The sequence below is a fragment of the Budorcas taxicolor genome, chromosome 13, assembly GCF_023091745.1.
Source record: "Budorcas taxicolor isolate Tak-1 chromosome 13, Takin1.1, whole genome shotgun sequence".
NCBI lineage: Eukaryota > Metazoa > Chordata > Mammalia > Artiodactyla > Bovidae > Budorcas > Budorcas taxicolor.
The window spans coordinates 60,562,806-60,851,163 of record NC_068922.1 but is presented as its reverse complement, the minus strand read 5'-3'; the positions used below and the strand labels follow the sequence as shown (position 1 = coordinate 60,851,163).

Genomic DNA, 288,358 nt, shown 5'->3' with positions numbered 1-288,358 from the left:
AATTAAACTGGATTGAACTAAATTTAGATCTGCACTCAGACTCCCTCGCCCTCCCTCTTCCCCTCCCCGAGTTGTTTTACAAAGAATACAGAAGCTGTGTTTTCTTTGTACACTCCCAGACATAGTGCAAGGGAATTTGTGACTTTTCTTGCAGGGAAAATGGTGATGATTTCTAAGTGAGGAGTCAGACAGACTCAAGTTCATACTCTGCCACGTATAGGCCACAGGCTGTGCCAGTGGGGCGAGTCACTTCCCCTGTCTGATACCAGGGACCTTCTATGCAAGATGGGCATAATGACAGCTTTTTGTGGGGTAGCTGTGGGGTCAGAGTGGACTGTCTGGCCCTTCATAAGTGCTCAGCAAATGAAAGCTGCTGCAACCACTATCACTTCTACGGAGCAAGAGACACACCACTGGCCTTCTCTGTGGAATTTCAGACCTACCGAAAATCTGCAAGAATAATGCAAAGAGTTCCCATAGATCTTTCACCCAGATTTCCCAAATATGAATATTTTACCTCTGTAAACTTTTCATTTCCTCCTCGATATATACATGTATATATGTATAAATATAGGTGGGCATGCTTAGTCCCGACTCCTTGAGACCTCATGGACTGTAGCCCTCCAGGCTCCTGTGTCTATGGGATTCTTCAGGCAAGAATATGAGAGTGGGTTGCCATGCCCTCCTCCAGGGAATCTTCCTGACCCAGGGATCGAACCCATGTCTTTATGTCTCCTGCACTGGTAGGTGGATTCCCCACAACTGAGGCACCAGGGAAGTCCTATGTTGGGTCTTTTTGTTGAATCATGTGGGATCTTTCATTGAGGTGCATGGACTCTTGGGTTTATTTGTGGGTTTATTTGCTCTGTGGCTTGTGTGATCTTAGTTTCTCAAACCTGCATCCCCTGCATTGCAAGGTGAATTCTTAACCACTGGACCACCAGGGAAGCCCCACAAATATAGTTTATATATGTGTGTATATATATACATACATATATATATATATATCAGATTTAACAGCCTTTTATAGTGAAAGAGTTTTGGATTTTTCCTAGAAGCCAAAGGCATTTTTTTACATAACCACAGTACAATTATAAAAATCAGGACATTAACATTCACAAATTTCTATTGTCTAATCTTTAGCTACAGAAAACCCCTGGATCACACATTCCATTCAGTTGTCATTTTTCTTTGATCTCTTTTAATCTGGAACAGTTCTTCATTCTTTCATGACGTTGACGGTTTTGAGGCATCCAGGCCGGTTGCTTTGTGAAATGTCCCTCAGTGTGAGTTTGTCTGATGTTTCCTTTTGATTGGCTTCAGCGTTGGCATTTTTGGTGGGAATTCTACTGAAGTGATGCTGTGGGTCTCTCAGTCATGTCAGAGGCAGCCATTGTTCTTCCAAGACTGAAACAGGACAAAACAGGTGAGATGTTTCTGAAGTTTACACATGTGCAGGGCTATTTCCCACCCGGTATCCTAACAGACCCTCATGTAAGCCTACATTTAAACTCCTAAATCCCAAGGATGCATCTAACAAGCCAAGGAAACAGGGCGATTCTAGGGTAGAAGATTCCTCAAGATATTTTATGAATGAAGTTCCAAGCCCAGAGAGAGAAAGTGACTTGCCTAAGGCCACACAGTTCCCAAGGCTCACAGCTATAGCTTGGACTTAAAGCTTTGGATCTCAAGTCAAGACTAGTTTTGAAGTAAAACAAGAGCCACCCATTGGTAGGATGGGCCAGTGTGAAGGGGAAGCTTTGAGAGGAAGGGAGCTCCATGGCACTGGAGATGTGCAAGGTGAGCCAAGCTGGTGGGGGATGTTAGAGAGGGAGTTTTGCTTTGACATAGGTGCTTAGACATACTATTCAGAGCATTGACATTCCCAAAGAGTCACCGAATGGCTGAGTTAATGATAATAATAGTATCAGTTAGCCTTAGCAAGTACCAACTGCTTTATGCATAGCATCTCACTTAATTTTCACAGTCGTTTGACATTATTAATAGTTGTGGCACTCGGGATCTTGGTTGTGGCATGCAAACTCTTAGTTGCAGCACGTGGGATCTAGTTCCCTGACCAGGGAATGAACCTGAGCCCCTGCATTGGAATCTCAGCGTCTTAGACATGGAAACACCAGGTAAGTCCTCTTTTTGTACTTTTTAAATAACATTTTTTTCTAATTGTAAAAGTGATACATGTCCACTGGAGAAAAGTTAGAAAACAGAGAAGCACAAATAAGAAGGCAAAGGTCAATATTTTCACTATACATATATATCCAAAGTTTAAAAATCCATAAAAATGTGATTTACAGATAAAATGGAATCAAATGATACATTTTTTGTGTGTCTTGGTTTTTTTTTAAACTTGTCTAAGTATCATGAACATTTTCATTTGTGCTTTGTCTTCCAAAACAAGATTTTTAGCACTAAAATGCCTCTGGAAATTTCTTTAAAAATTTCCAACTTTCATAACTTGAATAATATGCTTAGAACACATTGTGGAAAAATAAAACATAGATGAGCTTCAAAATATTCACTTTTTCATAATTCTTGTTCACTTTTGTTACACACTTTGTCAGAATGGATATATTCATTTTATATAATCACTAAAAATTATATATATATTTTAAAATTTACATGATATATATAGTGCACATATACAAAATATGTAATATTCATATGTATGTATTTTCACATGCATCAGAGTTTAGAGTAGAGTTCAGTTAGAATGGAGGTTAAAGGAGTTTCTCATCCTGCTGATCAGATGGATCACTTTGGGCTTACAAGAAAGGAAAAGAACAAAGTTAAAATGATGGATACTGTAGCAGGCTCAGGGTGGGATTGGGGGACACCTCACCCCCTTCCCCATCTGGGTTTTTGATGGCAGACTGTTGAGTGGACTTTTTGTACTGGGCCAGGGCTACAGTTAAGTCTGGGAGCCAAGTGACAACCACATTTGGCCCAAATAATTCTTTTTGAAAAATTTTGTTTATTTATTTTAGTTGGAGGATATTTACATTACAATACTGTGATGGTTTTTGCCATACATCAATATGAATCAGCCATAGGCATACATTGTCCTCTCTATCTTGAAACCCATCCCCCCACGCCTTCTTTTGCCTCCCCACCCCATCCCTCAACTTACTCGTGAATCAGGACATTGCCTTTTAGGAGACTGACAGAGATAGTGAGTTTTCCTCCATCAGTGGAGCACATCTTGTTTCCCTGGTGATAACACCAAAGTAAGTGATTGTTTATCTTTAGGGTCCATTTTAATGAAATATAAATATCTCTGTGCAGTGGAATTACACAATGCAGTGTGATGTCTTCAATGACAGATACTTTCTGTGTGTAGGGATTGAGAGAAATCCCTTCTCCTGTTCAGGCAGCCACTGGCTCAAGGAGGGATTCTCCTGGCTTATTTAAACTGCTATTGTTCATATTTGCAAGCCATTTATCTGACAAACGGAGAAGGCAATGGCACCCTATTTCAGTACTCTTGCCTGGAAAATCCCATGGACGGGGGAGCCTGGAAGGCTGCAGTCCATGGAGTCGCTGAGGGTTGGACACGACAGAGCGACTTAACTTTCACTTTTCACTTTCATGCATTGGAGAAGGAAATGGCAACCCACTCCAGTATTCTTGCCTGGAGAATCCCAGGGATGGGGGAGCCTGGTGGGCTGCCGTCTCTGGGGTTGCACAGAGTCGGACACGACTGAAGTGACTTAGTAGTATCTGACAAAGGACTCATTTCCAGAATACACAAAGAAGGCTTACAAGTCAGTAAGAAAAGGCAATGTAATAATGGAGTGGGCAATATTTAAATAGACATTTTACAAAAGAAGATGTCTAGATGGCCAATAAGCCCATGAAAGATGCTCAAAATCATTAGGCGTCAAGGAAATGCAAATTTAATTCACAATAGGATGCCATTACCTACCACTAGCATGATTAATATAAAAAAGACTGACCATACTGAGTGTTGGTAAGGATATGGAGCAACTGGAACACTAATACATTGTTGATGGGAATGTAACATGGACAACCATTTTGGAAAAACAGTTGCAAAATTACTTACAAGAATAGAAATACGTACATATGGAGACTTCCCTAGTGTTTGTGGCAGTTTTCTTCATAGTATCTCTTAACTGGAAACAACATGTGAATGGATAAATTGAGTTACATCCATATAATACAATAACAATAAACGACAATAACAATATACTGAAACATGAATTAATCTCAAAATCACAGCATGAATTAATCTCAGAAAAACATTATGTTAAACAAAAGAAGCCAAATACAAAGGTGTACATACTAAATGATTCCATTTACATGAATATTTGAAAAGGCAAACCTCCCAAATGCCTATGAACAGATAATTGGATTAGGAAGACACAGTGTCTGTCAAAGGATTACTACCCAGTCATAAAAAAGAACAAAATACTGCCATTTGCAGCAACATGGGTGGACCCAGAGAATATTATGCTTAGTGAAATAAGTCCAACAGAGAAAAACAAATATTATATGATATCACTTGCATGTGAAATCTAAAATGTAATAAAAATGAATGTATATACTAAACAGAAACAGACTCACAGACATAAAAAACAAACTTCTGATTACTAAAAGGGAGAATGGAGGGGAAGGGATAAATTAGGGATATTGGATGGACAGATACAAACAGTCATATATTAATATAACAGATAAGCAACAAGGATTCACTGTATAACACAGGGAATTATACCCATTATCTTGTACCAACCTATGATGGAATTTAATATGCAAAAATCCTGAATCGCTATATGGTACACCTGGAACTACAATATTGATTATCAATTATACTTGATAATTGATTATACTTGATAATTATAATTAATATTGTGATCAATTATACTTCAATTTTAAAAAAATTCTACTTGAAGAGTCAGATCAGTTCAGTTCAGTCGCTCAGTCGTGTCCAACTCTTCACATCACCAACCACCGGAGTCTCCCCAAACCCATGTCCATTGAGTTGGTGACGCCATCCAACCATCTCATCCTCTGTCGTCCCCTTCTCCTCCTGCCCTCAATCTTTCCCAGCATCAGGGTCTTTTCAAGTGAGTCAGCTCTTTGCATCAGGTGGCCAAAGTATTAGAGTTTTAGCTTCAACATCAGTCCTTCCAATGAACATTCAGGACTGATCTTCTTTAGGATGGACTGGTTGGATCTCCTTGCAGTCCAAGGACTCTCAAGAGTCTTCTCCAGCACCACAGTTCAAAAGCATCAATCAGGTAGACAAAGGAAAAAAAAAAGTCAAAACTAAGTTGATGCTGAAGCTCCAATACTTTGGCCACTTGATGCGGAGCCAACTCACTGGAAAAGACCCTGATGCTGGGAAAGATTGAAGGCAGGAGGAGAAGGAGGGAGAGAGGATAAGATGGTTGGGTGGCATCACCGACTCAATGGACATGACTTTGAGCAAACTGCCAGAGATGATGAAGGACAGGGAAGCCTGGCGAAATGCAGTCCATGGAGTTGCAAAGAGTCTGACACAACTGAGCGACTGAACAATAACAATCAAGTTGATTTAAAAAGTAAGAAAATTAAAAAAAAAAGTAAGAAAATAAGTTGAATACAAAACCAAAACCCCCACTATCTCTCTCTCAGCACATGTAGTTCAATTTGGGTAAATTATTTTGCTTGTAATGCAGCTCCATTTGTCTCAAAAAAATTGAGAATCCAGGGAGACTGTTAATGGCTAGATCAGATTCTCAAAGGGGAGATACTGCCCTCTAGGGGTTACTTTGGGAATTTGCTGGGGACAGTTTTTGATCAAAGTGAATGCGGCCCCTGCTGGAATTTGTATATTGAGCACCTGGGAAGCCACACGGCATCAACATGAGTGACTGTCCTGGAAAGTGAAGCATTGACCCATTTCCCAAACAAAATTCAAATGTCCTGCTAGACATTTACTTAGGTGAGAACTAGTCTGTAGTTCTCTAAGTCCAGAATCTGACTGTTTGGCAAGTATTTTTTGCCCACTGAGTTTTCCTGGAACAAAACTACCATGCTGCTAAGTCGCTTCAGTCGTGTCCGACTGTGTGCGACCCCATGGACTGCAGCCCACCAGGCTCCTCCATCCATGGGAGTTTCTAGGCAAAAGTACTGGAGTGAGGTGCCATTGCCTTCTCCGATGTAAATCAAAGAATTATTATATTTTGTTTGTTTAGCACTTTATCCAAGCTGTTTACATTTTGCAAATTCAGGACACAGATTGCAAGCATTTTAGTTTGTATTTGAATTTGCACAGGTAACACATTCATTCCTTGAGGCCTCCTCCGGGAGTTGGTGATGGACAGGAGGCCTGGCGTGCTGCGATTCATGGGATCGCAAAGCGTCGGACACGGCTGAGCGACTGAACTGAACCGAACAGCACTCATGATATGTACAAGATTCTGACTACTTCATTTTATTTTTAAGTGTATTTACACACTGAAATGGGTTTCCCAGGTGGCTCAGTGGTAAAGAATACGCCTACAAGTGCAGGAGACTCGGGTTTGATCCCTGGGTAGGGAAGATCCTCAGACGGAGGAAATGGCAACCGAAGCCGGTATTCTTGTCTTGGAAGTCCCGTGGACAGAGGAGCCTGGTGGGCTATACAGTCCACGGGGTCACAAAGAGTCGGCCATGACGAGCGACTGAGCACGCACGCACACATTAAAGTACGTATAAATAGTTTCTCTTCTCTTCTTTTATGTTATAGTTGATTTTTCTTGAAATTTTGTGAGTAGATAGGTTACAATATGGGCTTCCTGGTAGCTCAGCTGGTAAAGATTCGCCTGCAATGCAGGAAACCCCAGTTCCATCCCTGGGTTGGAAAGATCCCTTGGAGGAGGGCATGGAAACTTTTTTTTTTTTTTGGTTAAAAAAACTTTTTTTTTCCAGTAAAGAATCTGCCTGCAATTTGGGAGACCTAGGTTGGGAAGATCTCCTGGCGGAGGACATGGCAACCCACTCCAGTATTCTTGCCTGGAGAATCCCTATGGACAGAAGAGCCTGGTGGGCTATGGTTCATGGGGTCGAAAAGAGTCAGACACAGCTGAGCCACTAAGAACACACACACAGAGGTCAGATGATACATGCATTTTTGGATCCAGGATATCTCACAATCGAACCACTGGATCCCCTGAACTCTTAGGAGATTCTGCTCCATTTCTGGATATATAATTAGAATAGACATATTTTGTAGCTGGCAGAATTTCACGTTGGTTCCCTGTTCTATGGAGTGAGGGCTCTATTATGGCAGAAAGGGACAAGTGGGAGCCACTGAAACTTTCCCTACACACTATAGGAGAGAACCAATAACAACAATGTTTCTCTGGGGAATTGCAGAGACTATTGCTACTGCTAAGTCACTTCAGTTGTGTCCGACTCTGCGCGACCCCATAGACGGCAGCCCACCAGGCTCCCCCGTCCCTGGGATTCTCCAGGCAAGAACATTGGAATGGGTTGCCATTTCCTTCTCCAATGCATGAAAGTGAAAAGTGAAAGTGGTATCTGACTCTTAGCGACCCCATGGACTGCAGCCTACCAGGCTCCTCCATCCATGGGATTTTCCAGGCAAGAGTAATGGAGTGGGGTGCCGTTGCCTTCTCTGTGCAGAGACTACAGCCACCATCAAACACTTGAAGATGCAAGGATATTGATTCTCATCACATTCACATTCTATTTTTCCCATATGCCCTGTGCAAAAGGCAGATGGAGCTCAGAAAATGACTGTGGAATCTATCTATCATCTATCACCTATCTATCTACCTAAACAACAAAAAAATCTCTTTTCAAAAGCCCATTCCTTATCACTTCAGTACAGCAGAAGAGTAAAACAGTCACACAGCAAGGATTAACGTTAACTGATTCAGATGGTGACTCTGCAGAGAGAGAGGTGGTAGAGTAAATACCTGAACTTTACTCCCTCCTCCAGAAATCTTGCTGAGGTTACCCCACTTCTGAAACCCAACTGGAGGCCAGAAGTAAGAGATCCTGTTGATGCAGGGGGTCAGACAGCTGGGTGGGGAAGGATGGAGCGACTAGAGGCGGGAAGGGTCTCCCAGCCTTAGGAGTTGTAGCCCCTTCCTGTAGTTACTAACCCATAGATGACTTTAACTTCATTTTTGGCTTCAAGTTTTCCAACAAATGTGTGACCAATTTTCAGTATTGAATCCCTTTAAGAAAAAAATACTTAGTCTGTTTTTTGTTTTCCTGTCTGTGCTCTTTCTTTAGGTAAAATAAAACATTTGTTTTCATGCTCAGTTCTTTGACAAATAAGCCTAATGTATATCCAGTGTGGGCTTCCCGGGTGGCTCAGTGGGTAAAGAATCTGACTACGGTGCAGGAGACGCAGGGGATACAGGTTCAATCCCTGGGTTGGGAAGATCCCCTGGAGGAGATGATGGCAACCCACCCCAGTATTCTTGCTGGGAGAACCCCATGGAGAGAGGGGCCTGGTGGGCTACAGTCCTGAGGGTCGCAAAGAGTCAGACACGACTGAGCAACTGAGCAGAGCACAGCACATATTCAGGGTACCTTTATCACATTCTCATGGAGGGCAATAAACACAATAAAGAAAAAAATATAGATGCGGAAACACACTATGGAGAAATTCAAGCCCAAAAGAAGCACAGGAGAGCCGTTTTTGAAGAAAATTTTAAAATAAGGTATTTGGTGCACGCTGCAGTGAGAAGGTGATATATGAACAAAGACCCAAAGGATGTTAGAGACAAGTGGAGGATTGGGGATGAGAGTTTCAGTCAGAAGGAATAGCAGCTGCAAAGGCCTTGAGTTGATGAAACAGCAGGAGCCTACACATAGTCTCTGCCTCCCATATCTTCAGCGTTTTTGTCTGTGGAAAAAACTTCAGCCAAAGAAGTTTAATTAGAGAAGTAAGAAAATGCAGAAATAAAGAAAAAGAGTCCAACAAGACTAAATAGTCATTTAAGCAAAATCAAGGACCTCTTTCTCAAGGGCTATGGATAATATTCTAAGCCAGAGCCTGTGAGCTACCTTGTTTTACTGAACTCCCCTCCCCCCACCTGCCGCCCCCATTGCCAACATCCAAAATAAAACAAACTTTCTTTTCTGCCAACCTTGCCTTCATATTGGCATTTGAGTGGCGAGCAGCTGGACCGCACTTTCAGTTACATTGGGATGATGCCTGGTGTGTCTGAGGACTAGCAAGGAGGCCAGGATGACTTGAGTGGAGTGAACCAGCAGAAGAGTAATTGAAGATGAGATCAGAGAAATAATGGAGTCCAGACTGTGGAAAGGAGGCACCCAATAACCAAATGGACAAAAGCAGTCAGGGGAGACTGGACTGAAAGAACACTAAAGGTTTGGGGATTGATCTGCTACCTGAAATGGATTTTCTGCCATTAGTATCTACATTTGCAAAACAATTTTTAAACTTGGGAAGTCCTTCACTATCTAGCCCTTGTCCACCTCTTTTATTTCATCACATACTATTCACTTATTCTCTTTTAAATAACATCTATTTTCCTTTAGCCTTTTTTTCTCCTAAAAGGCATTGCTTATTTACTTTCAGTTCAGTTCAGTTCAGTCGCTCAGTCGTGTCCGACTCTTTGTGACCCCATAAATTGCAGCACACCAGGCCTCCCTGTCCATCACCAGCTCCCGGAGTTCACTCAGATTCACGTCCATCGAGTCAGTGATGCCATCCAGCCATCTCATCCTCTGTCGTCCCCTTCTCCTCCTGCCCCCAATCCCTCCCAGCATCAGAGTCTTTTCAAATGAGTCAACTCTTCACATGAGGTGGCCAAAGTACTGGAGTTTCAGCTTCAGCATCATTCCTTCCAAAGAAATCCCAGGGCTGATCTCCTTCAGAATGGACTGGTTGGATCTCCTTGCAGTCCAAGGGACTCTCAAGAGTCTTCTTCAACACCACAGTTCAAAAGCATCAATTCTTCGGCGTTCAGCCTTCTTCACAGTCCAACTCACATCCATACATGACCACTGGAAAAACCATAGCCTCGACTAGACGGATCTTTGTTGGCAAAGTAATGTCTCGGCTTTTGAATATGCTATCTAGGTTGGTCATTAATTTATTGAGGTATAATTGATATATAATAAACTGTACTAATTTAAAGTGTGGAATTTCATGTCATACATGGCATTCATAGGAAATTATCACCAAAAATCAAGATAATGAACTTACCACTGCCACCATCCCCGCAAATTTCCTTGTGTCTCTTCATAATCTCTCAATACTCCTCTCTGTTTCTCCTCCTCTTACCTTCTGTCTAGTACCGATGTACTCTTACTAGATTAATAGTTTCTAGAGCTTTTTACTCGGAGAAGGCAATGGCACCCCACTCCAGTACTCCTGCCTAGAAACTCCCATGGACAGAGGAGCCTGGTGGGCTGCAGTCCATGGGGTCGCTAAGAGCCGGACACGACTGAGCGACTTCACTTTCAGTTTTCACTTTCATGCATTGGAGAAGGAAATGGCAGCCCACTCCAGTGTTCTTGCCTGGAGAATCCCAGGGACGGGGGAGCCTGGTGGGTTGCCGTCTATGGGGTCGCACAGAGTTGGACATGACTGAAGCAATTTAGGAGCAGCAGCAGCAGCAGAGCCTTTTACTAATGGAGTCATACAATATATTTATTTTTGTCTGTTTTATTTGGCATTATTATTTGGAGAGTCATCCATGATTTTCTGAAATTCAGAAGTTAATTGCTTTTATTGCTGAGCATTCTGCTATACAGATAACCACAATTTGTTTATCCATTCACTTGTTGATGGACATTTGGATTGTTTCCATTTTTGGCTACCACAAATTAGGCTGCTGTTCACATTTATGTGTAAAGTCTTCATGTAGACCTATGTTTATATTTCCTCTGGGTAAATACCTAGGTATGGAGTGGTTGGATCTTGTAGTTCATTAGACTTTTAAAGAAACTGCCCAACTGTACAAATAGTGTAACTCCAAAGCGGTTGTACTATTTTACATTCCCACTGGCAGTGTATAAGCGCTTCCGCTGCCAATGCTTCTTCCTCATCAGCAATCATTATGATCAATTATTTTAATTGTGGACACTCTGATATACGTGTAGTCGTATTTTATTGTGATTTTAATGTGCATTTCTCTACTATCTATCCATTTTCATGTGCTTATTTCTTACATGTGTAACTTTTTCAGTGGTGTCAGTTCAAATATTTAGCTCATTTTGTTATCCAATTTTGTTTTCTTATATTGAGCTTTGAGAGTTCTTTACATAACCTGAAAAAAAGCATTTTGTAGGACATGTAATTTTCAAATATTTTATTTTCTGGGGCTTTTAGCTGATTTAGCTTTTTCATTTTTTTGTGTTCATAGCTTTTATCTCTTTTTGGAAAAACCTGATTTTTATTATATATTGAGAAAGCAAAGTAATATTTTAAAAAATATAAAAAGTAAAAAACAATAAGACAAGAAACATCTCTATAACTACCATCCAGATAAAAAATTAGAATATCAACATTACTTCTTGCAATTCCTATATTCTTAGAATTAACCATCATCTTATATTTGTGCTCTACGGATAGTTTTGTCGTCTATGTCTATGTCCCCAACAAAATATTTGCTTATCTCTACACAATTTTCAACAGATACTGGAAAAAATTCTGTTAGGTTTTTGATTGGAATTTCAGTGAATCTAGGAAACAGTGTGGAATTGACATCTTTAAAAAAATTGTTTTAAAAGTCCTTATTGAAATTGTTATAATAGTGCTTCTGTTTTATGTTTCGGTTTGTTGGCTGTGAGGAATGCAGGATCTTAGTTTCCCAACAAAGGATCAAACCTGCACCCTCTGCACAGGAAAAAGTGAAAGTGAAAGTCACTCAGTTGTGTCCTGTTCTTGGCCACCTCATGGACTACACAGTCCATGGAATTCTCTAGGCCAGAATACTGAAGTGGGTAGACTTTCCCTTCTCCAGGGGATCTTCCTAACCCAGAGATCAAATCCAGGATATATATATATATAGGAAGGTGAAGTCTTAAGCACTGGACTGCTAGGGGAGTCCCAGAATTGACATCTTGAAGATACTGAGTTATCTAAGTCACAAAATATTATGTCTTTATTAATTTAGGCTTTTTATATGGTCCTTCAATAAGGCCTTCAGGTCTTCTCCATAAAAATTCTTGAACATGTTTTGTTTGAAATGTTCACAGTTATCAGGAAATACTTTTTCTTTTGGTTGTTCATGGTTTGATTATGTTATGTTATTTTGATTTTCTTTGTGTCTATCTTGCTTGGAGTTCACTAAATTTTGTGAGTCTGTGGATTAATATCTTTCCACAATTTTGGAAAATTTTCAGCCCTTGTCTTTAAAAAAACATTTCTTCCCAATTCTCTCTTTCTTCTCCTTCTGAGACTCCAGTTACATATATGTTAGACCATTTGGTATTCTCCCATAAGTTTCTCGTGTTCTGCCCTATTTGTTCTGCATTTTTTTTCTCTCTGTGCTTTGATTGCATTTCCTATTCATCTGTTTTTGAGTTACTGGTTCTTTCTTCTACTCTGTTCAGTCTGCTCTTAAGGGCAACCAATAAATCCTTAATTTTAGATTTTGTATCTTTTAGTTTAGAATGCCCAGTTTATTCTTAGAGATCCCATTTGTGATAGATTGATACGTTGATGATCATCAGTGGAATCATTCCCCCAGTATTCATGTCCTTGTGTAGTTTTTCCTATATTGACCTCAGGTCACATGACTTCCTTTGCCCAAGGTTTGATAAATGATGCATATTGGGGCTTACCTTCTTAGACCTAGCCATTGTGTTAGAAGCCAAAGTTAATTTCCTTGAGATGGGGTGGCCATATGGAGAGACATGTGATTATATCAGTGACCCCAGGTGAGAATATCAGAAGAACCAGTTAATTAACACATGTAACTCTGAGAAATAATGAATAGTTGTTATTTTAATCCACTAAGTTTTAGAGTGGTTTGTAACGCATTGATAGAAAATTGGTACTTTTTTCCCCCTGTGTATTGATTAAATTATTCTTTCAGTCAATCTTTTCCTCAAATTTCCTTGACAAATTTATAATAGTTACTTAGAAGTTGCCCGTTGCTTCTACAACTAAAGATATAAAGAAGGAACCATACTGAGGTGGATAGGAGGGAGTGGCGTCATGGTAGAAGTCAAGACCTATGCCCCCTGGGGTGGGCGATCCACACATAGGAGGGTAATTACAATTGCAGAGGTTCTCCCCAAGGGGCGAAGGGTCTGAATCTCACATCCGGTTCCCCAGTCCAGCAGTTTTACACCAGGAAGATGAGAACCCAGAATGTTTGGCTTTGAAGGTCAGTGGGGCTTACTTTGGGGACAGCCAGAGCACTGTGGGAAATAGAGACTCCAGTTTTAAAGGGCGCACACTGTGGGACCCATCTGCTCATCAGACCCACCTGCTGATCTCGGAGAGCTTCCTGGAGAGGTAGGAGGCAACTGGAGCTTACCCTGGGACACAGACACCGGTGTCTGTGGACACTGGTGCTGGTAAGTGACAGTTTGGAATCCTCCCTCTAGCTTTACAGTTCCAGGGGTCCTGATTCCACCCACTAGCCTTTTGGCACTAGTCCTGGGACACCTCAGTGTCCAGAAGGAGAAGAGAGCATCAGAGGATAAGATGGCTGGACGGCATCACCAATGCAATGAATATGAACTTGGGCAGACTTTGGGAGATGGTGAGGGACAGGGAGGCCTGGCATGCTGCAGTCCACGGGGTTGCAAAGAGTTGGACACGACTGGAAAACTGAACAACTGAACAACTGGGACACCTTAAGTCAAGCAACTAGCTGGGAGGGACACAACCCCAACCCCCAGCAGGCATAACTGCCCCAAGATTCTCTGAGCTCACAGCTGCCTTGGAACCTGGCTCTGTGCACCAGAGGGCCTGGACCCAACCCTGAACACCAGCGCACTAGCACTAGCTCTGGGACCCCGAGAGCCCTGCATCCGGTGACTCTGGCATCTTGCTCCACTCAACAGTGGGTGGGCACTACTGGCCCCAGGACCCCAGTCTTGGGACTCCCAGATCCTGCAGACAACAAAAATGCTTTTAGTTCTTGTTGTATTTCCATATAGGTTAAAGGAAAAATTTGGAATTTCAAAGCAATGATTTATTAGATGATAACTTTTCACTAATTGCCAGAATAATGGTATCATTGTATGTCGTGTAGATTTCAGAAAATTCCAGAGTGCTTGTGAAATATAATGAAATGGTTTTGACTTAAATGGACCTCCTGAAAGAGGACCTTCTGAGAACCACTGGGTAGACTAACAGGCAAACACAGGGATCAGCCAGAGAGATGTTTATTGATAGAGCTCAAGAATCTACTGGGGTCAGACTCAGGGTAGCTTCATCTGCCTTTTGATAACTTTAGGCTTCAAGGAACTTAGATTTGCCAAGGTAAGTTTTTTGGCAGGTACCTGGACTTCACACAGCACAGTTTATTATTTGTGCAGTAAACATAGACTTTTTCCTTCTTGAAGCATTTCTGGCGGCACTTGCCATGATAATTCCAGCATTTTAGGCTGCCACCTGAAAAGAAAGAACAGAGACAGTGTCAGCCCTAAGAAGAGGTAGATTCTGGATTTGAAAGGTCTGTAAAAGGATTAAAACCAATGTGATAGAGGGTCCTCAGTGTCCTTTGACTTTCACCCTGGTCCTTCTTTCTCTTTTTTCCTTCTCTCTCTTTCTAAAAATTGTGGTAAAATACAAATAACATAAAGCTTATCAGTTTAAGTATTTTAAGATGTACAGTTCAGCGACATTATGTAAAGTCACAATGTTGTGCAACCATCATCACCACCTAGTTCCAGAACTTTTTAATCATCCCAAACAGAAACCCTGCACCCATTAACTATTCCCACTTCCCCTCTCTTCATCCTTGGGCAATGACCAATTTGCCATCTTCTCTATAGATTTGCCTAATATAGATATTTTATGTCAATGGAATCACATAACATGTAGCATTTTATGTCTGACTTCTTTCACTTATTCACTTATTTTCAAGGTTGATCCATGTTTTATTTTTAATTAAAAAAAATGAAGTACAGTTGAATCCAGATGTTTCATGGATCTGCTTCTGTGCTCTGTTGTTTATACTGGTTCTCAGTCATGTTTTCTTATTTCCCTGTGTGCCTAGTAAATCTTTGTTGTTGGTGGTTAGCTGTTAAGTCATGTCTGACTTTTTGTCAACCCTATGGACTGTAGCCCGCCAGGCTCCTCTGTCTATGGGAGTTCCTAGGCAAGAATACTGGGGTGGGTTGCCATTTCCTCCTTCAGGGGATCTTCCTGACCCAGGGATTGAACCCACGTGTTCTGCATTGGCAGGCAGATTCCTTATCACTGAGCCACCAGGGAAGCCCAGTAAATCTTTAGTAGTGTAATAAACATCATAGTTGAAAAAAAAAACACCGAAGTATAGTTGATTTACAATATTATGTTAGTTTCAGGTGTACAGAACAGTGAGATATATATATATATACACACACACACACATATATTGGGGCTTCCCTGGTGGGTTAGAGGGTAAAGCGTCTGCCTGTAAAGCGGGAGACCTGGGTTCAATCCCTGGGTGGGAAAGATCCCCTGGAGAAGGAAATGGCAACTCATTCCGGTACTCGTGCTGGAAAATCCCATGGAAGGAGGAGCCTGGTAGGCTACAGTCCATGAGATTACAAAGAGTCGAACACGACTGAGCGACTTCACTTTCACTTTTCATATACATATTTCTTTTCAGATTCTCTCCCTTGTTCAGTTCAGTTAGTTGCTCAGTTGTGTCTGACTCCTTGCGACCCCATGAATCGAAGCACACCAGGCCTCCCTGTCCATCACCAACTCCCAGAGTTCACTCAGATTCACGTCCATCGAGTCAGTGATGCCATCCAGCCATCTCATCCTCTGTCGTCCCCTTCTCCTCCTGCCCCCAATCCCTCCCAGCATCAGAGTCTTTTCCAATGAGTCAACTCTTCGCATGAGGTGGCCAAAGGACTGGAGTTTCAGCTTTAGCATCATTCCTTCCAAAGAAATCCCAGGGCTGATCTCCTTCAGAATGGACTGGTTGGATCTCCTTGCAGTCCAAGGGACTCTCAAGAGTCTTCTTCAACACCACAGTTCAAAAGCATCAATTCTTTGGCGTTCAGCCTTCTTTACAGTTCAACTCTCACATCCATACATGACCACAGGAAAAACCATAGCCTGGACTAGACGGACCTTAGTCAGCAAAGTAATGTCTCTGCTTTTGCATATGCTATCTAGGTTGGTCATAACTTTTCTTCCAAGGAGTAAGCGTCTTTTAATTTCATGGCTGCAGTCACCATCTGCAGTGATTTTGGAGCCCCCCAAAATAAAGTCTGACACTGTTTCCACTGTTTCCCCATCTATTTGCCATGACGTGATGGGACCAGACGCCATGATCTTCGTTTTCTGAATGTTGAGCTTTAAGCCAACTTTTTCACTTTCCACTTTCACTTTCATCAAGAGGCTTTTTAGATCCTCTTTACTTTCTGCCGTAAGGGTGGTGTCATCTGCATTTCTGAGGTTATTGATATTTCTCCCAGCAATCTTGATTCCAGCTTGTGTTTCTTCCAGTCCAGCATATCTCATGATGTACTCTGCATATAAGTTAAATGAACAGGGTGACAATATACAGCCTTGACGGACTCCTTTTCCTATTTGAAACCAGTCTATTGTTCCATGTCCAGTTCTAACTGTTGCTTCCTGACCTGCATACAGATTTCTCAAGGGGCAGGTCAGATGGTCTGGTATTCCCATCTCTTTCAGAATTTTCCACACTTTGTTGTGATCCACACAGTCAAAGGCTTTGGCATAGTCAATAAAGCAGAAATAGATGTTTTTCTGGAACTCTCTTGCTTTTTCCATGATCCAGAGGATGTTGGCAATTTGATCTCTGGTTCCTCTGCCTTTTCTAAAACCAGCTTGAACATCAGGAAGTTCATGGTTCATGTATTGCTGAAGCCTGGCTTGGAGAATTTTGAGCATTACTTTACTAGCATGTGAGATGAGTGCAATTGTGCGGTAGTTTGAGCATTCCTTGGCATTGTCTTTCTTTGGGATTGGAATGAAAACTGACCTTTTCCAGTCCTGTGGCCACTGCTGAGTTTTCCAAATTTGCTGGCATATTGAGTGCAGCACTTTCACAGCATCATCTTTCAGGATTTGAAATAGCTCCACTGGAATTCCATCACCTCCACTAGCTTTGTTCATAGTGGTACTTTCTAAGGCCCACTTGACTTCACATTCCAGGATGTCTGGCTCTAGATGAGTGATCACACCATTGTGATTATCCGGGTCCTGAAGATGTTTTTTGTACAGTTCTTCTGTGTATTCTTGCCACCTTTTCTTAATATCTTCTGCTTCTGTTAGGTCCAGACCATTTCTGTCCTTTATCTAGCCCATCTTTGCATGAAATGTTCCCTTGGTATCTCTAATTTTCTTGAAGACATCTCTAGTCTTTCCCATTCTGTTCTTTTCCTCTATTTCTTTGCATTGATCGCTGAAGAAGGCTTTCTTATCTCTTCTTGCTATTCTTTGGAACTCTGCATTCAGATGCTTATATCTATCTCTCCCTTGTAGGTTATTAAAAAATATTGCATATATTTCCCTTTGCTATACAGCAGGTCCTGTTGGTTATGTATTTTATATATATAATAGTGTGTATATGCTAATCCAACCTCCTAATTTCTCTCTCCCTTACCCACCTTTCCCCTTTGGTAACCATAAGTTTGTTTTCTATATCTGTGAGTCTATTTCTATTTTATAAATAAGCTCATTTGGACCATAGCTTAGATTCCACATAAAGTGATAGTACATGATATTAGCCTTTCTCTATATGACATTCATTTAGAATGATAATCTCTAGGTCCACTCATGTTGTTGCAAATGACATTATTTCATTCTTTTTTTATGGCTGAGTAGTTTGATCATATATATACCTGCCTGCCAATGCAAGAGACGCAGGAGATGCGGGTTTGATCCCTAGGTCAGAAAGATGCCCTAGAGGAGGAAATGGCAACTTGTTCCAGTATTCTTGACTGAAGAATCCCATGGGCAGAGGAGCTTGGTGGGCTACAGTCTGTGGGGTCGCAAGGAGTCGGACATGACTGAGTGATCAACGCTTTCACTTTCTTTCGGGACTGTGCCTACGCAGAGCAAGGCTCAGTAAACACTTGCCAAACGTGAAAAACTAAACCTAGAGCAAGAACACTGGAGTGGGTTGCCATTTCCTCCTCCAGGAGACCTTCCTGACCCAGGGATCGAATCCGTTTCTCCAGCGTGGCAGGCAAATTCTTTACCACTGAGCCACATGGGAAGGCCAGCCTTAGAGCAATAATTTAAAGAAAAAGGTATAGTTAATAAGGCAATGGTAGATAAAAATTTGAATCATAAAAAGACTCAAGTAACCTGAAAAAGGGCAAGGAAAGAAGATAAAGTAAACAAGAAAGGACAGGCAGATAGAAAACAAATAGAAAGATGGTAGGTTAAATGCAACCATATTGATAATTATATTAAGCATAAATAGTCTGAATGTCTCAATTAAATGGCAGAAATTGTCCGATTGGATGAAAAAGCAAGATTTATTACATACTGTCTATAAGAAATTCATTGTAAATGGAGAGACATAGTTATGTTAATAGTAAAAGGAAAAAAAATCATGAAATCACTAATCAAAGATAAGCTGGAATATTAATATACTAGCTACGTAAAGATTTAAAAGGTAGACTTCAGAACTAACTAAATTGTCAAGTATAAAAAGGTCATTTCATGATGACAATCTCAACTTATCAAAAAGACATTAATCCTCAATCAAATGCACCAAATAACAGAGCTTGAAAATACACGAAACAAAAAGCTGAAAGAACTGAAAGGAGAAATAGACAAATTCACAATGATAATTTCAGCTTTCAACATTCCTCTCTCAATAGTTGTTAGAAAAATTTAATACAAGATACAGAATATTTGAACTGATGAGTTTATCAACCAACTTAATAGATATTTATAGACCACTCTACCCAACAACAGAAAAACAGAGATTTTTTCCAAGAGCTCACAGAATATTTACCAAGATATACCATACAAGATCTCAATAAAAATAAAAGGATTGAAGTCTTTTAGAGAATGAACTTATGGTTTGGTGGGGGGAGAAGAATGGGGGAAAAGATAGGGAGTTTTGGATCGACATGTACACTCTGCTATATTTAAAATGGATAACCAACAAAGTCCTACTATACAGCACAGGGAATTCTGCTCAATGTTATGTAGCAGCCTGGGTGGGAGGGGAGTTTGGGGGGAGAATGGATACATGTATATGTATGGCTGAGTCCCTTTGCTGTCCATCTGAAACTATCACAACATTGTTAAATCGGCTACACTCCAATATAAAATAAAAAGTTTTTTTAAAAAAGAATTGAAGTCTTATATAGGTGTATGTCTGTCCACAGTAGAATTAACTAAAAATTAATAGTGGATATGCATGTGGAAAATTCACACATACTAGGAAATTGAACAATGTACTGGTAAATAACTAATGGGTGAAAGAGAAACCAAAAAAGAAATTAGAGAAGCTTGAATTGACTAATTAAAAGCACAACACATAAAAATATTTGTGAAACTGAAATAAAGTAGTAATTACAGGGAAATTTGCAGTTTAAAATGTGTATTTTAGACAGAATGGTCTTAAATCAACCATCAGTGCTTATATCTTAAGTGAGAGAAACAAGAGCAAATTAAGTGAGAAAAACAAGAGTAAATTAAGTAGAAGGAAAAAAATCATTAAGATTGGAGCAAAAGTAAATAGGAAATTTGGGGTGCCATTTCCTACTCCAGGAGATTTCTCGACCCAGGGACTAAACACACGTCTCTTGTGTTTCTTGCATTGGTAGGTGGGGTCCTGGATTCCACTGGATACCACTAGCATCACCTTGGAAACCTCAGAAAAATAATAGACAAATTAAAACTGAAAGCTGGTTTCTTGAAAACATAAAAATTTTTCTAAATTTCTAGCCAGGCAGGCTGACCAGGAAGAAAGCAAAAGAGAAGAAATAAATTGTTTATCATCAGAAATGAAAGAGAGGGGAATTCCCTGGCCGTCCAGTGGTTGGGGCGCCATGCTTTCTCCCCAGAGGGTGGGGGTGTGATCCCTGGTTGGGAATTAAGATGCCACAAGCAGTGCAGGGTGGCCAAAAAAAGAAAAAGAAAGGAAGAGAGGACTTCACTATAGATTCTATAGATGTTACCATGTTAATAAGGTCATAACAGAGAAAATTTCATGACTATAAATGGAACAACTTACACAAAATAGACAAATTATTTGAAAAACACAAACTACTGAAGCTCATACATGAGGAAATATATAACTCTAAAACCTTAATTTTTTGAAAGAAATTGATTTTGTATGTATTTTCCACAAAGAAAACTCTAGGTTGAGATGGCTTCATTGGTGAATTCTATTAATACCAAGCATTTAGAAAGAAACAATACCAATTCTTTTCAAAGTCTTCCAGCATTACCTTGACACCCAAGTCAAAGACATTCCAAGAAAATAAAACTACAGACTTATATCCCTTATGCAGTTAGATGTAAAAACCCTTACAGACTTAATATCCCTCATAAACCAGATGTGAAAATCCTTAACAAAATATAAACTGAATCCAGAAATGTATAAAAAGGATAATATATCATAATAAATGTGAATCAGTCCAAAAATGTAAAGGTCAGTTCAACATTTGAAAAATCAATCAATGTATTAAGAATTCACCACATCAGCAGAGTAACCCTCCCACCTCACCCAATCATATAATCACTTCAATAGATGCAGAAAAAGCATTTGACAGCATTCATAATACCTGATTACCAACATCTGTGAAAATTCTGCAGATACTATCATACTTACTAATGAATTAAAAACAGATTTTCAAGGGAGACATAAAACTACTACTGTTTAAAGATGACATGATCATCTACGTATAAAATCCTCCCCAAAGCTATGAAACCTGTTGAGTTTAGCAAGGCTGTAGGATATAAGATTAATAAAAACCAACTGTATTTCTGGATCATATAATAATTCTATTTTTAGTTTTCCAAGGAACCTCCATATTGTGCTCTATAGTGACCGCACCAACTTACAATCCCACCAATAGTGTAGCGTGCGTATGTTCTAAGTCGTTTCAATCAAGTCCGACTCTTTGCGACCCCATGGACTATAGCCCGTCAGGCTCCTCTGTCCATAGGATTCTCCAAACAAGAATACTGGAGTGGGTTGCCATGCCCTTCTCCAGGGATCTTGCCCACCCAGGGATCAAACCCACATCTCCCATGTCTCCAGCATTGCAGGGAGATTCTTTACCACTGAGCCACCTGGGAAGCTCAACAGTGTAGGAAGGTTCCCTTTTCTCAATACCTTCTCCAGCATTTATTATTTATAGGCTTTTTAATGATGGCCATTCTGATTTGTGTGAGGTGGTACCTCACTGTAGCTCTCTTTTTGTGTGTGTGTGTGTTTTTTTGTGTGTGTGTTTTTTTTTTTTGGTTTGTTTGTTTTTGTGGTTTTTTTTGTAGCTCTCTTTTGACCACACCTGTGAGATCTTTGTTCCCAAATCAAGAATTGAACCTGTGCCCCGTGCAATGAAAGAATAGTCTTTACCGCCGGACCACCAGGGAAGTCCCCTCACTGTAGTTTTGATTTGCATTTCTCTAATAATTAGTGATGCTGAGAATCTTTTCATGTGCCTACTGGCCACCTGTATGTCTTCTTTGGAGAAATGTCTGTTAAGGTCCTCTGCCCATTTTTCAATTGGGCATATACCCAGACAAAACTATAATGCAAGGGCTTCTTTAGTGGTCAGGTGGTTGAGAGTCAGTCTTGCAATGCAGGGGATGCTGGTTTGATCCCTGGTCAGGGAGGATCTCACACGTCACGGAGCAGCTAAGCCCATGCGCCACAACTACTGGAAAGTGAAAAAGTGAAAGTGTTAGTTGCTCAGTTGTGTCCAACTCTTTGTGCCCCTGTGGACTGTAGCCCTTCAGGCTCCTCAGTTCATGGGATTTCCTAGGCAAGAATACTGGAGTGGGTTGCCATTTCTTCCTCCAGGGGACCTTCCCAGCCCAGGGACTGAACCCAGGTTTCCTGCATTGCAGGCAGATTCTTTACTGGCTGAGCCACCAGGGAAGCCCCAGAACTACTGGGCCCATGTGTAATTCTGTGTTTTATTTTACAAAAAAGATAAGGCACTCCCCTCCACAATTTAACAATAAAATCTGAAATTTTAATTCAAGAATATCAAGATGAACTGTTGTTGAGAGTGAGGGGAAAGATGGTCTCATGTACTCTGTTTCAGCCTCTCTGGAGGCTACTTGTCACATTTTCAGATGGTGCAGTCTTGACCGGCAATTTCCTTTCTAGATGTCTATCCAAGGGAAATACACATGTAGATTGAGAAGCCTGTACACTGGAGATATAGTTACAAACAAGTTAGAGACAGACAGCTGCCCTCAGAGAACTTCCATTCAAGTAGGGGAGGGGAGATGAGAAACAACTATAAAGAAATAGCTACCCAGATATTTGATTGACTAGACTTAGGCTGAAAATTATAAAGGAGTAACTCTGGGTGCTATGAGGAGGTATAATGGAAAAGAATGTGACATCCACACCTAAATCTAATCTCTGCTGGGTTCTTGGGCTTTATACATATGTCCTGGATTCCACAATTAACCTAACTTGAAATTTTTTTAAATATTAAAGTGATACATACTTCATTCCTCTTTAATCATGAGACCCTTTGGTTGCTGAAAAGCAGAACTGGGCAGAGTTTCTGGCCTTTGGGGGAATGGTGAACAATAGAATGACAAAGTTCATTGCTCAGCTTAAATGAGATGAGTTGTTGTAGTTCATAGCAAGACAACACATTTAAGAACCTAATGTATTTAGAAGGGTCAGGGGGTTCCAAATTTCAAAGAATTCCTTTATATATTATTAGCTGAGACTGGTGGATTCAGATAAAACCACCTCATCGCCAGTCACAAGAGGCAAAGGCTGAGGGTCTGGCCAAAGAAACTTCCATTCAATCTCCTTTACCACCACCACATCTAATAGAAAGGAAGAGGAAATATTCTCCCTAGAGGAAACTGGGGCACTTAAATCTAATTTTGCAGCAGCAGGAGGAGGCCTTAGAGCTCTACCAGAGCCCACATCTTGTCTCTGCCAGCCAGGACAATGAAGGACCTACCAGCAAGCTAGAGACAAAGGCCTTCCTCTCCTCCAACACCCCCCCGCCGCCCCCAACAACCCCAACCCTATCCCGGGGCCCCCAGACTAGGGCCTCCTGGTCAACCTGAACACTTAAGAAGTAGAGATAAGTCATGTGAGAAAGGAAGGAGGCAGGAGAATCTCTTGCTACAAACACCCAGATTGGCCTGGAGAAACTGCTAGAGAAGAGGGGGTTTACTTTCTGCCCTCAGAGGGTAGCCCAGGGAAATTGCTAACAGCACCAACACATTATAGTGCCATTTGGAGGGGAATTAGATTAGAAATGCCTGAAGGAAGTGGCTGAGCATCTCCTTCTCCTCTCCTGTGGCATAAAGTAATCAGGAAAGTCCTCGGTTCCCTCTTGTCTCCAGTGGAAATAGGAGAACAGGTGATGAGCTGAGAGAGACCTGCCAGCCGTAGACCCCTGTGCAGAAAGGGAGTGGGAGGGGCTGTGTGTGAACAGCCTAAATCTAGGGATTAGATGGAAGATTTGACTCAGATGAAGGGCTGAGTCAGTGGGGCTCTCAACAGGACCAAGAAGTTTCCTCAGTCATGGATCACACACAAGGGACCTTGCCGCAGAAGTCAGTGAAGGTCCAGCACTGGGCTCTAGCTCCTCATGAGCCTGCCCCAGGGCCTTTGCACTTCACATTCCCACCAGCTTGAATATTCTCCATAAATCCATAGGGATCACCTCTTATCCTCCCTCAGGTCAGGGTGAGCCATTCCATGAGCACCCCTTTAAAATAGCAAATTTACATCCCTGTGGTATCTGCTATCCCCCTTCCCACCTACTCTGCTCATCATACTCACCACCTGACATTTCATATGTTTCACTTATTTAAAAATATTTCTGCTTCTCTCAACAGAATGCAAACTCCAAGAGGCTAAAGACTTTGCTTATCTTGTTTTGGTCTCATTTGTTCACTGCACTACCTCCTGCACCTATCACAGTGCCTGGAATATGAAATTTGTTCAACATGTTTATTGATAGCTCAGTTGGTAAAGAATCCGTCTGCAATGCAGGAGACCCTGGTTCGATTCCTGGGTCAGGAAGATCCCCTGGAGAAGGGGTAGGCTACCCACTCCAGTATTCTTAGGCTTCCCTTGTGGCTGAGCTGGTAAAGAATCCGCCCACAATGTGGGAGACCTGGGTTCAGTCCCTGGGTTGGGAAGATGCCCTGGAGAAGGGAAAGGCTACTCACTCCAGTATTCTGGCCTGGAGAATTCCATGGACTGTACAGTCCATGGGGTTGCAAAGAGTCAGACATGACTGAGCAACTTTCTCGTTTATTGAATGAGCCAATAAATTAAATCATGACATCTAGTTAACTTCTAAATCCAGGTGCTATCCTCAGAAACAGAAAGGGAACAGAAGGAGAAATTCTCAAAGACTTACTCAAATATTTATTCAAAAGAGACTGAATTAACTTTAAACTGTTTTAAGCCAGAACTGATGAACATTTGTTAAACTGAGGGGTTTAGGCACAGTCCCTTAGCCTTTCACCACCCCTCTCCCCAACCATTGCATCAGCAGGATGGAATTTCCTGGGAAAATTGAAATGAGTTACATAAAATGAAGAAGCTACACTTTTTTTTTTTTTGCATACCCAGATTTCAGTGTGTTCAATGTTGTTCCCTCAAACTGATGTTACTATACACATGCCTTTGTTGTAGCAGATTGAGAAATGAGGACATTGAAGCTCTGAGCCGCTGAGCTGCTTCCTGGAGGTCACAGAGTTAGAAAATGATTGAGCAGTGTTTAACCCAGTGTTCTGGGGCTTTCCTCTCTATCCCCAGCTGAGTAGGATTTCAGGCATTTGCCACAGGCAGGTACAAGGGCTGAGGTGAGGACATTTATTTATTTCAGCCCTGTGGACAGGTGAGGTGAAAGCCTTGGCTGAGTAGAAGTTTCTGTCAGTTGAGCAAGAGGGCCAGACAGCGATGCTAGAGTTGGTGGAATAGCCCTTTTTTGCTTAAGCTTTCCCATGGCTCCTCAGCTGGCAGTCAAGGCTCAAGACCTGGACCTTGACTGCTTCTTCAGTCTTAACCCTTGCCACACCCTTAACCCTGGGCTTCCCGATCCTGGGCTTCCCTGGTGACTCAGACGGTAAAGAATCTACCGTCAATGCAGGAAAGCTGGATTCGATCCCTGAGTTGGGAAGATCCCCTGGGTAAGGGAGTGGCTACCCACTACAGTATTCTTGCCTGGAGAATCTCATGGACAGAGGACTCTGATGGGCTACAGTCCATGGGGTCACAAAGAGTTGGACACTATTGAGCGATTAACACTTTCAGTCTTACCCCTTGCCACACCCTTAACCCACCCTTCCATCGTGGGCTAGTTTCCTGAAGGCATGGTGCTGTCTCCCATATCCGGACCTTTGCTATTAGCTGAATTCCGTCCGGGACAACCTTCCTTTTCCACCTCTTCTCCCTTCCCTTCTAATTTCTAGCCATTTTTCAGGACTCAGAGTATCCCTCCGGGAGATCTCTCCTGGCCCTCAGTCTGGGCTGGCGCCTCCCTTGTGCACCTCAGGACCCCAGATCCCCTGTAACACAGCTCACGGCGCTCTGGGTAAATGCTATTTCACATCTCTCCCAGTGAGTGCCTCCCAGTGCGGGTGCTCAGTTGCTTCAGTCGTGACTGACTCTTTGCGACCCCATGGGCTGCAGGGATCTCTCCCACTCAGGGATCGAACCCGAGTCTCCTACCTCTTCTGCATCGGCAGGCGAGTTCTTTACCACTGCGCCATCTGGGAAGTCTGAATCCCTCCCAGGCCATGTCATTTATCTCTGTGGTCCTAGCTTCCCAACACAGGGACTGGCACAGAGATAGTAACAAGTTAAAGACGAGCTTTGCTTTCTCCTTAAGGTGGTTGCGGTTTGTATTAAGCCTAGATCATTCTGGGGCCTATTTTGTGACATGGCCACTATTGTGTATCCTCCTCCTGCTTCTCCTACTCATCCTATGCATTCTTCTTCACAAGCTAACCCACCTGAGCATGCTTCCTGGGACAGCAGGATGGGGTGACTAAGCAAGAAGCTCTCCATGCTGTAGTGGGTACCTAGATCTGCTGCCTGGCCGCCAGGGAGGGCTCCTCCTCCACAAGGCGACTGCAGGAGGCCCGGCATCCCATCCTCCCCGCCCGTGGGATTCTGTGCCTCTCTCCCCACCCTGCGCCCTTCCCCTGAAGAGGTGCAGGTTACCTGGAGTGAGCTGGGACAAGAGCAGCAGTCCAGCCAGAATCAGCGAGAGGAGCTTCATGGCTACAAGTGGCCAAGGGAAGTGGCAATGGCAAACCAGCTTGGCAATGTGATGCGATGGCAAAGCTAATGGTGGAGTGCTCTGGCCTCTCTGGCTCCAGCTCCTTTGCTCCAACCGGAACAGATGTCACCCGCACGTGCCCTCCGCCGCCCGCGGGCACGGCCCCCGCACGCCCTGAGCTGGCCTGCTGGCTTTTCTCATTTAGGTCACGCGATAGGGTTCGACTGCCAGTCAAGGGACCACCAGGGGGCGCCACGCACGCGGAACCCAGAACGTCAGGGAAGATTTTGTAGAGAAGACAGCGGTGATCCATGTTTTGAGAAACATAGACCAAAACGCCAGGTGGATGAGCCCACGTGGCTTTTCAGGCAAAGGGAAATCTGTACAGAGGCTTTTGTTGGTGTTGAACATGAGAAATATACTGTAACGGGGGCTAAAATCGGCAGGAGAATGGAAGGAAGAGATGCAGCTCCCAGCAGGAGTCTGGCTGTGCCCTCTCACAAGTATCAGCAAGCCGTAGCCCCCTGCCATCTCAGGGCTACGCATGTGGTCAGGCCTTCTGGGGGCCAGGTTGTGCCCCGTCCTCAGGGGTCCAAGAACCAGCTATTGTGGTGGGGAGGTCCCTCCTCTGAACTCTTAGGATTTGAAAATCCATTCTCTTCCCTCAATTCCGGCTACCTAAGGGTAGTAGCTGCATTTTCAGTCGCTCAGTTGTGTCCGACGTCTTTCGACCCCACGGACTGCAGCACGCCAGGCTTCCCTGTCCTCCACTATCTCCCGGAGTTTGCTGGAATTCATGTCCATTCAGTCAGTGATGCTATCTAACCATATCATCCTCTGCTGCCTGGTTCTTCTGTTGCTTTCAGTCTTCCCCAGGATTAAGGTCTTTTCCAGTGAGTTGGCTCTTTGCATCAGGTGGTCAGAGTATTGGAACTTCAGCCTCAGGATCAGTCCTTCCAGTGAATATTTGGAGTTGATTTCCTTTAGGATTGACTGGTTTGATCTCTCAAGAGTCTTCTCCAGCACCACAGTTTGAAAGCATCAGTTCTTCCGCACTTAGCCTTCTTTATGGCCCAACTCTTTCATCTGTACATGACTACTGGAAAAATCTGTGGTTACTAATACCTGTTTCCTCAAGGTTCTCTTTTTGCTGTTTCTGCTTTCCAACAGCAATGTAACTGATTCCATACATTAAGTATGCTATGTGACTTCCATTTCTTGACTGGACCCTATTTGACACAGATGTCAAGGGTATAAAAGCATGATCCCGTGGACAGAAGAGCCTGGTGGGCTACAGTCCATGGGGTTGCAAAGGGTAAGACATGACTTAGCGACTAAACAATAACAATGGCTTATGAGAGAAATTAACATCGAAAACCATTTTTGTAGGGACAGAAAACAGATTGAGGAGGTTGAAGACTGAAAGGTAAGTGAAGGAATGAGATCAGTAAGTGTAAACAACTCTTTCTAAAACCTTTAAGATGAAGAGGAGACAGTAGCTAGGAAGGGCTCAGTGCCTAAGGCCTAGAAATCCATGATTGTTGTTCATTTCTGTTGCATGTGTGTACTCAGACATTTCTGACTCTTTGTGACCCAAAGGACTGTAGCCCACCAGGCTCCTCTGTTTATGGGATTCTCCAGGCGAGAATACTGGAGTGGGTTACCATTTCCTTCTCCAGGGGATCTTCCTGACCCAGAGATAGAAGCTGCATCTCCTGTGTCTCTTGCATTGGCATGCGGATTCTTTATCACTGAATCACTTGGGAATCCCCTCATTTCTGTTAAGGAAGCTCATTTTTTCAAACATGTGTTAGTAAAGACTCAATTAGGGAAGCAGCAGTACTGCTATCAGCATTATGGGCTAAGGAATTTATTATAAGGATGAAACTATTCAATTGTGGGAAGGGCTGGGAAAGTAAAGAGCTCTCTGGGGTCGCTGAAGGAGCTGGTGCAGAAGCCTATGAAAGGTTACTTGCTCTTCAAAACTACTGCCTATTTGAATTCATTTGTTGTTCAGTTGCTTAGTCTTGTCCAACTCTTTGTGACCACATGGACTGTAGCACGCCAGGCTCCTCTGTCCTCCACTATCTCCCTGAGTTTGCTCAAACTCATGTCCATTGAGTTGGTGATGCTATCTAACCATCTCATCCTCTGCTGCCCCCTTCTCCTTTTGCCTTCAATCTTTCCCAGTATCAGGGTCTTTTCCAAGGAGTTGGCTCTTGCCATCAGGTGGCCAAAGTATTGGAGCTTCAGCAACAGCCCTTCCAGTGAATATTTACAGTTGATTTCCTTTACGATTAACTGTCTTGATCTCCTTGCAATCCAAGGGACTCTCAAGAGTTTTCTTCGGCACCACAATTTAAAAGCATAAGTTCTTGGATGCTCAGCTTTCTTTATGGTCCAACTCTCACATCTTTACATGACTACTGGGAAAACCATAGCTTTGGCTATATGGACCTTTGTTGAGTTCATAGAGAGGTGTGTAGTTTTGGGCCTGAACCTCGGTCAGTTTGGTCAGAAGGGCTTGCAGTTGGGAATGAGAGCTGACATGTAGCAGGGAACAATGAAGACAGATTGCAACTCGCAGACACTCCTTACCGCCTCTAACCAGTGACAGCCTTCAGAACACAGGGATGCTGCTTCATTTCCAACTCCCCATATCATGCAAAAAAAAAGAAAGAAAAGAGAGAGAAGAATTTGTGGCAAAGCCTAACTTGATTCCACACAGGGAAAGGAATTGCAAAATGTAATTTCATCTTAGTTTGGGCTACAAAAACAGCACCAAATGCTTATGTTCAAACTCATCACACTGTATGCATTAAATATACACAGTTTTTTTCTACTCAACAATTTGCAAAAAAAAAAAAAAATTGCAAAATGTAGCTTTCTATTCTGGTGGCTAGGGAATGGGGCAGAAATGTATCTGTTGGATGCTGTCCTCCCTGAGAGAAGAGACCCTACTGTCTAAAGTGCCTGGATAAACAGAGAATTTTGGTGTGGAGGGTGGAGGAAGCAGAGGTGAAAACATACAGTCTTGACTCTGTGATTTTCTGTTAACTTTGCAATTTTGGATAAAATTCAAACTCTTCTCCCTGACTTACCTGATCCAGTTGCTATGTAGCTCTCTGGCTTTATCTCATATCAGTTCCCACTCATGCCCTATTCTTCAGCCATACTAGCCTTTATTCTTTCCATTGAACACACTGTATCTGCTTGCACTTGCTATGCCCTTCATCTGAAATATTCTTATCAATTTTCTTGTAATTGGCTCCTTTGCGTCACTCATGTCATTTTATATTGAATTTATCAAGCGCCTGCTGTATACTATTCCAGGATCATGAATTTTTAAGTCAGATAGATTTAGGTTGAGTGCCTGACCTTCAAATTGTTAGCTTTCTGAAACTGTATAAATAACTTAGCCTCTACTGACTTAAGGTTTTCGTGGATAAAAAGACTTAACGTTACATAGCTCACTGAATTGTTAAAAAGATTAAATGAGTAAAATATATAAAGTTCTTAAAAGAATACTTAAAACAGAGTAACTTCTGATTAATTGTTAATGATCATGACATTAAAAAATCATTTAATTAATCCCAAAATGTACAGAAAAAAGTGTGTAAGAATAATGCCTGGGGCTTCTTCTGGAAAGACTCCATGGTTTTCTGCTCATATCTGTCACTTGAAGATTGGGCTTACCTGGGAATGTAAAAGTTTCAGGAGGTGGCAATACTGAACATTGATAGTTTAGTAATCAGTGAACTAAAACAGACAGGAATGGGCAAATTTAACTCAGATGACCATTATATCTATTATGGAGAAATGGAATAAATTTCATAGTCAACAAAAGTCTAAAACGCAAGTACTTGGTTGCAACTTCAAAAATGACAGAATGATCTTGGTTCATTTCCAAGGCAAACCGTTCAACATCACAGCAATCCAAGTCTATGCCCCAGCCACTAATGCTGAAGAAGCTGGAGTTGACCAGTTCTATAAAGACCTACAACACTTTCTAGAACTAACACCAAAAAAGATGTCCTTTTCATCATAGGGAATTGGAGTTCAAAAGTAGGAAGTCAAGAGATACTGGGAGTAACAGGCAAGTTTGGCCTTGGAAAAGTGAAACAGGGCCAAGACTAATAGAGTTTTGTCAAGAAAACATGATGGTCAGAGCAAACACCCTCTACCAACCATCCAAGAGACAACTCTACACATAGACATCACCAGATGGTCAATACCAAAATCAGATTGATTATGTTCTTTGCAGCCAAAGATGGAGAAGCTCTATACAGTCAGTAAAAATAAGACCTGGAGCTGACTGTGGCTCAGATCATGAACTCCTTATTGCAAAATTCAGGCTTAAATTGAAGAAAGTAGGGAAAACCACTAGGCCATTCAGGGATGACCTAAATCAAATCCCTTAGGTTTATACAGTAGAGGTGACAAGTCGATTCAAGGGATTAGATATGGTAGACAGAGTGCCTGAAGAACTATGGATGGAGATTTGTAACATTGTACAGGAAGCAGTGACCAAAACTATCCCAAAGAAAAAGAAATGCAAGAAGGCAAGGTGATTGTCTGAGGAAGCTTTACAAATAGCTGAGGAAAGAAGAGAAGCTAAAGGTAAGGGAGAAAGGGAATGATATACCCAACTGAATGCCGAGTTCCAGAGAATAGCAAGGAGAGATAAGAAGGCCTTCTTAAATGAACAATGCAAAGAAATAGAGGATAGTGATAGAACGGGAAAGACTAAAGATCTCTTCAAGAAAATTGGAGCTATCAAGGGAACATTTCATGCAAGGATGAGCACAATAAAGGACAGAAACAGTAAGGACCTAACAGAAACAGAAGAGATTAAGAAGTTGCAAGAATACACAGAAGAACTATACAAGAAAGGACTTCATGACTCAGATAACCATGGTGGTGTGGTCACTCACCTAGAGCCAGACATTCTGGAGTGTGAAGTCAAGTGGGCTTTGGGTAGCATTACTGTGAACAAAGTTAATGGAATTGACAGGATTCCAGCTGAGCTATTTAAAATCCTAAAAGATGATGTTCTTAAAGTGCTGTTCCTAGCATGTCAGCATATTTGAAAATCTCAGCAGTGGCCAGAGGTCTGGAAAAGGTCAGTTTTCATTCTAGTCCCAAAGGACAATGCCAAAGAATGTCAAACTACCCCTCAATTGTGTAGATCACAACACACTGTGGAAAATTCTTGAAGAGATGGGAGTACCAGACCACCTTATCTGTCCCCTGGGAAACATGTGTACTGGTCAAGAAGCAACAGTTACAACTGGACATAAAGCATACATTGGTTCAGAATCGGGAAGGGAGTACAACAGCTGTATACTGTCACCCTGCTGATTTAATTTCTGTGTAGAGTACATCACGTGAAACACCAGGCTGGACGAATCATAAGCAGGAATCAAGATTGTCAGGAGACTCAGTTTTCTTATTTGTAAAGTGAAAATAATAATAGTTCTCTCATATGATTTTTGTGAGGAACCTTGGTGCAGAGTTGAATATTCAACAGATGATGGCTATTGTTATTACTTCATTTTTAGATCCATGCATAGTAAACTTGTAACAGTGGCTGTTTCCAGAAAGAAATGGGTATCTGGGGAAGGGAGTGGAAGGGAGACTTACATTTTGGTATATTTATCTTTTTATACTTCTCAAACTCTCTAACGTCTATATACATTACCAATTCAAAATAAAGATTGGTTTTAAAACTAAAAACAAAAAAAAGATTATCAGAAGAAATATCAACCTCAGATATACAGATGATACCACTCTAATGGCAGGAAGTAAAGAGGAACCTCTTGATGGGGGTGAAAGAGGAGACTGAAATTCATTCAGTGAAAGTCTGAATGAATATTTTCCCTTCTCTACACCTCCACCACCAAACTGGAAAATTACATTTGAAGAAACGAGTTTGCTCAACTTACACTAAAACAAGATAATACTGGATCTCTAGGACAGCTAGGGTAGGACAGATAATGAGGTACTTTATAGAACTTAATAAAAACCACATTTTTTTTCAATATGTAACATGGAGACTTGGAAAATTGTAGATTGAGTTACAACAAAGGCTGAGATCTATTTTTAAAAATCCCTCTGGCTTGTATGACTTCCCTCTGCTGTCCCTTAAAAGGTGAAAGTAGATAAGGGAGGCATATCAGCTCAGGGGTGTGTGGTCCAAAGGTGGATGCATGGGCATTGGATAGCAAGGAGAATCCTGAGGGAGGCAGGATGTTCCAGGGCCAACTGTACCCGCAGGCAGCTGAGAGCATGTGTCTTTGACACGTGTTCCAGTTGATTAGAAGGAGCAGAGAGTCCAGAGCTCTTCTTCATTTGGTGTCTCTTTGCCAGGACTGAGGCTACTCCCTGGGCTCCCTGAAGTCATGAAGACTGTTTTGCTAACTTTGACTATACTGCTCCTCTCATCCCAGGTCATTCCAGGTAAGATAGGCTTTTTCCAGGGAGAGGTGGAGGGGTGGAGAGTGGATCTGGGTTGGGACACTCCAGGGCTTGGGAGGATGGGCTGGCAGGCAGAAATGTGAAACACCATTGATCTGGGGGAAGGGAAAAAGCCCCCAATTCCTGGGTGAGACCCCACCCTACCATTTAGTAGCATACTACTTGGCTTCTCTGAGTTTCAATGTACTTATTTATCCATTTGAAATAATGAGGTTGAGGGATCAAACTTAAACACACTGAAATTTTGTTGTGCAGCCAATGGAGCTTTTTAATTTTTCAAACCCACAAAAGAAGGGATCTGGCACTTAAATGCTCATCTTTGCCAGTGAGAGGTGCCAGGTCTTAGGCAGCAACTGTAACCTCCAGAATTTTCCCTCGATGCCCCCAAATCTCTTCTCTTTGGTCCGCTCCAGGGGTCAAGGGCAGGGGGTCGGATGTGTGAGGAGCGGTGGGGGAGGACATGGGAAGCAGGAAAGAAGGAAGCCAATAGTGATCTTTTCTCACAGTGTCCCTGAAACCACTTGGATTTGCACTAATCACACCTGCCTTAAGTGAGGTCAAATCTCATGATTACTGTTGCCCATCTGTGCCAGCCCCGACGCTGGAGCCATGGAAAGGTTTTAAGCAGAGACAAGGTCGCTTCAAACTTGTCCAAACCCTCCCTTTAAAATGACTTAAGTTTCTACCCCCACTGCCCTCCAGATAGCTCTTTAACCTTCCACAGTGTCAGGATGTGGGGGGATTGCTTGAGAGCAGTCTGGACCCACACCCATGTCTGTTCATGGTAGACACATACAGTAAACAGCCTCACCTGACGATGAGAGGAGAATCTCCAAATCCTGGGTTAGTTAGAACCGGCTTCATCATTTGTTAGTTCTGTGAAGCCCAGCAAGCCACTTGGCTTCTCTGAGTTCCAACTTAGTCACTTTGAGCTTCCCTGGTGGCTCAGTGGTAAAGGACCCACCTGCCAATGCAGGAGATGCCAGCTCGATCCCTGGGTGGGGAGAAAGAAATGGCAACCCACTCCCGTATGCTCGTCTGGAAAATCCCAGGGACAGAAGAGTCCGGCGGGCTACACAGTCCATGGGGTCCCAAAAGAGTCGGACACAACTTAGTGACTGAAACAGCAACAAAAATTATTAGGTTTAGGGTTCAACATTGAATACACTGAAATTTTAGTGTGCAACAATTGTATCTTTTCTATTTTTTATAACTCATGAGAGTTTTCCCAGGAACTTTCATTCTGTTGGTGAGAAAGTTGGAGGTTAGAAAGGCCCCAGGGGCTGTAGGTAAACTCAGCATACAATTTTATCCTTCTTTTCTGGTTTGAAACAGTCTCTTGGATTAATTCATTCTGCTTTGGGTAAATGTTTAGTCTTTCAGTGTTTCTCCTTTTCCTCTTTCCCTTTCTACTTCCCGTGATGGCAGCTGGATTTAGGGGCCAGTAGCTATGCCATTACTTAAAGAATTCACTTATTCAATAAATATTGTAGAGTTCATTTCATGTGTCAGGCAATGTGGTAAGTGCTGCAGAAAGAGCAGTGAACCCACCCACCCACCAACCACCCACCCCAAATCCCCGTCCTCTTGGAGCTTACATTCTCTGTGGGGAGGCAATAAACAGAGTAAGCAAGGAAATGGACAGCAAGCATCAGAGGAGGGAGATGTAGAATTTAAGAAGGGATGTAAGGGAATACCCCACTGAAACAAATTAGAACAAAGACATGAAGGAAATGAGGGGGTGAGCCATGCAGATATGCTGGGAAGAACATTCGTTTATTAGCTGAACTGCTTATAAAAGACGTGCTTCTCTTCATCTGCTGTTTGGTTACCTTGTGATTTTGAGAGTTCAAAGGGGAGAGGAAGGGCAAATGCTTGATTCTGTCTTCGCTTTTCAGTTTGAAAGTTAATGAATTCATTTTCTGTTAACCTCTGAGGACAAACAATTTGTTTCTCCTAAATATTATTTTGGACTCATGGTTCTAAGCCACAGTTCCAATCTATTGCAATTATTCCTATTGAAGCACAAAGTTTTCTATTCTTGACCCATGGGAATTTCTTCCATTTAGCTCTGGGTATGATAGAATAGTTTTAGGCTCATCTTACAATTTCTTAACTAGAACTGGAAAAAGTCACATTGCCAAGGTATTGGTTTCTTTTATTTTAGTGGGAAATGATATTTTTAGATGACAATATGAGTCTTAAGAATACTAATTTGTATTGGTCAACATTTCTTACCTTTTTTTCATTCATTAAAACTGGAAAAATTTCTATCCATCCATCTGTCCACATACTTGGAAAATAAAGTACTTGTGGGTTTATACTGGTACTTCCAGTTCAAATACAGAGCACAAATTCAGAACAATTTCTATACCACATCAGATTTTTAAAAATTGAAGTATAGTTGATGTACAATATTATATAAGTTTCAGGTGTATGACATAGTGATTCACAGTCTTTAAAGGTTATATTCCTTTTAAAGTTATTGTAAAATATTGACCATATTCCCTGTGGTATACACTGTATACTTGTAGCTTATTTTTTTATATATAGTAGTTTGTGCCTCTTAATCACCTACCTCTATCTTGCCCTCCCTGGTCCCCTTTCCCAGTGGTAGTTTATTTTCTATATGTAAGTCTTTTTTGTTGTTGTTGTTGTTATATTCACTGGTTTGTCTGATTTTTTAGGTTTACTGTTTTACTTGGCATAATACCATCCAAGTCACTCCATGTTATTACAAATGACAAAATTTCACTCGTTTAATGGCTGAGTACTATTCCACTTTTTGTGTATACCACATTTCTTTTTCCATTCATTTCTGTTGAAACTAGTATTTTTTCCTTGTGTTGAGAATCTTGGCTTTCCAAGATCACAGAGGATGATAGAGTTAGAGTGTTCCATAATTACTCATTTGATGTCTCCCTTGTCACAGATACAATAGTTTATGTATACTGTATGACAAAATCAGCAGTACCAGAATAACATGATTACTCAAACTAGTCAAAATTGGTGCAGAGACTATCACCAGTATTCCCCCATTTTTGAACTGTAATGTCTCTATACTGTCAGAACATATATCCACTACACGTTTCAGTATGTTGGTACCAGTTTGTTTTTGTCCTTTGTATTTAGAAGTTAGTTTTTTGATTATAACACTTTTCTTGAATATCTTGAAAATATGACACCATTTTTTTTCTTAGATAAAGCATTGCTCTCAAAAAGTCCAAGTACAGTTTAATTTTTTTTCCCTTTATGTCATCTTATATTTTAGGGGCCTAAATGCCCAAAACTTTGTTTCCTTTTGTCCAGTAATTTTAGGAGAATGTATCTTTTCTTGGGTCAATGTTTTCAGGTATGCTGTACACTTTTGCGGTACATGTTTTCAAATCTTTTTCTGTTTAGGAACATTTATTGAACCTAGTTTGTAGTATTTTTTCCATTCCCTTGATTTTGTTTTCTTCTTTGGTAGTTCCTGTTATTTGTATGTTGAAATTTTTTTGTTTGTCATGAATACTTGTAACACTCATTTATTCCATTTTATCTCTTTCTTTTTGATTAAGAAATCCTCCTCATCATCCTGTATTTATTTTAAGCCATTATCTCTTGCATTTTTTGATCATATGTTCCTTCTAGTTTAATCTTTACTAATTTTTGAAACATTTGACTCTTTCTGAGGTTCTGCAATGTTATATCTAAATTTATTTAATGCTTGTATTTTTATGCAGTATTTCGCTTAATTTCAACAATAGCTTGAGACAGGTGCTATATCTCCGTTTTAGAAAAGAGGAAATGGTTGATCTGAGAAATGAAATAACCTGCTTGAGATCTTCCAGTTGTCTTGTGTTGTAGACAAATTTCAAATCCAGCTGTGTAAGTTCCAAGAGTCCATGCTCCTAATCATTATAACCCACTGACTCTAAGAGAAGGACCATTAGGGGTGGGCTGGGATTGGAATGGGGTGTCCAGAAAGAGTGTGAGACTATAGCACCACTGTAAATCTAGAGGTGATGCCCCCACTTTCAATGGTCCTCCTTTTTCTGCCTGGCTGTCTGTCCTTTCAGGCCAGGATTTATTTCCCCACAGGACTGATCCTGGCTTCCTTCTTTTTTCCTCAGGCAGCACTGAAAAATGCTGGAATCTTCATGGCAACTGCCGTGACACATGTTCCAGGAATGAAAAAGTCTATGTTTTCTGCCTGAGTGGTAAACTGTGCTGTGTGAAGCCCAAGTTTCAGCCAAATACATCGCCACAGTTAATTAATGCTTGAAGCCGAGGGCACAAAAATGAAGATAACGTTGCCCTGAGCCTGTCCTCAGCCGATTCCTGGGTTTCATTAAAACACTTTTGGCTGACTTCTGTGTGTGTCTCTTAGTATACCTAACCAAACTCCAGTAGAAAAAGTGGGTAAGGAAGCAAACATTGGAGAGGAACCTGGACCTACTATGTGCCGGGTATGCACCTACTACCTCACCTATTCCTTTCAAGTAAACTAAGAGGAAGATACTGTCATCACTTTTATTTTATGGTTGGGGAAGCTCAGGCTATTTAAGTCATTCATCCAATTCCAGTTATATAGCTAACAGGAGCAGGTGTTGAGATTACACATTAGCTTGCAATTAGCTCCATGCCTCCTGGACATTCATGAATATACATACAAAGGCATATTGTATTTCTTTGAATCTCTCAAATGAAAAACTAGGGGGTAGGACTTCCTTGGTGGCACAGTGGAAAGAAATCAGCCTGCCAATACAGGGGACACAGGCTAGATACCTGTTCTGGGAAGAGATCACATGCCATGGAGCAGCTAAGCCCGCGTGTCACAACTACGGAAGCCTACACTCTCTCGGGTGTGCAAGCCGCAATTCTGAGCTCCTGGGCCACAACTACTGAGCCTGCACTCTAGAGCCCATGCTCTGCAACAAGAGAAGCCACTGCAATGGGAAGCCCAGGCACCACACAAAGAGTAGCTCTCACTGGCTGCAACTAGAGAAAGCCCTTGGGCAGCAACAAAGACCCAGCATGGCAAAAAAAGAGAGAGAAAGAGAGAGAAAAACTGGGGTAGACAGCATTACATGCATGCTCATTTGCTCAGTTGTGTCTGACTCTTTGCGTCCCTATGGACTGTAGCCTGCCAGGCTTCCTTGTCCATGGGCTTTTTCAGGTAAGACTACTGGAGTGGGTTGCCATTTTCTCCTCTAGGGGATCTTCCTGACCAAAGGAATCAAACCCATGTCTCCTAGACAGCCTTATATGGAGTCTTATTTTCTGGGTTTGTTATAGAAACTCTTAAGCAGGAAACTGTTAATCCCCAGATCCAATTCTTACCCCACTGCGTCTCTCTTTTCTTATATATCTAGTTTAAACTTTCACCAAAGTCATACATCCACATGATTTAAAAATTGAATTTATTTAAACTAAAAACAACCCCTAAAATGTTCACCCATGTGATTTTAAGTGTCAACTTTGAATAAAAAACTATAATAAAATATAGGAGTCACCCATTTCCCTTTCTCCATTTCTTACCTCTTTCACGAAACCGCTTGTTTCTTTGGATTCTATTTCCTAACTATTAATGTAAGAGATATGCTTACTTACATTGCTACTTATTTCTATTTTTCAGTTTCAGGTGCTATCCATTGAATTCCTGCTACAGAAGATGAGAATTTAACTGTCTTTCGTACCTTTTGAATACATTCAGAATCATTGGTAGCTCAGCTGGTAAAAAAATCCGCCTGCAACACAGGAGACCCTGGTTCAATTCCTGGGTCGGGAAGATCCACTGGAGAAGGGATAGGCTACCCACTCCAGTATTCTGACCTGAAGAATTCTGTGGACTGTATAGTCCGTGGGTTCGCAAAGAGTCAGACACAGACTGAGCAACTTTCACTTTCACTTTCTCTTCCTGTTGGCCTCTCTCCCTGGGCAGTCAGATCTGCTCTACTCTGAATTGGTTGCTTCTATACCTGGTGACCAGCTGCCATCCTGGAACTCCATTTACATCATCCTGGGGTTTTCTTTGATTTCATCCTTAGATAAATGTCCTGCTTTTGGGTTTCGAGGTCTTTCTTGATATATTCCTTTATTTTGGCAGGGCATTGCTTGGTCGCTTCCTGAAAAAGTCTGGCCTCATGTACTAATCTCATGCTAGTTTAGTAGTCTGGCTGCTCATTTCTTATTGGAAGTGATTTCCTCTGAGAATTTTGAAAGCATTGCTCCTCTATCTTTCTGCTGGATGCTTAATGGGTCCTGTCAGTCTGGAAACTCATGAACTTCAATTCTAGGACTTTTTTTTTCTTGACTCATTTCTTTCATGATTTCTTGGCCTTTGGTTTCCTGCTTCCTATTTCTGGAATTCTTATTTTTTAAATGTACAGTCACCTGAATGATTCTCTGTTTTATATTGGTCTCTATTGCTTTTATCTCTGCCATTTTATTCTCATTCCTAGGCATTTCTTTGTACTCTGAGTCTCTAAAGTTTTTTCTCATTCTTTCTGTTTTATTCTTTTAAAAATAACATCCTCTTCTTGCTTCATGGCTTCTGTCTTGTACTAGTTATATTTCCTCTGGAAGAATGCTCTGCAATCCAGATAGACTTAATGTGTTCAGTTGCTCAGTTGTGTCTCTTTGTGACCCCATGGAGTATAGCCCACTAGGCTTCTCTGTCCATGGGATTTCTCAGGAAGAACACTGGAGTGGGTTGTCATTTTCTTCTCCAGAGGATTTCCCCCATCCAGGGACCATACAGTCATTTCCTGCATTGGCAGGTGGATTCTTTACCACTGCGCCGCCAGGAGAGTCCCAGACTGAATGTGTCCCCCCTATAAATTCATATACTGAAGTCCTGAACCTCAGTATGATTGTACTGATGGACAGAGCATTTGGGGAGGTGATTAATTCATGAGAGTAGATCCCTATGAATGAGTTTATTGCCCTTCTAAAATGACCCCAGAGAGCTCTCTTGTCCCTTCTACCAAGTGAAGACACAATGAGAAGGCCATCTCTGAACCAGAAGCTGAATCTGCTGGTGCATTGATTTTGGACTTCCCAGATTCCATATCTAAGGGAAATAAATGTTTATTGTTTAAACCACCCAGTCTGTGGTAGTTCGTTATAGTAGGCTGAACAGATTAAGACACATAGTGTATATGTCTTCAGGTTTTTCCTTTGATATTGGGCCAATTTCCCTGGGAAAGCTCCTCCACAGTCCTGCTCAGAAGGTACAAGTTTGTCACTATCGTCAAAATGGAGATGGGTAAAAACTCAGTTTTTACTTTATTTATTATTTGTTTACTTTTGGTTACACTGGGTCTTCGTTGCTGCACATGGGTACAGGCTTCTCATTGTGGGGGCTTCCCTTGCTGCAGACCACACGCTCTAGGCTCACGGGCTTCAGTGGTTGTAGCACACGGGCTCAGTATTTGTGGCCTGTGGGTTCTAGGATGCAAGCTTCAATAGCTCTGGCACAGGGGCTCATTAGTCGTGACTGGTGGGCGCTAGAGCCCAGGCTCAGTAGCTGTGGTGCACAGGCTTTAGTTGCCTGTGGCCCGTGGAATCTTCCCAGACCAAGGATTGAACCCATGTCCCCTGCATTAGTAGATGGATTTCTATCCACTGTGCCACCAGGAAAATCCTGGGTCTTAACTTTAAATATGTTAAAGTTTACTTGACTCTTCTGGGTTCAATATGATACCCTTGCTTTCAACTGGCATAGTATCCCTTGCCCCTTGAACCAGACACTGTTTGTATTAACCTCCTCAGACAGTAAGGCTCTAGTTTTCTGTTGAGATAGTAGAGGGATGGTCATGGGCATCACTGAGGAACTCTACAGAGCTTGCCCAGAGGGTATCAGACAGAGATGGAGAAGGGAGCCAGGGCTTACAGCAACCAGGGCTCAGATCTTGGTGGACAACTGTCTTGCCTGAATAGAGTCCGGGCAGGAATCCTGACCAGCAGCTCTGCACATCTGCAGAGCCAAGCAAGTGACCTCCTCTGGTCAGGGAGTTCAGTTGAGCTTGGTTGGCCTTTCTGTCTTATTTTGGTTCCCAGCCAATTAGCCATACTAGTCGTGGAGCCCATTCTATTACCACCCAGGCAGGGAAGCCAATTTACAGCCCTGCCCCAGTGTTGAGTGTAGCCTCCAATGCCTCTGGTCAGGAAGACTGATCAGAGTTCTGGGAGCCCACAGAGCCCATTCTATAGCCCCACTTGGGCAGGCAACCAGGCCAGCATCTTGCTCAACTGTTCAGTTTTGCCTCTGGGCCTACCTACCCAGAGAGGCTGAACAATGATCCTGGGCAGCCTTAGAATTCAACCCAGAGCCGAGTCTAGCCTACAGTCCTGCCCTGTAGCTCAGCCCAGCCTATGGCCTTATCCAATTGTCAAACAAAGCCTGTGGCCCTACCCAGGCAGAGAATCTAGCCAGTGACACCGCCCTGTCATGGAGCATAGCCTGCTGTGCCACCCAACTGTAGAGCACCATCTTTCCTTGGGTTGGTCATCTGGATTAAGAAAGTTAATCTTACTTAGGAACATAGGTGTGCAAATCCTTTGAAAATTTCCCCATTAGTTTCTGAGAAATTTTAAACATGTTTATTTTCTAGCTTTTTTTTAAATTAATATTACCTTTCCATTTTATGCTATCATATTTTAATTTCTAATTGTGTGTGGTGGGAGAACATGGTTGGCTTATTGTGCATGTAACTGTCCAGTTTTCCCAACACTATTTATTGAAGAAACTATCATTTCCCTATTATATATTCTTGCTTCATTTGTCAAAGATTAATTGGCCATATAAACACGAGTTTATTTCTTTGCTCTCTGTTCTGTTCCATTGACCTATGTGCCTTTTTTGTCCCAATATCATCCTCTTTCGATTACTGTAACTTTGTAGTATAGTTTGAAATCAGAGGGCATGATACCTCTAGTTTCGTTCTTCACTCTCAAGATTGCTTTGGCTATTTGGGATCTTCTGTCCTTCCCTACAAATTTTAGAATTATTTGTGGTTATTCTGTGAAACATGACATTGATGTTTTGACAGCAATTGCATTAAACTTGTATATTTCCTTGGGTCATATGGTCATTTCAACAATATTAATTTTTCCAATTTGTGAGCATGATATATCTTTCCATTTGTTTGAGTCATCTTCAGTTTCTTTCATCAATGTCTCATGGTTTTCAGAATATAAATCATAATGTCTGCTGTGGGTTGAATTGTATCCCCTCTTCCAAATATGGGCTTCCCTGATAGCTCAGTTGGTAACGAATCTGCCTGCAATGCAGGAGACCCTGGTTCAGTTCCTGGGTTGGGAAGATCCCCTGAAGAAGCGAAAGGCTACCCACTCTAGTATTCTGGCCTGGAGAATTCCACGGGCTCAAATCCTAACCCAAGTACCTGACAATGTGACTTCAGTAGAAATAGCATCTTCACATGTAAGAACAGGGTCTCCTATGTTCCTTTATTAGTATCCCATGGATCTTACTCCTAAAACAACCTGATGTGGTGAGACCCATTCAAGGATCCTAGAGAGAACTTAAGCCTTTACAGTAACCAGAGCAAATATTTGTCCATTGACTCTATAAGGAGCAGGCACAAAGTGGGACTGTGGTTTGTAAGTGCCAAATAACATAGAAGATGTATGTACCAAGGGAAGAGGCCTCTGATCCCAATGTATAAAGAAAGTTGGAATCTGATGAAGTAGCCCTAGGGATCCTTAGGTGTAAACTCAATCAGCATGGCCTGTGTTGGTGGTGTTCTGCAGCATTTCATTTTCTGTGCCTTTTTAGCACCCAGAGAACCATAGCATGGGCCTCCCTTTGACTCAGGGGTAAAGAATCTGGCCGCAATGCCTGAGACACTGGTTCGATCCTTGGGTTGGGAAGATCCCCAAGTGGAGCGCATGGCAACCCACTCTAGTATTCTTGCTAGGAGTATCCCGTGGATAGAGGAGCATGGTGGGCTAGAGTCCATAGGGTCGCAAGAGATCAGACATGACTGAAGCAACTGAGCAGCAGCAGCAGAACCACAGCCTATCAGGATTGAGTTGATCTCTGTGCCCCATCTATTCCAATCTGCGCATTGGTGAGATTAAAGTCCAAGAGGAAAGGTGACTCTCCTAAACTCACATAGCAAGCAAGTGGCAGAGCCAGTACATGCTGCTGAGTATTTTCAACTCTTCTTTCTCTCACCCTCAATGCCAAAAATCCTTTCCAAACTGGGCATTTCAAGTAGCGGGGTCTACTCTCAGAAAGTAATTATATAAACGTAGTCTTCCTAAAGTCTGAACGAATGCTTTCCCTTCTCTACTCCTCCACTACCAAACTGAAAAATTACATTTGAAGAAACGAGTTTGCTCAGCTTACACTAAAACATGATAATAGTGGATCTCTAGGACAGATAATGAGGTACTTTATAGAACTTAATAAAGACTACATATTTTTTTCAATGTGTAACATACAGTCTTAGAGAATTTTAGATTGAGTTATAACAAGGGCTGAGATCTATTTTTAAAAATCCCTCTGGCTTGTATGACTTCCCTCTGCTGTCCCTTGAAAGGTAGAAGTAGATAAAGGGAGGCATATCAGCTCAGGGGTGTGTGGTCCGAAGGTGGATGCATGGGCATTGGATAGCAAGGAGAATCCTGAGGGAGGCAGGATGTTCCAGGGCCAAATGTACCCGTGGGCAGCTGAGAGCATGTGTCTGTGACACATGTTTCAGTTGATTAGAAGGAGCAGAGAGTCCAGAGCTCTTCTTCATTTGGTGTCTCTTTGCCAGAACTGAGACTACTCCCTGGGCTCCCTGAAGTCATGAAGACTGTTTTGCTAACTTTGACTATACTGCTCCTCTCATCCCAGGTCATTGCAGGTAAGATAGGCTTTTTCCAGGGAGAGGTGGAGGGGTGGAGAGTGGGTCATGGTTGGGACATTCCAGAGTTTAGGAGGATGGGCTGGCAGGCAGAAATGTGAAACACCAGTGATCTGGGGGAAGAGGAAAAAGCCCCCAATTCCTGGGTGAGACCCCACCCTACCATTTAGTAGCATACTACTTGGCTTCTCTGAGTTTCAATGTACTTATTTATCCATTTGAAATAATGAGGTTGAGGGATCAATATTAATCACACTAAATGTTTGATGTGCAGGAAATGGAGCTTTCTAATTTTCTAAACCCATATAAGAGGGGATCTGCACCCAAATGCTCATCTTTGCCAGTGAGAGGTGCCAGGTCTTAGGCAGCAACTGTAACCTCCAGAATTTCCCCTTCTCTTTGCCCCCAAATCCCTTCTCTTTGGTCAGCTCCAAGGGTCAAGGGCAGGGGGTCAGATGTGTGAGGAGCGGTGGGGGAGGACATGGGAAGCAGGAAAGAAGGAAGCCAATAGTGATCTTTTCTCACAGTGTCCCTGAAACCACTTGGATTTGCACTAATCACACCTGCCTTAAGTGAGGTCAAATCTCATGATTACTGTTGCCCATCTGTGCCAGCCCCGACGCTGGAGCCATGGAAAGGTTTTAAGCAGAGACAAGGTCGCTTCAAACTTGTCCAAACCCTCCCTTTAAAATGACTTAAGTTTCTACCCCCACTGCCCTCCAGATATCTCTTTAACCTTCCACAGTGTCAGGATGTGGGGGGATTGCTTGAGAGCAGTCTGGACCCACACCCATGTCTGTTCATGGTAGACACATACAGTAAACAGCCTCACCTGACGATGAGAGGAGAATCTCCAAATCCTGGGTTAGTTAGAACCGGCTTCATCATTTGTTAGTTCTGTGAAGCCCAGCAAACCACTTGGCTTCTCTGAGTTCCAACTTAGTCACTTTGAGCTTCCCTGGTGGCTCAGTGGTAAAGGACCCACCTGCCAATGCAGGAGATGCCGGCTCGATCCCTGGGTGGGGAGAAAGAAATGGCAACCCACTCCCGTATGCTCGTCTGGAAAATCCCAGAGACAGAAGGTCCTTGCAGGCTACAGTCCATAGGGTTGCAAAGAGTTGGATACGACTGAGCGTCTAAGCAGAGCACAACGCAGCTATGTTATTATTTGGTTAAAGAATTCACCTATTCAGTAAATATTGTAGCATTCATCCCGGTGTCAAGCATTGTAGTAGATGCTGGACAGAGAGCAGTGAACCCATCAATCAGTCAAAAACCAACCATATAAAATCCTCGTCCTCTTGGAGCTTACATTCTCTGTGTGGTGGCAATGAACAGAGTAAGCAAGGAAATGGATAGCAAGCATCAGGGGAACAGGATGTGCAATTTAAGAAGCAAGGATGTAAAGGAATGCCCCACTGAAATTAATTAGAATAAAAACATGAAGGAAGTGAGGGCGTGAGCCATGCAGATATGCTGGGAAGAACATTCATTTAATAGCTGAACTACTTGTAAAAAAGATGCTTCCCTTCATCTACTATTTGGTTACCTTGTGGTTTAAAGAGTTCAGAGAGGAGAGGAAGGGCAAATGGCTTGACTCTATCTTTCCTTATAAGTTTGCAAGTTAATGAATTCATATTCTGTACCTTTGAGGTTGATCAATTGGTTTTTCATAAGTATTATTTTGAATTCATGGTTCTAAGTCACAAGTCCAATCTATTGCAATTATTCCAATTGAAGCACAAAATTTCCTATTTTTGACCAATGGGAATCTCTTCCATTTAGCTCTGGGTGTGACAGAATGTTTTTAGGTTCATCTTACAGTTTTTTACCCAGGAACTAGAAAAAACCATGTAGCCAAGGTATTGGTTTCTTTTATTTTCGTTGGCAATGATATTTTTAGACTACAATATGGGTACTAGGAATACTTATTTCTTTTGGTTGGTCAATATTTCTAGCCTTTTTTTCAGTGGTTAGAAGTGGAAAATTTTCTATCCATCCATCCATCCATCCATCCATCCACCTATTTAGAAACAAAATACTTGTGGGTTTATACTGGTATTTCCAATTCAAATACAAAGCATCATTTCAGAACAATCTATACCACATAAGAAATTTTAAAACTTGGAGTATAGTTGATATACAATATTATAAAAATTTCAAGGGTGTAACATACTGATTCACAATTTTTAAAGCTTATATGCCTTTTAAAATTATTGCAAAATGTTGATTATATTCCCTGTGATATACAGTATAATTTTGTAGCTTGTATTTTTATATACATAGTAGTTTGTGCCTTTTAATCACCTACCTCTATGTTGCCCTCCCCAGGTCCCTCTTCCCATGGGTAGGTTGTTCTCTATTTGTGAGTCAGTTTCTTTTTTATACATTCACTAGTTGGTTTTACACTTTGGGTTAATTATTTTGCTTAGCATAATGTCCTCCAAGTCATTCCATATTGTTGCAAATGGCAAAATTTTACTCTTTTTTAATAGCTGAGTAGTATTCCATTATTTGTATATATCACATCTTCTTTATCCATTCATATCTGTTGAAACCAATATTTTTTTTTCCTAAGGTCACAGAAGATTATAGAATTAGAATATGCCAAAATTAAAGATTTGATTTCTCTGTCATCACATATACAATAGTTTCAGTATAATAAAACCAACACTACCAGCATAACATGATTACTCAAAGTAGTCAAAGTTTTTGCATAGGCTTTCACCATTATTCTCCCATTTTTGTACTGCGCTATTTCTATATTGTCAGAACATGTATCCATTGTGTACTCTGCTTTCTCTTTTTAAACTCTAATTATAATTCAATGAGTAACTATATTTAATGTTTATTACTAGTCCTGTGTCATGGCCTCTCTCATTTGGTTGTTTAGCTCTTTCCCTGTTAGATTTCTTAGGAAGGGAGCAATATCTCCTGAGTTTCAATATGTTGATACTTGTTTTTGTCCTTTGTATTTAGAAGTCAGTTTTGCTGGATATAACTTTGTTTTTTTCCTTGAATATCTTAAAAATGTGACACCATTTTTTTCAGGGGTAAAGCATCACTGCCAGAAAGTCCAAGTACAGTTTAATTTTCTTTCCTTTATGTCATCTTATATTTTGGGGGCCTTCTAGTTTAATCTTATGAAATAATTTTTAAAATTTGTAACTCTTTCTGAGGTCCTGTAATGTTATACCTGAATTTATTTAATGCTTGTATTTTTATGCACTATTTCACTTAATCTCAGCAACAATTCTTTGTGACAGGTGCCCTACTTTCTTTCTAAAATAGAGGAAATGTAATGATGACCCTGTATGCGAGACAGCAAAAGAGACACAGATGTGTAGAGCGGACTTTTGGACTCTGAGGGAGAGGGAGAGTGTGGGATGATTTGGGAGAATGGCATTGAAACATGTATCATGTAAGAAACGATTCTCCAGTCTATGTTTGATGCAGGATACAGAATGCTTGGGGCTGGTGCACGGGGATGATCCAGAGAGATGATCTGGGGTGGGAGGTGGGAGGCGGATTCATGTTTGGGAACTCATGTACACCCGTGGTGGATTCATGTCAATGTAAGGCAAAACCAATACAGTATTGTAAAGTAAAATAAAGTAAAAATAAAAATTAAAAAAAATAAAATAAAATAAAAGAATTTCCTCAGGGGGAAAAAAAAATAGAGGAAATGGATGATTTGAGAAGTGAAATGACCTACTTGAGGTCTTCTGGTTTGGCTTGTGTTGTAGACAGATTTCAAATCCAGCTGTATGAGTTCCAAGAGTCTATGCTCCTAATCATTATAACCCACTGACTCTAAGAGAAGGACCATTAGGGGCAGGCTTGAATTGGAATGGGGTGTTCAAAGACACTGTGAGACTACGGTGGTGGTGGTTTAGTCTCCAAGTGGTGTCCAACACTGCAACTCCATGGACTGTACTCTGCAAGGATCCTCTTCCCATGGGATTTCCCAGGCAAGAATATTGGAGTGGGTTGCCATGTCTTTCTCCAGGGGATCTTCCTGACTCAGGGATCGAACCAGGGTCTTCCTCATTGCATCAGAATTCTTTACCAATTGAGCCAGCAGGGAAGCCCCTGCGACTATACCACCGATATGTAAGTCTAGAGGTGACTTTTCCATTTCCAACGGTCCCCCTTTTCCAGCATGGCTGTTCTCTCAAGTTCATTTCAAACTAGGATCTATTTCCCCACAGGACTGATCCTGGCTTCCTTCTTATTTTCTCTTTGTATCAGACAGCCCTGAAGACTGCTGGAATTCTCACGGTAACTGCCGTGACAGCTGTTACAAGAATGAAAAAGTCTATGTTTTGTGCCTGAGTGGTAAACTGTGCTGTGTGAAGCCCAAATACCAACCACATGGTTTACCAAAGTTAACTAAATATTGAAGCCCACGGGCACAAAAATGAAGACAACGTTGCCCTGAGCCTGACATCAGCAGATTCCTGAGTTTTATTAAAACGCTTTTGGCTGACTTCTGTGTGTGTCTCTTAGTATACCTAACCAAATTCCAGGAGAAAAAGTGGGTAAGGAGGTAAACGTTGGAGAGGAACCTGGAACTGCTATGTGCTAGGTAGGCACTTACTACCTCACCCATTCCTTTCAAGTAACCTAAGAGGTAGATACTGTCATCACTTTTTTGGTTGGGGAAGCTCAGGCTGTTTTGAAGTGATTCACCCAACTCCAGTTACATAGCTAACATGAGGAGGTGTTGAGATTACATGTTAGCTTGCATGCGTGCGTGCATGCTAAGTGGCTTCAGTGGTGTCCGACTCTTTGCGACAGTAGCTCGCCAGGCCTCTCTGCCCAGGGGCTTTTCCAGGCAAGAATACTGGAGTGGATTGCCATTTCTCCTCCCAGGGGATCTTCCCACCCAGGGATCGAACTGTCGTCTCCTGCAATGGCTGACGGATTCTTTACCAATGAGCCACCTGGGAAGCCCCAGACTGAATGTGTTCCCCTCTAAATTCATATATTAAAGTCCCAAGCCCCAATATGATGGTATTAAGGGGCAGAGCCTTTCGAGAGGTGATTTGGTTGTAAAAGTAGATCCCTTATGAATGAGGTTAGTGTTCCTTCTGAAAAAAAAAAATCCCGGAGAGCTCTCTTGCACCTTCTACCAAGTGAAGACACAATGAGAAGGCCATCTCTGAACCAGAAGCTGAATCTGCTGGTGGACTAATTTTGGACTTCCCAGACTCCAGATCTATGGGAAATAAATGTTTATTGTTTAAACCACCCAGTCTGTGGTAGTTCATTATAGCAGGCTGAACAGCTTAAGATACATGGTGTCTATGTCTTCAGGTTTTTCCTCTGATATTGGGCCAACTTCCCTGGGAAGGATCCTTCACAGTCCTGCTTAGAAGGTATAAGTTTGTCACTTTTCTCAAGGCAGAGATGGGAGAGAAACTGAGTTTTTACTTTATTTATTATTTACTTTTGGTTACACTGGGTCTTCGTTGCTGCACATGGGTACAGGCTTCTCATTGTGGGGGCTTCCCTTGCTGCAGAGCACACGCTCTAGGCTCACGGGCTTCAGTGGTTGTAGCACACGGGCTCAGTTATTTGTGGCCTGTGGGTTCTAGGGCATGCAAGCTTCAACAGGTGTGGCACAGGGCCTCATTAGTCGTGACTGGTGGGCGCTAGAGCCCAGGCTCAGTAGCTGTGGTGCACAGGCTTTAGTTGCCTGTGGCCCGTGGAATCTTCCCAGACCAAGGATTGAACCCACGTCCCCTGCATTAGTAGATGGATTTCTATCCACTGTGCCACCAGGAAAGTCCTGGGTCTTAACTTTAAATATGTTAAAGTTTACTTGACTCTTCTGGGTTCAATATGATACCCTTGCTTTCAACTGGCATAGTATCCCTTGCCCCTTGAACCAGACACTGTTTGTATTAACCTCCTCAGACAGTAAGGCTCTAGTTTTCTGCTGAGATAGTAGAGGGATGGTCATGGGCATCACTGAGGGATGCTACAGAGCTTGCCTAGAGGGGATCAGACAGAGATGGAGAAGGGAGCCAGGGCTTACAGCAACCGGGGCTCAGATTTTGGTGGTTATGTTCTTGTTTGCAGTAGAGCCTGGGCAGGAATCCTGACCAGCAGCTGTGATCATCTGCAGAGCCAAGCTCAGTTGGCCTTTCTGTCTGATTTTGGTTCCCAGCCAATTAGCCATACCAGTCGTGGAGCCCATTCTATTACCACCCAGGCAGGAAAGCCAATTCACAGCCCTGTCCAAGTGCTGAGTATAGCTTCAACTGGCTTCAACTTCCCTCTGATCAGGAAGCTTGACCAGAGTCCTGGGAACCCACGGAGCTCATTCTACAGCCACACTTGGGCAGGGAGCCAAGCCATCAGCTCTGTCCAACTGTTACCTTTTGCCTCTGGGCCTTCATAGCCAGAAAGCCTGAACAGTGATCCTGGGCAGCTTTAGAATTCAACCCAAGGCTGAGTCTAGCCTACAGTTCTGCCCTGTAGTTCAGCCCAGCCTATGGCCTTATCTAAGTGTTAAACACAGCTTGTGGCCCTACCCAGGCAGAGAATCTAGCCAGTGACACCGCCAAATCATGGAGCATAGCCTGCAACCCCACTCAGTCATAGAGCATTGTCTTCAGGCCCATCCAACAGTGGGATACATCTACAGGCACCTCCTGGCCAGAAAGCTGGCCAGCAACCTTGCCCAACAGTGGCCACAACCGTGGCCTACCTGATTGTGAAGCCCAGGCAGAAAGTGAAGGGGAACTAAAGAGCCTCTTGATGAAGGTGAAAGAGGAGAGTGAAAAAGCTGGCTTAAAACCCAGCATTCAAAAAACGAAGATCATAGCATCCAATTCTATCACTTCATGGCAAATTGATGGGGAGAAAGTGGAAGCAGTGACAGATTTTATTTTCTTGGGTTCCAAAATCACTGTGGACAGTGACTGTAGCCATGTAAATTGATACAGCCACTATGGAAGATGGTATGCAGAGTCCTTAAAAAAATAGGAATAAAATCACCATGTGAGCCAGTGATCCCATTACTAGGCATATACCCCAAGGAAACCAAAACTGAAAAAGACACACGTTTCCCAATGTTCACTGGAGCACTATTTACAATAAGTAGAACATGGAAGCAACCTAGATGTCCATTGACACAGGAATGGATAAAGAAGCTGTGGTAAATATATATAATGGAATATTACTCATCCATAAAAAGGAATGTGTTTGAGTCAGTTCCAATGAGGTGGACAAACCTAGAGCCTATTATATAGAGTGAAGTAAGTCAGAAAGAGAAATATAAATATTGCATACTGACACATGTATATGGAATCTAAAAGATGGTGCTGATGAATTTATTTTCAGGGCAGCAATGGAGAACCAGACGTAGAGAACAGACCTATGGACATGGAGGGAGGGGAGGAGGGAGAGGATGAGATGTATGGAGAGTAACATGGAAACTTACAATACCATTTGTAAAATAGATAGCCAATGGGAATTTGCTGTATGACTCAGGGAACTCAAACAGGGGCTCTGTGACAATCTAGAAGTGGGGATGAGAAGGGAGCTGAGAGGGAGGTTCGGGAGGGAGGGGACATGACATGGGTGTAGCTATGGCTGATTCTTGTTGATGTTTGACAGAAAACCACAAAGTTCTGTAAAGCAATTATCCTTCAATTTAAAAAATAAAGTGGCAAAAAAAAAAAAAGACACCTTCTTCTTGGAAGAAAAGCTAAGACAAACCTAGACAGCATATTTAAAGCACAGACATCTCTTTGCTGACAAAGGTCCATATAGGCAAAGCTATGAGTTTTCCAGTAGTCATGTATAGATGTGTGAGTTGGACCATAGTGAATACTGAGCGTTGAACAATTGATGATTTTGAATTGTGGTGCTTGAGAAGACTCTTGAGAGATTAAACCAATCAATCCTAAAGGAAATCAACTCTGAATATTCACTGGAAGGACTGATCCTGAAGCTGAAGCTCCAATATTTTGGCAGCCTGGTATGAAAAGCCAACTCTTTGGAAAAGACCCTGATGCTGGGAAAGATCAGGAGGAGAAGAGGGCAACAGAGGATGAGATGGCTGGATGGCATCACCGACTCAATGGACATGAGTCTGAGCAAACTCCGCGAGACAGTGAAGGACTGGAAAGCCTGGTGTGCTGCCGTCCATGGGATCACAAAGAGTCAGAAAACGGCAACCAAACAACAACAGCAACCAAACAACAACAACAACAAAACGTCCCATATATGGTTTACACTTATACATAACAAATGAATTTCACGTAAAAATTTTAGGTACTTTAAATTTGTTACTCTGAGTGTTTTAAAATTTTATCATTTTGTAATCTATATGAAAATGTTCCATTTTTTACTTTCCCTTTACATTTTCATGTCTTCTCCAATCATTTCTCTTGTGTCTTTGCTCCCATATTGTCACCCTGAGACTCTGTACCCACATTTTCTGAGACTTTATTTACACAAACTAACTTTTATTTTTGGTGTTTCCTTTCCTGTCATGCTTCCTGCTCACGTTTCCTTGACCATGTATCTTTATGCCTCCCCTTTGGCATCAAACGTGGTTCTGAGTTTCAACCAACAATTATTTAACCAATAATTAACCAATTTATTTAACAAATAAATAAATTTTGGCTGATTTAAAGAAAAACAATTTATTAAAAATGTATAATCAGAGATAATGTCAAGTGTTGGTGAGAAGGTATAGCAACTCTCCTTGCAGGGTTGATAGAAATATGAATTGATAAAATCATTTTGGCAAATTGTTTAGAAATGTATTTGTGGGCTATGAAAAAGAAAATACACTTAAAACACCTAATTGTAGTGCATGGGCTTCTCACTGCAGTGGCTTCTCGTTGCAGAGCACAAGCTCTAAGTTGTGAAGGCTTCAGTAGCTGTAGCTCGAGCACTCAGTAGTTGTAGCCCTTAGGCTTAGTTGCTCTGTGGCATGTGGGATCCTAGTTCCTGGTGCAAGGACTGAATCCATGTCCCCTGCATTGGCAGGTGGATTCTTAACCAATGAACCACCAAGGAAGTCCCCATCTATACCAAATTTGATGAGAGTTTTTATCATGAATGGATGTTGAATTGTGTTAAATGGTTTTTCTGCATTTATTGAGATGATCATGTGATTTTACTCTTTGTTTTGTTAATGTGGTATGTCACATTGATTGATTTTTGGCTTCTGAACCATCCCTGCATCCCTGGAATAAATTCCAGTTTATCATGGTGCATGATCCTTTTTAAATATTGTTGAATTCAGTTTGCCAATATTTTGTTCAGATTTTTGCATCTTTATTCATCAGAGATATTTCCCTGTGCATTTTGATGATGACTGTTAAGATTTTTCTCTTAGCAACTAGTAGAAAACTTCAAAAACAAAAACTTGGAACTCAAGATATCAAACAGATTGGAATGAATCTGTTCAGCTTAAAGCAAGAAAGAGACCAGAGCCCTACCTTCTTAGCATCTCAATTCCCTGATTTTGCCTTGAGAACCCAGTCTAGGTATTTTAGATTTGCACTCAAGGATTTTAAAATCTTATCACTATGCAATTCTCTGATTTATTTGGTGCCTGAACTCCTGGCGATAGCCATGAAGTATTTTAATTGTTTCCAAATGGCTTACAAGCCACCTTTCCTCTGTTCATATAACTCCCCTATCTGGAGTATCCTCTCATGCCTCTCTTCTTCTTCACCATTTCTGTGAAATCTATCTTCCTTTAAGACTTAAAGGAGTTTCAGGAAGACTTCCCTAAAATCCTGCCCTTTGTTGATTGCCTCCATGTTCTATCCTGCTATAATGTGTTTTTTGATTTGACTCGGCACAGGTTACTTTGTATTGTTTCTAGTCATGTAGCAGTTCTGCCTGACTACAGTGAGGATATATTTGAAGGTCATTAAAGCTGTTCATCAAACATTTCTGGCTTTCAGCATTTTATGCTCATGGCAGGATTCACTTCTTGGCCCTCTTGTGGTTGTATGGGGCCATGTCACTGTCATAGGCAGTGAGCTATGAATATCACTTCCAAGGTCAAGGTGTACAATGGCCTGTTCAAGGCCCTCCAGAACTCTCTTTCCCTCTCCATGGTGATCAGCAACAACTGAGTGGCTATTCAATCAGTCAGGGTTCCAGAATGAGAAGATATGGAGAAGTTACCCTAGCAAAGCTGCAATGGATATGCAGCATGAGTGAAAATTAAACCTTTGTTCTTATAAGATTTAATTTTTGATTACTGCATCATCACCTAGTTTATCTTAATAGATTGGATAATAAAGAACAGTATTCTATACAGTTCTGTATTTCTGGTGTTCAACAGAGGACCCTATATATTGTATATACTTAAGCGAGATTCAATTTATTTGGCAAATTATTCCTGAATGTTTTTGAAAGGATAGGGAGATCATTGAAAATTGCCTACTTTCCTTTTCCTAAAGAAGGTGTAAGCTTTTTAAGGACAGGAACCCTCTTAGACAGGTCTTCTTCCATCACTCCCTAGCACTTTAGCCTGCAGTCTATAAGAAACTCTAAATAGCCTGTGTAGTTTTGGACTGGGTGATGTTAAAGAAGGACATTCTAGGAGGGATAAAAACATGACCTGGTATGGAGAGACCAGTAGTTGGTTCCTGGGAAAGAAGACAATGAAATGAAGTATTTAGGGAAAGAACAACTTTTAGAAAAGTTTAGGCAATGATAAAAATAAGAAACCAGGGGAGACATCCTGGGAGGAACAAGGAGAGCTAGGAACAGGGATAAGCTTGGAAACACTCTCTGATAAAATGCTGGGAACCTTCCTTATCATTTTTTCACTACAGCTCAGACAGTTACATTGTATACACTCCAGACTAGAGGAGAGATGTGTCCTTGAGGTTGGATTCTGACTAAGTGCTCTGGGTCTTAGATTTGAGACCCAAAGTTTCAACAGTTCCAGTCTTGATTTTAAAAAGCATGGTGAACATAGTGGTCTCTGAATCACTGAAAATTCTTGTCCCTTTTACTGAATATTGACTATGTTGACAAGGAAGGAGAACCAAGGGGACTTACAGGGAGGAAAGAAGTCAAGTCAAACGCTCCAAGAAATCAAGAAAGTTGAAAATGCATAGAAAATAACATTGGGGCTTCCTGTATGCCAGGTACCTTCTATGGGCTTTATTGGCATTTCCTCATTTAATCTTCACAGCAAAGCTCCTGAGGTCAGTGATGAGGTTCAGATACATTAATTGGCTTATTCAAAGTCACATGGCTAATAAGTGGAAAAGTGAGAATTTGAACCTAGATTTGTCGGTCTCCAAAGCTCATATTATTTTCATTACCCCACACAGACATTGGTGTTAAGATTGTCAAATATCATTTCAAGTAATTTGGAAAAAAGAACAAACCCGTATATCTATTGCCATTGCTAATTGCGTTTAGCACCAGGAGGAGTCAGAGTAGGACTGTAATAAAAGACAGCAAATTTCCAAGCCTTATTTGAGCTAGCTAGTTTCATCTTTTCCCCCCACTTTCCTCCAATATCTCCCACCCCTAAAAACTATAAAGAAATGAAATGTAGAATTTTACTTTCTTTTGATGCAGTGATAGAACCAGGGAAAAACCAGGGACTGGTGGCTGAAATCTGAGAAAGCTGTGGAAGGGTCCCAGGAAAGATGTGATAAGTCCCCTGGAAACATAAGAAAGTTCATTTTCTTTCTTTTTTTTGTCAAGTGCATTACATTTATTGTGCCCTTTATCTCTGTTTTTATTTATTTATTTTAAATTTTTATTTTTACTTTATTTTGCTTTACAATACTGTATTGGTCTTGCCATACATTGACATGAATCAGCCACGGGTGTACATGAGTTCCCAATCCTGAACCCCCCTCCCACCTCCCACCCCATATCATCTCTCTGGATCATCCCTGTGCACCAGCCCCAAGCATCCTGTATCCTGTATCAAACATAGACTGGCGATTCGTATCTTACCTGATAGTATACATGTTTCAATGCCATTCTCCCAAATCATCCCACCCTCTCCCTCTCCCACAGAGTCTAAAAGTCCGTTCTATACATCTGTGTCTCTTTTGCTGTCTCGCATACAGGGTTACCATTACCGTCTTTCTAAATTCCATATATATGTGTTAGTGTACTGTATTGGTGTTTTTCTCTCTGGCTTACTTCACTCTGTATAATAGGCTCCAGTTTCATCCACCTCATTAGAACTGATTCAAATGTATTCTTTTTAAAGTTCATTTTCTAGGCGAGGCACTCTCCAATGAGAGAGGCTTTGGTTTACACTGGACCACTGGGTTCGATCCCTGGGTTAGGAAGCCCCTAGAAAAAAGGGGCTACTCCAGTATTCTGGCCTGGACTATACAGTAAAAGTCAATGGTCAGGCAGAGAAGAGATGCAGAGTTTTCTGAATCTCAGACACCGCCCTATCTTGCACCAGGCCAGAGACAGCAATGGTACCCACTTCAGGCTCAGAAAGAGGTGACTGGTGTTGAGTAAAGGACCACAGCACTGCAGGAGCCTATTTAAAGAGGTCAAGCACATGTAGTTGGCCTCAGGGCTGGGTTTCTGATCACACCTTCAGGATGGGGACTTTAAGCTCCTGAACATTTCACAGCAAAGTCCACTCATCAGGGTGAACCCCTTCCTGCTGAATGCCTCCTATTTTTTCACACTCTCAGCTAATATTCTCGATGGGCCATTAATAGACTTATAGACTCCTTTTTTTCTTTTTTTGGCTTTGTCATATAGCCTGTGAGATTTTAATTACTCAACCAGGGATTGAACTCAGGCCCTTGACAATGAATTGGTCCTAACCACTGGACCACCAGGGAATTCTCTGGATTCTTTCTTTCTAAATGTGTCTGGAAAGCACATATTCTCACAAAGATTACCTCTAATCTTCATTCATTTCTCTCTCTCTCTTTTTGCTCTGCTTCCACAGTTTTCTTTGGTCCTTTTCTTACTGACAGGCATTCACCCCACTCATCAGGTGCCTATGACTTCATGCTTGACAATAGAGAAAAGCTCAGATTTGTAGATATCAGTAAGAGAGGTGGTTCTATTGTTTTCTGTCCTTTTACAATAGTTTATGTCTATTAGCTAATGAATCAGATTCTTTTTAGCCAGTCAGATTATTTTTCTTGGAGAGCTTTGAATGAAAGTCACGGCAAAATAATTGGCTATCAGTAGAAATGAGGAAGTGGAGATGTCTAAGCTGAAGAATGCTGGATACCCCAGAGATGGAGATGAATATAGCTCAGGTGTGGGGGGATCCCTTGTTAGCTTGTGAAGTAACCAGGGCATTTTGTTTTATAGTAGCTTGTGCCAGATGGGAAAAGATTTGTTATGAGAGTCTCCTCTAATGATGAAAACCTGTTAGATAATGCACATAATGGATTCAGGTCATCTCTTCATTAGGCTACCTTATTCTGCTAAACAACAATCAGAAGAATAAACATGCAGAGCTATGATGGAATTCTTTATTGAAGGAGAAGTAGATCTCAAAACAAGAGTGCAATACTAAGAGAAACTCTGTGTCACTAAGGGTTCTTTGGATGTACAAAGGAAGTCCTTTAAATTTCTGTAAGAATGGTGCCCCTGTGAGTTTCCCCACTTCTCAGTCTCCAGTCCTTCAAGACTCTTAGCCGAGTGTCCTACTCTTCTAACTGGAAACATTTCCTTTCTCAAGAATGGAGGAAGTTGTGCCCTTTGGTCTTGAAACTCGAATGGCACCTCAGGTTTCTTTTCTACAGTCCTTTCTAGAAGGAGAGGAAATGAGTTCCAGGGCTAGTTTCCTCACTACTAATGCTTAGAAGTAAGCCCCTTGTCAATAGAGCACCTTTTCCTTTTTCATTCCTCTGCTGCCAAGGGTTGGGTCAGTAATTATGACGAATTTGTCATCATTGGTCTTATACAAAGTCTTCTCGTATTTATCTTACTGATTTATTGATTTTTACCCTCATAATCATGTGAAATCACAAACTTGAATCAAGATTGCCAGGAGAAAACATCAACAACCTCAGAGGTGCAGAAGATACCACTCTAATGGCAGAAAGTGAACAGGAACTAACAAGCCTGTTGATGAGGGTGAAAGAAGAGAGTGAAAAAGCTGACTTAAAACTCAACATTAAAAAACCTAAGATCATGGCATCCTTCCCATTATTTCATGGCAAATAGAAGGGGAAAAAGTGGAAGCCGCAGAGACATTTTATTTTCCTGGGCTACAAAATCACTGCGGACAGTGATTGCAGCCACAAAATTAAAACACACTTGCTCCTTGGAAGGAAAGCTATGACAGGCATTTAGTACGCTAAATAGTGTACTAAAAAGCAGAGCATCACTTTGCCGACAAATGTCCATATAGTCAAAGCTATGGTTTTTCCAGTAGTACTTGTAAGCATCTTGTAGTGTATACAGATGTTAAAATACATGTAAAACATATATAAGGTAATTAAAAAGTTACCTCAACAAAAGATTTGGGGAACAAGACACAGAAAGACAAATGCTGCATGATATAACTTCTTTGTAGAATCTAACAATTTTTTTGAAAAGTCCAGCTCATAGAAACAGAGAATGGAATGGTGATTGCCAAACTCTGGGGGTGGAAGTGGTGGGACAAATATATATATGTATGGCTGGAAGAGCACAAGAAGGTGGTGTGTCCAACAGCCATTCTACTACTGTGGTTGATTACTTATCTGTCTGTCTAATCTTAAATGACCGTTCCCTTTCTGGTTCACTGATCATGGCTCTACCATGCTCGTTGGGGCAATAAATACCAGTCTGGACTGCTCAGCATGGAGTCCTCTGACTGTCTTGCCAGCCTAGAAGCCTCCTATCTCTACCCATAATTCATGAAGTTCCTTCTGATTTTGACCGTTACCCTGCTCCTGGCCCAGGTCACCCCAGGTAACCAGGATCTTTCCTAAGAGAAAGTGAGTCAGGGAACCTGATGCACATTTAGGGAATTCTGATGGCTGTAATAGCTTGGGCTGGGAGAATGGCCTTGGGCAAGGAGAATGGCCTTTGGATATCTCTCTAACCGTATCTAGGATATCTCTCAAACTCAAAGGGGAAGTTTGAGTTCCCTGGTGCTGATTTTTCAGTGGCATTAGTTGACCACTCTGACCTTCTCTCTATGGTTGGCTCTGGAGAAGTTGAACATGATGATGGTGAAGACAGGGTGGGTACTTGGAGGGGAGAGACTTGGACACAGAGTATGGAGAAAATGGGAGTTTTTTCCAAAAACATTCCTTGGGATAATTTGAATTTTGATCTATTGTTGCCTCTATGAAAACGGTTCCTTGATTTCTGATTGTTTGAGGATTCTGATTCTACTCTCTCAGGCAACCTCAGTTTACCTGGGCTACTTTAGGTTGTACCAGAGAGCTGTTTCTAATTATCTTGACCTGTTAAGACCAGTGAAAAGCTCTGGAATGTTGTGGAAAAGAGCTTTATAGATGGCATGCTGCAGTCCATGGGGTCGCAAAGAGTCAGACGTGACTGAGAGAATGAACAACAACAAAGAAGACTTGCAGATGTTCTGATGGATGCATTGCAGATTCCTGTCCCTTTTCACTGATATGGTCAGAGAGGGTACCCAACAGTAAAGGGAAAAGATGGTTAATTGACACCTGGGCACCTGTGTACCTTGTAATAGGTGGGTGGGTGTGGGGAAATGAAACCCTACCTGGGTACCTTATAATATGGGAGAGATGAAACCCTGGAGAGAGGGGCCCTCTTCCCTCCCCAAAGGGAGCTGGTTGGGGTGGGGAAGCAGCCAAGTAGGTCCCAGGTCACTGAGTGGGGAGAATTTTGGAATTGTGACTGGGGACACAAGCGAGGAAAAAGAAAAGCCAGTGACTACAACCTCCTTAAACCTGGAGGATGCCTTAGGAGGGCTTTTTCTTCACATGTCTCCTTATTTCCCTATAACTGTCTCTTCTGTTGGGCTTTGGCGTCTCCCTTCCCCAACCTGCTGCTTGTTTGTAGACTGATCCACCCCTCTCCTTTTCCTTTTAATTTCAGCCATGAAGTGTTGGAATAAGTTGGGAAGATGCAGAGAAACGTGTGAACAGAATGAAGTGTTCCATATAATGTGCAAGAATGAGGGTATGTGCTGTATATCTCCCAAGCATCTGCCTGCCAGAAACTGAATCTTCAAACATAGTTGGAAGATTGAGATAAATTTCCGTGGTCTGACACACCTTATGCAAACTTGAGTCTAACATCATTGGACCCTATGGTTCTGGTAAATCATTCTTGCCTGTACTTTTTGTGTCTGACAGTTCTATCCAGTTATATTATATTTAGAAATATTAAATATATTATGTTGTATATAATTTATATATATTATATTTAGAAGTAAATAAGGAGTGGAGTAAGGTGCATATGGGTATTGTGAAGAAGAGGATGGACCTGTTGGTAATAATTCCAGTCTTCTGCGCATCTCTCTGCCTGCTGGCCCATGGCTGGTCCCACATGATGTAAATAAGGCATGTTCTTTCTGCACTGTCAATAGAACTTTCTGCATCAAAAGAATGGTTTCTTATTTGTGTTGTCCAATATGGTAACTACTAGCCATGTATGGCTATTAAGCAGTTGAAATGTGGCTAGTGTGACTGAGGAACTGAATTTTAAATTTAATCTATACTTCAATGTATATAGCCAACTATGGCTAGTGGTTATTGTATTGCACAGTGTAGCTTTAGAGTCTAGAGATATAAAGTAGAGACAGGCTGGGGGCTCAGCCTCAGGTATTTTAGGTGAAGTAAAGGAGGCCAGCTAGGATCTGTGAAGAACATAAGAACCCATTCTTAGCCTGCCGGTTCTCTTTCTGTATCTTCATGCCAAGGGCTGCAACTCTCCCTTGATAATAATACTTGCAGTTCTGTCCTGTTTGGGACTCCAGGATTGTGTCATTCACCCTGGAGAGAGTTGATATCAGGCCCAGTGTGGATTCCTGCTCCATCTCTTTCCTTCCCTTGCTCCCTGGTTGGCACTGCGTGCTGCTGAACTTCTGGCCTTTTCCAGGACTGAGTCGGAACTGAGACAACAGGGATTTTCCTGTCTCCAGCTCCATGATTTGGGTCATGGTCCAAGTAGTCCTAACCCATTGCTACTTATCTGACTAATCAGAAAGAACTGATTCTTTATCCTGAGTCGGAAAGTTCTATTCAGAGTTACCTGTCTACTATTCAGTCCCTTTATATGAGAACACTGAGTCTGGCCTCAGCCTTATGTCTTGCTTCAGTCATCTCCAGCCTGCCTATTTGATGATTATCTCTAACCCTAGAGTCTAAGTATTACTGCTGCTGTCAAAGGATGAGCATTGGATTCAGGATCAGAAGGTCTAGCTTCAAATCCTTCTCAGATGCTTCTGGGCAAACCATTCGATCCTCTCTGCTTTATTTTCTCATCTATAAAACAAGCTTTTATCTTACCCAAAACATGGGGTTATTATGAGGATTAAATAAAATAACAGGAAAGTGCCCAGTACAGAGTCTAACACACATTTGATTCCAAGAAATACAAGTTGAATCTAGATTGATCTAACTCCTTAATTTTCTCCTCTTAGACACTGCATAGAAATACCCCGCCTGTCAAAAATTAAGATCCACCTTCTCCAGTTTGTCCCAACTCCTACTTGCCAGAATGAATCAGTCTTAAAATTGAAACGAAGCCCTTAACCTCACTACGTTTTCACTGATCATCTGAACCTCATGATTTCACTTCCCTCTGTGCTCAGGTTGGAGGTAATGATCTATCCCTGTAGCAGTTCTTTTGCAGACAGTCTCAATACCCATGTTCCACGCTGCTTGAAAGAGTCCCAGTCTAGCACAATGCAACCACTTGTTTGGCTTCTCCATATGTATGTTTTATCAGCCAATTATTTTTGGAGAAAATTATCTACCTGGCCTCAGTGATTTCATAGGAAATGCAGGGCCTCAAACCTCAAATAGCATTCAACTCTCCTACACCAAATTTATTCTTTTCTTCTAGGAAGCTTGGCTTCTCACTCTCTGCAATCACTATTCCATGATTGTTTTCTTTCTGCTCAATTTTCTACTACTTCCTCAACAACTCTTTCATCTTTTCTTGACTGCTGCTGCTGCTGCTAAGTCGCTTCAGTCATGTCCGACTCTGTGCGGCCCCATGGACGGCAGCCCACCAGGCTCCTCTGTCCATGGGAGTCTCTAGGCAAGAACACTGGAGTGGGTTGCCATTTCCTTCTCCACTTTTCTTGACTGGATCTATCTATTCTTTCATTCAATTCTATAACTCCTGTCTTCCTTTTGGATAGAAAAATTTTGCCTGCTCCTGAGAAACCAACCTCTCCACTGGTCCATATTCCTCTTTTCCTTCCCTACTCAAGGATTTCATTTTCAATTCTTCCCTTCATCCCCCTCTTCTCTTCTGGACCATTTATATCACTATACAAAGATGTTCTCATACCTCCCATCTTAAAACAAAACATCCCTTAGTCCCATTCAGGACTATGCCCCATTTCTTTGCAATTCTTCAAAGAAAAATTTCTCAAAATGTGGTCTGCCTTCACTTCCCTACTTCCTCATTTCCCACTCACTTTGCAACTGAATTCAATTTGGCTTTAACCTTGCCATTGAAACTTTTCTTGTAGAGGTCCCTAACTATCTCTGATGTTGTCAAACTCAACAGAGGCATCCCTATTTTCCTTTCATTGACTTCTAGGCAATATTTGACACTGGGGCCACTACCTGCTCATTGAAATGCTTTCTTCTCTTGATATCTGTTACCAGATGCTTAGGTTGCCTTTAACTGGCCAAGCAATTTCCTTTTGATCTATGTAGTCTCCTCCTTCACTCCTGCCTCATCACAGGGCTTCTTTCTGTTCCCCGCTCCCCAACACTGGGTGCTTTGATTCCATGTGCTGATCACTTCCAAATTCATATCTCTGACCCTATTCTTTCTCAAACCTCTAGTTGATATATCTGCCTTCTTAAGTGATGTCATTTGGATGCCTAATGTATCCTTTTGGTGGGGACCTCACTTCACCAAGCCTTGTTATTACCCTATTATCTCCCTTCTCAGTAAATAGTAACAATATGTACCCAGGTGCTCCAAACTAGAAGGCATCCTAGGTTCCTTACTTTGCTTCACTGCATTCAATTTATCAGCAAATCCTATAGCTCTACCCTAAAAATGTGTCTCAAGACCATCCATGTCTTTCCATCTAGTTCAAGCTATTATTAGATTCTTTGCCTAGTTTTTCTTTAAAAAACAAACTTTTTATTTTATATTGGAGTATAGTTGATTAACAATGTTGTGATAGTTTCAGGGGAACTGCAAAGTGATTCAGATATATGTATTGTATTCTTTTCCCATTTAGGTTGTTACATGATATTGAGCAGAATTCCCTGTGCTATACAGTAGGTTCATGTTGGTTATCCATTTAAAACATAGCAGTGCATACATGTCAATTCCAAACTCTCTAACTATCCCTCCCTCCACCCCTCACCTCTGGTAACCGTAAGATTGTTCTCAAGTCTGTGAGTGTGTTTCTGTTTTGTAAATAAGTTCATTTGTATTATTTCTTTTTAGATTCTGCATATAAGGGATATCATATGATATTTCTCTTCCCCTGATTTACTTCACTCAATATGACAACCTCTAGGCCCATCCATGTTGCTGCTAATGACATTGTTTCATTCTTTTAAATGGCTAATATTCCATCGTATATATGTACATCTTCTTTATCCATTCCTCTGAGAATGGACATTTAGGTTGCTTCCATGTCTTGGCTATTGTAAATAGTGCTCCAACAAAGCCACTATCAATCTGAATTTCTACAATAGTATCCTAACTGATTTCTTGTTTAATCCCCTAATTAATTTTCTACACAACCAAAAGATAAATTGTATCCTGTAGCTGTTCTGTTTGTGCTTCCCTGGTGGCTCAGTGGTAAAGAATCCACCTGCCAATGCGGGAGACACTAGTCCTACCCCTGGGTTGGGAAGATCCCCTGCAGGAGGAAATGACAATCCACTCCAGTATTCTTACCTGGGAAATCCAATGGGCAGAGGAGCCTGGTGGGCTACGGTCCATGGTGTCACAAAATAATCAGACACGACTTAGTGACTAAACAACAGCTCTGTTCTGTTTTACCCCAAACTATGGCTTCCTGTTTCCCTAAGAGTAAAGTCTAAGCTCCTTGCTATAACTGGTGAGGCCCTGCCCAACCTGACTTTGCTTCTCTCTCTGGCATCTTCCTTCCTCCTTACAGTCAGGTCATTCTGGCCTCCTTTCTGTTCCCTCATGTCAACAGTCTCTTTTCTGCCTTAGAGCCTTGCTGCATGCCATTCCTTCTGCCTAAGAAAGCTCTTCCTCTGATATCTGTGTAGTTGTGTTTTGGTCTCATCTTCCAGGCCTTACATCTTTTCTTCTGGACAAACCCTATTTTCATATGAGTAAACTGAAAAAAATTTTTTAATAATCTGATTTCTTTTTAAGACATTTAAAGACTCAGCAACACAGTTTCTCATTTTTGAAAAGTGTCGATCTTCAGGAATCCATCTCAGTTTGCCAAAATCCTCACCTAAAGTTTCCCTGATGCAGAAGCTAAATATCCAGAGTGGTACTAAAAGACCCCAAATGATGACTCTGATATACCATGGTAGTACATCTGACCTTCTTCCTTCATTTGTGTTACTTGACTGTCCCCAAAGGCAATTGAACTTGGGGCTTTGGATTTGCAATAGATGTGTTTCTATGAAGTACTGGGGGAAATATAATTTATAAATCAAACTACATCTGAAGTGTATATAGTTTGCTATTCAGTGAAATCAACTGTAACTATAAACAACCTCGCTTGTATATCAAATGAGCACACTTGATTATATTTCTACTGCCTTGACAAGAGCTACATCTTAGCTTGACATATACTTTTGAGAGCTTAATTGGATCTACTAAAATTGTATAAAAATGTCTTCCTTTTATTATTATGACATTTACTTTTGCACCTGGGAAGCTTGAATTCAGAGTGACTGTTCTTTCGTTGCAAGTAATCTGTCTGATTTTCTTTTCCTGCATGGATAAGATCATATTTCTTATACAGCTTTTTAAAATTTAGTTTTTAAATTTTATATTGAAGGGTAGTTGATTTACAATATTGTGTTAGCTTCAAATAAAACTGTTACTAAGACAAGTTGAAGACAGAGTAAATTAATTTTCACCAGGGACATAGCAAGCTCCTTATAGCTGTAGATCTAGACTTTTTCGTCTACCCTAGCAGGTTTTCCTTTTTGCATAGAGCTTTAAAAAGAAGCTTTTACCACTACATAAATTGCATATAAAGTTTGCCCACGCTAAGTGGTATGGTTCAATGATTTTTGGTTTCAGAATGTTTCCATCATCTCCCAAATTTCCTTTGTAGTCATTTGCCATTAATCCCTGCTCCCACCCTCCAGCCCTAGCTAAACTTGAGCCAGGAATATACTTGCCCCAGTCTTGACCTCAGCCTTAGCCAGGCACTGGCCCTCCTTAATCATTCATCACTGACATCATCACTCCCACCTGACCTGGGTGTTCAGGTCTTAAGTTTAAATATCATCCTTGATTATCATAGCTAACAAAGTTCTTTATGTCACTGCCGTGTCTTTCTTAGCACTTCTCAAAAATCAGTAATTATTCTGTGCATTTACCTGTTTCTTGTCTATCAGGGGAATTTGGATTTCTTGTCAGTTTCACTCTTCGCTCCATCGGGAATGTAATAAATATTTGCTAACTCTATGAATATTTAAAGCTCAAGAAGGTCACCTTTTCACTTGAACAGGTATCCCCTCCCAAGTTCTCATGCTTTACCATCGTCTGAGATGCAAGCCTTTTGATGCTACACTCTTCACTTTTCACGTCAAGTCAGCCCTCACAGCTTCTTGATTCTTCCTCCACAATATCTTTGTACAAATCCCACTCTCCCTCACTATTGTCAGGGCTGCCTTCTCACGTCAGTGTCTCATTAGCATCCTCTCTCCTCTTTTCTCCAGACCTTCTCTCCTGAGTTTTGCTGCTAATCTCTTACCTCCCTGCCAGGTCATATTCTGGCATCCAACCTCACAAGGGTTCCTTGTTGAATAATAGAGCAATGTTTTCTCAACATATTTGATGATTCAGTTCAGCTCAGTCGCTCAGTCGTGTCCGACTCTTTGTGACCCCATGAATCACAGCACGCCAGGCCTCCCTGTCCATCACCAACTCCCGGAGTTCACTCAGACTCATGTCCATCGAGTCCATGATGCCATCCAGCCATCTCATCTTCTGTCGTCCCCTTCTCCTCTGCCCCCAATCCCTCCCAGCATCAGAGTCTTTTCCAATGTGTCAACTCTTTGCGTGAGGTGGCCAAAGTACTGGAGTTTCAGCTTTAGCATCATTCCTTCCAAAGAAATCCCAGGGCTGATCTCCTTTAGAATGGACTGGTTGGATCTCCTTGCAGTCAACACCCTGAGACGGTAAAGTGTCTGTCTACAATGCAGGAGACCTGGGTTTGAGCCCTGGGTTAGGAAGATCCCCTGGAGAAGGAAATGGCAATCCACTCCAGTACTATTGCCTGGAAAATCCCATGGACAGAGGAGCCTGGTAGGCTACAGTCTATGGGGTCACAAAGAGTCGGACACAACTAAGCGACATCATTTTCACTTTCATAATGATTAGAGTTCATCAGAGACCAACTTAAGCAGAAAGAAAGGAAGGATAGCAGGAAGGGAAACATGGAACTCACAGAACTGACTGGAAGTGTAGACAAGTGTACTTGGAAGGACAAAGCGGGTGTGGGGACAGAAAAAATGTACCAGGGTCCCACCACCAGCATTGTTGTCCTGGGACTGGACGCTAACATAAAATCTGCCTGAACTTCTCCCACAGTGGCTTTGCCTGCTGTGTATACATGAGTATTTTCTCCACTTCCTCTGTGGTTCGGATTTAGTTCTTAATGATTCAGATTTTTTTCATTGAGCATCCAGTTGCCTGAGCCTGGGTTGTGTGTCTGCCTGCTAACTCCCAAGGTGGCCCAAAAATATTCACCCTTAGTACTTTCTGTAGTACTCAATCTTTCTCAAGATTGAGAAAGGGGTAGGACTGGGCTTCTGCTGTCACCCTGTTTGTTTAATCTATATGCTAAGCACATCATGAGAAATGCCAGGCTGGGTGAGTTACAAGCTGGAATGAAGTTAGGTGGGAGAAACATCAACAACCTCAGATATGCAGATGACACCACTCTAATGGCAGAAAGCGAGGAGGAACTAAAGAGCCTTTTGATGAGGGTGAAGGAGGAGAGTGAAACAGCTGGCTTAAAACTAAATATTAAAAAAACTAAGATCATGGCATCCGGCCCCATTACTTCATGGCAAATAGAAGGGGAAAAGGTGGAAGTAGTAACAGATTTCCTCTTCTTGGGCTCTGAAATCACTGTGGATGGTGACTGCAGCCATGAAGTCAGAAGACATTTGCTTCTTGGCAGGAAAGCTACGACAAATCTAGACAGTGTGTTGAAAAGCAGAGATGTTACTCTGCTGCCAAATGTCCATATAGTCAAGGTTTTGGTCTTCCCAGTGGTCACATATGGTTGGAGCGCTGGATCGTAAAGAAAACAGAATGCCGGAGAATTGATGTTTTCGAACTATGGTGCTGGAGAAGACTCCCGAGAGTCCCTTGGACAGCAAGGAGATCAAACCAGTCAGTCTTTAGGTAATAAACCCTGAATACTCATTGGAGGGGCTGGTGCTGAGGCTGAAACTCTAGTATTCTGGTCATCTGGTAACTCATTGGAAAAGTCCCTGATGCTGGGAAAGATTGAGGGCAGAAGGAGAAGAGGGCATCAGAGGATGAGATGGCTGGATGGCATCACCAACGCAATGGACACAAACTTGGGCAAACTTTGGGAGATGGTGAGGGACAGAGAGGCTTGGCGTGCTGCAGTCCATGGGACCACAAAGAGTTGGACACAACTGGGCAACTGAAAAACAGCAACAAATTTCTGTAGTAGAAGGTCAGTCCTCCTTTCCACCAAGATCCAAAGAATGGAGAATTATTCCCAGATGAAAAGGGATTCAGATGCTGAGTGTCCAAAATGCGGCACCGAGTGATCACTACTAGGGACTATTATCCTCAACTTTCCTTTTCCCTGGAGTGTTTTCTCTTCCACTTTGACCTTTCTGATTGCCAAGGCCAGGACAAGGGAGAGAAAGAGGATGGTGCGTAGAGTGCGACCTAGAAGGAGGCACTCACTATCAAGGTCGTGCAAGTGTCTCCTTACATGTTGCACACTAGGCACCTCCTTCCCTTCACCCTAATCCTGACCTTGTCGATGGCATCCTGCATTTCCCTTTTTCAGCACCCACCACACCTGTACTTATGTTTGTTCAATGTTTGTCTTTATGATAGACTGTAATCTCCAAGAAGACAGAGACCACAGCTGATTAATTTTCTGTCCCACAATAGAATCGGCATAAACTGGGGACTCAACCAATATTATTTTAGCAATTGTCTGACTTAATGACTTATACGTTTGGCTTAAAATAGACATTAGAAATGGCCTTGCAAGAAAATTCCTTCTTTTAGGCATAGCTTCACATTAGAATGGGACTTCCCTGGTGGCTCAGACAGTAAAGCGTCTGTCTACAATGAGGAAGACCTGGGTTCGATCCCTGGGTCGGGAAGATTCCCTAGAGAAGGAAACGGCAACCCACTCCAGTACTCTTGCCTAGAAAATCCCATGGATGGAGGAGCTTGGTGTAGGCTACTGTCCACGGGGTCGCAAAGAGTCGGGCACGACTGAGCCACTTCACTTCACTTCACGTTAGAATAGTGTAAGTGTCTGATATGAATAAGCATGAAAGTGAAAGTGAAGTTGCTCAGTTGTGTCCAACTCTTTGCGGCCCCACGGACTGTAGCCTACCAGGCTCCTCAGTCCACGGAATTTTCCATGCAAGAGTATTGGAGTGGGTTGCCATTTCCTTCTCCAGGGGATCTTCCCAACCCAGGGATAGAACCCAGGTCTCCCACACTGCAGGCAGATGCTTTACCATCTGAGCCACCAGGGAGGCCCTGAATAAGCATGGAATGATACAAAAAATACATGTTGAGATAATAAGACAAGATGCTTAACAGGAAAGGGTGACACTATCCATTATTGTCATACATTGGTCAATCCTATTATTGCTGAGCAGATTGAAAGGTATGCTTTTGTGAGTCAAGTGACATCTTCTCTGAATATCGGGAGTTCTTGAGGACAGCATGCCTTGCCCTTAAAGAAACATTATTGCACATTGATGAGATTAGCAATATAAATGTATTAGTATTTTTTAAACAAACATTGTGGCAGAGTGATAAATTAAGATTTTGATGTAGCAATTACCTGATAATTTATTTATCCATTTTCTTGAAGTGTCAGCAAAAAGAGTACAAATATAATTTTTTTTTCTGCCCAGTTATTCGAAGGAAAGCCAGGATACTTTGTGTTCCTCCTTTTTCCCTGGAGAATTGAGTCTGTGTGTGTGTGTGTGTGTGTGTGTGTGTGTGTGTGTGTGTGTGTGTGTGAGTTTGGGTTCTGAAGCCAACATTATCTCTCCCTCTGTCCTCACCTTTGTTAGGGAGGCCTAGGTGCAAGAGAACAATTAGACTGGATTGTCTCAGAAGTGGGATGAAAACTTTGTTTTAGGGTCAAGCGAGGAAGAGAAGTCCATCATTTGGGAGTGTTGAAGCTCCTTGGCTGGGAGAAGAGATGGGGTTTGGTTTCATGGGTGTTTGATAAAGTACTCCAAGGTGACAAGTACTCAGATGGGGTTGCCAGCATGGCAGGCAGAGGCTGTGGACCCAGCCACTAGGTTCGTGGTCCTGAGAGAAGCAGCAAAGGCCTGCAGGTTGGACTTGAGGTCAGTGGAGAAAGCCATGGTGGTGAGCAGTTCTCCAGCTGCCCAGTGAATAACTGGCAGAGTTCATCAGCAGTATCCTGAGCATGAGGAAAAGAGAAATGAACATCATCATCATGGAATAGGGATCAGGTTCTTCCTCATTTCCCAGAACCATGAGGAACAAGTGGAGAAGATCAGGAAACCCCAGTAACAACTGGCTCTGGACATCTCACTTACTTTGCAAGTGGTATCTTGGAGTGAAACAAACAAACAAAAAAAGAAACGCAGCTTTTCCCAAGTCTTGAATGTAGTGGGGCACTCATAACTGGTATGTGATTATTAATATTTTAAAGAATTTTGGAATATTTCTTTTACTAGTATCTATTTCTTTTACAGAACATTGCTTGAAACAAGACCCAGTTGGGGCTATCTTGCTGTAGGGGTTTCCCTAGTATCCACACCCTCTTTAGTAGCTCACCTCCCAAACACACACTTTCATGTGGCCTTGGCATTGGTATCACCTTTCTCTGAGCTACAGATGCTCACCTGGATACTTTACCTTCCTTGCTGGGGAAGTGAGGAAATGATGTGAATGTATGAGAGTGAGAAATGTCTGTAAAAGGTGGTGATTCTATGATTCTCATTTCTTTTACCTTCCTTTTATGTTATTAACAAGGTTGGTGGGAGGAATAAATCAGATCAGGTAAAAATACCTGCCCTGGGAACTTGATAATTGGTGCTTCCCTCCTCCTCTCTACCGTGGGATTCAGGCTGTAGGAAGTGGGCAGTCCCTTCAAAAACTTCAAAAGGCAACTTGTAAAGATTTCAGGGGTGGGTGGTGCCAGTCTCAGAGCACTGGCCAGGCCGGAATGTACCCATGTGGGAGGCATTACAAAGGCCACGGCTACAGTTTGTTCTGGTCGTGGTGGGTCCCAGGTGATACCATATAATAACCGGGGTCTGAGTTGACTCTGACCAAAGCCTGCCTCTTTCCCTGTCTCCTGCCACCTCCTCCCACAGCAGCTTAAGCTTGGCCACCTCGACAGCCCCTGCTCCCTGTTCCCCCTCAGCCCCTTGGCCGTGGCCCAGATTTCCCAACTCAGCAGCAAAATCACCATGCAACTGTCACGGACGGAGCTCTAGGCCATGGCATTTGAAGATCTGAGAAGAATCACAGAAGCACATATATATTCGGAAGTACACAAATACTTGCCCACATACCAGTTATACATCTACACACAAACTGCAGGCAATTACAAATATTCTTGAGCATCCAAATACTCATGTATACAAAATACAAACAACACGTGCACAAAATAAACATAAAATGTATATTTGAGCATACACAGCTATTTTTAGATTTTATACGTATACACGTTGAAGTTGAAATTGATAGTCACTCAATCATGTCTGACTCTATGCGACCCCATGGTCTGTAGCCCACCAGGCCCCCTTTCCATGGAATTCTTCAGGCAAGAATACTAGAGTGGGTTGCCACTTCTTTCTCCAGGGGATCTTACTGATCCAGGGATTGAACTTGTGTCTCCTGCACTGCAAGCAGATTCTTTACCACCTGAGCTACTTACAATGTAAAAAAAATGTAATACATTAATGCAGACACCCAAATATGAATGTGCCATAGCAATTAAACCAACTTTTTCAATTTCTCATTATCTCAGTCAAGGCCATTTCTCTGAATCATTGCAGAGCTTCTTGGGCAATCTGTGTATACAAGGATTCATAGGGGATTATGAACCATTGCAAAGAGGAAGGGCCTGGAATCTGGGTTGGAATCCTCTGTTATTTCTGTAATCACAGCAAATACTGCAGTCACTAAATGTCAGGTGGTGTTCTAAGTGCTTTATAGTATTCACTCATTTGATCTTCATTAACAACCTTATGAAAAAAAAAAATACTATTGCTACCCCACTGTATAGCTTAGGAAACAGGTACAGAGTTAATGAAAATTTCCAAGATGATGCAACCATGAATCTAACTTCAGAATATAAGCTTGCCAACATTTTGCAGTGTTGTCTTATTCAATGCTGAGTCCTGCAGCATTGAATTAAACCAACTTTTTCACTGACTGATACCATCGAGGATACAGAGTAAGGTGCTCAGCCCCTAACCCTGAGCCAAACCCAACCCCTGGCATCTCCACCACATAGCTGGATACTGCCCCCACATTCTCTCATCCTGAGCAGCTCCACTGCCCACTGAGCAAGTCCTGCCAACACCTAGAGCCAGTGATCTTAAGCACAGAGTTCACGGTGCTGCCCAAGTAGCTTTCAAAATCAAGCAACAGGCAACTCTGGAAAAAGAATTTACTTCTGAAGAATGACACAAAACATGTTCTTAGGCTGAAGCGAAAACAGGTTTTCAGATTTTTTGACTTTATCTTTGGCCTGTGCCTTGCCAGGGTTCCTGGGGTTGTACAGTTTTCCTGTTGGGCCGTCCAGCCCTGGCCCTGCTCACAGGTTTTTCCCTCTCCGTCACCCATGGTGGCTTCTCTAGACTATTCATTTCTATTCATTTTCTCCAAGTTCCATCTCTCCACCCCACCGAGGAATTTAGCGCCACTGTCACTGAGACTGCAGAAATTGAACCCGCTCAAGGTTCCCATTCCTTTCTCTCTCACTTCAAAACAAAGAAATTGGGACTTCCCTGGCTGTCTAGTGGTTAAGAATCCGCCTGCCAATGCAGGGGACACAGGTTCGATCCCTGGTCTGGGAAAATCCCATGTGCCATGGGGCAACAAAGCCCATGCTCTGCAGCAAGAGAAGACACTGCTGTGAGAAGCCCACGCACAGCAATGAAGAGTAGCCCCTGCTCACGGCAAACAGAGAAAGCCCGTGTGCAGCGAGCTGGCCCAGTGCAGCCAAAGATATATAAATAAATACTAAAAAGAAAAAAAAAACAAAGAAATTGTAAGTAAAGTGTGTTATTACCAGCCACGCACTGCACTAAACACTGGATAACTACTTAAAGGTCACAGCAAACCATCAGGTACATATGATCATCATCCCCAAATTGGTTAAACAATTTGCCCATGCTCACTGCATCAGTTAGCGTTTTTAGTGAAGGAAATTTTGACTGTTTGGCAGCTCAGAGGATACCTGGAGTCAAGCTGAGAAAATGGTGGGGGTAGATAGAGCCAACGTGAAGAATCAGCCTTCAGACCCAGTAGTGAGGATAGAGCTGCTGTTGAACCCCATTGTTTGGGACCCTGAACTCCACTCCTAGTTACCATGCTTCCCTACTGCCCAGGGCACTGGCTTTCGTTGTGGGTGGGTTCTTTTGCTAAGATAAGCCCTCCACTGTTACTGCTTTCTGGAATCCCAAGCACTTGATTCAAAGAACAGAAAGGGAATCTAATTGGCTGAGCCTAGGCCACGTGCTCACACCTCAGCTGCAAGAGAGGCAGGAAAACGAGTATTTGAACAGTGGGAGGTGACACTGTCCCTCCACAAGACTGCTATGGTGACAGGATTCCCTCCAAATGGGAAGATGAGACAAGAAGAGACACTCTTGAATGGTAGACAAGACAAAAAACCCAAAACAGACAAATCTCTACAGTAGTCACATAGATAGCAACTTGCAGAGGTGGATTTGAATTCAGGTTTGTTTGACAAAAACAGGGCTTCCCTGATAGCTCAGTTGGTAAAGAATCCGCCTGCAATGCAGGAGACCCTGGTTCAATTCCTGGATTGGGAAGATCCGCTGGAGAAGGGATAAGCTACCCACTTCAGTATTCTTAGGCTTCGCTTGTGGCTCAGCTGGTAAAGAACCCACCTGTAATATGGGAGACCTGGGTTCGATCTCTGGGTTGGGAAGATCCCCTGGAGGAAAGAAAGGCTACCCACTCCTATATTCTGGCCTGGACAATGCCATGGACTTCAGTCCATGGGGTCACAAAGAGTTGGACACAAACTGAGCGACTTTCACTTTTGACATAAAAGTTTCAGGATTTAAGAGCAATGCTATGAAGTCATCCTATAAACCCCCTTTCTCTCAAAAGAAGTCTTCCTCTGTTAAGGTCCAGTGTTTTTATCTACTTCTTTGACTCCATTCCCTTTGGCTTGTCTAGAATTTTTCTCCATTAGAAACCCTGTCTTCTTTTGTATTTTCAATATCTCTTGTTATACAGTGTATTTGACCTCAGCTTAAAAAACAATGCATTTCCCACTCTTTACAAATATATTTCTTCAGGATCTTCCCTTTGATCTGGACCCTTTTGGAGAGAGTTCTGAGTTTGAATCCTGACTGCCTCAGTGGCCCTGGTTTATTCATTTTATCCCCCGAGCCATGCCTTCATCCATAGTCATACATATCTTCTCCTTGTGGGGATTAACCCCAGATGATACTTAACACATAGTTGATGGTATTCTTATAAACAGTGGTTCCATCATGGCTGGGGCTGGGAAAGGGTAGTAACTACAAATGGGTGTGAGGGATATTTTGGGGATGATGGAAATATTCAAGATTCGACTATAGTGACAGTGGTACAGCTCTGCATAATTCATTGTTTTGTACACTTAATGAGTGGACTTCATGGCATGTAAATTATACTTCAATAAACTGGTTATAAAATAAGGAGGGTAACAAGAAAGAGATCCTCATTTCTCTGATCTTACCTGTGCCTACTTTCTGCAGAGGCTCTCCAAATTTTCCTAGGCAAGAATCACTCGAGGTTTCCTTTTGACTGGCTTCCTCACTTAGAAGGGACTCTTGCTATTCCAAGTCTGAAGAAACAATGGGAGACCAGGTTGTGGATAGAAGTACCATAACTGAAAGCCAGTCAGATCTGAGTTCAAATCCTGAAATCCCCACTTGGTCAGAGTTGGGCAAATTGCTTGTGCTTCTGTACTTTAGTGTCCAAGCTAGAACGACGAGGCAGGAACTCTATTGATTTTGTGAGGATGAAGTGAGACTATACTTGTGAAATACTTGTCACCAACCTAGCAGAGTGAAAGTGAAAGTTGCTCAGTTGTACCCGACTCTTTGTGACCCCATGGACTATACAGTCCGTGGAATTCCCCAGGCCAGAATACTGGAGTGGGTAGCCATTCCCTTCTCCAAGGGATCTTCCCAACCCAGGGATCGAACCCAGGTCTCCCACATTGCAGGTGGATTCTTTACCGTCTGAGCTACCAGGGAAGCCCTACCTAGCAGAGGGTCAGTGCCAATTAGCTGGTTATTGTGGCCACTCCCATAGCTTGGGAGTGCCTTCTCTGAGGGCTCCAACTTTCAGTGGTATTTTTCTTCTCTCACACCTTTTATGTGAATCAGTTATACATATATATGTGTCCACTCTTTTTAAGATTCTATCCACATATAGGTCATTACAGAATATTTAGTAGAGTTGCCTGTGCTATGCAGTAGGTTCTTATTCGTTATCTAGTTTTTATATAGTAGTGTATAGTATCTTAAAATGTCCAGCTCTTATTCAGCTTCTTCTGAAGCTTGACTGAAGGGGCACAGTCCACATGCTTTTTCTCTACACTCTAGAATGACTCGAGTTGCCTCCTCTTTAGATTATTTCTTATAACCTTATTTAATGTGTATGATATTTACTCAGTCTACAACATTTCTGAAGCACCTGCAATGTGCCAAGTGTGTCAGAAATTGCTAGCTCTTCCTTAGTATCTGTCTTCCCCTTCTTCTTAGTAAGACACCCCCTGAGCTTCAGCTAGCCACGGTTGCCCAGAATAAAGAAACTCTTTCCAGCCTACTGTCCAGCTAGACATGTCTGTTTGAATGAGCTCTGGCCAATGGACTGGAATGGAAGTGATGTGTGCAGATTCTGGATGGGGTCCTTAAAGGAAAAACGGTGCACTTCATTTCCTTTTTTCTCTTCTTCCTGATAGCCCCACTGGGGACTCGTGGTGGTAACCAGAGCATCAAATGAAGCTGCCTGATAAGAATGGCACAGCATCAAATCAGAAGGAATCTTGTGCCCTACTTTTAATGGTATGGTTTATGGTTTAGTCACTAAGTCATGTCCAACTCTTTGTGACCCCTCAGACTCGAGCCCACCAGGCTCCTTTGTCAATGGGATTTTCCAGGCAAGAATACTAGAGTGGGTTGCCATCTGGGGATCTTCCCAACCCAGGGATTCAACCCAAGTCTCCTGCACTGCAGCCTGGCTCTTTACCAATTGAGCTGCCAAGGAAGCCCTTGCTTTTAGTGATGAAGCTTTTTACATAAGAAAGAAATTTCTTTTACAGAGGACAGAAATCAATGTCTGTCTCTTAGGATTACTGTTTGGGGAGATCATGTGTTAAAACAGTTGAATTAATATCCTGATTAATACACCAGGTGATATTATGGGCACTGGAATCACAAAGCAAATTTCTGACATTCTAATGGGAGAGGCAAAGATTAATCATGTAGAATAAATTGAAAAGGAACAAGTAACTATATGAAGGTCACAAAACAAGTTATTATGATACAGAGTGACTGTGTGTCGGGGAGTACCCTTAATCTAAGCTGACCAGGAAAATCCTCTCTGAGAAGTGACATTTAAGATAAGACTGAATGGTGAACAGGAGCCAGTCTGAAGGAAGAACTTTATAGGAAGAGCAAGTTATAAATGCTAAGGGTCTGAGCTGAGAATGAGATTGGCAAGTTCAAGGTTCAGAAAGACATACACGTGTGTATTTTTCTGTTGAGAATAAGAATTTTTAAAAAATTAAATATTTTGACTTAGGGACACAGGGCAGGGGGTGGGGAGTAAGGAGAATGTGGGATGCATGAAGAGAGTAACATGGAAACACACATTACCATATGTAAAATAGATAGCTGATAGGAATTTGCTGTATGACTCCGGGAACTCAAACTGGGGCTCTGTAACAACCTAGAGGGGTGGGATGGGGAGGGAGGTGGGAGGGATGTTCAAGAGGGAGGGAACACATGCATACCTATGGCTGATTCATGTTGATATTTGGCAGAAACCAACATGATACTGTAAAGCAATTATCCTTCAATTAAAAACAAATAAATTCAATTAAAAAAAGAAAAAAATTAGATGTGTTTTGATATGCATTAATTGGTTAATCCCTTTGTGGATCTCAAAAGGCCAAATGGCTTTAATTTGCCCGTCTCCTTACTAGGAGAGAAAAGCCCTTTCGGCACGGATGCTGGCCGGTTTCCCACCCTCTCATCTAGTGCTTTGCTGTGGAATCTGCTACACATTGTCCTTCGGCTTGTTTGATCTGATATAAATCCTCTTCTGCTGTAATTCACTGCCCACGGTCCTGCCAATGAAAACAAGACTCATCCCTGCAGAGGACAGCTCTATTCTCCATAGCCTGCAGCACAACCACGTCCTTCTCCTGTGACCTTCCAGTCATGAAGTTTCTCTTCCTGTTTCTTGCCATCCTTCTGGCCATGGAACCAGTGGTATCAGGTAATTCGGGTGTCTCTCAAATGTCTGGGATCTTGGTCATAAATGTCTCTCCCTCCTCTTCCCCCTCACTGTGGGCAGCATCTGAAGCCCTTTCTCAATTCATGTGGTTTTGGGAGGTTTTCTCATAATCATCTCCTGTTCACATCTCTCCCTGATTCTTTTTTGTTTTTTTTTTGCCAAGGTAGGGGGATGGAGATAATTGGAGTACTGAAGGGAAGGCTGGTAGTCTGCTGGCATCATGGAGGAGGGCTTAGGGGTAAAGGGTCTGGTGCGGGTTGGGGACTTCTTGGGGATTTGGGAGATTACATTGAAGGTTGAGGGTGAGTTGTGATGGGGTGGCAAGACTTTGGCTTGGAGTGATAGCAGGAAAATGAGGAAGAGCCAGAGGCAAGGAGTTGGGCTTCCTTGATGATTTGGAGTAGGCTGGAGGGGGTATGGAATTTTGAGTTGGGTGGATTTGGTGTTGGGAATTAGATTGGGGCTTGGACTGAGGTTGAGAGTTGGTACTGGATGGTGTCCGGGTGCCTGAGGTTCAGCTAGGTGATGGAATGCTGCTTAGGATTGAAGTTGGTGACTTGATTAGACTTGGGTTTGACTGGGAGTTAGGGCTCCAGGGGCATTGAGTTGGGTAAAGCTGGGAGTTCTAATTAAAGTTGACCTGGGTATTTGAGTTTGAATTGGGTGAATATGGGGTCAAGGAGGATAGCAGGTTGAGTTGGGTTGGAGTTGGGATTTGTTGGGTTCAACCTTAGACAACTGATAAAAGAGCTGAGTCTGTGGAAATGTGAGGGAATCTCTTCCATTCCCTAATAAGACAGATGTTCACTGTCCTTTTCCCATCATTCCCAAGCTCTGTTAGGTGGGAACTTCATTGGCATCATTTGATCTCAAAATTAGGAGTAGGAGGTGGGGGGATAGAAAGACAGAAATGTGAGATTATGAAAAAGGCTTTCTTAAAACCCTTGAGTTCCCAACCTTGGAAAAGTTGTTTCAATTCTCTCCCCTTGTGAGATCTCTTCTCTCCTTTCCTTGGACTGGGTCTAGCATTAACTCTCTCCCTCCACTCCTCCCCTGAACTACACCTCCTCTGCTTCCCCTTGTCTATCCAGCTGAGGAATACTAACATCTACTTAATGGTTGTTCCTATGTCCAGAGGAAGAATGTTGGATGAAGGGAAAATGCCGGTTGGTGTGCAAAAATGATGAAGACAGTGTCACACGCTGCTCAAATCGTAAACGGTGCTGTATCCTTAGTCGTTATTTGACAATCGTACCAATGACAATTGATCGAATGCTCCCTTGGACCACTCCTCAAGTGACACAAGGAGACAGTTAAAGCCAAACTTGTCAATACAGGGAAGATACATGAAATCATGGATAGAAATGACTTTGTTTCCTGCTCTTTAGTTTCTACTTTCCATTAAAACTTGCAAATCTGTTTCTTGTGTCTGTCAATCATGAATGATACTCCAAATGGATTGAGGGTGGGGAAATGGCAGGCAGGGTGTTAAGAGTTAGCAGAGAGACATCTCTGGGGCTTGGCTACAGCTGTTGGGTAATGATCTCAGTCCTGAACATAATTCTTCATCTGCCAGCTGCAGGGAAGGCTATTGGAGCTGGAATGAACTGAAGAGCACGTGTGGGGAGTCAAGAGACAGTTGCTCCCTAGTGAGTGGGAGTGTCTTTAGGCTGAAACAGTTGGCCTGGCTTTGGAGTGAATTAGCTGGGATGGATAGAGACTTAGCTGAGCCCAAATACTTGGATTTCTAGGGAAGCTGGCTGACATGCCTTTTGATGCTCAAGAGACCACAGCCCAAAGAATCAGAAGGTTTCCAAGTACTAAAGAAGGATAAAACACATAAATTTACTCATTGAAATGATAGCTCAGCTTCATTTCCCATGGCTGCTGCTCACAGACTTTCTCTTTCAGCTCTTACCATCCTCCCCTGCCCCTCCTGCTGCCTTGGTCCATGGTTCCCCTTCACCTTGTCCCCATCACTAGGCTCATCTCTGTGATGATCTCCTTCTCATCCTTCAAAGTCCAACTAATGCCCCTACCATTAAAAGCCTGCACAGGAGCTCTGTCTCACTGTGTCTTAATGATTATAATAACAGTAGCTATAAAATAGTTGTCATTGACACTTCTTATGTGCCAGGCACAGTGATGGGTGCTTATAGACTTGAAATCACCCTATTCTTACACAACCCTCTTATTATCCCTATCTTACCGATGCAGAAACTGAGGTCTAGAGAGGTGATATAATTAGCGAAGGTTGTACAACATTAAGATAGAGGAGGTGTTCAAACTGAGTTCTGACTGGCTTCACAAAGTGTTTGTCTTTTTTAATTTTTAATTTTAGATATGTTACTTTTATTTAAAAGAATAACTGCTTGACAAACTCTTAAATCACAAAGTTTGAACCAAACTGTCACTCCTCTGAAATAACTCTGTAAGGTAGGTATCTGCAGAGCCGCAGGGACCAACACAGTCCTTTCTTCCCAGGTTGTTTTCAGATGCCCACAGCAAGCCATTCTTAGGGCACGTATTGTGTTCTTGTATAATTATTCCTCACTGTTCCCTTCTCACTAATCCCCAAGTACACACACACCAGATGGAAAGCCTTGGGGGTTGAGATCACTCTTATTTACATCAGTATGCCTGTTGTTAAGCCTAGCACTTGGGTCAGATTTGACATAGTGTGTCGTGGGTGAATGAATAGGTGAATTATGAATTCATTTGTGAAAGTACAAGTGGATTTGGTGTGTGGGAGGAGTTTTATAGATAGCTGCTGCATCAATCATGATTCAGGGTGGGATCCTTTCTGGGCTAGAGGGATCAGAGTCCCACCGTCTCAGGTGAATTGGGCTCTAGCTGGCACATTAGGAAGGTTGCAGAGCAGCTCTGGGGCCTTGCTCAAGGGGATTCTTACAATTTATTCATCAGTTTGCTCTTAAAATACATAGGTTTCACAGTGTGAAAGGGAAGAGCCTACGGATTCCCCAATACCTGGGGCCTGGTGTTAACTTCTTCACACACAGCCAGTCATACTCTCACCAAATTAATTCACTATGAGGCATGGTTTTTTCACTCAGTTATTAAGAACCTCCTCTGTACTTTAGGTAGAGACAGCCATGGGGAGTGATACGATGGTGGGATGAAAAAAGGTCTTGGAACTCACCGTTGAGTCACCATAAGTCTTCAGAAGACACATAACTCCCTTGTCTGAATCTCTGAACTTGAGTCTCTGGGGTCTGGGCATGTGAAATTTTGAAAATTCTCTTAGATTATTCTTTTGGGAAATAAAACCCTAAACCCCACAACTCCCTGTCAAACGTCCTGTATTCCAGATAGCCCCCAAACTGTGAGAATCTCTGGTCTAGGCAACTTTCCTCTGTCTTCCCATTTCACAGATTGGGAAACTGAGGCCCAAGGAGGGAAAAGTGATCCATTTTCAGAAGTGGGTCCAAGACAATACTGGGATAAATAAGCAGATTTTCTCTGGCTGCAGGAACATTGAAGGTGATGTTAGGTTGTCATGGTGATAAGTGAGTGGTGGGGCACAGTGATGGGGGCTAGTAGGAGTGCAGGTGCTAAGAGGTGCAAAGACCCCAACAAAAGCTTTGAGGGTAGTTTGAGCACTTTTGAAACTTCTTTCTGGACTGCCACGGCCTTTCTCCAGGGGAGAAAGGTTGAAGCAGGCTGGCCTGCTTGCTTTACCATGTCAAATGCACTCTTCTGCGTACACTTCTTTTGGATGTAAATCTCACATTGGCCCTTCTTCTCAAGGAAAATGGAAAGGATCTTTTCTCTGAGGATATGGCAGAAAGAGTTGTTTTTGCTTTTGGAAGGCCTACTTGAATCTTTCTTTTTATTCCTTGTAGGCTGAGAGATGAAGAGGAAGAGTAGAAACTTTGGCAGGGGAGAGCAGAGCCCCCTGGGGTGCAGGGGTTGACCTGGCAACTGTAGAAGCATTGTGACCCCAAAACAAGGAAGACTGGGTGTCCATCCTGGACTTTTGTTCAGGTTGATACATAGGCCTGCTGGTGTAACTTAAGCTCAAGTCAGCCTCTGTTTGTATAGCAGTACAACTGATACTGGTGCAATGAATGTGCCTACTTCCATGACATTTTATCACAAGTGTAATGTGACCATTATTATGATCAAGATTACAGAACTCTTCTGTCACCAAAAAGATCTCCCTCCTGCTATTCCTTTCTAGTGGCACAGACTCTCCTCTTTGCCCTCACCTCTGTCACTACCCCTAATCCCTGATAACTACTAATCTGCTTCCCATCTCTATCATTTTGTCACTTTAAGAATTGTATAAATGGAATCATATTTGATCTTTTAAGACTGACATTTTTTCACTCAACATTATGTTCTTGAGATGTACCCAGATTATATGGATCAATGGTTCATTCCTTTTAATTCTGGGGAGTTCTAGACAGTGCATTAAGGCAGGAAAAGGAAATAAAAGGCATATAGATTAGAAAAGAAGGAATAAAACTGTATTTGCAGGTGTCATAATGAATTATACAGAAAATACAAGAGAATCTAGAAAAAATCTAAAATGAATGAGTAAGTTTAGTAAGGTCACAGGATACAAGATAAACATACAAAAGTTAGTTGTATTTCTAATGATGATACTACCTAAAGCAATCTATAGATTCAGTGGAATCCCTATCAAATTACCAGTGGCATCTTTCACAGAATTAGAACAAAAAATTTCTCAATTTGTATGGAAACACAAAAGATTCCGCATAGCCAAAGCAGTCTTGAGAAAGAAAAATGGAGCTGGAAGAATCAATCTTTTTCATTTCAGACTATGCTACAAAGTTACAGTCATCAAGACAGTATATATTGGCACAAAAACAGAAATATAGACCAATGGAACAAGATAGAAAGCCCAGAGATAAAACCACACACTTCTGGGCACCTCATCTTTGACAAATGAGACAAGACCATACAATGCAGAAAAGATAGTCTCTTCAATAAGTGGTGCTGGGAAAACAGGACAGCTACGTGTGGAAGAATGAAATTAGAGCACATCCTAACACCATACGTAACGATAAGCTCAAAATGGATTAAAGACCTAAATGTAAGACCAGAAACTATAAAACTCTTAGAGGAAAACATAGGCAGAAGACTTTTCAACATAAATCACAGCAAGATCATCTACGATCCACCTCCCAGAGTAGAGATAAAAGCAAAAATAAACAAATAGAACTTGAAAGTGAAAGTGTTAATTGCTCAGTCGTTTCCAACTCTTCGTGACACCATAGGCTATAGGGTCCCCCATAGGCTAGAGGAACCCCGCCAGGTTCTTCTGTTCATGGGATTCTCCAGGCAAGAATACTAGAGTAAGTAGCCATTCTCTTCTCCAGAGGATCTTCCCAACCCAGGGATCGAACTGGGGTCTCCTGCATTATAGGTGGATTCTCTACCATATGAGCTACCAGGGAAGCCCATAAATGGAACCTAATTAAACTTGAAAGCTTTTGCACAGCAAAGGAAACTGTAAACAAGATGAAAAGACAACCCTCAGAATGAGAGACAATAATTGGTAATGAAGCAGCTGACAAAGGATTAATCTTCAAAATATATAAGCAGCTCATGCAGCTCAGCATCAGAAAAACAAACAACCCAATCAAAAAATGGGCAGAAGACCTAAACAGACATTTTTTCCAAAGAAGACATCGAGATGGCTAATAAACACATGAAAAAAAAAGTTCAACATTGCTTATTATTAGAGAAATGCAAAGCAAAACTATAGTGAAGTATCACCTCACACCAGTCCGAATGCCCATCATAAAAAAATCTACAAAAAATACATGCTGGAGAGGATGTGGAGAAAAGGGAACCCTCCTGCACTGTTGATGGGAATGTAAATTGATCCAGCCACTATGGAGAACAGTATGGAGATTCCTAAAAAACTAGGAATAAAACTACCATATGACCCAGCTGAGAAAGCCACAATTTAAAAATACATATGTATTCCAATGTTCATTGCAACGCTATTTACAATAGCCAGGACATGGAATCAAACTAGATGTCCATCGACAGATGAATGGATAAAGAAGTTGTAGTACATATATACAATGGAGTATTAACCATAAAACAGAACAAATCTGAGTCAGTTCCAGTGAGGTGGATGAACCTAGAGTCTGTTGTATGGAGTGAAGTAAGTCAGAAAGAGAAAAACAAATATTGTATATTAACGCATATATATGGAATTTAGAAAAATGGTAGTGATGAACTTATTTGCAGGGCAGGAATAGAGACTCTGACATGGAGAACAGACTTATGGACACAGTGAGGGAAGGAGAGGGTGGGACAAACTGAGAGAGTGGCCATTCTTTACCATATGAGCCACCAGGGAAGCCCATAAATAGAATCTGCTGCTGCTGCTGCTGCTGCTGCTGCTGCTGCTGCTAAGTTGCTTCAGTCATGTCCGACTCTGTGCTAATTAACCTTGAAAGGTTTTGCACAGCAAAGGAAACTGAACAACCCTCAGGATGAGAGAAAATGATTGCAAATGAAGCAACCGACAAAGAATTAATCTTCATTTTTATATACATTACCATTTGTAATATATACATTACCATTTGTAAAATATTATATACATTATCATTTGTAAAATGGGCTTTCCAGGTGGCGCTAGTGGAAAAGAATCTATCTGCCAATGCAGGAGATTTAAGAGATGCAAGTTCAATCCCTGGGCTGGGAAGATCTTCTGGAGAAGGGCATGGCAACCCACTCCAGTATTCTTGCCTAGAGAATCCCATGGACAGAGGAGCCTGGTGGGCTACAGTTTGCAGAGTCGCAAAGAGTAAGACACGACTGAAGCAACTTAGTATACATGCATGGATTTGTAAAATAGATGCTAATGAGAAGTTGCTGTGTAACACAGGGAGCTCAGCATGGTGCTCTGAGACAATCTAGAGGAGTGGGATAGTGTGGGAGGTGGGGGGAAGTTCTAGAGGGAAGCAACATGTGTATACCTATGGCTGATTCCTGTTGATGCATGGCAGAAATGAACACAACATTGTAAAGAAATCATTCTCCAATTAAAAATAAATAAATTAAAAAAAATTAGTTATATTGCTATGTTCTATCACAGATCATATGAACACTGAAATTAAAAACACATCAGTCACAATCATTCCAAAAAATAAGGTGGTTAAGTGAATATCTAATAAAACATGTACAGAAATTGTAGGCTGAAAATTACAGAATGTAGATAAAAAATCAAAGAAGACATAAATAAATGAAGACACACTGTGATTATAGATTGTAAGATTCAGCTAGGAAAGATGTAAATTCTCCTTAAATTTATAGATCCGTTTTCTATCAATTTCTGTCAAAATTCCAGTAAGGTTTATTGTGGATACAGATAAGAATGTCTGCTCTATAATTCATCTGTAGAGAAATTTGCAAAGGAATGAGAATAGCTAAAACAAAGAACAAACGCAGAGAAATTATTCTACCAGATTTTAAGACTTACATAGCTAAAGTAACCAAGACTGTGTGGTCATGGTGGAGAGATAGACACACAGTTCAACTGAACAGAAATAGCCCTACACAAGTGCAACCAACTGATATTTCACAAATGTGCAAAAGTAATTCAATAGAAGAAAATGTCTTTTTCAATAAATATTGCTGGAGCAATTGGAAGTCTGTAGGCAGAGAAAAAAGGCTCTCAACCTAAACCTAACAACTTACACAAAAATTAACCCAAAGTGTATCATAGATTTAAAAGTAAAATGTAAACTTTTGGAAGAAAACACAGGAAAAATGTTCAGACCTAGGGCTAGGTGAAGAGTTCTTAGAGATGAAGAGCATAATCCGTAAAAGAAAAAAAAATAGATTCAATTAAAATTTAAAACTTTCACTCTGTGAGATCCTGTGAAAAGGATAGACAAAAAGACAAATTAATAATTGGAAAAAAAATTGGGTGAAATATTTGCAAACCACATATGTGACAAAGAACTTGTATCTAGAAGAGAGAAACAACTCTCAAAACTCAACAGAAAAAAGTATACAATCCAATTGGCAGAAAAACGTGAAAAGATATTTCATTGAAGAGGTTATACGGATGGCAAAGGAGCACATGAAAAGATGCTCAACATCACTAGCAATTAGAAAAATGCAAATTAAATTAAGACCACTATGAGATTCCTTACATATCTATTAGAACAATTAAAATTAAAAATAGTGACAATACCAAATGCCAGCCATGATGCAGAGAAACTGATTCTTTTATACATCTCTTGATTGAATGTTAAATGGTACAACCACTAAACTAAGTATATAATGAGTATACTACATAGCAAATGCACTCTTGGGCATATATTCCAGAGAAATGAAAATGTAGTTCCAAAAACCTATAAACAAGTGTTTATAGCAGCTTTATTTATTTTAAGGTATTCACTAAAACGGGTTTTATTTTTTTAAGCCAGTTTTAGGTTCACAGCAAAATTGAGAAGAAGGGGCAGAGATTTCCCATAAGCTGTCTGCCCTACTCATTCAAGGCTCCTCTGTTATAACATCTGCCACCAGAGTTGTGCATTTATTACAATTGACATATCTACATTAACCCATCATAATCACCCCAAGTCCATAGTTTCACATGAAAACTCACTCTTGGGGTTGTACATTCTATGGATTTGGACAAATGTATATTGACATGCATCCACTATTATAGTATCACATAGACTATCTTCACCACCCCCCACATCATCTGTGCCCTACGTACTCATCTCTTCCCCATTCCAACCCCTGGCAACCAATGATCTTTTTATCGTATCCTTTTCCAGAAAGTCACATAGCTGGGATTATACGGTAGGCTTCTTGGTTCAGCTTCTTTTACTTAGTGATGTGCATTTAAGCTTCTTCTGTGTCTATTCATAGCTTGATAGCTCTTTGTGGTTTTTTTTTTTTTTTTAAGAGCTGAATAATATCCCATTGTCTGGATGTGTCTTAGTTTATTTATCTTCTCACCTACTGAAGGGCATCTTGGTTGCCTCCAAATGTTGCCATTTATGAATAAAGCTGTGTGCAGATTTTTGTCTGGACATAAAGTTTCAAGTCCTTTGGGTACAGAACAAGGAGTGCAACTGTAGGATCACATGGGTAAGAATATGCTTAGTTTTGTAAGAAACCACCAAGCTATAACATTTTCCTTTCTTACCGTCAATGAGTGAGACTTCCTATTGCTCCACTTTCTTGCCAGCATTTACTGTTTTCAATAGTCTGAGTTTGGGTCACTTTAACAGGTATGAAATGGTACTTATTATTGTTTTAGCTCTTTATGCTTTCACTATGCTCCCTGAATTGTCAGATTTGTTACTGCTAAATAGAAATTAACTATCTGTATTTTTTTTTTTTTTTTTTGGCCAGGCAGACGTCACATGCTTCGATGCATGGGTGACTTGGGAATCTGTAGACTTGCTTGCAGACAGTCTGAAGAGCCCTACTTCTATTGCAGAAATTATCAACCCTGCTGCCTCCCTTCCTATGTAAGGATAGACATTTCTGGCAAAGAAGGGAAAAATGACTGGAGCCGAGAGAATCGTTGGCCAAAAGTATCTTGAGTGGTAGTGGTCACTATCCTCAACCTGCTGCCAATACTCCTTTATTAAAATTCATGCACCTGCCACTCTTGTGTGTTTCTCATCCATTGGAAAACATAGTGAGAGATTAAGTTTTGCATGATAAGATATCTTTCCTATTCTGAGTTGCCATTTCCTTCTCTGGGGGATCTTCCCAACCCAAGGGTTGAATCCACTTCTCATGTGGCTCCTACATTGGCAGGTGGATTTTTTTCTTTTTTAACCACTGAAACACCTGGGAAATATTTTAGGTCACTATCCAACTAATTTACTCAGATAAAGGAAAATGCAAAGATTAGAGCCCCAAACCAAAAAGGGAAGGAAAGTGAAAGTCGCTCAGTCGTATCCAACTCTTTGTGACCCCATGGACTATACTGTCCATGGAATTCTCCAGGCCAGAATACTGGAGGGGGTAGCCATTCTCTTTTCCAGGAGATCTTCCCAACCCAGGGATTGAACCTAGGTTTCTTGCATTGAAGGTAGTTCTTTACCTGCTGAGCCACAAGGGAAGCCCCCCAGATTGTAAAACACACAAGGAAATAAGGCACCATGAATTTAAGTTAGCAGAAACCAAAGACCAGAGATTCAGCCTTTCAAAGACTTAAAATATTAGAATTAGAAGTATGTGGTAGAGTTTCATGGACCTTTCTGAGAAGAGATGGGGTGTGAATATACATTTGTGCCATCAGGGGGAGACAAAGCTTTCAGCAATAAGGTGGACAAAAGGACCCACCTTTTCATCCCCTAGTTAAGAGATCATCCCGGTCCATGGATGTCCATATGCAAATAAGGCTTGGTTAAGGAAACGGGTCTATGAAGCCAGTTTTTCAATAACTTCTATTCCAACCTTGAAGCAACGGGGGTAAAAAGGAGTCCTCGTAGCTCATACCTGGACCAGCCAGTTTCCTACAGTGCGTGATAATGTTAAGGCATTTATAAAATGCATCCTTTCATCTGAGGTATCTGCTGTTATAAAGAAAGCCTTTGGTGTCCTAGAACTACTCTCCTAAACACAAGGAATTTTTACTGTCACCATTTATGCTGCCATCAAGAGGCAGGACTAACACAAGGAGTGCCTCTGGTATTCCAAAACACTGATTCAGAAGGCAGAAGGACGAATGGAAAGATCAGAGTTGGAATACTTCAAGTAATTAAGGCTGTGCATAGCTAGACTACAAACTAGGGACACTAAAAATTGATTAAAACTGTGGAAATAATTTGAAATTTCAAGAAAAGCACCAAGGAGTTTATCCACTGGAAATGCTGGAAATTTGGGGGACTTCTTTACATAGCCTTTTATTCTAGAATTACACATTGATGGAGGGTGGGAGTGGGTGACTGTGATATTTTTCAGTGCGTTGATCTATACGACTTACGCTATCACTTTGAAGATAGGGAGAGTGATGGTCAAGAGGAAGTCGTGAGCTTTGAAGAACATACGGGAGAGAAATATGGTTTTCAGGGCTGGGTCAGACTTTTAATCTTCTTTATTCTTGTTATTTATTCCAAGTAGGTTGAAGTAGATGCTACTGATACAATTCTATCCATAGCCTCTTCTTCCCAACCATTCGTGGATGGGGAAGAAGTGATAGCTTCCTTGACGAAAACCACTAGTTGTGAAACACAGCAGGATTGACGATTCTTACATACTGCTCGTATTACTTCATCAGCAGCGCATTTTTTTTTGCAGCGCCCTGAGTTGTTCCAGCATCTTTTTCTACCACCATAGGCTGAAAAATAAAAGGAAAGATCACTGATTTTAGGTTTGAGGCTCTCAACTTAACAAGCATGACTGTATATATGGCAACCAGCAACTTGCTAGATTCCCAGCTCAGGCCTGGTAAATACCATGTTTCTAAAAGTATCTGTTCTGAACCTCATATCTGCCCATTTAAAAATTTTTTCTGAATGTAGAGATGCATCTTGCATCTCATAAATAAAAAAGCAGCTTGTTAGTCACAAGGCATTGGAACTAGTAATGAAGTTCCCTGGGCTTGTGTGAAGCAATCTGCATAACACAAGTTCATCCTGTCGTAGGTATGATTGGGTTATTTGCATTGCTCATATCCCACGCAGCTAAATTTCTTTGAATGCATTCAAAATATACATTCAAGTAAGTATATAAAATGTATCTCTATACTTTAAAAATAATAAAATGAATACCCATATACCTGCATTCTGATTAAGAAATAAAACATTACTAGACCCTTAGAATGGGCTTTCCTGGTGGCTCGGTGGTAAAAAGTCTGCCTGCCAATGTAGGAGATGTAGGTTTGATTGGGAAGGTCCCCTGGAGAAGCAAATGGCAACCCCCTCCAGTATTTTGACCTGGGAAATCCCAGGTAGGAGACCAGAGGGATAGGACAGAGGAGACCAGAGGGCTACCGTTCATGGGGTTGCAGTCAGGCACGACTGAGCAACTGAGAAATAGGACCTCAGAACAGTGTGGATATTCCTAAGTGAGATGCTTCATTTGGTCAGATTTTAGGCCAATACTTCTTACACTATGTACAAATCATAGACGTCTTGGTAAAATGCAATTTTTATTTCAGTTGATGGGAAAACACTTGAGTTTGTGCTTTTCTAACAATCTTCTAGAAGATGTCAGTACTACTGGTCCATGGACTACATCTTATGTAGCAAGGATTCAGGCCATTAAAAAAACCTTAATAAGTTCCATTTGCTTAACATCAGACAATCTATGTTTCCCAATCAAATGCAATAAAATCAGAGTTAAAACCCCATGTATTTGAAAATTAAAAAATATGATAAAAATTAAACAAATTAGAAGGGCAGTAATAAAATCAGAAATGATAGTTAGAAGTTAAAGAAATCAGAAAACTGGAAAGAACAATCAAGAAAAAAAGAGGAAAATAAAAATGACATCCTTAGTGAAATGGTGAAATAAAACTAGATACAACATATTAAAAACACAGAAAGGGATTATCAACAATTGTACACTACTAAAATTGAAAACCTAGATGAAATGTGTAAATTTCTAAAAATATTCCAGTGATGGCCTAGGAAGAAAACGTAAACCTCAATAAATCAAAAAGTGTTTGGAAATTGACATTGTAGTGAAAAAACTTTTCTTCCCCAAAGACTCAGCCCTCGATGATTTTTACAATTTTGGTAAAATACATGTAACATAAAATTGATCAATTAAACCATTTTAAAGTAGTAGTTTGGTATAATTCAGGGCTTCCTAGGTGGATCAGTGGTAAAGAATCCTCCTGCCAATTCAAGAGACGCAAGTTTGACTCCTGGGTCGGGAAGATCCCCTGGAAGAGGCAATGGCAGCCCACTCCAGTATTCTTGCCTGGAGAATCCCATGGACAGAGGAGACTGGTGGACAGCAGTCCACAGTCACAAAGAGTCAGACCTGACTAAGCATGCACACGTGCGCGCACACACACACACACACACACCCAAATTGGTATAATTCACTTCATTGTGTTGCCATCACCAACATACACCCACTAAACTTTTCATCTTGCAGTGGAAATTTTGTACCCGTTAAAATCCTCACCCCATTCCCCTGGCAACTATCATTTTGATTTTTGTCTTTATGAGTCTGACTACTCTAAATACCTCATGTGAGTAGAATCACAGTATTTGTCATTTTGTGACTGACATCTCACTTAACACTGTGTCTTCAATATTCATCCACACTGCAGCGTGTGTCAGAATCCTTTCCTTTTTGAAGCTGAATAATATTCCATCACATATATGTACTACATTTTTACTTCTATTCACCAATTAATGAACATTTGGATTGCTTCCACCTTTTAGCCATTGTGAGTAAACCTGTTATTCTGGATGACTTTAAAGGTGAGTTCTACTAATTTCACAGAAGATCCAAGTATTGATCTTGTATAAAATGTTCCAGAAAATAGAGGCGGAGGGAGAAAGGAACGCTGTCTGGATCATTTTATGAGACAACCATAATCCAAAACTAGAACATAATAGGTCTATTTTCTTTTTAAATATAGATTAAAAAAATCCTAAAGTATTAGTTAACTGAATTCAGCAATATATTAAAATACAGCATGATCAAGGAGAGTTTAATCCCAAAAGCAAAATTACCATCCAACATTATGAAATCCTCCAGTGAAATTCACTACCTATATAGAATTAAGGAGATAAATAATAAAAATTTTTTTTTTATACAGAAAAATTACTTGATAAAGTTCAGTGCTTACTTATGATGAAAACTAGGCAAAGCAAGCGTAATGGGGATTTCCTTAATTTGGTGAAGGTTATGTATCAAAGGAGATCAGCCCTGGGATTTCTTTGGAAGGAATGATGCTGAAGCTGAAACTCCAGTACTTTGGCCACCTCAAGCGGAGAGTTGACTCATTGGAATAGACTCTGATGCTGGGAGGGATTGGGGGTAGGAGGAAAAGGGGACGACAGAGGATGAGATGGCTGGATGGCATCACGGACTCAATGGACTCGAGTCTGAGTGAACTCCGGGAGCTGGTGATGGACAGGGAGGCCTGGCGTGCTGCGATTCATGGGGTCGCAAAGAGTCGGACACGACTGACTGAACTGAACTGAACTGATGTATTAAATTCTAGAAATAACATTACCTATTGGAGAAACTAACTCCCTCTGAGATCAGGAAAACAAAGATACTCTTCTATTACTACTATCTTTTGAAATAATAGTGGGGGCCTGGCTAATGTTTTAAGGAAAAAACCAAAACCAAACAAGAGTATAAGGATTGGAAGGAAAGGGAGAAAATTGTCATTCATTCTAGCAGTCATGGTTATAATATAAAAAAGTAACCAACAAATTATTACAATTAACAGGAGTTCAGTAATTATGTCAGATGCAATATCAACTTACAAGACTCAATGGCACTTTTCTACATCAACAGTAACTGGCTAAAAAGTATAATAAAATATATGTCATAGTCATGAAATATCTTGTTTTAAACTGAGAATATCTAAGACCTCTATGGGATATAGTTTAAAACCATAACAGAAAGTGTGATCTTGAAAGAGATGATAATTATTATATAGATTTACTTTCCTGTAAATTAATCCACAAATTTAATGAAATTCTCTTCAAAATCCCAGTGGGATTTTTGGGAAACTTCATTGTTTTACTTTAAAATTTATAATTAAGAATAGAGGCCACCAATAGCTAATATTACTTTAAAAAAGAAATAAGACAAAATCTTGCCCTTCTAGACACTGACAGCCTATCAAGCCATTGTAATAAAAAATACATAGTAGCTTGTCACCAGAACAAATAAACCAACAGAATAGAGTAGACAGTTTGCAATAGATCCATGGAGAGCTTAATACACGGTAACAATGACATTGTGAATCAATGAAGAGGCATACATTATTTAGCATACAGTACTGGGAAAACTGGTCAACTCCATGAGAAAAGTAAAAGTGGATTTACACATTCCATCTTGTGGCTTAAAGATTTAAATGTGAAAGGCAAGGCTGAAAAGTTATTAGAAGATAACATCAGAGATTTCCTTTGAGACCTAAGAAGAGGAAAAACTTCCTTAAGAAAATCACCAAGCACCACTTACAAGGCAGAATATTGTTGAATTTGATTAGACCAGAATTAAGTTTTCTGTTCAGTTGAAGGACATGTAATGGGCAAAGTTCATAGATAGGTAGATGAAAGGATAAGGAATAATACCCAGTGACTAAACCTGACTAGGGAATAATATAAAAAATAGATAAAGATCTGCCTAGCAACAAGAAAGCATCACCTGTCAAATAGAAACAATGAGCAAAGGATATAAATAGGCAATTAACAGAAGTGGAACCTGTTTATTCATTCAACAAATGTAACTTGTTTATTTATTCAACAAACATTGAAGGCACTGTTCAGGATACAGGAAGGTATGCTGCTGCTGCTGCTGCTAAGTTGCTTCAGTCGTGTCCTACTCTGTGCGACCCCATAGACGGCAGCCCACCAGGCTCCCCCGTCCCTGGGATTCTCAAGGCAAGAACACTGGAGTCTGATAGCAAAATAAACTAAGCTTTCTGCTCTCATGGAGACTTGTCTTCTCGAGAAACAATGAAATTGTAAGTAAGAGGAGAAAGTAAAATGTTCTTTATTTAAGATGCCATTAGAAATAGATGAAAAGTATTCTGAAGAGCATTTTAACAGGGAAAGCGGAATAGGAAGCCTGTGTTTGGAGAAGTAGCAAAAGACCTCATTGAGAAGGAAGTGAGAAAGTGAGATTTTTATACTAATTGGAGGAAGAGTGTACCAGACAGAGGAGGCTGCAAGTACAAAGACCCAGAGGCAGGATTTATCTCAAAGTTTTTGAAGATAAGGTTGTCGTGGTGACTGTAGAATAAATTAGTTGGAGAGTAATGGAGAAATGTAATGGAGGTTGAGATCTCACAGGGTCTTGCAGGTCTTTGAAAGCAGGCTGTTCATAACTATTTGGATATATACAGGATAGTTCAGTTCAGTTCAGTTGCTTAGTCATATCTGACTCTTTGTGACCCCATGAACCGCAGCACACCAGGCCTCCCTGTGCATCACCAACTCCTGGAGTCCAGCCAAACCCATGTCCATTGAGTCGGTGATGCCATCCAACCATCTCATCCTCCTCCTGCCCTCAGTCTTTCCCAGCATCAGGGTGTTTTCCAATGAGTCAGCTCTTCACATTTGGTGGCCAAAGTATTGGAGTTTCAACTTCAAAATCAGTCCTACCAATGAACACCCAGGACTGATGTCCTTTAGGATGGACTGCAGGTTTAGATTGGATCTCCTTGCAGTCCAAGGGACTCTCAAGAGTCTTCTGCAACACCACAGTTCAAAAGCATCAATTCTTTGGTGCTCAGCTTTCTTCACAGTCCAACTCTCACATCCATACATGACCACTGGAAAAACCATAGCCTTGACTAGACGGACTTTTGTCGGCAAAGTAATGTCTCTGCTTTTGAATATGCTATCTAGGTTGGTCATAACTTTCCTTCCAAGGAGTAAGCGTCTTTTAATTTCATGGCTGCAATCACAATCTGCAATGATTTTGGAGCCCAGAAAAATAAACTCAGCTACTGTTTCTACTGTTTCCCCATCTATTTGCCATGAAGTGATGGGACCGGATGCCATGATCTTAGTTATCTGAATGTTGAGCTTTAAGCCAACATTTTCACTCTCCTCTTGCACATTCATCAAGAGGCTTTTTAGTTCCTCTTCACTTTCTGCCATAAGGGTGGTGTCATCTGCATATCTGAGGTTATAGATATTTCTCCTGGCAATCTTGATTCCAGCTTGTGCTTCCTCCAGTCCAGCATTTCTCATGATGTACTCTGCATGTAATAAATAAGCAGGGTGACAATATACAGCCTTGACGGACTCCTTTTCCTATTTGGAACCAGTCTGTTGTTCCATGTCCAGTTCTAACTGTTGCTTCCTGACCTGCATATAGGTTTCTCAAGAGGCAGGTCAGATGGTCTGGTATTCCCATCTCTTGAAGAATTTTCCACAGTTTATTGTGATCCACACAGTCAAAGGCCTTGGCATAGTCAATAAAGCAGAAATAGATGTTTTTCTGGAACTTTCTTGCTTTTTTGATGATCCAGCGCATGTTGGCAATTTGATCTCTTGTTCCTCTGCCTTTTCTAAAACCAGCTTGAACATCTGGAAGTTCACGGTTCACATATTGCAGGATCCTGGCTTGGAGAATTTTGAGCATGACTTTACTAGCATGTGAGATGAGTGCAATTGTGCGGTAGTTTGATCATTCTTTTGCATTGCCTTTCTTTGGGATTGGGATGAAAACTGACCTTTTCCAGTCCTGTGGCCACTGCTGAGTTTTCCAAATTTGTTGGCATATTGAGTGCAGCACTTTCACAGCATCATCTTTCAGGATTTGAAATAGCTCCACTGGAATTCCATCACCTCTACTAGCTTTGTTCATAGTGATGCTTCCTAAGGCCCACCTGACTTCATATTCCAGGATGTCTGGCTCTAGGTGAATGATCACACCATTGTGATTATCTGAGTCATGAAGATCTTTTTTGTACAGCTCTTCTGTGTATTCTTGCCACCTTTTCTTAATAACTTCTGCTTCTGTTAGGTCCCTACCATTTCTGTCCTTTATTGAGCCCATCTTTGCATGAAATGTTCCCTTGGTATCTCTAGTTTTCTTGACGAGATCTTTAGTCTTTCCCATTCTTTTGTTTTCCTATCTTTCTTTGCATTGATCTCTGAGGAAGGCTTTCTTATCTCTCCTTGCTATTCTTTGGAACTCTGCATTCAAATGGGAATATCTTTCTTTTTCTCCTTTGCTTTTCGCCTCTCTTCTTTTCACAGCTATTTGTAAGGCCCCCTCAGACAGCCATTTTGCCTTTTTGCATTTCTTTTTCTTGGGGATGATCTTGACTCCTGTCTCCTGGACAATGTCATGAACCTCCATCCATAGTTCATCAGGCACTCTGTCTATCACTAGGCCCTTAAATCTATTTCTCACTTCCACTGTATAGTCATAAGGGATTTGATTTAGGTCATACCTGAAAGGTCTAGTGGTTTTCCTACTTTCTTCAATTTAAGTCTGAATTTGGCAATAAGGAGTTCATGATCTGAGCCACAGTCAGCTCCTGGTCTTGTTTTTGCTGACTGTGTAGAGCTTCTCCATCTTTGGCTGCAAAGAATATAATCAATCTGATTTTGGTGTCGACCATCTGGTGATGTGGATAAGAGAAGAACAACAACAACAACAAAGAACCCCGTAAAAACCCAACAGAGTGCTATTACTCAGATAAAAGCAATGCTGAGTGCTGGAGGGATTATGGTGATGTGGTGACCCTTGTACAATGTTGGTGAGAGGTAGAGGGATTTCCTTGTTCCTATAAATGTCACTGATTTTTATTCTTCTTTCTTAAACATGGGGGCTGTCCAAGATAAAACATGAAGACCTCATGCTTCCTTCATCATCTCAACTATTCCCTCTAAAGGGATGGTGTTAAATTTATATCTCTTACCAGAGCACTCAGACTTAAAACCTCAGAACATGTAATATTTCCTTCACTGCCCAAGTGCTCCAAGTTTCCAAGATTTATGGATTGCTTTCACAAAATCTTTCACCTCTGTCTCTTTCCTAGTCTCAACACCCCCATGCATATAAGGAAAGAATTAATGGAATAAGATCTGTTACACTTACCTTTTGACTTCTAGGTCATTTGACAATAGGGAATCTATTTTGTATAATCCTGATCCAAATATGTAACAATATGTATACAACTATGCTCATGATGTGTTCGTTAGAAAGTTAGGAAATTACCAAATAACTGTTCAACAATTATGGCTTATCTCACAGTGGAATTTTACAACATTGCAAAGAATGAGGCAGATCTTTAGGTGGTAACAGGGAAAGATGGTCACAAAATACTATTAACAAAAGATGAACACTACATAACTGTATATAGTGTGTTTGCTTTTTTAATAAAAATAAATATATAGATTAACTTTTATAAAGCTTTGTTTATACAAAGCTCTGTGTATACATGTATACAAGATATACATGTATATCTTGAGAGATAAACAACAAAGTAGAAAGTAGTGTACTTTGTATAAAAACTCTTCAGTCACAATTTCAAATTGGAAATAGAACTTCCATATGACCCAGCAATCCTACTGCTGGGCACACACATTGAGGAAAGCAGAACTGAAAGAGAGATGTGTACCCCAATGTTCATCGCAGCACTGTTTACAATAGCTAGGACATGGAAGCAACCTAGTTGTCCATCAGCAGATGAATAGATAAGAAAGCTGTGGTACATATACACAATGGAGTATTATTCAGCTATTAAAACGGATGCATTTGAATCAGTTCTAATGAGGTGGATGAAACTGGAGCCTATTATATAGAGTGAAGTAAGTCAGAAAGAAAAATAACAATACAGTATATTAACACATATGTATGGAATTTAGAAAGGTGGTGACGATGACCCTATATGTGAGACAGCAAAAGAGACACATATGTAAAGAACCGACTTTTGGACTCTGTGGGGAAAGGCAAGGATGGGATGATTTGAGAGAATAGCATTGAAACATGTATATTACCATATGTGAAACAGATGGCCAGTTCAGGTTCAATGCATGAGACAGGGTGCTCAGGGTCAGTGCACTGGGATGACCCTGGTGAATGGGATGGGGAGGGTGGTGGAGGGGGGTTCAGGATGGGGGACACATGTACACCTGTGGCAGATTCATGTCAATGTATAGCAAAACCAATACAATATTGTAAAGTAATTAGCCTCCAATTAAAATAAATTAATTAATTAAAAAAAACCCTTCAGTCACAATCTCAAAGTTTTGGGCAGACTTTAGATATAATTAATAAAGCAGTAATTATTTTTTTATTAAAATTTTTTTATTTTTAATTGGAGGATAATTGCTTTACAATATTGTGTTGGTTTCTGCCATATCTCAATGTGAATCATCCTTAAGTGTACATATATCCCCTCCCTCCTGAACCTCCCTCCCACCCCCCACCCCCACCCCCCATCTCATTCCTCTAGATTGACACAGCACGCCTGGTTGAACTCCCTGTGTTATGTAGCAACTTCCCGCTAGCTATCTATTTTACATATGTAATATATATATTTCAGTGCTACTCTCTCAATTTGTCCCGCCCTCTCTTTCCTCTGCTGTGTCCACAAGTCTGTTCTCTATATCTTAAAGCAGTAATTATTAAAAGCCTAGAGTTTTATCACAGAAGAGAGAATGAAAGTCAGTTCTATTTTTTGAATAACAGCTCTGCAGATAATTTCCGACCTGTTTGCCAAATTCCAGACTACGAAAAGAAAAAAAGAAACTCATTTAAAGCTTTAACAGGACTTTTAGGGTCAGGAAAACATAGGAAAGTGGGCTTTGGGAATTATTTTCAAGAGCTGGCACAAACTGGAAGGACAACTGAACTGAGATATGCTGCCACCTGGTTCCTTAGGTACCATCTTGGGACATAGAACCAAGGACAACTCTGGATGTTTGGGGTCACCCCTGTCTACAGCAGACAACTTGTCCTACGCTCAAGGTCTACCCTTGCCAGGGACATGGTTCCAACATGGGGACCACGGAGCTGCTCAGGTTGGGGGAATACCACGCCACACTGGAAATTTACGTGGACCAGAACCTAGTCTACCTCTGTTTTTGCAGCTTCCCTGGGTTCTGATTACCTGGGGTCACTTGTGGTAGGAACACAAGGACAGTAAAAGTCAGGAGCAGGAGTCTCATGGTCCTTAGGAAGTTGGAGGCAGTGGATCCAGGAGTCAAGAACACTTTGTGCAGTATGAATTTGAAATAGAGTTTTATTGGCCTCTCTGGAGTGGGGGCAGATGGATGGGGCACTGAACTGGACAGATATGTAAATGTTAATCCATGCAGAACATTAGTCTGTTGACTGGTACATCAATCAAGCATCTGTTACAGGCACGGGGAGGGCACGCAGAGGTTTTATAAGTTATAGGCTTTTAGGAAGTGTTTGGAGAAATGGAGACAGAGAAATTGCACACCAAGACATTGTCCCTGGCTTCTGCAGACCTCTCAGCAGGGTCCTGCCTTCTCCGGTCACAGTCCTTCTCACTCCAGGATAAGCCTGCTTTTACACTGTTTAGTTGTGTCTGTCTCCCAACTGGATTGTGAGATTCCTGAGAATAAGGACTGTGTCTCTCATTTTTGAACTCTCCAGATAGAAACCATATTCTCAGTAAAGGTTTGTGGAATAAAACGTAGTGAACATGTGTCAATTTCTAGTCCCTCACATATGTGCCTACCTGGGGAAGTTTCTTGTCTAAGATAGTAAAGCTGATTTGCTGCAGAGTTTGGGGAGATTATTTAAAACAGGGCTAAAAGGAGGATGTTACTCAGTGTCACCAGAAATGCTTTCTACCCAAGGCAGCTGCATGGTAGCTTGGGATGTTACTTTTGACAAAGCCACCCTGAAGGCCATTGACAGAGTTACCTGTGAAAGCTTCACTGAGTTATAATTAACAAACCATAGTTGTACATATTTAAAGTATACAATTTGATAATTTTGACATGTAGGTACTCGTGGAAAAAGTGACAGACTTTATTTTCTTGGACTCCAAAATCACTGCAGATGGTAACTGTAGGCATAAAATTAAGACACTTGCTCCTTGGAAGGAAAGCTATGACAAACCTAGATAGCATATTAAAAAGCAGACATCACTTTGCCAACAAAGGTCTAAGTCAAAGCTATGGTTTTTCCAATAGTCGTGTACAGATGTGAGAGTTGCACTATAAAGAAGGTTGAGTGCCAAATGATTGATGCTTTCGAATTGCGGTGCTGGAGAAGACTCATGAGAGTCCCTTGGACTGCAAGGAGATCAAACCAGTCAATCCTACAGGAAATCAACTCTGAATATTCTCTGGAAGGACTGATGCTGAAGTTGAAAGTCCAATACTTTGGCCACCTGATTCGAAGAGCTGACTTATTAGAAAAGACCCTGATGCTGGGAAAGAATGAAGACAGAAAGGGATGGCAGAGGATGAGATGGTTGGATGGCATCACCGACTCAATGGAAATGGTTTTGAGCAAACTCCAGGAGATGGTGAAGGACAGGGAAGCCTGGTGTGCTGCAGTCCATGGGATCACAAAGAGTCGGACACAACTGAGCGACTGAACAACAACATAATAACCTTATCCAAGTCAACTATCTTACGAATGAAAGCTCATTCTCTTAGGACCCACAAGTGTACTAGAACATATACATAGCTATTTTTATAATCTTTCAGTGGGGAAAACACTTTCCAAGTATGAAACTCAGACCAGATGTCAAGGAAAAGATAGGTAGAACGAATACTTAAGTTTATATTGGAAATTTTTACTGCAAAATATACCTAGCAATTAAGTGACAAACTGCAAACATGTTAACTTATTAAGGGTTTCAGGAGGAATCCTGTAGTTACATTTCTGATGAGCTGTGTGTCCTGAAAAGTTCTAAATTTATATCTTTTGCTTCAAATTTGCTTTGAGCTACTGTCTCACATATCAAATTGTATGTGGGTCAGCTCCAGTTGGATTTGTCATAGTTTTGTCCCTAAATCCATTCTACTTGCTTCCATTTGTGTCTTCCCCATTACTGTTCACATTAGTGCTTGAATGTTCAGAGTCATTATTGATCCTGACATTTCTCTGCCTCATTTCTTCTAACTACACCTAGTCCACACAAGGCTTCCCTGGTGGCTCAGAGGGTAAAGCGACTGCCTGTAATGTGGGAGACCTGGGTTTGATCCCTGGGTCTGGAAGATTCCCTGGAGAAGGAAATAATAATCCGCTCCAGTACTCTTGCCTGAAAAATCCCATGGATGGAGAAGCCTGGTAGGCTACAGTCCATGAGGTCATAAAGAGTCAGACACGACAGAGCAACTTCACTTTCACTTTTCACACCTAGTCTATTAGCAAATCATTCCTTTTGTGCCTCCACCTTCAAAACATATTGCTTACGTGTGAAATCTAAAAAAAAAACTACAAACGAACTTATTTACAAAACAGAAATAAACTTAGAGAATGAATTTATGGTTACCGGAGGGAAAGAGGAGGGGGGATGAACAGATTGGGAGTTTGGAATTGATATGTACACACTGCTATATAGCACAGGGAATGCTGTTCACTACTCTAATAACCTAAGTGGGAAATGAATTTGAAAAAGAATAGACATATGTGCATGTGTAACAGAATCAGTTTGCTGTAAACCTGAAACTAACACAATATTGTTAATAAACTATGCTCCAATATAAAATAAAAATTAAAAAATGAAATAAAATAGATTTCACAGTTACATACTTTTTTTTTTTTTTCCTACCGTGAACATCCTGATCAGGCCACCTTAAATGCCTCCTAAATCATCTTTCTTTTTCTATGTTTCCCAACTTTAACTTAGTCATCACAATAGCTGCACAAAATCTCTTTCCTACTGGAACAGAAATTGTTAGAGTTCACCAAATACTCAAGCGCTCCTCTGCATTCCTCAGCTTCTCATGGGACCATTTGACTGGACTGTGGCCAATAGGACTCTTATATGGGTGCTGTGTATCACTTCCAGGCCTGGCATGTGGCACGTTCCATGTGTCTAGTCAGTCCTCGTTTCCCTTGCCGTGGTGAACTTGAGGGCCCTGTGTTCCACATATTATGGCTACAAGCTAAGAATGGACCATTTAATCTACGTGGGACTCTGCATTCAGTTCAGTTCAGTTCAGTTGTTCAGTCGTGTGTGACTCTTTGCAACCCCATGAACCACAGCACGCCAGGCCTCCCTGTCCATCATCAACTCCCGGAGTCCAGCCAAACCCATGTCCACTGAGTCGGTGATGCCATCCAACTATCTCATCCTCTGTCATCCCCTTCTCCTCCTGCCCTCAATCTTTCCCAGCATCAGGGTCTTTTCAAATGAGTCAGCTCTTTGCATCAGGTGGCCAAAGTATTGGAGTTTCAGCTTCAAAATCAGTCCTTCCAATGAACACCCAGGACTGAGCTCCTTTAGGATGGACTGGTTGGATCTCCTTGCAGTCCAAGGGACTCTCAAGAGTCTTCTCCAACACCACAGTTCAAAAGCATCAATTCTTCAGCACTCAGCTTTCTTTACAGTCCAACTCTCACATCCATACATGACCACTGGAAAAACTATAGCCTTGACTAGATGGACCTTTGTTGGTAAAGTAATGTCTCTGCTTTTCAATATGCTATCTAGGTTGCTCATAACTTTCCTTCCAAGGAGTAAGCATCACACTACTGTTATCTATATTAATTATACTATACATTATATCTTTAGGACTTATTTGTTTACTAGTTGCAAATTTGCACCCTTAAACAACATCTCTCCTATTCTCCCAACCCCCAGCCCCTGGTAACCTCCAATTTGTTCTCTGTTTTTATGAGTCTGACGTTTTTTAGTTTCCATACATAGATGATATCCTCCAGTATTTGTCTTTCTCTATATGACTTATCTGAGGGTTCCCCTGGTGGCTCAGATGGTAAAGAAGCTACCTGCAATGAGGGAGACCTGGGTTTGATCCCTGGGTCAGGAAGATTCCCTGGAGAAGGGAATGGCAACCCACTCCAGTATCCTTGTCTGGAGAATCCCATAGGCAGAGAAACCTGGTAGGGTACAGTCCATGGGATCACAAAGAGTTGGACATGACTGAGTGACTAACACATTCTTTCTGGGTAACTTATCTACTTAGCATGATGTCCTCAAGGTCCATCCATGAGGTCATAAGTGACAGGACTTTTTTTCTTTTTCATTATATATGTATACCACATCTTCTTTATCCTTTTATCCTTGAGGGACCCTTAGGTTGTTTCTGTATCTTGGCTATTGTGACTAACACTGGAATAAACTTAGAAGAGCAAATAGCTCTTAGATACCTTGTTTTCATTTCCTTTAGGTATATATCCATAGTGGTTGAACCAGCTTACACTCCCACAACAGTGCATAAAAATTCACTTTTCTCTACATCCTCATCAACATTTTTTTTCTCTTATCTTAGGTGATACCTGTTCTAATAGGTGTGAGGTGATATCCCATGATTTTGATTTGAATTTCCCTGATTATTAGTGATGTTGGCCACCTTTCCAGGTACAGATTTTTTTTTTTTTGCTATTAAATTGTATGTGTCCCTTATAATTTTAACCCCTTATGAAATAGATGATTTGCAAATATTTTCTCCCATTTTATAGGTTGCCTTTTCATTTTGTTGATGGTTTCTTTGACAGTGTGGAAGATTTTTAGTTGGGGGTACTCGTACTTGTTTATTTTCACTTTTGTTTTTTGGGCTTTTGGTATCATATCACAAAAGATAATTGCCAAGACCAATCAGCTTTTCCTCTAGGAATTTTAAAGTTTCAGCTCTTACATTTAAATCTTTAATCAATTTTGAGTTAATTTTTATGAGTGGTGTAAGAGAGGGGTCCAATTTCACTCTTTTGCATGTGGTTATCCAGTTTTCCCAATACCATTCATTTATTGAAGAGACTTATCCTTTCTGCATATACTATTCTTCCCCATTGTGGAATTATTAGTTAATCATATGTGAGGGGTTTTAATTCTTGGCTGTGTATTCTTCTCTGTTAGCCTGTGTCAGATAGAAGTTTACAACCAAAGTTGAGTGATAAACAGGATGCATTTATCTGAGGTGTCTTTTAACTTATAAAAAAAAACCTCTTAGTGTCCTGGTAGCTATTGGCAAAATAAAATAAAACAAAGGAGGTATTAATGTTGAACCAGAAGGCAAGCATAAAACAAGGAATTTCCCTGAGGCTTCCCAAACTTGTTTTCGGAAGGCAAGGCCCAAATGGAGAGAATAGTGCCACTGACATGGGGCACTCTCAAAGCAGGTGCAAAAGAAATGGAATGTGTTTTTATTGGCTGAAGTAATTTGATGCTTGATCTTTTCAAAAGAATTTATTGAAGAAGTTTTCATGGGAAATATTGGAAGTTTTCTGAATTTCCTTCTAACTAATTCGTTTATCATTGTTTGGTTTAGAATTATTTATTACTGGGAGTGGAACATAGTATTTTCAGTGTTTTGGACACCTTCACATCTTTTTTTCTTTTGAATAATCAAAAACATTTTATTAAATCCCAGGCATAGAATATAATTCATTTCAGACTTGAGCATAAACTGTTTGACATAAAACTGCATTGCTGCAGGTGGATGGAAGTGACTGTTGAATGCTTCACCATCCTCATGCTGTTCTAGGAAAAGGTGATGACAATAACTATAAAGAAAAAAGTAAAAACCTCTCTGCTCAATTTTACATATCATTTGCTGTACTCGGATTGATTCCTCCATTAAATTCAGCTGTGTGAGGACAGAGATGAATGATAGCAGAGAGTTTTTCATGTGCTTTAATGGACTCATGTAAAAGAGACTGAAGTTAACAATCCCTGGTCTGAGAAGTCCCCAATTTATTCTACTTTCTGCTTGCTATTGGAAGATTACTGGTATTTGCTCCAAAAGAGCATTGCTTTTCATCTTATCAGTAAAAGTTTGATATTTTCTGGTAGTTGTCTGAGTTGGTCTCTGTGGTTGAGAAACTGTTTTGCTTGGAACACAGCAATAGTCACCATTTCTACATGGCTTTTTAACCCGTTCACCAGATTTGCAGTCTTTTCTGCAGTGTCCTTTAATGATCCAACAAGATTTTCGGCCCCTGCAGACTGAAAAGAGTGAAAAAAGGGCAATTATCTCCAGATACTGAGGAAGATAGTCATAACAATTAGAGCAACTATGTCTGTAATCTTCATAATAACCCTGTCTTTATGAAAGGAGATTCTGTAAGCAAAGCAAGGTTCTGTACATGCTATATTTCTGTGTTTTTTTTTCTTTTTAAAGACTTTTTATTTTACATTGGAGTATAGTTGATTTACGATCTATTTTACACAGATAGTGTATATATGTTGATGCTATTTTCTCAATTTGTCCACCCTCTACTTCCCCCTCTTTGTCTACAAGACCGTTCTCTACATCTGCGTCTCCATTTCTTCCCTGCAAATAGGTTTGTCAGTACTATTTTTCTGGATTCCACATATATGTGTTAATATATGATATTTGCTTTAATCTTTCTGATTTACTTCACTCTGTATAAGAGGCTCTAGGTTCATCCACCTCACTACAACTGACTCAAATTTGTTACTTTTTATGGTTGAGAAATATTCCATTGTATAATATGTACCACATATTCTTTATCCATTCATCTGTTGATGGACATCGACATGTCCTAGCTACTGTAAATAGTGCTGCAATGAATATTAGGGGGTACATGTGTCTTTTTCAATTATGGTTTCCTCAGAGTATATGCCCAGTAGCGGGTTTACGGGATCAAATGTTAGAGATTTATTCCTAGTTTTTTAAGGAATCTCCATACTGTTCTCAAAAAGACTGTATTTGTTTACATTCCCACCAACAGTGCAGGAGGGTTCCTGTTCTCCACACCCTTTCCAATATTTCTTCTTTGTAGAGGTTTTGATGATGGTGATTTTGACTGATGTGAGGTGATACCTCACTGTAGTTTTGATATGCATTTCTCTAATAATAAGCGATGTTGAGCATCTTTTCATGTGTTTATTGGCTCGAGCATCTTTTCTGACCACAACTGCGCATGCATGCTCAGTCTCGGTCATGTCCAACTCCCTGCAACCCTGGGGACTGTAGTCTCCCAGGCTCCTCTGTCCATGAGATTTTCCAGGCAATAATACTGGAGTCAGTTGCCATGCTCTCCTCCAGGGGATCTTCCCAACCCAGGGACTGAACCCACATCTCCTGTGCCTCCTGCATTGCAGGCAGATTCTTTACCACTGAGCCACCAGGGAAGTCTGACCACAACTGTATGAAACTAGAAATCAATCAGAGAAAGAAAAGCAGAAAAGAATGAACACATGGAGATTAACCAACATGCTGTTAAAAAAACAATGGATCAAAAATGAAATCAAAGAAGAAACCACAAAATACTTGGAGACAAATGAAAATGAAAATACAACCTTCCCTAAGAGGTTCCCTAAGAGGAAATTCCCTAAGAGGAATTTCTTTCCTAATAGGGAAGTTCATAGTGGTGCAGACATTTTATAAGAATTAAGGAAAATCTCAAATAAACAACCTAAACTATTACCTAAAAAATTAGAAAAAGAAGAACAGACAAAAACATAGCCCATCGAAAGAAGAAAACAAAGATCGATGAGGAAATAAAATGGAGATTAGAAAGCAACAGACAAGATCAATTAAACTAAGAGCTTGTTTTTATTCTACCTAGCAAGTTAACCTCTGGGAACTTCTTTAGAAACTTTTGTCTAAGTAAGTAAAAATATATGTGCAAGAAGTCAGTTGCAGTTTTGTTAGTCTTATCAAAGATTTGGGGAAAAAAATCACATTTTACCCTTCATAGGGGTTAGATGTACAAATTATGATTTCTCTATAAGATGGACTATGAGACTTCTAGGAGCAATCAGGCCAATTTTTATGTGCTGACAAGGAAGACATTCACCTTGTACTGTTGAATAAAAAAATTTTAGAGCAATATATAGCTACTTTTTTTGGCTAAGAAAGAACTATAGGTACATACATATTTACATGAATTTATAAATGTACAGAATAAAGGTTACAAATATCCGACAGATGAAGTGAATGGTACCTTGCTTAAAAATTATTCAGACCTTCATAAACAGGAATTTAAAGTTCTGGCCATGTGTTTGTGTAATCTCATTATAAATCATTAACAAAATTGTAGGCTTTAGTAGTTGGAAAGGAGCAGAAAGGACCTGTGCTCACTTCCACATGACTGCTTCATAGATTATTATCATCCCAGGCTTTCACATGAAGGGATAATAGAACTTAATGTCTAAGATATGCTCCAGGACCCATGATCTGGCAGAGAACGTAAAGACAGCTGAAACCAGACAGCTGCTCATTTGGGCCCTTGGGAAATTGACTGGGGCAAAGTATCAAAGTCAATTTTGCCTGTGAAGGTTACACCTGAGTACCGAAGGACTATGGGGTATCACCCTACCGTTTCCATGACTCTGGGGATTCTGGCCAAACACTCCTTCTTAATATGGAACCTCAGGCTTGTCCTGGGAAGGGTATATTCTGATAAGGTCAAGCAGATTTCAGAAGCCTCTGAAAACCCTGTCTGAATGGACAGAAAGACACTATCTTTTTCATGGGCAGTTCCCAACCCTAGTGCTCTTTTCCTTCTTTCCTGGGTTCTGGTTACCTGGCAACATCTGGAACAGGATCAGAAAGACAGTAAAGGTCAGGAGCAAGAATTTCATGGTCTTTGAGAAAGAAATGGCAGATCCAAGAGTCCGGAACTTCTCAGATGGAGCTCTGGATTCAGATTTTTATTTGCCTCCATGGGGCGGGGCTCAGGGGGCTGGGGCACTGGCAGTGAAACAAGAGGCATAAAGGAGCATGGATACTTTAGCCAGTAGCACTAACTGCTTACTTACAACTCAGACCCTTATCCTAGGCACTCAGAGGGAAGGCAGAGAACAGAAGAAAAAGCTAAAATGTCATGGCTGTATATAACAAGAGGATTCACCCACTAGGAAGTCTTCCTTGCCCCCGTCTCACCCCGCTCACTGGAGTGTTATAGTCTCTGTTCCTAGACCCTCTTCCACTATCCGGGTCCTCATCACACTGCATTAAACCAACTGAAAATGCATTGTGGGCAGAAACTGACTCTACTGTGTTCCCAGGGCCAGGGTCTTAGATTAAGAGGGACACAGAAAACTATGTTTAATGAAGTAAGTAAACACATTTTTAGTACAAATTATAACATCCTGAAGACTCTTACAATTAGGATCTTTGGAATCAAGTAGTCAGAAATATCGGAGAAGGCAATGGCAACCCACTCCAGTACTCTTGCCTGGAAAATCCCATGGATGGAGGAGCCTGGTAGGCTGTAGTCCATGGGGTCGCTACTAGTCAGACACGACTGAGCGACTTCACTTTCACTTCTCACTTTCATGCATTGGAGAAGGAAATGGCAACCCACTCCAGTGTTCTTGCCTGGAGAATCCCAGGGACGGGGGAGCCTGGTGGGCTGCCGTCTATGAGGTCGCACAGAGTCGGACACGACTGAAGTGACTTAGCAGCAGCAGCAGCAGCAGCAGCAGTCAGAATTATTTATTTTATCGTTGGAACACTGAGATCAAGAGAGGAGTTGCAGAGAGGACTCCTCCAACTTCCGGAGGGCCCAATATAATCAGAAATTCACTATTCCCAGGGTGAATGAGGGCTTCTCTGGTGGCTCAGATGGTAAAGCGTTTGTCTGCAATGCAGGAGACCCAGTTTGATCCCTAGGTCAGGAAGAAGGAAATGCCAACCCACTCCAGTATTCTTACCTGGAAAACCCCATGGACTGAGGAGCCTGGCAGGCTACACCCCATGGTGTTGCCAAGAGACAGACATGACTGAGGGACTAACACACACAGACACACAGAGTGGATGAGGTGTAATGCAGACACTGCTTGTGACACGGGCATCCTGGGAAAGCACAGAAACTTCGCTGAATACTTTGACCTAAAGTTCCAGCTTTGGACCCAGCTGACATACTGGATCCAGCTCAGTCGTGTCTCTTAGGCTTTATTTTTGCCCTGTGCCAGCCCTTGGAGAAACAGTCATATAACTTTATGCCCACATGCCTGCTTGGCCACAGAAGTTCTAATAAATCTTCATAGGAAGTGTCTAATATTCTTGTTCTGAATGTTCCAGGTGGTTTATTTCTTTTGTTATTTTTTTTTGTAGTTTATTGCTGGTCTCAATGGACCATGGTCAGAAACCAGGGCCTGCTATTCTTTAATTTGGGAAATGTTGTAATGTTTTCCTTTTGCTAATGAACTGGGGGTTTGGGGGGTATAATCTAGGACCATGCTCCCTACTAAATTAAGTTTTTGCTCTCTTAATCAATTTTCAATATTCTTACTTAATTTCTACTTAAATTAACTGTGAAAGACTCAGATAATTGCAGTAAAATCCCCCAAGTATGGTTAAGCAACTAATCAAATTCTTTTCATATTAAATTTAATACTAAAATTCATTTTGTTGCTTTATTTTATGGCGTCAGTTCTTACAGCTTCTCTGTAGATTGTGACATTTCCCTTTCAGACTATTTTACTTCATCTTGCCCTTGAATTACACTTTAATTTTTGTGTTAACCTAGAAATTGCACTCTGTCTGTGAATCTGCTTCAGAAGTTGAAGTTCCTTCAAAAGTTTATAAAAATTGTTATATCCGCATGCTGCAACTACTGAGCCTGTGGGCTGCAAATACTGAGTTCTGCATCCCTAAAGCCTAGGCTTCACAGCAAGAGAAGCCATAGCAATGAGAAGCCTGTGCACCATAATGAAGAGTAGCCCTGGCTCCCTGCAACTAGAGAAAGCCATGTCAAAGCAACGAAGACCCAGCGCAGCAAAAAAAAAAAAAAAAAAAAATTGTATTGCATCCCCAGTTTCCAGAATTGCAGATATTAGTTTGATACTAACATCAAATGTTAGTTTGCGAGTCTAATGTTAGCTTGATACTCATTCGTTTGTTGGAATTTGTTATCTTTTGCCTAGATCTACTAATAATGCCTTTCTATCCTGGAACTTTTTTGTTGTTCTACCATTTTGTGTCTAGATAAACTTTTTCTCTCATGGATATGCCTGGGATTTGGTGAATACTTTCGATGCAAAAATTCATATTTCTCTTCAGTTTTGAGAAATTTCTAATTATAACAATTATAACTTGTACATGTCCTCCTTCTAATTCTTGAGCTCATTATTTGGAGAGGTACTTTTCCCTCTCAGAGTGTGTAGCAGAAGTCTTTTCATGAAAGCATGAGGAAAGTGCAGAAAGCATCCCCCAGCTAAATGTTCATTTCACTGTATTTTGTTTTGCACTGTGAAATATTTCTTTTATTTCATCATACAGATCACCAATTCAGTTCTTGTGACCATTCTTTACTTACTTTAATACAATATTAAATCAATCATATTGCTTTGAGTTCTAGAGGATTCTTTTTGTGTTCCATTTTTATTTCCTTGAAAGTCTTCATTATGTCAAAAAATTAAAATTTCACCTGATTCTTCTATTAGTTTCACTTCAAAGAGAATGCTGTAGAAGTAAACTGTTTTTTGTCTGCACAGCATGTCCCTCTGACGAACTGCCTCCCATGGACCCGCTAACCACAAAACCATAACCCAATAACTGGTGAATTGATCTTCTGAGTGGAATTAGGATCTCAAGCAAAGAGAACACTGGTGCTAGAGATCACATGCCCTTACCCTAGAGGGGCTGAGAAACAAAACTGTGATCGTCCCAGCTGCAGAGAGAGAGATGTACTTTCTCACCTTGTCTCATATGGTAGGAACTTACTCAAATATAAGTCAATGCAGACTTCAGGCATCTAAAACAGATGAATGACCATATGCCCCTCATGTAATAAATGTCAGAGTCAGATTCAGATCCAGGTCTGTTTGGTTTCAGAGGTTTCGGTCTTAATCCCTACAATATTCTTGCTGTGAAACACTCATTCTTTTAAAAAGAGAATATCCTCTGTGCTCTGCAGAAACCTTTTAGTTTGATGTAGTCCCATTTCTTTATTTTTGCTTTTGTTGTCTATATCTTTGGGGTCAATTCCAAAAAATCTTTGTCAACACCAATGTCAAGGAGTTTTTCCCGTGTTTTTTTTTCTAGTAGTTTTATGTTTTCAGATTATACATTTGAGTCTTTAATTCATTTTGAGTTAATTTTTGTGAGTGGTGTAAGATAGGGTGTAGTTCCATTCTTTTGCAAGTGAATATCCAATTTTCCCAGCACCATTTATTAAAGAGTCTGTATTTTCACCATTGGCTCTTCCTGGCTCCGTGTTCAATATTTAGTTGACTGTATATGCAAAGGTTTATTTCTGGACTTTAGATTCTGTTCCGTTGGTTTATGCATCTGTTTTTATGCCAATGCAGGTAGGTGTAAGAGACACAGTTTTGATCTCTGGGTCAGGGAGGAGGAGGGCATGGCAACGCACTCCACTCCAATATTCTTCCCTGGAGAATCCCATGGACAGAGGAGCCTGGCAGGCTACAGTCCACAGGGTTGCACAGAGTCAGACATGACTGAAATGACTTAGCACACACACATGCATGCACGTCACATTGATTGATTTGTGTATATTGAAGAATCCTTGTATTCCTGGAACAAACCCGAGTTGATCATGGTGTGTGACCTTTTTAATGTGTTGTTGAATTCAGCTTGCTAGAATTTTGTTGAGGATTTTTGCATCTATATTCATCCAAGATTGCAGAAGGGAATGGCTACCCACTTCAGTATTCCTTCCTGGAGAATTCCATGGACAGTGGAGCCTGGTTGGCCTCAGTCCTCGGGGTTGCAAAGAGTCAGACATGACTGAGTGACTAAGCTTCACTTTCATAAGCTGTCTAAAGAGAGGTAAGATTTATTTCCACTTGGGTCTTACAAACACTGTAAAGAACCATTTCCCAAGAATCTATAAAGTCACTGGAAAATTTTTTAAAATGTTGTAATTGTTGCTGATTGCAGGTTTATGACTTTTGCCCCATGTTTGTTTGTGGTATATAGGTAGAGTTTTATGTGAGAAGCCATGAACAATGGCCTTAGAGAAGGATTCCCTGTTTCTGTTCTCCTGCAGTGAATGTTTGTAAGTTTGAGCACGGATTAGTGTAGAATTTTATTTTCCTCCAAGCAAATACGTTTTCTTACTTTGTGAGAATACACCTCTACTGTTGGGAAACGAGGGTTACAGCAATGAAGCCCTCAACCTGAAATGTCGCCTGTCCTCAGTATTAGGGAACTGCTGCCCCCTAGAGGTCAAGTTTTAATTCACAGGAAGCTCAAAGCAGAAAGTGAAGAACTAAAGAGCCTCTTGATGAAAGTGAAAGAGGAGAGTGAAAAAGTTGAGTTAAAACTCAGCATTCGGAAAACTAAGATCATGGCACCTGGTCCCATCACTTTATGGCAAATAGATGGGGAAACAAAGGAAACAGTGACAGATTTAATTTTGGGGGGCTCCAAAATCACTGCAGATAGTGACTACAGCCATGAAATTAAAAGATGCTTGCTCCTTGGAAGAAAAGTTATGACCAACCTAGACAGCATATTAAAAAGCAGAGACATTACTTTATCAACAAAGGTCTGTCTAGTCAAGGCTATAGTTTTTCCAGTGGTCATTTATGGATGTGGGAGTTGGACTGTGAAGAAAGCTGAGCGCCGAAGAATTGATGCTTTTGAATTGCGGTGTTAGAGAAGACACTTGAGAGTCCCTTGGACTGCAAGGAGATCCAACCAGTCCATTCTGAAGGAGATAAGTCCTGAACGTTCATTGGAAGGACTGATGTTGAAGCTGAAACTCCAATACTCTGGCCACCTGATGTGAAGAAGTGGCTCATTTGAAAAGACCCTGATGCTGGGAAAGATTGAAGGCGGGAGGAGAAGGGGACAACAGAAGATGAGATGATTGGATGACATCACCAACTCAATGGACATGAGTTTGAGTAAGCTCCGGGAGTTGGTGATGGACAGGGAGGCTTGGTGTGCTGCAGTCCATGGGGTCACAAAGAGTCGCACATGACTGAACAACTGAACTGAACTGAACTGAAGCTCAAAGCAGCTTTGTGTGTTTTTTCTTCTGAATATATGTTCATTTTCCCCCCTTTTCCTTGAAAAATAGGAGTTGTTCTACAATACCCAGCTTGCCAATAATTTGTATCTTCTTCTGTTGTTCGTGAGATTTTTTCCCCCCGTATGTGAGATGATGTGAATTGAGAGACCAGGAGTGGAGAATCCAATAGGATTCTGTAATTTTAGAGTCTTTCTGATACTTTCTGATGCTACCTCAGTATGCACAGTTGTAGAAGCCACATATATTTGAATGTTGATGTAGATATAATATGACTGAGAAAAGAAGGAAGTTTCCTTTAAAATGTTAGACATTAGACAGGTGAGGTTGCCCAAGGAAGTTATTGGAAAGGGTATAAAGGTTTTTGTTAACACTGGGGAGGAAAAATCAACCCCAAATTTCTAATGTGTTAAATCTGCTAGCATTTCAAGATAAAGCTCTCCAGCCTAGGAGAAAGTGGCAAGTGCTTGAGGAACTGAGACATCAGTTAAACCTGTAACGTGTTGGTGTACGTTAAGTACATTAAATAATTAAGAAATCTATCTTTGAGGACTGAATCTCATAATTGATTTCTTCTTGAAAATGTTCTTTGCAAGTGAAGAAATTAAAGCACTGAGTTGTTTAAAATATTTTGGCCAAGAAGGATAATATACTGTTTCAGGAATAAATTTTAAAAAACAAATAGCTTTTCCTCTTCTCAGACCCCAGAGTGTCCGGGACGCAGAGCCGGAACTGGGGAATGTGGCGACTGCGGGGGTCCGGGATAGGATCATAGTTCCCTGACCAGGGCTCAAACTCCAGCCCCAGCAGTGAAAGCACTGAGTCCTGTCTACTGAACTGCCAAGGAATTCCTTGAAGATCTTTTAAAAGTTGTTTGACATTTGCCATTTGTCTGCCAGCCCATGATGTTACGATGATGCGAATCTCCCTGGAAAAAGAGACATGAATGTGTGCAATATTTCTTGACACGAATTTGATATGAGAGAAGAAAAAGAGATCGACGGCTAGTGAACAGGATTTCAAATAACCAGGATTTTATATTTATCACCTCCAACTACAGCCTTCGGTCGCCTCCTTTTAAATCAAAGATAACTACAGTCAGAACCAAGACAAGGCAAAATGATACTTTTCTTCTGCATTTTTTGAGATTAAAGAAACCTGCAATGTCTAGGAAACAAAACCAGAAGGATTCATCAGGATTCATTTTTGTTTTTGTTTTTGTTTTTTTTAGGATTCATTTTTGATTTGCAGTCCAATACTGTACTGGCCCAAGGAGGAGCTTTTGAAAACATGAAAGAAAAGATAAATGCAGTGCGTGCAATAGTTCTCAATAAGAGTAACACTGAAATTATCCTGGTTTTGCAACACTTTGATAATTGTGTGGACAAAACAGTACAAGTATTCATGGAAGGTAGTGCCAGTGAAGTACTCAAAGAATGGACAGTGACAGGCAAGAAAATGAACAAAAAGAAGAAAAGCAAGCCAAAACCTGCAGCAGAACCAGGTAACAGTATCCCAGATTCCAATAAATCAGTTTCCATTCAAGAGGAACAATCTGCACCCTCCTCAGAGAAAGGTGATATTAATGGTTATCATGTCAATGGTGCCATCAATGATACTGAGTCTGTGGACTCACTCAGTGAAGGTATGGAGACACTTTCAATAGAAGCCAGAGAACTGGAGGATCCTGAGTCTGCCACATCAGAAATGCTGGATAGAACAGGATCCATGCTGGAGAATGGTGTCTCTGATTTTGAGTCCAGATCTTTGACTATGCATTCTACTCAACAAAACGGGAATGCTGCCAAGTCTCTCTCAGGAACTACTGTAGGACCTCAGCTTTCAAATCTAGGCGTGGAAGATGTTCCCCTCTCTTCCACCAACAAAAAGCTTGGTTCTAATATTGAAAAATCTGTGAAAGACCTCCAGCGCTGCACAGTGTCTCTTGCACGATATCGAGTTGTAGTTAAAGAAGAGATGGATGCTTCTATTAAGAAAATGAAACAAGCTTTTGCCGAATTGCAGAGCTGTTTAACGGATCGGGAAGTGGCGTTGCTTGCTGAAATGGACAAAGTGAAAGCTGAAGCAATGGAAATTTTGCTTAGCCGTCAAAAGAAAGCCGAACTTCTAAAGAAAATGACTGATGTGGCTGTTCAGGTGTCAGAAGAGCAGTTGGTCGAGCTCAGAGCTGGTATCAAGCACTTTGTTAGTGAACGTAAATATGATGAGGATCTGGGACAAATGGCCCAATTCACCTGTGATGTAGAGACCCTGAAGAGGAACACTGATTCGTTTGCACAAGTGTCCCATCCAAAGAACAGCTATTCGACACGATCTCGATGTAGCTTGGTTGTATCTGTGTCTTTGGGTAGCCCGTGTGATGCCTCTGCTGCTGCTGCTTCCACCTGCGCCTCTGCTGCCAGCCTTACAAGCACTAACAAGAAGAACTCGGCACCGGGGGAGACGCCTGCAACTATAGCAAACTCCGGTGGCCGATCCTACCAGCCTCACCAAGAGGCATTGCCAGGAAATAGACGAGGAGGACAAGGCTACAGGCCACAAGGCCGAAAGTCCAGTGACCCCACTAACCAAGGGCGACACGACAGCGTGGGTAGTTACAGAAATAGCTCATGGTATTCATCTGGTTCCAGGTACCAGAGTTCTCCATCCCAGGCACCAGGAGACACTAGTGAATGGGGCCAGGCTCACTCTGCAGGGACGAACGGGACTGGAGCCAGCATGCAGCCCGGCCCACCCAAGCCCTCGTTCAGGAAGGGGCTTCCCCAGCGCAAACCTAGGACCTCTCAGCCTGAAGTTGTGAACTCCTGAGGAAAATTTCAGCTGGTCTCTCTCTTCTTCCCCACACAATTCAACTTGGTAACTGGACTTTAGGAAACTTATAGTTAGATTTAATAACAAAAAGAAGTTTACGCATATCACTTTTTATGCCATTCTAAATATTTTGGTTTCTTCTCTCCTCGTTTCCTCTTTACCATTTTTGGAAGGGAAGCTGTTTTTTTTTTTTTTCCCCTTGACCTTTTCCAGTGAGATGGATTGATTCTGATTGGTCATTTCCACCAGAAATCACAGGCAACTGTTGCCAGGTTTCCCAAGGGTAAGCAGTGTTCTTCTCGGGGCTCCAGGCCTTCTGGAGGCCTGAAGAAGCCTTCCTCAGCCAGCCCGACTGTCCAGGCGTTCAGGAGGAGATGGATCACGGCTGGTCTTGCTGCCTTTCTGTCGCAGCAGGAGCCGCACGTGCCTGTCGGGTTCCCTGTAAACAACAGCGTGAGCAGGAGAGGCAGCGAGGGGGTTGTGTACAGCTCTGAATTGGCCAAAAAAGGGGGAATTGAATAGGTGAAAATGGAAGGACCCTGGGACACATTTGAGACTCTGCCTGTGCTCCTAAACTGTGCCTGAGCCTGACACTCAGATTGCAGTTTTAGTCTTTCGCTTGGCACCATGGCTTAACCTGTGATTTCTTCCGTATGCCCAAGCCTTGTTTTCTATTACCTTAGGCTACAAACCAGTCTAGGGAAGTCTATGGGAAAGTAGCATTAATTCAAGGGAAAAAAGTATTTCTTCATTTCAGTGTTTGAAGATTTTTGTTGCTATTGTTTTCCCTCTTTCCTGATTCCCATTCTGACCCCGAACCAAATTTATAGCAATATAATTAGTGTTAATCTAAGGTGTCAACCATCCAAAAATTGCTGCAGTCAATCTTTAGAGTTGAATAAATAAAAACAATTGCATAAATAGTAAAAAAAAAACAAATAAAAATGTATAAAGAAATATGCAAAATCACAAAGTTCTTAAAAATGATTTAAGTGGTTTTCTTGTGTTCTAATATAAATACTTTCACTTAACTATGTTTTTGGATGAGAAAAGGAGAAATCTAGCTTTAGTTAAATGATCTAAGTGTTCCTGCTGAGTACAATATTAGGAACAAAAGTTATGCAAATTGACTTTAGCCTAATAATGAGTAACTATAAAAAGACATGAAACCTTTTGTAAAGTTTTTTTTTTTTTAGTTTAGCTAAAGAGTCTTTTTTCAAGAGAGTCTAATCTCATTAAAAGCGAAAAATCACATCAATTCAAAATAACATTGGGAGTCCTTTGAATCATCCACAAAGGACAGTAGTATACTGCTGCTGCTGCTGCTAAGTCGCTTCAGTCGTGTCCGACTCTGTGCGACCCCATAGACGGTAGCCCACCAGGCTCCCCCGTCCCTGGGATTCTCCAGGCAAGAACACTGGAGTGGGTTGCCATTTCCTTCTCCAATGCATGAAAGTGAAAAGTGAAAGTGAAGTTGCTCAGTCATGTCCGACCCTCAGCGACCCCATGGACTGCAGCCTACCAGTCTCGTCTGTCCATGGAGTTTCAGGCAAGAGTACTGGAGTGGGTGCCATTGCCTTCTCCACAGTAGTATACTATCTTGCAATAAATCCAACACAGCCAAGGATATTTTGTAATGTGGAAGAGTTTGCTGTTTTCATCTGAAATCAGTTGAAGTAGCTTGCCTATGTTTAGGAACTATGCTGTGAGAAAAATATCTATTATATTTGTATAAAGAAATCATAAACAATTTGCTTCCCTCTTCCCTCAGCATTACAAGATTCATCCATCTGTAAAGTTTTTAACAATGCTTAGTTAAGAGAGAGATTTTTATAGCTACATCCAATTCCCATCAATACTCCCAAGTCAGGAAAATATTTTTATTTTTTGATGTTTTGGTTTAAAAGAACTCAATACTTATTCTCTCTGAATTGTCTCAGTGGAAAATGAAAATACAAACATGAAATTTTTACTTTATCTAAGACTTTTTATTATTCTACTAAATACCTAAATTCCTTATACTTTGTAGATCAGTTTTTATTAATCATAATAACATTTAAAGATATGAAATGTAAACCTAGGTCTTCAATTAAATAAGTCATAGACAGTAAAGAATCTGCCCAAAATGTGGGAGACCTGGGTTTGATCCCTGGATGAAGAAGATCCCCTGGAGAAGGAAATGGCTACCCACTCCAGTATTCTCACCTTGAGAAGTCCCTGGACAGAGGAACCTGGTGGGCTACAGTCCATGGGATCGCAAAGAGTCAGACATGACTGAGTGGCTAACACTTACTTACTCATTTAAGCATATAGTGTTTATAAATTTGTCTTTTGCAAACCTCAGATAACATTCCATTTATGTTGATAGTTTCACCACTTACAGCATCTGGGTATAGTTTATGGTGTCCTTATTCCTCTGTCAAGTTATGAACTATGAATTAAAGTTAACTTAAATATGTTTCCTGAAATCTGTTATTGAATTAGGATCTTTAGAACAGTTCAGTATTATGGCAATTGGGTAGGTACCCTTGTTTATCTTGATACTTTAAAAAAAGTTAACATTTGGTGAGATAGGAAATAGAGTCTATAGTTACCACACAATTCTAATCTTTTAAATTTTATGTATTTTTACTGATATAAATAAATTTGTTCTTCAAACCATTCAAGTTGGGGTGGATGTCATAATCAAAGTGGAGAAGGCAATGGCAACCCACTCCAGTACTCTTGCCTGGAAAATCCCATGGATGGAGGAACCTGGATGGCTGCAGTCCATGGGGTCACACAGAGTCGGACACGACTGAAGTGACTTAGCAGCATACAGTGTTGTAAAATATACTTGATAAGATAGTTTGTTTTAACATTAGAGTACACATTGTCATGTAATGCATTGTTTGGTTAGGTATATACTGTATATCTAAAACATAAGTATATAGTCAGGTATGTTAAAACTAATGAAAAAAAAAGCATTTGAATTCAATAAAGGAGGAAGACTGGTAGACTTGAGAAGAGAAAGTTGAACTCCACATCCATAGTCTATTCTCAATATGAGTTAGCAAATTTTGCTATCTGGGTGTTTTGCGTAGGTGACAACCTTTCTCCCTTCATCAAATGTGTTTTCTCTGATTTCAAAAGAGCAATGACTCATTATGATTCAGGGCATTTTATGACTTAGACAACTGTAAAAATAATAAAGAGTCCCTCACTTCTGGTGAAGTTGAAATTTCCAAAGATCCTTCTCTTAAGAACCTATGCTTTTACGTTCAACTAACAAACCTCCTGTGACAGTGCTCACAGATATTACCCTTGCCCAAATCAGGACTCAATTCAGACCTTCAGAGACTGACAGGCATCTTTTGTATGCACATCAGCTTTGGTGTTCATAAGTAACTAACTGCTTGTTTGCACCAAAGATTTACTGTCTCACTTTGCTTATGTAATCTATAACATGATACACACAGAGAAAGAATATCTTAGCACTTAGTCTTGATTAGTATGTTTCAGATTTCTTTCAGAATTGCTCAACCGTATTGTATATTTATTTTATTTAAAATGTGGTTATTTTTATAGTGTTCAGGTAAAGAAAGCAGTTCATACCTACATTTGAAGTGAAAGTCTCTCAGTCATGTCTGACTCTTAGTGACCCCATGGACTGTAGCCTACCAGGCTCCTGTGTCCATGGAATTCTCCAGGCCACAATACTGGAGTGGGTAGCCATTCACTTCTCCAGGGGATCTTCTGAACCCAGGGATCAAACCTATGTCTCCTGCATTACAGGTGGATTCTTTACCGTCTGAGGCACCAGGGGAGCCCCTACATTTGAAGGCTTATTGTTAATATTTAGACAGATTTTTAAAAATATATACACGAAGTGTGGCCCAGATAAACATTTTTTTTAGTTGGACAAAAGTCTCTTTATTACAATAGCTTTCCATTTTCCCTTTAATCAATCAATCAATCAATTTTATTGAGATATAATTGACATATAACCTTACCTTGGGTATGGCAGCTTCTTTCCATAGAGGAGAAGGCCAGAGAGAGACTCAGCTGTTGGCAGCCAACATTCTTGGAAGCCAGGGGAATTATGGCTTCAGTCTTGATGGGGATTCTAGATGGTGCAACAGAATATACACCAAGAGATGTATGCTTTGATATCTTTCTGGACACCTCTGCATGTTGACCTGATAAGTCACTTCAGTCGTGTCCGACTCTGTGCGACCCCAGAGATGGCAGCCCACCAGGCTCTCCCGTCCCTGGGATTCTCCAGGCAAGGACACTGGAGTGGGTTGCCATTGCCTTCTCCAATGCATGAAAGTAAAAAGGGAAAGTGAAGTCGCTCAGTCGTGTCCAACTCTTAGCAGCCCCATGGACTGCAGCCTATCAGGCTCCTCTGTCCATGGGATTTTCCAGGCAAGAGTACTGGAGTGGGGTGCCATTGCCTTCTCCGTGCATGTTGACCAGTTAAATCTAAAAAGCTGTGGGTAACCAGAGTTGCTAGACTTGTGCTGTCCAGGAGCCTGAAAGAAGACTAACAGGAGAAACTGATTCTCAAAGATAAAACTCTATTTTCTTTTCAAAGGCAAACAGTAATTTATTAGGTAATAATTTACTGGCTGGACTGAGGTATCAGTGTTGCAGGTAAGAGTTAGCTTTGAAGCTTTAATTTATAAATTCTTACTCAAAATGGGTTTCTTGAAGGGGAATTGAGGCTTGCCATTCATTGATTTCTTGTACAAATTCATGTATAAATGATAGATAGCAATGACTCTTATCATTTGGTTAAGAGACAATTAAGACATTTTCAGAAACGTTTGAGTGTATAAAAGGGAAAGTGGAGGAGGAAAAGAAGTGTAAGGGAGCCTGAGTGAGGATATCTGGAAGTCTGGTAATACAGAGGGTAATTCCTTAAAAAAAAAAAAAAAAAAAAGGACCCAACACTTGAAGGATGGTTATGGTGCTGGAAGAAACACTTTATATTAAGCAGTGACATTTATGGAATGTTGCATTATTTGCAACCTTAATTAATAGGTAACAAATGTTTTCACATGGATTCCAATACATTCTAGAAGAAGAAAGCCGGTAAAAAGATGCGAAGGTGTTTACTGCAAATTCAAGGCTAGGGTAAGTTGTCATGGCAACAGAGAGCGGAACTGTGAATGTAAAACATTACATGCTCCATGTTTTACTTATTAAAAACCTTCTTTTGTCTCTGTCTGTAAGTTTTAAACTTGCTTTTCCCTCCCTTCCTCAGTAATCACTGAGGTTCCAGCACTTGTTCTGGCAATTGTAAATCCTACTCACTGTTGGTGAAATAAATTTCAACAAAATAAGAAAATGTTCCTTCCTCCCTCACAGTCTACTAGGAAAGCAGATAATATCCAGTTTGATAAAGCTATGCTTATGAGGATTAATGCTAACAAAGAAGTTTTGTAAACCACCCAGACTTCTAAGTTTGTTGCTATATCCTGTGAAATTAACCTTAATCTCCATGAGGTCTGTAGTTCCAATTGGTTACATTTATGATGGAATTCCAGTTGAGCTGTTTCAAATCCTGAAAGATGATGCTATGAAAGTGCTGTGCTCAATATGCCAGCAAATTTGGAAAACTCAGCAGTGGCCACAGGACTGGAAAAGGTCAGTTTTCATTCCCATCCCAAAGAAAGGCAATGACAAAGAATGCTCAAACTCCCACACAATTGCACTCATCTCATACACTACTAAAGTAATGCTCAAAATTCTCCAAGCCAGGCTTCAGCAATACGTGAACCATGAACTTCCTGATGTTCAAGCTGGTTTTAGAAAAGGCAGAGGAACCAGAGATCAAATTGCCAACATCTGCTGGATCATGCAAAAGGCAAAAGAGTTCCAGAAAAACGTCTGTTTCTGCTTTATTGACCATGCCAAAGCCTTTGACTGTGTGGATCACAATAAACTGTGGAAAATTCTGAAAGAGATGGGAATACCAGACCACCTGACCTGCCTCTTGAGAAACCTGTATGCAGGTCAGGAAGCAACAGTTAGAACTGGACATGGAACAACAGACTGGTTCCAAATAGGAAAAGGAGTATGTCAAGGCTGTATATTGTCACCCTGCTTATTTAACTTCTATGCAGAGTACATCATGAGAAACGCTGGGCTGGAAGAAGCACAAGCTGGAATCAAGATTGTTGGGAGATATATCAACAACCTCAGATATGCAAATGACACCATCCTTATGGCAGAAAGTGAAGAGGAACTAAAAAGCCTCTTGATGAAAGTGCAAGAGGAGAGTGAAAAAGTTGGCTTAAAGCTCAACATTCAGAAAACGAAGATCATGGCATCCGGTCCCATCACTTCATGGCAAATAGATGCGTAAACAGTGTCAGACTTTATTTTTCTGGGCTCCAAAATCACTGCAGATGGTGATTGCAGCCATGAAATTAAAAGATGCTTACTCCTTGGAAGAAAAGTTATGACCAATCTAGATAGCATATTCAAAAGCAGAGACATTACTTTGCCAACAAAGTTTCGTCTAGTCAAGGCTATGGTTTTTCCTGTGGTCATGTATGGATGTGAGAGTTGGACTGTGAAGAAAGCTGAGCACCGAAGAATTGATGCTTTTGAACTGTGGTGTTGGAGAAGACTCTTGAGAGTCCCTTGGACTGCAAGGAGATCCAACCAGTCCATTCTAAAGGAGATCAGTCCTGGGTGTTCATTAGAAGGACTGATGCTAAAGCTGAAACTCCAATACTTTGGCCACCTCATGCAAAGAGTTGACTCATTGGAAAAGACCCTGATCCTGGGAGGGATTGGAGACAGGAGGAGAAGGAGACAACAAAGGATGAGATGGCTGGATGGCATCACTGACTCGATGGACATGAGTTTGAATGAACTCCGGGAGTTGGTGATGGACAGGGAGGCCTGGCGTGCTGTGATTCATGAGGTCTCAAAGAGTCGGACACAACTGAGCGACTGAACTGAACTGAACTGAACTGATGATACTTGTCATAGCTTCCCTGGTGGCTCAGTTGGTAAAAAATCCACCTGTAATACAGGAGACCCCAGTTTGATTTCTGGGTCTGGAAGATCTGCTAGAGAAGGGATAGGCTGCTCCAGTATTCTTCGGCTTCCCTGTGGCTCAGCTGGTAAAGAATCCACCTGCAATGTGGGAGACCTGGGTGGCTCAGTGGTAAGGAATCCACCTGCAATATAGGAAATGCAGGTTTGATCCCTGGGTTGGGGAATATCCCCTGGAAAAGGAAATGGCAACCCACTCTTGCCTGCAAAATCTCATGGACAGAGGAACCTGGTGGGCTACATTCCATGGGGTCGCAAAAGAGTTGTATTTTATATTTTCTTAAAGATAAAAAGTCAGAAGGGGATCACTGGATCTTCCAACTCCTCTCATACAATGAAACAACAACAACAAAAATGACTCCACTGGTTTCTTACTAAACCCAAAGTTGCATATATTTGAATTCATGATGGCTATTAAGAAAAATTGGTTTAGACGGTAAAGAATCTGCCTGCAAGGTGGAAGATCTGGGTTTGATCCCTGGGTCAGGAAGATACCCTGGAGAGGGAAATGGCTACCCACTCCAGTATTCTTGCCTGGAGAATCCCATGGACAGAGGAGCCTGGTGGGCTATAGTCTATGCGATCACAAAGAGTCAGACATGACTGAGATACTAACACACACATTAATAAAATAATTGATTCAGCAGTATCATTTTATAAATATCTCTTTCACCCTATCTCTATGAAGAAAATACACTTTGTTTAAGACTTCAGAAATATCTGCATTCTCATCCTTGTTCTCAGGAGCTGATGACCTTGGGAAAGTTAACAGCTATCTCTGAACGTCCCCTCCCTTATCTGTATCTACTGCACATGTTGTTTAGAACAAAACCTGACAAAAAATAACTGCTTGATAAATATTAATTGACCTTCTCACTTTCCCCTTTTCCTTTTCCCCATAGTTTTAATTCCCGCCCCTCTGTCTTCTTGGCTCCTACAGTGCCTAGCACGAGCCTGAGTACATATGAAGTCCTCCATAACTCTCTCCTTTCAGGTGGACAAAGAATTTATTATTAATACTTAAAATTCTTTTCTTTAAAATATACTTCCATTATATTTGTGTCTCACATAAAGGACAGATGGTTTTCATGTCCCAGTTTGCTTTAATAGGAGGGAGAGCCTCCTTTTGTTAGGGATATTGGCCAATGTCCAGCTCTTTCCAAATGGGATCTAGCAAGGACATATATTAAATGTTGTCTGTCTGCTCAGCCTCAGATAAGTTTTCTCCCTCTCTCTGTACTTCACTGACACAAACCCAGCTTGCTTCAGCAGTTAATAATGTCAGAGTTCAGCTTTGCCACAGAAACAATTTTCCATCCTTCGTGAATCAGCCAGCTCCTTCTGGGGTCCTGCAGTCATGGAACTTCATATCCTGATTTTTGTCATGGAAAAGTCATGGAAAGCCATTTTTGTCATGGAAAATGGCCCATGAAACTCAAATAATATGGGACTCTCGCAGTAGTGCTGTAATCCTGACCCTGTTTTAAGATACTAGTCTTATATTAGGATGACAAGCAACTGAAGCCTGGTTTCAGGCATCTTGATGAATTTCCCCCCACATTCATTACATGTTAGCATCTCTTTCTGATTCTTTCCTGCCAAATTGGATTTATTGGTGCAGCGGCAGTGGTGGAATGGTTGAAGGTTTGAGCATGTGTCAGAGTCAAGGCCAGCACTGGGGTATCTGCTCTGCATTGTGGAGGGTAGCATGCTGCAAACCATTTTTCTCCTTTGCCAGTCACTTCATTAAGCTCTGCCAGGAGGGGTTGCTAGACGGACACTACAAGTTGGGAGAAGGAAGAAGGACTTGCTCCATCCTCTTTGCTTCCTCAGGGCTTCCTATCTATTTCCTGTCGCCACTAGCATTACCCTAGCCTTGCTTCTTCACCCAGCACTGGTAGGGCATTCCCTCAGCAGCAGCTGCACTCAGTTTGTCATTTCCAATATTTACAAAGCCAGCCTTATGATGCTTCACAGAGATATCAGCTCTAGCTGAGCAGAGCTCTTGCCTTAGAGGTTTGAGTTTCAGCTCTGCTCCAAGTTTCAAAATTTCTCCTCCAAGTTTCAAAGCTTTAATACTTCCCATCTCCATTCCTGTTATCTCTTCCCTGGGAGTGGTAGCTGATTCCTGCAGTTGCTGTCTCTGCAAAATTTTATCTTTTTAATTTTTTTCAATTTGTAAATGCCTAGTTAGCAATTCTGTATGTTACATTTAAAATTAAATTAGTTAATATTAATGTTCTATATAAGTATTACATTTTCTCTGTCAAAATAACAGATAGGACTTTGACTGATTTAAAATTTAATTAGATTTATGGCAAGAAATTGAGTCCAGGTTTCAAAGGGGAGGGGTCTCTGAGAGATGATATTGTATATTAAGGGATGAATTGGGGTGGACAGTGGGTGGAAGAGCTTACAGTTAGGGAGATAGAGTCAGGATGATTCTTAGGTGGGGAGCTGTATTAGGGAAGATAGGATTGGGTGGGGTGGTCTGGAGAAAGGATAAAATTTTAGGACAAATGAATCTGAGTGTTGGTGTAACAGGAGGGAAAGGGGCAGGGCACAACTTTTGAAAGGATGACATAGCCCAAGGACACAACATAAAACCCACTAGAATCAAATGGGACCAAGATGGCAGACAAGACAAAACCTTGATCCTCAATCAGCAAGTGAAAGGACATACCTAGAGATCCCATGACAGTTCCAAGGCACTGTTAAAAAGACCAAGGAGTGGGTGGTGGCCCCAATCCTGGAAATCTCCACCTCTTCTCCAAAATAGTTGAAATAATCCTTCCACTCATTAGCATATGAAATTACACAGCCTATTAAAACTAACCCTGCCAAACTTCAGGGCCGCACTTGCCCTCTGTGATGGCCCACACTCTGTCCGTGGAGTGTGCTTCTCTCTGAATCTGAATAAATCCACTCCTTACCTATCACTTTGTCTCTCACTGAATTCTTTCTGCGATGAGACATCAAGAACCTGAGCTTCATTAGGTCCTGAAACCAGGTACTGTGTGTTCAAGTCCCAATCTGTGGTAAACGGTTTCAGAGTAGTGGGTTGAATTGGGGCTAGACTGAAGGCAGAAGAAGGGGGTGACAGAGGATGAGATGGTTGGATGGCATCACTGACTCAATGAACATGAGTTTGAGCAAAGTCCGGAAGTTGGTGATGGACAGGAAAGTCTGGCGTCAGACACAGTTTAGCATCTGAACAAGGGGATCTTTCCAACTCAGGAATTGAATCTATCTCCTACATTGGCAGGAGGATTCTTTATCCATGAGCCACCAGGGAAGCCTGCATTATGTTGAACACCTTAAACGAATGCAATGTTGTATGTCAATTGAATCTAAACAAAAATAGGGTTGGGGGCAGAATGTGCAGCACTAGATTGCCCAACTAAGTTTTGTTTTGTTTTTTTTCACTCTGAGACCATAGTTTTTCCCACTAGTACATTTTCATAAGTTGGTGTACATGAATGGAGAAATGATGTCTTTATTATCACTAATCTCTAATTGCAATATGAGCTTTCCTTGATTTATAAATATAGTCAACAATTTTTTTAGTTATTATTTATTCTCTTGACTCTATCACCAAAAGAAAAATAATTTTATATCACATTAAAGATATTGCATATACCTTGAGATATCATTTATGTTCACCACTATTTTGAAATTGCACTACTTATTAGACTTACTGTTTGGGCTTATTTAAGACACTAATAAATATTTATAATTTTATTTCAATAAAAAAGCAAAGGGATCATTTAAGAGGACATAGGAGCCAGCTGGAAGAAATTTTACTTGTTAAAATTATGATGATTTGAGCTTAAAAAATAAAGCCAAATATAATGGGTTGAAATACATTTAATCAATGAAGAGACATGAATGCCAAATGATGCCCAAAGACAGATAACCAGGAAAGCTCTTATGTTATGATCCGAAGCAACCATGAAGCAAACTTCTTTGGAAACTGGTAACTAATTTGAACGAATTATGTGTTTATCCTGCGTCTCTAATAGGAGCTGTATTTCTGGTAACCAAATAGCTCTAGTTCATAAGAGAACGTTCTATTTTACTGAGTTTTATCTTACAAATTCTAAAGAAACTGTTGACTCTGTCAAGGACTAAAATTAGTGTTAAAACCAAAGTGTATGACTGATATGGAATCAGACATTTGTATATACAAAAGTAGCACCATATTGATTATTTTGAATATAAAGGGGGAAACCAGCACTGTTCAATAAAAAAATTCACTATCAATTTAATTTCATTGTGAATCTGAATATTAGATGATGTCCAGATGTCGAATCCTGATGTGTTACCTTCTAAAGAACATAGCTTCATCTCTGATGCATTTTTGCCAAACATTAAGTTGACTTGATAAAACCCTTAGAACTAGCCTCCTGTTTACCTGATATATTGGTGAACAGGCTAAAGAAAAGTAAATAAAACAGAAGGTGAGTCACTGTTAGGACAACTGGCCCAATGTTTTCAACAAATTAGTGTGTGACAAAATGTGCTAGCTTGAAAGAGATTGGAGGAATATGAAACTTACATACAGTGCTTTGGGCATGCCAACTTTGCAGAACATCTTGCTCTATGATAAGCGAACATGCATAATAAGTATAAAAAAATACTTCAAAGAAAAGCAATCCATCAAGAGTAGTACTGAAAGAAATGCAAACCTGCATAGATCAACCAAGCATGAAGACACTGGCGTGGTACGAAGAGGCCTCTCTCCCACGAAGTCCCATACCCATAAAGTATTAACATTGAGCTCCAGTTTGTTTTACTTAGACTAGTCTTTGTTCATGCTCTTTTGCCCTGGCATAATTATTAATAATGGTCTCCTTTATTCTTGAATGTGTCCTGTTCACATTAATTATGGATGAATTTTATGGCCACCTCAGATCTTGCAAACCTTGAGGGAACAGTCAGTTCCTCTCTTACACAAGTTGTTCCAGAAAATAGAGGAAACATAAGAGTTGCTTGGATGATTTTAGAAGCTTAGTGTTATCTTGATTTCAAAACCAGATAAGAATAACAAAGGACAGAAAATAGACCACATCTCTCTGTATGTGCCAAAATTCCAAATAGAACTGTAGATAACCAAATTTAATTATGTGTTAAAATATACTATGAACAATTCAGTTCAGTTCAGTTGCTCAGCCGTGTCTGACTCTTTGCAACCTCATGGACTGCAACACGCCAGGCTTCCCTGTCCATCACCGACTCCCAGAGTTTACCCAAACTCATGTCCATTGAGTTGGTGATGCCATCCAACCATTTCATCCTCTGTCATCCCCTTCTCCTCTCACCTTCAATCTTTCCCAGCATTAGGGTCTTTTCAAATGAGTCAGTTCTTCACATCAGGTGGCCAAAGTATTGGAGTTTCAGCTTCAACATCAGTCCTTCCAATGAACACACAGGACTGATCTCCTTTAGGATGGACTGGTTGGATCTCTCCAAGGGACTCTCAAGAGTCTTCTCCAACATCACAGTTCAAAAGCATCAATTCTTCTGCACTCAACTTTCTTTTATAGTCCAACTCTCACATCCATAGCTGGAAAAACCATGGCTTTGACTAGTTGGACTTTTGTTGGCAAAGTAATGTCTCTGCTTTTTAATATGCTGTCTAGGTTGGTTATAGCTTTTCTTCCAAGGAGCAAGTGACTTTTAATTTCATGGTTGCAGTCACTATCTGCAGTGATTTTGGAGCCCCCCCCCCCCCAAATAAAGTCAGCCTCTGTTTCCATTGCTTCCCCATCTATTTGCCAGGAAGTGATGGGACCAGATGCCATGATCTTAGTTTTCTGAATGTTGAAAACTTAAGCCAACTTTTTCCACTCTCCTCTTTCACTTTCATCAAGAGGCTCTTTAGTTCTTCTTCATTTTCTGCCATAAGGGTGGTGTCATCTGCACATCTGAGGTTATTGATATTTCTCCCTGCAATCTTGATGCCAGCTTGTGCTTCATCCAACCCAGCATTTCTCATGATGTACTCTGCATAGAAGTTAAATAAGCAGGGTGACAATATACAGCCTTAATGTACTCCTTTTCCGATTTGGAACCAGTCTGTTGTTCCATGTTCAGTTCTAACTGTTGCTTCATGAACAATTAGGATATATCTAAAAATGTGAGGATGATATGTTAATCAGAAAGTCTAGCAATGTGATTCTTTATGTTAATAGATAAAAGGAGAAGTACTATATGATGACATTAAATGATCCAGAATAAAGTGTTAATAAATTTCTAAAACCAATTGTAGCAGAATATCTTAAGAAATTGGGAGGAGAAGGGAATTTACTAAATGCATTAAAGATTATATGCCAAATTCTTGGGACAAATTGTTGTTATTTACTCAGGGAACTTTTAGATACTTTCTCTTTAAAATTGGAAGGAAACAAGGATTCCTAATAACATTGAAAATATTGTAACAGTGGAAGGTCTGGCTCATGCTGTTGGGAAAAAACCCATCACAATATTGTAAAGTAATTATCCTCCTATTAATCTAAATTAATTAGTTAAAAAATAAACATGTGCAAGGACTGAAAAGGTGGAGATAAAAATTGTCATTACTTGCAGATGATACAATCATTTAACATGGAAAAACCATAGAACCAAAAGACAAACTAATAGAACTCATAAAAGAGTTTAGTAGGTTTGCTAGACATAAAATCAGCTTACAAAAATCAACAGCATTTCTCCATGTTACCAATGATCAAGTGGAAAATACAATGTAAAATAGACATAATTTTCAATAGCAGCAAAAGTGTAAAGTCTCTCAACTTTATTATACATATTGTACGTTGATTATACATATGTAAGACTTGCATGGAGAAAGCTTTAAAATACTAGTACAGGAAACAGAAGATGTGTTCCTGGATAAGATGACACAAAATGTCCATCTCTCCCAAATAGTCTATGAATTCAATACATTTCTAGTAAAAATTCAAGTTAGTTTTTCTGGGCAAGCTCAAGAAGTTTTCTCTAAGATTTGTTTTGTAATAGTATAGATTCATGATTAGCTAAGTCAAATTTGAGAAAGACGAGGGAAGATGGGGATTTTTCCTTGTGAATATTGTCCCTTCAGCACACATGGTTTACACATGTAACATATTTATGAGCTATATGATACACATATATCTATATTCTCCTTCTTTACATTGTATCATAGGTATTATCAATATCTATACCGAGGTGTGATACTATAAATATTTAACAATAAGTACAGCAATATAAGGGGTTCCCAGGTGGCGCTAGTGGTAAAGAACCTGCCTGCCAGTGCAGGAGATGTAAGAGACACAGGTTTGATCCCTGTGACAGGAAGATCCCCTGGAGGAGGGCATGGCAACCCACTCAAGTATTTTTGTCTGGAGTGTTCCATGGACAGAGGACCTGGCAGGCTACACTCCATAGGGTCACAAAACGTCAGACGCAACTGAAGCAACTTAGCTCACTCACTTTAAACACCAGATTAAAGAATTTGGATTTTAGGCATAGACGATACAAAGTCCCAACACTGAGGGGAAAAGTGGTTCAGTGGAAAGAGCATGGACTTTTTGTCCACATCTCTTGTGTCTCCTGCATTGGCAGGCAGGTCTTTACCATCAGTGCCACCTGGGGTTAAAGTCTTCCACAATTCATGCTTCCAACTGCTTACCAACCTATATCTAATAGCACTTAGGCTCTATCTCTGTCTGGCCTTACCTATCCCGCTAGGCACACGGAGATGCTCAATGCCCAAACTAGTTAATGGATCAATGCAAAGTGAGTATGTAGCACTCACATATTCCTCATAGTGGTTTCTGCAATTCTCCTAATTTAATAGAGAAAATGAGTTTGCTTAAGCCAAACAAAACAGGAAAAGAGGAGGAATAATGTTTCTCTTTGGTCTTACCCACAGATGGATAATGAGTGCTTCTGTACCAGAGATCCTCTACTTTCAGGTTTGGATGGACAAATCTCCAGAGTAACCCTGAAATGCAGCTTGCTCAGCAGCTGGCCTCCTGGTGACCCCCAGAAATAACTCATGATCAACAAATGTTGATCACACCTCTCTGTTTTAGTGCCACAATCTCACTGTATCTTTCACCAAATCTCAGCCAGAGGGAGGTGTACAATCTGTTATCAGTGTCCTTCTTCCTCTTCAGCTCCTCTTGCTAACATAAAGAGAAGAGAGAGAGATGTCTGGTGGTTTCTACAGAGTGAAGATTGCATCTACTCTTTTTTAAGTAAGACCATTTTTTTCTTTTTCTATGAATTTACTTTTCAAGTATGTGACCCACAACCTTATGTTATTTCCTGTGATACAACATAGTGATTTGGTATTTATATATGGTTTGCAGTGAGCACCAAGAGAAGTCTAGTTGCACCGTCCCTGTATTACATAGTTATTGCCTAGATTCCCCACACTGTTAAGTAAGACAATTTTAAAAACTATTTTTATTTCTGGCTCTTCCTTGGTGGCTTGGTTGGTAAAGTATCTGCCTGCAATGCAGGAGACCCAGGTTTGACCCCTGGGTTGGGAGAAGGGAATGGCTACCCACTCCAGTATTCGTGCCTGGAGAGTTCCACAGACAGAGGAGCCTGGCAGGCTACTGTCCATGGGGTCACAAAGAGTCAAGACTTGACGGGGCAACTAACACTTTCACTTGACTTTCATTTTTATTTCTAAGATTAAGCATCCTTATTGACAATCCAGAAACAATTCTTACACACTCTTTGGACACATATGTAAAAAAATTAAAAATAATTCTCCAATTCTAAATCACAAGGGAAGAAAAAATAACGGTTTTATGACCAGAGCTGAATTTCCCTCCCTTCTTTTTCAAAAAGTCTTTCAACCAAGCCACTCATCAGATCATAAGGAAAGGCAGTGTTTCAAAATGCCAACAAAACCCAGCAAAAGAGACCTAGATGTAAAGCCAAAGTTATACCTCAAAACCCTCTGTTGCAAAAAAGGATAGGAAACCAAATCCCCATAGCTCATTAGAGAAGACCTTTAGAAAGAATTCAGAAAGTTAGAACTACAACGGTGGGAATAGGTTCAAAAAGCAAATAATTAAAGAATGTTCAGCTTATTCAGCTTGAGAATATATTAAGCTTTCTCTTATTCTAGTAGAGGAGTTAAAAATATGAACTGATAGAGTTAATATTAAAATTTTTGTAACAGGAACTTCCTTGATGGTTCAGTGGCTAGGACTCCATGCTGCCAATGCAAGGGGCTGAGGTTCAATCCCTGGTCTGGGTACTAGATCCTGCTTGCCACAACTGAAAGATCCTGCATACTGCAACTAAGATTGGCACAGACCGTATATGTAAAATTTATATATCATTACCAACAAGAAGGTAGGGCAAGGGTGAAAGGAAATAACACAGAACAAAAGGTAGCAAAGGTAAGTCATTTTGAATCTAGGCTGTACTGCTCAGGAAAGTTGAATAAGGTAAATTCTTCCGAGTCAGTATCAATATATCCTAGACTCAAAACCAGTGGACTATACACCATTAATAAATAGCAAGTAACCCACAATTTTTGTGGTAATAAAAAATTTTTAATTATCTATAAAATTCTATTCTGAAAAGCAGCAGGTCAAAATGACACCAAGTTATCCAATCAGTTATAGAGGGAACACTCCAAAGAGAACTGTCTTAGTGGAAATTTAGATTGGAAGAAATAGAACATGGAGTAGACAGTATCAGGCTCTCAGTACCATTTTAGTAAGGCTTCTACCTACCTTAGCTTTGAGGAGTAGTACTAATGGGGATCCCACAGAATATCTTAGAGGGATGTTCTCAGAGATAAAAGAGTCTGTAAATTTAGCTCTGAATTCTCTAACTAAAGCTTGGGGGAAAATATATATTTAATTTTTAACTACTCAGAGCTTCAGACATGTTTTAATATTTAAGTTTAACATCTAGTTTCCATTTTCTGAAGTTTTTTTGGCTTATAAATTTCTCAATTATGTTACATTGAAAAATGCATGAATGTGTCAATTAGTAGTGATGCATGAAAATATAAACCTACTTCTTTCATATCATCTGCATCTGAAGAGTGAATAAATGCTACCTTAATATCCTGCAAAGTTTCTTTGTGTGCCTGACAAAAAATTAGGGCAAATCATTCTACTTGCACATATTTTAAAAATTGTTATATAAGTTTCAGGTATACAGAATTATAATTCAACATCTGTATGTACTACTCCATTTCCACATCTTAAGCAGTTGGAATTAATTAGTCTTCAATCTCACCTTCCCAAATATCTCCATTAACATCCAGCTTGTGATTCATGCAGCCTGGCATTTCTCGAATTCCGATCTTTTTAAGATTATTTTCTCATATAAACCAGGCCTCAGTGGCTATGAAAGATGAGCAGCGGGAGTCCTGGCTTATATTGATGACACTTTCTCAGGGGGAATAAAATTTGAGTATAATTATAATCAATTCTTCCTAGTTGGTATATTTAGTAATACAATAGGAGGTGATGCTTATAATTATATTATTTATTATTTGAGTAATATTGATTTCAGTCTGTGGAAAAGTTGAAATTTTCCATTTCCTTTACATTTCAACTACCCAGTTAGTAGGTCTGAAGTGTTACAGACAAATGATTTGTTGAGCTTTTACTTCATATTTGGGACCATTGCAGTTAGTACAACGTTTCCTGACGTTGAGCTGCTCAGGAGGAATAAAACTATAAGTTTCAAGTTTAACTGGTACAAAATAAAATATTAAAATTATAATTCTCAAGATAACTAAAAAGAAAGTAACACTAACCTGTCTCCTTTATCATAAGTCCTTTAGAGACTCTTTTCCTTCATCTTGTATATTATGAGAAATTACTCCTGGAGAATATAACCTTGGTATGTAATGAGAGTTACAAGCCATTCAGTGTTGGTCTCACATAGAAAGCATGTATTCAACTGTGCTTCTTCTTCACTTTGACAGTGTGAGCTATCAGCAATACTTGGTGGGGTGTCATTATACTCCCCAGCATAAATGACCATCTAGCCTGCCATTAGAACACTTTGCTGCTGCTAAGTCGCTTCAGTCGTGTCCGACTCTGTGCGACCCCGTAACGGCAGCCCACCAGGCTCCCCCGTCCCTGGGATTCTCTAGGCAAGAACGCTGGAGTGGGTTGCCATTTCCTTCTCCAATACAAAGCAAAAGCTCAGTCATGTCTGACTCTTCGCAACCCCATGGACTGCAGCCTACCAGGCTCCTCCGTCCATGGGAGTTTCCAGGCAAGAGTACTGGAGTGGGTGCACACGTTATCTCCTGGCTTATGTTGATGACACTTTCTCAGGGGGATTCTTCCATCATTTGGCCACAGGATGGCAGAACGAGCCTAAGGAAGCAAGCAAACCCTTTATGTATCTGATCAGGAATGTTTACCATTGTTATCAGATAAGGGCTACCCTTAACCTCTAAATTCATAAAGCTTCCAAACATTAACTTCTCTGGAGAAATACCATGCTTGCTGAAAGAAATTAATTTTCACTGAACCAAAATAAGTCTGATGGTCATCTTAAGCAAGTTGTGCAATTTAGCCAAAGAATTCTTTAGGGTAAAATTCATTCTACTTGTTCAGAAAACCGGGAATAATAAGGAGTATGATAAGCACTGGTATCTGTAAAGTTTCATAGAGTCCCCGATTTACCATTGAAACAAATCTTGTCTCAGATTCTAGATGTTCAGGAATTCCAAGGACAGGGATGGTATAATTCAGTAGGGCTTTGATCACCATTTGAGGATCTGCTTTAGCCAATGGGAACACTTCTCATCATCTAGAGACCATGCATTCTATTACTGAATAGTATTTCTTACCCTCTGATGGCAAAAGCTCTACAATGTTCATTTGCTATCAGGTCTGAGGTGATGTGGGCCTCGGTATTCCCTGTAAAGAAAATTTGTTTTTTTGAAAATTTCTAACAACCAGCACACCTTTGTATTATTTACTGAAACATTTGGTCCTTATATAGAAGTGGTGTATTCCAAGATTTTCATTATATTCATTTCACTTGAAAGATATTGCTGCTTAGGTTACATGAAAAGCCATGGATGTATACACTTGGGACACAGGGAAGTACTGCCAATGGGTAAATCCTACATTCCTATGCTCTTTTTAGTTCCCCTTGAATTCCAACTTTCCAATTTGGGAGGAGTTAATTATGTAATTCTTAAACTGTGAATATAAGTCCCTGGATAGAAGTAATGGAACTTCAATTTCCTCAGTCCAAACCTTAGACATTTTGTTACAAATTCATTTCCTTTAGATATTTTCTCTAGTCCTGTATGAGTTCTGCAATGAACTATGTAAATCTGAATGGGAAATTTCAATGACTAATAAATCAGCAATCAATTCCTATGTGATACTTTAGTTCTTATTGACTCCATTTTTCTAAATTTGGTCTTTAGTATGCAGGACCCTCACTCATATTGGCAATCAGTATAAATATTCACTTTAAGACTGGAGGCTAATTTAAAAGTTCACATAATGGCCATGAGTGCTGCTGCTTGGCTGATTTTATGTTTGTGAGAACATAAGCCTCTAAAACCTCATGAGGACTGACTATTGCATAAATGCTTTTATATTTCCCTGTGTGTCTCTCATACAAGATCCATTAGTGAACTATATTAAGTCAGCATTGGGAATACAAGTATCAGATTTACCGGACTGAGGCTGAGTATCTTTTAGAACTGGAAGGCAGTCATGTTCACTGCTTGTTTAGGATCTGGCAATTGAACAGCTGGATTCAAAAAAGTTACCCCTAATAATCAGAACAGCATAGTATTGGCACAAAAACAGACATATGGATCAATGAAACAGAACAGAGAGCCTAGAAATAAACCCACACACCTACAGTCAATTGATCTTTGACGAAGGAGTTAAGAATATACAAGGGAAAAAAAGAGAGTCTCTTCAGCAAGTGTAGTTGGGAGAGTTGGACAGCTGCATGTAAATCAATGAAGTTAGAATACTCTCTTACACCATACAAAAAATAAACTCAAAATGGCTTAAAGACTTAGAGAAAAATTTACTTGAACCAGCTTTTTGGCCAACCCAATATAAGCCATGACACCATAAAACTTTCAGAAGGAAACATAGGCAAAATATCCTCTGACATAAATCATAGCAATGTTTTCCTAGGTCAGTCTCACAAGGCAAAAGAAATACAAGCAAAACTAAACAAATGGGACCTAGTCAAACTTAGAAAAAGCCTTTGCACAGCAAAGGAAAATATTTTTTTTAAAAAATGAAAAGACAACCTGTGGAATGGGGAAAAATATTTGCAAAGAATGTGACTGGCAAGGGCTTAATTTCCAAAATATGCAAACAGCTCATACAGCTCAATATAAAAAAACCAAACAACTCAATCAACAGATAGAAAAGACTTCCTTGGTGGTTGGTCCAGTGGTGAAGTATCCACCTTCCAATGCAGGGAATGTGGGTTCCATCCCTGGTTGGAGAACTAAAGTCCCACATGCTGCAGAGAAACTAAGGTCATTCGCTACAACTGCTGAGCACAGAGGCAACAGCTAAAGGGTCTGTGTGCCACATCAGGAGACCTGGCGTGATGCAAGGAAGAGCCCGTGTGTGGCAACCTAGACCCGATGCAGCCAAATTAGAAAAAAAAAAGAAACAGAAACCCTAGATAGATGTTTCTTCCGAAAAAAAGACATATAGATGGCCCGCAGGCTGGGGAAAAGATGCTCCAGCATTGCTAATTATTAAAGAAATGCACATCAAAACCTCATGCTAGTCAGAATGGTTATCATGAAAAAGTCTAGAAACAATAAATGCTGGAGAGGGTGTGGACACAAAGGAAGGGAAACCTTCTATGCTGTTGGTGGGAATGTAAGTTGGTGTAGCCACTGTGGAGAACAGCATGGAGTTTCCTTAAAAAACGAAAAATAGAGTTACTATATGATCCGGCAATCCCACTCGTAAATAATGTGCATGCTCAACTTGCTCAGTCGTGTCCAACTCTTCACAACCCCATACACTGTAGCCCGCCAGGCTCGTCTGTCCATGAAATGCTCCAAGCAAGAATATTGGAGTGGGTTGCCATTTCCTCCCCCCGGGGATCTTCCTGACCCAGGGATCGTACCTGCATCCTCTTACATCTCCTGCATTGGCAGGCGGGTTCTTTACCACTAGCACCACCTGGGAAGCCCTCCCAAAGTCTGCAGTTGCCCCTAAAGCCCACAGTCTCAGGCTAGTTGCAGGGATTTAACCACTGCATCTGCAACTCAGGAGTGACTTCCCTTTCTCTCCTTTGGTCACACATCCCCTGGTGCTCTACGTTGGTTCTGGCTGTGCCTCTGCTTCTAGGCTGCCCTCCAGTGTCTTATTGCTGCTGCTGCTGCTGCTGCTAAGTTGCTTCAGTCATGTCCAACTCTGTGTGACTCCATAGACGGCAGCCCACCAGGCTCCCCCGTCCCTGGGATTCTCCAGGCAAGAACACTGGAGTGGGTTGCCATTTCCTTCTCCAATGCATGAAAGTGAAAAGTCAAAGTGAAGTCGCTTAGTCGTGTCCGACTCCTAGTGACCCCATGGACTGCAGCCCACCAGGCTCTTCCGTCCATGGGATTTTCCAGGCAAGAGTACTGGAGTGGGGGGCCATTGCCTTCTCCCCCAGTGTCTTATTAGAGGTGTCTTATTAGAGGTCACTTGCTTAGTTGGGGTGAGGAGAGGGAGGGGTACAGCAGACACAGTTGGGGTGTGTGGGGAGAGTGCCTGTTGTGGCTGAGACCTTTGGGAGGGAGGTCGCCACAGTCTGAGGCAGGTGGCCAGCTTCCCCAGGGGAGTTGACCCTGGGTTGTGAGTCCCTTGGCAGAACCAGGCTGCTCAGGCTCCCAGGAAGATGTGAGCAGCGACACGTGCCTGCTCACAGCTTGGTGACAACGGTGGCCCCTGGGGTTGAGGCTGTAGCAGCCTCGTGTCCTCACCTCTGGCACTTCCGTGGTTTTTCTACCTCTGGAGCTGCAGACCACAGCTGACTCATCCCCATAAGGCTGTCAGCCAAGGCAAGGTCCCGGGTTCTGCAAGTACTCAGAGTTAGAGCGTTCCTATGGCAAGGATCTCTTGCTTCTGAGGGAGGCAGGCCCAGGCTTCCGTAGACTCCCTCCGCTATGTCCTACTAGCCGCCTCAGAGCATCTTCAGGGCAGCCAAGCCGGTCCTTTCCCTGGGGTCCGATCCCTGAAGCCTGAGCCTGAGCGCACTGTCCCCACTCTCTGCGGTGGCGTGGCCATGTAAGCTGCTTCTAGACTGAAGTGCTGTTTGGCAGTGACTCTGTGGTGAATTCTCTCCATTTCGCCTTCTGAGCAGCTTCCCTTGTGGCTCAGCTGGTATAGAAACTGCCTGTAAAGCGGGAGACCTCGGTTCGATCCTTGGGTTGGGAAGATCCCTTGGAGAAGGGAAAGGCTACCCACTCCAGTATTCTGGCCTGAAGAATTCCGTGGACTGTATAGTCCATAGGATTGCAAAGAGTCAGACACGACTGAACGACTTTCACTTTCTGCCTTCTGAACACTTGTTGCTGTGCTCCCCTCTGAGGTTCTGATGCTCTTCCTGTCCCCGCCCCTGAGGGGGTTTCTGAGTGTACCAAAACTTTTCCTCCCTCACGAATCCCTCTCTGGGTGCAGGTTCAGTTCAGTTCAGTCGCTCAGTCATGTCCGACTCTTTGCGACCCCATGGACTGCAGTGTGCCAGGCTTCCCTGTCCATCACCAACTCCCGGAGTTTACTCAAACTCATGTCTATTGAGTCGGTGATGCCATCCAACCGTCTCATCCTCTGTCTTCCCCTTCTCCTCCCGCCTTCAATCTTTCCCAGCATCAGGGTCTTTTCCGGTGAGTGAGTTCTTCGCATCTTGGCTTGTCGTTTTGGAAGTCTGGGGTCTTCTGTCAGCATTCAGAAGGTATTCTGTAGAATTTGTTTCACACGCAAGATGAATTTTTGATTTATTTGTCCATAGGAGAAGCTCATCACCGTCTCTTGTTCCTTTGCCATTGAAAGTAGTCCAGTATTTTTAATTTTTTAAAGGAATTTCCATATTGTTTTTCATAGTGTCTAAAGCAATTTATATTCCCACTAGCAGTGAACAAGGATTCCCTTTGCTTCACATCCTAGTCAGCACTTGTTTGATCTTTTTAATAATAGTCATTCTCACAGGTGTGAGGTGATATCTTATTGGAGTTTTGATTTGCATTTCCTGATCATTAGTAACTCTGAGCACCTTTTCATGTACCTGTTGGCCATTTGAAAATTTTCTTTGAGAAAATGTCTATTCAGGTCCTTTGTCCATCTAAAAAATTGAATTATTTTATTTTTTTGCTATTGAATTCCTTATATGTTTTGCATATTAAATTTTATTAGATATATGGTTGGAAAATATTTTCTCACATTTCGTAGGTTGCTTTTTCATTTCTGCTCTATCTTTAATTCAATGAAGTGCAGTTATTCTTTCTATATTTTTTCCTGTGTTATAATTGCTTACAGTGGGAGGGTAGTACAATTCCATTTGCTTTGGGGAGGGCTAGTCCAGTTTCATTTGCCTTTTCATGTCAAGCTGTGGAAATCTTATCCTAGGCTTTTCAAAGAACATTTTCCCTTATTCCTAAGCTTTTGTTCAAAAGACTAGACTTCATCCATTCATCTTCCACATGACACATTGGAGTAAAAAGTCAGTGTGACCTCCGCTAGAAAATCCTTTCATTCCCATTTCTCAAGGGAAGAGCGCTGAATTCCTCAAACTGAATTTGTATTGTTTAAAACAATGATTAGTCTCTGTTTTTAGCAACTTGTATATTCTTTTGCTTTATTTCTCATATTCTGCCCTTCCATTCACAGATTCAGAATTTCAAAAGCAGATATTGTTTCTAGACTCTATGCTGTGTTAGATATACGGTCTTGGGAACTTACAACATCTCTTCAAATTTTCTTGTCCTCATCTGTGAAGTGAAAAATGCTATCTAACTTCATCGTGTTGTAGTAAGTGTTCATATCTATACCATGGTATTTTGTATAGAAACTGGCACATGGTAGATTCATGGTAAATATGCCTCATTATTTTTGCCTCATTTCTCTTCCTTTCTTCATCCATGTACACTTCCCATTCATCTTTTCTTTCTTCATTTTCCTTCCTTCTTCTTCCCTGATGCCTAGTATAGGATTGGGTATACAGTAAGTATAACTGATAGAGGGGGACATTCTACTATTAAGAAAATAAAGACATATGTTTAAAAATGGAATCTTTATTTCTTAGAGTGATGTGTCAATTTTCTCATCGATTGCTTGTTTAATTGACTCATTCATTCATTTTAATTTATCTCACACAAGATGCCAGCTGGGTTCTCATTTGCCTTTTTTTTTCTGACTGGGAAGGAAATCCCACTTTGACATGGGTGCTGCTGGCAAATCTTCCACATTTACACAGAGTGCCCAGCCTAGACATGAGATATGTGTTATCCTTCTGCCTGGCTAACCCCAGGTATGTCTCATCTCTTTTAGTTCACTGAACCCAAGCCTGGCTCATTTCCAAAACTAATAAAGGGAGGGCCTTGTCCTACTGCAATGAGATCTATTCAGTCCCCTGCAACACAACCCTCCATTCTCTCTGGATATATCAGTCATGAAGCCTTGTTTAATGACCATTTCCATCCTTCTGATCCTGGTTCATAAGACTCCAGGTAACTCAGACCTCTCTCAAAGGTTCTGGGGTCTTGCTTGTGCTGTTGGTTTCTTGGTAACTTCTGAGATGACTCCTACTCACATATAGTAGGCACTACCTAAAGCCTTTTCTGGTCTCAGGTTTAGAATGTTACTCCCAAGATTCATCTCATGTCAAGATCACCCTGGTTTTGCTCTGCCAAAACAAATTTAAGATTGTTGTTCTTGTTGTTCCTGGGATAGTGAAGTGTCGAACAAAGCATTTCAGATAATGCTGTAATTGGGATGGAAGTTTGATTCATGGGTTTAGTGTGAGAGATTAGATCCAAGTTGGGGAGCTATAGGAAGAATCAATGGTAATTTGGAGTTTGGAGAGTGCATTGTAGTGGGGATAGTATGTGACCTTAGAGATAGAGGAATATTGAAAAAATAAGTGGGGATCAATAGGGGGTGAACAATTCTATAAATTCTATAAATGAATTGGGCTGGACTAATATTTTGCCATAGCCTGGAGAGGGAATGGTGGTTTTTTTGTGGTTTTATTATTATTATTTTGAGCTGGGATGAAGTTGGGTAGAACTGGGAGCTAGGGTAGAGTGAAGTTCATAGTTGAGCTATAGTTTGGATTGACACTGTGAATTGGGGTTGAATGGCTTGGCCAGTGTTATGTTTGTGTTAAGTTTTATAACTGAACCTTAGATTGGTATTCAGAAGAGACAGGGCTGGGAGTTGTAGAGAAGTGTGTGGTTCATGTAGGTGGGATATTCAAGCAGAGTATATGCAGGCTTTATCTAGGAAGAGGTTGACTTAGCCTGAATTTGGCAAGGAATAAAGTTGAGTAAGACAGAATGGGGAGGACAGATGCTGGATGGAAAATAGGCAGTAATATTTTAGAACTCTCTTTAAAAAAGTTTCTTGCTTATGATTTTTCAGGGGCACTGAAGAACAGTAGATATATAACTGTAGGCGTGAGGATAAATGAAATCAAGAGGCTGGAATGTCTTCAAGGCTCTCCCGTAAAACTTTGGATGGTACAGAGAGCCAAGGCAGTAGTCTCAACCCAACCCTATAGAATACCAAGGCTGTCTCTCCTTTCTTGGCATTGAATTCAGAGTCGATATGCTTAGTGTTTTCTCCTCTTCCTCTTTTCCTCCCTCTCTTTTTTCTTTCCGCCCTCTCCATCCCTTCCCCCTATTTTTCCTGGTTCTCACTTACCTACCCTTTGTTCCCATCCTGTTTCATCCTACCTACTTGAAATACATTTTTTTCTCATGTTTGTTAAAGCTCAGTTCCCATGTTGTAATAGCAGAAACCACAGGTGGGTTTGCCCCCAAAAAAATCAACAAAAAGGGAAGGAAGGAAGACAGCCTGGAAGACAGGACTCTATGCTTCAAAAGTTGTACATAGCGTTGTTTCTTTAACTGTTTAATACTTTCACCTGGCAGAATTAATGGGCAGGAACAGTTCTGTACAAACTTTTCTGGAATAATCAAACTCATGTTTTCCTTTCATCACCCCCAAACATATGCATCTGAAATTGAACTTTTTGAAAGCTTAGACTCTGTTTTAAAATTCTGTATTATTGGTATTTATCTGAGTGCTTTGTACAGAGTAGATTCTGATGAATGTTTACTCAGTGAATGGACATAAAATTACTTATGCCTAAAAAATATGTATGAGTAGGAAAAACATTAGGAGGTGGATGGAAGAGGATCATGTTTAGGGAGCACACACAGCAGAGAAATCATTTATCATATTGATTCTAACTCAGGATGGAGTTCTTCAGAAGAGTTAGGAACATAAATGGTGTTTTTTAAATTTATAATATTTAACTTGCTCTTAAAACAAGTCCAATGTAGGAAAATGAGCTGGGCAACATCTATGGGTGAATGTGAGGTCAGCAGGGTTGTGAGGTCAGCAGGCTCACTTAAAGAAGAGCCCTGAAGAGTGTTTTCTGGGAAACTCTAGGCTATTACAAAGTATGACACATCTAAATAACCTCCTTCTTCACAAACACAGTTGAAATTTCCTGATCAGGTGCAAACTTTCCTGTTCCCATTTCTTTCATGGGGAGACTCAGGCTAGAGATCCAGAGCTCAGGGACGATGCTGGCATTTAAGACCAGGTCTCTTCTGACTTCAATTTGAAGATGGAAGGATCACCAACAGTGACATTAACTTGATGTGAGTGTTATTATGCTGCAGGGCAATACAGAGTCAGAACAGCTGAAGGAATGAGAAGCTATAATGGACTTGAGTTTGTGCAAGCTCCAGGAGATAGTGAAGAACAGAGAAGCCTGGTGTGCTGCAGTCCATGGGGTCACAAAGAGGTGGACACAACGGAGCGACTGAACAACAAGTAGAATTCTCCTGGGGCTGCCTTGACCTGATTTTCATAGGAAACGTCGGCCTGCCTGATCCTCATTCTTGATATCTATGCCCTTATCCACTCTCTGGTGACTAGAAAGAGAAGATCTTGAGTGTCTTGCCTTCTACCCAATGGATTTGGGAGAAGCAGCAAGTCCTCCAGTTCAGATGTTGGACAAAAGAGGGTAGTGTAACTGGAAAGAACCCCCGAAGCACCTTTCCTCCTGTAAGTAGGATGTACCAAAAGAGAGATTTCACGATGAGTGTGAGGGCCACTGGAGGAAACCTAGTGGAACCATGATGCTGGAGCATGGATGAAGGGCTGCCATTTTTTACCTCCTTCCTCTGGTTAACCAGCAAGCTGGCTGACGTAGCAGTAACTGAGTGCCTTCTCCAGATTGAAGTGCCCATTTCTGGTGCAGTTTATACATATGCCAGCACCCCAATGCTATGGGATTGCCACTGAGGCATTTTTCTTCTTTCCTTCCCCTTCCATTCTCTTACATCACCTAAACCTGGAAATTTTTACTTTTTCTTGTCAAAAAATTAATAAGACACTTTTTCTTTGCAGGAAATAACATCAAACTTGCTTTTTCCAATTTTTATTAATGGGGGTGGGCATTTGGAGACCTCTGCATACATACCACTGAATGCGTGCCTTGGTGCAGAGTGAGTGCTGATAAGCTGATGTGGAAGAGGATAGGTGAATGGTTGCAAAGGTCCTTGAATGCTAAGCTATGGATTTTGAACTATCTGTTGAAAGCTGAGGAAGGCCTTTTGCCTGCAGATGTCATGCAGGAAGATGCTACCCTCTCCTAGAAATCCCATTATAAAAGAGGCAATGTGATACAGAGAAGGAAGAGCATGGTCTATCATGTAGACCAGAAATTGGAGGCTTCCCTGATGGCTCAGTGGTAAAGAATCTGCCTGCAGTTCAGGAGACCCAGGTTCGATCCCTGAGTTGGGAAGATCCCCTGGAGAAGGGAATGGCTACTCACTCACAGTATTCTTGCCTGGAGAATTCCATGGATAGAGGAGCCTGGCAAGCTATAGTCCATGGGGTTGTAAAGAGTTGAACATGACTGAGCGACTAACACTAACACCATGAATGTGATACAGAGAAGAAAGAGCATAGTCTATTGTGTAGACCCGAAATTGAAATACAAGCTATGGAGATGTGGACAGAACAATGCTCTCTTTGAGTCTCAATGTCTTCATCTAAATGATGGAGATAACAGAAGGTTTGATGAGGGTTCAGTGAAATGTGATTTGCAAAATGCTTGATATATTGTAGATGCTGAACATATATGGTCGTGATTATTAGTATTATTTTCTTACTAGCGGTTCTTTTGTCCTTGGAAGATCTAACAGGTAACTAACTAATTCTGAAAGTTGCTCAGTTGGGTCCAACTCTTTGTGACCCCATGCTATACAGTCCATGGAATTCTCTAGGCCAGAACACTGAAGTGGGTAGCCATTCCCTTCTCCAGGGGATCTTCCCAACCCAGGGATGGAACTCAGGTCTCCCACATTGCGGGCGGATTCTTTACTGTGTGAGCCACCAGGGAGGCCCTAATACCACTTCATGACTTATGTTTAGAGAATGCTGACAAAGTGTCAAGAACTTTCTCAGCTGAAGAGCCTATATACACATGCATATATCTCAATGACTAATACATAGCTATCACTACTGGGCTATCACAAATGGGCTTTAGCCATATGTGGAAAGTGTGTGATAGATGCTCACGTGTATACACATGTGTACATATACATGTGTACATATATGCTCAATTTATGTGTGAATGTGGATGTGTGAGTAAAATGAATTGTGCATGTGTGCCTCTGTGTGTGTGCTGCCCATGTACATACAGTATCTATTTCTGTGGGGCCAAAGTACAAAGAGAAACATGCATTGTATATATTTGCTCAAATGTTTCAGACTATAAAGGTGTGCAGCTGCTCAAATAAGTGCTCTTTGCCTCAGAGTAGGTGCTGGTTAACTCTGATGAGAGCTGTGTGTGAGGAATATACATCCAAATGAGCATTTGAAAACATGTCCAATACATGCTCCCAGTGGCAGTCTTGAAATCCAGGACCCTCAAGAAAAGACTTTCATATCAACCACACTACCTAATGTTTAATTCCTTCTTATTATGTGCCTGATACTTTTCTGAGCATATGATGTATGTTAATTTATTCATCATAAAATTATTAAGAAGTTGGCTCTGTTACTATGCCCATTGTGAAGACGATGCAAGCGTGAGCCAGAAAATGGAGGTAATCTTGCTCGAGGATGAAAAGCCACAATGAAAGAATCCAGATTTGAATTGAGATGGTTTTGACTCCATATCCTATGCTCTTAATATTTGTAGGGCTTGTCTTTAAATTATGCCTCTCTACTCCTATTATTACCACTGCTGCATAGAAATTAATATGGCTGTGTTTTTCCCAGGTGGCCTGTTCAGATCCTATTATGGCAAGAGCCAGGAAGAGTCTTGGAATCCATGCCAGCTTCACCAAGGCACATGCCGAAATGCCTGCAGAAAATATGAACTTCAGTACTTAACCTGCCTAAACCACGAAAAGTGCTGCCTAAAATTTTCTGTGAAAGTGGCAACGGCAAACAATGTGAAGGAGGAGTCTAACTCCAACTCCGGTTTGTCAGTTACAATGCTTTCAAACTATTCTCAGATTTGAATATCACCAACTTTACCCCCTCCTGGGGTAGCTCTTCTCCCGTCTGGAACACGCTTCCCATAAAAATGCATTCCTTCTCATGTGTGTGTCTTTCATCTGTGAGCAGTCATTATTGGATGGGGGAAGGTTAGGCTGGGGGCTGGAGAGACACGTAGTATAGGAAAGGGCACTGACCCAAGAAGCAAATAGGATGCTAGGGTAGCTCGGTAGATTTCGAAGAAGGGAGGAGACCACATTTCTGGCCTTCTTTGGTACCATGAGGAAGGTTGTGATTTGTTCTAGAGATTGCAAGAGGGAAGATAAAAACTGGATTGAGTCTGGATGATCCAGTGAGCATGTAGGGGAGATCACTGAGTCCCCTGAGTAAACACTTTAGGAATACCCTGTTATGTCTGGTATTACATGACGTCTTCAGGAAAACCAGAATCAGGCAAATGGATGGTCAGAATTGAGTGTAGGAATCCTTTGAACAAATTAGGACAAAATTTTGTAAGTGGTATAGCAGTTGGAAAGGGGAATAAGCAAGCTTGTCCCTGGGCACTTTTCCAATTTTGAGGCTGGAGGAAGATTTCTGGATGTGGGGCAGAGATGAAGGTAGTTGTAGCATTAGAGAGGGATTTGGGATGAACATTTTACTTGATGACCTTTAAGATCTTTTCGTTCTTGAGAACTGAGGAATATTGTTTTCCCATTCTAAACTTAGTCACAAATATTTGACATGCTACGGCATTTTCATTGTGTTTGGTATACTAATCTTCTTTGGGTGTCTCATCCCATTTCTTTTTTTAATTGGAGCATAATTACTTTACAATATTGTGATGGTTTCTGCCAAACATCAACATGAATGGCCATAGGTATACATGTGTCCCTCCCATCCTGAACCCCCTCCCACATCCCTCCCCACCCTATCCCTCTAGGTTATCCCAGAGCACTGGCTTTTTTTTTTTTTGAATCTAAACTTCTAGAACCAGTGTTTTCAACTGTTCTTAAGTTCTCTAAGTTCCAGATTCCTAGCTTCACTTCAGCTGAGAGTAATTAGGCTTTTGTGCTTATGGCATCACTGGAATGGCACTGGTTTTTCTCACCAATGCCGTTCTTGTTGAAAAACTTTAATATTTTTAAGGTTTTACTGTTTACTTTGCCTCTAGATATGCTTTCACTGCATTGCCCTTAATCCTTTCTTGAAACCCTTGTTAGCCTTAGCTTCTGATTTCTGGGTGTTCTTTTGGCTATTGTTGGAGGTTTCTTCTTCCACTATCTGCCCCATAATACATTGCCATCTTACCTACTTTCTCTCTTTTTTACCATAAACACTTTACCTGTATTTCTTATTATTAGACAAATGACAATCCCAGCCCAAACCAATGGACCAAATTCCATATACTCACTAAATGACCATTTTATACAGCTGAATTTTTCATTTTTATGGGACCTAGAAGTTGACAGAAAAATTAAGAAATGTTTCTATCTTTGAGATTCAATGACATTTAGACATGTTTGTAAGAAGGGATAGAAGCTCAGCAGAACCAGATTTCGAGAAGGGATGCAGAAAATTTTTTGCGTAAGTAGAGTGATTAAAAACAAGTTTTATTATTTGGAAGACAGTGTTGGTCTTGGGTTTAGCATGTATTTGAAATACAATATATTTAGACTTTCTACTTTCTACAATATTTGTAGAGGGAAAATTGTTGTGGAATTCTAGGTTTAAAGCCCAGATTCCCATTTCTCGGGTTTCTACATATATTAATGAAAGAAACATGAATTTAAAGTCAGAAGGGTTTGTCCCTTGTTCCCCATCACTGCTCAGAAGCTGTAGGATCTTGGACAAGTTCTGTATATGTTCAACTCAGACATCTCTGAAGTCTAGCCTTACGCATTAAATTACATATTTATTTTGTTCTCTTAGATTTCTCAATCATTTCAGACTCAAACATCCTAAGCTGAATTCTGAATCTGTTTGCCTGGCTTTTCTTTTGTCTTTCTTCTTCAGCAATTGGCATCTACAATCCCTTCTGCTGTTCAGTTCGGAAACTTGAGAGTTACTTTTGATCCCCCACAATTCATCTCAAGTCACCATGCACAAACCATTAAAATGTGTGTGAAGTAATTTTCAGTCTCCTTCCTTCCTGGAAAACATTTCTAATAAATGGCAAACACATATTTTGACTTTTTGAGTCTGGTCATTCTTGTGCAACCATTTGGCATAGTTTGTAAGACCCTGAGGCAAGTGGAGGAGTACAGACTGTGGACTGAATTCCCACATGGCCTTCCTTGCTTTTAGATCCTCCTCCGCATCTCCCTTCTGGGTCCAGAGATTCCATGGTTCCACATCTGAGCTCAGAGATCCTTTGTATTCCAGGTAGGAACTGAGTTTGACTATTTTTTTTTTACCTGTCTGTTAACCCTTATTGCCTATACCTGAGAAAAATCATGTCTACTGTTTTCCAGGATCGACTCCACTCTGTGTTGTCCTCACTCAAATGATCAAGCAGAAAGTTCCATCACTGTTTTAGCTTATTTTAAACCACTGTGATATCACTTAGTATAATTCAGAATTGGTGATTAGGTTACTATCTTTAATCACTGTAAGGCGAGTGCAGAGAAAAAGAGAGGGAGCTGGGCAGTCAGGCAAGAAAAGGAAATTTATTAGAGGGAAAAGAGAGGGTCACTGGCTCTTAAGCAGAACCAGCATTCTCCCTTTCTGACGGAGTCCTTCTTATACCCCATCAATGAAAAATTTTCTGAAGGGATGGTCATGTAGTCAGAGGTCTGGAATCCGGTGGTCTTACAGCTTTGAAAGATAGGTGCCAGTGAGATAACAGGATGCCATTTGGGTAATATGGTCAGTTTCACAGATCACTGTGATTTATTCTTTGTTTGCAAGGTCGACATAACAAGCCATCTTATCAGTGAGACCCCATGTGGGCCCTATCAATCGCCAATTTTCCTGCTTTATTCTAGGGGAAAGATGTTCCAAAATACCTAAGACAAAAATCTGGAAACTTTCCATTTTGGCCAGAAAGTAGTCATGATATTATGGGAAGAAGAGACTTACAAAAAGAAATAAAATTTTGAAACTCTCTCCTTTACAGATATGTCTATGAGAGATTGAAAAACATAATTTATGAATTCCAAAGGGGGAAAAAAATACCTTTTCAGATACACATAGCTCAAACTCCCCTCACCAAAAAAAAAACCCCATTTGTATTGTTGACTTAAAAATAAGTCCATCACCAAAGTTTCTATATTCCTCCAGATTTTCTACAAAGATTTCAGAAACTATGAAGTTGCGTCAATATAAGATTAAGCCCTCAAAGCATTCTTACTATAATTTCTTAGTGTTTATAAGAATACACGCTAGAAATAATAGGAAATAGATGTTATTCTACTTACATTAAATACATCAGAGACTTTTCACCAGGTTCACTCTGTTTTAGAGAAACTGACTCTTTCGCTATTCAAAACATAATAGATCAAAAGACAGAACTCTTTACAGAGTGCATCTAGGATTACCAATTACTAGGAATTGATTGTATTTTAAACAAGACTGAATCTAGAAGAAGGCATTGAGTGGATGCAACACGCCTGTGTGTTAACATGTAAGGTACTCTCTAATTTATGGATAAAAGGATTTATTCCTTTCAAAGATAAACAAAGCAAAAACATTTTGGAGCATTACACATGCATTTTAAGCTTTTTTAAATTTATTTTTTAATTAGAGAATATTACAATGTTATGTTGGTTTCTGCCCTACAGCAATGTGAGTCAGTCATAATTATACATATACCCTCTCCCCCTTAAGCCTCCCTCCCCTCACCCTATCCTACCCCTCTAGGTCATCACAGAGCCCCAGGCTGGGCTCCCTGTGTTACATAACAACTTCTCACCAGCTATCTGTTTTACACAAGATAGTGTCTGTGTGTCGATGCTCCTTCCCCCACTGTCCACAAGTCCCTTCTCTACATCTGTGTCTCCATTTAAAATTATATTATAATTTATAAATGAATAAAATTATATTATAATTTATAAATGAATAAAATTATATTCAGAAAGGCACCATTATATCAGAGAATTGTTAAGAAAAATCCAAAGTTTGGAAATAAGTAGGGCTTCCCTGGTAGCTCAGCTGGTAAAGAATCCACCTGCCATGCAGGAGACCTTGGTTTGATTCCTGGGTCAGGAAGATCCCCTGGAGAAGGGAAAGGCTACCCACTCCAGTAATCTGGCCTGGAGAATTCCATGGACATTATGGATGTAAAGGACATTATGGATGTATAAGACATTCAGTTCAGTTCAGTTCAGTCGCTCAGTCATGTCCGACTCTTTGTGACCCCATGAATTGCAGCACGCCAGGCCTCCCTGTCCACCACCAACTCCCGGAGTTCACTCAGACTCACGTCCATCGAGTCCGTGATGCCATCCAGCCATCTCATCCTCTGTCGACCCCTTCTCCTCCTGCCCCCAATCCCTCCCAGCATCAGAGTCTTTTCCAATGAGTCAACTCTTCACATGAAGTGGCCAAAGTACTGGAGTTTCAGCTTTAGCATCATTCCTTCCAAAGAAATCCCAGGGCTGATTTCCTTCAGAATGGACTGGTTGGATCTCCTTGCAGTCCAAGGGACTCTCAAGTCTTCTCCAACACCACAGTTCAAAAGCATCAATTCTTCAGCGCTCAGCCTTCTTCAGAGTCCAACTCTCACATCCATACATGACCACAGGAAAAACCATAGCCTTGACTAGATAGACCTTATGGATGTCCTTTCAGTGGTGAGCTGGACATGATTTTGTAGATTCTCCTGGGATTATAATTTTATAAGGGTGTGTACTTTTGAACCATTTCCCAATGACTGCTGCTGCTGCTGCTAAGTCGCTTCAGTCGTGTCCGACTCTGTGCGACCCCACAGACGGCAGCCCATTGGGCTCCGCCATCCCTGGGATTCTCCAGGCAAGAACACTGGAGTAGGTTGCCATTTCCTTCTCCAATGCATGAAAGTGAAAAGTGAAAGTGAAGTCGCTGAGTCATGTCTGACTCAGCGACCCCATGGACTGCAGCCTACCAGGCTCCTCCATCCATGGGAGTTTCCAGGCAAGAGTACTGGAGTGGGATGCCATTGCCTTCTCCGTTCCCAATGACTAGGTTGTATCAAAACATTGTTTGGGTAAAGGTTAAGTTGAAAAAAACTAGTATCACTGCAAAAATTCTTCTTTCAGAGTCATGCAAACTATTCCCATGCATAACAATGCAAAGAGACAAGATGAAATTAGATGCCCTTGATTTTTGTTTGATGGGAGAGTTAATACTGAATGTTATACTTTATTACCCTTTAAGATATTAAACAGATCTGTACCTATTTGCAAATTTATTTTAAAATTTCTTTCATCACTGATCCTCTAAACCAATTTTAACATCTTAGTGGTTTGTTCATTATTTATGAGTTGAATGAAATAATTTACATTTGTTCATTTTATTCTTACATGTATCAGGTTTTTAACTTTGCAAGTTTTCTATATACTTTATTCTTTATCACAATAAATGCATATATAATGAAAGTATGAAATATATAAAATTTGTATTTGTGGTTTGGCGATATTTTGTAAGAGTAATACTGAATGTCTTAGGATGAAACAATTATGCAAATTAAACTGATTTCAGATTAATAATATTTTTTCTGTAGAGTTATGAAATTATAAAGAAAAGTTTAATTTTGGCCTGAATCTATCAAGCCACAGGTCAATAAATGACAAGGTATTAGATCTTAGATCAAGGTGTACCCTATAGTTAAATTTATCAAACTTTTTTCTCCATAATTAGGTCAAAAGATATTAACCAATATTTTCTGAATGCTTAAATTTGTCTTGTTTGTAGCTCCAGCTTTCCCAAGTTCAGTTCAGTTCAGTCGCTCAGTTGTGTCCGAGTCTTTGCAACCCCATGGACTGCAGCACGCCAGGCCTCACTGTCCATCACCAACTCCCGGAGTTTACTCAAACTCATGTCCGTTGAGTTGGTGATGCCATCCAACCATCTCATCCTCTGTCGTCCCCTTCTCCTCCCGCCTTCAGTCTTTCCCAGCATCAGGATCTTTTCCAATGAGTTGGTTCTTTGCATCAGGTGGACAAAGTATTGGAGTTTCAGCTTCAGCACCAGTCCTTCCAATGCATATTCAAGACTGATTTCCTTTATGATGGACTGGTTGGATCTCCTTGCAGTCCAAGGGACTCTCTGGGGTCTTCTCCAACACCACAGTTTAAAAGCATCAGTTCTTTGGCTCTCAGTTTCTTTATAGTCCAACTGTCACATCCATACATGACTACTGGAAAAACCATAGCTTTGACCAGATGGACCTTTGTTGGTAAAGTAATATCTTTGCTTTTTGATATGCTGTCTAGGTTGGTCGTAGCTTTTCTTCCAAGAAGCAAGCGTCTTTGAATTTCATGGCTGCAGTCACCATCTGCAGTGATTTTGGAGCCCAAGAAAATAAAGTCTGTCACTGTTTCCGTTGTTTCCCCATCTATTTGCCATGAAGTGATGGGACCAGATGCCATGATCTTCATTTTCTGAATGTTGAGTTTTAAGCCAATCTTTTCTCTTCTCTTTCACTTTCATCAAGAGGCTCTTTAGTTCTTCCTCACTTCCTGTCATAAGTGTGGTGTCATCTGCATATCTGAGGTTATTGGTATTTCTCCCGGCAATCTTGATTCCAGCTTGTGCTTCATCCAGCCCAGCATTTTGCATGATGAACTCTGCATATAAGTTGAATAAGCAGGGTGACAATATACAGCCTTGAAGTACTCGTTTCCCAATTTGGAACCAGTCTGTTGTTCTATGTCCAGTTCTAACTGCCATTTCTTGACCTGCATACAAATTTCTCAAGAGACAGGTCAGGTGGTCTGGTATTTCCATTTCTTTAAGAATTTTCCACAGTTTGTTGTGACCCATGAAGTCAAAGGCTTTGGCATAGTCAATAAAGCAAAAGTAGATGTTTTTCTGGAACTCTTGCATTTTTTATGATCCAATGGATGTTGGCAATTTGATCTCTGATTCTTCTGCCTTTTCTAAAACCAGCTTGAACATCTGGAAGTTCACAGTTCATGAACTTTGAAGCCTGTCTTAGAGAATTTTAAACATTACTTTGCTAGCATGTGAGATAAGTGCAATTGTGTGGTAGTTTGAACATTTTTGACATTGCCTTTCTTTGGGATTGGAATGAAAACTGACCTTTTCCAGTCCTGTGGCCACTGCTGAGTTTTCCAGATTTGCTGGCATAGTGAGTGCAGCACTTTCACAGCATCATCTTTTAGGTTGAAATAGCTCAACTGGAATTCCATCACCTCTACTAGCTTTATTTGTAGTGGTGTTTCCTAAGGCCCACCTGACTTCGCATTCCAGGATGTCTGGCTCTAGGTGAGTGATCACACAATCATGGTTATCTAGGTCATGAAGATCTTTTTTATATAGTTCTTCTGTGTATTCTTGCCACCTCTTCTTTATATCTTCTACTTCTGTTAGGTCCCTACCATTTCTGTCCTTTATTGTGCTCATCTTTGCATGAAATGTTCCCTCGGTATCTCTAATTTTCTTGAAGAGATCTCTAGTCTTTCCCATTCTATTGTTTTCTTCTATTTCTTTGCAATGATCGCTGAGGAAGACTTTCTTTTTTCTCCTTGCTATTCTTCAGAACTCTGCATTCAAACAGATATTTATTTCCTTTTCTCTTTTGCCTTTAGCTTCTCCTCTTTTCTCAGCTATTTCTAAGGCCTCCTCAGACAACCATTTTGCCTTTTTGCATTTCTTTTTTGGGGGGATGGTCCCAAAGGGTCTGGAAACAGTTGGTATTCAATAAATATTTGAAAATAACTAGGAAATTTCAGCTTTACTTTCATCACTTACAAATTTAAAATTTTTATTTTTTGTACTAAATTTTTAAACTGGGAGCATTATTTTTCTTTGTGTGTGTGTGTGTGTGAGGGGGGGTAGGAATATAATTGTATCTTCCTAAGTATGACCAAATTTTACAGCTCCGCTCATTGGCTAGTCTCTTTTTTCTCTACTAATTTTCCACCTATGTCAATCATATATAAAAATTCCTTGTATAAACAGTTTATTTCTGGGCTTCCTATTTTGTTCCATTGGTTATCTCTGTATCAACATTGGTTATGTATCCATTGATTATGTTTATCTCTGTATTAACATTTCTCTGTCTCGATGACTGTAGTGATATAAGTAGCTCTAACATCAATAACCTCAGATATGCAGATGACACCGCCCTTATGGCAGAAAGTGAAGAAGAACTAAAGAGCCTCTTGATGAAAGTGCAAGAGGAGAGCGAAAAAGTTGGCTTAAAGCTCAACATTCAGAAAATTAAGATCATGGCATCTGGTCCCATCACTTCATGGCAAACAGATGGGGAAACAGTGGAAACAGTGACAGACTTTATTTTGGGGGGCTCCAGAATCACTGCAGATGGTGACTGCAGCCATGAAATTCAAAGATGTTTACTCCTTTGTATAGTTTTTTATTCTTTTTTCTCTCAATTTTGTGAAAATTTGAAAAATTTGGAATTTTGTGTGACGTTATGTAAAATGCATAGACCAATTTGGGAAACAATAATACCTTTCAAAGTTATGTCAATATTTATAACCATGGACTATTTCTCCTATTATTTATGATCTTTCAGTGACTCTCAGTGGAAACCCAACTTAAGACTTGGCTTCCAAGTGTGATCCTGTAATTCTGCTCCCAGATGTATATCTGAGAAAACCAAAAGATCCATGCACCCCCAATGTTCATAGCAGCATTATTTATAATAGCCAACATATGGAAGGAACCTAAATATCCATCAACAGATGAATGGATAAAGAAGATGTAGTATATATAAATATATATACCACATATATATACATATGTATATCATGGAACATTAGCCATAAAAAGACTGAAATAATGCCATTTGCAGTAACATAGATGAACCTAGAAATTATCAGATTAAGTGAAATAAGGTAGAGAAGGAAAAATATATGATACAACTTATATGTGAAATCTAGTTTATGTGAACTTATCTATTATATGTGAACTTATTTACAAAACAGAAACACACTTAGACAGACATAGAAACTTATGGTTACTAAAGGGGATAGTAGGGGTGGGGTGGGGAGGAGGACTAAATTAAGAGTTTGGGGTTAACATACACACACTACTATATATAAAATAAGTAAACAACAAGTACCTACTGTATAGCACAGGTAATTACACTAAATATCTTGCAATAATCTACAATAGAAAAAATTTGAAAAAGAATATATATGGCCAAATATGTGTATGTATAACTGAATCACTTTGCTGTACACTTAAAACTAACACAATATTGAATATTCATTGGAAGGACTGATGCTGAAGCTGAAACTCTGATACTTGGGCCACCTGATGTGAAGAACTCACTCATCAGAAAAGACCCTGATGCTGGGAAAGATTAAAGGCAGGAGGAGAAGGGGATGACAGAGGATGAGATGGTTGGATGGCATCACTAACTCAATGGACATGAGTGAGAGCAAACTCCGGGAGTTGGTGATGGATAGGGAGGCCTGGCATGCTGCAGTCCATGGGGTCACAAAAAGTTGGACACAAGTGAGGGACTGAACTGAACTGAACTGAAAAAAAAAAGCTTACCAAGCTTAACACATTATTGACTGGGGGGGTTTTCAGTAACTAACATCTGTGGCATCAATACGTCTCCAGTCAATAATGTGTTAATAAAGAGAAGAATGGTAGGACCTTTCATGGTCAAACCTGGAAGTGTTGATACCGTTGATTATATTTGCATTGCCAAGAAACTACAAAACTTTGCTGAAAATTTTTTGACTTTCCGAGAATTAGAACAACTAACGGTCTCCCTCTTTGAGCAGGAGGCAGGCTTTTAAAGGCTGTACCTGTAAAGTTAGACAGAGTTTAACTCCCTAACTTCAGATTTGGCCAGGAAGAATATTGGACAATGTAAAAACTCCGAAAGTGTGGACCCGGGGGCCATACAGAACAATGATGAAAGGATCTCTCCTCTGAGAATTTGTGCTTCTTAAGAAAAACCTCCCCACATTCACAGTAGAGGCCTTTACCACGCCTGAGGTATTTGGATTCAGAATTTGCATTGCCATGGACCAGTGACTGCTGTGTGTCTTCTAAGCTTCCTTTTCTTGAATTGGAGTTTTTGCTGCAGTTGTCTTGTCTCTGCTTTATCATTTTAAATTGAGCGTGTGGATCAGGGTAAGGAGCAGAGAACTTGTCTTTGGTTTATAGGTTACAGGACTAAGAGGAAGTAATTGCACAGAAGTGGACTAAGAAGAAGTCATTGTGAAGGCTGACTACCTACAAATCCTGTTGTTTTTCAGCTGGAGACAGTGAGTGGAGAAGACCCTGGCTTGTCCTCTCTGGGGAGGGAGAGGACATGTTTAATTCATGGAAGGAAAGACTTAAAGATGGCACTGCCACAAAATGGGAAAAATGGAGATACCCGAGTCATCACTTGGCATCACCATCCTAAGTCTTCCAGGGCTCTGGGATGACCAGCAATGGAGTGTGATGTGAGAAAGAAACTAGCTTTTGTTTTCTTGAACCAACAAGATTTGGGGGGATTATTTATTACAGTAGCTAGTATTAATGATCCTAATCCATATAAATTAAATGGTCAGTGGAGGAGATTCTAAGCATCCCAGTCAAAGACAGAGATACCGTCCCTCAACATCTGGTCCATCCCAGGTGGCTGGTGTTCCATTTCCATTTAGAGGTGTGTTCTAGTGAATGTGGTGAAAGTGAAAGTGTTAGTCACTCAGTTGTGTCCGACTCTTTGTGATCCCATGGACTGTAGCCTGCCAGGCTCCCCTGTCCATGGGATTCTCTATGCAAGAATACTGGAGCGGGTTGCCAATTGCTTCTCCAGGGGATCTTCCCGACTCATGGATCGAACCTGTGTCTCCCACCTTGCAGGCAGATTCTTTACTGACTAAGGCACCGGGGAAGCCCAAATGAATGTGGTAGATCACTGTTAATTTACAGTTTCTTGTACGAGTTGCCTATTTGATGGGAGGATGCACAGGGCCTGGCTAGTGGATTTTACTGGGAAATAATGGGGTTATTGGGAGCAACCCATGGTTTCTCTTGCTAGAAAAATTTCCCCTTTTCGCACCATTTTTCCTTTCTTCACCAAATTTTCAACATTTTCTGCAGCCTTCATACTTGTTCCAGCTAGTTTCTAATGCCTTGAAACAGAGGGAAAACCATGTTGACTCAAACTTATCAATGATAGTATAAAGAGTAACTGTGGGCAATAAATATAATTATGTATGTAAGATATCTAACCCCAAGTCTGATATATATATAACTATTTCTTTGTATCTCCTACACATATTTCTTTGCACATTTTAACACTTGTGAAATTTGGATGCTTTGTGCAATCAGTGTTAAAGATGCATTGTACCATCAATTTAAGAGGACCCTGTTAATCACTACACATTGAAGTAAGTTGTAAGTTTCATGCTTAATCAAACTGATAAGTACAACCAGCACTGTGGTATTTTAATATGCATTGAAATTGTATTGTCAACCTCAAAATTGTTGAAGAGGTCAAAGTCACTCATAGAAGTTCTAAATAGAAGTTTGGGAACATGATCTTATGCATGAATGCCAAGGGCTAGAACCTTCTTAGTATTTTAATGAACTATTATACACTTTCAAAATGACATAAGGATAGTTAGGAATGATATTGTTCCAAAAGATTTAATTTTGTTTATAGACACACAGAAAATAAGATGCACTGGAACTAAGCCAATGGATAACTGAGTAAAAATCAAGGTGTAAGTCATATGCAGTGTATTAAATTTCATTGCATTATTTTTGGCATTTAACTGAACCAAGGGAAATGGACCCACTTTTATATGCCTCCTGTGGTTTTCCTGACCCTATCTACTCCTTAGGCCTCTGGTCATTTGCTCATAGGAGAGCCCTGCCCTCACTTCAGTGCCTACATTTGCCATCTGGAATGAGGCTTGGCTCCTGCATCATGCTTGTATCATGCCAATGTGATGGGAACACAGCAGCTTCAGCACATGAGCCTGATGTGAGCAAGTCTGTGGAGTCTCTGACTGCTTTCACTGTTTCTGGAGAAGTGTTACATCTTGGGGAATCAGAATTGGTTTCTGCAGTGGCTGCTAGGGGGGCAGGTGCTATTTGATGCAGCTTGGAAAAGCAGAGAAATTACTGTCCATGAGGCCAGCTTTTACCAATAAAGGCCTTGCTACAGGAAGAAACCAGCAGGTATTCTCCTCTCTTCTTGTCCCCTCTCCCACCCCAACTACCAATATACTGTCCTGATGACCAGACAGTTCATTGGTTTTTTCCTGAAGCTGTGGACAGCTCGGTAATGTACCTCCTTGAATCGATTTCTGCTCTGGGTTATCATCCCAAATGAAGTGTTAGAGTGCTTTCCAGGGCAGTGGTTCTCCAACCTGTTAAAACACAGTCTGCTGGGCCCACCTTGAGAGTCCCTGGTCAGTAAATCTGGGATAGAGCCCAGGAATTTGTGTTTATAACAAGTTCCTAGGTAATGCTGATACTACTGGTTCATCAACCACACTTTGAGAACCTGTGTTCTTTGGAGTCCAAGGTAAGACAGCTGATATCAGGAGTAGTCCTAGAAAGCAGAGTTTTGGATGTTATTTAGAGTTGCATTTTCCATCTTTTAGAAAGGAATGGGGATCTTATTATTAATGATAAGCAGAGTGGTATTATCCTGGCACATAATGGTACCACTGTTACTAAAACTTCCAACTGTTTACATGGAATGAAATACAAATGAACAATAAAACATTGCAGGATCAAGTGGCTGCTATACTAGATTAGCATGGGGGCAGTAACTAGAATTAGAAAGATAATTAGAAGGATTATGGTGCAGAGTTGCTGACTGAAATAATAGTTTTGAAAAAAAAATGCGATAGGCTTAAGGCAACTAATGGTCAAACTAAGCCATGTTCTAAAAACCAGATTTAAAGGAGATTCCCTTCTGTTGTCACAGACACTGCACTGACATTCAGGCTTAGGATCTGATTATAAAGGTAGCAGAGTTGCAAAGGAGACTAAATGTATGAACTCCGTGGGACTCATGTCAAAGCCAGGGCTCTGATAGGGAAAACATTGAATTCTCTGATCTGGCATGAAACACTTGGAGGGATGAGCTGAGAATCCGAAAGCCCCAAGTTCTTCTAAAGCTATTCCAGTCAGTAGAAGCAGATGATGGTGGGGTCTTGCTCCCAAATCCTAAAGGCCTGTATGAAATCATCTATTTCAAAGGCTCCAAACCTCCTCCCCATCTGCCACTGACACAACACATTGAATCTCCTGGACCACATAGTACAAGTGACAGAGCAGCTTGCCCAGGAGCTGGGACCTGCTGTGGAGCCTTGTCCTATTTGGGACCCAGCTCAAAGCTAGCAACTTTTTAGGTCACTTGGTAAATAGGCCACAGAAACACACCAAAATAAGGAACATTTTCCCTCCAACTTCTACAGAGATCCGCTAAAGCATGTACCTCTTTTGTGGTTATAGGAGGCGCCACACGCAACAACTTATCCTTCACCTTAGAAGGGATATTTTGACATGCCCCCATATCCCTAGTCTCCTAGAAATTTCTCTCTTTCATTTTTAGAGAATTTTGCTGAGGATAGTATTCCTGTAGCAGTATGAGCTCTGGGCAGTTCTGTTGGCTAGGTTTATCACTGGCAGAGACTGCAGGAGTCCTCAGTAGTAAAACATTTAGGTGTGGGTGGTTTTTGTTTTTATTTTTTGGTGGTGAGGGCTGCTTTCTTCCTTGACAACAAAGGCTTCTGGGGTCCTTCTTCTCTCCTTTACCTCTGGAGACAGAGGTTGCTACTGAAAGACTTTTTTCTGCTAACCTTTGCTAGGCTGGGGGATATGGTGGTGCAAGTACCTTCCTGCACTTTTCTATGCTGATATCCTTTGGTTTTAGTCTCCACTGGGTTGTTGGAGCTGCTTCTGGAGCTCTCCCAGAGCTCTGTTTTTGTTAGGGAATGAATACTATTACTGTGATCGCTTAGTCTGCCATCTTACTGTGTTACTCTCTCACTTTTATTTTTTTGTCTTTCATATTTCCCTCCCTTTCCTCTTCTCTCTCCTTCAACTCCCCCCCATCTTTTTTCTTTTCTTTTATCTTGATGGTTTGGCTAGTGCTGTATATGAAGTAAGTGCTGTTGATTAATGTGATAAACTCTTTACAGGAATATAAAGAAATACATATTTTTAAAGTTTTTAAAAAATCCTTATAATTATTTACTTTATTGTTTTGTTGTTTGATTTATTTTCTCATTCATTCCAGTTTGTCTTACACAAAACACAAATTGGCTCTAATTTTACTTTGTCTCTTACTGGGAAGGAAGTCCCACCTTATTATGGGTGCTGGCAAAGTTTCTAGGCTCACACAGAGTGTCCAGATAAAACATGTCATACACATTATCTTTCTACCTCAGTGACTACAGGCATGTCCCATCCTCCTCAGTTAACTGCCCACAACCTTGGCCTACTTTTGAAACTAATAAAGCAGGACACGTCCCTGCTACAAAAATCTCTATTCTATCCACTGTGTGTACCTTTTATTCTCTGAGAACTTATCAGTTATGAAGACTTATTTAATGACCATTGTCATCCTTCTGATCCTGGTTCATAAGATTTCAGGTAACTTGAGCTACTCTCAAAGGTTCTGGGATCCTGTGTATGGTTCATAATTTTGGTGACCTGGTGTCAGACAGCTTAGGGTGTTAAGTCCAAGTTCATGTAATACCAGAGTCTTACTGGCTTTGTACTGCTATGTTTAACTCAAGGATTTTGTGCTCCTGGGTGGTGTAATGGTGGAGAAAATTGGGCATAGAGTATATTAAGATAGCAATGTCATTGAGATGAGAGTTTGGGATGTGGGTTAGGTGTGAGGAATTGAGTCCAAACTGAGAAATTATAAGATCAATCAAGAGGTTACTTTGGAAATTGGAAACGAGATTGTGTTGCACAGAGGTTAGGACCTTTTGGTTGGAGTGATGGTAGAAAAATAAATAATGATTAATTGGAAGTGAGGGATTGTATCTGATGCAACGCACCTGAACTTGGGCAAACTCCAGGAGATGGTGAGGGACAGAGAGGCCTGGTGTGCTTCAGTCCATGGGGTCACAAAGAGTTGGACATGACTGGGTGACTGAACAACAGCAATTAAGCTGGGCTGATGGTTTGAGATAGGTTGGGTTAGAAATTATATTTGTGATTTAATGGATCTTTCAGTGAAGTTGGGTGAAGCTGGGAGTAGATGGTGTTTCTATGTGGGCCGATTGTTGAGTTGAAGCTAGATACTGGTGTCAGTAGACTTATTAAGTGTTGCATTTGTTGAGTTGGTTAGTGTTGTGTTTGTCTTGAGATTGGGGTTAAGGATAAAGATAGAGCTGAGGTTTGGAGTTAGGTTTTTTTTTTTTACTGGTGTTTGTTTCAAAGAGGGTAAATGTAAGGTTGATATGGATAGAGTTTGCATTAGTCTGGGGTATGGGCTGGGTGGATTTGATGGAGACCCCATGAGTTGATCACAGCTGGGCTGTTATTAAAATATCAGTCATTGAGTTCTGGATTAAATGTATTCAATGTTACTTTCAGCTCAGTTCAGTTTAGTTCAGTCACTCAGTCGTGTCCAACTCTTTGCAACCCCATGAATTACAGCACGCCAGGCCTCCCTGTCCATCACCAACTCCCAGAGTTCACTCAGACTCATGTCCATCGAGTCCGTGATGCCATCCAGCCATCTCATCCTCTGTCGTCCCCTTCTCCTCCTGCTCCCAATCCCTCTCAGCATCAGAGTCTTTCCCAATGAGTCAACACTTTGCATGAGGTGACCAAAGTACTGGAGTTTCAGCTTTAGCATCAATGTTACTTTACCATTCTTCAAAATCTTCCCTGACTATGAGTCTCATTAACCATAAATAGACTTCTAGGTAGGAGAAGGCAGTGCAAGTAAATAAAACCAGGAATCTCTGATGTTTCCAGATTCCTTCAAGCCTCAACATGTCAAGTAGCCCTTCCCTTCACACACACACACACACACACACACACACACACACACACACACAGTGTTTTACAACAAAAACATGGTTTTACAACAAAAACATAGGAGAAGCTTTAACTATTCTAAGACTGTTGGAATAGTTCGTGTTACCTATTTCTTTGGCTTGAGCTCAGACTGACTGTGTTTAGACTTTTGCTTCCCCTCTTGCTACGTCTCCTACTCCAACATTTCTTCTTTACCACTCCTTTCTTTTTTCTCTCCACCCTCCTACTCCCTATTCCTTGATATATTTTACCTTTTTCCTTGAGGTATACTTGTTCCCATGCTTAGTACATTGAAACAGTAATGGCCATTGCCATTACTAATGGGTTTACAAATAAAAGGAAGGCAGAGCTTTATTCATCAAGAATTATAAAGAATTATTTCCTTAATGATTAATATGAAAATGAAAGTCATCCAGTCATGTCAGACTCTTTACAACCCCATGGACCCATGGAATTCTCTAGACCAGAATACTGGAGTGGGTAGCCTTTCCCTTCTCCAGGGGATCTTCCCAACCCAGGGATCAAACCCAGTCTCCTACATTGCAGGCAGATTCTTTACCAGCTGAGCCACAAGGGAAGCCCAAGAATACTGGAGTGGGTAGCCTATCACCCTTCTCCAGGGGATCTTCCCAATCCAGGAATTGAACCTGGGTCTCCTGCATTGCAGGCAGATTCTTTACCAACTGAGCTATCAGGGAAACCCAATGATTAATATATCCATCTGGAATAATCCATCCCTAGGAACTATTTTAAACAATCTACCTCAATAAGAAAATTGAAACCTACTTGATCTACTTGGAACCCAAGTGAATGAATGAGTGAGTGAAAGTCGCTCAGTGATGCCCAACTCTTTGCGACCCCATGGACCAGGCTCCTCTGTCCATGGAATTGTTCAGACAAGAATACTGGAGTAGGTTGTCATTTCTCCAGGGGATCTTCCCGATCCAGGGATCGAATCCGCACCTCTTTTGTCTCCTGCATTGGCAGGCAGGTTCTTTACTATTAAAGCTGATGCCCTATAAATGTCAATTAGGTCCAACTGGTCCAATGTATTGTTTAATGCTTGTGTTTCCATATTAATTTCTTGTCTTGATGATCTGTCCATTGGTGTGAGTGGGGTGAAAACAACACTCAAACACCAAGACTCACATACTTACTTTGAGAAAAGAAGAAAAAAAAAATTATAAAAACAGGAATCAAAAAAAAAGAGCTCCATTCTAAACACAGCCCATCCCCAACTCCTTAACCAGCCCTTCCTCATAAGTCCATTGTCTGCCTGTGAGTCTCGTTCTGTTTTGTAAGTTCATTTGTATTTATTTTTTAAATTCCATGTATAAAGAAGGACCTTGACTAGTTTTATTCACACATGAAATAAATTAGGATGTGACTGAACAGTCAGATTATTACTCAGAACAAGTCTTAAAGGTGCTATTATTATCTAAATAGTGGATAATTGTGGTGTGATTTCAATAAGGAAACCTCTTTGTTTCTTGGTTACATTATTTGTATGTAATAAGTTGGGAGATGACTCGAGGTAATTATTGATATTATAGGGATTACAAAGCACATATACATGAATATTTGTGTATCCATCCATTATTGACATAGTTTTGTGATATATATATATATCCATAATTAACAAATATAAATACAACTGAAAAAAGGATCTATTATATAACACATGGACTCCACTCAATGTTACGTGGCAGCTTGGATGGTTGTGAGGTTTGGAGGAGGATGGATACATATATATGTATGGCCAAGTCCCTTCACTGTTCACATGAAACTATCACAACATTGTTAATTGGCTATACCCCAATATAAAATAAAAAGTTCAAAAAAGAAAAAAGAAGACAGCAATCAAGCCAAAACAAACCCCTAAGTGGAAATGAATACTAAAAACTAGACTTGCAAAAATACAAAATCCAAAAACATGGGAAAAAATGCAATATGACTAAAGAGTACTGTAAAAAAAAAGTTTTATTTAAAAATAAAATGTTTTTTAAAAGAAAAAGTGAATTAAAGAGATAATAAATTAAAGGAATAATAAAGAGAAAACTACATTAGAACAATATGAGGAGGAAAAAAAATATATATATTTATATACAGAGAGAGTGGTAGTGAGAATATCTTCCTAAGTCCTCCCTTGAAGTCTTCACACAGTGAGCACCAGCCAGTCTGCCTACTCAGGAAGCCCTCCAATATTTCTAGGAAGATCTCTGGGCCTGCTGTGAACACTGTGGAGTCAGCTCCTACTCAGATCTGGCCTTACTCCAGCTTGTTCTTACTTCCAGTACCCACAATTGCCCTTAAAGTCCACCATCTTAAGCTAATGAAGTGTTAGTTGCTCAGTCGTGCCCAACCCTTTGCAATCTCATGGACTGTAGCCCGCTAGGCTTCTCTGTCCATGAGATTCTCCAGGCAAGAATACTAGAGTGGGTTGCCATGCCCTTCTCCAGGGTACCTTCCTGACCCAGGGATCGAACCCAGGTCTCCCGCATGGCAGGCAGATTCTTTACCGTCTGACCTTCCTGGGAAGCCCTTTTTTTTTTAAAGCTAATGGTGGGTGGGGGATTTAATCCACTGCACCTGCTGCTACAGGAGTGAATTCCCTTCCTCTTCTTCGGTCACACGGCCCCTGGTGCTCTGCTTTGGTTCTGGTCCTGTCTCTGCTTGTAGGCCGCCCTCTGGTGTCTGTTCCCTGCCCAAACAAGAGGGTTCACTCATTTGGGCTGGGGAGAGGGAGGGATATGACTGCCACATGGGGATGTACAGGGGAGTGCCCGCAGAGGCAGAGTCCTGCAGAATGTTGCTACAGTCACACACTCTCCCAGAGGTATTGGCTTCGGGCTGTGGGTCCCTAGGAAGAACCAAGCTTCATAGGCTCCTGGAAAGGGGTGGGCAGTAACATGTGCCTTCTCATGGCTTGGTGGCATCTGCTACCTCTGGGTCAGGACCACAGTGGCAGCCTTTCGTTTGCTGCCTCAGGCACTCTACCTGGCTTTGGCAGTGGCCTGTCTGCTTGCATTCTCTGGGAATCTATTTACACCTCTGGCACTCCTGCTACTTTGAACGCTGGCTTTGAACAGGAGTGTCTTCTGGTGTTGGCAGTCCGTAGCCATTGCTCATCCCACCTCTGGCATTCACAAAGGCAATTTGTGAGTGCAGGGAGCTGGAGGGTCCCGTGGCAATCATCTCTTGCCTCTCGGGGAGGTCCATGCTTTTCCTTGGACTCCTTCCACTGTGTCATACTAGCCCCTTCAGAGTATCTTCGTGACAGTCAACCCTGGTCCTCTCCCTGGGATCTGACCCCCGAAGCCCAAGCCTCAGTACCCAGCCCCCACTCACCATGGTGAACATGTAAGCTGCTTCTTAGCTGGGAAGTGCTGTTTGGCAGCTATCTCTGTGGTGAATTCTCTCTATTTTGCCTTCCAAGCACCTGTTGGAGTGTTCTCCTTTGAGGTTTTGAAGGGTTCTCCCCCATCCCTACCCATGAGGAAGTTTCTGAGTGTGTGGATACTTTTCCTCCTTCATGACTACCTCCCAGGGACACAAGTCTCCATTCTGAAATCCTTTGTCTCTTTTTTCCATCTCTATCTTTTGCCCTACTTCATTCTGAGGAATTGGCTTGCCTTTTTGGAAGTCTGGGGAAATTATGAACAATGTGAAAAGGCAGAAAGAGACAAAATAATGGCACAAGAAAAACCAACAAAGATGAAGCAGGTCATACAGGTCAATAGCAGAAAAACAAGCAACCCAATCAACACAGAGACAGAAAAGGACACTACATAATGATCAAAGGATCACTCCAAGAAGAAGATATAACAATCACAAATAGATATGCAGCCAACATAGCAGCACCACAGTATGTAAGGCAAATACTAACAAGTATGGAAGGTGAAACTAACAATAACACAATAATAGTGGGAGACTTTAGTACCCCACTCACACCTATGGATAGATCAACTAAACAGAAAATTAGCAAGGAAACACAAACTTTAAATGATAAAATGGACCGGTTAGTCCTAATTGATATCTATAGGACATTTCACCCCAAAACAATGAATTTCACCTTTTTCTCAAGTGCACACAGAAACTTCTCCAGGATAGATCACATCCTGGGCCATAAATCTAGCCTTGGTAAGTTTACAAAAAATTGAAATCATTCCAAGCATCTTTTCTGATCACAATGCAGTAAGATTAGATGTCAATTACAGGGAAAAAGCTATTAAAAATTCAAACATATGGAGGCTAAACAACACGCTTCTGAATAACCAACAAATCACAGAAGAAATCAAAAAAGAAATCAAAATATGCATAGAAATGAATGAAAATGAAAATACAACAACCCAAAACCTATGGGACACTGTAAAAGCAGTGCTAAGGGGAAGGTTCATAGCAATACAGGCTTACGTCAAGAAACAAGAAAAAAGTCAAATAAATAACCTAACTCTACACCTAAAGCAAAATGACTTCCCTGGTGGCTCAGACAGTAAAACGTCTGTCTACAATGTGGCAGACCCGGGTTTGATCCCTGGGTCAAAATGGCAATCCACTCCAGTACTATTGCCTGGAAAATCCCATAGACAGAGGAGCCTGGTCCTCCTGGTCCATGTGGTCACAAAGAGTCAGACACGATGGAGTGACTTCACTTACTTAATTACACCTAAAGCAACTAGCAAAGTAAGAAATGAAGAACTCCAGGGCTAGTAGAAGGAAAGAAATTATAAAAATTAGGGCAGAAATAATGCAAAAGAAACAGAAGAGACCATAGCAAAAATCAACAAAGCTAAAAGCTGGTTCTTTGAAAAGATAAAATTGACAAACCATTAGCCAGAATCATCAAGAAAGAAAGGGAGAAGAATCAAATCAACAAAATTAGAAATGAAAATGGAGAAATCACAACAGACAACACAGAAATACAAAGGATCATAAGAGACTACTATCAGCAACCATATGCCAATAAAATGGACAATTTGGAAGAAATGGACAAATTCTTAGAAAAGCATAACTTTCCAAAACTGAACCAGGAAGAAATAGAAACAGACCCATCACAAGCAGGGAAATCTAAACTGTAATCAGAAGTCTTCCACCAAATAAAAGCCCAGGACCAGATGGCTTCACAGCTGAATTCTACTAAAAATTTAGAAAAGAGCTAACAGCTATCCTACTCAAACTCTTCCAGAAAATTGCAGAGGAAGGTAAATTTCCAAGCTCATTCTGTGAGGCCACCATCACCCTAATACCAAAACCTGACAAAGATGCCACAAAAAAAGAAAACTTCAGGCCAATATCACTGATGAACACAGATGCAAAAATCCTTAACAAAATTCCAGCAAACAGAATCTAACAACATATTAAAAAGATCATACATCATGACCAAGTGGGCTTTATTCCAGGGATGCAAGGATTCTTTAATATCCACAAATCAATCAATGTAATACACCACATTAACAAATTGAAATATAAAAACCATATGATTATCTCAATAGATGCAGAGAAAGACTTTGACAAAATTCAACATCCATTTATGATAAAAACCCTCCAGAAAGCAGGAATAGAAGGAACATACCTCAACATAATAAAAGCTATGTATGGCAAATCCACAACAAACATTATCCTCAATGTTGAAAAATTGAAAGCATTTCCCCTAAAGTCAGGAACAAGACAAGGGTGCCCACTCTCACCACTACTATTCAACATAGTTTTGGAAGTTTCCACCACAGCAATCAGAGAAGAAAAATAAATAAAATGAATACAGATTGGAAAAGAAGAAGTAAAACTCTCACTCTTTGCAGATGACATGATCCTCTACATAGAAAACCCTAAAGACTCCACCAGAAAATTAATCAATGAATTAATAGAGCTAATCAATGAATATAGTAAAGTTGCAGGATATGAAATTAACACTCAGAAATCACTTGCATTCCTATACACTGACAATGAGAAAACAGAAAAATTAAGGAAAATATCCCATTCACCATTGCAACAAAAAGAATAAAATACTTAGGAATAAATCTACCTAAAGAAACAAAAGGCCTATATACAGAAAACTATAAAACACTGATGAAAGAAATCAAAGAGGACACTAATAGATGGAGAAATATACCATGTTCATGGATTGGAAGAATCAATATAGTGAAAATGAATATACTACCTAAAGCAATCTATAGATTCAATGCAATCCCTATTGAGGTACCAATGGTATTTTTCACAGAACTAGAACAAATAATTTCACAACTTGTACGGGAATACAAAAAATCTCAAATAGCCAAAGCAATTTTGAGAAAGAAGAATGGACCTGGAGGAACCCACCTGCCTGACTTCAGGCTATACTACAAAGCTGCAGGCATCAAGACAGTATGGTACTGGCGCAAAGACAGAAATATAGATCAATGGAACAAAATAGAAAGCCCAGAGATAAATCCACGCACCTATGGACACCTTATCTTTGACAAAGGAGGGAAGAATATACAATGGCAAAAAGGCAATCTCTTTAACAAGTGGTGCTGGGAAAACTGGTCAACCACTTGTAAAAGAATGAAACTAGAACACTTCTACCACCATACACAAAAATAAATTCAAAATGGATTAAAGATCTAAATGTAAGACCAGAAACTATAAAACTCCTAGAGGAAAACATAGGCAAAACACTCTTTGACATAAATCACAGCAGGATCCTCTATGACCCACCTCCCAGAGTAATGAAAATAAAAGCAAAAATAAACAAATGGGACCTAATTCAACTTAAAAGGTTTTGCATAACAAAGGAAACTATAAGCAAGGTGAAAAGACAGCCTTCAGAATGTGAGAAAATAATAGCAAATGAAGCAACTGACAAAGAATTAATTTCAAAAATATACAAGCAGCTCATCAGCTCAATGCCAGAAAAATAAACGACTGAATCAAAAGATGGGCCAAGAACTAAACAAACATTTCTTCAAAGAAGACTACAGATGGCTAATACACATGAAAAGATGCTCAACATCACTCATTATCAGAGAAATGCAAATCAAAAGCACAATGATGTACCATCGCACGCCGGTCAGAATGGCTGCTATCCAAAAGTCTACAAACAATAAATGCTGGAGAGGGTGTGGAGAAATGGGAAACTTCTTACACTGTTGGTGGGAATGCAAACTAGTACAATCACTAAGGAGAAGAGTGTGGAGATTCCTTTAAAAACTGGAAATAGAACTGCCATATGACCCAGCAATCCCACTGCTGGGCATACACACTGAGGAAACCAGAATTGAAAAAGACACATGCACCCCAATGTTAATTGCAGCACTGTTTACAATAGCCAGGACATGGAAGCAACATAGATGTCCATTGGCAGACGAATGGGTAAGAAAGCTGTAATACATATACATAATGGAATATTACTCAGCCATTAAAAAGAATATATTTGAATCTGTTCTAATGAGGTTGATGAAACTGGAGCCTATTATACAGAGTAAAGTAAGTCAGAACGAAAAACATCAATACAGTATACTAATGCATATATATGGAATTTAGAAAGATGGTAATGATGACCCTATATCCGAGACAGCAAAGGAGACACAAATGTATAGAACAGTCTTTTGGACTCTGTGGGAGAAAGCAAGGATGGGATGATTTGAGAGAACAGCATTGAAACATGTATATTATCATATGTGAAACAGATCACCAGTCAGGTTCGATGCATGAAACAGGGTGCTCAGGGCTGGTGAACTGGGAAGACCCTGAGGGATGGGATGGGGAGGGAGGTGGGAGGAGGGTTCAGGATGGGGAACACATGTATACCCATGGCTGATTCATGTCAATGTATGGCAAAACCCACTACAATATTGTAAAGTAATTTAGCCTCCAATTAAAATAAATAAATTTTTAAAAAAGAAGAAAGTAAGAAAAAGCAGAGAGAAGACCTTAACAGACATTTATCTATATGGCTAGCTAACAGACACATGAAAAGATGCTCAATATCCCTACTGATTATAGAAATGGAAATCAAAACTACAATGAGATATCACCTCACACCCATAAGAATGGCTGTTATCAAAAACCTACAAACAATAAATGCTGGAGAGGGTGTGGATAAAAGGGAACTCTCTTGCCCTGTTGGTGGGAATGTAAATTGATACAGCCACTATGGAAAACTGTATGGAGATTCATTTAAAAATTAGGAATGAAAATATCATATGACTGAACAACCCATTACTGGGCATATAACCTGAGGTAAACATAATCAAAAAAGACACATGGACTCCAATGTACATTGTACCACTATTTACAATAGCCAGGACATGGAAGCAACCTAGATGTCCACTGACAGATGGATGGATAAGGAAGCTATGGTACATATAAACAATGGAATATTACTCAGACATAAAAAGGGATGCCTTGAGTCAGTTCTAATGAGATGGATGAAACTAGAGCCTATTATACAGAGTGAAGTAAGTGAGAAAGAGAATATGAATATCATATTCATATATTCATATCATATTTCATATTCGTATTCATATATACCCATATTCATATGGATATACACAGAATGTAGAAAAATGCTAATTTTTAAAGGTAACATATTTGCAGACCAGCAAAGGAGATGTAGACATAAAAACAGACTTGGGGGCACAGTGGGAGGAGAAGGTGGGATGAATTTAGAGAGTATCATTGAAGCATATACATTACCAGATGTGAAATAGATAGCCATTGGGAATTTGCTGTATGATACTCATAACTCAAATCTGATGTTCTGTGACAACCTAGAGAGATGGAATGGGGTGGGAGGTGGGAGGGAGGTTCAAGAGGGAGGGGACTCATATATACCTAAGGCTGATTCATGTTGATGTATAGCAGAAACTGAAACAATATTTTAAAGCAATTATCCTCCAATTAAAAAAATAAAGTAATAAAATTGCAAGAAAAAATAACAATAGGAACAACAAAACCTCAAGTTTGTTTCCCTTTTAGTAAGTGCCAGACAGCATTCTAAGCATTTTAAAATATTAACTCATTCAATAATCACAACAACTTCAAGAAGTAGCTTACTATTATTGACATTGTAGAGCTGAGAGCAATAGACAGAGAGATAAAGTTACTTATTCAAAAACCAAGGTGTAGCAAATAACAGAGCCTGGATTTGAATCCAGATGATGTTTATTATAGTTCCTATGTCCTTAACATTTTATGTCTTGTTACCATGGTTGTATAGCGATTAACCATAGTCATATCTTTCTCAGGAAGCATGAAGAATTTACCAAAAAGACAGATGATGGAGAAAGAAAAGAAATGTGAGAATAACCAAGGATTCTGCAGAAAGAAATGCAAAGCCGAAGAAGTTGAATTGCGCTACTGTTTAAGTGGCAAAATGTGCTGTATAAGTACATATTCAACCCTAATTACTTATCTAGAAAAGGAAACTGTTCACATAAAATATTTCCATACCACCTCAAGTCAACATGTTTACTGAAGATTATCAACTTTGCCCCTTTTGAAAACCTTCCTGTCAAAATGTCAAAATTTTTTCATTATAAAATTTCATCCCAGCCTCCTCTGTCTGTCTTTTATACTATGAAGATTCAAGATTCGAGGAGGAAAGCTGGGTTGGAACCATAGAATTTGGTGAAATGCTACAGTCAAAAAAGCAAAGAAAATGATGTGATAGTTCAGTAGATGTAGAGTACAGAGGATGGGAAATTATATCTTGCTTGCTTACCACAGAGTGTGAAAAAGGCATGAGCAAGCACATCATGAAATTGAGTATCTAGATGGCGACTAAAAAGGGTGTCAATACTCATTAACTATCAAGTCAATTAAACCATTAGTGACATGTTACTTCAGTTCAGTTCAGTTCAGTTGCTCGTCGTGTCCAACTCTTTGTGACCCCATGAATCACAGCATGCCAGGCCCCCCTGTCCATCACCAACTCCCGGAGTTTACCCAAACACACGTGCATCGAGTCGGTGAAGCCATCCAGCCATCTCATCTTCTGTCATCCCCTTCTCCTCCTGCCTCCAATCCCTCTCTGCATCAGGGTCTTTTCCAATGAGTCAATTCTTCTCATGAGGTGGCCAAAGTATTGGAGTTTCAACCTCAAAATCAGTCCTTCCAATGAACACCGAGGACTAGTCTCCTTTAGGATGGACTGGTTGGATCTCCTTGCAGTCCAAGGGACTCGCAAGAGTCTTCTCCAACACCACAGTTCAAAAGCATCAATTCTTTGGTGCTCAGCCTTCTTTGCAGTCCACCTCTCACATCCATACATGACCACTGGAAAAACCATAGCCTTTACTAGACGAAACTTTGTTGGCAAAGTAATAATGTCTCTGCTTTTTAATATGCTGTCTAGGTTGGGCATGACTTTCCTCCCAAGGAGTAAGCATTTTTTAATTTCATGGCTGCAATCACCACCTGCAGTGATTTTGGAGCCCCAAAAAATAAAGTCTGACACTGTTTCCACTCTTTCCCCATCTATTTCCCATGAAGAGATGGGACCAGATGCCATGATCTTCGTTTTCTGAATGTTGAGCTTTAAGCCAACTTTTTCATTCTCCTCTTTCATCAAGAGGCTTTTTAGTTCCTCTTCACTTTCTGCATTAAGGGTGGTATCATCTGCATATCTGAGGTTATTGATACTTCTCTCAGCAATCTTGATTCCAGCTTGTGCTTCTTCTAGTCCAACATTTCTCATGATGTACTCTGCACATAAGTTAAATAGACAGGGTGACAGTATACAGCCTTGACGTACTCCTTTTGCTATTTGGAACCAGTCTGTTGTTCCATGTCGTCTAACTGTTGCTTCCTGACCTGCATATAGGTTTCTCAAGAGGCAGGTCAGGTGGTCTGGTATTCCCATCTTTCAGAATTTTCCACAGTTTATGGTGATTCACACAGTCAAAGGCTTTGGCATAGTCAATAAAGCAGAAATAGATGTTTTTCTGGAACTCTCTTGATTTTTCAATGATCCAGCAGATGTTGGCAATCTGATCTCTGGTTCCTCTGCCTTTTCTAAAGCCAGCTTGAACATCTGGAAGTTCACAGTTCACGTATTGCTGAAGTCTGGCTTGGAGAATTTTGAGCATGACTTTACCAGTGTGTGAGATGAGTGCAATTGTGCAGTAGTTTGAGCATTCTTTGTCTCTGGTTCCTCTGCCTTTTCTAAAACCAGCTTGAACATCTGGAAGTTCACAGTTCATGTATTGCTGAAGTCTGGCTTGAAGAATTTTGAGCATGACTTTACTAGTGTGTGAGATGAGTGCAATTTTGTGGTAGTTTGAGCATTCTTTGGCATTGTTTTTCTTTGGAATTGGAATGAAAACTGACCTTTTCCAGTCCTGTGGCCACTGCTGAGTTTTCCAAATTTGCTGGCATATCAAGTGTAGCACTTTCACAGCATCATCTTTCAGGATTTGAAATAGCTCAACTGGAGCTATTCTATCACCTCCACTAGCTTTGTTCGTAGTGATGCTTTCTAAGACCCACTTGATTTCACATTCCAGGATGTCTGGCTCTAGGTGAGTGATCACACCATTGTGATTATCTGGGTAGTGAAGATCTTTTTTGTACAGTTCTTCTGTGTATTCTTGCCACTTCTTCTTAATATCTTCTGCTTCTGTTAGGTCCCTACCATTTCTGTCCTTTTTCGAGCCATCTTTGCATGAAATGTTTCCTTGGTATCTCTGATTTTCTTGAAGAGGTCTCTAGTCTTTCCCATTCTGTTGTTTTCCTATATTTCTTTGCATTGATCACTGAGGAAGTCTTTCTTCTCTCTCCTTGCTATTCTTTGGAACTCTGCATTCAAATGGGAATATCTTTCCTTTTCCCCTTTGCTTTTCACTTCCCTTCTTTTCACAGCTATTTGTAAGGCCTCCTCAGACAGCCATTTTGCTTTTCTGCATTTCTTTTCCATAGGGATGGTCTTGATCCCTGTCTCCTGTACAATGTCACGAACCTCTGTGCATAGTTCATCCGGTACTCTGTCTATCAGATCTAGTCCCTTAAATCTATTTCTCACTTCCACTGTATAGCCATAAGGGATTTGATTTAGGTCATACCTGAATGGTCTAGTGGTTTTCCTACTTTCTTCAATTTAAGTCTGAATTTGGCAATAAGGAGTTCATGATCTGAGTCACAGTCAGCTCACAGTCTTGTTTTTGCTGACTGTATAGAGCCTCTCCATCTTTGGCTGCAAAGAATATAATCAATCTGATTTCATTGTTGACCATCTGGTGATGTCCATGTGTAGAGTTTTTTCCTGTGTTGTTGGAAGAGGGTGTTTGCTATGACCAGTGCATTTTCTTGGCAAAACTCTATTAGCCTTTGCCCTGCTTCATTCTGTATTCCAAGGCCAAATTTGCCTGTTAGAAGTTGAACAGTTCTGTGAAGACCTATAAGACCTTTTAGGACTAACACCCAAAAAAGATATCCTTTTCATTATAGAGGACTGGAATGCAAAAGTAGGAAGTCACGAAACACCTGGAGTAACAGATATGTTAGTTCAGTTCAGTTCAGTTCAGTTCAGTCGCTCAGTCATGCCTGACTCTTTGCAACCCCATGATTTGCAGCACGCCAGGCCTCCCTGTCCATCACCAACTCCCGGAGTTCACTCAGATTCACATCCATCAAGTCAGTGATGCCATTCAGCCATCTCATCCTCTGTCATCCCCTTCTCCTCCTACCCTCAATCCCTCCCAGCATCAGAGTCTTTCCCAATGAGTCAACTCTTCGCATGAGGTGGCCAAAGTACTGGAGTTTCAGCTTTAGCATCATTCCTTCCAAAGAAATCCCAGGGCTGATCTCCTTCAGAATGGACTGGTTGGATCTCCTTGCAGTCCAAGCAAGGGACTCTCAAGAGTCTTCTCCAACACCACAGTTCAAAAGCATCAATTCTTAGGTGCTCAGCCTTCTTCACAGTCCGACTCTCACATCCATACATGACCACAGGAAAAACCATAGCCTTGACTAGATGGACCTTAGTCAGCAAAGTAATGTCTCTGCTTTTGAATATGCTATCTAGGTTGGTCATAACTTTTCTTCCAAGGAGTAAGTGTCTTTTAATTTCATGGCTGCAATCACCATCTGCAGTGATTTTGGAGCCCCCAAAAATAAAGTCTGACACTGTTTCCACTGTTTCCCCATCTATTTCCCATGAAGTGATGGGACCGGATGCCATGATCTTCGTTTTCTGAATGTTGAGCTTTAAGCCAACTTTTTTGCTCTCCTCTTTCACTTTCATCAAGAGGCTTTTTAGTTCCTCTTCACTTTCTGCCATAAGGGTGGTGTCATCTGCATATCTGAGGTTATTGATATTTCTCCCGGCAATCTTGATTCCAGCTTGTGTTTCTTCCAGTCCAGCATTTCTCATGATGTACTCTGCATATAAGTAAAATAAGCAGGGTGACAATATACAGCCTTGATGTACTCCTTTTCTGATTTGGAACCAGTGAGTTGTTCCATGTCCAGTTCTAACTGTTGCTTCCTGACCTGCATATAGGTTTCTCAAGAGGCAGGTCAGGTGGCCTGGTATTCCCATCTCTCTCAGAATTTTCCACAGTTTATTGTGATCCACACAGTCAAAGGCTTTGGCATAGTCAATAAAGCAGAAATAGATGTTTTTCTGGAACTCTCTTGCTTTTTTGATGATCCAGCGGATGTTGGCAATTTGATCTCTGGTTCCTCTGCCTTTTCTAAAACCAGCTTGAACATCAGGAAGTTCACGGTTCACATATTGTTGAAGCCTGGCACTTAGCATACACCAAATGGTTCAACATGATATTTTCACATGTTGCTAAGGATGTGGAGGAACTGGAACATTTGTATGCTGCTGGTAGGTAACTTGCTCAATCATGTCTGATTCTTTCCAACCCCATGGACTGTAGCCTGCCAGGCTTCTCTGTCCATGGGGATTCTCCAGGCAAGAATAACAGAGTGGGTTTCCATGCCTTCCTTCAGGGGATCTTCCCAACCCAAGGATCAAACCTGGGTCTCCCGCTTTGCAGGTGGATTCTTTACTGTCTGAGTCACCAGGGAAGCTGGTAGGTATATAAATGAAAAATTCAACATATGCGTTTCATCTGCTTCACCATATATGGGTACATAACAGAAAGAAGTACAAATGTGACCCAAAGGCATGTTTAAGAATGTTCACAGAAGCATCATCTTAGCTGTATAGTACATTAAGAGAACAAGTACACTACATTACATTGACAACTAATAGACTATTTCCCCACACAATAACGTGGCTCAATCTTGATAATACAATGATGAGCAAAGGAAACTGTAATTCCGTTTTATATAGAGTTTAAAAAAAGAAAAATAGTTTTATGGTGTTAGAAATCAGGGTAGTACTAACTGTGCAAAGGAAAATGAAGTATTTATATGTTAGCAGTTTTATTTCTTAACCTGTGTTTTTGTTACATGGAAATGCTACTTTTGTGATAATTCATTAGACTATATGCTATACTTAGGACTTTTGCACTCTTTTATAGATATGTTGCACTTCAATTAAAATGAGTTTTAAAAGATTCAAGAAGGACTTCCCTGGTGGTCCAATGGTTAAGATTCTATGCTCTCAATGCAGGGGAATGCGGGTTCAATCCCTGGTTGGAGAACCAGGATCCCACATGTCATGTGAGGAGGCCAAAAAATAAAATAAAAAATAGCCAAGAGACCTAGGGTTATGGTCAGAATTCTCTGCATGACTATTCATATCATGCTGACTTCCTAATCTTATGGCTCTATTCTTTACGGGTATAGTTTTCCTTCTGAAACTCCTCAGTATACAAGTTAGTTACACATCTGTCTAAGAGAGGAAGGCTTTATCCTACATCTTCTCAGTTAAGCCAAAGAAATAAACTTTGAAACTTCAATGTGTTAATATATCAAATATTTACCTCTCAGAAATTAAGGCCCCAAAGTGAATTATTAATGAAAATAGTGTATTTATCAAGATAAAAGATGGTCTGTAAAGAAAACCCTCTACTCCTACACAACACTATATAGAGCCTACAAATTCTTTCCCTCCTAGAAGCCATGCTTTTGCAATGCGATATTGTATATCCTCTTATTTAGAGGTAGCTACCAGACTGTGGTCTTGGGCAAGCGACTTACTGAGGCCAATGGGATGTTAACCAAAACAATGCAAGCATAAGTTTGAAAAGTTCTTGTATACCGAGTCTCAAGTTACTGCTGCACCCAAGACTCTGAAAGCACTCAGTAGAAGAATTCAAACAAATTAGATAAACTATCATCATAGTTTTTTATATTATATAAAACATGGTTTGTTTTAGTTATTTGAACCTATTTACAATAACTGCATGGAAGTCCTTCTTTGATAAGTCCAATATTTTGCTTACTGTCTTATTTTTCTATGGCTACCTACAATAAACTTAGAAACTTAAGGCAATAAAAATTCTTTTTTTACAGTTACATTTTTCAGAAGTTCACAATGAATCCTACCAGGGTGAAATCAAAGTTTTGTCAGGGCTGAATTTCTTACTGGAACCCCTAAGAGATGCTGTTTCCTTGCCCTTTCCATCTTTTAGAGGCTTTCTACTTTCCTTGTCTTCACTGAATCTTAAAGGCATTAACAGTGAATCTTACCATATACTATTCTAAATTCTTATTCTGCCTTCCGCTTCTATGTTAAAGAGCACACGACTATATCAGTCCCCCACTCCAGATAAACTAGTATTGTTTTCTTATTTTAAGATTGACTTATTATCAATCCTAATTCCATCTTAAGTTTATTTCCATTTTTCTATGCCATGTAACACATCCACAGTTTATGTGGATTAGGTCACAGATATCTCTGGGAGAGCATTTTTCTGCCTACTAAAGTCCACATTCTAATCCCCAAAGATTTCATCTCACATGGAAAATAATTGAATTCCATATCAACTTCTTCCAAAATTTCAGCCCAATAAAGAATCAACCAAAGTTCACAAGTCTCATTACATACATGATCTAAAAAATGTGTCATTGAGGCTCTGGGTATAAGACATCCTAAGGGCACAATTCTTCTCCACCTATAAACCCATGAAAGTTAAGAAAGAATTACCTACTCCCTGGATACAGTGATGAGGCAGGCATAATATCAGCTATAAACATTTCAGTTCAAAGAAGAAGAAAATAAGAGCAAAAAAAAAAAAAAAAAAGGAGTCAAAGATCCAAACCAATTTTGAAATCTCGCCGGGAAATCCATTTGTTTCAGTTCCTGGGAATAATCTTCAGGGTTTCAGCACCTCTTTGCTAAAATCTCCACTCTTAAGAAGGAGAGGAGAAGATGGTGGAGGTGAAGGTGGATGTGGGTTACATTTCTCTTCACAGATGCATCAGGAATATACCTTCAGACACAGAAAATCTTGGCAGAATGCCAGCTAAGAGCGAGCAAGAATTCCTTCTGATCATTGGAAAGGAATATATAGATCCACGCAAAACTCAGTAGGATGAGGGGAGGAGGGGAAAAACAGCAGAGTGAGCAGGACTGGATCTGCTCCCAGGGAGTGGGAGAACTGAAGCAGGGGTCAAACCCCCACATTGGGACAATTGTTTGTGACAGTGCTGTGCTTAGTCACTCAGTTGTGTCCCACTCTTTGTGACCCTGTGGACTGTAGCCTGCCAGGCTCCTCTGTGTGTTAATGTGTGTGTTAGTCGCTCAGTCGTGACCGACTCTTTGCGACCCCATGGACTGCAGTCCACCATGTTCCTCTGTCCATGAGATTTTCCAGGCAAGGATACTAGAGTGGGTTGCCATTTCTTTCTCCAGGGGATCTTCCCAACCCAGGGATTGAACCCAGGTCTCCTGCACTGCAGGCAAATTCTTTACCGACTGAGCTACAGTATTCTCCAGGCAAGAATACTGGAGTGGGTTGCCATGCCCTCCTCCAGGGGATCTTCCCAACCCAGGGATTAAACCCAGGTCTCCCACACTGCAGGCGGATTCTTTATCATCTGAGCCACCAGGGACGCCCTTGGGACAGTGGAGAAGCACTTGAAGCCATTGGCGAGTGCAGCAGCGGATCTGTGACCATCTGAATGGAGCAAGAACCACACAGACAATCCTTGCCGCAGCCCTACATGCCCTGGACAGGGACAAAATCCCCTTGGAATGCACAGCAGCTGGGAGCTGGAGTATTAGGGATTGGAGAGCAATCCCAGGGAGAAGTCTGCTATTGACTGTGGGGAGATGGCCCAAGGGGGCATGAGAGAGGAGATGGCAGTGGGAAATGCCTTTGGAGGAAAGCCAGGCAAGGCAATAATGCTGAGTCATGTGCCGGAGGTGGAACCATCTATATTCTCTCTCTCCCCCCACAGCCAGCATCAACAGGTGACCAATAGAGAAAGACCCCAGAGAAGGTGGCCCTTTAAATCCCTGACACACTGAGCAATAGAAAAGGACCCCAGCCAGGGGTTCCCCTTTAAGTGCCTGATGCACAAAGCAACAGAGAAGGACCGGTCAAAGAGGCCATTTGAATGCTACCTGCCACAGGTTAGAAAAAGACTCTAATGATGCCCTAGCTCCTGTGACAGAGGCCGCCGGTGTCCCTGCACACTTGGTGCCACCAGGGTCCCCATGATCCAAACAGCTGCACCACCTGCACACTCAATCCTCACTGGGACAGAGCTGCCAGGGGCTGGATTAAAAACTCTAAAAGCACCATATGTCCTGTGAAAATTGCCACTGGCTCCCCAGCATACTTGAATTTGCCAGGTCCCTGTGATCCAAGCAGCCACGCCACCTCTACACTCAATCCCCACTGGGGCAGAGCTGCCAGAGCCTAGAAAAAGCCCTAAGAGCACCGTTGTCTCCTGTTCCCCTGGACATCAGCTCACCTGCATACCTGGCATTGCTAGGGTCCCTGTGATCCAAGCAGCTGTACCACCTCCATACCCAGTCGTCACTGGGGCAGACCCAAGTCCTCCAGCATAGCCTCAAGAGCAAACTCCTGTGGAAGACCCACATGCAGAGGTGGAGATAAAACCACAATTGAATCCCAGGGGCAGTATGGCTAAAGAAGAGGATCAAAAACATTAGCACCAGCTGTACTAGTTGTGGGTTCAATCCACATGGTCAACTACTACTTTGTGTCTATGGAATATATAAAAGGACAATGAGAGTTCCCACAAAAGAAAAGACACTAGCTCTCACAGATGTGGACGTTGGAGGCAAGAACACGCAGTAGTAGGGCCAGATTAGGGTTGAGCTATCCCCACAGCAGGTCCAGAGACCAGCCGAGTATTGGAGGGCATCCTAGGAGGTGGAGGTGGACTGTGACTCACAGTGAGGGAAAGGATGCTGACAGCTGAGATGTCAAAAAAATTATTATTATTATTATATTTTGATTTATTCTGTAGTTGGCTGTGGATTTTTTTCTTCTTTTCTTTTTCTCTCCTCTGTTGCTGTGGCTGTTGATTTTATGATTACTATTAACTCTATGCTGTTGAGAACTTTTAAAAACAATTGCACTCTTTATTTCCTTTATATATATATATAGAGTGTGGTTCCAAGAGTTTTTTCTTCTCTTTATTTAAAGCATTTTTTGCTTCATTTTTCTTATTGTTCTGTTCTTGCAATAGTAACTCTTTAATACATATACATCTTTGCATAGAATTCTATTTAACTTTGCTTTTCTGTTTTTTCTTTCTTTTCTTCTTTTTCTTTCTTCTTTTCACCATGTTTGTTAGTTTGTCTGGGTTTTTTGCTTTGTTCCCCAGTTGGCACTCTGCCTTGGTTTTGTTTTCCGGTTTGTGTTTTAGTTAGTTTTGTTTTTACTTGATCAATATCATTTTCAGTTCCTTTTGCTCACTGGGTAACTCTCTTGTACTTTCTTCTCTTTAGATTGTTTTATGTAAATAATACATGTAATATATATATTTTAGAAAACTTATGAAATTTTGCCTAACTAAAAAATTTATGACATTTTGATTCTACTTGTTTGACTTAGGATGAATAGAATGTTAGATATCTAATTCTAAAAAAAAGAAAACAGATCTACAACAAGCAACAAAGGTTTACTGTACAGAATAGAGAGCTATAGTCAATATCTTGTAATAACCTATAATGGAAAATAATTTCAAAAAATAATATATGTGTATATGTATAACTGAATCATCTTGCTGTGTGCCTGAAACATTGTAAGTCAACTATACTTCAATAAAAATATATAATTATATATAAATAAAATAAAGAATAAATATATATATTAAGAAAAAACCACACATAGGCTGAAAGTTAAAGGCTAGAAAAGATATTTTATGCAAATGATAACCAAAGACAGTAGAGGAGGCTCTATTTATATTAAACAATATTAGACTTATAGTAAAAATTAGTCAAAGAGACTTAAGTGTTCACTACATAATGATAAGGGATAAATTAGTCAAAAAGATATAATGACTATAAATATATAATCACCCAACATTGTATTACACAAATATTATCCCAACTGAAGGTATACAGCAATACAATAATAGTAGAGATCTTAAATACCTCACTTTTTTCTGGCCATTAAATGTAATTTTATTTTTCTGTAATTCAACACAACATTTATTTTGTCCTTCAGTTCTTCCAGGGGCTGAACTCTTAAACCCAGATAATCTAGGTTCCTCTTGCCTCCCAGGGCTGTGCCTAAATTACAACTTGGGTCCATCTGCCCAACCCAGTTCTCTGGGAACAGGCTTCGCTTCTGTGTCCACGGCCTCTATAGCTCGGATGACTCCGCAAGGCACAGCAGTCTCAAACAGGCACTTTATACTCGCATACTCCTGGTTGGGGTTTTCTGGACACTTCTGCAGTGGGTGCGCCTTTGTCATGAAGGCTCTGCCAGAAGGAAAGGCTTTATAAATACCTCAGTTTTAATAGTAGATAGATTATCCAGACAGAAAATCAATAAGTAAACTGAATTTTATTAACATGATAGACCACATGGACCAAATAGAACATTCCTTTCAACGACAGCAAAATAAATATTCTTTTTCAAAGGATTAATTAATTAATTAATTAATTGGCTGCACTGAGTTGTCATTGCTATGTGCGGGCTTTCTCTGGTTGTAGCAAGTGGGCACTACACTTCATTGCAGTGTGCAGGCTTCTCGCTGTGGTGGCTTCTCTCACTGCAGAGCACAGTCTTTAGGCATATGGGCTTCAGTAGTTATAGCACTTTGGCTCAGTAGTTGCGGCTTGTGGTTTCTGAGTGCTGTCTCAGTAGTTGTGGCTTAGTTGTTCTGTGGCATGTGGGGTCTTCCCAGACCAGGAATCAAACCTGTGTTCCCTACACTGGCAGGCAGACTCTTAACCATTGGACCCACCAGGGAAGCCCCAATAAATATTCATTTAAAGTGCATATGGCCTGATGTTGTACAGCAGAAACCCTTACAACATTGTAAAGCAATTATCCTCCAATTAAAAAATTTAAAATAAGGTTCATGTGGAACTTTCCCATGACAGATCAGCCATATGTTGGACCACAAAACAAAGCTCAACAGATTCAAGAAGACAGAAATTATATCAGGTAGCTTTCTTGACAACAATGGAATAAAACTAGAAATAAGTAACAGGAGGAAAATTGGAAAACCCACAAGTAAATAGAAACTAAATACACATTCCTGAACAATCAATGGATCACAAAAGAAACCAAAAAGGAAATTAAAAAGTACCTAAGATAACCAAAAGTGGAAGCAAAACTTACCCAAACTCTTGGAATGCAGCAAAAACAGTACTAAGAGGAAAATTTATAGCACCAACTACTTACAGTAAGAAAAAAATATCTAAAATCAATTATATTCTTTATGGGTCATGGAACTGGGGGAAAAAAAAACAACTAAGCCTAAAGCTAGCAGAAAGAAGGAAATAATAAAGATTATAGCAGAAATAAAAAAAGACTAGCAAGACAATAGAAAGTATTAACAAAATAAAGAGTTGGCTTTTTAAAAAACATAAATGAATACCAAAGTTTTGACTAAATTTAACCAAGAAGAAAAAAAGAGAAAGAGAAGACATATTATACCATACACAAAAAATCAACTCAAAATTGATCAGTGACTTAAATGTAAGACCTGAAACTGTAAAACTCTTAGAAGAAATCATAGTGGAAAGCTACATGAAATATTCTTGCAATAATTTTTTTGGATTTGACTTTAAATGCACAGGCAACTAATGCAAAAATAAACAAGTGTGACTACATCAAACTAAAGAGTTTCTGCATAGCAAAGGAAACAATCAACCAAGTGAAAAGGCAATCTCCAGAACGGGAGAAATATTTGAAAATCATATATTCTTACAAGTAGCTGATATCCAAAATATGCAAAAAGCTCAAACAACTTAATATCAAAAAACAAACAAGACAATCAAAAAGTGGGCAGAAGACCTAAATAGATTTCTCCAAAGAAGGCATACAGATGACCAATAGGCACACGAGAAGATAAGCAACATCACAAATGATCAGAGAAAGGCAAATCAAAACTACAGGGAAATGTCACCTCATACCAGTCAGAACAGCCATCATCAAAAAATCTAAAAATAATAAATGCTGGAGAGGGTATGGAGACAAGGGAATGGTTCTGCAGTGTTGGTGGAAATGTAAACTGCTACAACCACTATGGAGAATGTATGGAGGGTACTCAAAAAATTAAAAATAGAGTTACTGTATGATCCAGCTATTCCACTCCTGGCCTATATCCAGAAAAGATAAAAATTCTAATTCAAAAACATATATGGACCTCAATGTTCATAGCAACAGTATTTACAATAGTGAAGAGTTGGAAGCAACCTAAGTGACCATCAATAGAGGAATGAATAAAGAAGATGTGATATATATATATACACATATACGTATAATGGAATATATATTATAGAATATTATTCAGTCATAAAAAGAATGAAATATTGGCATTTGCAGCAACATGGGTGGTCCTAGAGATTATCATACTAAGTGAAGTAAATCAGATAGAGAAAGACAGATACATGACATCACTTATATGTGGAACCTAAAACATGGTATAAATGAAATTATTTACAAAATAAAACAGACTCACGGCCATAAAAAACAAACTTATGGTTTCCAAGAAGAGAGTGTTGAGGAGGGATAAATTAGAAGTTTGGGATTAGCAGATGCACTCTCCTATGTATAAAATAACACATAGGGAACTCTATTCAATATCCTGTAATAAACTATAATGCAAGAGATTATGAAAAAGAATGTATACAATGTATAACTGAATCACTTTGCTATATACCAGAAACTAACACAACACTGTAAATCAATTACACTTCAATACAAAAATGAGGTGGTGGATGTGTTAATTAACTTGATTATGTAAATATATATCACATCATCATGATTTGATATATCTTCTGAACTGAAATATATGTTAAATATATTGATATATTTATTTTAAATATATGTAATTTTTACTCATAAAAAAGTAAATAAATAACAAAATTCCTCTTAAGGGAAAAAAGGAATGAATATATATGGCTTAGAGAGGGTAGAAGAACTGTTTAGGTGTTGCTTAGAGAAGAATAAGTCTGGTTTGCAAAAAGAACCTTCTCAGCACAAGGGGACACCTATGAAAAGGGCAAGGAACAGATTAATTTCCAAGAACACAAGTTGCTCGTGAGGTCCATGGGAGGAATTGAAAGGAAAACTACCAAAGTGGGCAGGAGATTATCATAAAGGATATTTAGAATTGATTCTTGCAATCACTGTACAGCTTTTGACAGTTTGGGAGGAAAAACAAAAGTGTCAGATCTGGGTTTTAGAAATGATTTCCTGGGGCTTCCCTGGTGGTCCAGTGGCTAAGACACCATGCTCAGGTTTGATCCCTGGTTAGAGAACCACTAGAGCCCATATGCTGCAACTAAGACCTGGCATAGCCGAATACTTTTTTTTTTTTTAAGAAGTTATTCCCTGGCAACTGTATGGAAAGACTGGAGTGAGTCAAAGGCATAGTGGGAGATAAAGAGGTCAATAGGATGTAAATGTTATAGCATGTGTTCATTAATCTGATAGGGCTGCCGTAACAAAGGACCACAGACTGTGTGGTTTAAGCAACAAAAAATTTATCTTCTCACAATTCTGGAAGCTAAAAGTCTGAGTTAAAGGTATCAGTGGGATTATTTTCTTCTGAAGTCTCTCTCCTTGATTTGTAGATGTCATCTCCTCTCATTGGAAGGACTGATGCTGAAGCTGAAACTCCAGCACTTTGGCCACCTGATGCGAAGAACTGACTCATTGGAAAAGACCCTGACTCTGGGAAAGATTGAAGGCAGGAGGAGAAAGGGACTACAGAGGATGAGATGGTTGGATGGCATCACTGACTTGATGGACATGAGCTTGAGCAAGCTCTGGGAGATGGTGAAGGACAGGGAAGCCTGGCATGCTGCAGTCCATGGGGTCACAAAGAGTTGGACACAACTGAGCGGCTGAACTGAACTGAATCTCCTCTCTGTACCTTTTCATGGTTTTCCTTCTCTGGTGTGTCTGTTTCCTAATCTCCTCTTCTTATAAAAATTCCATTCATTTGGATTAAGACTCAGCCTGTGGTGGTTTAGTTACTAAGTAGTGTCCCACTCTTGTGACCCCAAGGCTATGTAGCCTGCAGGTTCCTTTGTCCATGGGATTCTCCAGGCAAGAATACTGGAGTGGGTTGCCATTTCCTTCTCCAGGGGATCTTCTCTACCTAGGAGTCAAACCCAGGTCTCCTGTACTGCAGGCAGATTCTTTACCAACTGAGCTATGAGGGAAGGCCCAGGACTCAGCCTAAGGATCTCATTTTAACTTAATTAGCTCTTTAAATTTCCTGTTTATCTCATCTCCAAATGCGGTCCCATTCTGAGGTACTGGGGATTAGGACTTCAACATATGAATTATGAGGGGACAGGATTTGGCCCATGACAACGGTCAAGGAAAAATGACAGCTGAATTAGAAGAGCAGTGGCAGGGATAGGGAATAGGCACTATGGAGGCAGACTTGGAAGGTCTTCGTGGCTGACATGATGAGTAGGGGTGGGGAGCGGCGAGGAAGAAGGAGATATCTAGGATGTATTTTAGGATTATGGCTTGAGAACGTATGTTGAGAGCACTTTTCTCTTTCTCGGTCTCTTTTCATGCTTTATGTCTTTGCTCTCTAAGATGCCTCTTTTGAAGTCAGGGGTAAAGAATGGATTTTCATCATAATTTAAAGAGGGAAGAAGGCTTTAAGAGTTGAAAGGCATATAAAGTTTGAAAGGTAGTGAAAGTATTAGACACTCAGTCATGTCCCTCTCTTTGTGACCCTATGAACTGTCGCCCCCCAGGCTCCATTGTCCATGGGATTCTCCAGGCAAGACTACTGGAGTGGGTTGCCATTCCCTTCCCCAGGGGATCTTTCCATCCCAGGTGTCAAACTCAGGTCTCTTGCATTGCAGGCAGATTCTTTACCATCTGAGCCATCAGAAGACCTGGGTTCAATTCCTGGGTTGAGAAGATATAATCAAATAATTCCATTTGGGGGATGAACAAAGTGAGGAGTAAGGTGACTTAACACACTTGCATTTCCCCACAACCTTTTCATTTCTTTGGGACTGCGGATATGGAGTCATGTTTAATGTAACTCTCTAAGACTCCTAGGTCTACTTGTGGGCATAATTTCTCTTGTCAAAAAAATGAATAAAAACTCTTAGTTCAAGAACAGGTAGCTTGTATTATCTGTAACCACTGGTGTAACCTGGGTTAGAATTGGTGTTTATTGGAATCATTGTGCCTGAGTAATCTGAGATCCAGTCTCTAAGCCACTCCCCAGATATCACAAGTATATCCTTTAAGGTTTGAGACATCAGTGTTATACTATTAGAGCGGGAGAAACTGAGAGAACTGAAGTGAAAGTACTCTGAGAAACGAGTTGAAGGATTAGAAGCTGCCATGATTTGGTGATTGATGTACCTTGTCTTCAGACTGTATTCTCTAGATAATTCATGTCAACAGAGGCTAGGGATAATTTTCAGCTCTAGAACTGACTGGCATTGGCCTCTAAACTAAGACTGCCTACTACATAGGGACAACTTCCTCATTTACTGCAACTGGAAATTATTTCTATTTGTATCTGGATATACCATTTTGGGGCTTCCCAGGTGGCTCAGTGGTAAAGAACCCGCCTGCCAATGCAGGAGACTCAGAAGACTCTGGTTCAATCTCTGGGTTGGGAAGATTCCCTGAAGGAGGAAATGGCAACTCATTCCAGTATTTTTGCCTGGACAATCCCATGGACAGAGGAGACTAGTGGTCTATAGTCTATGGGGTTGCAAAGAGTTGGACACGATTGAGCAACTAAGCATGTAGGCTCACTTACCATTTAGGGTTGGGTTTGTTGCACATTTTAACCACAAAGTGAGTGAAGTGAAAGTTTCTCAGTCATGTCCAACTCTTTGGGACTCCATGGACTATACAGTCCGTGGAATTCTCCAGGACAGAATACTGGAGTGGGTAGCCTTTCCCTTCTCGAGGGGATCTTCCCAACCCAGGGATTGAACCCAGGTCTCCTGCATTGCAGGCAGATCCTTTTCCAGCTGAGCCACAAGGGAAGCCCAAGAATACTGGTGTGGGTATCCTATCCCTTCTCCAGTGGATCTTCCTGACCCAGTAATCGCACTGGGGTGTCCTGCATTGCAAGAGGATTCTTTACCAACTGAGCCATCAGGGAAGCCCCTTTAACCACAAGGAGGCTCACAAAGCTCTTCCTTTCATGACACCTTCTATATTAATGAAGTAGATTCTGGGTGGAAAGAGTAAAGGGAAGCTTTTCTTACTGCAGCAAAGATTTTTCCACCTTGAGGAAGCATAATGTCTGAGTTCAGGTATCATGGGTTCAAAGTCTTGCTACTAAGCTGCTTTTTTGTGCCACTTGGAGCAAGTCACTTAAACTCTCTGTGACTTAGTTTCCACTTCTGGCCAAAGGACACAATACTACTTCTTACTTCGTGGAGCTAGTGCTAGGGCAAATTGAGGTTATACAGTAAGGTGTTTAGGACAAGTTCTTGCACACTGTTGTTCTCCGTAAACTTTGAGGAATTTTGGTTGGTGTTGTTTAATTAGTTTTCTTTTTCTTTGTTTTTTGTTTGTTTGCTTGTTTTTTTACTATTTTCCCCTCCCACTTGGTTGAGGCCTGAGTAGTTGTCTCTTGTGCAGAGGGCGTTCCCGTCTTTTGACAGCCAAGTGTAATTAGGGGGTTGGAGTAAGGGATAAATTCCAAGAGAGAGACAATGAGACAGAGCCTCAGGCTAAACATCGAGCTAAGGCGGCAAAGGGCTTCCCTGGTGGCTCAGAGAGTAAAGAATCTGCCTGCAGTGCAGGATACCTGGATTTGATCTCTGGGTTGGGAAGATCCCCTGGAGAAGGGAATGTCTACCCACTCCAATATTTTTTTTCCTGGAGAATTCCATAGACAGAGGAGACTGGCCAACTATGGTCTGTGGGGTCGCAAAGAGTCAGACACGACTGAAAGACTAACACTTTCACTTTCACAAAGAGGCAAAAGACTTCTGGCCTATCTCAACAATCCAGGATGAGACATTAGATAAAGATGTGTGTTCAAAGTGAAATTTGCCTTAACCTGGAACACTTCCACATTCAGAGACCTATAGCACCTGGTCAGAGGCTTAGGAATTCAAGATTCAGATTCTATGAAACTGGTTTACCATGAGAACTGATTTCCTGTGACAGCCTAGGCTACAGAGGCTAAAATGTTAGGCTATAGAGGACTAGCAAGACAGAAACAAATGATAGCTAGAATGAGCATGTATTTTTTAATGGATCAGGTAAGGACCCAGTCTCCTTAGATACTAAGGATCTAAGGACCATGTAGGTGACCTGTATACCCATCTTACTGACTCATTGAAATGCTGCCAAAATCCTCTTGTCACAAGTCATAAATTCATACTTAGTGGTACTTGCCATAATCCTATATGTTGTCTCTTCTTTTATGACAAGTTTTGATGATTTATGCTTTATAGGGATGCAGCAAAGCTTTCTTAACCCACATTTTTCTATCTTCTTCTCATTTTCTTTGCAACTTTTCCTGCAATTGCCAGTTCCATAACCACACTTTCTGGTCCATCCATCTATCAAAAATAAACAAAGAGATGAATAAGCACATACATGGAAAAGTAAAGACTATTATACTAACTGGTATACGATTACACATTGGTAATTGTAGCAATAATGGTTACAATGAACTATTGAAATGTAATGGCATCTTTGGGACTATCAAGCTTTTATTGGACTTTATTTTTATGCTTAGGATATTTCTATCTCTAGAAATATCATTTTTCAGTATCATCAACACTAGTTCCTCATTTTTCCCAAATCTAGGTATTTGTCAAGGAATGAAACTATGCCTTCAATTAACTTCTTTGTTTCCTTCTTCTTCTTCTCTCCATTCATTATTCACTCAACAGTGATTTTGTTGAGCACCTATCATGTGCCAGACACTTTTAGGTTCATGTCTTAGATGATGTCTAGAGCAGTACATTGAACACTGAATGACCAGTTTATGTGGATGATCAGAAAGCAGATCTTCTGAGCTTTACATAGGTCAATAGAACACAGAGTATAGACTCAGCTTCCTCAGCACATTAAGTTCAGTTGAGAGATCATAGTATCTTGTTTCAAATTATGATTACCTCTTTTTTTTTTCTCCCAGACTCCTCTATTAAGAGATAACTCTGAATTATTTCTTTCTCACTAGACCATTTGGACTGGAAAAAAATTAGGATCAGGATGACTGTACTCTCTCATCTACTCTAATTGCCCTCACCAGAGTTTAAGCAGGCAGAAGCCAACTCAGGGTTCAGTTCAGTTCGGTTCTGTTCAGTTGCTCAGTCGTGTCCGACTCTTGGCCACCCCATGGACTGCAGCATGCCAGGCTTCCCTGTCCATCACCAACTCCCAGAGCTTACTCAAACTCATGTCCACCGAGTTGGTGATGACATCCAACCATCTCATCTTCTCTCATCCCCTTCTCCTCCCACCTTCAGTCTTTCCCAGCATTAGGGTCTTTACAAATGAGTCAGTTCTTTGCATCAGGTGGCCAAAGTATTGGAGTTACAGCTTCAGCATCAGTCCTTCCAATGAACATTCAGGACTGATTTCCTTAAGGATTGACTGGTTGGATCTCCTTCCCGTCCAAGGGACTCTTAAGAGTCTTCTCCAACACCACAGTTCAAAAGCTGCACTCAATATGCCAGCAAATTTGGAAAACTCAGCAGTGGCCACAGGACTGGAAAAGGTCAATTTTCATTCCAATTCCAAAGAAAGGCAATGCCAAAGAATGTTCAAACTACCACACAATTGCACTCATCTCACATGCTAGCAAAGTAATTGCTCAAAATTCTCCAAGCCAGATTTCAACAGTACGTGAACCATGAACTTCCAGGTGTTCAAGCTGAATTTAGAAAAGGCAGAGGAACCAGAGATCAACTTGCCAATATCCGTTGGATCATTGAAAAAGCAAGAGAGTTCCAGAAAACATCTACTTCTACTTTATCAACTATGCCAAAGCCTTTGACAGTGTGGGTCACAGCAAACTGTGGAAAATTCTTAAAGAGTTGGGAATACCAGACCATCTGACCTGCCTCTTGAGAAATCTGTATGCAGGTCAAGAAGCAACATTAGGACTGGACATGGAACAACAGACAGGTTCCAAATCAGGAAAGGAGTAGATCAAGGCTGTATATTGTCACCCTGCTTATTTAACTTATATGCAGAGTGAAGTGAAGTGAAGTGAAGTGAAGTTGCTCAGTCGTGTCCGACTCCTTGTGACCCCATGGACTGTAGCCTACCAGGTTCCTCTGTCCATGGGATTTTGCAGGCAATAGTACTGGAGTGTATTGCCATTTCCCTCTTCAGGGGGTCTTCCAAACCCAGGGATTGAATCCAGGTCTTCCACATTGTAGACAGATGCTTAACCATCTGAGCCACCAGGGAAGTCCTTATATGCCGAGTACATCATGTGAAATGATGGGTTGGATGAAGCACAAGCTGGAATCAAGATTGCTGGGAGAAATATCAACTTAGGGTTAGCCCATGATTATCTTCTTTTGCTTCTACAATAACTGAGTGGTTGACAAACACTTTCAGTTTGAAAAGCTGATTCAAGAGAGGATGCAACTTCCAATAGCAATGACCAAAAGAGAAATCATGAAATTAAAATCATAAACTTTAGAATCCCTTGGAAGCCTAAGTAGAAAACATTTTTTGTTGGAAAATCATTCACCACTTGACCATAAAGTCTGTTGTACTATTAGAGTGCTTTGGCCATATTCAATCCAGAATCCAGGATCCTCTGTCCTAGTCTAAGCTCCACACCTTGAGCTTATTTTACAAATCTGTAGACATCCAACGTCGACCTACAAAATTTACACTATACACACTAAGACAAGAGTAAGACGCCTCTTCTGATTGATTCAAATGAGCATTCAAAGCCAAACAACAATGGAGAGACAAAGGAAAAGGACTGGTTACTGCAAGAGGTGGTATAAAAGTGATAGATACCTAAGATAAGAACCTGTTGACATTTGGGATAAGGATATTAAGGACATTAGGGATTTGGGGGTTGCTTTTGCATATGGAAGGGGCTTCATTCAAGAAACATTGGCCTCTATTGATATTTGCCAGGTTCCCTAATGAGAAGAACCATCATAGTCGAGGTGCTAGATTGTCCTTATCATCAGTTCAGTTCAGTTCAGTCACTCAGTCATGTCCAACTCTTTGCGACCCCATGAATCTCAGCACACCAGGCCTCCCTGCCCAGCACCAACTCCCGGAGTTCACTCAGATTTATGTCCATTGAGTCAGTGATGCCATCCAACCATCTCATCCTCTGTCGTCCCCTTCTTCTCCTGCCCCCAATCCCTCCCAGCATCAGAGTCTTTCCCAATGAGTCAACTCTTTGCATGAGGTGGCCAAAGTACTGGAGTTTCAGCTTTAGCATCATTCCTTCCAAAGAAATCCCAGGGCTGATCTCCTTCAGAATGGACTGGTTGGATCTCCTTGCAGTCCAAGCAAGGGACTCTCAAGAGTCTTCTCCAACACCACAGTTCAAAAGCATCAATTCTTCGGTGCTCAGCCTTCTTCACAGTCCAACTCTCACATCCATACATGACTACTGGAAAAACCATAGCCTTGACTAGACGGACCTTAGTCGGCAAAGTAATGTCTCTGCTTTTGAATATGCTATCTAGGTTGATCATAACTTTTCTTCCAAGGAGCAAGTGTCTTTTAATTTCATGGCTGCAGTCACCATCTGCAGTGATTTTGGAGCTCCCCAAAAATAAAGTCTGACACTGTTTCCACTGTTTCCCCATCTATTTCCCATGAAGTGATGGGACCGGATGTCATAGGGCATATTTATTATATGGCTTTTCACCGGATCTGAGCCATCCCTGTCCTCACTCCCACGCAGGCTTCTATGAATTGGACCCATTCTTACTCCCTTTTCCCTCCTTTTCATGGTCTGGTTACCTGCGGAAGCCTGATCCAGGACCACAAGGACAGCTACAGCCAAGAACAAGATTTTAACATATCCTGAGAGGGATAAGGAATGATCCAGCAGCATACTGAATGTGCTAAGGAAAGTAAATTTTCACTCTGTGTTTTATTGACTTGGGTACAGCTAAGTCATGGACAATAAATCAGACAAGAACAGCATGTTCCACTACCCAGACATGAGCCCGTAAGTCAGCAGTGCCAGTTGATCATCCAGTGTTCAGAGTCCTTCTCTAGATGCCATCTGGGAAGGTGGAAGGCATTAGCAGAGGACATTTAAGTCCTACAAAAGACTATGGCATTGTGGAGACAATGGACCTTCCAAGAAGCCTTTCCCACTCCTTTACTTGAGTAGTTGAGCCTCCTCCCTTATAGTCTCACAACCTCTCTGCTTCTTTTTTTTTCCCTGAGGAAGTGGAATCAGTTGGCACTAAGTATTTTTCTAATTCATCTTTATTGGACAGCACTGGCAAGTTTTAACAGACAGTGAGACCCCTGAAAGTAGGGACTGGCTGTGATTTCTGTATGTCCAGACTGTGCAGTGATCATTTGTTGAAAACAATGAATGGATAAATTCATTATGGTATTCACTTGTAGCCTGAAAGATCTTAGGGCTTCCCTGGTGGCTCAGCGGTAAAGAATTCACCTGCAATACAGGAGACCCAGATTCGATCCCTGGATCAGGAGGATCCCCTGGAAAAGGGAATGGCAACCCACTCCAGTATTCTTGCCTGAAGAATCCCATGGACAGGGGAGCCTGGCAGGCGACAATCCATACGTTGAGTTGCAAAGAGTCAGACACAGCTGAAGCAACTGAGCATACATGCACACTGATAGATCTTAAAATTGGCATTTCTCATCTAAGAAAATGCAGGTCCATTAAGTGGAAGAGAATTGCCTAGGGTACACTATGGGCAAGAAAGAAAAAACTGAGGGCTCTCATAACCCACTCACGGTCCAGGTCTTCATAATTCTGCATTTTTCTCCTTATTTCCTACTCCAAATCCTTGACATTAGCTGCTTATGGGCCTTTCTTGGACTCTGGCCCTGAGTAGAAACCAACAAAGAAGGTATGGAAGGAGGCTCTGTCAGGAAGTCTGCCTGTGAGTCCACTGGATTTTCTTTTTTGAGTCTTTGGTGTGCCTTATGGTTATTTTACAACTTTTGATGGATCTAGTGTTCTTCTAATATAGTCTTTGTGAAGTTGGCAGGTATTAGGAGCAGCCTGATGGGGCTCAGGAAGTCTGTTTTCCCTTTATATCCAGATGGCATGTTTTCCAGGAAAGCAGTGAGCACAAAGTCATCCATTGAACTCTCATTGTCTATGACTATGAAAAGAACTTTCTATCCATGACCTGTTAGAATACTCACAGAATCCCTAATAAGTAGATGGAGTTTGTTCAGGGAGCTTCCGTGGCGGCTCAAATGGTAAAGAATCTGCCTGCAATATGGGAGACCTGGGTTCAATCCCTGGATGGAGAAGATACCCTGGAGAAGGGAATGGCTACCCACTCCAGTATTCTTGCCTGTAGTATTCCATGGACAAAGGAGCCTGGTGGGCTACAGCCTATAGGGTTGCAAAGGTCAGATATGACTGAGCAACTAACACTTTCACTCTTCACTTTTTCAAACAGTGCTTAGATTGAGCTATGGATTTAGATCCAGTTTACCTGTCTGCAGAGCATATGTTCTTCCTATATCCCAGAAGATCAATGCCTAAGCAACAAAGGAAACCTGAAAAGCAGTAATGGGTTGAAGAGAGTTATAGTTGTTATCTTCTGAAAAGGCATGTTCTGTGCAAGCCTAGAGGGCAGAACTCAAAGTCTTGGGTGGAAATTGTGGGGGAGCAGCAGCAGCAGCAGGTTTAAGCTAACTGGAAAGATCTCTGATGATTGAAACCATCTAGAAATAGTTGGACAGTCTGGGAGAAGTGGTGGCTCCTAGTGTCCAAATGCTGTAAACTGAGTCAGCATGATCTCTTCTCTCAGATTCTGGGGGGAGGACTGGTATATTGATCAGCTGAATATGGGTTTGTTTACCAGGCACAGTGTCTAAGAGGAGAAGAGAGCAATGTTCTGCCACTCTGTTTAGGGAGAGAGACAACAAACATACAATGCAAGATGGTGACAAGTACTATAAAGAAAAATAAAGCAGAGTTAGGGATAGAGAATAATATGATATACAGTGTGTGTGTGTCTGCTTTGAACAGGTTATCCAGGGGAGGGCTCTCAGAGGAAGAAACATAGAGAAGAAAACTACCTGCACTGGGGAAGTGAGCCACATGAATCAGAATCTTCCAGGCAGAGAGAACATCAAGAGCAAAGACTCTAAGGAAGGAAGGTACTGGGTGTTTTAAGAAGAGCAAAAACTCAAGTGTGCCTGGAGCACAAGAGTGAGTGAGGGAATAAACAAAAAGAAGCTAGACTAATAAAGGCAGGCAGAGCTATAGTATGTCAGATCATACAGGAATCTATTAAAGACCTTGTAATTTATTTGATATATGATAGGGAATTGTGACTTACATTTTGAGAGGTCATTCAAACTGAAAGTTTGTTTTTGTCTCTTTGCCTATAAGATATCACTGAACAGAGGAGCCTGGCAGGCTACAGTCCATGGGGTCCCAAAGAGTCAGACACGACTAAGCGACTTCACTTTCACTTTTCTCCAGGGAAATGATGAAAATGTCTTTTAATTTCTCTGAGTAATGTATTTGGGCTAAAGAGTGTTTTTTGAATGTGTCACCGCCCATGTTCTGGCAGTATGTGTTTTACATAATTTTAATTTTAATACTCATTTTAGAAAAAAATCACTAGACCTTGACCTGGTAATTTTACAGATAACATCACTTAGTATGTGATCAAATATAGATTTAAGAAAAAGGTCTGTTGGTTTCTACAGAAATATGAAGTAAATAATTCTACAGTCTATAGACAATAAGGCAAAAAAAAAAATGTAAGATAACATATAGACAGCTAAAATTTGGGCTTCAAAATAGATAAAGAACATTCTTTGGAAGAGAAAACCAAAGCCTAAAGAGGTCAGTTGACTTTCTGAAGGCCACACAGCTGGTAAGCCATGGAGTCAGGAGTGGGACTTTAGTCTACCTGACTCTAAATCCACAGCTCTTGACAACAGAGAATATTGTCTCACCAAATACATAAATCTTCAGGCTTTATGTTTTTATTTATTTACTTTATTAACTTTCTGTTTTGGAATTGCTATAGATTGACAGGAAGTTGCAAAGACAGTAAAGAAATCCTGTATTTCTGCAGACACTTTCTTGGGCAGGATATTTTAAGGGTTCAGAGGTTATTTACCACATGCTTGTCATAGACTGGTTCCAAATAGGAAAAGGAGTATGCCAAGGCTATATATTGTCACCCTGCCTATTTAACTCGTATGCAGAGTACATCATGAGAAACGCTGGGCTGGAAGAAGCACAAGCTGGAATCAAGATTGCCAGAAGAAATATCAATAACCTCAGATATGCAGATGACACCACCCTTATGGCAGAAAGTGAAGAGGAACTCAAAAGCCTCTTGATGAAAGTGAAAGAGGAGAGTGAAAAAGTTGGCTTAAAGCTCAACATTCAGAAAACGAAGATCATGGCATCCGGTCCCATCACTTCATGGGAAATAGATGGGGAAACAGTGGAAACAGTGTCAGACTTTATTTTTTGGGGCTCCAAAATCACTGCAGATGGTGATTGCAGCCATGAAATTTAAAGACGCTTACTCTTTGGAAGGAAAGTCATGACCAACCTAGATAGCATATTCAAAGGCAGAGACATTACTTTGCCAACAAATGTCCGTCTACTCGACGCTACGATTTTCCCAGTGGTCATGCATGGATGTGAGAGTTGGACTGTGAAGAAAGCTGAGTGCCGAAGAAATGACGCTTTTGAACTGTGGTGTTGGAGAAGACTCTTGAGAGTCCCTTGGCCTGCAAGGAGATCCAACCAGTCCATTCTAAAGGAGACCAGTCCTGGGTGTTCATTGGAAGGACTGATGCTAAAGCTGAAACTCCAATACTTTGGCCACCTCATGTGAAGAGTTGACTCATTGGGAAAGACCCTGATGCTGGGAGGGATTGGGGACAGGAGCAGAAGGGGATGACAAAGGATGAGATGGCTGGATGGCATCACCGACTGGATGGACATGAGTTTGAGTAAACTCCAGGAGTTGGTGATGGACAGGGAGGCCTGGCATGCTGCGATTCATGGGATCGCAAAGAGTCACGACTGAACGAATGAACTGAACTGAACTGTCACAGATCAATCCTGATGACTTTTACAATGGGTAGATTTGGGCAACAAGTCATAGAAACAGAGAGTGCTGCGAAGTCGCTTCAGTCGTGTCCAACTCTGTGTGACTCCATAGACGGCAGCCCACCAGGCTCCCCCATCCCTGGGATTCTCAGGGCAAGAACGCTGGAGTGGGTTGCCATTTCCTTCTCCAATGCATGAAAGTGAAAAGTGAAAGTGAAGTTGCTCAGTCGTGTCCAACTCTTCGCAACCCCATGGACTGCAGCCTACCAGGCTCCTCCATCCGTGGGATTTTCCAGGCAAGAGTACTGGAGTGGGGTGCCATTGCCTTCTCCGAGAAACAGAGAGTAGACAGTGGTTACTCACAGAAACAGAGCAGAGAATGATTACCAGGGTCTGTGTGGAGAAGGAAATGAAGAAATGTCAGCCAGTGGCACAAAATTTTATTTTTGCAAGATAAATAAGTACTGAAGCTCTATTGTACAACAGTGTTTCTATAGTTAACAGCATTGTATGTTATACTTCAAACTGGAGAAATCCAGTTTCTCCAAATGTAGTATTCTGAATAATTATCATACAATATCAAAACAAGGAAACTGACATGGCTACAATATACATGTATATTTCACCCTCATTTTATCACATGTGTTGATTAGTGCAAGCAATCAGTATACAAAACTATTCAATCAACACAGAAATATTTCAATATTTCAATACAAGAAATATTCCTTGTACTGCCCCTTTATAGTAACATTCCACACCTTACTTCCTTAGCATTTCTAACCCCTGGCAATAAACAATTTGTTCTCCATCTTTCTAATTTTGTTGCTTTTGAGAATGTTCTGTAAGTGGAATCATACAGTATATGACTTTTGAGGTCACTGCTTATAGCAATAGTTTGTACTTTTTATCACTGGATAGTATTCTTACGGATATACTACATTAACATATTATAGAACATTTTGGTTGTTTGTAGATTTTGGTTATTACAAATTCTTACCAGCAAGGTGTGAGGGAGTCAGTCTCCCTCAAATGCATGTGGTACTGTCATAGTTTTTAATTCTAGCTGATCCAGCAGATATGTAGTACTACCTCATGCTGATCCGAAATTGCGTTTTCCTAATTGCTAGTGATGTCAAACATCTTTTTGTGTACTTATTTGCCCTCCACAAATCATCTTTGGTGAGATGTTTTTTCCTTTCTCCATTTTCTAAATGCTATAAACTCTGTATAGGAGGTTTTGTTGGATACTTATTTGCAAATAATATCTTTCAGTCTGTAGTTTTTCTCCTAATCCTTTTCTTTTTTTTTTTATTCATTGCCTCCTATAGTTAATTTTTTCTTTTTTGTGGTGATAACAAGATCTCTTTCTCACAAATTTGAAGTATATGATACAGTGCTGTTAACGATAGAAACACTGTTGTATAATAGATCTTCAGCACTTACTCATCTTGCATAACTGGAATTTTGTGCCACTGGCCAACATTTCCTCATTTTCTCCCTCGCACAGACCCTGGTAACCACTCTCTACTCTCTGTTTCTATGACTTGCGGTTGCCCAAATCTACCCATTGTAAAAGTCATCAGAATTGGTCCATGACAAGCATGTGGTAAATAACCTCTGAACCCTTAAAATATCCTGCCTGAGAAAGTGGTTTTTGCTTACCTGAGACTTGAGCCTTGCCAGATATCTTATGCTGACCATATGATACATGATGAATACCTGGTTTCTATGCTTTTAGGCTAAGGTGTATCAGAACTCTAAAAGCAGAGCTTGAAGATTATGAAGCTAATTTCATTCATGTGAGTGCTCTATGCTTACATGATTGATTTCCAATAAAAACCTGGACACCAAGGTTCCAGTGAGCTTCCTTGGCTGGCAGCACTGTGCACTTGTTATCACACATTATGGCTGAGAGAATTAAGTTGCATCCATATGACTGTACTATGAATCTCATATCTGGTTTTTTCTAGACTCATTTATCTTTTTCTTTTGCTAATTTCAGTCTTTATTCTTTAAATGTAATAAATTGTGCACATGAGCTTACCCAGGTCTTTCTGGTAAATCATCAAACCTGACGGGTCATGGGGATCATCCAAAACAGCTAGACATATGTAACAATGGAATAGAATTAAGAGTCCAGAAATGAATCTTAATTCTTATGTCAATTGACTTTTTATGAGGGTTTCAAGACAATTCAATGAAGAAACAGTCATCTTTTTAACAAATAGAATTGAGAAAATTGGAAGAACACATGCAAAAGACAAAATTTAGACTCCTATGTTAGATCATGCAAAATTAAATTAAAATGGATCAAAGAGATAAGTGTCAGAGTTAAAACTAAAATCTCTTAAGATGAAAACACAAGAGTAAACCTTCATGATCTTGAATCAAGAGATAAATTTTTAGATATGACACCAAAACTAAAAGCGACAAAAAAGAAAGTTCATCAAAATTTAAAACTTATACTTTAAGAGATACCATCAATAAAGTGAAAAAGGTACTTAAAGAATGGAGGATATAAGTAAATGTAAAATGTCTAACACATCAAATCATATATCTAACAAGCATAACTCAAGAGATGGAGTATTTCAAACTGGAGCTGGAACCTATGCAAAAATGAAGCAAATGCAAATACTATCTTTCTAACATTTTATAAGAAGTTAGCAGCAATTTGGAGGTCAATTCTCATTTAGAGAATTGATGGACTATTAAGCTACAGGGGACCCTGAGCAGCAATGATAAAAAGAAAGCAAAAGCTAGCATGCTGCATGATAGTGAAAGTCTATAATAAAGAAAAAGGAATATATAGGAATTTTAGAAAGACATAATGATCAGAGTGGTGGAAAAACCACCATCAGTCTCCATCAGGTAGTGTAGGAAGAGTAACTTTCTTGAATTTTTTAAAATTTTGAGCATGTGTTTTTTCTAACACAATTTTAAATTGAGACAAAATATTTTATTGTAAACTTATATAGTAAGATGCTGTGAATACTGGTGTGCTATAAAAATTGACATGTAAAAATTGCAATAAAATATGAGTGCATAGAATTTGTTATTGACAATCCATTTAATGAATATGCAAAGAATCACTTACTTAACAATCATTAGGTTGGTACAAAGTAATTTCAGTTTTGCATTGTTGAACTTTGCCAACTGATACTGGAGTACCTTTTTAAATAAATGTGGTTATCTTTTACATCATCTTAATGCACATTCCTTGCTTTATGCTTTTGCTAATGAATTATTACTAGATGCTTATTTTATATTCATTTTAGACTATGGAAATGAGTTTAGACAAAAAACAAATTCTAGAAATTTTCTTATTCAAGTTCAAAATGGGTCATAAAACAGTGGAGACCACTTGCAACATCAACAATGCATTTGGTCTAGGAATTTCTAATGAACACATAGTGCAGTGATTCAAGAAGTGTTGCAAAGGAGACAAGAGTCTTGATGAGGGGTGTAGTGGCCAGTCATTGGAAGTTGACAACGACTGATTGAGAGCAATTGAGAGCATCATCAAAGCTGATCCTCTTACAATTACACAAGAAGTTTCCCAAGAACTCAACGTTGGTCATTTTTACAGTTGTTTGGCATTTGAAGCAAATTGGAAAGTTGAAAAAACTCAATAAGTGGGTGCCTCATGAGATAACCGCAAATCAAGAAGACTGTTATTTTAAAGGGTCATCTTCTCTTATTCTAAGCAACAACAATGAATCATTTCTTGATCAGATTGTGAGGTGTGATGAAAAGTGGATTTTATACAATTAGCTCAGCGGTCGGACCAAGGAAAAGCTCCAAAGCACTTCCCAAAGCCAAGCTTGCACCAAGAAAGGGTCATGGGCACTGTCTGGTGGTCTGCTGCCAGTCTGATCCACTATAGCTTTCTAAATCCCAGGGAAACCATTACATCTGAGCAGTATTGGCAAATTGATGAGCTGAACAGAAAACTGCAACGCCTGCAGCCAGCATTGGTGAACTGGAGGGCCCAATGTTTCTCTGCCATAATGCCCAATAGCATGTCACATGACCAGTGCTTCAAAAGTTGAATGAACTAGGTTGAATGAGGTTTTGCCTCATCAACCATATTCATCTGACCTATCGCCAACCAACTACCACTTCTTCAAGCATCTCAACAACTTTTTGCAGGGAAAATGCTACCACAACCAGCAGGATGCAGAAAATGCTTTCCAAGAGTTCATTGAATCCAGAAGCATGGATTTTTATGCTACAGGAATAAACAAACTTATTTCTCATTGTCAAAATTGTGTTGATTGTAATGGTTCCTATTTTGATGAATAAAGATGTGTTTGAGCCTAGTTATAATGATTTAAAATTCATTGTCTGAAACCACTGTTACATTTACAGTAACAGAAATATTAGAAATATTTCATCACTAATAGAAATATTACATCATTTTCTTCTTTAAACTTTAATTCTAATAGCTTATTTTTATTCTACCATACCCTAAAATTAGACCTTAATGTAATAAATTTTTATTTTTAAAAGTCTATATTGATAATTCAATCATATTTCTCTGCAATAAAGCACAATTTTTATTGTGAAATCTGTGTAAATATAAAGTTATAAATATTTACCATTTCAAGATTGAACCATTATTTTAATACTTAGAACAAAACTGATTAGAACCACATGAATGTATTATAAAATGTGAAAAAAAATTATTGATGAAGAAAAATTTTTGTTTTACTTAAAGGCATCCTCATCCTCTTAGTAAATAGATAGTGCTTTCTTTATATTAGTTTATATATACATAGATGAATATTACTTTTACTAATGAGATGAAGGTCAGTAAAAACTGTCTTCCCAGTTTTTACTTTTAAAAATGGAATTACCAAGAGACTTTATTCAATCAAAAGTAAATATGAAGGTTGAAAGATTAGGTGTCAAATATATAAATGATAGATACACACAAAGAGAGAGAAATGCAGTTTGTTTCAGTTTAGTTCAGTTCAGTTGCTCAGTCATGTCCATCTCTTTGTGACCCCATGAACTGCAGCACGCCAGGCCTCTCTGTCCATCACCAACTCCTGGAGTCCACCCAAACCCATATCCATCGAATCAGTGATGCCATCCAACCATCTTATCCTCTGTCATCCCGTTCTCCTCCTGCCCTCAATCTTTCCCAGCATCAGGGTCTTTTCCAATGAGTCAGCTCTTCACAAAAGGTGGCCAAAGTATTGGAGTTTCAGCTTCAACATCAGTCCTTCCAATGAGCACCCAGGACTGATCTCCTTTAGAATGGACTGGTTGGATCTCCTTGCAGTCCAAGGGACTCTCAAGAGTCTTCTCCAACACCACAGTTCAAAAGCATCAATTCTTCAGCACTCAGCTTTCTTTATAGTCCAACTCTCACCAAAAATCCCATCGTAAGCTATCACTAAAGTTTATCTACAAAGATCTATCAAACACCAGCTGATTTGCTTTGCTGTCCTTGCTTTGGGAAACAAGAATTGAAAGTCACTTGAATTTCCAAAGGATTTGTTGTCCAAAGTCTATGATTACTTACTTTCTGAACACCAGCACCAATCTTTCAATTATCCACATTTTATACCTGCAGGTTTTTCCACTCTGAATAATCCATGATTGTCAGAAAAAAAGAGGAGAGGGGTAAGTTTTCATTCAAGAGTGAGAGAAGAGAAATTTAGAAAGTGGAGATAGAAAAGAAGAACATGTTAAAATGGTTTGAGTATCACAACACATTTAAAAAACAAGGGTCAAAAAATGAGTTCCCTTAAATTATCAACATGCATATGTTGGAAAAAACATTGTATCCAGTATCCCAGCTTCACATTTACTACTTTGTATTGTCTGACCTTCTTATATTTGTTGAGATTACATGAACAGCAAGTGCTCAAGTTTTTACTGAGCATCCACCATGGACAAGGCACTGGTCTATCAGCTTGGGACACAGTCAGGAACCAGAGCATGGTATAATGTACAGAGTGGTGATGACAGGCTATATGTACATAACTAATGAAATAATGCAGAAGGACAGCAAAGAAATCTACAAAATATTTCAAAGAGTTCAGTGATAGGAAGAAGATGAAGCAAAGTAGAGTGAGGAGTGGATTATTTCTAAGGAGGTGACATTTACGGGAAAGGCATAGAAGAAGAATACTCTAGGCTGAGGCAGAGTGGTGGTCTCAGGATGTCTTTGTCATGGAAGAATGCCTCTGTGAAGCTGGCATGTGACCTGTGTGATGAGGTGTTTGCCATACAAAAGAAATGGAGAAGAGTAGCTTGGGCCAAGGTACAGTAGAAAGAAGGTAATCAACTTGCCCAGGCTTGCTAAAGACTTTCTTGGTCTCGGTCTCTAACTCCCATGTTCTGGGAAGACCCTCAGTCCTAGGCAAAGTAGGGTATTTGTCAGCCTAACAGGAGGCCCAAGAGCTATTGGAATATGAGGTCTACTTAAGGGTCAGTGGCCTGAGGCCAAATACCTCTTCTATAGCTGGGATCCCTGGCAACTTGACCTAAACAAAATAAAAAGAATTAGAGAGTAAACCTTCTCGATTCTGAGACATGTGGGCATCTGAGACTGTGGCTCTCAGTAACACCCCAATCATAGCTCAGCACAGGAATAATCAACTTGGAGTGAATAGCTGCTTCTTTGTGATATCGAGAGTAAAGTTGCAGAACCACCTGTTGCTGTACAAACAGCACGTGCATGACAGAGGCAGATGAAGCATAGGCACCCTGCACATGATCAGTATTCATGGACGAAATGGACATCTGGACAGGCACACAATGAGACAACCACAGTTGGAGGCTTTGAGTAGACATTTGAGTGGAAAGAGCGTTGGAAAGATAAGTAGAATTTGTGATGTAGTTCTTAATAAGATGTGCTCTCAAGGCAAGTCCGACTTGCACCTCTGTCTAGTTAAATAAGTGTTTGTGGTGGAGGCAGTAGTTTCTAACTATAACTGGATTTTTTTCTGGTTGAAGCATTAAACAAAATTCGACCTCATGATACAAACAGGGGTTTAAAGTCAACACTTACAAAAAATGTCGGTAGGGACAGGGAAGGGAGAACTTGTTTGGAAATTTTGATGTGACTGCATAGGTTCTTCACATATGATAGCAGGGTTTCAGGCATTAATAAAATCAAGTTTTCTGTCTCAACTATCGGGGCAGCTCAAAACTGTGACTTTTTTTTAATTTTTATTTTTACTTTATTTTACTTTACAAAACTGTATTGGTTTTGCCATACATTGACATGAATCCACCACGGGTGTACATGCATTCCCAAACATGAATATTTGTTTTATTTATTTATTTATTGTGGAAAAATACTCAGACACACAAATATCACTTGAAACCAAATATCAGCATGTATACATTAGTATATCAGAGGAAAACAGGAAAAGAATTTAAGCCCAATATGAAGGATCCCTATATCTTCTATACACTTATCTTTATATATTTCTAATTATAAGGTAACTTTCTTCATTCTTGCCTTGGCAGTTGCAATAAGTCCATCTCTATGGCATCCAATCCCCTATAGAACTGTCCCCCATAAAATAAGATCAGTAGAATTGGCTCCCTGCATATTAGTCCCAATACTTATATAGATCTGCTGTCTCAGGCTCATCAGAAAAACGTTGTATCCTCAGCGCTGTCAGGAGTAGGCGTCAAAATCTAGGAAGAATCTCTCTGGGAAGCAGTGGCCCCAGTTACTCTGCTTTCTTGAGTCACAGTTGCTTTAACTGTTACCTCATCAGTAAACCCAGGATCGGGGAAAAAAGGAAAATCATCACGAGTAATATATTCAACATTAAGATTTTTGAAGAAGTTAGGATGGATTGGCCATTGAGTATATGGATCATAACTTCTTAGGGGAATGCAGCATGATTGCTTGTTCATACAAAGTAATTTGTACCTTTCAAGAAGTAAACATCGTTTTCTGCAGTATCCTATGTCATTCTTCCAGCATCTTTCAACAAACCAGCCGGCTGCAGGGGAAAAACCAAGCAGTCAATTTTTAAATTCTAGCAAAAGATTACAAACAGCAATTCCAAAATTTGACAACCACTATTATTGCCATCTAATATAATATGATAAAAATACTACAAGCCATTTGGAGAGACAAAGAAGAAAGCTAAAGCTTTATAGTAAAAACTGTGACATGTGTCATTAAGGAAATTGCTGTGGGTGGGAAGAGGGACAGAGTGAAGGAGGGAGAGGAGGCAGGAGAGAGTCTGGAGAAGGAAAGAAGAGGAGGGGAAAGAAAATAAGACAGAGGACACATACATAAAGCTGATATTTAAGCCACGGAAGGCAAGAAAGATGAAAGGAGACCACAGGATACACAAGAGACAAAGAGTATTTTAGAATACATGCTAAGTCAGTTCAGTCATGTTCTACTCTTTGCTACCCTAGGTTCCTCTGTCCATGGGATTTTCCAGGCAAGAATAACAGAATAGGTTGCCTTTCCCTTCTCCAAAAGGACCAGCAAATGCTCAGCCCCAGTATTAAGAAACAGCATAGTGTCTTTAAGGTACTGAAAATCTGAAATATAACATGCAAGGAGCAGAGGAAATGAAATGAACTTGAAGTAGCAATGCCATCACCTAGTCCCTATAGGCCATTTGAAGCATTTTCATTTATTTCAAACCATCATATGTTCTAATTTACTTTAAATTTTAGACTGTTAGCTAGGATAATACACAGAAATTAGTTAAGAGAAAAGGAAGAATAGAATTTGGGAAACATGTTCAGACAGATAAAACTTGATGGCAGTTGAAACTGAGGCTGTGAGAACTGCAAAATGAAGAGGACAGATTTCAGACACTGGTAAATGGAATAAAAAGGTAAATGGAAGATGGAGAAATCCAAGTACATTACTACATTTTTAAGTAGATATAGGGGAGATTCATGATGCTTGCCATTCATTGAATAGTAAATTGAGGAAAGAATATGAATTGGAGGGAGGAGAAAAAGGTGGTTACAAGTATTTGTTTTGGGACATTTAATACAATATGGGCTTTCTCTGCTGGCTCAGTGGTAAAGAATCTGCCTGCCAATGCAGGAGACATGAGTTTGATCCCTGGGTTGGGAAGATTCTCTGGAGAAGGAAATGGCAACCCACTTCAGTATTCTTGCCTGGCAAATCCCATAGACAGAGGAGCCTGGTGGGCTACAGTCCGTAGGTTTGCAAACAAGCTGGACAAACAGTGACTATACAATAACAACAACACAATATAGCTCAGAAGTACAAAGGGCAGTGGGATATAACGGTAGCGACTCAGTAGAGAAGTTTATACTTCAGTTGTAAATTTTGGAATCATTGCTTATGGCCAGTATGTAAAGCTATAGTTATAGATTAAGTGTAGTGCATGTTGGAATAATATGACATAAAAGAGGACCATGATTAAATTCTGATTAGTGTCAATATTGAAAGCTCAGATAAGAGGAAAATGCTCAGAAGGCACAGCCAGATAAACTGGAGCAAAACAGGAGAATGAGGCCCTTGAGAATTAGATTAGCTTACCTAGAACAAGACCTCGGGAGAAATTGTGAGTGATGTATAATAATTAACTAAGAGGCATTCAGCACAACTCCCCCCATCCCGTTCCTAAAATCAGTTTGGAAATGGGGAAGTTAAGGAATTAAAACAGCAAAAGAAAAAAAAGAAAGGTGAGTTATACAATTAATTACCACTGTGGTTGACTAGAGCTTAATCCTACATGGAACTCTGGCAACAAATTTTTGGCTAGGGCAAAACTATCATTCTTGAGGGTCAGAGGAGCTGGAATATTTCTTCCCACCATTCTGCCAGCCAGTAGTTAATAGATGATCCCAGAGTGAACTGAAAATCCCATGACATTTCTGGAATGCCCACTATAGGGCTGATTTGCAAGCAATCAACCATGCTTTGAGATACTGCTGGTGAAATCAGGCTGGTGTGCATGAAAATGGCAATGCCACAGGGACACAAGAAAAGCTGTATCAAGTTTGACTAGATTTTGCAAGTGAGGAAAATGTTTCCTAAAAGAACACATGGACATTTGTAGGCAAATACTGCTGTGAGGTTGAACAAGGTAAGTCAGATGTCTCTATTGTATTTAACACAATAAGTGTCACTGGCAATATTCAGAGTGGTAGTGAAACGAAGCAGGACACTATGATCCTTGCCCCCACCACCCATGTCCTCTGCCTGCCTTTTGTCTGTGGAAAACTTTAGTCAAAGAATAAGTTTAATCAGAGAAGTGAGAAACAAAGGAAAATAGCCAAAGGAGACTAAATAATAATAATGTAATCATTAAGCATAGTCAGGGACCTTTAGTTCTTTTTCAAGGGCTAAAAGATAATATTCTAAGCCATATCCTGTGAGTTGTCTTATATATGATAAAACACCAGGTGGAGAAGTTAATTACATGATGACCAGAGCTGCCACAATTCCTAGAACTGGTCTGAAAGAAATGGGAAAAAACGGACCCTGGAACTGAAGATTAACTGCATCTAGAACAAACATGATGATGCTGGCCAGACCACTGAGGACCAATTTGAAGATGACTGTTAGAGATGACAGTGTTGTTTCTGCATGTAGCCATCGCCCACTTCTGTCTATAAAAGTTCGTGCCCAGTTCATGCCCACCTTGCTGTGCGGGGTGGAGGTGGGGGGTAGTCAGCCTTTGGACAGATGTCTGTTACCCTCCCCTCCAGTTGCTGGCATCTGAAATGAAGCAAGCTTTCCTTTCCACCAACCTGGCTTTTGAGCAGCGAGCAGCTGGACACCACACACACACTTTCAGTAACAGCAGGAAATGGAGAAACAGAAGTAAAGTGATTGATGTGTGAATGAGAGAAGTAAAAGAAGCACCTGGAAACCAAACTCTTAGGAAGTTTAACTGTGAGAAAGAACAGAGAAATAGATAAGTACTTGGAGGTCAATATAAAGTCAAGAGAGGGTTTTTCAGGTTTGTTTTGAAGATTGGGAAATAACAGAACACATCCATAAATATTAAGAAAAAAAGAAGTAGAAAGGGGGAGATTAAAGTAGAAGAGAGAAATGAGGGGAAAAGGAAGGGTATAGTCCTTGATTAGGTGACAAAGATCAAAAGCACATATAATACTTGACTGATTTGGAGAAGGCACACTACCTCAGCAATGGCAAGAGGAAAAGAGAAGATGGGTGCAAAGCCATACTGAACATTAACTTTAAAAATACGCAACACATAAAAGTTGAGTTATGTTTTATGTGGAAGAAAGTTTCAGGACTTAAGCCCAGGAAGCAGCATCTCAAGTAACCCCAAGGGAACTGCTCCAGGAAGGCAAGGCAGGCAGGCTGGTTTTACAGAAGTTTTCCAACAAAGGGAAGGTAGTCAGAACATCAAAAGATTATTGCAAATTAAAGGAAAACCAGATATCTCAAGTTAAGGAAGTTGTTGTTTTTCTATGCATGGGAAGAGTCATAAGTCTGGACTCACTGAAATCATTCCTTTGATATCCACTTCACCTATCTGGGGCCAATTCTTCTGGGTTTTTACATCTCAAGTTTCCCCAGTGCTCACCATGGGGAGTGACTGCAGTCTAATGACTGCTAAATGGCAGATATTCTTCCTGAGTTCCATCAGGGCTCACCATCCATGGTGGCTGCAATTGCTGATGATTGTGGCATCCTTTGTTTACTGATATGGCAGGAAATTTTCCAATTCTCACTGGTATGAGTGTTGGCAATGGTAAAAATAAAAGTGCTATTTGAATTTTTAAAATCTTGAGATGTGGGATAAAGTCCTAAGATGGGGTAGGAGGGAGACACAGACAGGAGTGGAGCATAAAAACTGAAGAGAAAGAATGTCAGTGCAAAATAATTAACAAAGAACGATCAGCTCAGACAAGCAATACAGTAGGCTTTCTAAGAAGCATTAAAATTCACTGGAGGGTGAGGATATGCAGGCAGATTCTTTACCAGCTGAGCCACTAGGGAAACCCAAGAATACTGGAATGGGTAGCCTATCCCTTCTCCAGGGGATCTTCCTGACCAAGGAATCCAATGGCTGTCTCCTGCATTGCAGGCAGATTCTTAACCAACTGAGCTATTAGGGAAGCCAAAGTGAAACTAGTCTATTCCATTTATCAAGCAACTACATGACCATCTTTCTCAGCAAACTGCCAAAGAAACACCAACGTCAGTGTATTCTAGGAAACAACTAGTGCAAAAGCTGTATGTTGGAGGAAGACAATGATGTATGAGGAAGGTCAAGTAATTCTCAAAACAACCTTTTTTGGATTTTATTTGATAAAGTAAGAAAAGTACCATTTGTGGGTTGAGAGAGAAAGAGAGCACAATGAAAATTTGGCTCCTATTTCCTCCACCAGGATATCACTTCTCCAGTGATTTGTTATTTTTTGTTAATTATTTTACTGGCTCCAATTCTTTTCCCTTGGTAAAATTTCCTGTAGATTTCAAAGGTAACCATTCTACCTTTTTCATGCTGGACAAAGTCTAACACTGCTTCCACATTCCTCACTTCTATAAAGATTACTTCGCCATGTGTCTTTTCCTCCAGAGTGTCCATCCTTGAAACCTGTGTTCCCTCAGCATTTCTCTTCCATTCCCAAACTTGTTAAATCATCTTGTTCTGTCCATTCTTCTTCACTCTTGCCTCTCACTTCATTCCTCACTACTCCTTTTCAACTATTCCCTCCAGAGTTGGAATTTGTGCACAGCCCCTCATTCAAGAGAAGTTTGAGCCCTAACTATGGTACAGATTCTATTCTAGACATTTGGGATATATTTGTGCACCAAGCAGACAAAAACGCAAGGCAGACTTTCTAGCAAGGGAATCAGACAATAAAGAAACAAAGTACCCTCTATGTGAGATGATGATAAGTGGTTTTCAGAAATAAGAAAGAATAGATTGAAGTGGAACCTATTTGGTGTGTCATAGGGATAGATGACAGTTTCTTCAATAGCAGTTGGCATAGGTCTTGACAGACTGTGACAAAAACAATAACTTTAAGATGGTGAAGGGATTAGCCATGCCAGTATGTGGGGCAAGCCCATTATAAGCAGAGGAAATAAACAGAACTCTGTGGGTTGAGCAAGCCTGGCATGTTAGAGGAAAGGTCTTGAGGTCAATGTAACTAGAGTAGCGGGAGATGAGGTGAGAGAAGTCATAAGCATCAGACCATGGAGGATCTGGTGGGCCACTGTAAGGACCCTGGTTACACCTTGTTCTGAGAGAAAAGGGGGTCACTGCAGAGGTCTGAGCAGAAGAGGCACAGAGTCTGACTTCTAATGTGAGCAGATCACACCCTATGTTTTCTTGACTGAAGACTGCAGGGGGCAATAGCAGAAGGAGGGAGACCTGTGAGGAATCCACGGCAGTAATGGATGAGAGAAGACAGTGGCTTGAATCAGAGTGGTAGCACTGGAGGTGATAAGATGGGTTGATTCCAGGCATAATTTGCAGGTAGATGTAATAGATTTCCTGATAGATATGGATTTCACAGCTTAGAATATCAAAGATAATTCCAAGAATATGGCTTAAGCAATACAATGATGATGATTGGGAATAATCTTATAACTTGGTAAACATTATATATATATATATATATATATATATATATGTGTGTGTGTGTGTGTGTGTGTGTGTATAATTACAGCAGTTATTTATTTCAAAGTTTCTCAGCCTGGAATTATTATGTCATTAGCATTTGTGACCTTTATCGCCACTATTTCAAAATCATTCATCTAAAATATGAATAACAATGACACTAATACAGGCACAATAAGCCATCTTGTCCAAACATTGAACCATGTGTGAATTATCTTGTAAGAAAAAAAACAGATACAGAATCAGATAGCATTAACTTAAATATAGCTATTAAAATTAGTCCACTGATGGACAGTTTGGCTTGGTAAAAAGTTTCTTTACAAACCCTCAGATGCAGTCTCACTGTAAAACACAAAATATACTCAAAATTTTAAATAGGTTGCAAAATAGAACCTATAAGTAGAAAATCTACAAATCATCAGGAAAAACTACCATCCTCAACATAAAAGAGAGAAACAAGCAGAACCACATGCTTTGTACAAAAATCAAAATACTTAATAAATATATGCATATATTTGAAGTTTGATTTGAAGTTGACTTCTTCATAGTCAAATAATGGAAAATATTATAAACATAAATATTTTCTTTTATCTAGAAGTTTGCAATGTTCAGAAATTGACTGTGCACTAAGTAGACAGGAATAAGTTGTATTTCTAGGAATATTTATTATGTTGAATGGTTTATGTCTATAAATGGTTATAGAGAATATACTTGTATATAAAACATAAACATACTTAGTAAAAATAAAAAGGGCATAAATGTCAAATTATGAAAGTGGATTTTAAAAAGACACAGAGCACCCATTATATGAAATTCTATGCAGTAATAAAAAATTCAGTTTTTAGAGAATATTTAATATATGAGAAAATAGTCATAATGTAATAGAAAATTTAAAGGGATGATACACATTTTCCCCACATGGTATCCAGGAATCTCAGAGAGAGCAATAAGGCAAAACCATATTGCTCCTTCTTTATTATTTCAAAACTTTCCAAAATTTCAGCCAGTAGTTCATAATCAGAATTGAGCGTAGATGATAATTCTTTACCTCACTGTCTCCATGTGAATCAAGATGCCAGGAGCCAGTGTGAGGAACTCTGCCCGTGGCAAAGGTCATGAGGAAGGAGGCTTCGGCATACGCAAAGGTGGGATCGAGCCTCAGGAAACCCCTGTTCCCAAGCATCTACCCCCAAAACCAGAATCTGCACACTTTACTGTTTTATGCTCTCACCTACACCTCTGACTTTACAGGGGGCTCTCCCCCATCACCTCTCTCAGAGAAGGAGTTAACCTACAGCTCCAGTTAATAAAAATTCCTGGGCATGACAAGAGTGTTTCAACTTACGAACTCCTCTGAAGGTTATCTAGCGTGCCTGTACAGGTTCGTCCGGCCACATGTGATTGTTTACAGCCTCCCAACCATGAGAGGCACGAGATGCTGTAAACTTTCTAAATACAGATTCTTTTGAGAAGATAGAAAATTATTATATAGTATAGTGGGTTGATTAGAAATTATATTGGTGAAGGGTTTTTCATTTGTTGAGCCAATATTTGCTGCTAAATCCCCTGCCCTTATACATGTTAATAAATATATAACTAGCATATAGGAGAAATAAGTATTAACCTTTAAGATTAATCATGTTAACCTTAGGTTAAATAAATTCCTTTGTTAGTTGTAGCCCACTACACCCTCACCTTATAGGAATGCAACTTTACCTGGTACCTTCAGAGTGTGGCGCCTGGTTTAAGAAAAAACACCCCTGGAAAATAAGTTTTTTGGTTGACTGACCATTATCAGAAAGAAAAGATCATAAAATGCCAGCAGGCCTCATGGCCAGAAGATGATGTAAAACCCCTAAGACCTTTTTGTATACATTTATATGAAGCACCTGATTTTGATAAAGGTCAGGACTGCTGACCCCCGCGTGACTTTAAAATTTCCATTTGTCTCTATGTGTAACAAAAGGTATATAAGCAAACCTAAAAATAAAGAAATCGGATCAGTTTCTGGAAAGACTGATTCCCCCGTGTCGTTCTTTCTTGTTCTCCGTTTTTCTGGCTGAATTCCCATCTGGAGTGTGGGTGCTCGCCAAGCCTGCTAATTTTGCCCTGGCTTTTTAAGATCCACGCAAGAGGGAGCCCAAGGCAGGGCACCCTCCGATATTCAAGTGGGCGCCGGTGGCCTACGTAGGTGGTGCAAGCTTCTTGTCTCGAAGCTTTATTGGTATCCCATGTAAACCAAGTTATTCAAACCTCTTTTTCTCCACTAATTTTCCTACTACGCTATTTCTTTCTAATCTCCCTCTATATCTTTAATTAAGCAATTAATTCCTAGGACTCTGACTCCATCCCCGCTTCGAATTACCCTGGACCCACCAGGGCTGGACCCCGGCAATAGACTCATAGGCACATTTATGTCCATTTCAAGGAAGTGAATACTTTTCTAAATGAGATATAACATCTCCAAATTTTTAGTCCATTTTCTTAGTGCATAAAGAACTTTTAAAAATTACTAAGAAAGAATTCAGAAATACAATGGAATGAATGTCCAAACATATTTGCAAGTAAAGTGTGATGAATTTAAACAAAAATGAGAGAGCAGTTTCACTCATTGAAATATAATATACAAAAGAATGTGATAAAAATGGTGTGATCAGTGTTTGGGGAGCTGACATTCTCACACACGAGTGATAAGAGTGAGGAGGACTGTAACCTACTTGGTCAGTTGTTTGACAGTCTTCTCAGTGAGTGTGTGTGTGTGTGTGTGTGTGCGCGCGCATGTGTGTGTTGCTGTAAGTGGCAAGACATGCATTTGCTTACTAATTTTCCTTGCCGAATTGTTCTAATAATTAAAGACTGGTTTTCAGCTGTTGTATAACAAAGGGAGCTCAGGTCTTTGCTCTGTGATGGGTGAGATGGAGGGTGTGAGAGAAGCTCAGAAGAAAGGGTATATATGTATATCTATAGCTGATCCACATTGTTGTATAGCAGAAAATAACACAACACTGTAAAGTGATTATACTCCAACTACAAAAATAGGGATATTCTATCCTATTATTATTATTCTATCATTTCAAAAAAGTATGCATTGGATGAAGGAAAACATAAATAAAAGATGGCAGAAAATTTTTTAAAAAGAAAGGAAGTTTACAACCCCAGCCATATATTCTGTGTATAAAATAAAAATAATGAACTAGGTTAATGCACTGATAAGAAGTCTCTGAGATATAGTGCTAATACATTGCAGAAGAATCCATATGATTAATTTATATGGTGTTTTTAAAAATATGAGATATATAAATATTTGGATCTGCTAGGAAACACAACTAATTTGTTAGATTACTTCACTGATTGACTCAGTGATTCTGAAAAAGAAGACTGAAGAGCTATTAACCTAGGGTAGGAAAGACCTCTTTCTTAAACCAATATAAGCCTATTGATTGCTTGAAACTTTTTAATCAATTGAAAATATTATTTTTAATACTTCCAGTCAAAGTAGATATGTTTCCAAAGTAGCACTATTAAATGAAGTTGCTCAGTCGTGTCCGACTCTTTGCAGCCCCATGCCTACCACACTCCTCCGTCCATGGGATTTTCCAGGCAAGAATACTGGAGTGGGTTGCCATTTCCTTCTCCAGAGCATCTTCCTGACCCCGGGATCAAACCCGGGTCTCCCACATTGTAGGCAGACACTTTATCGTCTGAGCCACCAGGGAAGTCCTAGCACTATTAAAAAGAAAGAGTAAGCTCATTCATTACTGATCAGTTAGCAGAGGGTCCCTATTGATCACTCATCTTGTTACTGTCTTAACTTATCCCCACTTCTAATTTAAATTTGTGTTATCTTTCTCATGACAGCTCTGCCAGCTACAAACAGTGTGATGAAGTTGTCCACCTTGCCTCAGAACATAAACAAACGAGGGCCTCCTTTGAAAACCCTTTCACGACAAAAAAGAATTTCTAGATGGTGGTAAGAGTTGAAATAAGAGAACACAACTATAAAATAGGTGCAGCAATGAAATTTTTAAAATAGAAGCAAAGTTGAGTTAACAATGGTTAGTTATAGAGAAAGAAATAGAGGGCTACTCAGAAGACTGAGGAAATTCCTGCCTTTGGAGAAATGATTCAGAAGCCACCCCAGATTAATAGCTGCCTGAGTCATGCTGTGCAGGGCCACCCAGGACAGGTCATAATGAAGACTTCTGACAAAACATGGTCCAGTGAAAAAGGAAATAGCAACCCATTCCAGTATTCTTGTCTGGAGAACCCCATGGACAGTATGAAGAGCAATTGATTGGAAAAGATTCTGATGCTGGGAAAGGTTGAAAGCAAAAGGAGAATGGGGCAGCAGAGGTTGAAATGGTTAGACAGCATCACCGACTCAGTGGACATGAACTTGAGCAAACTCTGGGAGATAGTGGAGGACAGGGGAGCCTGGCAGACTGGCGTGCTACAGTCCATGGGGGTCACAAAACGTCAAACACAACTTAATGATGGAACAACCACAGCAGATTCTTAGACAGTAGGACATCAAGTTATCATGAAAGCACTTCCACTGCTCTTTTTTGGCCCAAAGCTCTTTCTATGGACTCTCTTTCTCCCTCAAGACACCTGGGAACTCAGGGTCAACAACTCAGGTTAGTTGCATCTTCTCTCCAATGTAGGGTTCCATTACCTTTGGTCACCAGGGTTAGTAACCCACAGAGCATGAAGGTCAGCATCAGGAGATTCATGGCCGCTGGGAGAGAGGAAGGCCTGTGTCCCGAGGAGTGCAGAACACTTTGCACAGCTAGGACTCCGAGTGGTCACCTTTACGGGCCTATCATGGGTGATGAACCAGAGAGGGGGAGAAGGCCATGCCACTCAGAACACAAGATGATTAACTTGCACCGTTGAGTATGCATGACGAAGTAATGCTTTGTTCTAGAAACTGTAAGAGGAAACTGAGGCCTTATGACATGAGTCATAATCCTGGGGATGTGGAAGTTCTGATGGGGAAAAATAATTCCCCCCAAAGTCTTCCTTAACCCTGGATGGGGCCTATTACTTCTCTTCTCTCTGTATGCAATACTGAGTATATACCCAAGATAGCAGAATGCTATATCAAGATCCAACTTGTTTCTAACCAACATCTTATGACAGCTCATGACATCCAGTAGATTATCGTCCTTTCCACCCAAGTGATCTCTCCCACCCTATTGTATTAAATTTTAAGTTGTGAAGTTTAGTTTGAATGGATTTTTTAAACTATGGATATCCAATTTTTGCAGTAACTATTTGTTGAAGTACTATTCTTGCTCCTGGAGTAGGAAATGGCAACACAATCCCATATTCCATGGATAAAGGAGCCTGGCAGGTTGCAGTCCATGGGGTCGCAGAGAGTCCAACATGACTGAGCAACTGAACACATCGTTCCTCCATTGAATTGCTTTGGCAGATTTGTCAAAATTTAGTCGGCTGTAGTTGGTACTCTACTCCATTCCATGGATTATGTACTTCTTCCTCTGCCAATACAACACATTCTTGACTACTGTTGGTGTATAATATGTCTTGAGATAGTATAGTGATTCTTCCTGTTTTATTCTGCTTTCTAAAAACTGTTATAGCTACCCCAGTTCCTCTGCCTTTCAATAACAATTTTAGAAGAGTCTTGTGTATATCTACAAAAGATCTTCCTGGGATTATAACAACTGAGTTAAAGCTGTGTTTTAACTTGGAGAGAAATGACTTGTCTACTATACTGAATCTTCCAATCAAAGGACATGGGTGCCCATGCCACTTCAGTTAAGTCTTCTTAATATATCTTTCATCGGCATCTTGTTTTAAGTATAAGCCTTAAATTTTTTTCAGTGTACACCTATGTGTTGTAATTTACAAGTGATTTTTATGATTTTATACCCTTGCTTTCAGTGTCCACACACCCTGCTTGTTAATATGTGTGTGGATGCATGCTAAGTTGCTTCAGTCATGTCCAACTCTTTGTGACCCTATGGACTCATAGCCCACCAGACTCCTCTGTCCATGGGATTCTCCAGGTAAAATACTGGAATGGATTGCCAAGCCCTCCTCCACAGGATCTTTCTGACCCAGGGACCCAACCTGTGTCTCTTATTTGTCCTGCATGGGCATTTGGATTCTTTTCTGCTGAACTACCTTGAAGCCCACTAGTTAGGGTATAGCAATACAATTCATTTTTTATATGTTGGTCTTATATCCCGGTCCTTGCTTAAATCATATATTTTTTCTGGTAAGATTTTTGCAAACTCGTTCATCTTTTCTCTGTAGGCTATCCTATCAACTGCAAATGGGACAATTTTCTTCCTTACTTTCCAGTCTACATGACTTCTATTTCCTCCTCTAGTCTTATTGTGCTGGGTAGAAAGTTCAGAATATGCTATATAAGAGTAATGAGAGTGAATACCCTCGCATTTTTGTGATCTTTGAGGCATTCATTCTTTTACCATCAAGCATGAAGCTAGTTGTAAGTATTTTGTAGATGCTTTTTTATGAAGTTGAGAACGTTTTCTCCAACTCTAAGTTTTCTGAAAGTCTTTGTCATAAATGCATATAGTACTTCTTCAAGTGCTATTTATGCATCTCTTGAAATGGTCATGATTTTTCTCTTTTATCATGTTGATTTGATGGGTGATAGTAATGATTTTCAAATACTTAACCACCTTTCCTCCTGCAGCAAATCCAACTTGGTCATGATTTTAATTCTTTTCATATATTGTTGAATTCAATCCCCAGTGACTCAGTGGTAAAGAATCTACCTGCAATCCAGAAGCCGCAGGATACTTGGGTTCAATCCCTGGATAGGGAAGATCCTCTGAAGAAGGGAATGGCAACCGATTCCAATATTATTGACTGGAGAATCCCATGGGCAATGGAGCCTGGCAGGCTATAGTCCTTGGGGTGCAAAGAGTCGGACACAACTGAAGCAACTTGGCACGTGTGTGTATATGTGGCTGTTTGCATAGGTGATAATGGATATACTACTGTATTTATTCTTTTAACAGATATTTATGGAGCACCTACTCTCTTCCTGTACTGGAAGGTAGAGTACTAAGGAAAAAAAGAAATAGTTTAGGGTCTTGTGAAGTTAAAACATAAGTATATTAAAATCTAAAACTACAACCTCAAGAAATGTACCCCAGATAGACTTCCATATCTAATTTGTATTTTGGGAATTTTGTGTGTTTGTTTTTCAAATTGAAGTTTGAAGATTTCACCCTTCTGATAGTTAGCAGGTAATTTTTCTCCAGTTATTGCAGCTTCAAGTCAAGATATGCTGATATAATTGATTGCTTCTCATATCTATCTGGAGACATAAGGAGAATGAAAAATAAGGAGGTAAACTACATGCCTATACCATTGAGAAAGGACTATATTCCTCAGTTTCTAATTCAGTTCTTTCGGTGTCTAACACATGACCTGCTGGTTAGAAAATACAATAAGCTATATTGTGAAACAAATCATGCAAAAAAGATATCATACAAATTAGGGTTTTCATCTTCTCATATGACATAAAGGCAAGGGAGGCTGTAAGAGCTTGACAATGACATTGGGCACCTGGCAATGTATCTCCTCTTTTCACAATTCCTAGTATAAGCTCTTGCTCCATAGTTACAAGATGGCTGCCTTGCCACCAGGCCTATGATCATGTTTCATGGACAAGGAAGTGACACGGCAGAAGTTAATGGGTACACGTACCTTGAATCTTTGGCACCTCCCTTTTAAAATATCTTATCAGATACGCCACCAAAAATATTCTGCTTAATCTCACTGACCATCATACCATCCTATTCCACCACTGTATGTTAGCAAAATTTGGAAAGTTGTTTATGTGGACATATGGCTGCACCTGAACTATGATTCAGACATGATATGATGTAATAAGAAGCAAATAGATACAAATGTCCAGAGAACACTCACTCCTCAGCAGATTTCAGGCAGTACACTCAGTTCTCCAAGAAAGGTGGGACACCCTGCAGGGCCGACGTAATGATCCCTTTCTTCGAACATCAAGATCTAATTAAGCTGATAGCTTGCAGGCTTGTGTATTATCACAGAGCTCAGGGGAAGAACTGTGTGTTCCAGTCACGATCCACAGATGGAGCAGCTAGAGATGGGCCAAATAGAAGAACTCTGCTGACAAGTGACAAGTGTCACTAATGTTGACTGAATCAGTGGACAAAATACAAAACAAAGATGGAGAGAAATTTAAAGATATATGTAGAAAACTGAGGTCTCCAATTGAAGGTAACCATTAAGAGTGTAGTAGGAAAAAGCAGAACAAAAGTAAGTACATAAAATTGAAGAGACTATCTTTCCAACATTGTTTAGTCTTCCCTCTTGTTCTAGGTTAGTTGATCATAAGTGCATGGGTTTGGGAAAACTGGACAGCTGGATGTAAACATGAAACTAGATCATTCTCTAACACCATACACAAAGGTAAGCTCAAAATGGGTTAGAGATCTAAATGTGAGACTGAACACTATAAAACTCCTAGAGGAAAATATAGGCAGAACACTCTCTGACATAAATTACAGCAATATCTTTTTTGATCCATCTCCCAGAATTGTGGAAATGAAAACAAAAATAAACAACTGGAACCTACTTAAATGCAAAAGCTTTTGCACAGCAAAGCAAACAATAAACAAAAAACCCGCAGATTGGGAGAAAATATTTGGAAATGATGTGACCAACAAGGGATTAGTCTCCAAAATTTACAAACAGCTCATGATGCTTAACAGTATCAAAACAAACAATACAATTTAAAAAAATGGGTAGAAAATTTAAATAGACATTCTCCCAAGAAGACATACAGACCGCCAAAAGGCACATGAAAAGATGTTCAACATGGCTAATTATTAGAGAAATGCAAAACTACAATGAGATATCACCTCACACTACTCAAAATGGCTATCATCAAAAAAAAATTTTTTTTAAATAAATGCTAGAGCGGGTGTGGAGAGAAGGGGACTCTCCTACACTATTGTTGGGAATGCAAATTGGTTCAGCCACAGTGGAGAACAGTATAGAGGTTCAAAAAAAAAAACAACAACAACAACTGAAAGTAGAGCTACAATATGACCCTGCAATCCCACTCCTGGGCATATACCCAGAGAAAAACATGATCCAAAAGGCTACATGCAGCCCACTGCAGCACTGTTTACAATAGCCAAGACATGGAAGCAGCCTAAATGTTCACTGACAGAGGAATAAAGATGTGGTACATATATATAATGAAATATTACTCAGCCATTAAAAAGGATGAAATAATGCCATTTGCAGCAACATGGATGGACCTAGAGAGTGTCATGCTGAGTGAAGTAAGTTAGACAGAGAAGGAGAAACATCATATGACATCCCTAACATGAAGAATCTAAAAAGAAATGATACCAAATGAACTTATTTATGAAACTGAAACAGACTCACAGACTCAGAGGATGAACTTATGATTAGCAGCAGGGGAAGAATGGGGGGAAGAGATATGGAATTTGGGATTGACATGTACACACTGCTGTATTTTAAATGGATAACCAATAAGGTCCTACTGTATCGCACAGGGAATACTGCTCAGTGTTATACGGCAGTCTGGATGAGAGGGGAGTTTGAGGGAGAATGGATACATGTATATATAGGGCTGAGTCCATTTGCTATCCACCTGAAACTACACCTGACTCTTGAGAGTCCCCTGGACTGCAAGGAGATCCAACCAGTCCATCCTAAGGGAGATCAGTCCTGAATATTCATTGGAAGGACTGATGCTGAAGCTGAAAGTCAAATACTTTGGCCACCTGATGTGAAGAGCTGACTCATTTGAAAAGACCCTGATGCTGGGAAAGATTGAAGGTGAGAGGAGAAGGGGATGACAGAGGAGGAGATGTTTGGATGGCATCACCGACTCAATGGACATGAGTTTGAGTAAAGAGTTGGAGTTGGGATGGACAGGGAGGCCTGGTGTGCTGGAGTCCATGGGGTCTTTGGATTTATTGTAGTAACTAATTAAAAAAGTATATAGCTCCCTTGCTAAGACTAGCAAGTGGGATACTCTCCACCCCTTTCTGATGTCTGGGTCAGAAGATTTCTCTGTCCCTTTTCACTGTAATAAAACTTCTGCCACACAAGAGTCCTGAGTGGTCAAGCCTGGTCTCTGGTCCCAAAGCTAAATCTTCAGAGATCATGAATCTGAATCCAACGTCATTCACCATAAATTATCAGTCTGATGCCTAAAAATCATACCATCAAATATAGTGTTCAATGTGCATAGAGGAAGTATTTAAAGCAATAGTATTTTAAAGGCAGAGGGATAATAGAGACCTAAATAGAAGTGAAATTTTTACAGTTCACATGATGTGGCAAAATGTCTGTGCCAGTAGGTGATGGTAAGTTTCATATGTATCTTCAAATACCTAAAGCAAACACTAAGACAGCTATACAAAATGAAATACTAAAAGCACTGTAAAATAAATCAAGATCTTTAAAAAGCTCAGTTAACTAGCAAATAAGCAAGAAAATAAAAACAGGAAAATAAAATATAAAAGGAAGAAAGAAAATGAATAATAACTATGGTGACCCAAGGGCAAAAGAGCAGATAAAACCAAAGATGGTCTTGGAATACAGGAATGGAGAAACCAGACCCTTATCGTCCTTTCCTCCCCCATGTTGTAACTATTAACGGATTTCAGGTCCTCCTGAGCAATATAACCTGTCTCCCCTCCTATCCCATAGGGAGAAGGTATTTATGCCCTACTCTCCCCCAACCCACTTTACATGCCTCATCCAATCGGCAAATGACCCACAAGACCCTGATCCCACTCCTTGTACCCTGGGTATAAAAGTGGACTAAGGACCCCTGTTCAACATCAGTTCTCCCTTGAGCTGGCCCACTGTTCTAACAGTGTCTCCCACTCTAATAAACTTTATTTCCCTCCCATTCTGTCTCATGTCTGGAAATTCTTTTCCAAACCGCACCCGGACCACGACAATAACCTGGCAGATCTGAGCCCTCGTGATGCCAGCAATACACACACACACACACACACACACACACACACACACACACAGTGAAAGTCACTCAGTCATGTCTGACTCTTTGCGACCCCATGGACTATACAGTCTATGAAATTCTCCAGGCCAGAATACTGGAGTGGGTAGCCTTTCCCTTCCCTTCTCCAGGGATCTTCCCAACCCAGAGATCAAACCCAGGTCTCCCTCATTGCAGATGGATTCTTTACCAGCTGAGCCACAAGGGAAGCCCAGATATATCTGAAGCGAATCAATGAAAAGTAAAGCACACTCTATCACGGTATGTGGGCTGCATCTAAAGTGATAAAAGAGGCAAGATCTCAATCATCCAAGATCCTACTTCAAACTAGAAAAAGAAGAGTAAAACAAACCCAACATAAAGCAAAAGAAAGGACAGAATAAAGACAACAGCAGGAAAATAACCGTAAAGGTTCTTCTTCAAAAACTATAAAATTGTTAAATCTAATTTCAAAGTTGATAAAGATAAAAAGAAAGAATTCTCAAATCAACAATAGCATTGAAGCAAAGGATAACATTGCAATCTTATAGGTATTACATAAAATGTAAAGGGGCTACTATAAGAAACTTTTCACTCATAAATTTTACAACTTAGAAGAAATAAACCAGTTCTCATTTTGTGATGTCAGCATTTCTCTTAATGGTAAAACCAGAGAAAGACATTATGAGAAAGGAAAACTACAGACTGATAGCTCACGTGAACTTATGTGCAAACACCCCAGCAAAATGTTAGCAAATAGAATCCAGCAATGTACAGAAATAATTATACACCAGGACCAGGAGGAACTTATTTCAAGTATGCAAGACTAGTTTAATATTTCAAAATAAGTCATTGTAATCCACCATCTCAACAAGGAAATAATTAAAATAATAGGTAGATACCAATTGTTGCAGAAAAGGCAATTTACAAAATCTACCAAATCATGGTACAAACTCTCAGCAAGTTAGGAAGAAAAGGGAATTACCTCAATTTGATAAACAGCATCTACAGAACAAATCCCTCTTATTTAATGGTCTAAGACTGAATGCTTTCACCTTAAGACTAATGGAAGTTGTAGTTGTTGCAAGAAAGCAAGTAATAAAAGGCATACAGAATGAAAAAGAAAAAAGAGCTGTCTCTGTTTGCAGATGACATGATTATCTACACACACCCACAAATCCTTCCCTCAACCCACCTGATGAAATAAAATTTATATTTAAGGCAGGATAAGAAAATTTAAACTTGAAGTTCTCTCTCTCTGTTTGTTTGGGCCTCCTCTCTCCCAGTTTAGTGGGCAATGTGCATTATACATTAACCAGACCTCAAACAGGGAAATGCCTTCCCGACCACAAAGAACAGTTTCTTGTCTTTCTTCTGATGCTGGGAATGTTACTTCTTTGATTAACATTCTTTCCCAACTCTATAACGGATTGGAACAACTCACTGCTTGCTATCTACATGTATCTTTGGCGAATTATATGCAAAATGTCAGTTTCATTTTGATGTATGATCCTTTGTCTCACAACTCAATATGACTGTGTCCTTGACTTCTAACAGGTGGAACAGTTTTCAGAGCTGCTGAGAGGAGAGTCTGTCTCCCAGGTTGTAATCCTCAGTTTAGCTTGAATAAAATTCTGTTTTCTTCTTAACTTGATTAATAACTGAATATTCATCAATAAGCCCACAAAAATTGACAAACAAATTCAGATGAGTTGCAGAATAAAAGACTAAGGCACAAAAGTAGACCACACTTCTATATAGTGGCAACAAACATGTGGAAATGGAAATTTTAAAGCAACACTAACTCTAGCCACTCCAAGAGGAAATGAAATCCTTAGGCACACACTTAACAACACATGCTTGTTGTATCCATATGCCAAAAATCACAAAAGTTCTGGTGGAAGAATCAAAGAAGACCCAAATATGCAGCAAATCATACTGTAGTCATGGACTGGAAGACATAATATTGATCTATAGGCTTAATAAAATATCTATCAAAATCTGAGCAAGATTTTTGTGGTCATAGAAAGCAAGAATATAAATCATAAAAATCACTTGTAAATTGCAATAATTAAGTGGACCTTGAATAAAATTAGGGCTTATACTTAAAACAACAAGATGCTGATGAAAGATAAATTTTTTTAAAAAGACTTAAATGAGGTGTTATGAACACCCATGCCAGTCGATTGAAAGACTCAACATAGCAGGCAAGTTATTTCTCCCCAGGCTAAAACAAGCCTATAATTCAGTTGCTATCATAATCCCAGTAAGATCTTTTGTAGATATACACAAGACTCTTCTAAAATTGTTATTGAAAGTCAGAGGAACTGGGGTAGCTACAACAATTTTTAGAGAGCAGAATAAAACAGGAGGAATCACTGTACTATCTCGACATATTATACAGCAATAGTTGTCAGGAATGTGTTGTATTGGCAGAGGAATAAGTACATAATCCATGGAATGGAATAGAGTACCAACTATAGCCAACTAAATTTTGACAAGCCTGCCAAAGCAATTCAATGGAGGAAGGATGTGCTCAGTTCCTCCATTGTGTCAAACTCTCTGCCACCCAATGGACTGTAAACTGCCAGGCTCCACTATCCATGGAATATGGGATTGGGTTGCCATTTCCTACTCCAGGAGCAAGGATAGTACTTCAACAAATGGCTACTGCAAAAATTGGATATCCATGGTTTTTTTTCAAATCCATTCAAACTAAACATCACAACTTAAACAAAAATTAATACAAAAAGATGGGGGTGACTTGGGTGGAAAGGCCGATAATCTGCTGGATGTCATGAGCTGTCATAAGATGTAGGTTAGAAACAAGTTGGATCTTGATATAGTATTCTGCTACTTGGGTATATACACAGTATTGCATACAGAGAGAAAAGTAATGGGCCCCACCCAGGGTTAAGGAGGACTTTGGGGGGAATTATTTCTTCCCATCAGAACGTCCACATCCCCAGGATTATGACTCATGTCATAAGGCCTCAGTTTCCTCTTACAGTTTCTAGAACAAAGCATTACTTCGTCATGCATACTCAACGGTGCAAGTTAATCATCTTGTGTTCTGAGTGGCATGGCCTTCTCCCCCTCTCTGGTTCATCACCCATGATAGGCCCGTAAAGGTGACCACTCGGAGTCCTAGCTGTGCAAAGTGTTCTGCACTCCTCGGGACACAGGCCTTCCTCTCTCCCAGCAGCCATGAATCTCCTGATGCTGACCTTCATGCTCTGTGGGTTACTAACCCTGGTGACCAAAGGTAATGGAACCCTACATTGGAGAGAAGATGCAACTAACCTGAGTTGTTGACCCTGAGTTCCCAGGTGTCTTGAGGGAGAAAGAGAGTCCATAGAAAGAGCTTTGGGCCGAAAAAGAGCAGTGGAAGTGCTTTCATGATAACTTGATGTCCTACTGTCTAAGAATCTGCTGTGGTTGTTCCATCATTAAGTTGTGTTTGACGTTTTGTGACCCCCATGGACTGTAGCACGCCAGTCTGCCAGGCTCCCCTGTCCTCCACTATCTCCCAGAGTTTGCTCAAGTTCATGTCCACTGAGTCGGTGATGCTGTCTAACCATTTCAACCTCTGCTGCCCCATTCTCCTTTTGCTTTCAACCTTTCCCAGCATCAGAATCTTTTCCAATCAATTGCTCTTCATACTGTCCATGGGGTTCTCCAGACAAGAATACTGGAATGGGTTGCGATTTCCTTTTTCACTGGACCATGTTTTGTCAGAAGTCTTCATTATGACCTGTCCTGGGTGGCCCTGCACAGCATGACTCAGGCAGCTATTAATCTGGGGTGGCTTCTGAATCATTTCTCCAAAGGCAGGAATTTCCTCAGTCTTCTGAGTAGCCCTCTATTTCTTTCTCTATAACTAACCGTTGTTAACTTAACTTCACTTTACTTCTATTTTAACGATTTCATTGCTGCACCTATTTTATAGTTGTGTCTCATTAGTCCAACTCTTACCACCATCTAGAATTCTTTTTGTCATGAACGTGCTTTCAAAGGAGGCCCTCTGAGGCAAGGTGAACAAGTTCATCACACTATCTGTAGAATTGGTAAAGCTGTCATGAGAAAGGTAACATAAATTTAAGTTAGAAGTGGGGATAAGTTAAGACTAAAAAGATAAGTGATCAACAGGGAACCTCTGCTAACCGATCAATAAAGAATGAGCTTATGCCTTCTTTTTTAATAATGCTATTTTGGAAACATCGACTTTGGTTAAAAATAATGTTTTCAATTGATTAAAAAGTTTCAAGCAATCAGTAGGCTTATATAAGGTTAAGAAAGAGGCCTTTCCTACCCTAGAATAACAGCTCTTCAGTCTTCTCTTTCAGAATTTTTGAATCAGTCAATGAAGGAATCTAACCTGTTAGTTGTATATCCTAGCAGATCCAAATATATGGGCTTGCCCCATATACTGGCATGGCTAATTCCTTCACCATCTTAAAGTCATTGTGTCTTGTCACCTTATATCAAGACCTATGCCAACTGCTATTGAAGAAACTGTCATCTACCCCTATGACAGGCCAAATAGATGCCACTTCAATCTATTCTCTCTTATTTCTGAGAACCATTTATCATCCTCTCACATACAGGATACTTTTTTTTTTGTCTGTTTCCCCTTCCAGAGAGTAAGTGCCATGTGATTTTGTCTGCTTGGTTTACAGATATATCCCAAGTGCCTAGAATAGAGTCTGTTACATAATTAGGGCTCAAACCTCTCTTGACTGAGGGGCTGTATGTGAATTTTAACTCTGGAGGTAACAGTTGAAAAGTAGTAGTGAGAAATGCAAGTGAGAGGCAAGAGTGAAGCAGAATTGACAGAGCAAGATGATTTAACAAGTTTGGGGGTGGAAGAGAAATACTGCTAAGAGGACACGGATTCCAAGGATGGACCCCATGGAGGAAAAGACACATGGTGAAATAATCTTTGTAGACAGGAGGAATGTGGAAGCAATGTTAGACTTTGTCCAGGATGAAAGAGGTGGAATGGTTACCCTTGAAATTTACAGAAAATTTTACCAACAGAAAAGAATTGAAGAGAATAATGAATCACAGGAGAAGTGGCATAATGCCAACATGTCCCAGGGGTGGAAATAGGAGCCAAATTTTCATCATGATCTCTATCTCTCTTTCTCTATCTCAACCCACAAACAGTACTTTTCATACTTTACCAAATTAAATCGAGAAAGAGTTGTTTTGAGAATTACTTGACTTTCCTCACACATCATTATCTTCCTCCAACATACAGCCTTTGCATTAGTTGTTTCCTAGAATACATCAACATGGGTGCTTCTCGGGTAGTTTGCTGAGAAAGATGGTCATGTAGTTGCTTAATAAATGCAACAAACTAGTTTCACTTTAGATCCGTATCCTCCCTCCAATAAATTATGATGCTTCTTAGAAAGCCTACTTTATTTCTTGCTTGAGCTCATCGTTCTTTCTTAACCAGTATTTTGCACTGACATTCTTTCTCTTCAGTTTTTATGCTCCACTCCTGTCTGTGTCTCCCTCCTACCCCATCTTAGGACTTTATCCCACATCTCAAGATTTTAAAAATTCAAATAGCACTTTTATTTTTACCATTGCCAACACTCATACCAGTGAGAATTGGAAAATTTCCTGCCATATCAGTAAACAAAGGATGCCACAATCATCAGCAATTGCAGCCACCATGGATGGTGAGCCCTGATGGAACTCAGGAAGAATATCTGCCATTTAGCAGTCATCAGACTGCAGTCACTCCCCATGGTGAGTGCTGAGGAAACTCAGGATGTGAAAAACCAGAAGAATTGGCCCCAGATAGGTGAAGTGGATATCAAAGGAATGATTTCAGTGAGTCCAGACTCTTGTATCTCCCCATGCATAGAAAAACAATAACTTCCTTAACTTGACATGTCTGATTTTTCTTTAATTCACAATAATCTTTTGATGTTCTGACTACCTGCCCTTTGTTGGAAAACTTCTGTATAATCTGGCTAGCTGCCTTGCCTTCTTGGAGCAGTTCCTTCAGAGTTAGTTGAGATGCTGCCTCCTGGGCTTAAGTCGTGAAACTTTCTGCTACATAAAACATAACTCTCAACTTTTAAGTTGTGTGTTTTTAGTCAACATTAGTATGGCTTTGCACCCATCTCCTCTTTTCCTTTTGACATAGCTGAGGAAGTATGCTTTCTCTGAATCAGTCAAACACTATATATGAGCCTGATCCTGGTTACCGAATCAAGGACTATGCCTTTCTTTTGTCTCTTTTCCCTCTTCTATGTTAATTTCTCTCTTTCTCCTTGTTTCTTCTTAATACTTGCAAATGTGTTCTCTTATTTCCCAGTATTCAAAAGAAGAAAAATTCTCCCTGGACTCCATATTGTCTTCCAAGCACTCTTCTGCTCTTCCTCATAGCTAAACTTCCTAAGAGTTTGGTCTCCTGGTAGCACTTTCAAGTCTTCTCTCATTCACATGCCAATCACTTTACTTCTGTTTCTCCATTTCCTACCACTCTGAAGATTACCAGTAAGACTCATCATGTTAAATACAATAGAGACACCTGCCTTATTAGCAGTATTTGCCAACAAAGTGTGCCAACACACATTCACCAACAAACATGTGGAAACATGTTCCTTTAGGAAACATTTTCCACAGTTTCATAATCTAGTCATACCTGATACAACTTTCCTTGTGTCCCTTTGGCATGCACCATTTTCCTGCACACCAGTCTGACTTGCACTGGCAGTATCCTCAAAGAATGGTTGATTGCTTGCAAATCAACCTTGTAGGAAGCAGTCCAGAAATGCCAGGGAATTATCAGCTCACTCTAGGATCATCTGTCAACTAGTGGCAGGCAGGATGGTGGAAAAAATATTCCAGCTCCTCTGTCCCTCAAGAATGATAGCTTTGTCCTGGCCATACACTTGCTGCCAGAGTTCCCCATAGGATCATGCTCTAGTCAACCACATGGGTAACTAACTGTACCACTCACCTTTTTTTCGCCATTTTACTTCCCTAACTTCCACATTTCCAAACCAATAAAAGTGTGGTGTGATGGTGTGAATTGCCTCTAAACTCATTTGTTTATAGTTTGTTTGTTGTTTATACAACACTCACAATTTTTCCCAAGGTTTCTTTTGGGGAAGCTAATCTGATTCTCTAGTGCCTCATTCTCCTGTTTTGCTTCAATTTTTCTGGCTGTTTCTCCTGAATTTTTTCCTCCTTTCTGAGCTCTCATTATTGACACCAAAATTTAATTGTGGTCTCCCTTTTTGTCTCATATTTATCCAACACTTACTATAACTCTAACTTTAATTATAAATACCCTTAAGCAATGATCCCACAGTTTACATATGGAGTCCAAACTTGTTTACTGAATTACCACAGGTATTTCCCCACTGCTCTTTGGACATTTAAGGTATAACATGTTATATGCCCCAAAACGAATACTTGTAGCCATCCTTTCCTCATCCTTTCAAATTTTGTTCTTTCCACAGTTTACTATTCTATGAATGGCAGGTAGCACAAATCAACTCAGAAGTGTAATAATTTACTTGGATTGCTGCATATTCCTCTGACCTTATATTCAAACAATCAGTGTCTTGAAACTGTCCTCTTCTTCCACAACTCTCACAGTCCCAGTTCCAGCCACCATCAAGTTTTTTTTAATGTTTATTTATTTATTTTTTCGCCTGTGACATATCTTAGTTGCGGTACACGAGGTCTTCAATCTTTGTTTCAGCATGCAGGATTTCTAGTTGCAATATACAGCGTCCTCAGCTGTAGCATGCCAACTTTTAGTTGTGGCTCAGGGGATCTAGTTCCCTGCCTAGGGATCAAACCAAGGCCCCCTGCAGTAGGAGCTCAGATTCTTAGCCACTGGACAACCAGGGAAGTCCTCGCCATCATGTTTTACCTGGTCAAAGCCCCTAACTTGTTTCCCAGATTCTTCTCCTTCTTTTCCCTTATCCAATTTCCATGTGAAATCCTAATTACCTAAAACACAGGTTAAATTAGCTCATATGATGGTTTCAAATAAATCAAAATGCTTAATAATGACCTAAAGCAACTAGGGGATGGCATCACTACTTCAAGTTCATTTTGCCTCATGCTCTTTTGCTCTTTGCACATTACACTCCAGACTCTAGAATCTTCACTTACCTTAAAGACACTATACTATTTCTCAGTATTGGGACTGAGGATTTGCTGGTCCTTTCCAGAAATACTCTTTGCCTTCTGTATGCCCTGTTGCCTCCTTTCATCATTTTTGCCTTGCCATGGCTTAAGTATCAGCTTTACTTATGTCTACCCTCTCTGTCTCTTTGTCTCCCTCTTCCCTTCTTCTCTAGGCTCTCTCCTGCCTCCTCCCCTCTCCTTCTCTCTGTTCCTCTTCCCTTCCATAGCAGTTTCCTTGATGGCACACCACAGTTTTTAATATACAGTTTTAGTTTTCTTCTTTGTCTGTCCCAGTGACTTGTAGTATTTTTAATCATATCCCTTTAAATGGTAAAGAATCTTCCTGTAATGCAGGAGATCCTGCAATGCAGGAGATCCAGGTTTGATCGCTGTGTCAGGAAGATCTCCTAGAGAAGGAAATGGCAGCCCACTCCAGTATTCTCGCCTGGGAAATCCCATGGACAGGGGAGCCTGGCGGGCTACAGTCCATGGGGTTGCAAAGAGTTGGACACAACTGAGCAACTAACACTTTAGAGGGTGGTAGTAGTGGTTGTCAAATTTTTGAGTTTGGGTTTGTCGTCTTGTTGCTAGAGTTTAAAAATTAACTATTTGTTTATTCACTGTAGCTGGCTGGTTTGTTCAAAGATGCTGGAAGAATGATATAGGATACTGCAGAAAACGATGCTTCCTTATCGAAAGGTACAAACTCCTTTGTATGAACAAGCTATCGTGCTGCATTCCACTAAGCAGTGATGATCCATACACTCAATGGCCAATCCAGCCCCCATCACTGGAAGATGTAACTGCTGAATTTGTTACACAGGATGATATTCCCTTTACCCCTGTATCTGGGATGGATGATTCAGTTACAATTGAAATGACTCAAGAAAGCACAGCAATTAGACCCAGATCTTCCCAGAGAGATTCTTCTTAGATTTCGACACCTACTCATGAGAGCATTGAGGATACAACATTTTCTGATGAACTTGAGACAGGATATTTATATAAGCCTTGGGACTAATAGCCAGGAGACAATTCTACTGATGTTATTTTACCAGGGAAAGTTCAATCAGGGATTGGATGACTAGAGATGAACATAATGCTACTGCCAAGGCAAGAACAAAGAGTCACCTTACAAGTCGACATGTATAAAGATAAATGTATAGAGGATATAGGGATTCTTCATATTTGGCTTAAGTTCTTTTTCTGTTTTCATCTGCTCTACTAATATATATGTGATAATATCTGGTCTTTGGTGATATATGTGTGTCTGTACATTTTTCCCTAATAAATAAACAAATAAATGTCACAGTTCTGAGCTGCCTCAATAGTAGACACAGAAATTTTGATATAATACCTGAAACACTAATATCATACGTGAAGAACCTATGAATTCACATACAAGGTTTCAGATAAGTCCTCCCTTTCTTGTCTCTCTGTTTCCACCAACATTTTTTGTAAGTGCTGACTTTAAATCCCTTGTTTGTATCATGAGGCCAAATTTTGTTTAATACTTCAACCTGAAACAAACCTAGTTATAGTCAGAAACTCATTCACCACAAACGTTTAACTAGATAGAGGAGCAAGTGGGACTTGCCTTCAGAACACATCCTATTAAGAACTACATCACAAATTCTGCTTATCTTTTCAATGCTCTTTCCATTTAGATATTTACTCAAAACCTCCAACCGCGGTTGTTTCATGGAGTGCCTCTCCAGACGTGCGTTTTGACCATGAATACTGATCATGTGTAGGGTGCCTATGCTTCATCTGCCTCTGTCATGCACTGGTGGTTCTGCCACTTTACTCTCTGAAATCATGGAGAAGCAGTTATTCACTCCAAAGTTGATTAATTATTCATATACTGCGCTATGGCTAGGGTGTTACTGAGAGCCACAGTCTCAGATGCCCACATGTCTCAGAATCAAGAAGGTTTACTCTTTAATTCTTTTTATTTTGTCTGGGTCAAGTTGCCAGGGATCCCTGCTATAGAAGAGGTATTCGGCCTCAGGCCACTGACCCTTAAGTAGACCTCATATTCTAATAGCTCTTGGGCCTCCTGTTAGGCTGACAAATACCCTACTTTGCCTGGGACTGAGGGTCTTCCCAGAATATGGGAGTTGGAGTACCGAGACCAAGAAAGTCTTTAGCAAGCCTGGGCAACTTGATCACCTTCTTTCTAGTGTACCTTGGCCCAAGTTGCTCTTCTCCATTTCTTTTGTATGGCAACACCTCATCACACAGGTCACATGCCAACTTCACAGAGGCACTCTTTCACTACGAAGACATCCTGAGACCACCACTCTGCCTCAGCCTAGAGTATTCTTCTTCTATGCCTTTCCCGTAAATGTCATCTCCTTAGAAATAATCCATAAGACCACTCCTCACTCTATTTTGCATCATTTTCTTCCTATCACTTAAACTCTTTGAAATATTTTGTAGATTTCTTTGCTGTCCTTCTGCATTATTTCATTAGTTGTGTACATATAGCCTGTCATCACCACTCTAATGTACACAGGGTCCTTATACCGTGCTCTGGTTCCTGACTGTGTCCCAAGCTGGTAGACCAGTGCCTTGTGCATGGTGGATGTTCATGTAATCATCTCAACAAATATGAGAAGGTCGGACAATACAAAGTAATTGTACAATAATCAATCTTGGATACTGGATATAACATTTTTTCAAACATATTCATATTGATAATTTAAGGGAAATAGTTTTTTGACCCTCAGTTTTTTAATGTCTTGTGATACTCAGCATTCTTAACATGCTCTTCTATCTCTACTTTCTCAATTCCTCTTCTTTCAGTCTTGAAAGAAAACTTACCTCACACCCCTTTTTTTGTAACAAGCATGGGTTGCTCATCATGGAAAAACCTACAGGTATCAAGCCAGTGGATAATTTAAAGATTGGTGCTGTTATTCAGAAACTAAGTAATCACAGACTTTGGACAGCAAATCCTTTGGAAAATCAAGTGACTTTCAATTTTTGTTTATCAAAGCAGGGACAGCAAAGCAAATCAGCTGGTGGTTGATAGATCTTTATAAGTAAGTTTTGGTGATAGCTTACAATGGAATTTGTAACTTGTAAGGACTTAAAAGAACTACATTTCTCCTTCTCTCTGTTTCTATCTCTCTCTGCATATCTATCATTTATATATCTGACATGTAATCTTTCAATCTTCATATTTACTTTTTGATTGAATAAGGTTGTTCATTGATTACATGTTTAAAAATGAAAACTGAGAATAAATTTGGTATGACCTTCATTTTATCAGTATAATATGTCTATCTACACATACACTAGTACTTCCTAGGTGGCTCAGTGGAAATGAATCCTTCTGTCAATGCAGGAGACATAAGTTCAATCCTTGTGTTGGGAGGATCCCCAGGAGAAGAAATGGCAACCTCTCCAGTATTCTTACCTATGAAATTTCGTGGACAGAGGAGCCTGTCAGGCTACAGTCCATGAAGCTGCAAAAGAGTCAGACAGAATTTTGTAACTAAACAACAACACATAAACTAATAGATGGTAAGCACAATTTACTAAAAGGATGTATTTATAGTAAAACATACAGGTTAATAATTATTTTTCACATGCATGTGGTTTGAACCAATTTTGTTCCAAATATTGCAATAGCAACTCAACGTTGAATATGTTGTGAAATATTTACAGCTTTATATTTAAACAGATTTCACAATAAAAATTATAATATATATTCATTTTTGCAGAGAAATATGATAGAATGAATAATAATAGACTTTCAAAAAATAGATATTGCATTAAATTCTAATTTTATGGGTATGGCAGAATATAAACAAACTTAAAGTTTAAAAAGGAAAAATTGTATAATATTTCTAATTGCTAAGAAACTCTTTTTGCATATTAAATGGATTATTGTGAATAATGGATTCTATGCATTCAGATTGAATTGAAAAGAAAATCTGTAATATTTTTACGTATCAATTTTTATAACACACCTATAATCATATCATCTTATTATATGAGTTTATTATGGAATATTTTATGTCTCAATTTAAAATTGTTTTAGAAAACACTTAACCTTCAAAATTCAAAACAGTTAGGCTTCATACATCATCTGGTGCAGACTGATGATGTTTGTTTATTACCCTGATTGTTATGTTTTTTAAAACATTTCTCTATTTTCTTTATCCATGATTGTAGGCATTCACCATTGTGCAGCATGATAGCTTTTGCTTGCTTTTCATTACTGCTGTTTAGGATGCCCGTAGCTTAATAATCCATCTGTTCTCTAAATGGGAATTGGCCTCCAAATTGTTGCTAACTTCATATAAAATGTTAGAAACATAGTATTTGCATTTGCTTCCCTTTTGCATAAATTCCAGTTATAGTCTGAAATACTATATCTCTTAAGTTATACTTGTTAGACATGTGATCTGGTACATTAGACATATTTTACATTTATACATCCTCCATTCTCAAGGTTTCCTTTTCATTTTATTGATGGTAACTTTTAAAGTACAAGTTTTAAATGTCGATGAACTTTCATTTTTTGTCTGTTGTTTTTGGTGTCATATCTAAAAATTCATTGCTAAACTCAAGATCATGAAGATTTGCTCTTGCATTTTCTTCTGATAACTTTTAATTTTAACTCTTACATTTATCTCTTTGATCCATTTTAATTTTTGTATGATATCATATAAGAATCTAAATCTGGTCCTTTATACATGGTTCTCTAGTTTCCTCAATTCTGTTTGTTAAAAAGATGATTATTTCTTCATTTAATTGTTTTCAAATCCTTATAGAAAATCAGTTGACATAGCATTAAGATTCATTTCCAGACCCTCAATTCTATTCCATTGATACATGTATCTAGTTGTTTTGGATAGTCCCCATTGCCTGTCAGGTTTGATGATTCACCAGGACTCATAAGACCTATATAAGCTCATGTGTGCAATTTATTACATTTAAAGAGTACAGGCTAAAATCAGCAAAAGAAAAAGATATGGAATGCATCTAGGAGAAACCAGGTGTGAGATTCTTAGTGAAGTCACATGGACATAGCCTTATTCTCCCTGTCATAATGTGTGATAACACATGTACAGTGCTCCCAGACAAGGAAGCTCACTAGAGCCTTGGTGTCCAGGGTTTTTATTGAGGATCAGTTACATAGGCTTGGAGCATCCATGTGAGTGAAATTAGCTACTCAGTCTTCAATCCCTTCTTCCAGTGTTCATACAGATACAGTTTAGCTTAAAAGCCCCAGTCTTATAAAAATAAGTATTTATTATTAATATATATCATGTGATTGGCATGGCCCAAGCCACAGTTCTAGAGAGACATTTTCTCAGGCACGATATTTTAAGATATTTTATTCAAAAATTATTTGCGATTCTGGTTATAGACCAATTCTGATGGCTTTTGAAATGTGTAGGCTTGGGCAATCACAAATGTGTTGAGTTAGTTATTTAGTTCATAGTTCACATCCACGGCCCTTTACGCAGGCCCTCTTACAGAAAAACGATCCTGATTCTGTGAGAATCCACAATTAGGTTAACAGTTACATTGAGTATACAAATAACATCAGGATCTGGGCTTCCCAGGTGGCGCTAAGTGGTAAAGATCCCACCTGCCAATGCAGGAGATGAAAGAGATGGGGATTTGATCTCTGGGTCAGGAAGATCCCCTGGAGAAGAAAATGGAAACCCACCCCACTTTTTGCCTGGAGAATCCCAAGGACAGAGGAGCTTGGTGGGCTACAGTCCAGTGGGGTCGCAAAGAGTCCGACACAACTAAAGCGACTTAGCACACTTGCACGTATATTCCTAACACAGAGAAGCTAACGTGGGTTAGGGATGGACTTCAAGAAGCAAGCAATCATTCTGTAAATCCATTACATAATTTTTCATATTTGTGTACTAATATATTACTTTATTCCCTCTTCATCTATGACTTTTACTTTATGATAAATTTGTACAGAACTATTTAGCATAGAAACTAGCCAATGGTTAACTAAATCCAGTTTTTCCTCAGGCAAGTGATATTACATTGCTAATATATTCCCAGGATGCTTTAACTCTACTCCTCAATATATCTGATCATCAATATCAATATTATCTCATGACTTAATCAATAAGATAATTGAACATTATTAACAATGCCAATGTTACACCACTTCACAGTGGATCATAATACAATTTAGTTTCATTTACAGAACAAATTAGTAAGAATTGAAGAAATCTTAACTATGCTTTCCCAACAGAAATGGTACTTGCCCATATAAAAGAGATAATTACGGGGACTTCTCTGGTGGTTCAGTGGCCAGTACGCCTCAATTCCACCGCAGGCAGCATGGATTTGAACCCTGGTCAGGGAACTAAGATTCTGCACACCACATGGTACACCCAATAAATAAAATAAAGATATTATTATGGACAGATATTGTTACAATTATTTCATTATCTCTGGGTTTGAAGCGGCTTAGCAGCAGCAGCAGCAGCAGAGACAACGCCTTGCTTAACAGTGTTTCTCTGACATTACTCAGACATAACATGCATTTCAGATGTCAGTCTTATTTTATTTCCCTCATTCTTTGAGGCAAATTCAATAAATGCCCAAAAGTAAGTTAGTTCCTAAAAATTTATACATATTACTGTTTCAGGAACTTTTCTTTTTAAATCTATTTTTAATCAAATTTTATAAAATTATAGTAGTTAATATGTAATACTATGTGCTTTAGGTGTACAGCAAAGTATTGTTATTTTTTCCAGATAATATTTCATCACAAGTCGCTACAAGATATTGAATATAATTCCCTGTTCTATACAGTATATCTTTGAGCTTATCTATTTTATATATAGTAGTTTGTTAATTCTGTACTCTTGATTTGTCTCTTCTCCCCTCTTCACTTTGATAATCATGTTTGTTTTCTACATACATGAGTCTCTTTCTGTTTTATATATGTATTCTTTTGTATTATTTTTTTGGTTTCACATATAGAAGATATCATAATATTTATCATTCTCTCTTTGACTTACTACACTAAGTAAAATATTCTCTGGATCCATCTGTGTTGTTGCAAATGGCATTATTTTATTATATATATTGTTGTTGTTCAGTCCCTCAGTCATGTCCAACTCTTTGCAGCCCCATGGACTGCAGCACACCAGGCTTCCCTGTCCATCACCATCTCCCAGAGCTGGCTCAAACTCATGTCCATTGAATCGGTGATGCCATCCAAACATTTCATCCTCCATTGTCCCCTTCTCCTCCTGCCTTCAATCTTTCCCAGCATCAGGGTCTTTTCCAATGAGTCATCTCTTCACATCAGGTGGCCAAGGTATTTCAGCTTCGGCTTCAGCATCAGTCCTTCCAATGAATATTCAGTGTTGATTTCCTTTAGGATTGATTGGTTTGATCTTCTTTCAGTCCAAGGGACTCTCAAGAGTCTTCTCCAACACCACAGTTCGAAAGCATCAATTTTTCAGTGCTCGGCCTTCTTTATCGTCCAACTCTCACATCCATATGCGACTACTATATGGAAAAACCATAGCTTTGACTATATGGACCTTTGACAGCAAAGTAATGTCTCAGCTTTTTAGTATGCTGTCTAGGTTTGTCATAACTATTCTTCCAAGGAGCAAGGGTCTTATAATTTCATGGCAGCAGTCACATTCCACAGTGATTTTGGAGCCCAAGAAAATAAAATCTGTCATTGCTTCTACTTTTCTGCCTTCTATTTGCCATGAAGTGATGGGACTGGATGTCATGAACTCCATTTTTTGAATGTTGAATTTGAAGCCAGCTTTTTCACTCTCTTCCTTCACCTTCATCAAGAGGCTCTTTATTTCTTCTTCACTTTCTGCCATTAGAATGGTATCATCTGCATATCTGAGATTGTTAATATTTCTCCTGGAACTCTTGATTCTAACATGTGATTCATCCAGCCCAGCATTTCACATGATGTACTCTGCATATAAATTAAAGAGCAAGGAGACAATATACAACCTTGTACTCCTTTCCCAATTTTGAAACACTCAATTTTGGAACTTGTTCCATGACAAGTTCCAACTGTTGCTTCTTACCCACAAGCAGGTATCTCAGGAGACAGGGAAGGTGGTCTGGTATTCCCATCTCTTTAAGAATTTTCCAGTTTGTTGTGATCCACACAGTCAAAGGATTTAGCATAGTTAATGAAGCAGAAGTAGATGTTTTTCTGTAACTCCCTTGCTTTGTCCGTGATCCAACAAATGTTGGCAATTTGATCTCTGGTTCCTCTGCCTCTTTGAAACGCAGCTTGTACATCTGGAAGTTCTCTGTTTACGTAACGCTAAAGCCTAGCTTGAAGGATTTTGAGCAAAACCTTGCTAGGATGTGAAATGAGTGCAACTGTATGGTAGCTTGAGCATTCTGTGGCATTGCCCTTCTTTGGAACTGAAATGAAAACTGATCTTCCCCTTCATGGATCACATCCTTGTTATGGCCAAGGGGCTTGCATTACTCAGTGAAGCAAAGAACCATTAGCCATGCTGTGCAGGGCCACCCAAAATGGACAGGTCATAATGAAGAGTTCTGACAAAATGTGGTTCACTAGAAAAGGAAATGACAACCCACTCCTGTATTCCTGCCTGGAGAACCCCATGGACAGCATGAGAAGGCAAAACAATCTAACCTTATATTTAAAGCAACTAGATAAAGAAGACCAATAAAAACCCAAGTTAGTAGAAAGAAAGAAATCATAAAGATCAGAGCAGAAATAAACGAAGTAGAAACAGAGGAAGCAATAGAAAAAAATCAATGAAATTGAAAGCTGGTTCTTTGAGAACATAAACCAAAATTGATAAATCTTTAGCCAGACTCATCAAGAAAAAAAAGGAGAGGACTCAAATCAATAAAATTAGAAATAAAAAAGAAGTTACAATGGACACCATAGAAATACAAAGGATCATATAAGTATATACAAGCAACAAAACATCAATATAGTAGACAACCTGGAAGAAATGGACAAATTCTTAAAAAGGTACAGCCTTCCAAGATTGAACCAGGAAGAAAAAGAAACTACAAACAGATGAATCCTGAGTCCTGAAATTTAAACTGAGATTAAGAAACTTCCAACAAACAAAAGTCCATGACCAGATGACTTCACAGGGGAATGCTATCAAACATTTAGACAAAAGTTAAAATCCATCTTTTTGAAACTCTTTTCAAAAATTGCAGAGAAAGAACCACTCCAAAGCACATTCTATGAGGCCACCACTACTGTGATACCAAAAACAGACAAAAATATTATAAGAGAAAATTACAGGCCAATAAAACAAATGAATATAGATACAAAAGCCCTCAACAAAATGCTACTAAATCTAGTCCAAAAACACATTAAATGCATCAAACACCATGATCAAGTGAGATTTATCCCATGGATATAAGTATTTTTCAATATATGCAAATCAAATCATGTGATATATCATATATCAAACTGGAGAATACAAACCGTATGATCATTTCAATAGCTGCAGAAAAAGTTTTTTTACAAAATATAATACTCATTTATGATAGAAACAAAACAAAACTCTCCAGTAAGTAAGCAGAGAGGGAACTTACCTCAACATAATGTAGGTCATATACAACAAACTCAAAGCCATCATTCTCAACAGTGAAAAACTGACAGCATTTCCACCAAAATCAGAAAAAAAAATGATGTCCAGTCTCTCCACTTTCATTTAACATAGTTTCACAACTCCTAGCCATGGCAATTAGAGAAGAAATAGAAAAAAAAAAAAGGAATCCAAATAGGATAATAAAAAGTAAAACTGTCACTGTTTACAGATGGCATGACACTAATACATAGAAGATTCTAAAGATACTATCAGAAAACTACTAGAGCTCACCAATGAATACAGTAAAGTTGCAGGAATACACAGAAATACACAGAAGATACACAGAAATATACAGAAGTTTCTTGCATTCCTATACACAAACAAACAAAGATCAGATAAAGAAGTTAAAGAAACAAATCCATTTATCAGTGAATCACAAAGAATAAAATACCTGAGAATAAGCCTCCTAAGAAGGAAAAAGAGCTATACTCAAAAAACTATAAGACACTGATAAAAGAAATCAAAGCTGACACAAGCAGGTCAAGAGATATGCCATGTTCTTGGATTGGAGGAATCAACATTATCAAAATAGCTGTACTACCCAAAGCAATCTACAGATTCAGTGCAATCTCTACAAATTATCAATGGCATTTTCCCCAGAACTAGAGCAAAAAAACCCAATAAAATTTGTTTGGAAAAACAAAAGTTTCTGAATAACCAAAGCAACCTTGAGATAGAAAAATGGAAATGGAAGAATCAGGCTCCCTAAATTCAGACTGTACTACAAAGCTACAGTCATGAGATCAGTATGGTACTAGAACAAAAGTCGAAATATAGATCGATGGAACAGAATAGAAACACAAAGATAAACCTATGACAAAGGAGGCAAGATTAAACAATGGAGAAAAACTTCAATAATTGTGCTGGGAAAACTGGACAGCTGGATGTGAAAGAATGAAATTAGAGCACTCCCTAACACCATACACAAAAATAAACTCAGAATGGATTAAAGACATAAATCTTAGAGGAAAACATAGGCAGAACACTCTGACATAAATTAAGCAACATCCTTTTTGACCCATCTCCTAGAGTAATGAAAATAAAAATAAACAAATAAAACCTAATTAAACTTAAAAGCTCTTGAACAGTAAAGGAAACCATTAACAAGATGAAAAGACAACCCTCAGAATGGGAGAAAATATTTGCAAACAAAGGAAATAACAAAGGATTAATTTCCAAAATACATAAGCAGCTCATATAGCTCAATATAAGAAAAACAAACAGCCCAATCAAAAATTGGTAGACCTAAATAGACATTTGTCCAAAGAAGGTATACAGATAGCTAATAAACACACAAAAAGATGCTCAAATAGCTCAGTCATTGTCCGACTCTTTGCGACTCCATGGACTGCAGCGCACCAAGCCTCCTTGTCCATCACCAACTCCCGGAGTTCACTCAAACTCATGTCCATAGAGTCAGTGATGCCATCCAGCCATCTCATCCTCTGTCGACCCCTTCTCCTCCTGCCCCCAATCCCTCCCAGCATCATGGTCTTTTCCAGTGAGTCAACTTTTCTCATGAGGTGGCCAAAGTACTGGAGTTTCAGCCTCAGCATCAGTCCTTCCAATGAACACCCAGAACTGATCTCCTTTAGGATGCACTGGTTGGACCTCCTTGCAGTCCAAAGGACTCTCAAGAGTCTTCTCCAACACCACAGTTCAAAAGCATCAATTCTTCAGCACTCATCTTTCTTCACAGTCCAACTCTCACATCCATACATGACCATTGGAAAAACCATAGGCTTGACTAGACAGACCTTTGTTGGCAAAGTAATGTCTCTGCTTTTGAATATGCTATCTAGGTTGGTCATAACTTTCCTTCTAAGGAGTAAGTGTTTTTTAATTTCATGGCTGCAATCACCATCTGCAGTGATTTTGGAGCCCAAAAAAATAAAGTCTGACACTGTTTCCACTGTCTCCGCATGTATTTCCCATGAAGTGATGGGACCAGATGCCATGATCTTCGTTTTCTGAATGTTGAGCTTTAAGCCAACTTTTTCACTCTCCTCTTTCACTTTCATCAAGAGGCTTTTGAGTTCCTCTTCACTTTCTGCCATAAGGGTGGTGTCATCTGCATATCTGAGGTTATTGATATTTCTCCTGGCAATCTTGATTCCAGCTTGTGCTTCTTCCAGCCTAGCGTTTCTCATGATGTACTCTGCATATAAGTTAAATAAGCAGGGTGACAACATACAGCCTTGACGTACTCCTTTTCTTATTTGGAACCAGTCTGTTGCTCCATGTCCAGCTCTAACTGTTGCTTCCTGACCTGCATACAGGTTTCTCAAGAGGCAGGTCAAGTGGTCTGGTATTCCCATCTCTTTCAGAATTTCCCACAGTTTATTAAAGAACTGCAAATCAAAACTATTAGATATCACCTCACACCAGTCAGGATGGCCATCATCAAAAAATCTACAAACAATAAATGCTAGAGTGGATGTGGAGGAACAAGAACCTTCTGACATTGTTAGTGGGAATGTAAATTGATACAACTGCTTTGGACAACAGTACAGAGGCTACTTTAAAAACAAGGAATAAAACTACCACAGGACTCAACAAGCTCAGTACTGGGCATATATCCTGAGAAAACCATAATTTAAAAAGACACATGTACCCCAGTGCTCATTGCAGCACTGTTTACAATTACTGAGACATGGAAGCAATTTTCATGTCTATTGACAGATGGATGGATAAAGAGAATGTGGTACATATAAACAATGGAATATTACTCAGCCATAAAAAGGAATGAAATTGGGTCACTTATGTGTGAACCTAGAATCTGTCATACAGAATGAAATAAGTCAGAAAGGGAAAAACAAATATTATATATTAAAGCATATATGTGGAATCTAGAGAAATTGTATAAATGAACATATTCCCAAGGCAGGAAGAAACATGCAGATGTAGGTAACAGACATGTGAACATACAGAGGGGGAGCAAGGGGAGTGTGGGACCAACTGGAATATTAGAATTGACATATATATACTCACTTGTGTAAAATAGATAGCTAATGAGAACCAACTATTAAGCATAGGAAACTCAGCTTGGTGCTATGATGACGTAGATGTGTGGAACTGGAGGGAGGGAGGTCCCAGAGGGAGGGGATATATGTTTACATATAACTGATTAACTTCACTGTACAGCAGAAACTAACACAACATTGTAGAGTAATTATGTGTGTGTGTGTATGTGTGCACTTCGTCACTCACTTGTATCTGACTCTGCGACCCCATGTACTGGAGCCAGCCAGGCTTCTCTGTCCATGGAATTTTCCCAGCAAGAATACTGGAGTGTGTTGCCACACCCTTCTCCAGGAGATCGTCCCAACCCAGGGATCAAACCCAGGTCTCTTGCATTGCAGACAGATTCTTTACCATCTGAGCCACCAGGGAAGCCCCAAAGTAATTATACTCCAATTAAAATATAATTTTTTGTTTCTTTAGGTAAATTTATTCATAATTCTTTTATTCTTGTCATCGCAAAGGTGAATGGGATTGTTTCCTTAATTTCTCTTTCTGTTTTCTCATTGTTAGTGTATAGAAATGCAAGGGATTTCTGTGTATTAATTTTATATCCTGCAACTTTACTGTATTCATTGATTAACTCTAGTAATCAATTTTCTGGTGATGTCTTTAGGGTATTCTATGTAGAGGATCATGTCATCTGCAAACAGTGGGAGTTTTACTTCTTCTTTTCCAATCTGGATTCTTTTTATTTCTTTTTCTTCTCTGATTGCTGTGGTTAAAACTTCCAAAACTATGTTGGATAGTAGCAGTGAAAGTGGGCACCCTTGTCTTGTTCCTGACTTTAGGGGAAGTGCTTTCAATTTTTCACCACTGAGGATAATGTTTGCTGTGGGTTTATCATATATGGCTTTTATTATGTTGCGGTATGTTCCTTCTACGTCTGCTTTCTGGAGAGTTTTTATCATAAATGGGTGTTGAATTTTGTCAAAGGCTTTCTCTGCATCTTTTGAGATAATCATATGGTTTTTATCTTTCAATTTGTTAATGTGTATCACATTGATTGATTTGCAAATATTGAAGAATCCTTGCCCTGGGATAAAGCCCAGGTCATGATGTATGATCTTTTTAATATGTTGTTGGATTCTGTTTGCTAGAATTTTGTTGAGGATTTTTGCATCTATGTTCATCAGTGATATTGGCCTGTAGTTTTGTTGTTTTTTTTTTGTGTGTGTGGCATCTTTATCTGGTATTAGGTGATGGTGGCCTCATAGAATGAGTTTGGGAGTTTACCTTCCTATGCAATTTTCTGGAAGCGTTTGACTAAGATAGGTGTTAGCTCTTCTCTAAATTTTTGGTAGAATTTACCTGTGAAGCCATCTAGTCTTGGGCTTTTGTTTGTTGGAAGATTTCTGTTTTGATTTCTGTAATCGTGATGGGTCTGTTAAGATTTTCCATTTCATCTTGGTTCCCATTCACCATTGCAATGAAAAGAATAAAATACTTAGGAACAAATCTAACTAAAGAAACAAAAACCTATACATAGAAAACTATAAAACACTGATGAAAGAAATCAAAGATGACACAAATAGATGGAGAAATATGCCATGTTCATGGATCAGAAGATCATGAATTATGGATCCATGTTCATGGGTCAAAAGAATCAATATGGTGAAAATGAGTATACTACCCAAAGCAATCTATAGATTCAATGCAATCCCTATCAAGGTACCAATGGTATTTTTCACAAAACTAGAATGAATAATTTCACGATTTGCATGGAAATATAGGGAAAAAAATTGTATGGAAATACAAAAAACCTTGAATAGCCAAAGCAATCTTGAGAAAGAAGAGTGGAATTGGAGGAACCAGCCTGCCTGACTGCAGACTATACTACAAAGCTACTGTTATTAAGACAGTATGGTACTTTCACAAAGACAGAAATATAAATCAATGGACCAAAATAGAAAACCCAGAGATAAATCTACACACCTATGGACGCTTTATCTTTGACAAAGGAGGCAAAAATATACCATGGAGAAAAGGCAATCTCTTTAACAAGTGGTGCTGGGAAAACTGGTTAACCACCTGAAAAAGAATGAAACTAGAACACTTTATAACACCATACACAAAAATAAACTCAAAATGGATTAAAGATCTATATATAAGACCAGAAACTATAAAACTCCTAGAGGAAAATATAGGCAAAACACACTCTGATATAAATCACAGCAAGATCCTTTATGACCCACCTCCCAGAGTAATAGAAATAAAAGCAAAAATAAACAAATGGGACCTAATTCAACTTAAAAGCTTTTGCACAAAGAGGGAAACTGTAAGCAAGGAGAAAAGACAGTCCTCAGAATAGGAGAAAATAATAGTAAATGAAGAAAATGACAAAGAATTAATCTCAAAAATATAGAAGCAACTTATGCAGCTCAATTCCAGAAAAATAAATGACCCAATCAAAAAATGGGCCAAGAACTAAACAAACATTTCTCCAAATAAGACATACAGATGGCTAACACACATGAAAAGATGCTCAACATCACTCATTATCAGAGAAATGCAGATCAAAACCACAATGAGGTACCATCTCACGCCGGTCAGAGTGGCTGCTATCCAAAAGTCTACAAACAATAAATGCTGGAGAGGGTGTGGAGAAAAGGGAACCTTCTTACACTGTTGGTAGGAATGCAAACTAGTACAGCCACTTAGGAAAACAGTGTGGAGATTCCTTAAAAAACTGGAAATAGAACTGCCATACAACCCAGCAATCCCACTGCTGGGCATACACACTGAGGAAACAAGAATTGAAAGAGACATGTGTACCCCAGGGTTCATCGCAGCACTGTTTACAATAGTTAGGACATGGAAGCAACCTAAATGTCCATTGGCAGACAAATGGTAAGAAAGTTGTGGTACATATACACAATGGAATATTACTCAGCTATTAAAAAGAACTCTGATGCTGGGAGGGATTGGGGGCAGGAGGAGAAGGGGATGACAGAGGATGAGATGGCTGGATGGCATCACTGACTCGATGGGCATGAGTTTGAGTGAACTCTGGGAGTTGGTGATGGACAGGAAGGCCTGGCATGCTGTGATTCATGGGGTCGCAAAGAGTCGGACACGACTGAGGGACTGAATTGAACTGAACTGAGCTGATTAAAAAGAATGCATCTGAATCCGTTCTAATGAGGTGGATGAAACTGGAGCCTATTATACAGAGTGAAGTAAGTCAGGAAGAAAAACACCAATACAGTATATTAACGGGTATATATGGAACTTAGAAAGATGGTAACAATGACCCTATATGTGAGACAGCAAAAGAGACACAGAAATAAAGAACAGAGTTTTGGACTCTATGGGAGAAGGTGAGGGTGGGATGATTTGAGAGAATAGCATTGGAACATGTATATTACCATATGTGAAATAGATGACCAGTCCAGGTTTGATGCATAAAACAGGGCACTCAAAGTCGGTCCTCTGGGACAACCCAGAGGGATGGGATGGGGAGGGAGATAGAAGGAGGGTTCAGGACACATGTACACCTATGGCTGATTCATGTCAACGTATGGCAAAAACCACCACAATATTGTAAAGTAATTAGCTTCCAATTAAAATAAATCAATCAATTTTTTAATAAATAAATATATATATATAATTTTTTAAGGAGTGGAAGATCTAGATAGACATTTCTTCAAAGACATACAGATGACCAAAAAGCACATGAAAATATGCTAGCATCACTAATTATTAGAGGAAGACAAACCAAAACTACAGTGAGGCATCACCTCACACTGATCAGAAAGGCCATTGTCAAAAAATCTGCAAAACAATAAATGCTGGAGATGGTGTGAAGAAAAAGAAACCTTCCTATACTATTGGTGGGAAAGTAAACTGCTACGGGTCCTATGGAAAACAGTATGGAGTTTCTTTTAAAAACTAAAAATATTAGTGTATAGGAATGCAAGGGATTTCTGTGTGTTGATTTTATATCCTGCAACTTTACTATATTCATTGATGAGCTCTAGTAATTTTCTGGTGGGGTCTTTAGGGTTTTCCATGTAGAGGATCATGTCATCTGCAAACAGTGAGAGTTTTACTTCTTCTTTTCCAATTTGGATTCCTTTTATTTCTTTTTCTGCTCTGATTGCTGTGACCAAAACTTCCAGAACTATGTTGAATAGTAGCGGTGAAAGTGGACACCCTTGTCTTGTTCCTGACTATAGGGGAAATGCTTTCAATTTTTCACCATTGAGGATAATGTTTGCTGTGGGTTTGTCATATATAGCTTTTATTATGTTGAGGTATGTTCCTTCTATTCCTGCTTTCTGGAGAGTTTTTATCATAAATGGATGTTGAATTTTGTCAAAGGCCTTCTCTGCATCTATTGAGATAATCATATGGTTTTTATTTTTCAATTTGTTAATGTGGTGAATTACATTGATTGATTTGCGGATATTGAAGAATCCTTGCATCCCTGGGATAAAGCCCACTTGGTCATGGTGTATGATCTTTTTAATGTGTTGTTGGATTCTGATTGCTAGAATTTTGTTGAGGATTTTTGCATCTGTGTTCATCAGTGATATTGGCCTGTAGTTTTCTTTTTATGTGACATCTTTGTCAGGTTTTGGTATTAGGGTGATGGTGGCCTCATAGAATGAGTTTGGAAGTTTACCTTCCTCTGCAATTTTCTGGAAGAGTTTGAGTAGGAGAGGTGTTAGCTCTTCTCGAAATTTTTGGTAGAATTCAGCTGTGAAGCCGTCTGGACCTGGGCTTTTGTTTGCTGGAAGATTTCTGATTACAGTTTCAATTTCCGTGCTTGTGATGGGTCTGTTAAGATTTTCTATTTCTTCCTGGTTCAGTTTTGGAAAGTTGTACTTTTCTAAGAATTTGTCCATTTCTTCCACTTTGTCCATTTTATTGGCATATAATTGCTGATAGTAGTCTCTTATGATCCTTTGTATTTCTGTGTTGTCTGTTGTGATCTCTCCATTTTCATTTCTAATTTTATTGATTTGATTTTTCTCTCTTTGCTTCTTGATGAGTCTGGCTAGTGGTTTGTCAATTTTATTTATCCTTTCAAAGAACCAGCTTTTGGCTTTGTTGATTTTTGCTATGGTCTCTTTTGTTTCTTTTGCATTTATTTCTGCCCTAATTTTTAAGATTTCTTTCCTTCTACTAACTCTGGGGTTCTCCAATTCTTCCTTTTCTAGTTGCTTTAGTTGTAGAGTTAGGTTATTTATTTGACTTTTTTCTTGTTTCTTGAGGTATGCCTGTATTGCTATGAACTTTCCTCAGCACTGCTTTTATAGTGTCCCACAGGTTTTGGGTTGTTGTGTTTTCATTTTCATTAGTTTCTATGCATATTTTGATTTCTTTTTTGATTTCTCCTGTGATTTGTTGGTTATTCAGAAGTGTGTTGTTCAACCTCCATATGTTGGAATTTTTAATAGTTTTTCTCCTGTAATTGAGATCTAATCTTAATGCATTATGGTCAGAAAAGATGCTTGGAATGATTTTGATTTTTTTTTGAATTTATCAAGTTTAGATTTATGGCCCAGGATGTGATCTATCCTGGAGTAGTTTCCATGAGCACTTGAAAAAAAAGGTGAAATTCATTGTTTTGGGGTGAAATGTCCTATAGATATCAATTAGGTCTAACTGATCTAATGTATCATTTAAAGTTTTCGTTTCTTTGTTAATTTTCTGTTTAGTTGATCTGTCCATAGGTGTGAGTGGGGTATTAAAGTCTCCCACTATTATTGTGTTATTGTTGATTTCCCCTTTCATACTTGTTAGCATTTGTCTTACATATCCCTTGCATTCCTATACACTAATAATGAGAAAGTAGAAAAAGAAATTAAGGAAACAATTCCATTCACCATTGCAATGAAAAGAATAAAATACTTAGGAATATATCTACCTAAAGAAACTAAAGACCTATATATAGAAAACTATAAAACACTGATGAAAGAAATCAAAGAGGACACTAATAGATGGAGAAATATACCATGTTCATGGATCGGAAGAATCAATATAGTGAAGATGAGTATACTACCCAAAGCAATTTACAAATTCAATGCAATCCCTATCAAGCTACCAGCCATATTTTTCACAGAACTAGAACAAATAATTTCAAGATTTGTATGGAAATACAAAAAAACTCGAATTGCCAAAGCAATCTTGAGAAATAAGAATGGAACTGGAGGAATCAACTTGCCTGACTTCAGGCTCTACTACAAAGCCACAGTCATCAAAACAGTATGGTACTGGCACAAAGACAGACATATAGATCAATGGAACAAAATAGAAAGCCCAGAGATAAATCCACACACATATGGACACCTTATCTTTGACAAAGGAGGCAAGAATATACAATGGAATAAAGACAATCTCTTTAACAAGTGGTGCTGGGAAAACTGGTCAACCACTTGTAAAAGAATGAAACTAGATCACTTTCTAACACCCCGCACAAAAATAAACTCAAAATGGATTAAAGATCTAAATGTAAGACCAGAAACTATAAAACTCCTAGAGGAGAACATAGGCAAAACACTCTCAGACATAAATCACAGCAGGATCCTCTATGATCCACCTCCCAGAATACTGGAAATAAAAGCAAAAATAAACAAATGGGATCTAATTAAAATTAAAAGCTTCTGCACAACAAAGGAAAATATAAGCAAGGTGAAAAGACAGCCTTCTGAATGGGAGAAAATAATAGCAAATGAAGCAACTGACAAACAACTAATCTCAAAAATATACAAGCAACTTATGCAGCTCAATTCCAGAAAAATAAACGACCCAATCAAAAAATGGGCCAAAGAACTAAATAGACATTTCTCCAAAGAAGACATACGGATGGCTAACAAACACATGAAAAGATGCTCAACATCACTCATTATTAGAGAAATGCAAATCAAAACCACAATGAGGTACCACTTCACATCAGTCAGAATGGCTGCGATCCAAAAATCTGCAAGCAATAAATGCTGGAGAGGTTGTGGAGAAAAGGGAACCCTCCTACACTGTTGGTGGGAATGCAAACTAGTACAGCCACTATGGAGAACAGTGTGGAGATTCCTTAAAAAATTGCAAATAGAACTACCGTATGACCCAGCAATCCCACTGCTGGGCATACACACCGAGGAAACCAGAATTGAAAGAGACACATGTACCCCAATGTTCATCGCAGCACTGTTTATAATAGCCAGGACATGGAAACAACCTAGATGTCCATCAGCAGATGAATGGATAAGAAAGCTGTGGTACATATACACAATGGAGTATTACTCAGCCGTTAAAAAGAATTCATTTGAATCAGTTCTGATGAGATGCATGAAACTGGAGCCGATTATACAGAGTGAAGTAAGCCAGAAAGAAAAACACCAATACAGTATACTAACACATATATATGGAATTTAGAAAGATGGCAATGACGACCCTGTATGCAAGACAGAAAAAAAGACACAGATGTGTATAACGGACTTTTGGACTCAGAGGGAGAGGGAGAGGGTGGGATGATTTGGGAGAATGGCATTCTAACATGTATACTATCATGTAAGAATTGAATCGCCAGTCTATGTCTCACGCAGGATACAGCATGCTTGGGGCTGGTGCATGGGGATGACCCACAGAGATGTTATGGGGAGGGAGGTTGGAGGGGGGTTCATGTTTGGGAATGCATGTAAGAATTAAAGATTTTAAAATTAAAAAAATAAAAAACTAAAAAAAAGAAAAGAAAAGAAAACTAAAAATAAAGCTGCCATATCATCCTACAACACCACTCCTGGGCATACACCCAGGGGAAAAAAAACCAACACGTAATTCAAAAAGATACGTGTATCCCAGTGCTCATTGCAGTACTATTTACAATAGCCAGAACATGGAAATAACCTAAATGTCCCTCACCAGAGGAATGGATAAAGAAGTCTTACATATATACAATAGAATATTACTCATCAGTAGAAAAGAATGAAATAATGCTAATTGCAGCAACATAGATGGACCTAGAGCTTGTCATACGAGTGAGTGAGTGAGTCCACCTGGCTCCTCTGTCGATGGGGATTCTCCAGGCAAAAATACTGGAGTGAGTTGCCATGCCCTCCTCCAAGGGATCTTTCCAACCCAGGGATCAAACCCAGGTTCCCAGCATTGCAGGTTGATTCTTTATGGTCTGAGCCACCAGAGAAATCCAAGAACACTGGAGTGGGTAGCCTATCCCTTTTCCAGGGGAACTTCCTGACCCAGGAATCAAACTGGGGTCTCCTGCTTTTGCAGATGGATTCTTTACTAGCTGAGCTACCAGGGAAGCCCTCAAAAGAGCTAAGGAGAGGGTAAGTAAATGGGGCATTACTAATCAATAGGCGTAAAGTTTTAGTTAAGTGAGATGAATCAGTTGTAAAGATCTTCTGTATGACATTGTACCTGTGCTATATTATACTGTACACTTTTGTAACAATATAATAAGTACACACACATATTTGCTAACAGGGTAGATAAATGCTAAGTATGGCTTCCCTAGTAGCTCAGATGGTTAAGAATCTGCCTGCAATGCAGGAGACCTGGGTTCAATTCCTGGGTTGGGAAGATCCCCTGTAGAAGGAAATGGCAACCCACTCCAGTATTCTTGCCTAAGAGCCTAGGAGGCTAAAGTCCATAGGATTGCAGAGTCTGACATGATTGAAGTGACTTAGCACAGCACATTCTTACCACAATAAAATAATTTTTTTAAAAGATGTGTTAAATATTTAAATAGAAGAAATCAAATAAGTTTAGATTAAAAATTCAGAAGTTCTGCATGTAAAAATCATAAATAATGAGCTGCTGTTGGTTTAGGAATAGAAAAATAGAATTATGAGAATAGATGAGAGAGTCAAGAAACAGACCCAAATGTACATGGGAATCTAATAAATGACCAAGATGGTATATTAAGTGAATGGATTATTTGGTTGAAAAACACTTAATGGAAAATCAATAAATTTTGGTCCATACCTTATATCCTATGTATAAACAAGTTCAACTGGACTAAATGTTTATTTACGTAATAAATTTTGTGAGGGAGAGGAGGTAGGAGGAAGAAACAGAATAGCTCAATTCTTACTATTCTCCCTGTACTTTTTAAAAATAAATTTATTTTATTTTATTTGGCTGCACAGGGTCTTAGTTGCAACATGTGAGATCTTTAGTTGTGGCATGCAAACTCTTAGTTGCAGCATGTGGGAATCTAGATCCCTGATCAGAGATAGAACCCGGCCCCTCTGCACTGGAAGCAGGGAGTCTTAGCCACTGGACCACTAAGGAAGTCCTTGGATCAAATATTTAAATGTGAAAAATATCACAGAAGCACTAGATCCCAAAAAGCTACAATAATAAAAAAATTATGATGGTTTTTTAATAGAGAAGATAGGTAGATGTGCATATATACATCAGAATAGAGAGTACAGAAACAGACCCACACATTCAATAGGGAAAGGATACTATTATCAGCAATCATACTGAGACAATCGGATAATCATAAATGAAAAAATAAAGATTCCTTACTCCTACCTCATGTCTTTTAAAAATTAACTCAAAAACTGAACGGTGATTTAAAAGAGAAAAAACTTCTTTCTAAAGTTTTCTTCTGAAAATCTAGATAATGTATGTGACCTTGGATTTAGCAACAATTTCATAACTATAACACAAAAAGGGACAAAACTATAAAATTAAAAATTAATAAATTGGATTTCATCAAAATAAAAATAATTATCAAAATATAGTACTGATGTGAAAATGATAATACAAGTCACAGACTTGGAAAAACTATTTACATATTATATAATCCAACAAAATTCTTCTGTCTAAACTCAACAGGACACTTAGAATTTAATATTAATGAGAATTAAAATCTAAGCAAAATTTGGGAAAAAGATATAAATAGAATTCACCAAGGAAGATATGTGGGTGATAAACATTACATGAAAACCTAGTAAATATTTTCATCACTAACTACATACTCACTAAATGGCTAAAATTTTTAAAAAAAGAAGAAAGAAACATGTGCCAAGTGTTGATGAAAAATGAATTCTCATATACTTTTGGTGGGAATGTAAAATAGCACAGCTAGTTGGAAAACAATTTGGTATTTTAGCAAGTGAAATATGTACCTACCCAATGAGTCAGTCATTCCACATCTAGGTATTTACCAAAAAGAAATAAAAGCATTTGTCCACTGAACAACTTGCATGAAAATGATCAATAGTAGCTTTATTTGCAACAGCTAGGAGTTGGAAACAATCAAAACATCCACTAAGAGATGGCAAATATTGTTATAAAATTGCTATAAAAAGGAATATCAACAATAAAAAGGAAAGAACTACTGATACACACAACGGTGAGAAAGAATCTCAAAAAGATTGCCTTGGATGAAAGAATCCAGGCAGGAAAAGATGCATACTGTATGACTTCATTTACATAATAGTCTAGAAAATGTAAACAAAGCTATAAACACAGAGAGCAGATCAGAGGGTACTGGGTGTCATAGAGCTGAGAAGAGAAAAAGGTAGAGGAAGGGGTGACTATCTAAGGGACATAATGAAACCTTTGAGGATGAATGTATGTATTATGTTGATTCTGGTGTTGATTTAAGAGTGTATAATTTGTTAAACTCATCAAATTGTACACTTTAAATAATTCATTTCAACTGTACACCAATTATATCTCAGTAATTTTTAAAAGGAAAAATAAAAACCACAAGAATAAAATCTCTAGGACTTTATGTCTTCCAGTCACAATCCACTGGGCAACCCTCGCTCCTAAAAAAATTCGAACACAAATAAAATCCTCTTTGAACAATTGCCTTAAACTCAGTCAGAAAACAACTATTATTAGAACATCTGCTTTGCATTCTAGTTAAAGCATTTACTAATACAACGCATACTTTTTCACATAAATTGAATCGTGACTATGTATGTTCTACAATATGGCTTCTTCATTCAGAAATATAGAGATAAAACCTGCTGCACTCATGTTAAGACATACACAGCATTATATCATATGGATGCACTTCAATTTATGATGCTCTGTCGCTGGACCCAAGTGGGGATTTAAAGAAATCTTAGCATATAATCTTTGAGTATTGTTTATTTCTTTAAAAAATAAAACACTTTATAAATTGCCAGATTATCAACAAAATATCAACTTTTTCATTCCTCGAAGAATGACTTAGATACTTCTCTATTGCCCAGAACTAATATACAGGAAATAATAATAAGTAGTCAGTGTTCAAAAATACATTGCATTTTGGGGAGAAAGGCAGACAGATGACAAGATTGTCACTATGTGCTAAGGTAAATACTCTGGCAGAAACAACACAGGGAACTGTTAAAAAAAAAAAAAAAAAAAACAGATGGGGTACCCAGCCTTAGGGTATCCACGTAAATTCCTCCTGTAAGTGTCTTTCTCTGCTGTCACACATTTCAGCAGGGAGTGCACCTTCTCTTCTGAGTCTTTCTCTTTCCCCCAAGGCATGCCTAGAACAGGGCTCTTGAATAGTGATGCCTCAATTAGAGCTGCTGGCCAATGGACTGAGGTTATGTTTGGCACAATATCCTATATCCTTCTGGTACACTGGTTGAGCCCAACCCCACTTTGGGAGGACAATGAAGACCTGTGTTCAGAGTCACACTATATAGAGTGTTCTCTATTCCGTGGCACCCACTGCCTACTGTCTTTCAGAAGCAATGAAGTCTCTGTTGTTCACTCTTATACTCTTTATCCTTCTGGTCCAGTTGGTCTCAGGTAAAACAGATTCTGTTTGAATCTTGGGGAAGTAGAAATGTTAGCCTGAACTAGGGTCCTGCATGTGGAGTCCCTATTACCAAACATCCATGGGAGTGAGGCAGGGCTTCCACTGTCAGGGAGAGGTGGGCTGAGATTTGCCTTACTTCTTCAGAACACCTCTATTATAAGAGACCTCAAGACTCTCATGATAGAATAGTGTCTGTAATGGAAGCTGAAGGAGGGAAGGATGAAACCTATAAATTTGCCTCCAAAGACATTCCAAACTTCCCTTTATTCTATCGCTTAAGGCCAGTTCGGTCCAGCCCTGTCTCACTTCATTTTACAATTCTGTAATACTTCTCTCAATTTTCTTGGTCTTCTAAAGAAGATCTCTCTCTCTCTCTCTCTCTTTTTTTTTTGTTCTTGGATTTGATTAGAACAGGGAAGTTTACTGCTAAATATCTATAGGAATAGAATGTGGAAAAGGGAAGGAAAATATTCTGAGTGAACATGGGGAAAGAATTCAAGACTGTTGGAAATTGTATGTCTGATTTTATTTCTATTTGTGTAAACATTTCTTCTTGTTAAGTTCTAGAGTTTATATTTACAAAATTAAGAACACTGAAGGCATTTTAGAAATAAATACCACCATTTCTTCATTGCTTATATTTTAAAAATTGGAACCAACTGATGTATAAGCTTAGGACCTGCCCCTTTTTAACTTAATGTTTTATCAGGGAAATTTTCACAGATCTTTAAATATTTCTTGAAAGTACAATTGGTAGTAGAAGCCTATTATTTTGTTGTATTCTGTACCAATATAACTTGGAGAATCCCTTATTGTTTGTCATTTGGATTATTTTTTTCCCGTGTGTCACTATTATAGGTGATATTGTTAATATATCATTGTGAGATTCTCTGGTTATATGGGCAAATTTTAGAAGTTCCATTGCTTGCTCAAATGGTATCTAAATGAGTCCTAGGAAACTAGCATGTATTTCCAAGTCTTACTAGTGTATGAATATTTTCAGTATTTCTATTTCATATTTCTCCCCAATATTTAGCAAGATACTGATTATTTCTAAAAAGAATTTTATTGATTTCTTTAAGGAACAAGTTTTTTATTTTCACGTTGCTGAATCTATTGGTAGTTTTCTGCATTCTCCTATTAGCTTAGGAAGTTTCCCTTCATGTTGAGAAGTTTATTCATTCATGTTTAGCGCTGGATTTTTAAGATTTATTTATTTAGTTATTATGATTATTTTGACGGTGGTGGGTCTTTGTTGCTGCCTGTGGGCTTGCTCTAGTTGTGGCAAGCGGGGGCTGCTCTCTATTGCTATGTGCGGGCTTCTCATTGCAGCGGCTCCTGTTGCTGCAGAGCACAGTCTCTAGGTGCTCAGGTTTCAGTAGTTGCTGGGCGTGGGCTCAGTGGTTGCGGCTCACAGACTCTAGAGCACTCGCTCAGTAGCTGTGGTGCACAGGCTTCCTTGCTCCATGACATGTGGGATCTTTCCTGAACCAGGGATGGAACCAGTGGATTCTTAACCGCTGGACCACCAAGGAAGCACCACCATCGGTTTTTTATTCTGTGTTTTACACTGGACTCAGCCCCACATTTTAATTAGGACATAAAGTGAGAAACTAACTTTTTTGAGGTAGAATTTACTAGAAGGTAGAAAGTTGTATAGCTCTACAGCCTGCCTCTAGAGATAGTGCTTTACGTTCCTTAGATTTTTGCCGAACTATTCAAACTGATGACAGATAAGAGAAAATTAGTAACAGTATGAGGGTTTCTCAGAAGATGGTTCAGATTTATGGAATCCTTGAAATTCTGGGTTTAGATTGCATGCTTTCTCCTTCTGTCTCTGGGATTTTGATTATGTACAATACATGGTCGCATGGTGTCCTCTTTGTAAACAAACAGCCCTAAGAAAAATCCTCAGTTCCCTTTCTATTAACAGACAAACACAAGCAATTCAGGATTATTCTGTAAAAGTATGCAAGTCTAATCCAAAATCTGAAGGCATTAGAAAGGCAACTCTTAGGACGTTTGCAAGGAAGAATCGACAAACATCAGGGCCCAAAGAAAATCAGGATGGAAAGGAAGGAGCCTTGTTCAGAGGTCTCCATCCACAAGTCCTAGTTGAAGAAAGCTAAAGAAAAACGTTTCCATGGAGATGTTTGGGAGAGTGAGACAGAAGGGGATCACAGAGGGAATGACTAGAGATGAAGCTTAAGGCCAAGGACCATTATGGACAGACACTGCAGAATACGAAAGATAACAAGACGAGACAGAGTAAGAAAAATCATGAAAACAAAAGAAGTCAAGCAATCTTTCTGTTTCTCAGAAATATCAAGTTCTTACCTGGCCCATGGCTTTCGAATTTGTTATTTCTTCTTTAAATACTCTTCCTCCAGCTCTTCAAATAGCTGGAAACTTTTGATCCTTTATATCTGGGTTTGAATGTCACTTCTCGAGGTATAGTTTCCTTAGTGACTGTACGTAGAATTCTGATTTTAGGTGTGAGAGGCCCATGCATGCATCTGTATGTCTATGGATATAAAGGTATGCATGTAAATATCATGCAAGAGAATCTCATTTAATTCTCAGAGGAAGATGAAGCAGCAGTTAAGAGATAATGGTAGCAGCAATAGCACTCAAAAGTGATTACTCTATTCATTTACCCTCTATTACACAGCAGTACTCTTGCCTGGAAAATCCCATGGATGGAGGAGCGTGGTAGGCTGCAGTCCATGAGGTCGCTAAGAGTCAGACACGACTGAGCGACTTCACTTTGACTTTTCACTTTCATGTACTGGAGAAGGAAATGGCAACCCACTTCAGTATTCTTGCCTGGAGAATCCCAGGGACGGGGGAGCCTGGTGGGCTGCCGTCTATGGGGTTGCACAGAGTCGGACACGACTGAGGCGACTTAGCAGCAGCAGCACACAGCATTATCATTTTCATTTGCTGCACTTATCACAATCTGTAGTTATTTTGTTTATTAATGTGCTGCTTGTTTTCTTTCTCACCCTCTCTAATATAAGCTTCTTGACTTTGTCTTCCTGTTCATTATTTTATTCTCATTATCTTGCTGAGTTCTTGACATGGTGAAAGTGAAAAGGAAAGTCACTCAGTTGTGTCCGACTCTTTGTGACCCCATGGACTATACAGTCCATGGAATTATCCAGGCCAGAATACTGGAGTGGGTAGCCTTTTCCTTCTCCAGGGTATCTTCCCAACACAGGGATCAAACCCAGGTCTTCCACATTGCAGGTGAATTCTTTACCAGCTGAGCCACCAGGGAAGACTTAGGCATGCATTATATATTTGTTGGTGAGTATAGGAATGACAGCTAATTTATAGAGTAAGGAAAGAAATGATTCAACTGTCTCTTCAGCGCTTTCTCTGTGTTATACCTTGTGATGAGAGATATATATGTATATAATGTGTACAAATATACAGGAACATCCTACAGAATGCCTTCCCCAAAATTTACAGAATATATTTACATCTTAATATTATATAGATATATAGATGTCTATATAGAGAGATATATCTGAAATTTTTACAATTACATTTAAGAAGACAATATACAAGGCAAGTCTAGAGTTATATTTCATATACAATTTGTAGGGTTTCAGAAACATGTAAAGATATTTTTAAAATCTCACTGAATATCAACAAAATCCATGTAGGTTAAGGTAGTAAACAGAAGCATTACAGCATTTATTATACATCAATCTGAGCATTTATTATTTTAAAATTATAGCTTTTTACTTCTATTTAGGTGTTTATGTGTGTTTAGGTACTTCTTATGAAACTGGTTAGAGGTTTTGTATTCATGAGTAATAATGTGTTATATATTTTCCATTTAAAATAATGGGAAATAGATACCTGGTGAGTGTTTATATGCAGAATTTTATCTCTTAAAGGCTCATAATTTACATATTTAAAACTCTACATATACATATTTATAAAATCCCACGTAACTCTCAGAGCAGGACTTTATGATTTGGAAAAATATAATACAACAACTTAAGGGACTTGAATAATCAAAGTTCAAAGAACTATGCTTTCAAACCGTGGTGTTGGAGAAGACTCTTGAGAGTCCCTTGGACTGCAAGGAGATCAAACCAGTCAGTCCTATAGGAAATCAGTCCTGAATATCACTGGAAGGACTGATGCTGAAGATGAAGCTCCAATACTTTGTCCATCTGATGCAAAGAACTGACTCATTGGAAAAGACCCTGACGCTGGGAAAAACTGAAGGCAGGAAGAGAAGGGGACAACAGAGGATGAGATGGTTGCATAGCATCACCAACTCGATGGACATGAGTTTGAGCAAGCTCCGGGAGAAGATGAAGGACAGGGAAGCCTGGCAAGCTGCAGTCCATAGGGTCACAAAGAAACAGACACGACAAAGCGACTGAACTGAACTGAATTGATTGTTATTTTAATCTTTTTGTGATAGATCTCTGGCTTAAACAATCTGTATAATTCCTTTATGCAGGTAATTGGAATGTGAGAAAGTGTGCAAACAAAGCTGGAAATTGCAGAAGCACATGCAGAAATGGAGAGAAAATGATAAATCCTCCTACCGGGATGTGCAGCAAAGAAAAATTATGCTGCATTCTGGATGATGGCTGTTCTACACCTTCAGTGAAAACCACTCCTAGTGGCGGTAGTGGTATGATATCTGCAGCTACAAAAGGGTCTACAACAGGCAGTTCTTGAACATTTCAGCCTCTGTCTCCTGACCTAGGATCCCTGATTTATTAAAGCAAAGGGCCTTATTTTGGTGTCAGTCTTTTCACTATACCTCCCTTCCCACTATCCCTGAGCTCAGCCCTGTTTGGAAGGGCATCACATCTCTGTAGTGCCAACAATTCCATGGTAGGGATGAAAATAAGATAGAAGCCAGGCACAAATTAGTGTAAAACACTTATTCTGTCTGACTGATGGACAGAAGTGGTGTCATCCTTGAAAACAGTTCCCAGTCCATAGGCCCACAAGCTGCCTTACCAGTAATTATCAAACTTTCAAAGGTATCAGAAATATCTGTAGGGCATGCTGAAACACAAATTTATGATCCTCACTTCCAGTTTCTAATTCTGTGATGGAGCCTGAGACTTAGCATTACTCACAAGTTCCCTGGTGACGCTGATGTTGGTGACCAAAGGACCACACTTTGAGAACCACTGTTCCATAATATGGAATAACTGAAGGCCTTCTCCTACAGATAGAAGGCATTTGCTACATGCTTTTGAAGTGGTTAATCATACAAAATCATTTCTATAGAGTGCTTTCTTTATTTCCTAATTGGATTTCCCACAACAAATTTGGGATGTAGGTATTGTGACCTCACTTTAGAGAAAAAAAAATACTGATTTGTAGCTATTAAACTGAGACAGACTCAATTGTCTACTAAGAGAACTTTGATATTATGCAATTCTCTTCTCTCCCTGAAAATCTACATTCACATAAATTGCCAACTTAGGATAGAAGGGAGATCAAGAGCTCTGTACTATAACTTAAATACTGGGATAGACACTTATATTTAGCCATAGGACTTTTCCCATAAGAGTTCTGCACAGAGAAGTCAGAGAAAGTAATCAGAATGAAACACCACCTTCATTTATTCTCGTCACCAGGAAACAGGCCTTTGCCTCCTTCAAGAGATAAATCTATGATATGTCATTATCTAGTAAAAGGTCCCAACTAGTAGAACATCATGGTCTTATATACTCATGGCTATCACTGTAGCTAGAAGTCTTGAACTCACTCTGGAAAGTGGGAGGACAGAGGTAGGTCATTGTAGCAGAGAAGGATAGTGGAGAAAATAATGAATTTTATGCTCAGACACATATTGAGGTCTTTCATGTTGCCACTATGAGTGTATTCAGTCTTGGACTATGGACAAATGATTTTCCATCTTTGAGCCTCAGTTTACAAACTTGAAGAACAGAGAAACATTTACTCCTCCTCAGAGTACTTTGAAGGTGGCTAGAGTAGTATCTTCAAATTTACACACGTTATAGGGACATAGCTGTAGCAGGTTGCTGATTACTGGGTGAACAGAACATTGCCTGAGGTCTCTGCCCATTGGACCTTGGCTGCTCTGTGTGGTTATGGGTGATTATAAGCCATGTTTCACCTGGGGGGGAAGTTCATTACTATGCAGAGAAAAATGTGACAGAAGTCAGGCTCATAGAATCTCTTTGAACAGCCAGATGGGGTTTAAAGGCTTGTGGTAGAACTCACTGTGCTTTCTCCTCAATAATCACCTTGATCACTACCTTGACAGCCTCACAGAGCTGTGATCACTGAGATTACAGAGGAGAAATGTAACCTTGGAGCTGCAACATGAAACTCCTGTCTCATGCCTTCCGTCCATTCCCTCTTCATCTCATGCTTGAAATAAGGTGGTAAATAATCTTTAACTGCTTTAGGGTTTGAGAGAGAAAAGGCGTCTTCACGGTATGAGAACTCAAAACATGCCGAGCATGTTGATATACAATCTCATTAAATAAGAGCATTTTATAATAATTATGATAACATGATTAAAGCTGAATAAACTGGAATAAAATATATCTAGGAGTATATCTTGGAGAAGGCAATGGCAACCCACTCCAGTACTCTTGCCTGGAAAATCCCATGGATGGAGGAGCCTGGTAGGCTGCAGTCCATGAGGTCGCTAAGAGTCGGACACGACTGAGCGACTTCACTTTCACTTTTCATTTTCATGCATTGGAGAAGGAAATGGCAACCCACTCCAGTGTTCTTGCCTGGAGAATCCCAGGGACGGGGGAGCCTGGTGGGCTGCCGTCTCTGGGGTCACACAGAGTTGTACACGACTGAAGCAACTTAGCAGCAGCAGCAGCAGCAGGATTATATCTAGGTTTGCTCACATTGCTTTTACTCATCATGTGACACCTGACTCAATTTTTTGACTGGTAATACAGGTATAATCATACACCTATCCTAAAATCACTCTGAAAACTAAAATAGGTAAGACATATAGAACACCATGGTCTCTTGCACCTGTGGAATTCTAAGACTTATACTAGTGAGATATATTATTCCCATTTAAAATATGAAAAGTCTGAGATTCATGGAGGAAGAGAATCTTTCACAAACACAATCACATATTGAAGGCATCTCTGCCTGCTTTCAAGGCTACAACATCTGTAAGCCATTTCATGCCAATTCTGAAGATATCCTCAAAGATTTACCTTGAAATTCTGCATAGCCACATAGTTCTCAAGTATGATCTCTGCAGAAGGCAGGGGAAGTGGGTTTGACCCCTGGTTGGAGAACTAAGATCCCACATGCCTGGGGGCAACTAAGCCCACACACCCCAACTACTAAGCCCATGTGCCTTAACTAGAGAAGCACACATGTGGCAACAAAGACTTAATGCAGAAAAAACAAAACCCTATAGGTTATTTGTATTTGTGAAATATATTATAGAAAGTTATACAATGGGAAAGACCTTCAAGATGGCAGAGGAATACAACAGGGAGATCACCTCCCCAACCCCAGCAACAAATACATCAAAAACCCATCTGCACTGTGGGACAGCTCCTTTAGAATATCTCCAGAACACTGCCAGAAGACCCCAGATTTCCAAAAAGGCAAGCCAGTCTCCTCAGAATGAGGTAGGGCAGAAGAGAAAGATCTTTAAAAGAGACAAAGCATTTCAAGACAAGGACCTGTGCCCCAAGGAGGGAGCACATGCAGATCATGGACGGGGTCAGGGGGGAGCTTCAGAGCCTCAGAGAGGAAGGCAGCAACAGGTGATCAGATGGTAAAGTGGAGAGAATTCACCACAGCACTTCCCAGGCAAGAAGCAGCTTGCAAGCTTTTCGCAGCAAGTAGAGGCTGGCTGCTGAGGCTCAGGCTTCGGGGGTTGGACCCCAAGGAGAGGACCGAGATTGACTGCTATGAAGCTACTCTGAGGGGGCTAGTATGACACAGCTGAGAGAGTCCAGGGAAAAGTCTGGGTCCACCAGAGAGGCAAGAGATCATTGCGCCAGGAACACTGTAACTCTGAGTGCTTGTAGAGCATAGGACCCTGCCTTCACAAGTGCCCTAAGTGAATTCTCTCAGTCTGAATGGAGTGAGAACCACACAGACAATATATATTCCATGCTTATGGATTGTAAGAGTTAACCTTATTAAAATGTCCACAGTAACTAATGCAATCTACAGATTCAGTGCAATCCCTAACAAAATCCCAAAAACATTTTTCACAAAAAGAGATGAAACATTCTAAAATGTATATGCCAGCCAAAGCAATCCTGACAAAAAGAACAAAACTGAAGGTATCGCACTCCCTGTTTTAAAACTCCTGTATTACAAAGTTCTAATAATCAAAACAGCACAGTATCGGCAGAAAAAAAAATAGACACATAAATCAATGGAACAGAGTTGATATCCCAGGAATAAACACATGAATATATGGACAATTGATTTATGACAAAGGAGAATAGAACATACAATGGAGAAAGAATAGTGTCTTCAAAAATGGTATTGGGAAAACTGGACAGTCATATGAAAAAAATTATAAACTGTAGAAACACTATCACACACCGTATTTTTTTTCTGATTAGTTTTTTATTTTTTTAATTTTAAAATCTTTAATTCTTACAGGCGTTCCCAAACATGAACCCCTCTCCCACCTCCCTCCCCATAACATCTCTGTGGGTCATCCCCACGCACCAGCCCCAAGCATGCTGTATCCTGCGTGAGACATAGACTGGCGATTCAATTCTTACATGATAGTATACATGTTAGAATGCCATTCTCCCAAATCATCCCACCCTCTCCCTCTCCCTCTGAGTCCAAAAGTCCGTTATACACATCTGTGTCTTTTTTCCTGTCTTGCATACAGGGTCGTCATTGCCATCTTTCTAAATTCCATATATATGTGTTAGTATACTGTATTGGTGTTTTTCTTTCTGGCTTACTTCACTCTGTATAATCGGCTCCAGTTTCATCCATCTCATCAGAACTGATTCAAATGAATTCTTTTTAACGGCTGAGTAATACTCCATTGTGTATATGTACCACAGCTTTCTTATCCATTCATCTGCTGATGGACATCTAGGTTGTTTCCATGTCCTGGCTATTATAAACAGTGCTGCGATGAACATTGGGGTACATGTGTCTCTTTCAATTCTGGTTTCCTCGGTGTGTATGCCCAGCAGTGGGATTGTTGGGTCATACGGTAGTTCTATTTGCAATTTTTTAAGGAATCTCCACACTGTTCTCCATAGTGTCTGTACTAGTTTGCATTCCCACCAACAGTGTAGGAGGGTTCCCTTTTCTCCACACCCTCCCCAGCATTTATTGCTTGCAGATTTTTGGATCGCAGCCATTCTGACTGGTGTGAAGTGGTACCTCATTGTGGTTTTGATTTGCATTTCTCTAATAATGAGTGATGTTGAGCATCTTTTCATGTGTTTGTTAGCCATCCGTATGTCTTCTTTGGAGAAATGTCTATTTAGTTCTTTGGCCCATTTTTTGATTGGGTCGTTTATTTTTCTGGAATTGAGCTGCATAAGTTGCTTGTATATTTTTGAGATTAGTTGTTTTGTCAGTTGCTTCATTTGCTATTATTTTCTCCCATTCAGAAGGCTGTCTTTTCACCTTGCTTATATTTTCCTTTGTTGTGCAGAAGCTTTTAATTTTAATTAGATCCCATTTGTTTATTTTTGCTTTTATTTCCAGAATTCTGGGAGGTGGATCATTAAAATGTACTCAAAATGGATTGAAGACTTGAATGTAAAATCCACAACTATAAAACTCAGGCCTCAGAGATTGGACCCCAGAGAGAGGACCAAGACTGCCTGCTATGAAGATATTCTGAGGGGGCTAGTATGACACAGCTGAGGGTGTCCAGGGAAAAGCCTGGGTCATAGGAAAATATAGGCAGTACTCTCTTTGATGTTGGTCTTGGCAGTACTTTCTGGATATGTCTCATCAGGCAAGAGAAACAAAAGTAAAAATAAACAGATGAGATTACATCAAACTAAAAAACTCCTACGCAGCAAACTGTAACAAAATGAAAAGACAATCTACCCAATGGGAGAAGATATTTGCAAATCATGTATCTAATATGATTAATATTCAAAATATATAAAGAAATCATACAACTCAACAACAAAAAAAACTAATAACCTGATTTAAAAAGGGGCAGAGGACCTAAATAGACATTTTCCTGAAGAAAATGTACAGATGACAAATAAACACAAGAAAAGACATTCAACATCAAAACATCAGGGAAATGCAGATCAAAACCACAACAAGCAACCCGGAGGGATGGGATGGGGAGGGAGGTGGGAGTAGGGTTCGGGACAGGGAGACACATGTACACCCATGGCTGATTCATGTCGACGTATGGCAAAACCACCGCAATATTGTAAAGTAATTAGCCTCCAACTATAATTAATTAATTATTTAAAAACTCTTTAAAAAAGAAAACCACAATGAGATACCAGATGTCAGAAAGATTACCAAACAGACAAAAAATAACGAGTGTTGGTGAAGATATGGAGAAAAGGGAACCCTTGTACACTGTTGGTGGGAATGTAAACTGGTGTAACCACTATGAAAAACAGTATGGAGATTTCTCAAAAAATTAAAAACCTAATGACCATACAATCCAGCAATTCCACTTCTGGGCATTTTTAAAAGGAAAAACAACCACTAGTTTGAAAACACATATGCACCCCAAGTTTGTTATTTATAGCATTATTTGCAATATTACTTACAATAGCCAAGACATGAAAGCAACGTATTCATCAATAAATGGATGGATAAAGAAGATGTAGTATATCTAGGCAAAGGAATATTACTCAGTCACAATAAAGACTCAGACAGAGAAAGACATATTATTTCACTCATACGCGGAACCTAAAAACCAACACAAATGAACAAACAGAACAGAAACAGACTCAGATACAGAAAACGAATTAGTGGTTCCCAAAGGGGAGAGGGTTTGGGTGATTAGAGAAATTGATGAGGGAGATTAAGAGGTACAAGCTTCCCGTTATAAAATAAATAAGTGATGTAATGTACATTCTATGAAAATAGTATGGTAATAACTTTGGTGACAAATGGTAATGAAACTTATCACAGTGATCATTTTGTAATGCACAAAAATCTCAAAAATTTTTTGAACTGTTGAACACCTGAAACTAATATAATCCTGTAATCAACTATACTTCAATAAGAAGGAAGGAAGGAAAGAAAGAGGGAGGGAGGGAGGGAGGGAGGGAGGGAGGGAGGGAAGGAGGAAGAGAGAGAGGAAGAAAAAAAGGAAAGAAAGAGTGAGCTTCATAAAAATTTTTAATTAAAAAATAACAATAAAGTTGTCAGATTAAAAAAAAAAGTTCAATGATGTCTTCCATCCTATAGAAAGTTATTTATATTACTGCCAAGTAATTATCTTCTCAGTAGCTCTTCTTCCCAAAGTCTTGTATAAATTCTGCTAAATTCCAAAATGTTTAGTATGTGTGATTTTATTTTTGCTAGAAGTTAAAGAGCTTTACATCAAGGAGGGAGGATATAGCACAGATCAGAGTTAACATATGAACACAGAATTCTGAAGGCCAGTGTATCCCTGACAATGCAAACATCTCTGCAACTAGCAGAGGTCTGAAACTAGCAGAGGCTTTCAAAAGTCAGGCAATTGGTGGAAGTTTGAGACAGTTTTATTGCATCTTTCCTATTATTCAGGAAAATCCCATAAATGGATATTTAGGTTAAACAATAAAGCAATTTTAGTTCAACTAAAGAAAAAATTAGGATGGTATACAAAATATTCCCAGGTGTTTTCTTTGGATAGTAGTAATGGTGCTAGTTGTTTTCTTTCTTCTCTTTGTCTTTATATTTCCAGATTCTTGTTAATAATGTATGTTACACAATAAAACTATCTTTAAATACTATTTTAATTGACATAAGAAGAAAAATAAAACAAAAACTTCAAACATGCTTCCTGGCTGACCCACTTAAACAATCAAATGTGCTCTCTTAACTCCTAACTCAGTAGAGCTTGGTGGATGAGTTATCCAGAAATTTATTACACTCATGTCCTTTTTTAAGTAGTATATTGAAACAATCTGTACTTTTAAAACCTCCAGTGGACTTTAAGGTATTTAGATTTAGTACTGATTAGTGATGTCTTCTTCTTTAAGAAATGTCATGTTCTTTATTCTTCCACCTCACTCATGGGAACAACTCCCTACTTTATGGGATCAATCAGGAGATTTTCCAGGTGCATAGACTGTCTGGCAGCAGGGACTAGAATAGATATACACATACATATGTGCATTTACACATGCAAGCACACACATACCTTATTGAAGTGAAAGTAAAGAGACATCATTTTTTCTAAGATGCTCATTTAATACTACCTGTGGGACAAAGGGATGTGAGTTTTCTAATCAAAAAGTTGGTGAAGAAGACAACGCAGGTTAGATATAGAATATTCTCCCCATTGTAGAGGCAATATATTTTATTAATATAAATAATCTCTTTCACCTTCAAAATCTCAAAGATCATTTTTCAGCCCCTCCCTCTTTATATTCTCTCCCTATCTAGAATAGAGTCCATGATTTACTTCAATAACTCTTTAGCTAATAACTAGAACTCTTTTATTCCTCTTCTGTTAGTTGTTTGAGTCCTTGGGTACACTACAAACCTGTATTGACCCAACTATCTGTTGTGTAAATTTCTGTGTTTAGATAGACCAGTGTTGCTGGGGGTATTACCCAGAAGAGTGTGTTGATACTACCTAAATTAATGGTAATCAATCTCAGCTAGTTCATCTACACTGTCCAGAAGCTATTATATTGTATCTGCTTACAGCAAGAGCCTGAGTGAGAAATTGTTAGGGGTGGTAGAGATGGTATAATCTCCAAAAGCTTATTCCATAGATGATAGCGTCCTGGTTGGGATCTAAAATGAGCTGCCGTGATTCAAAAAGATTTCTGAGTTGGGTCTTAGACATGAAAATGACTGAAAGCAATTGAAAGGAAAGTCTGTTAACTTTCTGCTAATCTTTCCGAAGAGTTATAATGTCATAGAAGTCAAAGCCTGAAAAACAAAATCATTCACATAGTTTCCTAAACCTGCATTAATAAGAAAAGTGTTGTTAAAGTAGAACAATCCCCAGAAAAATTCTCTCCCAACCTCCTCCAATATACCTCCACAGAGATCAATGGACAGGGAAGTCTTCCCAGAGAATAGAACAGAAAGATACAAACTAAAGAATTCTCTACACTTGCAGAAAAGAAACTTTTGCCATTATGGTCCATCAAGATGATACATTATGCTATGTTATCTCTGTATTTTCTCCCCATTTTTACTGTTTCTAAATGAAAATTTTATTGTAGCCATTCTTTTTTTCTTCCATCATTGTATATTGCTTGTCCTGCTGCATGTTCTGTCGCTAAATTGTGTCCGACTCTTTGTGACAACATGAACTGTAGCCCTCCAGGCTACAGCTCTCTGTCCATGGGATTTTTCCAGGCAAAATTACAGCAGTGGGTTGCCATTTCCTGCTCCAGGGGATCTTCCTGATCCAGGGATCAGACCCGCATCTCCTACATCTGCATTGGCAAGTGGATTCTTTATCATTGAGCCACCCGGGAAGCCCATATTGCTTGTCTGTGAGTAACTAAATTTAGCTAGGATATAGGGATAAAAATTGGCTACCATTTGGACTGGCTAAAGTGTTAGACACAATAGTCAGAGACTTCGATGAATGCGGTCAACAGAATAAGCTTCATTTATTTTATGTCCTTATTCATTCTTAGAAGTAAGTATAGGTCTACATGTCTATCTAGGCAGACAGCCAAAGTAGAGAAAGCACAGACTTTTCTCACCAGCAGTCTACAGCCTGCAGAATGGCATCAGGTGCGATGAGATGGAACACACTGTTTCTCTGAATCCCATGTGTGGGTTAAGTGAGTAACCACATTTCCTGTGTCTGCCCACATGTTGCAAAATCCACAATTCAGAAATTTGGGGGCACACTTCATATCATACCATCTGTTCTGGTTCATTGTATAAGAATCTAAGTCTCTGAGGAAGGTGACATAGTGGACCGAGAGACCTGGTTGTCACCTCCTCTGAGAAGTTTGGCCATGAGGCTCCTCCTGATCATTGCAATTCTGCTGTTCCAGAAGTTCACAGGTAATCCAGAGATTTTCAGGGGCTCACTCAAACCACATTGGCGGTATAGTGGTGAGTGTAGATGCTTTCCAGGGGCTCACTCAAATCAATAATGGTTAGAGTACTTTCAAGAACTCAAGGGAATTTTATAACTCACAGTAGGAAAAGAGGCCCTAGGAATGGCTGAAGTCTATCAAACGTCATCAAAAATTCCCTCTTCCTGAGTGCTTCTACTATGGTAATCTTCTTAAAAGGAGTATTCATAGAGCTAAAAAGAGGTCATAATTTCCTCTGACAAAGACTACAGAAAGACACAAGACCAATAACTGGGAATACCCTTATTTCTTTGGATACAGTTTTTACCCTAGCACCCAGCCTTATTTTCTTCCACTCTGATACTGTATATATATTTTTTAATCTATCAATATTATACTAGCATGTGTGAATAGTGGAAGAAGAAGAAACTGGATTCAGTCTTAAGAAACATGCCTTCAACATCTACCACTTTATCAACTTTGGATAAAAGGTGAAGACTCACAGAGCCTTAGTTTCCCCATTTGTGGAGATGACACCTCGTTCATGGTAGGTAGGTTTAGTCGCTCAGACCCACATGGACTATAGCCCACCAGGCTCTTCTGTCCTTGGGATTCTCCAGGCAAGAATACTAGAGTAGGTTGCCATTTCTTCCTCTGGGAGATCTCCCTAACCCAGGGATCAAACTCAGGTCTCCTGCATTGCAGGCAGGCTCTTTACCAACTGAGCCACCAGGGAAGCCCTTTGGTTCACAGGGAATTTATTAAGTGATAAAACATCCAGCCTAAGGCTTGGCACATAGTAAGAGTTTAACAATTAGCTTCCTGTCCTCTTTCACAACCAGATCTCTTGTATTTGCTGGTTATGATAGAGCAAGAATGGGCTACTTCTAGCCCCTTAAACTTCTACCAGTCAAAGGAACTCTAGAACCTGGTGTTGGAGGCAGCATTTTTGTTCTCAGCCTTCATCCTCTGGGGTTAGTATCCAGAGGATAGTACCAGCCCTGAAGCCAAAATATGAACATCCTAAACTCTGAGATTATAGAAAATATTTAGGATCACTGAAGGATAGAAGACATATCATGGTGGGCAAAGGTCTGGAGGAATTCCTTCCTCGGGAAGTAGAAAGAGAATGGGGAGTCATGGAGGAATAAAACAAATCTAAAATTATTGTGATGCCATAGAAGCCAAAGGAAGATATGCATTGATAAAAATGTACATACTGAGAAGCAACAGGGGAGGAAGAATGTTGAGGGGGAAACATCTGACCAGACCCAAAAAAAGTCATTCTTTATCATTATAGCAAGTATGAACCCAAGAGCAGAGTCTGAGTCAGACATAAATACATAGTAACAAATTATTGTATTCTGAGCAGTGGTAAAGAAGTGGTACACTGTTATGTTAATGTTAAGTCACTTTAGTCATGTCAGACTCTTTGTGACCCTGTGGACTGTAGCTTGCCAGGTTCCTCTGTCCATGGGATTCTCCAGGCAAGCATATTGGAGTGGGTTGCCATTTCCTCCTCCAGGAAGTAGTACCTTAGAAGCATTCAAATAGAGGCAGATTTACTGAGGTTCTCAGATGGAGCATAGCATAGTTCCATAGCCTGAACTCAAGAACTCGGTTTCTTTATTTCTGTAAATAAGACCCTCTGCTCTTGGTGAAGTTCATCAGATGTTGGGTGGATGCCCAGAACTCTAGAGGAACAAAATATGAGTGATCAGCTAGACATAAACATTGAGGTTCACCCTCTTAGAGGGTATTATCTGTGGGACATTACTGATATATGCTCGGTGAGTCTCCCACATACCTTATCCTTACAAACATCCCCTGTCTTCCCCATGACCAAAATTACCTTTTGTCTCAAACTCTGACCTTGGCCTATTGTTCTTTATGTGCACAGTAACCGAACAACTTAAGAGATGCTGGAATCAATATATACAAGGATACTGCAGGAAAATATGCAGAACAACAGAAGTACGTGAAGTACTATGTGAAAATGGAAGATACTGTTGCATCAATCTTGCGGAACTGGAAGAACGTAAAAAAATTACCAAACCACCTCGTCCAAAGCTAAGGACATTGGCACTTACTTTTTCTCAAGATTATTTAATTGAACAGAATTCTACACACTCCCACAGAAAGCCTACATAAATCAAACACGATTTTCTGTCCGTTTCTCAGCCTATTCCATTGATCTAAGATGAAGTGGTCCACATCCTCTCCTTTCCTGTTCCTAGATCCCCACAATGACCTTAAAGAATAGTCTAATAAAGCTCATTGCCAGTTTTCTGACTCATTGTTCTTTAACCAGAGATTGAAAACTCAACATATCAAATTATGAATTGATAAGGGCAACAGAGAACCTACCCTTGAAAGGGGGATATAATCAATACACTAAAAAATCTATAACATGGAAGACTGGAAGGAGACAAGTAGCCATGTAATTCAGGAGAAGTAATACGAAGCTGAGTATTCAAGAGAATTTGTGAGTGAATTTGGATTAAAGTAGTGCCTTGTGAAATATGCAGGATTTCAGCATCTGGGTGTTAGTACAGAAGGTAATTTGAGTGAACAACATGACATCAACAAACAGAAGGAAATTAGAAAGGACAGGACATTTTAGGAGAATATATGTGCACTTTGTTTGGTTTAAGAATAGAGTACCCAAAGTTGAACTATGGGTAAGACTAGTTTCTTTAGTGTGTAAAAGCAATGAACTGGGAAGATGGAAATGAGTAAGATTCCACTATTATGGAGTTCACTATATAAGGAGGAGACAGACACAAGTATATAACTGCAAGACTAAAGTTTTTATTTTCTTTGTTGTTGTCGTTGTTTAATGTGTTACCACTGGTAATGCATCCTATCTGTGACTGGGGCCCTTACGAGTTCGCAGGAAATGTAAAGAACCTAGGAACTGGTCTGAATTGCACTATTGTATGAGACTTACTGCTGTCTCGATATGCAGAATGACATAATGACAATCCATTTACACATTCCACCTAATTCTTAAACATATACGTTTTGGATAAGATTAACACAAGTAGTCATGTATAGATGTGAGAGTTGGACTATAAAGAAAGCTGAGAGCCAAAGAATTGATGCTTTTGAACTGTGGTGCTGGAGAAGACTCTTGAGAGTCCCTTGGACTGCAAGGAGATCCAACTAGTCCATCCTATAGGAGATCAGTCCTGGGTGTTCATTGGAAGGACTGATGTTGATGCTGAAACTCCAATACTCTGGCCACCTGATGTGAAGAGCTGACTCATTTGAAAAGACCCTGATGCTGGGAAAGATTGAGGGCAGGAGGAGAAGGGGACGACAGAGGATGAGATGGTTGAATGGCATCACCGACTCGATGGACATGGGTTTGGGTAGACTCCGGCAGTTGGTGATAGATAGGGAAGTCTGGTGTGCTGCGGTTCACAGGGTCACAGAGTCAGACATGACTGAGCAACTGAACTGACCTGAACTGAACTGAACACGAAAAATTTCCTTTCCAACTCCTTTCCACACTATTTTCCAGTTTTATTTCTTATGTTATTTCACCACTGTAATATCCATCATGAATCTGTGGTATATGTTCTCTCAATTATCCTCTTCTCTCCTGTCCTAGGACTGGAGCACAGAGTATACAAGATGCCCCCAAAGTATTTTGTAGTGCCAGAAAGTAAGGACATGCTATAAAAATCAGAAGGATGAGGCATGTTAATGGGACATAGGAGTCACTTTGAAAGAGTTTTAAATGACCAAAATTGCGACAATTTGAGTAATAAAATAAATAACATAACATTGGATTATAAATACAATGCAGAAGTTAACATCCTTGAGTCCATATTGGTATGAATAAATAGATGAGAAGAAACAGATTTTTCTGTACAGAAGAATTCCAAGTAATTAATATAAATACTTCCTCCCTGAGGAGGTGGAGCTTCACCTCCCTCTCCCTTGAATATGGGCTGTTTTTGTGAGTTGCTTCCAAAGCATAGAGAATGAAAAGGAGCAAAGAGTCACGTTACAGTGGGTAAACCTAATGAAATCATGCTATAGGTTTTATGGGAAAAGCATGATAGCGTGAACATATAATGTGAGGAAAATGGCCTTCACCTTTGCTGTCTTCCTCCCAAAAACCTATAACTCTGGTCTAACAGTGAGAAAAAGATCAGAAAAACCCAAATTGAGTGGCAATCTGCAAAATATTCAACCAGTACTCCTCAAAACTGTGAAATTCACCAAAAACAAAAAATTTCTGAGAAACTGTAACAGACCAGAGGAGGATCAAGGAGACATGACAACTAAAGGTAATGTGATATCCTGTGTGGGTTCCTAAAACAAGAAAAAAATGTTAAAGAAAAACTATTGAAGTTATAAGAGCAGAGCTTAGTCAATGTTCTTAACTGTGAGAAATGCATCAGTGTCGTATAAGATGTTAACAACAGGGAAAACCGGATGAGGAGTATCCAGAAGCTCCCTATACTGTCTTTGCATTACTTTTCTATAAATAGAAAGTTGGTCTAAAATTAAAAGTATATTTCAATTAAAAAACTAAACACAAAATCAATCTGACAGTAGTCTCTCTTTTCCTACTTGTCTAAGAGACTCTTATGTTATTTCTTTAAACATTTCATAGAATCAACTAAGATTCACCTCTGTATAGGAAGTGTACAAATTATAGGTTGTTTCTTGAAGACTTAAAGGATAATTCCCGCTTTCTATTTCTTTTAGTCAGCTTTTGTATTTTTACTTTGTTGTTTTTCCTATTTTTTAAGATTTTCAAATGTATTTGCCTAAAATAACTTGCAAAGTTTTCTTTTTAACATCTGTAAGATACATGGTGATCGCCGTCTGCTTTGTGACCATTGTTTATGTCTTTGCTTTTCTCATGTCTCACTATTCACTTATTAAACAAACTTTCTTCATGAATTTTAGTTGAGCTTCCACTTCTTCAAGGTCTTTACTTATGTTCTCACTTTCACTTGTTTTTCAAACAACTTCACATGCAATAAAATCACCTGTGTTTTATTTTTTATTTGGTGGAAAATGGTTTTACAATACTGTGTTTGCTTCTGCCATAAAGCAACACAAATCAGTCATAATTAATATGTGTATCTATATATATATAAAATCCCTCCATCTTGACCCTCCCTCCCCTCCCCCTCATCCCACCCCTCCAGGTCGTCACAGAGCGCTAGGCTGGGCTCCCTGTGTTACATAACAACTTCCCACCGTCTCTCTACTTTACACACGATAGTCTATATGTCAATGCTACTTCCTGCGTTAATCCTACCCTCACCTCGCCCCTCTGTGTCCACAAGTCCATGCTCTACGAGGTTCATCAGTACTATTTTTCTAGATTCCATATATATACATTAATAAATGATGCTTGCTTTTCTCTTTCTGACTTCTTCACTTCGTATGAGAGGCTCTAGGTTCATCCACCTCACTACATTTTACCTGTGTGAAATACAATGTCTTATATCTACTTTTTAAATTTTAATATGTCCTTTTTTCCTAACATTATTAGATGAGTGTTTATCTCTTTTATTTTTAGTCTTTCTTCATTCCATACATGAGAATTTTAAAGCTATAGATTGCCCTCTCTACAAAGCATTAGCAATATCCCACAAATTTTTAGCATATAGTATATGTTTATTATTATATTAAAAACCTTCTCACTGTTCTCAGATAAGAGTACATAAATAGAACCTAGATTACATAAAGACTATAGGGACAAATACTGACCACAAAATTTTCTCAATTAATTGTAATGACAAGTACAGTAATACTGCTTCGTGTTGTGCTTAGTTGCTCAGTCTTGTCCAACTCTTTGTGACCTTATGGATTGTAGCTCGCCAGGCTCCTCTGGGGATTCTCCAGGCAAGAATACTGGAGTAAGTTGCCATGTCCTCCTCCAGGGGATCTTCCCAACCCAGGGATCAAACCCAGGTCTCCCACATTACAGGTGGATTCTTTACCAGCTGAGCTACTAGGGAAGCCCTAAAAAGAGCTGAGGAGAGGGTAAATGAGTTACTAAACAATAGGCATAAAGTTTCAGTTAAATAATATGAATCAGTTGTAAAGACCTTCTGTGTGATATTGTACCTATACAATAGTATACTGTACACTTGTGTAACATTATAATAAATGCACATCCGTATTTTCTAACAGGGTAGGTAAATGTTAAGTATGGCTTCCCTACTGGCCCAGATGGTAAAGTATCTGCCTGCAATGCAGGAGACCCAGGTCGATCCCTGAGCTGGGAAGATCCCCTGGAGGAGGACATGGCAACCCACTTCAGAATTCTTGCCTGGAGAATCCCAAGGACAGAGGAGCCTAGGAGGCTACAGTCCATAGGATCACACAAAGTACTGGAGCTTCAGCTTCAGCATCAGTCCTTCTAATGAATAGTCAGGGTTGATTTCCTTTAGGATTGATTGGCTTGATTTCCTTGCTGTCCAAGGGACTCTCAAGAGTCTTCTCCAACACTACAGTTCAAAAGCATCAATTCTTCAGCAACTCAGCCTTCTTTCTGGTCCAACTCTCACATCTGTACATGACTACTGGAAAAACCACAGCTTTGATTATATGGACATTTGTCAGCAAAGTGATGTCTCTGCTTTTGGATACACCATCTAGGTTGGTCATAGCTTTTCTTCCAAGAAGCAAGCATCTTTTAATTTCATGGCAGCAGTCACCATCTGCAGCGATTTTGGAGCCCAAGGAAATAAAATCTGTCACTGTTTCCATTTTCCCATGAAGTGATGGGCCCAGATGCCATGATCTTAGCTTTTTGAACATTGAGTTTTAAGCCAGCTTTTTCACTCTCCTCTTTTGGTTTCATGAAGAGGTTCTTCAGTTCCTCTTTGCTTTCTGCCATTAGGGTGCTATCATCTGCATATCTGAGTTTGTTGATATTTCTTCCAACAATCTTAATTCATCCAGCTTGGCATTTCACATGATGAACTCTGCATATAAGTTAAATAAGCAGAGTGACAGTATACAGGTGGCACTAGTGGTTATAAAAAACAAAACAAAACAAAACCCACCTGCCAGTACAGGAGACATAAGAGACACAGGTTCACTCATTTTTTTAAAATTTCATTTAGTTCTTTTATATTCACTTCTGGTCTCTCTTCAGTTCAGTTCAGTTCAGTTCAGTCGCTCAGTCCTGTCTGACTCTTTGCGACCCCATGAATCGCAGCACGCCAGGCCTCCCTGTCCATCACCAACTCCCGGAGTCCACTCAGACTCAAGTCCATCGAGTCAGTGATGCCATCCAGCCATCTCATCCTCTGTCGTCCCCTTCTTCTCCTGCCCCCAATCCCTCCCAGTATCAGAGTCTTTTCCAATGAGTCAACTCTTCACATGAGGTGGCCAAAGTACTGGAGTTTCAGCTTTAGCATCATTCCTTTCAAAGAAATCCCAGGGTTGATCTCCTTCAGAATGGTCTCTCTTAGGACTGTTTTAAAAAGGACTTCGATTTAGGGAACCCCAGTTATATAATATAAACTTTGTAATCTGCAAGAAAAAGAAATGTATAGTAAATCTAAGTCTTGATTTTTACCTATTGTTTAAAAAAAAGTAATAATAATATACAGAGTTTACAAAAAAAAAAAGAGAGAGAGAGAGAGACACGGGTTCAATCCCTGGGTCAAGAAGATCCCCTGGAGGAGGGCACGGAAACTCACTCCATCCTTCTTGCCTGGAGAATCCCATGGACAGAAGATTCCATAGGGTTGCAAAGAGTTGGACACGACTGAAGTGACTTAGCATGCATGAACATGGAGAGATAAGGCTCATTGATTTCTTTATCCAAGATGAGTAAATGTTAGCTTCATGAAAGCTACTTATGACTAATACTTCAACCAAGCAACATCAATGGATGTCACCACAAAAGGTTCAGTTCTGTTCATTTAGAAAGCATTTCCTACAGGCATGACTTAATAAAAATTTTACCTAGTTCATGAAGAGCTTTTTAAATATGTCCTTCTCAATTTATAAGGCTTTAAATTTCATTCCTTTTTTAAAGTTTTTAATTTCAGCTTTATTGAGGTATAACTGACATAAAATTGTAAGACATTTCTAGTGTACACTGTGATGATTTGATATATGTATACATTATGAAAAGAATCTCCCACCTAGTTAGTTAATACATCCATCACCTTCATGTTCTTTTGTTTGTTTTGGTGAGAATACAAGTTCCAGTCTCAGCAAACTTCAGTTATACAGTACAGCATTGTCAACTATAGTCACAGTATTTTCCATTAGAAGTGCAGACATCATTCATCCAAATCACTAAAAGTTTATAAATTTCACAGTATTGAAACAGACTATGAAATTCTTTCAGAGATCCCAAGAGTAATATTTTCCCAGTTGTGTCAACTGGATGTTCAAATTGCTACTAAAAAGGGAGATGGCACATGAACATTAAATGAGCTTCAAATGATGTATTGGAATTATCATTAGCTGTTATCACTGGCGATTACACCTGCCCCAAAAACTATTTGTGAAAATATTCAAACGTCTTGCCTTTTCCTAATAAATTTTTGGTTGCTAGTCAAGCTCTCTGTATTCATTCCCAAACACACAAAGCTGAGACATGCAGATCTGTTTAGACCTAAGAAATTTCATTTAAAAGAGCAGTAATACCCCAAATGCTATGAAATACTACCTCACATAGAAAATGGAGGGACTAACTGCCACTTCTACCAATATCTTCACTTCATATCTGTATCAGCCATGTTGATAGCATAAGGCCCAAAACATGAAAAATATTCATTTAAGTTTGGAGTGTTAAAAGAAATGAGCGAATACATGAACAAATAAATCCAGGGGAAAGTATAAGACTTTATTACGTGGAAAATCAAGTTCACAAAAGTAGTAGATCAATTTCTTGCCCCTCCCCGTCGGATTAGGGGGCCCTTTTGATTTAAGAAGAAGAGAGGAGACCAGTGGAACAGCACTCGGTTTATTGTGGAATTGTGCCAAGTGTGACAGTGGGTAAAATAACATAGTCCAACTTCAAATCAGGCTTGCTTGAAGGTTCAGGTTGTCTTATGGCCTGCTGATATGTATTCTTTTTGCTTTCACTGATGCAACATAGTTTTCCTTTTGTACATGGTTTGTCATATATTTCCCCCAACACGCATTTCTTCTTGCAGTAACCTGCTATGGTACTAAAGCATTTTCTGGACCGCGCTGTGTCTGTGCACAGGAAACAGCAATGAACCAGATTAGTTCCTGAGACAGAGAAGAAGAGTTATGTGATTCCCCACAAGCTATGGCCTCCTGTGGTCCCAAAGTGAACCTTATGATGAGAGAAAACTCAGAGTCTCCTCCTTGAAAGTCATCCCAAATTCAGACACGTAAAATCCCAGGTTCCTAGCCAATGTTCAGAGTCAGCACCCCGTCAGCCTTAGGCAGTATCAACTTGTCACCAGGGCACAATTCAGAGTCAAACTAGCCTTTAAAAGAACATCACAGATAGAACTTTTAAAGTTAACAGTGTCGTTAGGCTTCACACTCATTGATATGGGCAGCAGAAGTCTCCCTTGGCTGATACTTCATGGATCTCAGCATATTGCTGTTGAAAACTTCCTTCATTCTTTTCACAACATGGCTCCTCCTATCTCCTCTCTTCTCCTTTCTCCCTCTCTCTCTCTCTCTCCCTCTCTCTCTCTCTCTCCCTCTCTCTCTCTCTCTCTCTTGCTCGCTCTCGCTCTCTCTCTTCCCATCTTCCTTTTGATCTCAAATAAATATGTTGTCCACGGATCAAACTCAATTCCATGTTTGGCTGTTCTCCCACACATTCAAATTGTCACCTATTCAGAGTGTTGCATGGAGGTTGTAAAGCTCCTTTTCCAATTCTTTCTTTGCCCTTATAAAGATGAAAACAAAGATATGATTCTCCATATTCTAAGTTCCACAGCCAGGATCATCTTTGAAGGTTAAAAGGACATTTATAGGGCCACAAAAAGACAACCTACCTTCCTACAACAGCAAGGAAGAGAATTCTCAGGGTCAGAGCCCCCACTATGACTTCGGTGCTGCACTTTAGTAAGCTCGTGTCATCCTGGCATAAATACAATCATTGTGGAACTGAGTCATTATCCTTATGTGGTAGATGAACAAACTGATTTTCAAAGGGAATAATTAGCTCATGTCATACAACTAGGCAATGAGGAAGACGTATTTTAACCTCACATCTACAGTGACTCCACAGCTTCTACTGTTCACATTACTGTTGTAATATAGGCTGAAAATGAATTTAAATGGAAAAAGAGATGGCCGGATTCCTGGGTGAAAACTATGTTCACCATCGTAAAGGTAATGCTAGATGATGCAAGGAGAGGACTTCTGAGAGTTCAGCCCCAATTTCTTACCTTCCTGGAACCTGTCTTCTAAGACAGACTCAAGTCAGGCACCCAGGGCAGTGGGTCCTTTAGATGGTCTCAGCAAGATATCAACTACCTTGAAGGCCCTGCCCCTAGTCCTGTGAATAGTAATATTTCCTCGAATTTCATGGTGCATTTGGACAAGTTACCTTCAGATACCTCAAACAGCAGGATAAGGAGGACCAGAAACAGCTTCATGTTTACAGACTTCCCAAGACAACCAGGCAGCAGAATTTCTTTGTCCAGTGATCTGTGTCACACAGTCACAGAGAGTCTTTCAGGATGAGACACGGCTTTGGATGCTATTAACGTTCTGAGCTCTAATTTTAATCCACATGGAAGAAGATGAAATTCAAGTCCACCCCCACTTTCATTCCCAAATATGGAGTTCACAGTCACCGAATGTTTCATCACATCACATTTACTCCCCCTTCCTCAGGACATGAGCTCCCAGAGAACAAGAACAGTGATTTCTCCACCTGGGCCATCAGCCCACTTGGGTCAGAGTGGGTTGGCCATACATCTTGGTTTGTGTGGGTCAGTTCTAGTTCATTCCTTCTCTTCCAATGTCCCATCCAACCAGTACCACCTTTCACTCACGAAGGTAATTCATCTGGAAAGTTGAATCATTAACTGATTCAGGTAAACACATAAGCATGTGCAATAATAATTTTATTCATTTATTTATTTTTGGCCGTGCTGGGTCTTCATTGCTGCTTGCAGGCTTTATCTAGTTGCAGTGAGGGGTGATGGTTTCTAGTTGCAGTACACAGGATTCACATTGTGATGGCTTCTCTTGTTGTGGAGCAACAGGCTCTAGAGCATGAAGGCTTCAGTAGTTTTGGCACAAGGACCATAGGGCACAGGCTCAGTAGTTGTGGCACACAAGCTTAGTTGCCCCCATGGTTTACGTGGAATCTTCCTGGAGCAGGGATCAAACCCGTGTCCCCTGCATTGGCAGGTGGGTTCTTAACTATTGGACCACCAGGGAATAATTTTTTTAATGTATGAAACTTTCAGAAAATTCTCTAAGAGAAAGATTGCTTTTAGGCTTGACTAGATAAATTGATGTTATTTCAGTTTCCCATAATGTCTTACCCATCCAGTAAAGCTCAATTCCAGGGCTTCCCTGGTGGATCAGTGGTTGGGGAAAAAAAAAAAAAAAAACACCACTTGCCAATGCAGGAGATGTGGATTCGATTCCTGGATCAGGAAGATCCCCTGGAGAAGGAAATGGAAACCCACTCCAGTGTTCTTGCCTGGGAAATCTGAAGGACAGAGGAGTCTGGTGGGCTGCAGTCCATGGGGTCCCAAAAAAGTCGGACACAACTTAGCGATTAAAACAACAACAAAATTCAATTCCACAACTAAAATCTTTCAAAAATCAAGTCTGTTTAGTACGGTGTTCAACTCACTCTAAACTGGTTCTCACTCTCCTCTCTTGGGCTTTTTATTTTACGGAACCAGTTACATTTCTGCCAAACTAGTGTTGGTGCCCCTACTCAACTTGTTACTTCCATAACCCGTTGTTGTTCAGTTGCTAAGTTGTGTCCTACTCTTTGCAACCCCATGAACTGCAGCACGCCAGGCTTCTCTGTCCTTCACTCTCTCCTGAAGTTTACTCAAACTCATGTCCATTGAGCCAGTGATGCCATCCAACCATCTCATCCTCTGTCACTCCCTTTTTCTCCTGCCCTTAATTTTTTCCAGCATCAGGGTATTTTACAATGAATCAGCTCTTCACATCAAGCAGCCAAAGTATTGGAGCTTCAGCTTCAGCATCAGTCCTTCTAATGAATAGTCAGGGTTGATTTCCTTTAGGATTGACTGGCTTGATTTCCTTGCTGTCCAAGGGACTTTCAAGAGTCTTCTCCAACACCATAGTTCAAAAGCATCAATTCTCCAGCAACTCAGCCTTCTTTCTGGTCCAACTCTCACATCTGTACATGACTACTGGAAAAATCACAGCTTTGACTATGCAGACCTTTGTCAGCAAAGTGATGTCTCTGCTTTCTAATACGCTGTCTAGGTTTGTCTTAGTTTTTCTTCCAAGGAGCAATCATCTTTTAAATTCGTGGCTGCAGTCACCATCTGCAGTGATTTTGGAGCCCAAGAAAATAAAATCTGCCACTGTTTCCACTTTTTCACCATCTATTTGCCATAAAGTGATGAGACTATATGCCATGATCTTAGTATTTTAAATGTTGAGTTTCAAGCCAGCTATCTCACTATCCTCTTTCACCCTCATCAAGAGGCTCTTTAAATTCCTCTTCATTTTCTGCCATTAGGAGTGGTGTCATCTGCATATCTGAGATTGTTGATATTTGATTCCAGCACATTTAAATCTCTGTTTACAAATATTGCCCTGCCTCATCTACCTAATTGTCCCTGTTGAGCTCCTAATTTTCCTTTAAGACCAAGTGCAATTATCTCTACATTTGTGAAAGTTTCCCTAGCCCAGTGAAATAGAGCTGCAGACTCCCTTTTCGTGCCACCACTGTGCTTTGTAAGTATTTTTGTTGCTGGTCACACCATGTCATGTTCCAATTATTTGCGATAATCTATGAATATGAGCTGCTTTAGGGGGTTCCTCAGTGGCTCAACAGTAAAGAATCCACCTGCAATGCAGGAGATTCGGGTTTGATCCCTGGGTAGGGAAGAGCCCCTGGGTGGGCATGGCAACCCACTCTAGTATTCTTGCCAGAAAAATCCCATGGACAGAGGACTACAGTCCATGGAATAGCAGAGTCAGACACAACTGAGCTACTGAGCATGCACGCACAAGAACCCCTTAAAGGCAGGTCACTGGTCTAGTTTGGAGTTCTCAATACACAGCACAAAACTCACACTCTATTTTCAGTATATAATTACAAGATGATTTCAAAGTACTGAAAAATTATTGCTAAATAAAATACCCCCAAGACAGTAATAAAGTTAATTTAGACGTTTCCTAAAGAAAGTTGCTTACCTTGTTTTATGATTTGTGGACACCAGAAGCTTGAATTTATAGTAATTAGGGCCCATCCAAAGATCTTTCTATGACAGTACCTGGAAGAATTTTGAAATTTGTGAAGGCAATATAAATATATGTTGAAGATGATTAAACTAGTATCATAGCACAAAGTTAGGATCAGGGTTAAGAATAAGTATTACGTATAGCTTAGTATGGTTTTCCCTGGTAGCTCAGCTGGTAAAGAATCTGCCTGCGATGCAGGAGACCCCAGTTCAATCCCTGGGTTGGGAAGATCCCCTGGAGGAGGGCATGGCAACCCACTCCAGTATTCTTGCCTGGAGAATCCCCATGGACAGAGGAGCCTGGAGGGCTGCAGTCCAAGGCGTCACAAAGGGTTGGACATGACTGAGGGACTAAGCACAGCACAGCACATAGCTTATTATGTTGACCAGTAACCAGAGCGAATTAAGTTTGTCAGGGAGGAAAGATTGTCAAATATTGCTCATGTGTCAAGATGAGCAGTGAGAATTGACCAATGGCCCCACCAGATTTGCACTTGCCTCATTGGTATCCCACTTGATCTCAGCTCATTTCTCAGCTCCACCTCTTTTTTTTTTTTCTGGCTATGCCACACAGCATGTGGGATCTTAGTTCCCTGACCAGGGATGGAACCCATGCCACGTTATTGGGAGCACAGAACCTTAAACCCTGGACTTCAGAGAAGTCCCTCGAGGGTTTAAGACGTCCACAACCTCTTAATGTGTGTCTGCATGCACACATGCTAAGTTGCTTCAGTCATGACCAACTCTGAAGGACCAACCTAAGGAATGTAGCCCACCAGGCTCCTCCGTCCATGGGATTCTCCAGGCAAGAATACTGGACTGGGTTGCCATTTCTTCCTCCAGAGGATCTTCCCTACCCAGGGATCAATCAAACCCTCATCTCCTGCATTGGCAGACAGGCTCTTTACTACTAGTGCCACATGGGAAGCCCCAATCTGGGTCTACTAGATGACAAATGCATTTTATGTGCATTACTTACTTTTATCCTTGCAAGAACACTATGAAGTAGGAATTAATATTAACATCTCTTTTTAAAATTGTTAAGCCACAATTTAGGGAATTAGTAATGTGGCCAATGTCACACAACTAGTGAGGAATGAGCTAGGATCGACACAGGTCTGCATAAACCTTAAAGTAAAGGTCTTAGCCATTGTGCTAACCTATGCTAACCTATCTCGCTGGCTGCCTTCTCTGAGTCAGTCTTTGGAAGACTGAAGACAAAACATTCAAATACAAGATATTGCTTTGTTCACAAAATTTATTGGTAATGCACTTGGTGGGACATCCTTCCCCCATCCATGTCCTTATATTCTACTCACAACTCAGAGAGGAACCTATCTTTAGAGAAAAATCTGTATTGAGAGAACTAACATTGATGATTTCCAAAGACGACATTACTACTTCCTGAAAATGGTATCACCTACCTACTTCAACAGATTCCTAAGTCTGTTGATCTGTTCAGCTGTGTCAGCTCTTTAATATCCAAGAGGCTTTGTGCAATCTTGGCTAGGCACAAAAAGCCCATAGTCTCCTCATTTTCAAGGTCCTTTGTGGCTAAACAATAGATTTTCCCTTTGAGTAGGCTGGAATGGATAATGAAACGTTGCTTTCTAGTCATGATCAGTTAAAAAAAAAATCACCCAATTTACTGTAGCTCCCACTGAAATCCGTAGCAGTACAAATTGCTTTTAATACCTTACTTATAAATGACCTTTAATGTGTTTCATTACTCAGAAATATTCTCTGAATCCTACTTAAGATGTTATCTTTCCAAACAGAGGAGGCTGGCATGCTCTAGTCCATAGGGTCACACAGAGTCAGACACGACTGAAGTGACTGTGCACACACACACGTCATTTAACTATTGCTCTCCTTTCATCCAGAGCTACTGAAGGATTAAATATTTTAAATACACAATGTCATGGTTTTGTCTCCACGCTACAGTGAGTTTCAGGTTATTTCATTAAATCAAAATGAATCAAAGGTTTGATTTGGTTTTTTTTAGTATTGATAGTTGAGTAATACCATGATAGGTGGATCTAAAATAGAAAAGATAGCACCCTGGCCTTGATGCAGAATTCCATAGCATGACAAAGTAAGAATTTTCTCCAAATGAGATGAGGGGTGTGTGTGTGTGTCTGTGTCTGCCCATGTCTGCCTGACTTTTACTCTCTGGCTGATGAAAGTTGCCAGAGTAAAGAGAAAGATCATAGATTAGTCTTGGGTGACTTAGGTTGACTTTGTTTATAGTATGATTTGAACAGAAAATCACATACAGGTCCATGACAGGTAGGCTGTGCCCAGGGCTAGTTTCTCTAAATAATTCTGTATTTTGGACTCTAGTTAAATAAAAACATGAACAAAGCAGGCCTGTCAATCAACAAGTGATATGTCAGACGCCTTCATGTTTCAGCCTCTATATATCGAAACCCAAGTTAAGCTCAATTAAATATTGTTTTCCTCTCTCAACAATAAAAAATTTACAGCAGTAAAAACAAATAAGTTATATGTACAATTTTGAGCCACTTCTAAATGTAGAAAAATAAAAGTGTGTTGATATTGATATTTAAAGGTAGGTAGAATATAATGGTCCCCTAAAGATGTTCACATTCTAGAACCCAGAACCCATGAATACATTATGTTACATGGCAAGGGAGAATTAAGGCTGTAGATGGTATTAAGGCTGCTAATCAGCTGACCTTAAAATAAGGAGATTGTCTTAGATTATCTGGATGGGTCCAGTATAATAACAAGGATCATTGGGGAGTTGGGGCAGTCAGTGTCAGGAAAAGTTTGACAATGTCACCTGACTAGATTTGAAGATGGAGGAAAGGTCCATGAGTTCAAATATTCAATCCTTTAGAAGCTGGAAAAACAAGGAAAGATTTTCTCGTAAGCTCCCCAAAGGGAATACAGCCCTGCTGACATCTTGCTTTTAAACCCAGTGAGATTCATTTGGGATTTATAACCTTCACAACAATAAGATGATAAACTTGTGTTGCTTGAAGCCACTAATTTTCTGTAACTTGTAACAGCAGCAAGAAGTGAAGTCGTTCAGTCGTGTCCAACTCTTTGCGACCCCATAGACTGTAGTGTACCAGGCTCCTGTGTCCATGGGATTTTCCAGGCAACAGTACTGGAGTGGATTGGCATTTCCTTCTCCAGGAGATCTTCCAAACCCAGGGCTCGGACCCAATTCTCCCATATTGTAGACAGATGCTTTACCGTCTGAGCCACCAGGGAAGTCCTAAATTTCATACCAAAACGTCAACATTCCTTACAATGATCTAGAAAAGCTTCATGACTGGTCCAAGTGATAGTAAAGAAAAAAAACATGTATTGTCAAAAAGGACAATATTTTTCACAAGTTTCCAAACCTGAACTGAGACTCTATTCACAGAGGATAATCAATATCTTCTAGTCTAGAAAATAAATCCTGTGATAACTCAGTTTGGGGATTTTTCTGGAGAGTTTCCTAAGGTTTTAAAATCTAAACCAGAGATACATTTCATTCTTTGATAAGACACTCCAGAGAAATCAGAGTTATCTCTAGGCCAAAATACAGCTGGATACAAGAGAGGAAAGCTTGTAATCCCAGAAGGACCACATATACCTTCAGACGTCCAGAAAAATGAAGAAAAAAATTTTCCTATAAAAATAATTTCAGTACTTCCTTGGGGGTCCAGTGGTTAAGAATCCTCCTGCCAGTGCAGGGAACACATGTTCAATACCTGATCAGGGAAGATTACATATGCCATGGGGCAGCTAGGCCCATGTGCCACAACTACCAAAGCCTGTGCACTCTAGAACTCATGCTCCACAACAAGAGAAGCCATTGCGATGAGAAGCTCACACATCACAACTAGAGAGTAGACCCCAACCTCTGCAACTAGAGAAAGTCCACACAGCAACAAAGATCTAATGCAGTCAAAAACTATAAAATTATTGTTTTTAATAAATAATTTTAGTGTAAATATGTTATCTTGAAAAGCTATCCATTGAGAGAAAATTGCATACATAGGGACGGGCTCAACAAAATACTTAGCTCAGTTAGAGTTACTTCTGATTTTTTTAAGTATAAAACAATAGTTACAGGTACAAGCTGGATTTAGAAAAGGCAGAGGAACCAGAGATCAAATTGCCAACATCTGTTGGATCCTAGAAAAAGCAAGGGAATTTCAGAAAAACATCTACTTCTGCTTCATTGACTACACTAAAGCCTTTGACTGTGTGGATCACAACAAACTGTGGAAAAGAGATAGGAATACCAGACCACCTTACCCGCCTCCTTCAAAACCTGTATGCAGGTCAAGAAGCAACAGTTAGAACCAGACATGGAACAACAGACTGGAAAAGAATACATCAAGGCTGTATATTGTCACCCTGCTTATTTAACTTGTATGCAGAGTACATCATGCAAAATGCCAGGTTAGATGAAGCTCAAGCTGGAATCAAGACTGCCAGGAGAAATATCAATAACTTCAGATATGCAGATGACAATACCCTAATGGCTGAAGGCTAAGAGGAACTAAAGAGCCTCTTGATGAAAGTGAAAGAGGAGAGTGTAAAAAGCTGGCTTAAAACTCACATTCAAAATACAAAGATTATGACCTCTTGTCCCACCGCTTCGTGGCAAATAGATGGGGGGGAAATGGCAACAGTGACAAATCTTATCTTCTTGGACCCGAGACTCACTGCAGATGGTAACTGCATGAAATTAAAAGATGCTTGCTCCTTGGAAGACAAGCTATGACAAACCTAGACATCATATTAAAAAGCAGAGACATCACTTTGCCAACAAAGGTCCATCTAGTCAAAGCTATGATGTTTCCAGTAGTCGTATACAGATGTGAGAGTTGGACCATTAAGAAAGCTAAGTGTTGAAGAATTGATGCTTTTGAACTGTGGTGTTGGAGAAGACTCTTGAGAGTCCCTTGCATAGCAAAGAGATCAAACCTGTCAATCCTAAAGGAAATCAACCCTGAATATTCATTGGACAGACCCAAGCTGAAGCTGCAATACTTCAGCCACCTGATGCAAAGACCCAACTCATTAGAAAAGACCCTAATGCTGGGAAAGATTGAAAGTAGGAGGAGAAAGGGAAGACAGAGGATGAGATGGTTGGGTGGCATCACCGATTCAAAGGACATGAGTTTGTGCAAACTCCAGGAGACAGTGAAGGACAGGGAAGCCTAACATGCTGCAGTTCATGGGGTTGCAAAGAGTCAGACATGACTGAGTGACTGAGCAACAACAAATTAGAAAATGTTTGGAGCAATAAAATTAATAAACTTCATAAATTATGGATAAATTTTCAGGTTAGTCAAAATTCTGTTTTTAATCTACCCATCATATCAGACTAAGGCAATAAAGGATATTAGGCATTTTTCCCAGTTAAAATACCATTTGGTAGTTCTGCAGACTTTGAAAAACCCATTGCAGTCATGCATATTTCCCCTTTTCTTAAATCATAAGCTCCATGAATGGCTAAGCTCTGGTTTTCATTGACTTCCATTCATGTTAAATTCATGCATTCCAGATTTCAAGTGTCACCTAGTGGACAAAGCAAATTTTCTTACTAGCTTTCCAAATATCACGAGTTTCAAAACTTTATTTTTTTTATTTATTTATTTTTTTTCATTTTTGCTACCCTCAATTTATGATCAGTAGAAATGAGTAATCAGAGCTTGAAGAAGACGTACATATTTGCAAAGTACTGTTAAAAGATTTATTGCAATAATACAACAAAAGTTTAGAAAACATTTATTTGTATGACTCAAACTGGTTTGGAAGTCGCAGAGCAGTGGGGAATCCCTGCAATGTGACGCCTCGAGGAGATTCTTTTAACAGCATGCCACCAGACGTTCTTCCCCATATTATCAATGCACGACTCCTTACATGAATTCTGTCCACTTCCCGATGTTGACATTGTTCTCCCCCTGAACTTACAGATGTGCAAAGCTTTTCTTCGTTACACCCCATTACAAAAACAGTCTTTAACAGACCATTTAAAGCAGCCTATATGGTGCCTGTGAGTTTTTCTAGTATTACCTTGTTTCAACAAATCATTTTACTATGGAATACATGACCAAGTTCTATGGCTTTTTTTGTTTAGAAAAAAAAAACAAAATACCAGCTTCAATTCTTTAAAAAGCTGTTTACATATGGTTCTGGCACCTCCATGAGAGATTTTAATGAGCAGCAAAGAGAGTAGAAAAAACAAACAGTGGTTGAAATGTATATTTAAGAATATTTACAGGGTGGATCCAGTGCAAAATAATGAAAACCAAAATATCTCAGCAGTGTTAAGCCAGTATGTTGGTGTTCAAACCATTAAAGGTTTGATCATTAACCCTAAGTAAAGTGCCTCTATTTGATATTAACAACAACCAAACATACCCTATCAATCCCTACATTTCTCATATCCATGTAAGTTTTGTTGAATTACTCTAGTTTGTGATATCTTCTTCGTAAGAGGATTACTTGAGAAGAACTGACTGCTGTGCATTTTTTCAGCTAAAGTTGTTTTCTGCCCCCAAGCGCCAAATCCCAGTGTTCCAAGACTAAGCTCTTTGAGGGTCTGAATGCCTAGACAACTCTCATCTCGTGGGATTTTAAGTTCATTTGGTATTTGTTCAAAACTTTAAAAGAACTCCTAGGAAATGACAAACATCATACTCTCATAATTGTTCTGTAAGACTTCAAAAGACTGACCAAAGAATTCTCTAGTATCAAGGAAAATCTTAAAAATTCAAAAGGAAGTAGAGACGGTTACAGTTTTTACCCTGTGTGGGCAACTCTCAAAAAAATGCATGTGCACAGTATCTTCCAAGATTAAAAATCACATCAGAGAATTCCCCAGGGGTCCAGTGGTTAGGACTCAGAACTTTCACTGCTGAGGGCCTGGGTTTGATCCCTGGTTGGGGAACTATTTAATAAGATCTCAAAAGCCATGTTGCACAGCCAAAAGAAAAAAATCACTTCTTGACACACCTATGTCAAGCAAATCTGATGTTAATTTAGAGAAAGCTTCAAATTGACTGGTCTTGGAGTGAATTTTAGTGTGAACAAATCAGTTGTTTAAAAAAAAATTTTGGACTAATAAAAGATATTTGAAAATAGACTGAGTAGTAATTGTTAAATATTATGGAAATTTTATTAATTTTCCCTAATGTGATGATATTATGTTGGCTATGTTGGAAAATAACCCTTTTTTTTTTTTTCAAAAAAAATGTTTACTAGAATGTATAGAAATGGAGTATTATATTTATAATTTACCTGAATTGTGGCTCAGCTGGTAAAGAATCCGCCTGCAATGTGGGAGACCTGGGTTCAATCCCTAGGTTGGGAAGATCCCGTGAAGAAGGGAAAGGTTACCCGCTGCAGTATTCTGGCTTGGAGAATTCCATGGGGTTGCAAAGAGTCAGACACAACTGAGCGACTTTCACTCTGAAATATTTCAGCAAGAAATAATGGGTCAAGTTCCAAAAAGAAGTGTAAAAATATATATATATATATTCTAACCAGCTGAATACTTGTAGAAATATTGGACCACTATTTATTAAGAAGCCTGAATTTTGCTGTGAAAAGCTGATGATCTGAGCCACAGTCAGCTCCAGGTCTTGTTTTTGCTGACTGTATACAGCTTCTCCATCTTTGGCTACAAAGAGTGTAATCAATCTGATTTTGGTATTGACAATTTGGTGATGTCAATGTGTAAAGTCGACAATTCAATGCCAAAAAAAATGATGGGCAGAGGATCTGAATAGACATTTTTCCAAAGAAGACATACAGATGTCCAACAGGCACATGAAAAGGCATTCAACATCACCAATCACTAGGAAAATGCAAATCAAAAGCACAATGAGATATCACCTCACATCGGTTAGAATATCTGTCACCAAGAAAACAAGATAGATGTTGGCAAGGATAAAAATGGTAAGGAGAAAAGGGAATCTATGTACACTGTTGGTGGAAATGTAAATTGGTTCAGTCACTCTAGAAATAATATAGAAGTACCTCAAAAAGTTAAAAATGGAACTACCATATAGTCCAGCAATTCTACTTCTGAGGAT

General features: G+C 40.0%; 2 protein-coding genes across 2 annotated transcripts; both read left to right on the top strand.

The window, feature by feature from the left end:
* Positions 1-77,146: 77,146 nt before the first annotated feature.
* On the top strand, positions 77,147-78,539 carry LOC128058819 (beta-defensin 119-like). Its single transcript, XM_052651299.1, has 2 exons — positions 77,147-77,204; positions 78,358-78,539. The coding sequence occupies exons 1-2, from the start codon at positions 77,147-77,149 to the stop codon at positions 78,537-78,539; spliced, it is 240 nt and encodes a 79-aa protein (XP_052507259.1).
* Positions 78,540-113,125: 34,586 nt separating this feature from the next.
* Positions 113,126-114,791, top strand: LOC128058870 (spermatogenesis-associated serine-rich protein 2-like). The gene is made up of 2 exons (XM_052651355.1): positions 113,126-113,157; positions 113,192-114,791. The coding sequence occupies exons 1-2, from the start codon at positions 113,126-113,128 to the stop codon at positions 114,789-114,791; spliced, it is 1,632 nt and encodes a 543-aa protein (XP_052507315.1).
* Positions 114,792-288,358: the final 173,567 nt, after the last annotated feature.

Excerpts from the sequence above, each read along its gene's own strand:
- LOC128058819 (XM_052651299.1), top strand. The coding sequence starts at position 77,147 with ATGAAGTTTCTCTTCCTGTTTCTTGCCATCCTTCTGGCCATGGAACCA. Across the intron at positions 77,205-78,357 it reads CATGGAACCAGTGGTATCAG|AGGAAGAATGTTGGATGAAG; the intron begins GTAATTCGGGTG and ends TCCTATGTCCAG.
- LOC128058870 (XM_052651355.1), top strand. The coding sequence starts at position 113,126 with ATGTCTAGGAAACAAAACCAGAAGGATTCATC. Across the intron at positions 113,158-113,191 it reads CAAAACCAGAAGGATTCATC|AGGATTCATTTTTGATTTGC; the intron begins AGGATTCATTTT and ends TTTGTTTTTTTT.